A 286,526-nucleotide genomic window follows, 5' to 3' on the forward strand; every position below is an offset into this window, starting at 1 on the left:
GGCGCGGGAACGCCATATGGGATATTATGAAAAGAAAGCCATTCACAGGAATCTGAATCCGGGCGACAGGGTTCTCGTTCTGCTACCCACGGATCATAAGTTACTGGTGCAATAGAAGGGTCCGTATCTTGTGACGCGGAAGAAACAGGATAGGGAGTATGAATTATTGATAGATGACACTAAGGAGGTTTCCATGTAAAGATGTTCAAGTACGAAGAAATGGGTCCCGTACGGTATGCCCCCAACGTAGCATCTGCTGTAGTGGCCGAGGAGACAGGTGATGCTGCCGAGGTGCCCACGTTCAGTGGGAAGAAAAGTGCAGGAGGGGATGAGGTACTAATGAAGCCCAATCAATGTAAATCAAAACAGACGATCACAGCTCTACTCCAAATCAAGGAGGAGACGATTTCGGATGGGCCAGGCAAAACGGAGGTCATATGTTGCAAATTAAACTTGTATACAGATAAAGCTAACTTAACAGCTCTAGGTGTATCTGGGATGTATCTTGTTGTTGCTGCTGTGCTAATGTATCTCTGGGACTTGTCTTGTAGTTGCTGCTGTTGTTGGTGTTATGTGATTATACAAGGAGTGTGTTGTGGACACCAATAAGTTTATTAAGGACTCTGTACGGACAACGGCAGTGGTGTGTTAGTGTTCTGAAAACGCAGCTTGGTGTGCTAGATTAGTGGCGTGCTCATGGTGTGAGCTGGACATTGCCGTGTGTTGTGTGCTGGGTCCAATATCGCTACAGAAGATAGTCGGTTGGCTGGATGGCTTGAAGATGAGTATGACAGGAGCAGTTTTTCATGGAAAATCTCTTGAGAGAGGGGGCCGTTGTCACATATATTAAGGGGCCTAAATCAAAATTTTAAAGGAAAGATGGAAAGAAGACAACGTGGATTAACCGAAGATCAAAGAAGTGTAATTCAATAATGGCTGCATTTGGGCGAGTTGGTTTTCCATTCTGAACGTAAAAGCGCAAAAACACAAGGACACAGACTAAGGCAGACAACACGAGCGCTTACTTCCAACTGATTTTATTTCATGCAAGAAGCGAAATTTATACTCTTGATAAGTGTCTGCACATGCTTACAGGGCAATTACCGCAGAGTTATGACTGATACCAGTTATCATGTAACACATATGAAAGATGTCAGATATGCCATCTCTTTTTGTGACAGCAGAATTGATGGCGCACTTATGCAATCATCCCCAGCTCGCGCTATCTCCAAAGCTTCAACAATTTCTCGGGTAATTTGGCATTTGTGCGCGTAAAGGACTTTGCACTTGTGAAAGAGAGGACGACAACCCTCTTTACTTTTTCTTTTGCACTTTAAACAATGAATGCTCATGTGCCCCCCTTTTTTGTTGTTCACAACGTAGTCGTGCTCGCTCAACCGCTCGTTCAGGCATCGTCCCGTTTGGCCTATATAGTATTTTCCACATGATAAGGGCACTTTATAAACAACACCTTCTTTGCATCTCACAAACGGCTTTTGATGCCTGATTATGCAACCAGTTTTTCTTTGGTTTCCTGAAGTACTTTGCTTACATAATGACATCAGCTTATTTGGGGCAGAGAACACCACGTCAACGTTTGCCCTGTTACCAATTTTTTTGAGGTTGTGTGAAATCTTATGTTTATAAGGAATGACTGCAAATTTCTTATTGGCTTTTGTCTCTTCCGGCTCGTCCTGGCACTTGGCTTCCCATTTTTTCTTTTTGACAAGTCCTTCCGCCACAGAAACCAGCAGGTGTAACGGATAACCCACATCTTGCAATTTGTTGGACTGCAGGAGAAGGCTTTCTTCGATTGCATGTTCACAAGACTTCTTTGTACAGTTAAGAAACCCCAAACGAGCTATGTTTCTTTTTATAAGCTTTGAGTGCGCGGAACTGAAGGGTAAGGGCATTTTTCTATCCCTGGGATGATAAATCCAGCAAGTGTGGTCTTCTAGAAAGGTTAACCTGATATCGAGAAAGCGTATGCTACTGTTCTCTGGCATTTCATGCGTGACTACAAGAGGAGATAGGCTACACTTGAAATGATCTAAAACCTTTTCTACCGCCTCATTGAGGGTGATTGCAGTGGTGTCTAAGAAGATTAAAAAATCGTTGACAAAACGAAAAACTTTTAACACCCCTACGTCTTCAAGGCAGGCTAAAAGCCTTCTGTCACATTCAGCTAAAAACAGGTCACTTAACAAAGGAGCTACGCTGGACCCAATACATATTCCTTGTTTCTGCAAAAACAGATCGTCGGCCCACTTTACAAAGGTAGAATTGAGATATGTACTTAATAGCTCCAAAAAACCCCCAACACTCACTCCCACTGAATTCTGGAAAGCAATGGGGCCAGCGTTCTCAATACATCTTTCAACGCACTGCATTAATCCGTTTTTCGGCAAAGAATAGTAAAGGTCTTTGACATCGACCGAGAAGGCAAACATGTTCTTTCCATCGCTTTGCTTTAGAAAATCAATTACATTTCCTGAATTTTTTATCATGAAAGGGTCATCGACAACTAGCTGTTTTAGACATTTCTGTAGAAAGTCAGAGACTGGTTTTTGCCAGGTGCGCGCTTCCGAAACGATAATTCTTATGGGACATTCCATTCTGTGTGTCTTAGCGGAAAAGAACATGTTAAGACTTAGATAACTGGCCTTTTCTACGGACTGAGCTAAGCGGGTTAAATTCAAGGAGATGCACAACTTTTTTGCTTTCAATCTTACTTTTGACAAATTTATACCTTTTTGCTTATCAAACACTTTCTCAACAGCATGACTGACTTTTTCATGAAAAAGGACCTTAGGCATCACAGCAAAACCACCTTCCTTATCACAAGGAAGAAGACATAAATCGCCTTGCTTCAGGAATTTCAAAACACTTGAAGGGGAAACTTGAGGCTTTGTCTTCGAACACTTCTTTAGAACGTCGACACCCTGCGAGACGCAGCTCCCTTGATCACTCGTAGGTGCATGTTTGGAGACCGTTCGGACCATGGCCAACAGTTCCGGTTTTGATTTCTTTTGTTCCACAGCGAACTTGGGCCCCAGCTGAAGTGTACGGCGTACCTCTTCGGGAAGTGTTACCTCCCCAAACGTACGGACGTGGTTTTGCGACCTAGACAGCCGTGGAGGGACCAGTTTGCGAAGCCCTGGCAGGACAGTACTCCATAAAAACTCAGAAACCTGGTCGAGCGTTCGATTGAATTGTTTCCATTTTCTTTTGGCGCTCGGCAGGCTCTCACCTGTGAAAAGCCTTGCTTGCAAGCAATCCTTGTACAGTCTTGCTTGCCTTCTCCACTCCGCTCGAAGTATCTTGAGAATCCTTTTGCCATGGCTGACCGAAGGTGGAAGGGATCCAAACAGGGCTAAGATAGTCGGGGGCAGCACGTTGCAGCGAATACAGAAGGAGAGAGCACGAGCTTGGCAGATGGCGTTTGCGGTGAGGGAAACCAGAAGATACGAATACTTGTTCACACATGAAAAAGAGCCCATTGTACTAGAAATGTAATTCAATAATGGCTGCATTTGGGCGAGATGGTTTTCCATTCTGAACGTAAAAGCGCAAAAACACAAGGACACAGACTAAGGCAGACAACACGAGCGCTTACTTCCAACTGATTTTATTTCATGCAAGAAGCGAAATTTATACTCTTGATAAGTGTCTGCACATGCTTACAGGGCAATTACCGCAGAGTTATGACTGATACCAGTTATGACTGATACCAGATGACTGATACCAGTTATGACTGATACCAGATGGTATTCCTTCGAAACCTGCACCATAGAATGTATGATATGAGAGATTTGAGAGTGAAATTGTTTAGGTCGCACGTTCGTAAATTGCTTGTTCGGGATATGCGCATGAATTTACATTGCTTAAAGTTTAATGTCACTGCTATGTTCGGTGGCAGAAAAGGTATTTTAGATATCAGTTCAAATGGCACGCTTGTTGTTTGACGAAAATGTCACAACTCATTGATTGAAATTCCTTTATTTGTGGAGGAAGACACACGGTCACTTTGGGGGAAATGGGGAAAGAACGTCCGTCAGACTGGAGGTGGCAGTCGGTTTATTGTCAATTTTATTCTGCAAATATACCATTATGTGACTTGAGGAGGTAACGCAGTTTTCAAGACAATGTTTATTAGAAAAAGTAAAGGCCTGAAAACGGTGTCTTTCAGAACAAGAGGAAACCGCAATGTAAATGAGATTTAACGCCTTTAGCAGTTACAATCTGCTGATTCCCCGTGAAGAAACACGCAAGCGATCGTGGCAAGTTAATGTCAAGCCGTATCATGCAAAATCTTAGTAACAAAAGCCTGTGACATATCTTATCGAAATCCTGTGAAACACCTTATGTAATTCGAAATGAAACGACGATGAGTAAAATTGTTTAAGTTATGAGTGAATGAAACAATTTGTTTTCCACAATAGTCCAATGCGTGGAAGCCATGCTGGGAAGTGTGAGAAAATTAGTTTTTGTCAAAGAACATTATTTTGCTTATAGGCAAGAGATCTCCGACGATTTTAAAAACTATGCTGGTCATTCATATCAGGCTATAGTTATGAAGTCAATCCTAATTTCAAGATTTACTAAAGAAGAACTACCTTCTCAATATATCAAAGCCCGTCGGCAACGTTAAACGCAAAAACTTTGTCATGTAACGATACCCTAAGTGCGCTTTACAGAAGGAAGGGAACCTATTCTGCTACCGCGATTCAGTAGAATGCGCGAAACTAGGTGTTGGACTCAAGTCAAATAGGTATTACAAGCAACATTGACAAATTTTAGGAATTAGCATGAGCCGCCTTGCAAGCCCGAGACGCGTGGTTTAATCCCGAGTATTGCCGGGTACTCAACACTTATACAATCAGCACAGGCTTAGCACTGGCGTGGCACTCGGTTTCTTTGCGGTGAAATGCTGCGGAAATAGGACTTCAATTTTAGGGGGGTTATTCTTGTAATAACGCTCAAAGGGCTAGAAGCAGTAGTCGCTCTCTAGCCAGCCCTAGCAGTCAGAGCTGTGACCCCCAACCCGCGGTGCGGTAAGTCGCAACCACGGCGGATTCGGGCCAGAGGGGACAAACACGAGTATTAGACTCGGATGAGCGTTTATTGCTCCCGAGCAATACAATTAGCAGCAAACAACAAAGCAACCGCCGCAACGAGGGAGTGTTCCGCTCGCGTGCGGGGGTGAAATACACAAAAAGGGTGGAGCGCACACAAAATGGTGGGGGAGGAAGGTTCCGCTCACCTGGCGTGGCTCCTAGCTCACGGCCCGCGGCGGTCAGTTCGCGCACGGTGGCCGGGCGATAACGGCAGCGGTCTTCGTGGCAGATCTGCGTTCGTGCGTGTGCACGCCTCCCGCCAGAAGACAAGCGGGCTCCGGGAAAACAGCGCGACCCCGCCTTCTGCCGGGCTGTGGAGAGGAGGTCTTTCCGTCTTGGCAGCGACAGGGGCAGCGGGACAAAGCCTGACCGACCGCACGCTTTTTCTTGTCACCCACAGATACCCCTGATCTGCTGTGCTGTGCCGTAATCCACGTGCCAGGATTTTTATCCTTTGGAAAAGAACTTTTTGTGACGTCACGGCAACGCCTGCGGTGCCTACGTCTCGCAAGTTATTTCTGCTCATCGCCGAGGACTGCAACGACAGGGAACCACCACCAGGGGCCATCAACTACATAAGCGCCATCGGACCAGCGTCTACCTCACTTTGCAGCGACAGGGGCAGCGGGACAAAGCCTGACCGACCGCACGCTTTTTCTTGTCACCCACAGGTCTGTGGTTATTGCTCCTTTTTACGTTTATAGTATTATAGTACCTTTTGCTGCTGTCGCTGCCAAGCTGACGTTGCCTGTGAAATATGCCTATTGATGTCGAGAAGCTACGTGAAGAACTCCGAATAGAATTCCGAAAGGAAATTGCTTCGTTGCGTAGCTCAATCGAGAGGGATGTTCGGAAAGAATGCCGCGAATTATCCAACAATGTTGAATTCTGCTCCAAAAAATTTGATGACATAGCTGCTGAGTTTACAGCGCTTAAGGAAGAAAACAAAGTACTCAGAGCTGAAAATGCTACACTGTCATCCGAGCGTGATGGACTCAAGAAGCTTGTAGAAGACTTTGAACAGCGATGCACTGTTCTAGAGCAGTTTTCCAGAAATAAAAGCATTGAAATTAAGGGTGTTCCCGAAACTGAGCGGGAGAACCTTCAAGACACAGTACAGAGGGTTGGTGAAGTGATCAATGAGTCCATAGCGCTCGATGACATTGATGCTTGTCACCGTGTTCCTACCAAGAATACCACAATCCCGAACATCATTGTGCAGTTTCGCAACCGCTTGAAGCGGGACACCGTTCTAACAAAGGCGAAAAAAACCAATATGACTACAAGCGACCTTGGCCACCCCGGACAAACTTCCATTTACATAAATGAGCACTTGTGTCCTGCCCTGAAAAAGCTGCTAGGAATGGCAATTCCGCGTAAAAAGGAGAAAAGCTGGAAATTCGTCTGGACACGTCATGGCCACATTCTAGCTAGAAGGAACGAAAGTTCGGATGTGGTCAGGATCGCTTGCCTAAAAGACTTAGACAAGATAAACTAGGCGTCCCCTCCCATGCATTCTTTTTGTTACTAATGTGGTATCCGGCTTCTTTACACATGATGATGCTTCATCTTTGTACGCAAAAAACAAAAAAGCCTCAACTTTTTTTCATCTGAACGCACAGTCACTCTGTAACAAAGAAGATGAAGTTGTTGCCCTTTTGGATGCTTTTACCTTTGATTTTGTGTCATTATGATAACTGAAACGTGGTATAAAAAAGATACGATGCCACTGAAACTGCCGCTGTACGATATTTATCTCCAATCTCGCCTTAATAAAAAGGGCGGAGGTGTGTTGATAGCTGCTAAGAAATGTTTCCAATGCTGCCTTATTCCAGAATTCTCAAAAGCGAACGAAAATTATGAGATACTTTCTTTGAAATCTGGCAGTAATGTATTTTCTGCTGTATACCGTCCCCCAGCTGGGAACATCTCAGTCCTTTTTTCCTATTTAGATCTAATGTTATCTTGGGTAACCGAAAATGACTTAAAGCTAATACTAAGTGGTGACCTTAATATTGACTTTTCGTCCTCATCTCCTGAGTCACAAGAAGCAAACAGGTTGTTCGAATGTTACGCCCTTACCAACTTCATAAATGAAGAAACGCGACCGTTAACACAGACATCCATTGATGTTTTCTGTAGCAATGTGTCAAAGGAATTTATCAAGTCTGGAGTGGTACTAGCGCAAGTTAGTGATCACCTGCCAATTTTTCTTTTTGTCGAGTTGCCAACGGCATTTCGAAAGAGTAAACCTTCCTATATGACATACCAGTGCATAACAAAACAAACTATCGAAAATTTCAGTAATGAAATACGAAAAGTCGACTGGAATCACGTCTACAAAATAACTGACCCTAGCAAAGCATATGACGCATTTACAAACACACTAAAATTTTTGTACAATAAATGTTTCCCTTATAAAACAACTAAGAGGCCTAGTAAAGCGCGCAAGCCCTGGATAAATCGTCGTTGCTTAAATATGATTCAAAAGAAAAATAATCTTTTTAAACGGTTTCTTCGAACTAGGTCTTCCGACGACTTAGCCAAATTTAAATCATATCGCAACAATGTAACTTCATTTCTTCGAGAAACCAAGAAGGAATACATGGAAAAATTATTTTCTGGTAATGTACAAAATCGAAGCGACCTCATGTGGAAAGAAATAAATAAAGTTCTAAACCGTACAGAACAGGAACCCGGGGAGCTAGAAATCTTAGTCCGAAATCAGAAACTTTCGGGAAAAGAACTAGCAGATACTTTTATAATTACTTCGTGTCTTTAGTTAACAGTGTACATAATCCTGATTCCCTGGGCTATCTGAAATCTAGAAATGACAGTAGTGCATTTTTATCACCAACGGATCGCAGTGAAATTGAAAGCTGTTTTCTTGCTCTCCGAACGAGTAGTACAAGGGACGTAAATGATCTAAAAATTCAACCTATTAAACATACTATTGATCTAATTAGTCCTGTTTTAGAGCATATATTTAATCTATGCTTTCTGCAGGGAGTTTTCCCACAAGCCATGCAAGTTGCTAGGGTGACAGTAGTTTTTAAAGGTGGCGAGAAAAATAACTTGTCGAACTATTGTCCCATATCAATCCTCTCCATTTTTTCAAACTGCCTAGAGAAACTGCTGTACAAAAGGATCATTAGCTTTTGTATCAAACATAACTTATTGACACCTCATCAACATGGGTTTAGAAGTGGCCACTCCACAGATACTGCGCTTTTAACTCAAAAGGAAATAATCCTGCAATCTTTCGAACAGCACCAATTAAGTCTCGGTGTATTTGTAGATTACTCAAAGCATTTGATTCTATTAATCATCAGACAATGCTTGCTAAACTTGAGTTCTATGGCTTCCGTGGCGTTTTTCATAACATATTTAACTCTTATTTATCTGCGCGAGTACAACAAGTAGTAATTAACAATAAATTATCCGACCCGAAATCAGTTTTAGCAGGTGTCCCGCAAGGAAGCATATTGGGGCCTCTACTTTTTATCATCTACATTAATGACATCGTTCTCATTGACCCACGCCCAACATTTATAATATATGCTGATGATACCAGTTTATTTTTCAACTCTAGCAATATACAAAATCTGACTGAACAAGCAAACACGTGTTTACACCTTTTAAATCATTGGTCGATCGTCAACTCACTCTCTATAAACATAAATAAAACAAAAGTCGTGCTTTTTAGGCCAAGAAATAAAATAGTGTGCGATAGCGACATTTCACTTCGGATTGGGTCTCTGCCTTTAGAAGTTGTCTCCGTCGTAAAAAGCCTTGGAGTATATTTTGAGAAGCATTTACCGTGGTCAACACATGTCGATAAAACACCGGACAAGCTGTCAAAAATAACTGGTGTGTTAAGTAAACTACGCTATTTTTTGCCATAAAAAGTGAAACTAATTCTTTATAATTCCATGTTTGCTTCCGTTTTAAACTACGGTTTCACGGTATGGGGAACTACTACACTCTCAAACTTAAACAGGTTACATGTAATCCAAAAACGAGCCATAAGAAGCATTGCAAGCATCCCCCGCGACGTTACGACAAAACCCCTTTTTAATGCCTTCCACATAACTCCAATACACGAGCTATATAATGTCAACTTAATAAAACGATATAGGAGAAGTAATACCTATCGTAATTTTCTTGAAACTTTGTCTCAACTAACACCTAGAGAACACACTTATGCCATAAGAAACCGCGATAAATGGTTCATTCCCCAAATACGAACTAACTATGGACGTCAAATGCTCAGCTACCTCTTACCATTATTGCTAAATGCTTTGTGTTAGTCTTACAAACCAGTATTTTTGCATCTTATTTCTTTTCCTGTTTTTGTCTGTTTTTATCTCTTTTTTTATTTTTTCCGAGTCAGTTGTGTCTCGCTTATTTTTCCTCAAACGCAATTGTTATGTTAGTTGCTGCCAATATATGTAATCAAACAAACCTTGTAACCTTGTACGGGGGCGCAGGCGCGCAATCAAGCTCCAGTGAGAGCTTTTTGTCTGCGCCCCTAACATCTGGATGATGTAAATAAAGATTTGATTGATTGATTGATTGATGCTAAGAGGGGAAAGAGGGAAAGCCTCCGTGACGGCGTCGCTGCGGGGGCGCGAAAGGAAGCGGTGGCGGCGATAGTGCCCTCCCTCACAAGCCTCCCGAACGGCGTGCGCATAACATCTCGCGTGATAATTACGCGCGGCCGTTACTATGGGACAGGGGATTCGCGTGTATCCCCACAACTTCACCTTAAGTAATCGAAAGACACGCTCGGTCTGTTTAAACGTATCGCGTTGAAACGTCGACATGGAGTGGAGACCTACGTGCCCGCTCATTGGTACAAGGAGCGCATGCGCATAAGCTGTTCGAACCACCTCTGTCTCCTCCACCATTGTCCGCACTCAAAGCATGGTATAAAGCAAGCGCATTACCACTTCGCTTGTGGGAATATTTTCCTGTTCTCGATTGACTCTATGCGTGCGTTATTGCTGCCTAAATCGTTAAAGTCAGCGTAGGCTCACGCAGGCGACTCTCCTCTATCTCGCGCTAGCTCCATCTGTGATTCGCCATTTACGGCAGCCCACTGCGCCATGCTAAATTATCAAGCACGCAGCGCCCCTGGTGTACGGCATCCCGACTGATGTCTGTGGACTGTGGATGCGACGGGGCTGTGCGTGTTGCTTCGCGAAAGGCCTTCCACAAAGAGCTTGGCCTGAAAAGCACAGTGCGCTACTGTGATGGGAGACTTGAGAGCAAAGAGAGGCAGAAAACAGGCGGGCATAAGGAAGCCATGACATGTAAGAATAACAGCTGAGAGCCGTTGCTAGAATTTTCGGTAAGAAATATTCCTAGAATTATCTATACCGTCGCCCGTAGGCGTGGCAACGTGAAGTGTATATAGAAAAGTTGAGCGATGAGCCTAAAAATGAAATCGACTTCATATTCGTACGTATATCCCTGCATTATGATGTAGAGGCATTATGTAAGGTACGGGGTTCTAAAGGAAACGCGTATTAAGTCACCAGCCACAGTTCCACGAAATCTGCGAGGGTTGGCGCCTCCTATACTTTGCTTTTAAGAAGTTTGTAACAGTATAAAAATTCCCTTTTAGGAAAAGACATATTTGGTACCACGTGACTCTAATATATCCTGAGTTTTCATTCCACGTTAGTGCCCCATTTGACAACAAGACTTCCTTACGAAGTTTCCGCATGGCACATCTTAAAAGACTGGTATTTTATCCTCTCCTTCGAGATCTTCCCAGAAGGAAGTATGACTTCTGGCCCTGGTTCTAACATTTGTATGCGTCGCTCTACATCGCTCACAAAAACTAGCGTGCTCTCTTACTTATGTCCGCACCCGTAGAGTGCATTTCTGTCTTATATACTTTTTTTTCAGAAAAACAAAAACAGTAAAATTTGAAAAAGAAAGTACAGTTGAGAGGATAAGAATACCTGTCTAACATGAGGTTTCGATATGTTTAATGTTTATTCAAAGATTATGTAATGGGTGCATAGGTTAACGCTCAGGCGGCGAAACCACGACGGCGACCAAGTCTCTCGTCTGTTCAGGTCAGCAGCCACTCGGTCTGACCGATGGCAGTGCAGCTACTTCTTCTTCTTCTTCTTTGCCTCATAAGTAAATACAGGATGATGCCCTTTTTCTTCTTCACAATGGCCCCGGGGAGAAAAGGAGCCATCCTGGAGACTCATGGTGCCGACAACATAACCGGGTCATTGAATGGCTTGAGTCGTTGGACATGCACAGTCTCGCGACCTCGTTGGCGGAGATACGAAGACGGTGTGAGGGGATCAATAAGGTAGTTCACCGAGGGTTAGCGCTCCAGGACGCGGAAGGGGCCATGGTATTTCGAAATAAGTTTCTTTTAGAGGCCGGGAGCAGTGGAAGGGATCCACAGCCAGACGAGAGAACCGGGTGGGAAATCCGGATCAAGCTGACCGTTGTCATGGCGGTGTTTTGGGCGCCCCTGAGTGTCTGCCGTGAGCGGCCGTGCAATCTGGTGGCAGTCTTCTGCGTGCGGAGCAGCTTCAGAAACAGCTGTACACTCAGAAGAAGCAGGGCGGTATAGGAGATTTGCGTCGATGGAAGCGGATGGATGTCGGCCGCAGAGCAGAAAAAATGGGGAAAAACCGGTGGTGGACAGGGTAGCAGTGTTGTAGGCGTACGTAATATAGGGTAGAACGAGGTCCCAGTTCGTGCGGTGGGCAGCAACTTATATCGGTAGCATGTCACCTTGAGTGCGATTAAATCGTTCACTTAGATCGTTTGTTTGCCGATGGCAGGTTGTACAAGTCGATGAATTATATTGCAGTCGCGAGTAGAGCTTTAACGACATCAGACAAGAATAGGTGCCCTCGGTCACTGAGGAGTTCACGAGGAGCACAATTAATGGCGAAGTATAAAGCGCTGCAAAATGAAGGACGCCACTTCAAGAGCTGCAGCAGCCGGGAGCGCAGCGGTTTCTGCATACTGGGTCAGGTGGTCAATGGCAACAATGACCGAGCGGTTACCAGCAGTGGTGTACGGCAGAGGGCCGTATATATCGATGCCAACACAGTCGAAGGGGCGAGGAGGAGAATGCAGTGGCTGCAACTGTCCAGCACAGTGATGAGGCAGTTGCTTACAGCGTTGCCAGGACGGGCAGGTGCGGACGTACTTCAGTATGAAGTTGTACATGCCTGGCCAGTAGTACCGGAGACGGATGCGAGTGTACGTCCTGAAGACTCCTGCATGGCCGCATTGCGGGTCAGCGTGGAAACAGCGGCAGATTTGTGGCCAGAGATGTCGGGGAATGACGAGAAGCCATTTCCGTCCATCAAAGTTATAGTAGCGCCGATAGATTAGATCATCGCGAATTGTAAAATGTGAAGCTTGGCGACGAAGGGAGCGGGATGCTGGAGGCTTAGATGGGTCGGAGAGAGAGTCAAGAAGAGTGGCAATCCATTCATCTGTACGCTTCTCAGAAGGAATGTCACAGGTGGTGAGCGAAGGCGCAAAGGATTTGACGGCGGAGAGGCTGGCAAGCTCGGCCGGTATCGGGGAGCGGGACAAAACATCAGCGTCCTGATGCTTGCGTGCCGACTGATATACGACACGTATGTTATACTCTTGGAGACGGAGAGCCCATCGAGCCAGGCGACCGGAGGGATCTTTTAGCGAAGAAAGCCAACATAGGGCATGGTGGTCGGTGCCCACGTTAAGCGGACGGCCATAGAGATAAGGTCGAAACTTGACAAGGGCCCAGACAACGGCCAAGCACTCTATTTCCAGACTTCCGTTGGGCGAGCACAGCCCCGAGACCAATGCCACTGGCGCCCGTGTATACTTCGTTTGGGGCTTGAAGGTCGAAGTGATGCAGGACGGGAGGTGCCGTGAGGAGACTGCGCAAGGTGTTGTAGGAGTCGTCGCAGGCAGGCGACCAACTCGAAAAATCCACGTAGCTGCCGAGAAGCTGAGTTAAAGGACAGCAATGGCCGCAATGTTCCGAATAAAACGCCGAAAATAGGAGCAGAAGCCTAGGAAGCTGCGCAGTTCCTTAATGCAAGTAGGTTTTGGATACGCAGTCAGAGCACAAAGTTTGGCGGTGTTGGGGCGAACGGCCTCTTTTGACACAACGTGGCCTAAAATTGACAGCTCACGAGCAGCAAACCGACACTTCTTTAGGTTCAGCTGAAGGCCGGCGTCCGAAAGGAATAAGAAGACGTGCTTCAGTCGGGACAGATGAGTCGAAAAGTGGGGCGAAAAGATCACGATGTCGTCGAGATAACACAGGCACGACTTCCATTTCAGGCCACGCAGAATGCTGTCCATCATGCACTCAAAAGTAGCCGGAGCATTACAGAGGACAAAAGGCATGACGGTAAATTCATACAGGCCACCAGGGGTCACAAATGCGGTTTTAGGGCGATCGTCGGCTGCCATGGGGACCTGCCAGTACCCAGGGCGTAAGTCGAGAGAAGAGTTCCGCTCCTTGAAGGCAGTCCAGAGCATCATCAATGCGCGGAGGAGGGTAAACATCCTTTCGTTTGACCTTATTCAGGCGGCGGTAATCAACGCAGAAACGAATAGAGCCATCTTTCTTCTTCACGAGGACCACGGGCGAAGCCCAGTGACTATATGACGCCTGAATAACGCCGCTCTGTAGCATGGTGTCAACTTTGTCCTGAATAACTTGGCGCTCATTTGCGGAGACTCGATATGGGTGCTGACGCAGAGGGGCGTAGTTAAGATCCTCTGTCGACTGCACCAGTTGTTTCCCCCTTCAGGTGGTGATGAAAGGGAACACCTTGTTGATGATGAGATCGGAGTTTCTTGATGACCCGGTGGTTCTAACTCGCAAACATTCACGTAACTCGAGGAAAGGAGAAGGTTAACTATTTATTTACAAAATAAATAAAACGAGAGGAAACGAAGCAAAGAGAACTATTTACATGACTAAACCGATGATCAGACGAATTCAGCCCTCGTTCAACCCAGACCGCTTGTTTTTAAACCCTCTGTCTCTTCCCTTGGCGGGGACTGCAACCAATAAGATTACAAGCGACTCACCTCCCCAATCATTGGTTAGGGAAAGGAAAATAAGGTTTCCACCAACATAGCACAGATTGGGGAAAGAATACTGATTAAACATTTGGGAAAGGAAAGGTTGCAATCAAATACACAACAGCACAAACGCGACCGCCCTCTCCCACAGCACCCACGGCACAGCAGTTACCACTTTCCTCTCTGTCGCACACGCGAGAAACATATGCCGACGAAACGATCCCTAAAGTGTTTATATAGAACACACAACAAGTGACGAACACAGTCGTTACGGGAATAGTGGGTTTGCAGTCACTCGGCTAACACTCAGCTGTATCTCGTGCGCCCCCGAAACCTCGTCAACCCCTTAACGACATGTCGACAGCTGTACATTGTTAGGCTTCTTGAGAGGGTTATGCCCGTGACGGCGCGGAGTAAACAATGGCATCCGCCGCACAAAGGGGAGGCAGGAATGGGACCGGTCCCTTTGTGGGCGCCCTCCGACCCCACTGGAGCGGCCTTCCTTGCGAACACAAACCAACGAGTTCGCGGAAAGGTCAGCGAACTCCACAGGCGTGGTCACCGGTGTCGATATGGTGGGCGACCGTCGACGTGCGGGTCAAAGCGGATTGGTGTGAATCGAGGGAGGAACGAAATTGATGAACGCGAAAAGATGAGTGTGTTGTGGTGCGGGAAGAGAGGCGTCGATGGAGGGAAGGAAAATGTCTGAAGACGAAGTGTCGAGTACAGGAACCAGCGGGCTGAGGGACTGCGAATCGTACGTCTCATCGCGATAGAGAAAAAAGTCAATGATTTGCATGGTACCGAGGCACTCACCGCGACGCAAAGCGGAAGCATATGTAGACGGATTGGTCACGAACAACGCGCTAAGGCCAGTTGACAGAGTGAGGACGGCGTAAGGTATGGACAGGTACTTGCGGCACAGAAAGAGGGTTGATGGTGTAAAAAGTACGTTGCCGTCGCGAACAAGGTCAGAAGTGAGGGGCACAAGAACAGAAGAATAGGCAGGCCGTTCAGTGTCGTACGCAACGACGGCTTTGGCAGGAGCAGCAGAAGGGGCATTGGGTGGCGAGGAACCGCTGAGCGCAAAGAACTTGATTTCATCACGAGCACCATCGATGACTGCGTTATGGCGCGACAGGAAGTTCCCACTTAAAATGGTTTCATGAGAACAGGTTGGCAGAATGACGAATTCAATAACGCAGAGTATTTCCTGAATAACGACGCGAGCCGCACACGTCGCTAACGGTGCAATAGCCTGCGCGGTTGCGGTGTGCAGCGAGAATCCAGAAAGTAGGGTCGTCACTTTTCGCAAGGAGCGGCAGGAGGAGGCGGCCATGGCAGAAACAGCCGCACCAGCGTGGACAAGCGCCAGAACAGAAACACCGTCTACGGAAACGGCGATCATACTGGCGGGACATAATTGAGGCCTTGGACATTTCGCTGGTGGCGCAGTTCTCGCCTCAGGAAGTGCGGCGTCTAGTTTTCCTCTTGCAAAAGATTCGGGCGCCGACGGATGGGAGAAAGGGAGCGGCGATGAGGAGAAGGTGAGCGCTGGGTGGAGAAGGTGGTGCGATCAGGTAAAAGCAGGTGACTCTGTGGCGGCTCGGCTGGCGGTAAGTATTCACTGGCAGGAGGCCAGTAAACGGCAACTGGGGAGATTGGCGCACGACGGCGGCAAAGCCGGGCCACATGTCCAGGATGTCCGCAAGAGTAACAAATAGGCCGATTGTCACTAGTAGGCCAGGGATTGCCGAATTGTCGAAGCGGTCGCAAAAACGGCGTCGGAGCGTGAGGAACTTGAGGCACAGACGCTTGAGGTGGGGCCTTGGTTGGGTGGTAGTTAGGCGGCCGCGGCCGTGCGATGGCGGCAGCGTAGGTCATGGGTGCAGTGACAGGAGCGGGCGGCTGTGCCTGGTGCGGGTGGAGGAACCGGTGAAAGGGCCTCAGCCACCTGTTCGCTGATGGCAGTGCGAAGGTCGGGCGCCAGGAAATGGAGACTGCACGGAGGGGGATGGCAGAAGTGATAGCTGACGTGCAACCTCGTCACGCACAAAATCTTTGATGTGCGCTTACAGTTGCGAGTGATCGGGTGCAGCCAACAGGCCGGCAAGCGACTCGACAGATGCTGCTGCTGCGTACTGGCGAGTGATGAGCCTCTGCTTGCGCAGCTTGTCGTAGCTCTGGCAGAGACTGACGACTTCGGCAATGGTGCGGAGATCTCGCGACAGCAGCAGCTGAAAGGCGTCATCCTCGAATCCTTTCAGAATATGCTTGATCTTGTCGCCTTCGGACATCTGGGCGTTCAGGCGCGAGCACAGGTTGACCACGTCTTCAAGGAACTGATGAACGCCTCAGCCAACTGCTGAGAGCGATTGCGCGAGCGGTGTTCGGCGCGTAGCTTGCGCACAGCAGGACGTCGGAACACTTCGGTGAGGTTCGCCTTGAGAGCAGTCCACGTGGAGAAGTCTGCTTCGTGGTTTCGAAACCACAGGTTGGCAGCGCCGGTCAAATTAAAGATGACGTTGTTCAACTTGATGGTACCGTCCAACGTCTTATATGTGCTCACCCGCTCGTATGATGTGAGCCAGTCTTCAGCGTCATGATCGTCAGTACCGCTGAAGAGTGCGGGGTCCCGCTGCCAGAGGGAGCCGGAACAGGGGAGTGGTGAGCCAACCTACACGGCTTGGTGGTGGGCGGCTTCGGGCATAGCGGGGGTCGGTAGCGTGCGGTTGCGCAGGTCCAGGGCAGTACGAGGATGTTAAACCGAAACTCCACCAAATTTAACGGGAGCTTAGGTTAACGCCTAGGCGGCGGCGAAACCACGGCTGCGACGAAGTCTCGTCTTTTCAGGTAAGCAGGCGCTCGGTCTGAGCGATGGCAGTGCGGCTACTTCTTCTTCTTCTTTGCCTCAATAAATATAGGATGATGAACTTCTTCTTCACACTTCGTTTAAATTAATGTTATTCTAGTTTGGCAGGGTTTTAATATGTAATCACTGGCTTTTTGCAGTTTGTTCTTATCATTAGTGTTCGGTATTTTCGATGCCTTCATTAAATTCAGCATTTGCGATGCTGCTCTTCTCTTAAACTTTATTCTGATGTATTACTTGCTATACAGATAAACAATATATTTCATTCGCACTTAAAATACTGTGCTTTTTTAAATAGAGGAAGCTGTTCTTACATCCTCTACTTTTCGAATCAAACCACATGTATTTTTAAACATTTTACAATGTCCAAATACTTCCTGGCAAAAATCTGTTAACATAGCTTGACTAGGCCAGGGGGCCAGGGAACCATTTTGGCAGCAGCGCCACTAAATGCACAGTATAATACATTCAGAAACGATTAATGGCAAGTCATAAATGCAAACGATAAAATAATAAGACATATTCACCCAGTTGATCTGCACAATTTACGCTGCAAAATCAAAAGAAGTGAATAAATACAAAACTGCACTAATAAAAGAAGGCATTAGTACCGTTATAAAGTATTGTACATTGATATCCTAAGAGAAGGAAAACAGTATAACACAGTCACTCCGCATATTAATTAACATGATCTGCGCGAAATTGAGCATTAAGAAAACTTCTTAGCGACTAATATCTCACACAATACTGTACTAGTTACGTAGACGGAAACAGCAAAATGTGTTTTGAGCATACTCAAAAGAAGTGGTACGACGCACATCAGTACAGTCGCGAGTAAAAAAGATTCGCACACATGACTGAACACCGGAGCGCCCGAGTGACAACGCGTGGCGCTGCGGGTGACGGAGAGGCTGACAACGAGAGTGCCGGGCCGTTCCCAATCTATAGTATTAAGGGTGTTCAGCGGACTATCACAGCCCAGCAAAATTTATTTTTCTGTCTCGCCCTCTTCCTTTTTTTAAACGCAGCCTTGCTCCCGCAGGCAACTTGTGAAGAATAGGATAGCTGTTTTTTTTGCTTGTTTGGCAGTTATTTTTGCAAGCATCCTCAGCCGCGCTGCGCTTGGCATCTGCTTGAACAGCTCTGTATCCAGGAGCTCCCATTGCCTCCCAAGGGAACATATTTTAATATAATTGAATATATATGGGCGTTAACAAAAAAGCAACTAGCTGAAAGGCAGCTGCACGAGCCATCGCCAGATATCTTTTGGGCGGCGGTTCAAGAGGAATGGAGCAGGCTCCAGGCTCTTGCTGACTTTGCAAGCAGCCTGTTTGACTCCTTCCCTGAGCGCCTTGAAAGCGTTATGAGGGTCGGTGGGGCCTATGCACGCCATTAGTGCAACGACGTGTTTGCTCTCGCATCACGACAGCGAGCTGGCTATCCTCCTTACTTATTTTCCTGCATTGATGGGATAGTGCTCCTTTAAATATTGTTACTACACTTTACCAACAATTAAAGTGACTTGTGGGAATTAGTTGCATTGGGAAAATAAAAATCCTTTTGACAAACCATCACGAACATAAAAAACTAATAAAAAAGAAGCCATCTTTGCTCTTGATAACCGAGCCAAAATAAATGCCCGCATACACAGTCACATAGGGTCGGCACTTCGACGCTGGGGCGATGGCACGCTTGATAAAGCTTATTTCCTGCCGCCCCCCCTCCCCCCCTCTATGCTGCAAATATGGAAGCGACCCGATAGGCAGGTCTGCAAACCACAGCGCAGCTTGGCGAGATATACAAATTCTGATCGCCAGTGATTTGTGGTAATATTTTCTACTCGCGACTGTACTTGTCGAATATTATTTTTGCACGTCCCGGTACGAACAATTCCTGAGATGACCTGGTTCGATGTGATTTTTCAATTAAGAGCACACAGATTTGTTTGGAACTCCTGGTAGCGTACGCTTGAAACGTGCAGAAGGTACAGTTGATAGTAATTGCGAATTTGCTGTGTACTAACTTCAATTGAGCAAACTGAAAGGATTGAAAGCAGCGCCGAAATTTTTTTTCCGGAGTAATTAGTTCAGTATAGTTGTATCGCGCAGTGGTGCTCTGAACCATTAAACGATGAGTTAATTGAAGAAAACAATTGAAAAAAAAATATTCTTTTTATTGCCAAAGGAATATCAGCTGATATACTTTGCACAGACATCCAACTGTACGGCAAGCTGCACACTCTAGTCTTTTATAAGCACTGCCCACCTCAGCTTCGTGAAACCAAACCGAGAAACTTTTGCCTCTTAACTTTAATTATAAGAGTTTCCAAAATTTCTTTAGGTTTGCTGTGCAAAAATTTGCTGGCAGGATGAATTACGACATAAGTGGCCTCTGGAGGCATTTATTCGTAATCGCTTCCTAACCAGTTTGACAGTTAGTTGTGGAAAGTAGTTATTTATAGAGGATTTTAAATTCGCCCGATAAGGCTAACAATAGCAGTATAACTTCAGCACAGCCTTATATAGAGACTAAAGAACAGGGTGGGCGTGGCATGCTAAGAGCGTATGGTAGGCGTGACCAGTAGGAATTCGTTACCTGCACGAAGAAAGGCAATTAAGGTGAGCGAAACCTATCGTTGCTGCTTGCTGAGACCACTCATTGTTCCGTGTGGCTTGGCCTTCATTTGACTTTATAGTCTACAATGGGATCTGTCTTGTCTAAGTCGTATTTGTCCCATCGTTGAAGCTGTCTATCCCAAATGGAATCCCACCAAGAACCAGAGAAATATGCCACTGATCCGGATTGTTTTAGCCAATTTCTGTCTGTGAAACCATGTGGCCCGTTGGAAATAGCTATCATTGTTTTTATCCGTATTGCAGTCGAACGAGTTTACATAAGTGTTTTTGAGAAGAAGGAGAATATCGTCGTGGGTTAGATTTTATTAATTCTATTGCAGTTCAAGCGCTAGCGGCAGTGACCTCCGAGCTGAAGAAGTTTGAGAGGCTCGTGGGAGTACCGGTGTTATAACATGCCACAAATATTTTTCACACCATCGCGGAAAGGAACTAAGCCCAGAAAAGTATTTCTGATGTTTTGCCTTTTCAATGCGCAATACAGCAAGCCTAAAACGGGCGTTTCTTGCAGCACTTTTATATACGCACCGAGTCGAGGTCAGGGCGTCTATCGTTATCAGTGTTATGCATGGCGCGTAGCCATGTCTTATCTATTATCTGGAATATCTTCCATTGCCTCAGCAATAAAAGGGGTCGGGCAGCAGCTAGTTGAATTTGCCGTGTGCTGCCAAAGGGGTTGCCAGGGTTTTGTTCTTGATGCTGGCTCTGTAGTCGTCGGCGGCTAAGTGACAAAGATCCACTGCTTGAAGGAGAGCATTGCCTACTGAGGTATGTACTGGAGAATGTCGCATTCGATGAGCCCGTGGTCAGTGTTGTTTTGTGTAGGTTGGTCTCCTGTGATTTTCAAAGTTTTGTGTGTATGTTTTTCGGCTTCGCAATGACAATCGCGACAATGCAGCAATCGAATTTGTATACGTTAGCCGCCTGTCTTCGCTCGCAGACATTTCGCTTTCATCCGCTGCCGTGCCGATCAGCCAGTGCTTGATGTATTACGTTACTGTTAGAATAATGCGATTGAATAAACCGTGTGAGTATTGGCCCTGGATGTCTTTAAGGCGCCGAACACTGTGAAGCCGTCTGTGTTATCTGGAAAACTAATAAGTATGGATTTAGAGGTGCCTCCAGTGAATAAATGAGTCAGTTTTTTCAACATAGAGAAACCAAGTGCATAAAGATGTCGTCTAGAGAAAGTAGTTCAAAAGTTGACAACACAGAAGGACTTCTTTTTAAATGTAGACAGTATAAATTGCGAAAGCATCAAAAGGAGCGACGTACAAATTGTAGAAGGCGAATTACATATTACAACAACCTAAAAGCGTGCTGTACGGAATTGACGCGTTAATATTAAGTATAAGCAGTAAACACAATAAAAAGAACTGACAGTGCACAGAAGGGCAAAACAAAAGAATTAAGGGTATTCTAAACATCAGCTAATTTGGATTTTTCGTAAAATAGAAATTCAGAAATGCTTTTTGAAGCCGGACAAGATTGCCATGCTCTTAATGCGTATTGTAGATCATTCCACAGTTTTAGTTCGAGAAACCAAACTGCCTGCAGCATGCTTTCCTTAATTAGTTAGAATTCTGGCTAGCAAAAGTCATTTCGGTTGTAGAACCGCATAGTTTTGGAGTTATAAAGCTTTGTAAACAACCGATTTGGAGAATGTTCCAAGCGCTAACTAATAAGGTATGACGTCTAAACTTTGCCTGATGAGCTTTGACAGAGAAAAATTGTTTGGATAATTAAATATTTCTGTAACACAGCGTTTATACATGATAAAGGTTGTAATTCGAGCTGATAAATTTTAATGTGTATCAGCCGTGCTAAATGAGGGTTATAGGTATGAACTTATGATGTGACACGATAATAAGGTGACAACGAATGGAAGCGTAGGAAAGTGTGTAAGGATTGTCAGGTGAAAAGAATAACTGGCTCTAAAAAGCACTCCCATTAAGTTAGCTATTTTCTTTTCAACATGCTGGTATGAAGGCTAAAATTTGGAAAGCTATTTAGGTGAACACTTAGAAATGTTCTTTCTTCATTAAGCACAATAAGATGAGTGTTATGTGCACTCAGACAATATTAATCCTACTTTGGTTTCCGAGCCGCATGTAATAAACTTAGTTTTAGGGTAGTTAATAAGCAGACAATTTCTTTGACTGCAACTGCTGGTATAGTAAGATTAAGGTTTATCTCCCCTGTTATTTGATTGATGGAGTAGTGAGATGTGAAAAGGGCAGTACCATATGCGTCAACACAATGCGCTTACACAATTAGGACGAGCGCTAAAATATGTTAGGAATAAAAGACGAAACCCTAATATGCTTCAATTTTATTAACACATGTGCCAGAAAGAATGCCAGGTATGGTAAATGCCTGCTCGCGGTTTAAGAATTAGCTGTGCAATAACTCATGTGGAGCTCCGGTTTTACCTTAGCAGGGTAGTTTCTGTAGAAGAATTTCGTCTGTAGTACGCTGACAACCAACATTAAAACCGATGAAAGCAGAGCTAAGTATTTCTCTCGATCAATTTATGTTTGACTTTGTCCGTCAGATTGACTAATACGAGATTACTTAAAAAACCTGGGAAAATGCCTAACAGTCTCGGGTGTGCTTCTCAAGAAAGCAAAGCGTGGCCCAATTAGTTTTTTTCGTAAACATACTTAAGAATGAAAAAGTAAAACTTGTTGTGTAGAGGGTTATTAGTGGCCGGTTGCCCTTTTCAAGCATAGGAATTGTATTCCTTCTCTTTGGGTCTCGAAGAAAAATGCTTGTTTTAAGCACTACGTAACACTTGAGAATGCACTAGCTACGATGTCAACAGTTTCTTTAATGTGACCTGCGAGATAGTGTCTATCTCCGAGGAATTAATTTAAGAGTTCAGAATGAGCACCATAGGTTGTTGAGGATGAAATCGGTGAAGAAAAAAATTGAGGGGACATTTAAGCTCCGCCCTTAAGGGTATGGCGCGATAGCGTTAATGGTCCCGTAAGCGACTACAGGATCTCATTAGCATATTCTGCTAATGCTACCCGATCACATGACACAACAGTGCCACTTAATACAAGCATACAACCATTCATGTACACTCACCCCTCAACGATACGCACTTTGCCGCTCGCTTAACCACTACTCCCTTAATTAATACATCTCTAATCACACACACTCATTGGTGTACAATTGTAAGCTACCACTTTACGTGAAAGACCACAACATATTGCCACGTGCCTAACGCGCCACGCGGCCTTTACGCTTAGTGGAAACGACGACGAAGCGGTGGTTGGCTCTCGAGGCGCTCTGGCTCTGTGACCTGGACCCTGGTTCTCTAATTAAAAGCACTCAGTCTTGGTTCTCCCCGACGCCTACCTGCACGGCTCCTCAGGTCGTGACACTCGTGGAGGTGCGACCGATGCTCTCTTCTCCTGCGCAAGACTCGACGCGCCCGCCTGTTGTGACCACCCCTGTCCATCGTGCCAGCCGGAGGATCCGAGGCCTGTCCCCCGAGGTCTTCTCTCGTGACGGCGCACCCTCGACTTTCACTCCGCTCATGGGGACGCCACTGCCCACTGTGACTATGACTGTACCTTTGGCCAGCCCCACCTATCTGACCCTTCAGGCCCCACGAACACCTAAGCCCTTTCACGGTAGCCAGTTCGAGGATGCCGAGGACTGGCTGGACCACTATGAACGGGTTGCGACCTTCAACTGCTGGGACGACGCGACCAAGATGCGTAACGTGTATTTAAGCCTTGAAGACCTTGCCCGCACGTGGTTCGAGAACCGTGAGGCTACCTATTCTACGTGGCCGGACTTCCGACGTGAGCTCCTGTCCACGTACGCCAACAGAGACCGCCCGGAGAGCGCGGAGCGTGCCTTGACCTCTCGAATTCAACTTCCAAATAAGGGTCTTGCAATGTACGTCGAGGATGTGACACGTCTTTGCCATCACGCCGACCCGGCCATGAGTGAAGAAAAAAGCTGCGGCACCTGATGCACAACGTAAAAGACCAGTTCTTTTCCGGCCTCGTACAGAACCCGTCCAACATCGTCACGGAGCTTCTGGCCGACGCCGTGCACATGGAGCAATTGCTGCAGCAGAGGGCCAATCAGTACGCCCGGCTACTGTCTCCAGTTTCGACGCTGTTCGCTTTGGATCAGTTCGACCCCGATCCCGGGATGAGTCCGAGCTCCGTTCGCGAACTCATCCCTTCCGTGGTCCGCGAGGAGCTGCAGCACCTTCAGTGAACATTTGTCCCTCGCGTCGATTCCGTTACCAGCGTCATCCGCGAGGAAGTTCAGCAGGCACTCAGGACACAAGCTGCTGCAGTCGTGCCGGCACCGCAACCGGCCCCATCCGTCCACGCGCCGTACCCGGCCCCTGTTCAGCCAGTCACGTACGCGGACGTCATGCGCCGCCCAGCCCCATTTCCTGGGCCTTCGCCTAACCCCCCCAGTGGTCGCGGTACACGCTGCTCAACCGCTTCTTTACTGGGCTGATCGGCGCCAGGCACCGTGGAAGACTGATCTCTGGCGTGCTCCGGATCAACGCCCGCTCTGCTACCACTGTGGTGAAGCCGGCCATCTCTGCCGACGGTGCCCATATTGCGAAATGGGTCTGCGCGGAATATCTCTGGACAGTCCCCGTCCACGACCTGGAGAGCACCCTCAGGACATCGCCGAGTATGTCGCCCGCCAGCGTAGTTCCCTGCCTTCTCCCCGCCGCCCGTCTCCCCGCCGCGAGTCGCGCTCGCATCCTCCACGCCGGTCTTCGCCTTCTGAGTCCCGTTATGCCTCAGCTCAACGTGGTTCCTCGAGCCCTCACCGGGAAAACTAGCTCCGGCGACATTTGGAGGCGAGGCCGCCGAACGCCGATCCGCCGCAAAGCTTCCACCGCCGCACCAACCGACTCGCCCCGACGCCAAACTCCGCATCGCCGTACAGTTCTCCCCGACACGTCATCCGAATCGCCCAGACGCCGCATCCCCAGTCGCTGACCAGCCTTCGCCGCCGCATCGATTGAGTCACTCCCATCGGCCATCGACAGGCCACGCTGAAGGCAGGATCTCCTTGGACATCCCTGTTCTCGTCGACACTTAGGTCAGCGCGTTGGTCGATACGAGCGCAGATTACTCCATGCTTAGCGGATGGCTTGCGACTGCCCTGAAAAAAGTGACGACACCGTGGGAAGGCCCCGACATACGTACGGCCGGCGGACATGTTGTCGCACCACTCGGTATGTGTGCGGCTCAGGTTACGGTTCGATGCTGCACCTTCGTCGCCACTTTTCTTGTTCTGCACGAATGTTCTAGCGATGTCATCCTTGATATCGACTTTATTCGCGAGTACGGTGCTATAATAGACCTTCCAAATCGCTTGGTGACGTTTTCTACCAAAATGGCCACAGCAAAGCCGGCACACCAGGGTTCTCAGTCCGCCCTGCGAGCCATCGATGATAACGTCACGGTGCCCCAACGTGCCAGCATTTTCGCTAGAGTTACCTGTGACGAGCCTCATCGGGGACTCCGGGTTGTCGAGCCTAATGTCTCTCTCGTACCCACTAAGGGGATTGTGGTGGCACGAGGCCTTGGCTGCCTTCATGACGGTTGGACAGAGGTCCTTGTTACCAACTTTTGCAATGAGCATCGACATCTATTCCGTGGCACAGCCATCACTTACGTCGACCATGTTCAGGAAGTGGCCGAATGCTTTGCTTGCGAGGAGGGCATACCTCGAGGTGACGCAGAAGGGCTCAACGACGTCAACAAAAATCTGGGCCTTTCATCCGCTGAAAAGGGGCAATTCCAGGATCTTTTGCTAGAGTTTCGCGCGTGTTTCACGTCGTCGTCTAAGGTGCGACAAACGTCGATAGTTAAACACCGATCATCACGCATGAAGGAGCTCGACCCATTCATCAGAAGCCCTACGTGTGTCCCGTCGGGAGTGAGATGCTGTACAAGCACAGGTCAAAGATATGCTCACGGACGGCGTCATCCAACCGTCAAGCAGCCCGTGGTCGTATCCTGTCCTTCTTGTGAAGAAGAAAGACGGAACACTGCGATTGTGCGCAGACTATAGAAAACTTAACAGTGTGACAAAGAAAGGCGTGTATCCGGTGCCGTGTATCGATGACTCCCTCGACTGCCTTCTTCAAGCCAAGTACTCCTCTTCGGTAGACCTCAGGAGCAGTTATTGGCAGATGAGAGGGACCGTGAGAAAACCGCCTTCATCACACCGGACGGGCTCTACGAATTTCGCGTCCTCCCATTCGGGCTCTGCTGCGCTCCGGCCACTTTCCAAAGAATGATGGACACTGTCCTGACAGGTCTGAAGTGGCAGACATGTCTTGTTTATCTTGACGACGTCATTATTTTTTCCGCAACGTTCACAGAACATTTGTACCGCCTCAGAACTGTCCTCGAAGCCGTTCGTTCCGCCAACATCTCCCTCAAACCACAGAAAGGTCCCTTTGGGTTCACCGAATTGAAGTTTCGCGGGCGCGTCATTAGTGCTGATGGAATCCGAGCTGACCCCAGAGAAGCTTGCTGCGGTTGCTGCCTTTCCGGTACCCGTTCACAAAAAAGCAGTCCGTCGTTTCCTGGGCCTGTGCTCCTACTATCGTCGCTTCATTAGAAAGTTCGCCCAGCTTGCCAGCCCTCTGACGCTACTAACCCAGGATGATGCATCATTTTCCTGGGGCAATGAACAGCAAACTGCCTTCGACGAATTACGATGTAAACTCCAATCGGCGCCAATCCAAGCACATTTCGACGAAGATGCCGACACGGAGGTACATACGGATGCGAGCAACGTCGGTTTTGGGGCCGTTCTCGTCCAGCGGCAAGACGGTGTCGAAAAAGTAATTGCCTATGCCAGCCGCGCACGGTCGCGCTCTGAGTTGAACTAATCTACCACAGAAAAAGATTGTTTAGCGGTAGTTTGGGCAGCAGCTAATTTCCGCCCATACCTGTGCGGCAGACCGTTTTGAGTCGTCACCTACCCCGATTCGCTGTGCTGGCTGAAAAATTCAAAAGGGCCCTTGCGGCCGCCTCGCACGTTGGGGATTACGCCTGCAAGAATTCGATTTCACCGTCACCTATAAGTCTGGCCAGAAACACACCGACGCTGATAGCCTTTCACGCGCTCCCGTCGAACCTCCTCTACAAGACACCATCGACGACGATAGCTTCCTTGGAGCGGTCAGCACGTCTGAGCTCGTTTCCAGACTGCGTGCCGACGCCGAGCTGCGTCTGCTCATAGAACATCTCGAAGGTGGGCACCCTGAGATACCACGGTACCTGGCTCGTGGGCTATAATCTTTCTGCCTCCGGAGCGGGGTGCTTTATAAAAAGAACTCTACTTCCAGTGCGACAACTTACCTGCTCGTCATACCGTCTGATTTACGGGATGAAGTTCTCCTTGCCTGCCATGATGAACCGACTTCCGGCCACCCTGGTGTCACGCACGCTTTGTCCCGAATCCAGCCGATCTACTACTGACCTAAGCTCACTACAAGCGTCAAGCGTTATGTCCGGACATGTCGGCAATGCCAGGGTCGGAAAAAACTGGCGCCCAAGCCTCCCGGACCGCTTCAGTGCATCGAGTCGCCACAAATACCATTCGACAAAGTCGGCATGGCCCTTCTGGGGCCATTCCCTCTCTCGGCGACCGACCACAAGTAGATCGCAGTGGCCACGGACTACTTGACCCGTTACGCTGATACGAAGGCCCTTGCGCGAGGTACTGCCGCCGAAGTTGTCCACTTCTTTATGCACGACATCGTGCTTAGACACGGCGCCCCATCGACCATCATTACGGACCGAGGCAATTAAGTCGTTTACAGCCCGGCTCTTACGTGACGTCTTAACGCTTAGCCATACAACTCATCGACCAACAACAGCGTATCATACCCAAACCAATGGTCTAACGGAACGACTAAACAAAACATTAGCTGACATGATCTCGATGTACGTTGACGTTGAACATAAAACGGGGGATGAGATCTTGCCGTACGTCAAGTTCGCATATAATACAGCGACGCAGGAAACCACCCAGTTTACCCCGTTCCGTCTCGTCAATGCCAGAGAGGTCCGCATGATGTTGGACGCGATGCTGCCGTACGGCGATGCGGAGGTAACCCCTGAAGCAGGCCACTTCGTGGAACAAGCAGAGCAAGCCCGTCAGCTGGCCCGCTTGAACATCAAGGACCAGCAATCCGTCGATGCTCGACACTATGACCTTCGGCACAGGGACGTGCACTATGAGCCGAGTGACCAGGCATGGGTGTGGACACCCGTGCGCCGTAAGAGGTTGTGCGAAAAGCTTATCGATAGGTGTTTCGGCCCGTACAAAGTACTGCGCCGCCTGAACAGCGTCAACTACGAAGTTGTTCCCTATGGAACTGTGGTCGCCGGCTGTCAGCGTCAACGGCCTGAAGTCGTCCGTGTAGTGCGCCTAAAACCGTACTTTTCGCGTGACTGAGCATTGTGTGCACGCTGCGTTTCGTACCTTTATCTCATTACCCCACGTGCGAACTTGACTATCCTCATCTCTCAACTAGCGCCAGATGTGTAGTTCACCTCACCCCTATTTTTCGTTTTTTTCCTTCTCTCTCTGTACATAACCCATTCCACATCGAGACGATGTTTGCTTTCGCGGGTGGGAGGGGGGAGTGGAGCGGGAATAATGCCACGTGCCTAACGCGCCACGCGGCCTTTACGCTTAGTCGAAACGACGACGAAGCGGTGGTTGGCTCTCGAGGCGCTCTGGCTCTGTGACCTGGACCCTGGTTCTCTAATTAAAAGCTCTCAGTCTTGGGTTCTCCCCGACGCCTACCTGCACGGCTCCTCGGTCGTAACAATATAAGTAAAATCCCTTTCTAATCGGGCCTCACGAACGCGCCTGCGTTGCCTGGGAGTGGCGTGTCTGACTCCTCATCCAAGAGTCAGGGTTTGAATTGCACTATAATTTGCCCAATTTTATTTTCAGTGCGAGTACATTACTTTATATAGTTGCTATTCGGAACGACGCTTCAGTCATGTCGCGAGCTTGTAGTCACAATTTATGTAATGCCTTCATAATTTCTTAATTCCGCTGCTCCACGTGTGACGCCAATCTTCTAGACCAATCGGGAGTTTCGCGACTCGACGCCGGACGCCGTCTGGACTACGCCGAGTTTTGCGCCGAACGGGAGCCTCAGAGCTAGCGCTTTAAAAAAGATAGTGACAGTGACGCGTCATATAGACAAAATATGTGCGAAGAAGTGAATGGCGAACGGAAAGAAATGAGCAGACAGTATTTTTAATGTAATTCGCGTTAGTAAACGCGTTGTCATTGTAGAATATTTATTTATGCCAGCATAAGAATTTGAATTTTTTTATGAAAGAATTTACTGTATGCCGTTGTCCGCGAGCTTTGTTACTAGATTGTAATATCTGTTTTTATAATAGCTTCATTTTTCGTCTTTACATGAGAAGAAGAGTAATTTGCTCTATTTCTTAAATCGCCTAATTAGGAATAAAATAAATTGTTGCTTTTACTTTTTTTATAGGTGTCGTTTCGTTCGCAGAGAGTCAAGTAAGCTTTGCGACTCCCACGGGCTCTTGGCTGAAGAATAATTGTCGCGGAAGGATGCGATGGGTGCGGAAGCGGATAGGCATCGTTTTATAATTGCAGAAAAAGTTTGTGCAAATTTCGTCATCGGAAGATTTGACCCGTGACCACTCGGAGGGAGTAAAAAAAAATAAAAGATTCCAATTAAGTCTGCATAATAGCGGAAATACGAAATACTTTCCTTGGCCTCTCTTTTGTCCTCCATTGCTCGTTTTTTTATTTTCTTAACTTTTCATGTTTTTGTTCTTTATTCTTTATTGATATTCTGTTTTGTTTTCTATTTGTTTTCTCTACTTCATTACTTATATGTTGCTTATGAAATGTTCCTAAACAAACTTTCGCACTTTTCGTTTCATTTGTCATACAACTTATGATCGACAGTTCCTCCGGACAACTTCCGCCTATCAACTTCCGTCTACAACTTCTGTCCACGCAACTCATGACCTTACGCTTTAAAAGTCAACAAAGCGGTTGCGGTCAAAAATAGCATTAGTAAAACGAGCACTAACCGGTAATTAAGAGGAACTACTGTGCGCGTGTGTGCGCGTGCGTGCGTGCGTGCGTGTGTGTGTGTGTGTGTGTGTGTGTGTGTGTGTGTGTGTGTGTGTGTGTGTGTGCGCGCGCGCGTGTGCGTGTGTGTGTGTGTGTGTGTGTGTGTGTGCGTGTGCGTGCGTGTGTGCGTGTGTGCGCGCGTGCGTGCGTGCGTGCGTGTGCGTGTGCGTGTGTGCGTGTGTGTGTGTGTTACTATTGCTGATGCTAACATTTAAGATCAGGCGGGGAGATGAAAATGATTAAAGTATGAGTAGCGTTGTTGGTTTGCGAAAACAGCGAGTTGCCTTGTTAATCAAACAAACGAATTTCTATCTATGTACGCAACAGAAAATATACTTGGAAAGTGGCGTTCTTGGTCAAAAAGTTTGAAGTTAATGTCGAACATTATAAATGCAGTTTTATTTTTCGGAGAAATCAAGTGATAATGATAGTGAGTACAGAACAGACTCAGAGATGGACAGATGGATAAAAAGGGGGTAGTTCAATATTGCGTAATAAAATACTATTTATTGAAGCAGATTTTTCTGCTATAACTTAACTGATTCACAGACCGCTGTGATAAGGGCCGAGCCATATCTATGCTGATAGGTTATTACGAATAAAATTAGTATCAGCATATCCTCCGTGGCTTGATTGGATAAGATTACACTGTTCTGAGGTGTAAGACAAAAATGGGGCATGTTTCTATCATGGTCAGTCATCCAAATTTCTGACATACAAGCAACTAAAAATGGAGCGGGATGTGAAGATACAAAGGAATGACTACTCATTGCTTGGAAAGTTTATTTGACCCAACAGAAATGGTGGCTCTCGGCAAAATTGAGAGGGATTAAATTTTTGGCGGGAGTGGAGTGCCTGATATTTGAATTTTAGCTCGTCTTTCATCGTACTTCTGAGGAATTATTTTGAAAGAGGCCTGTCCCAGAGCAGAAGTTTTCTCTACGCTGACGACATACTCCTGATTTCTCGATGCTGCAGCAATGATCAAGCGGATACCAACCTTCAATGTAACTTGCAGCAAATATTAGATTGGTATAATAATCAATGTTAATTGCGTAACTTTTAATCTGGTTTATTTCCGCAAGTTCCATGAACCATTACCAGTATCCTGGCAATTTTTTTTTCTTGGTACAAGGAAGTACATATGAATAGTAGTGTTCTCAAGTTTTCTTACTCAGTAAGATAAGCAAGGCGCTTTCTCTACAGTGATTCATCTCCGAACGTTCATTTTTCTTATGTTCACAGGGAACTTCGAAAAATGTCCTGTTCACTGAACTCTGGTAACATGACTCATAATTTCGCAGTTTGTGCTCAAACTAGATTGAAGTGCACACCATAATAGTATACGTGGTCAAGATGATTGTGTGCTCAAAAGTATGCTAAAATCTGTGATCTGCAACCACAGGGGACGTGTCATAATAGCAAGCCATAACCGAAATTGTATTGACATCGAAAAGTTTGCTTAGAAGTTAGCCACAAGTTACGCATTTCCATTTTGCACCCCGGTAAATCTGATGAACTTACTAACATGCTGATTTGGAAAAGCCGACTGCCTCCAATCCTGCGCAAGCTGTAACCTTCGCAGAGCGCGTCTTCGTTTCTTAAAGCTTAGAGTTAGATGAAACACCACGTACAACTAAGTGTCTTGTTTACTGTTGACTACATGACGCTAATATATCAAAAAGCCTCCCAACAGTAAGGAGAGACTCCATCCGCGTGGCGGGGTTTCAAATAATGCTCAGTTAGTCTCTGCATAAATCACACCAATCTGTGAGTGCCAACATTGGGCGTATGTGTAGCCAATTTGCGTTTATCATCTTTCTGGCTTTACCGTCTAAATTTCGTTAAAAAAATTATACCTGTATTTTAAATCTTTATAATATCTTTACTTGCGCTTTCAGGAGAATCCCATATGCTTCTGCACACACAAATGCAACACATAAAAAGGCGCTTGCAGATAACCCCATCCCAAACACCTGCCCTTATGCAAAAAATTTTATAACCTTCTGAAGCGTATTGCTTTGTTTTTTTTTTGTCCGAACGTCTGATTCCAGTCTTACAGGGTTAATTATTAGCCGGATAGGTGTCTAATTGTAACTTAGGTGCTTGAAGAATGCGTTTTGACATGAGCGTAGGGCGCATGACTTGGGGGAATTAAAATAAATAAATAGTGCTGGAAATTCAAATACGTCAACAGATTATTATGCAACGAAAATTTTCAAGTTTAAATTTGCGAGTCTCGGAGCAGCTTCGTGCAATTTCTCTCGCAATGCATAATTCAAGTGTTTTAAATTGGGAAAGCTCCCAGAAAAAAAAGAAATGTATATTTTTCTGCGTGGTAACGTAACGTAACGCAGAAAACAAAGCAAAGCATCAACAGCGTTGATTAGAAAGCCTATCAGCGTTACTTTTTTCTTTGTTCCTAACCCGGTTGTACAGAGTGAAACCGGTTCGGACCAAAACAAAATGGCGTTCTTAAAACCGCTGAAACTGCGATAATTAAAGCGAACCATTGAAGAATTGAAGAGTGTCTCCACACGCTCGCCCCTCTGTCTTTCCTCCACCCTCACGCTGGGCCTAGCCATCCGGCACCCCCCCCCCCTCCCCCCTCCCCCGCACCATCTGGTGGACCACTCTCAAGCTAGGCGCCAGCGTGCCTGCTTCGTTTCACAGCGGCAGCTGTTAAGCACCTGTTCACGGGGCTTCACGTCATGAACTCAATTATTACCGCAGATCCGGATCATAAGAACGAAATAACTAGAAGAATGGGGTGGAGAACATTTTGTCGGTTCTCTGAGATCATGAGAAGCAGTTTACTAATTTCCCTCAAAAGAAATGTATCAAACACCTATATCTTATCGGTACCTATTTCTGTGGCAGAAACCTGGAGGCTAACGAAAAGGGCTGAACTGAAATTGAGGGCAACGCTGCAAGCTATTGAAATGAAAATTAGAGATGTAACTTTAAAGGGGGCTCTAAGAGGGGCTGTCAATGATGTGCTTGTATGTCTAGGATGTTAAGGGACCTCGTTTCACAAATATCCTCCAGCAAGAATTCTTTTAATGCGTTTTATGGAAGCCGACTTATCTGTAGTTAAAATTTGAATTTCCGCGTTTTCGCGCCTCTCTCTCTTCTCTCGTCACTTTTGCACACTGAAATGTCGCGCTCCTCCGCCAGCCCCACGATCTCGGCCCCTCCCCCGGTTGCCAACGCGAGTGCGAGTTCCTCAGAAGGCGGAGCTTGAGGCCGCGGCCATGGTAGCTGCATGACGTCAGAAAGAGAATTGGCATGGCGAGCCAATGATAGCCCTCAGCTGCTTGCGTAACGAGCGCTGTAAAACAGGGGAGTCAGTCTGGACTCAAGGCGGCGGGAGCTACTCAGGATCCCCCAATACCTAAAAACTTGCACCTAGAATTTAAAAAGGAAAGACGAAATCAAATGGCCAGAGCCCCGGAAAAAGGATTGCACCAAATGCCGGAAGAAGACGTCGCCTACGTGGATGCCAAAGCATGCAAGGACGTAGCTGCAGTAGAGGCGGTTGTAGACGGGGTGGGCAATCCACTCATCACCGCATAGATGAACACGCAAGAGATCGAAATCGCAGAAGCTGCAGTAGCGCTAGCCTGTGGAGAAACTCGCGCAAGAGAGATAATCAGCGACAGCAAAACAGTACTACGCAACTACAGCAAAGGCCGCATCTCTAAGGAGGCATCCCCAGAGGTGTGGAGGGAACCAGGACATTAATATGGGCCCATCAACACGTCAGAGGGAACGAAGCAAAGCACATCCTCGCCCAAGCAAGTTACCTGCGGGCAACGATGGATCAACCAGCAATCAAAAACCAATGAGAAGCACCGCTCATGTACCGAGAAATCACGGAAGGCTACAGACTCAATAGAAGGAAATTACCCCCCCCCCCCCGACAAAACTCTCTCTCTAAAGGAAGCAATGGCCTGGAGGAAGATACAAATGAACACCTACTTTTCGCCAGAAATTTTAGGTATATAAAGTCAGCAAAAGGGAGTCCGAACTTGGTCTGCTTGGTCTTGTCCATTGTGTTCACTAAGCGCCAGAAAATATGAGTTCAAACAATATCCAACTAGCCCAAGTTTCTGCTTTACTAGATATCATTTCTAGTACAATGGGCCCTTTCTTTCATCCTCTCCTACTTCAGAATTTTTCACCTGTGCTCACCAACTACATTGCCGTAGCAACGTGCCGCGCAAGAATGTGCTCGTTCGCGCTTAAGAATCGAATTATCCTTGCGGAAGTTTCTTCCTTCTTCTACCCGGCCACTGCTTCTACAAGACATGCTGTTAGGATTATGAAGATAATGCGAGGGGAACTGTGGAGGCAAGTACGTCACCTGCAAGGTATGATACAATTGCAAGCGACAACAAAGGATTTATACCCCGGGGTAAGAGAAGATGTATTCAAATTGTGGAACCGTGAAGCATCTACTAAGACGGAGTACCTTTGGGGAAAATGTGTATCACAACTATGTGAATGAAAGAGACGCCAACAAAAGAAGGTATGCCAGCAAGGGCAAGTGTTGTGCCTCGGTACGTCGGTACCCAAGGAAGTGGAAAAGGTCCTACACTACGGTCCCAAGTTCTGCATGGAGCCCAAGATGACTTCTGTCGAGAAACTGTCAGTAGTGAGAAGGATTTCCAGCAAAGCACAGGACGATGACAAGGAATGGTGCATTTCAGAAGGCCTCGATTGCCTTATGAGGCAAAAAGGAACTCAGAAAAGTGTGAGTGAACCCACCAAAGATGTTATTCAGTATCTAAGAACTAACAATCTGAAGCTTCTAGTAGCGGATAAGGAGGGAGGATTTGTGGTCATGTCAAACAGTGTGTACAATGAAAAGGTAAAAATGGCATTACGTAAGAACTTTGTAGCTCCGATGGTAAGCAGCCAGAAAGCGAAAAAACAGGCATTAAGGTTATGTAAAGAGAAGGGACTGGATAATTTAGGCAAAAAGATAGGTGCCAGTAAGGAAGTGGGATTAGGCGTTTTCTTCTCCGCGAAAACACATAAGGAGGATGTGCCACTGAGGACAATTGTAACAGAGAAAGGGTCATGGCAAGGCGTCCTTTCTAGATTCTTGCAAGAGAAATTAAGTCTCTTGAAAATTGAGGACCCGTTTCTGGTTAGCAATTCTAATGAAGTAGTGGACTATCTTAAGAACCACGAAGATTCTAGGCACGTTAATTTTGCCTTTTCAGTAGATGTAAAAGAGCTTTTTTGCTCGATGCCGCAGGGGGAAATCTTGATTGCGTTGCGCGACTGTATTGAAAGTGGAAACCCTCTGTCATTTCAGAGTTCTACTGGCATGTCAATTGAAAGCTTTTTAAACCTTGTTTCATTTTACCTGTCATCGACTGCCATAAAGCATGAAGGTGCAGAATATGTACAGAAGGATGGCATTTGCATCGGGTCCTGCATCGCCCCTGTTCTTAGTTCTGTCTTTTTAGCATACATTGACCAACGCATTGTCGCGCGGATTAACACTGACAAAGTTAAACGCATTTTTAGATATGTTGATGACTACCTTGTAGTATTGACTCTAACACAGTCTGACAAACCGAACGATGTGGTGAAAAATGTGCTTGATGTTTTTAATTCCTGTAGCCTGGGTCTAGCCTTTACAACCGAAATCCCAAACGACGAGACGCTGCAGTTCCTTGATATATGCATTAGGTTTGAAAAGGCACGTGTTTGCTGGATGTATCAGCCGAGAACAAAAAAAGAAATTCTCAGTTATCAATCGGCGCACTCTAAACTTGTAAAAAGGGGTATTGCCATGAACGCCTTCCGCGCTGCTCTCAATAAGTCGTGCGAGCATTGCATCGCAGAAAGTGTGAGACTGCAAAAGCTTCGCCTAGAGAACGCCGGGTTTCCAGAGCAAACTCTGACATCTGTTGCGGAAAAGCTGCTGAAGGAAGTGAGAACTGGGAAGCAACATAACCGTGACGATGCCCAGCGGCGGACTCAGCTTGTGGCTATGACGTATGTTCACAACATGTCGCACCGTCTAAAAAAGGTGGCGAAAAAGTGTGGCGTCGATCTTGTTTTGACTGCTCCGAAGAAACTAGTGCGCTTGTGCCCACTCGTGAACAGCGAGGCAAGGAAGCCAATGTGCACTACGAACCACCAAAGGAAGTTCGTGCCATGCAAAATGGGTGTTGTCTATAAAATTCCGCTCACTTGTGGCAAGGCTTATATCGGGCAATCAGGAAGATGCGTTAACGAAAGGCTGAGAGAGCACCGCTTGGCAATAGAATCCATATCGGCGGGGGGGGGGGGGGGGGGAATCTCGCGGTGCACTGCAAACGCTGTCTCATCGAACGGTACCCAGGCGACCCTGACCCTGTACCCTGCACACCAATCTTGCATTCTAGGAACACTAAAAACGCAATCGGAACGGGAAATTTTCGAAGCTATGTGCATTGATAAAGAAGGTTCAAAATGTCTCAGCACCCCATCTGTTTATCTATCAAAAAAAGAATTGTTGTTCTTGAAACGTGGCGTTGCTACTGCGCGTGTGTGGATATGAGCAATTGAGATGTCTTATATTGAATGTTTTTTTGATTAAACGACAGTTGAAGACTAGCGTACGTCCTGTGTAATTGTGTTCTGGTCCCTTGTGTTCACTAAGCGCTAGAAAATCAGAGTTCAAACAATATCCAACTAGCCCAAGTTTCTGCTTTACTAAATTTCAAGACAACCTTGTGCAAAGTGTTTAGTCGTCCTGCTGTCCGGAAACTCCGCGCCGAGCAACGCTTGCGTGCACGGGCTCAACAGGCCGGCGAAAGCTTCACCATTTACTTCGAAGATGTCCTTGACTTATGCAAGTATTTCAACCTGAATATGTCGGAAGCTGACAAGATTAAGCACATTCTGAAGGGTGTTGACGACTCCGCCTTTCAGATGCCGTTAGCGCGCGACTTGCGCACCGTTGCTGAAGTCGTCAACATCCGCCAAAGCTTCGAGGAGCTGCGGAATCAAAAGCTCCTGACTCCACATCACCCCCACCCGCTCCCCCAACAGTTTGAGTCGGTCGCTGGGCTGACGCCGGCATTGGACGCCTCCTCCCTGCTGCAACTGATCAAAGACTTTGTTCGGGGAGAAGTGCAACGTATGCTGTCTCTTCTGCCAAGCCCTACAGAGCGAGCTTCATATTTGGCTCCGGCTCTTCAACATACCATCCAAGAGCACGTTGCCGAGGCTCTTCCACCCGCCATACGCCATCACCTGCTGCCGCTCCACTGACACAGGCCGACGTCGTCGCCTGACCTCGACTTCCTACCTGTCCTTTGCCGTGCACGAGCGGCGGCTTCTCCTCGGCAGGCTCCGCGAGTGAGCAATTCCTGTCGCACCATCGACAACCGGCCTATCTACTGCAATTGCGGCTTGCCTGGTCATGTGGCCCGGCTTTGCCGTCGTCGCTTCCCAGTCTGCGCGCCACCTCCTCAAGATATCGCAGGTTTCCCCACAGTGATATCTTGAGGAGGTGACGTGTAGAGTAGGAGATGACATGGTGTGGGCATGTACTCAAAATCTCCCCTCCCCTACCCCTTCCAGAGAGGCATGGGAAACTGCCTTCCTCAACTCCTCCTCGCTTGAGTCCCAAAGGGCTTTCTTGGAACGGGCGCCAGACGGTGCCTCGTCAAGCGGTTTTCCGGACTAAGGACGCCGACCATGTAGCGGGGCCTCTCTGTGGCTCCCACGCTCTATTCCACCAAATAAAAGTTTTCACCACCATATCCTCAAGATCCCGCGCACTGGCCTTCCATGAGACAGCACTCCGGGCCTGGTGAGCCACCGTCAAATCGTTCTTTTTCTCCTTGCCGTTCGGCCCTTTCTAGACCCAGCTCACCTTCGCCGAGGTGCCGCTCCGTTTCTCCTCTTTGACGTCGCTCCAATATCATTCAGGAGGAAAACAAGGTGCCGCAGTTGCTGAGGCGAGAACTGCGTCCCCGTTGAACTTTCCAAGGTATCGCATATCCCCTGCTATTGTGATCGAAGTTTCTGTCGAGAGCATTTCTGTCTTGGCCCTTGTGGACACCGGAGCTGCAATTTCTGTTATGGACGAAAAGATTTGTCCTTCTTTGAAGAAGGTAAAGAAGCCGGTTGCTGGACTACCGCTACGTACGGCCAGCGCTGAGCGCACCAACCTGTCAGGAACGTGTACTCCTCGAGTTGCGATTCAGGACTCCCTCTACACGATAGAATTCGTCGTACTGCCTTCATGTTCCCATACTGTTATTCTGGGCTGGCATTTCCTTTGCCGCCATCAAGCTATCATTCATTGTGTTCGAGCGGAAGTCGTGCTTTCTTCTCTGCCCAGTCGTTTGCTGGATGCTACTCCCTCTGTTGCGTGTGGTAAAGCCCTTGCCGCCAAAGGCATCGACATTACCACATGATCATCCATTCTTGTTCACCTGTCTGGCAACTCTTTCGGAGACGACGCTGTACTCGTTACTCCAGGCCATACTTATGTGCACCGCAAGTGTCTCCCTCTGCCATACGCAGTACTGACTGTGTCCGCTTGCCTCTCGATACTTTTGGTTTCTGACCCACTTTCCTGCCCTACCGCTCTGCGCCTTGGTGAATGCCTCGGCAGTGCGCAGCCCATTGCATCTCTGCTCATCCGTGAGGAGGCTGACGATGCAACGCACCTCTCCATGAATGCACTCAGCCCACCTGCCTCAACGCCAGATCCCTCTTCTACCGAATTGTACTTGCGCTCCATCGACGCCGATCTTCCGCCAGCTGCAAATGACACAGCTTCTCACCCTTCTTCATCACTTCCGCTCTTCCTTCGACACTCACCAAAGTTGCTTAGGCCAAACTTCCACGTTCACCATTAACATCGACGCTGATGCCCAGGAGCCACTGCGGCAGCGCCCTTATCGTGGGCCTCCAACTGAGCGCCAGGCTACTGCGGAGCAAGTAAATCAAATGCTTCAAAACGGCGTCATTCATCCCTCAAGCAGCCCTTGCGCATCGCCTGTTGTCCTTGTGAAAAAGAGATTGCACCATACGCTTCTGTGTCGATTACAGTCGCCTTAATAAGATCACGTGCAAGGATGTCTATCCGCTACCACGCATAGACGACGCTTTGTACTGTTTACAAAGGGCGGTGCTCTTTTCATCTATTCATTTACGTTCTGGGTACTGACAGGTCCCCATGGAAGCAGCCGAAAGCCCCAAAACGGCTTTTGTGAACCCCGACGGATTGAATAAATTTACTGGGACGCCGCTCGGCCTTTGTAATGCCCTTGTAACCTTCGAAATGATGATGGACACTATTTTGCGTGGACTCAAGTGCAAGATGAACCTATGCTAGCTCGATGACATTGTCGTCTTTTCCCGCGAATTTGAAACCCACCTATCCCGCCTGATGCACATTTTGACCTGCCTCTCTGACGCCGGCCTGCAGATCAATTTGAAGAAATGCAGCTTGGTGCGCGTCAACTGACAATTTTAGGCCACGTTGTCTCGAAGCAAGCCGTGTGTCTTGACCCAGCCAAACTTCGCGCTGTCGCTGCCTTTCCCAAGCCTGCTTCCATAAAAGACCTGCGCAGCTTCCTAGGTTCCAGCTCTTGCTTTTGCCTGTTTATTTGCAATTTTGCTTCCATTGCTGTATCTTTAGCACAACTGTCCGGCAGTTCCAATTTATCGCTGTGGTCTTCGGCGTGCGACGATGCCTATAACACCTTGCGCCGCCTCCTCGCAGCGCCGCCTATACTGAGCCATTTCGGCTCGACCGCTCCTACCGAGGTCCACACGCAGTGGTTTGGCCTCGGAGCCTTACTCGCCCAGCGCATATGTGGTTTCGATGAATACGTTGTTGCCTATGCAAGCCGCACACATACAGAGGCTGAATCTAATTACTCCGTCAGTAAAAAAAGGGTGCTTGGCCATCGTGTATATAGGCCCTTGCCAAGTATCGCCCGTACCCCTGCGGAAACTCTTTTCACGTTGTGACGGACCATCAAGCGCTTTGTTGGCTTATCTCCTTGAAGGACCCATCAGGTCGCCTTGCCAGGTGGGCTCTTCGTCTGCAAGAAAATGACATCCGCGTGGTCTATCGCTCCGGCCGCAAGCATCAAGATGCTGATGCCCTGTCCCGATGCCCATTTCCAGTCAAACTCACCAGCCTTTCCACCTCTGACGCCTTCCCGTCATCGATTACATAAGCGACATGCCCTCAGCGCAGCGTATAGACCCCTGGATCGCTTCTCTTCTCGATTTTCTCTCCAACCGTACGGCTGCTTCTCCGTCCCGTGCTCTCCGCTGCCATGCTTCCCATTTCGTCATTCGCGATAATCTCCTCTACCGCCAGAAGTACAGCTCCGACGGCCGCAAGTGATTTTTCGTTGTTCCTCACCACCGGACGCACGAACATATGCGCCTATTTCCACGCTGACCCACAATCCGGCCACGCGGGAGTTTTCAAGACGTACACCCGCATCCAGCTGCGCTATTACTGGCGAGGCATGTACACCTTCGTACTTAAATACGTACGCGCCTGTCTCCCCTGTCAACGTCGCAAGCCATCTCCTCATCGTTCTGCTGGAGAGTTGCAGCCACTCCCTTGCCCACCACGCCCTTTTGACCGTATCGGCAATGATTTCTACGGCCCGCTTCCGTACACTGCGGCCGGCAACCGTTGGGCTATCGTTGCGGTTGATCATCTCACGAGATATGCCGAAACCGCCGCCCTTCTGTCTGCCACAGCGACAGACGTCGTCACATTCATTTTGCAGCGTTTCGTCCTTCGTCACCGTGCACCTCGTGAACTGCTTAGCGACCGAGGACGCGCATCTTTGTCCGATGCCCTGCTTCACCAGTGGAACATAGTCCATAGGGGAACATAGTCCGCCTATCATCCGCAGAGCAACGGCCTCACCCAACGATTTAACCGCACCCTCGCATACAAACACTCGAATTGGGATCTCGTCCTTCCTTATGTGACTTTTGCCTACAACACCGCTCTGCTGTCCCCCCCACTGGCTTTTCTACCTTCTGTCTTCTTTTTTATTCTTTACGGCCGTCGGTCTGCTACAATAGACACCATTTTGCCTTACAAACATGGCGCCTCCGAGTATACCCCAGTTTCCGAAGCCGCGTAGCCCGCAGAAGACTGTCGCCAAATCACCCGGTCACTCACGGCTCACATCCACTTTGACTAGAAATTCCGCTACGACAACGCTGACACCCTATCGCACTTCTTTCATGGCGCACTTATGTGGCTCTGGATACCGACAAGTACTCCAGGGGCTATATTACATAACTTTCAATGAGGAAAATTGTCAAAAACTTGTCACAAAGGTGTTAATAAGCCTCGCTCCTATTGGTTGGTCGTGGCCGGCGGCCATATTGCTTTTTTTGAGTCATGGGTGGCTGCTGATGACGTCACGGATATGACAGAAGGGATTAATTTGCACACTTAATTTTCAGGCACTTATTGACAGTTTTTTGTCACAGTTTTGAGGCTGTCAATTTGACCGTTGAGGTTGTGACTGAAAATGGCGGTGGTGTACGCGGACATACGACTGAGCCGGCTGCGCTGGCGCGAGCAACGGCGAAGGAGGGCGCACAAAGACGCGTTTGACTTGCCGGACGAGCTGTTTCAACGCCTTTTCGACTAGAGAAGCAGACTCTGGAGTGGCTATGCGTCGAACTCGCGGATGAACTGGGAGGTTTGCGTGCGAGTGCGCTGTCGGTGCGGCGCAGTTAGTGCGCAGAAGGGGTGGGTGCCGTCGTCACCTCTGTGCCGCAGATATATAAATAAGACATGCTTATGCTGGCAAAGCACTATTTCCCAGTAAATGGCGCTTCGTGGTCGTCTTCTGTTTCCCAAGGGTAAAGAAACAATCAACCACACATCACATACTACAACATCTCACCTTTTGACATATCTGTCATCGGTCGTAAGAGCCGAACAACACAGACTTCAACAAGTTGTCTTCGTCGATTTCGTACCAAGCGCTTCTTGACAGTTCGCTTGGCAGTCACGTAGCCCTCGCTGCATTCGTTGAAATTTTTCTGAGCTCTTAGGTCCACCACACAGTAGCTCGGTTCCAGACGCCGCGCAAAAAAACAATAACACGGCGTGAAACACCTGCCTTAGTGACGTCAGCAAACCGCCGCGGCACCGAAAGTTACCCACCAGTCAATTTAATAGCACTACCTCGAATGCTTTCTGTTTTGCTTAATATTTTAGAACTTTAAACCCGATGTTTTGACAAAATAAAATATTAATGATTTTCATCGTTGCCTATTTCTTAATTATTTTTACAAAAAATAAGCAGACGGTCACTCGAATGCTCTCGGGGTGCTGCCCTGCTGTAATCTGCTGATTCCTCGTTGCGTCACGTGATGACGTCTCATCGTGTAGTCATTTTGACGTCACTGTCAATAACTTGTGACAGAATTTGTCAGTTTCGTAATCTAGCCCCTGGACTGTTTTCAAAATTTTTAGCCAGGTATCACGGCCCCTACCGCGTCCTGGAGCGCACATCTCCACGTAATTACGTCGTCGAACCCCTAACGCTGTCTCCCGAACTCTGCCGCCGCGGCCGTGAGACGCTTCACATCCAGCGTCTAAAGCCTCAATACAACCCCGCCATCTTACAGTCGCCGTAAGTCACCAAGATGGCACCTCTTCTAACCGTGGGTGATTGTGAAGAAGATGACAGACAAAGCAGATAACTCATGACAAAGAAGATGGCCCTGCGTATCAGCCGTATTGCTATCGCCACGAATGTCTGTACCCAACCTGGCTGCCCTGGGACTTTTCCCTGCCACCCCGCTCCCCGCCTTACAGCGAGCATTAACTTCCAAAACACGTGCCAATGATGACGTCATGGTCCAGTATGGTGAATGGAGGGGGAACTACGTCAGTATGACGTCAGGTGACGAAATGGCGGCATAGTTTCTGTTTCTCGAATCCAAGATGGCGGCCATTAATATTGGTCGCACCCCTCATCTCTTCCCCCTCTTCACCAAAAAATGACCTAAATTTTGGAGGAAAACCGTCCCATTACGGGACCGCCATGCACCTACACATTCGTTCCGCTATATATTCTCCGACAACAACGGGCACCATCCGGGGACAGTTGTATTCTGAATTTGGTAGGCAAATAAAACCCTATGGGTTCTGGTATAGAAATAAAACCACAATTAAATAGTAGGTACACACAGTATACATGCAATTACTAACTGAAGCATTACCATATCTCACCGCAAGCTTAATTCTAGGCCCACCTTGATCCCCCAAACAAAGAAAATTCCGTTTGGGACGTATATTGAGGCGGTACAACTCGACAATGCGTAGACGTGCATCTTAATTTCTCAAATAGATGGCACTAGGCGGTGATCGTTCCGCTAGGCGGCGTGCGTGCACGCCTAGCCGAGCATGGTGGCAATCCACCCCGTTTCAAAGGGTATCTACATTCCGATTCTCGAAACGAGCAGCGCGTTCTTCGCTTTCATCCAGTAAACCAAACAGCTAACGCTAGTTACTTCAACGTCTTCCAGACGGTGGCGGCTTTTTTGAAGTAAGTGCAGTTTTTTATGTCTGTCTACCAGTCGTTCCCCAAACAATATTACAGTACTGAAGAAGATATAAAACTAGGAAATTTTAGAGAATAGTTTTATCTTCGGTACGCAGAATTTCGCTCAGTCTCGCAATGACGCCAACGGCACTGCGTATTTCCGATTGGAGTAACTCAAGATGCTTGTTGCAAGTTAAATGTTTCTGAGAAATGAACGCCAAATATTTTCACTGTATCAACTATATGAATGCGATCGGTGCCTAGTCGTAGATTCAACGACGTCAGCTGGTCTTTTTATTTTCGCGAATATAAAATTGCTTGTATTTTAGACGAGTTTATTCTTAAACAGTTTGTGTTAATCCATAGGTGTAAATCAGCAAGCGCTTTATTCAATAGCCATTCAATGTTTGCTTCTCTCTTGACCCTAACAAAAAGCGTCGTGTTATCTGCGTACGAGACAAACTGAACGCAGTCTGTGCATCGAACAATGTCACTAATACAAATGAATTACAATGGCTGAAATATGCTTCCTTGCGGGGCTCCAGTTGATACAGCCAGCACGGAAGACTTACTGCCATTTATGTCAACGTACTGCGTTCTAGTTTCAAGATATTACTTAAGCATGCAGTGCGTGAGCAATGCCGCGGACTCCGTATGTGTGTAACTTGGAAAAAAAATTGAATTATTTACGAGATCACACACTTTTGTAAATTCGATATAGATCCCTGCTGTAATCTCTATCTTGCTAAACGCTTCTAAAATGATTTCTTTTTGTGTTTCAAGGGCCGTGTCTGTTGATGGGTGCCGTCTGAAACCGTGCTGAAAGTCAAAATGCAAACTGTGTTGCGAAAAGAATGAAGAAATTTTGTGTGCAATATTTTTTCGATTTCTTCGAGAAAATTGGCAATACGGAAATTCGACGATAATTGCTTAGTGTGCCTTTATCCCCGCGCTTGAATATAGGTAGTACACGAGTGACCTGCATTTCTTTAGAAAATATGGCTCTAGATAAATGTAGGTTATACATATGAGTGATAACTGGAAAGATTAGCTCAAGAACGTACTTTACCGGGATCACCTGCATTCCATTTCTGCCTTGAACTTTACTGTTTTTTTATAGCATTCATGAAGAAATAAGCTTCTGAGCAATTTGTTGGTTGAAGATATAGTGACTGACTGCTGTACATTTCCGGCAGATAGTGATCACAGTTTCCAATAATATTGCAGCAATCCTTCATCTGATTAGATTGTTGAATGAAAAGAGTATTGAAACCGTCGGCTAGTTCGCTACTGGAAATGCACACTCCTTGGTGCTGGAAATTTTCAGGAAAAACCTCTGTACCACCAACTGAGAGCAAGAGTTTCAATTTTCGCCAGACTACATCTGACCGCAGAGTAGTCTCGTTCCTGAAAATATTAATAGAATAAAAATTCTTTGCTGCCTTTAACTTTGAGCTGAGGCTATTTCTATATGCCTGAAAAACAGAAAAATCATTGCCAGTTTTGGCCTCAATGAATCGAGCATATAATGCATTCTTGCAGTTAATCATGCTCAGCACCTCATGCGTTAGCCAAAGCTTGCGCGTTTTGGATGGTTTTTTTAGACGACGCAAAGAAAAATGGGCATCATATCTGAATCTCTCAATCACAACTTTAAGATTAGAGCATGCGGCGTCGCTACTACTTGCTTTATAGACGGTTACCAGTTTTCTTCATTAATTCCAAAAAGGAAAGATTCAAGATGGGTGGAAATGATGATGTGAACAAAATTATTTTCTTTACATTTTTTTCTTTTTATTTCACCACAACACGGATTGAGAACTCAGGTCGCACTTGTACAAAATATGCGTTTCTATTTCCTGTCAATATTCATTGATTGATTGATTGATTGATTGATTGATTGGTTGGTTGGTTGATTGGTTCGTTGGTTGGTTGGTTGGTTGGTTGGTTGGTTGGTTGGTTGGTTGGTTTGGTTTGGTTTGGTTTGGTTTGGTTTTGGTTGGTTTTGGTGGGTTCGTTAGGGTTGGTTGGTAGGTCGGTCGGTCGGTCGTGGTTGGTTGGTTGGTTGGATGGTTGGCTGATTCATTGATAGATAGATAGATTCATTGATTGATTGCAGCAGTAGCACGTAACCCGAATTTGGTTGCCATGGGAACCTCGTGGCGGGTGTTTAGCTTTGAAGGAGGTTGATGCACTAAAAGTTCAGGAATGGTGAACATTGCATGCACAACCACGTGGTGGTACCCGTGTACGGATACACGTATTGGTCTATTAACCGATCTAATATCTTGATCTCTCTAACACCAATGTTTTGAAAGGTAGCTGAAGGGTTACCTTCACTGCGGCAACCCATCATAATTCTTAAGAGCATTTCCGACTACATGAGAAGGGTGGCTAAAAGGCTCGAAAAAAGGCATATAAAATGCAATGTACAGTGCATATAGCGTTATTGGCAGATGAAGAATATACTATAACGAAAAAAAAATTATGCGGAGAACGCCAAGCAATAATGTGCAAATCACTAACACAACTCACTTAATTACAGAGAAAGGAAAGCTGTAGAAGTGAAGTCGAAGAAGAAAATCCTGCCCTCGGCATGGGCCGGTTGTTTTCTGTCGCCTATCCCTACTAACCGTATGGCACCACTTGCGCAGAGGTAGATCATACACCTCGCATGCAAGAAGACCAGGTGTGGAAACCCGGTGGCCCGTAATTTTACCGGATAAGAAAATAACTATGTCTGTCAACTGTCAATCGAATTGCATAACCAGGACTACGATGCAGCCTGTTCTCGGTGACCAGAACCGACAACGCACTCCCTCACCAGAGCAGAATTTGGCCACCCTGGTGCAGTACTACTTGGCCACACCCTCCTATAAGAGTACACCAATTAACCCTCTGCCCCAGGGTCCAGCGGCTGCGATGAAACTGACCAAGGCGGCGGTGAAATCTGTGACGCAGCGGAGGGTGCTAACAATCTCTGGCTCTGGACAGGCCGCCTTTGGAAACTAAACCTTGAAACATTTACCGCTAGAGCCTTATCCAGTGTGGGTAGTCTAGCAGCACTGTTCGAGGTACTAGCGGGTATAAAATGGGATGTCATGGGGCTTATACCTGTGTTACACGGGCGTTTTTAACGACAGTTCAGTTAACCGCCAATTGAGGATTTCTACTGCCGTTGAACTCAACTGGAATGGCCAGCTGTTACACGAGCACTTCGCGTTCAATTCAGTTAGCACTCTAACCGCATGACCTCGCGTCTAGAGCGAACTGACAATAAGAAAAAAACAGTGTATGCATTCTTTTCTTGTAAACGATCGTAGTGTATATATTCTTTCGTATAGTGACAATTTTTTGTGTATTCTTAGCTTTGGGGTAGAAATTTGCGCATGCCGAAGCATACTTAGCCAAGACAATCCAGTAAATGGGCAAGTGTTTGCTCCGTAGGTCGCCGTCTTGTCAGTTTGTCGTTCAACTAGGATTTCTGATCTCAGTCGAACTCAACTGCCATTGAGATTTTAAAGGCAGTTAGCATTGTCGTGGAACACCGCTAACTGCCGTTCAGTTCAAGTGAGAATGAACTTAACTGCCGTTGAAAATGCCTGTGCAACCGGGGTATTAGTGAGATTAGGAGAACAGGTGAGGCTATACAGAGCTGAATAGCGTGCACGTACTATGATGTAGGCGGCGACGAGCCTTCATCAGCTATGATGAACAGGTCGGAAGAAACTTCTATGAAGAGGCTGAATCAGTAATAATAATACTAATTGGTTTTTTTGGGGAAAGGAAATGGCGCAGAATCTGTCTCATATATCGTTGGACACCTGAACCGCGCCGTAAGGGAAGGGAAAAGGGAGGGAGTGAACGAAGAAAGGAAAAAGGAGGTGCCGTAGTGGAGGACTCCGGAACAATTTCGACCACCTGGGGATCTTTAACGTGCACGGACATCGCACAGCACACGGGCGTCTTAGCGTTTTTCCTCCATAAAAACGCAGCCGCCGCGGTCGGGTTCGAACGCGGGAACTCATCAGCAATGAGCTAATTGAAAACACAGTACACTGTACTGATGGCTGAGTGCAATGCCAAAGAAGCCAAGAAGCAGACTGAAGACAAGGCGGTGGTCGACTATGAAGTAGGCTCTTGGAATAGCAAGAGGGGGGGGGGGGGAGTTATTGGTACAGTTTGAAGAGAAAACTAATATATGGATCATGACTATCTTCTTCCGGAAACAGGACAACAGGAACATGACCCGGAAGAGCCCCAATGGTGAGACTAAAAATGAAATGGTCTTCATACTATGCGCTTACCCTGACATCGTGCAAGACGTGGAGGTTCTCGGTAATGTGCGGTGTAGCAGCCAAATGATGATAACGACTCGAATTATCCTTGACTTAAAGAGCGAACGGAAGAAACTAGCGAGGCTGGAGCCACTAATCGAGTTAGCAGTAAAAAAGAAAGTATTAGAATTGAGGATGCCGCTGCAGAAAAAAGTATACACCTTTAACTGAGGACGACTTCAATGTCGAAGCAATGAGCGATAATCTGACCGCTGTCATTACGAATTGCGCTTTAAATGGAGGCGGTAGGATGTTTGGACAGTATACCGGCAATCTCTCTCAGGAGACGAAGGATCTGATTATGAAACGCCAAAGCGTGAGGGCGTATAACCCTAAAATCAGAGTATAACTAGCAGAGCTATTGAAGATAATAAGTAAGCGCATGTTAACCGACGGAAGAAAATTTAGTGTGGATAAAATCGAGCGTGTTCTGAAGAACGGAAGCAGCATAAAAGCGGTGAAGAGAAAATTAGGAGTTGGAAAAATCAGCTGTGCGCGTTAAGAGACAAAGAATGCACCGTAAAGGCTACCCGGCAATAGAACATATTCAGATTGTCAATCAGATGCTAGAACAATGCGCAGAATATAAACAACACCTCTATCGCCTTTAAACATTAACGGGAAGTATTTGACTCAGTCACCGCAGCGGTAGCCTAGTGGTTGAACATGCGCCTCGCGTGCGGTAAGTGCGGGGTTAGATCTGCCGCGCCGCCGGGTACTCACCGGTTATACAATAGGTACAAGTTTTCCTTCGGCTGGTGCTCGGCTTAATCAGGGTAAAATGCTTGGGAAATGGTTCTTTGACCCCATATTGCGCAAACAAAAAATGCCGCATGCCATGTCGCTCTTTGGCCTCAGATGCCTTTACGACATTATAATTTCACTATCATCGTTTGACTCAGTCAAAACCTGATCAGCCATGCAGGAATTATGGAATCAGGGTGTACATGCCTTTATATAAAAATACTGAAATATATAAGGGCAGCACAGTCATAATAGTCCACATTAACGTCAAAAATAAAATCACAATGCGGAATGGTGGCAGGAAGGCAGACACGATCTCGCCAATGCTATTCACCGGCTGTTTGCGGGAGGTATTCAGAGGCTTTGATAAGAAACAGGACAGAGGAGATAATATAGAATATCTTACCAATCTGTCATTTTCTGATGCCAATGCCTTGCCAGATCTCTCGGGTGATGAAATGCAAAGCATGGTGAACGACATAGACCGGCAGAGCAGAACGGTCAATGTAAACAATTAACATTCAGAAAACCAATGTAATGTTGAGCAGTCATGGAAGGAAACAGGACTTTACGATTGGTATCGGGAGACTGTATGTGGCACAAAAACACGTCTACATAGGGCGGGTTGTTGCTGCATAACCGGATCATGAGAGTGAAATAGATAGAAGAATAATGATGTGGTGGAGCATATTTGGCAGGTTCTTTATGCCACGAATGGCAGTTTACCAATATCACTAAGGAAAAAATATACAACATCTCTATCTTACCGATACTCATCTGCTGGACAGAAAAGTGGAGGCTAACGAAAAGAGCCAAATTTAAATTCAAGAGAACGCCGCGAGCTATGGGAAGAAAAACCATGGGTTAAGAGACAGGAAGAGGGCAGAGTGAACAAGGAAACATACGCGGACTAATGACATCCTAGTCGAGACCGAGCAGAAGAAATGGGCTTGGGGAGGACATGTAATAAAAGAGTAATTAAGTAAGAGAAGGCATGCGTAGCAGGGGGTGACAGAAAACTAACTGGGTGGATGAGATTAAGAAGTTTGCGGGGCTAGTTGGCCGCAGCTGGCACAGGACAAGATTAACTGCAAATAATTGAGACGCCATTCTCTTGGAGTGGACGTAGTCAAGATGATGATGATGATGAATATAACCTCGCACAAAACGTGTGAGCGTGTGCTAAATCTGGCCAACCGAAATGACGAACCTTGCGAAAGCCCGGCCATAATGCGCTAGGTTTCGGTGGGGCTTCAAGCATGAACCAAATGCCGTCGCTTTAAATTCAAAAGCGAGCTACACGTCACTTTTTCATTCACATAGAGAAAGTGAGCGTTGTGAAAAAGTTTGATTAAAATACGCTGTAACGCCCGCACGGAGTATTAGGATACGCACACGCCGCATGCTTGAAAGGGCAATGTCAGCTGTGTATGTCAATTTGCATCAACACACTCATTCTAAGCACCCACTACTCTCATTGCTGCATTGCCCTCAGCGGATGAAGTAGAAAACATTCTCTTGAGCTCCCTTCACAGTTGAAGGCGAAGCAGTACGGCATCGCAACCGAGTTCTAGTAGTGTAATTTGCCGTGCTCTAGATCTTCCAATTGGTATCAAAGTAAGCCCCAAGTTCACCGCTTTCACATAGAACACTCAACGTTACATGTCGCGCAGGCAACTGACGTGAATGGCTTTTGGCGCGAGCCGGAGAGAGAGGTCAAAAACGGCGCGAAATTCTTTGTTTATTCGCACAATTCTTTGTTTATTCGGGTTTACGTACTTGAACCAAGTGAACGTGAGAAAGAACGTGTTCATTCTTCTATTGATGGAGACACTTAATATCCGCCTTTAGAGTATGGTACGATGTCTTTAGGGGGTTAATCGCCATATATGTAGAATTGCTCATTCTATACTTAACATTCATAGATGGCAGCAAGTCCCTATAAGCTGCCAGCCCAGTGGCGCAGTGGCAGGTGGCGGTTTCTGATCGAGCCACCGGTAGAGATTGTGCGACCCATGTTGCTCTTCCCACAGCAACCTCTCGCGCAGGTGGAGGGACGGCCGAACTTACGCGAGTAATTCTGGCAAGCTCAGGTTTCTAGACAACGGCACAAGATCGCACGTACGCACGTACGTGCGGTGAACGGTGAAAGTACGTACGGTGACAAGACTCTTGGTCGGTGTTGGTGAGTGTATGAGTGCTACCGCACGAAAAACTCGCTCGCACTCCCATGTGGGACCAATTGGGGAATCGGGAAGCGGATGGGTTTAGGGCGGCGCGAGAAAACCAGGAGGAAGTGCCAGGGAGAGTGCGGTGTAGGGAAGATCTAAGAACAGTGCTTATGGCAGCCCGAGCGGTTTAAGTGCGGCAGGGCTAGTAGGGCCAGCTGTTGTGCAGAACCTCATCTTCCACGAGAAAAAAGGTTTTGACAGAACTGCATAGTTCCTTTCTTGGCGTTGTTCTTGTTGTTTTTAAGAAAAGGGGATGCTTCTCACCTTCTTCAAACATAAATTACACTCTCTAAATATTCATAGTTTATCACATGCATACAGGTAACGAAAGCTCTTTGGAACAGAGATGAATCGTCAAGCGGCTATTGATGCGTTTTGCCGTGATCATTACGTAACAAGCAAGAAAATCATTATTTTATACGTAACGAGAAATAAACTAAAACCCCCTAAACCCTATGTTATACCCTCGAAACAAAATTCTGTCAATGATTACTGTTCTAAATGAAGGCCTCTTCAGCTTCCCGTTTTCCGACCATCAGAGATGCAAGCAGAGGCTGAAGCACCTCATATTTTCGTTGCAGGATATCAAGGTTCTGCATTGGGTAAAGATGAAAGCCCAGATCAAAGACGGCATCGTCCACTCACCTTACCAGGCCATCGAGATCCCCGTATGCTCATTCTATGGCTTGGCCAGAGACAAGCTCCTCAGAAATCCTGAAAAGACAGCGCTCGTAAGTAGCACGTATCCTGCCCGCTCTCGAATGTTGGGATCCCCGTCGTGCTGACCACGCGAAATGCACTAGGATATGAAATGCGTGTTCGCTCATGCAAATAACAAGAGGCAAGTCAACGCAACTACCCACGAAAGCAGCTCAGCGGTGAACGCGCAGCTTTCCTCTTCTTAATCAATAAGCCAACTATCCAAAAGTGCCAATCTACATAAAGTCTTACATGAATTACTTCCGCATCATTTTATTAACGAAGAGATTCTTTGCTATGCGCCTGTTTATTGCTAAACATAGGCGTTTCGTTTGGTGACACAGCGGGAAGAAGCGAAATGGATCACTCAGGCATTAAGGTCATCGTTCTAGGTGAGCGCACTTAAAGTACAAGCCGCGGTTGCTCAGTGTTTAGCTCAATCGTCTGCTGAGCATGATGAGGCTGGGTTGAATCCCGTTCACGTTCGCCGTGCTGCTATGGATGCAAAAGGGAGCGAGGCTATTTGTTTAGACAGCCGCCGTCGTCGCTTCAGTGAACGCAGTTCTAGCGACGTGCGTCGTTTAAAACGATAGCTCTTGCTGGTCTTTCAACGCAAAAATAGACGTAACACCATAACCCCATCACGGAGTGATGTCTGGCACTGCTGCGTCAGCGCCGCATTCCGAGCGGTGCTGTCAATGCACCGATGACATAATGGTGGCCGCTTCACGATGGCGCGTAGCGGTTTTGGTGAGGAGGGTTCTCGTTGAGCGGAGGAGAGGGTTAGTGATCGCGCTTGCACTACATTGTCGACTTACCTGTAGCCATCAGGTAAAGAGAATTATAGCAGATCGAAAGGTAGTCTTGAGAGAGGCATGGATTATAGATGTAGTGGCGCTGAGCTGAACACATCAATGAAGACACACGCCTGAAATATGGGAGGGCCGAAGAGAGAGCTTCGACAGCATCGACTGACGCTAATCTATGGGAACGAGATGGTACACACGGAAGACATGCGTAGTTGTATTGAGCAGCATTACGCGAAACAGGCCGTTAAGAGGACTTTCAGCAGAATAATCATAGCGTCTACAGACTTGGGTAGAAGGTGCGCGAGCTGTGATATGCGCACTAATGTGTGGGCACGGGTAATATGCAGTTGCGACGTCAGGTGTATGCATGCGGTCATGTAATTATCGATCTTGTGACGTGCTAATAACATAAGGCAGAGGCTCAGAAGACAAAGGATTACAAAATGTATCACACACATAGCATTCCATAAATTTCCGTCCAGTTTCGTGATTTTCTCAACACTGCGTATAAACTATAAGCAATTGCTCCCCTCATGCTACCCCTGCCGTCTCTTGTTTTACTTACTCGCGGGACTGGCTCAGTTGCTTTGGCGTTTGGAAGCTCATCCCAACCAATTCTGGACAAAAGTATGTTTCAACTGGAAAGGGCTCATGAACGAGATTTTTGCATATATTTTTTGTGATTTCACTGCGACAATCAATACATCCACAGATCTTCCCTCAGCAGGCCTAGGTTTAGTTTTGCTTTTAACGATTTTGCTATCGCCAAAAAATGTTTCCCCTTGATTTCCTGTGGCAGTCCTATCTACTCCATGCGAGCGATGGTAAAATTTTACAAGAAAGATCTTTCGACACATCGGAAAAATGAATCATTACCCTCAATATTTCGATGGCAGTACCTTACAATATACAACATTTAAAACTTTCCCCCTATGAATGCATGCCTTGAATCCCCAAGTTGCGCGAACGAGCACGATTGCGGCGGCCGCATCTTGACGTAGGCAAAATGAAAAAACGTCCCTTTGCTGTGCGACGTCGGCGTAGTTTAAAGAACCTCTGCTGGTGAAAATACCTGCGGAGGGATTCATTATCGCGAACCTCATAGCCTATGCCTATTTGTCGCTTCGGAACAGTAAACCCAATACATAATGCCATCTTTCTTTCACTTTCCTTCTGTGTGCACGCGGCAGCGATTGTTAACCAATTACAGCAAGTCGACAACCCGGTGCACTTTCTTGTTTATGCGGACGGAGCAGCAGCAGCCTGTACGTGGCATTCAAAAAGCATCAATATGCTGACATTTGTGTGTGCATTGCAGTCGACCTTTTTACTTTGCAACCTCTTTCCTGTCTCCCTTTTTTCACCGCGCTTCATGGCGCGGATCACGTGTGTCCCGAGAGCGAAATGGTATTTGTACAATTTTTACCTCACAACCAGCTTTATTCATTGGTGAAAGCAACAATGACGCCAAATTTTGAGAAATGTTTAGAACTACCTAGCCGCAGCTATTTGCTATGGTCATGGTATTTACCAGCCTTTTTATTCGAACACGTTATTTAGCGCATTGAAAAACCTCAATGCCGCGCATTTAGATTCGTCTTAGGACACTGCAGGAGGATGAATAATATAGGCGCCACGAAAGGGGAACTCAACTGTGAGGCTTTCTCCTAAAAATGAAGGCTCAAACCCTTATTAGGTACATTTTATGAAAAAAAAAGAAATATGGTGTTAAGACATTTACCATAAAGACTATCGCTATGTTACCAGCCGTACCGATCATACTGTCGAAATTCGTAAGCATCACGTGAGGGCACGTACACCAAATCCTTATTTGTCAGATCGGTTGGAGATAGGGACTGGTTGAATGAAACGCGAGTGGTGTTTTAATGAAGATGTATCTTTATAGGTTCTCTAACCTACCTGCTCAAAAGGGTTATCGCTGAGTAAAGAAAAAAGTCCTCTTTAATGCTGCCTAGTACTGAATGATGTATTCTTATACGCTTGTGGGAAACTATTGTCCGTGCTGCTGGTACTTCAAATTTATCTTGGCAAATTATTGTAAATGCTATAAAAATCTGACTTCTTTGAGCCCGCAGAAGCGTACAAAGAACTCAATATACACATGGGACTTGAAGTCTAAACAATTCCTCGTAGTTTAAAAAACGTTTATGCTATGATAATTTGCGTGCCTAAATATTATTCAGACATCGTTTTCTGCCTTGGGGAGTTTCGGCTTTTTGCTCAGAGCGTAAAATATTTTTATGGACGTAAGAGTGGGCAACGATTAGGACAAAGTGCTGCGCTCATTCGTGGAACCCGAACCGACGAAAGCAACAGCAACAACGACGAAGTGTGTTGGTCTTGCTTGACGCCACTAGCTATAGTTGTTCTGCCGCGTCGCTGTCAGCTATTCCTCTGTAAATACACCTACCGTTTGGATGACCGCCAGGTGACTGCCGGAGCACACGGACGCATCTCATGTTGGCTCCGGAGTTTTCTAATGTTTTGTGCAGTTTTTCGAGAGTTCATGGACTGAAAGTGCTGAAACGGTTCGTGAAGGTGTTGTAAAGCATTTTGTCCACTTTTATGGACTTTCGAAAACGAAATTTCGTGCTTGACACGGAACGGCAACGGTACGCTGAGCCTCGCAGTAGGCCCAGCTGAAACCTGCCGCGTATAGGCTAGGCCTAGCCTCACAGTGCGCACATGGCTTCACAAAACGCTGAGCCTGCCTGCAGCAGTAGGGTATTCCAAGTCGGCGGAGAAGCAATCTAGCCTGAAGAATTCGCCGCGGACTCTAGATGGACCAGGGACCTCACAGCCCGTAAACTGGTGCACCCAACACCGCACCACGAGCCCGCCACTTCGAGCTCGCCTCTCAAGCCCCCGGACGGACCCGCCATACTGGCCCAGCTTAAACAAGGCAAGTGTCCTCCATCAACTATAAAGCGCAAGGCTCCGCTACCCAAGCTAACCGCCTTAGACCTGAAAATCATCTACTGCCTGAGCGGGGGCATAATTCTCCGCAAACCAAATGGGGGCTACATCCTATTCCTCGTATGCACCGCCCTGAAATTCCCCATAGAGGCAGTACGTCAGCAAGATGCCATACGCATAAATCCTCGAAACAACTCCTTCACCATGAGTACCCCATCAGAGAACAGAGCGGAACGCTACGTTAGGCTACAGTTTCTTCAAATCTCCAACATGGCCTACCCATTAAATGCCTACATCGCCCAACCAGACAATGCCATCCGAGGAGTTCTCTACAACGCTTTCTACGACCAGACGCCTGAAGAGATAGTTCCGGAACTTCATACTTTCAACAAAAGTAGTTCGTATGACATTACAGACGCCAGACAGTTGGGAAAGACTAAGAATTACTCGTCACTTTCGTCCACACAACGTCGGTTCCAAGGCAACTACGTTTTTACAGAGCCGTATATAACTGCTATTCCTTCCTGCCGAAAGTCGAGGCATGCGTCAAATGCCAGGAAGCTGGTCACAGAAGTGACGTCTGTGCAAACCCAAGCGAAATCTCTGCGAGCGCTGGGGAGAGACTCATTCACTACTCGAGCCCCCAACGCGCGCAGCCAAATGCATCATCTGTAATGGATCCCACCTCACGGGCTCCAAGGACTTCAAACAGTGTTTCAACCGACCGGGCAACAAAAGGCCGACACCCAAAGAATATACGACAAAGAACGCAACCCTCTGGAATCCCGCCGCAGGCAGCGATCAAGCTCGAGAAGCCGCGCCAACTCCCGAAAAAGGTCCCGGTCCAAGTCCTTTCCAAACCTGGTCAGACAACCCACGTCTGAGAAACAAAGAAAGACCTGAAATCCACATCTGACAAACAGGTTATTTGGGGTCCGCAATCTCCTTCGCTTGTCCGTGAGAATAATCAACTTAAACACAGATTGAACAGGAGAGCAAGCAAATCCAACACCAGGCAAATTGATAGCCTTAGAACTCAAATTGAACTGCTACTACAAAGAATCCCACCAACAGACTAAATGAAAATCCCTCAAGATATCCCCTTTCTTACCCTGTTAGCTAGCACACCGAACTCACCCACCCAAAGCACACCTGCCAAAGGCTGAGCAAAAGAAAACTGTCACTGAGGACTCCACAACGTTAGGAACCCTGATCAACGCAATCACTATTCTTGCACAGAAATTGGGAAAAAAAATTCAAAGCCATGGCCAAAAATATGAGCACATGGACCAGCAATCTCAACAACAGAATGACGATGCTCGAGCAGAGATCTAGAGCCCGGACGCCATCGCTGCTCAGGTGCAGATCAAAATAGACCAAGTGTTTCCCCCCACATATATCAAATTTAACCCATTCGCGTTCAGACTAGTGAATGTAGGCAGCAAACCACAAGGAACCTAGAGTGTGGCAGCGGAATTGCAGAGGATATCGCTCCAAGCGAAGCAACTGCAACTCCACATTCAATTTCTCTCCGACACAGCAGTCTCCACAGTCATCGCACTACAGGAAACTCAAGCTCCTGTCAGATTAGTGAACAGCACTCCCCACAATGCCAATGAACAAACCATTGCAAAGGGTAGCAACCCTAGTTCACAGAGCATACACCGCTACAGATCACCCCGTAGAGGTTGAAGACATGGTCGTCACGTAATAGAGCTTGTGGAAATATGACGGGGGACAGCCTTCCGCCCCGCCCGCACTCCCACTCCGCGGATGCAGCGTTCCCGCTCGCTAAGCGCGGTGGGATTCGTGCTCGAGGGACAAAGGGAAGGGACAATAGCGTTAACACTCATATGCTATTTATTACACTTGCAATTAATACACAGAACAGGCCAGCTAGCTACAAAACATCAACGAGGCATTCCTAGGAAGTAGAAGGTAACGTAAGAAGGACTTCTGACTTACCGTCTGGGGCAGGGGCGCGACTTCGGAAGTATCGGCGGCGAACATTTGTATGCGCCAACACTGGCGGCCGGGTTTTCCCGTAGGGCAAAGCCATTCCCTAGCATTTGCTGGGGAAGGCGACCAGAGCGCGCGTTTGCCGCGCTCGCTTCGCTGCCTAGAAAAGGAAAAGGAAAAAGGCGACTCAGTGTACATCACAGAAAACATGACCAACTATTCGAGAGTGTTGTTGCAAGCCACAAAAGAGTGGGCTTAACAGGCTGGCTTTGCATATGTGTGGCACGTCAACGGGAAAATTTTGGTGCGTAGAAGGAGTGGCGATGGCGCTAAGGTTATCAAGAGCGTAAGTGACCTCTCCACACTTGTTAGCTAAATGCCTTTTCGTGTAGTCGGAAACCCGTGACCCTTATCTTGAAATGGCGCACCTAGGGCACGTTACCTTAGAAGAACTCTTAAGAGAGCTTGGTGGTCAGACACAAGGTTATCTTCGTTGTTTTCACTTAAATGCACAGTCTGTATTCAACAAGGTTGCTGAACTAGAATCCTTGTTAAAAAAGCTTGAGAATTGTTTTGATGTTCTGATGATAACAGAGACATGGCAAACAAGCAGTTGTGACACTTTTGACCTTCCTAATATGACAACTTTTTCTGTTAGTAGAACTACTCGTCGCGGTGGTGGTGTGTCTGTGCTAGTAAGCTCTCTGTTACAGCCTGCCTTGCTTTCAGAATTCTCTTGTGTCACAGTAATTTTGAGATTATTTGTCGGCAAATCAAAGACACTGTAATTGCAACTTGTTATCGCCCTCCGGATGGTTCTCTCCTTGAATTTTTTCTGTTTTTAGATAATTTATTTTCATTTGTTAACCAAAACAGATACAATGTGATACTTGCCGGTGATTCTAATGTTGATATGAGTAGCAATAGTATGAAGAAAACAGATTTTGAAAATGTATTGCTATCTAATGGCTGTATAAACCATATTGTTTCTCCCACACGACTAACGTCGTCCACGCAAACAATTCTAGATTTAGTAATAACAAATTATGATGCTAACCTTGTCAGTTCCGGTGTTCTTACTTACCCTATTAGTGATCACTATTAGTGATCACTGTGTTTTGTAGCATAAAATTTAGTACTCGGGGAAACTTCCACCATAAAGTGTTTAATCTTTTTCAGCCTGTTACACCTACCCTCTTAGAAGCTTTTTATCATGAGTTGGAAACAGTTTGTTGGGACAACGTCCTTCAGGCAACAAATGCGAACGTAGCTTATGATGCCTTTTTGAGTTTCTTTCTTTCGGTATACCAACGTCACTTCGTATTCCAACGCCACACTGGTAATAAGAGATGTCGAAAACCTTGGGTGACAAAGTACCGATTGAAGAAGATTGAAAAGAAAGAACGTCTGTTTAAAACATTTATGCGAACTCGTACAAGATCTGATCTCGCTACGTTCAAAAAATTTCGTAATGACTTGACTAAGCAGCTAAGAAAAGCAAGAGAACTCTACTATCAGAATATGTTCGGTTCCAACGTAAAGCGCACTGACTTAATGTGGAATAACTTAAATGCACTGATGGGTCGGAGCGAGAAAAAACAGATAGTTGAAGAAGTTTTTCACGAAGGGCAATTATTAAAAGGAGAAGAAATGGTAAATATTTTAATGACTACTTTGTTAACAGAGATTTTACTAAAAACCAGACAACATCATACAAAACTTTAGGGCAGAAAAACTCTAGCACAATATTTTTTGAACCAACAGATGCAAATGAAGTGTGTTCTCTTTTTTTGAGTTTAAATAATTCTCATAGTGTTGATGCAGATGGTATACAAATAAGACCTGTCAAGTATGTGATACCATTCTAGCGCATATTTTTAATCCCTGCATTTCTACAGCTGTTTTTCCAACAAAAATGCAAGTCGCCCGTGTGATAACCTTATATAAGAAAGGTGATAAAAATGATGTATCTAACTACAGACCGGTGTCAAATCTTCCTGCCTTTTCAAAAGGTCTCGAGAAAATCATCCTAGATCGAATATCGCGCTTCTGCAACAAGCATAATATAATAACTACTTCGCAATATGGCCTTAGAAGGGACAGGTCTACAGAGCTGGCGCTGTTGGACCATAAGGAATATATTCTAAAACATTTTGAAGAGAAATGTATTGTTATCGGTATTTTTGTTGATTTTAGCCAAGCTTTCGATTATATTAGTCATACTATCCTTTTTGAAAAACTGCATCATTATGGTATCCGGGGACATGTTTTGGCCCTGCTCCAAAGTTATCTATCAAATAGATTTCAATATGTCGACATAAATGGTTTCATTTCTCACAGAAAAAAAATAATTTCAGGAGTCCCACAGTGTAGCATTTTAGGCCCGGTCCTATTTAATTTGTACATTAACGATATTGTACACATCTGCTCAGATACCAAGTTCGTTATATATGCCGACGACACGAGTGCTTTGGTGCCATCACGTTCTGAAGCTGAAGGAATTACTAAAGCAAATATTTTTCTGCGCAAATTGGACTCATGGATTTCCAGCAATCAATTAAAACTTAACGCAAACAAAACAAAGGTGGTAATTTTTCGACCAAAAAGTAAACAAATTTTGTTACAAGGAACCGTAATGTTTAGATCCGCAGCCATTGATGTGGTAGATACTGTCAAGGTGTTAGGGGTATATTTTACTTCAACTTTACAATGGAATGATCATGTAAACAGTCTAATCAGCAAACTGAGCTGCATAACTGGAATTTTAAATCGCAACCGCTATACTCTTCCAAAAAAAGTTAAACTAATGGTCTATAACGCTCTCTTTGTTTCCCACCTAAACTACTCTCATTTAGTCTGGGGAACATCAACAAAAACTAATCTGTTGAAGCTTGAAAGGCTACAGAAAAAAATAGTACGAATAATTGAAAACGTTGAATACACAGCGCCTTCTTCAGATATCTTTGCTTCGCTTAATTTATTGAAAGTAAGAAATATTTACGAATACAAATTATGTAGGCAGTACCGTTTAAGTGTCCAACGAGAGAGTACATTTTTTACTGAAATGGCAGAACTAAAACCCAATTATCCCATCTACAGCACCAGAACTCCAGAACGATGGAAAGTTCCAAAATATCGTACTGCCTATGGACAACAAACACTCCGGTATAACCTTCCGCGATTATTGAATGCTGCAGAAAAAGAAGGAGCTGATGTATCCAATATGTCTCTTCCAAATATGTACAAATATTTTGCTACTCATACTCTTTTTTGTGAATGAACGCACAGGTGTATCTTTATGTTCAATTACATTGCATTGTTTACTTTCCAAAAAAAAAGTTTTTCCAGGAGCCCAAACCCAGTGTTCTATTGAAACTCTTATTTAGGCTTATTTTATTTTGTGATGCGATATAGTGCTGTTTATTTTTTTTTTCCTCTTTGCAACAAAAAAAAATGTGACTGTCTATTGTCCCGCTCTGCTGCTGTATGCACTGTAAGGGGGCGGAGGATTTTTCAAGCCACAAATGTACGGGTTTTCCCTCCGCCTCCTTCCACTTCTTTGTGGAGAATAAAACTTGTATGTATGTGTGTATGTATGTATGTATGTATGTATGTATGTATGTATGTATGTATGTATGTATGTATGTATGTATGTATGTATGTATGTATGTATGTATGTATGTATGTATGTATGTATGTATGTATGTATGTATGTATGTATGTATGTATGTATGTATGTATGTATGTATGTATGTATGTATGTATGTATGTATGTATGTATGTATGTATGTATGTATGTATGTATGTATGTATGTATGTATGTATGTATGTATGTATGTATGTATGTATGTATGTATGTATGTATGTATGTATGTATGTATGTATGTATGTATGTATGTATGTATGTATGTATGTATGTATGTATGTATGTATGTATGTATGTATGTATGTATGTATGTATGTATGTATGTATGTATGTATGTATGTATGTATGTATGTATGTATGTATGTATGTATGTCCAACGGCAAGGCACAACGGATCCCCGTGCGCCTGCCGCGGAAGGTGACGAGAGCGTGCGGCTCCAACCACTCGTAACGCTGGCCGGATCCCGAAGAGACTCTGTCCGGTTCCGCAGAATTTCGCGTAACCTACGAGGTGGCGCTCCCGTCGCCGTTCCCTTACCCCCATGAGGGAGACATCCTTCCTCGCCCAACCGGTGCTGTCCTGATTGCCTGACCGCCGACGATTAAGATGGGCCGCGTCGAAATGGAGGGGGGGAACAGGTTTCCATTAGCTCCTTCCCAAAGCTTGCAATAGCATTAGCCCATACATCCTCAACACATACAGCAGCCCGAAAGGCAAAGCAGCCCCCTCCTCGCAGCCACACGCAAAGCGCTCTATATCAGCGCTAAACACCCGCTTATAGTGCTTGGTGACTAACGCCAGACACGTCAGCTGGGGGTACAAATTCAACTGCAGGAAAAGAGCACAGCTCTGGACACTAATTCAGAACGAGGGCCTCACCCTCGTCAATAACCCGCAACAACATACGCGCATCGGTAACAGCGTGCGACAATACACCACTCCCAATATCACACTCACAAAGAATATCACACAAGCGGTCGCACACGCAGACTTTCCTAGCAAGCGACCACTACATAATTCAAACCTCACTCTCGCTGAACTCAACCACCCCCTTCAAGAAAACGAAGCTGCAGATCACAGACTAGGACAAGTTTCGGAACCTCCGGAACGACGCCCCCCCCCCCCCCCCCCCCCCGAAATCAAACACCTTGCGAGATGGGTCGCAGAACTCACAAAGTACATCGCTACAGTGTCATATCAGATACCGAGCAATCGCGAATCCGACGCGGTTCACAGCAGACTCCTCCACATGGGGAGGCCTCAGTCCGGTCTGCAAAAACGATGGCTTCGTAACAAACACAACAGATCACTAAAGTTAAGCAGAGCAGCCTTGATCAAGGAAATGGAGGCACACGCGGCACAACTAACTAGTCAGCAGTGGGGACAGCTCTGCAATCGCATGGAGGGCAACCTGGGCCTAAGAGACAAATGAAAATTTCTGCGCTGCCTCTTAGAACCTCACAACACGAAGAGCACCCAACAACTGAATGTTACACGCTTCATTTACAGAATAGGTATAGATGATGATGTCCTGATCCAGCACCTCAGAGAAAGGTACTTCACGACCACTCTCAAATTACCCCTTGCTTCCTACTTGGGCGTAGAAATCCCTGAGCTCGTCACGAACATAACAACGTGGGAGGATAGAGCAGCAATTCTCAAACTTCGCACAATGTCTGCGCCAGGAGCCGGCAGGATCACGAACAAAACGATACGAAATTTGGACGAGAACTCCGCTCAGGCCTCAACAGAACTTTACAACAAGCACTGCAAGGAAGGTACTCTTCCCTCTGAGTGGACCCACGCGAGGGTCACTTTCATCCCGAAGCTCTGAAAACCGCGGGACCTGTTAAACTTCATGCCAATCTCACTCACCTCATGCTTGGGAAAGCCATTTGAGCACGTAATCCTGAACAGACTTCAAAATTACATGCAAACAAACGAGCTCTTTCCCCACCCAATGCTGGGATTTCGAAGCCATCTTTCAACACAGGACAATGCTTCAAATCTCAGAAGAAATCCTACATCCCAGACAATGCAAACGCACACGAGCACTGCTAGCCTTAGATCTCACTAAGGTGTTTGGCAATGTCCAACACACAGCCATACTGGATACCTTATGCAATCTAGGAGTCGGGACTCGAACAGATACCTACATAGCAGCTTTCCTAAGAGGCCACACAGCGGAAATCAAATTAGGCCATATAGAGTCCCCCTCCTTCCATCTGGGAAGCAGGGGGACACCCCAGGGATGAGTCTTATCTCCACTACCCTTCAACATAACTCTCATCCCGATGGCTCGCAAGCTAGAGCGAATCCCAAACCTTTCCCACTCCTATGCAGACGACACTGCCTTATGGACCACCATGGGCAATGTCGTGATCATAAAAGAAACCTTTCAAGCAGGTGAGGTCGCGGTAGTGGAGTGCGCAGCCTCTATAGGCCTCGCGCTTCTCCTCCGCTACGTCTGAACTCTTTCTACTCTACCCGACGCGGAACCGCAACAGGAAGGAAAACCCATCCATACATGTCAAGGTCAATAGTGTACCAGTGCCAGAGGTTGATACGATACGCATCCTAGGCATGTTCCTACAAAACAACGGGCGACACACGGAGCCCATCTCCAAACTAACATTCACAACATATCAAACCATACGACTCATTAGAAGGACAGCTAACAAGCACCAAGGCATGCGTGAACATTGCCTGAGGTGGCTGGTGCAGTCTTTCGGGATTGGTCGGATGGTTTACTCCCTTCCCTACCTTTACCTCACCAACACGGAAGAGGAGAAGGTAGATGCACTAATAAGGCAGGCATACAAGTCAGCCTTAACTCTCCCACAACGAACTCCCAGCACCCACCTCCTACGCATGGGAGTACACAGTATACTACAAGAACTGACTGAAGCGCATCGCACGGCTCAGATTGACTGACGTTCCTCCACAAATACAGTTAGACACATTCTCGCCTCTCTAAAGATACAGCCAACAGGTCCCCCCCCCCCCCCCCCCACAGCACCAACACCATCACGACAAACATCAGGGACAGACTCATAGTTCAGCCTGGGCAGAAAAACGTACACAAAGTTCAAAACCAGGCCAGACGCGAAGCTCGTGCCAAGGCTTTGCATAAAGCTCATGCAAATGGCAGAGACTCTGTCTACGTGAACGCGGCAGGGTACATGCACAATTCGGCCTACGCCATCCCTGTAGCTTCGCATGGCGTAAAACAAATAACCTCGTGCTTGATCAAGACAACAACCTCACTTGAAGCCGAAGAAGCAGCCATAGCGCTTGCCATTTCCTCCTCCACTGCCACACTCATTCTGAGTGACTCTAAAACAGCAATCACGAATTTTCCGTGGGGAAAGATTCATTCTACCGCCCAAAAGATCTCAATTCTTGCTCCACTGAACGGTGACCAATTCAAATAGTTTGGGTGCAAGCCTACGCGGGCAACCCCGTCAACGAAGTGGCCCACTTTCTTGCTCGAGCGTACGTCAACCTAGCAGGGCACATCGTATGCCGAAGTAGCGCTCGGGACCGGCTCGTCACCTGTCAAGAAATAACCCTCTATTACAGAGAGCAGAGGCTCGTCTATTGCCCCCCACACATCTCCCTCTCGAAAGAACAAACTACCTGGAGACAGATCCAGGCTCGCACATTCCCTTCACCGGCTTTGTTAGCCCTTATCCACGCAGGCCAATACAGGCCAGAATTCTCTCTTTGTGGGGCTCCGAGAGCCAACTTTGACGACGTTTTCTATCTCTGCCGAGAATTCCAACCGCGATCTTGCTGGAACCTCACGGACAAAGAGGGTTAAGAGATCCTGGTCTTCAGCTCCGAACCGGCCTGAGAAAAGCGGCTGGTAGAGTGGGCTAGACAGGCCGCCGCACGTCATGGACTGTTGGCCACCACCCGGGATCAAGAGCCAGACCAACCCTAGGCAGTAACTGATCCATAAGGCTCACCGATAAAGTTTTCACCTATCTACCTATCTGCCATTGGCGTGCACACAAAAGACCTGGGCCCCGCCCTGTAATTAGCCAGTGTCTTCTTCTCCCTGACGGTCACTGCGAGTGTTTGGTTCGAGATCCATGAAAATGAACTCACCATTTAGGACCTATGAAAGCAGAGACTTAGTGCCTTGTTTCGTGAGCCAACCGAGATTCTGCTGGCTGTGAATAAGGAGCTTGCGTGGTGCACACAAACATCTGCAGAGTCCTAAGTGTCATACAATGAGCACAGAGTATAAGCGTCGATGCCCCTAGGTTAGAGAGCGACAAAATTGATCACTTGCTGATGCGTAGCTGATACGTTCTACTTCCTCGTATACAATGACTGTGTAACGGTTTACGGAACTGTCAAAGTATGCGGCCCATTTTATAAAGCGAACAGCTACCGGATTTCTCCACAGTATACACGGTTGGCGGATGCGACTGCGACGCCTTCTTGTGTTGGCTCGACCGCACCATGACCTCCTGCCGACTCGAGAGAATTTGACGCGACTTATGCGTTGGGAACCAGAGGCAATGGTTCCCGCTGCCTTTCAACCGCCGGCACCACCTAAAACTAACGCTGTGTCCAGAATTCGCTACTCTTCGAATACAACCTGTTTGCTTAATTAGTTGCCCAGATACTGGCCACGTTTCTGCAGTGCTCCTTTCTGAATATATGTACTAACCTCGCGGCAGCCGCAACTCAGCCACTTGGAAAACATCTCACGGCATTCTCTACAATTTTAAATACTCCCAAGTTGGCTACACCTTAAGACACAAGCGAAGCCCTTCGTCGTGTATCTACTACAGCCATCCGGATTCTTCCTATTCTTGCCGCTTTTTCTCGCCGCCTGAAGCACCCGATTTCAGCCCCGACTTTCTGATACTTCGCACCAACCTCTCGCTGTCACCCCAACACTTTCGACCTACAATGCCTCAACCCTGCCGCCTGTCCACATCGGCTCCGTACGCCCTCTCCCGTTTCGGAAATTGACAGTTGCAGCTCTAGAGGTGATGCTGCTGACAATCCGACCCGAAATCCTCCTATAACTCTTCCTTCCCAACGGAACGTGCTGAGCGTCGACGTGGAAGGCCCTATTACCGCTCTGATTGACACGGGAGCGCAAATCTCCACCATGAATACTCATCATCGCTGCCTCCTAAATAAAGTACTCCCTCCTGCCCCCTGAGTTGTTGTCCGTGTCACTGACGGCGGTGCACCTGTCTTCGATGGAATGTGTACTGCTCGGGCATGAGTCGCCGGCCGTCATACTTCTGTTCCCTTTACTGTCCTCAAAGATTGCACTCATGACCTCATCTTTTGTCTATACTTTCTCTGTGAACATAGTGCCTTGATTGCGCCAGAAATGTCGTTCAGCTCATTCTGCCTCTTCCACAGGAGCCACCAGATACAGTCGTGCACTAACTGTGTACGTTGCATATGACTATATCCCTCTGTGCCCCGACGCCACAACATTGTCTTTTTCTCGTGTCGCCCGCCGGTGACCGATGGTGAGTAGATTCTTTCTTCGATAGTTGGGATTCTTGTTAGAATCCTTGCCCTTCCGCATAACGCTTTCACTATTTGGGATAAGTACGCGTAAGATCCGATTTCGAACTTCGCCGAATGCATTCAGCCGCTGAGCCAAGGAATATCGCTGGCGACCCTTTGCACCACGAATGAATGCCACATCTCGGCCCTCAAAACGCACGTGCCAACGCCTTTTAGTTTTTCATCTCCTTCTCTGGCTTTCTAAAAAGGTAGCTACCCCAAAACGACAAAATCAACCTGTCTCCAGCCCAAGCCCATTTGCAATTGTATTAAGACCCCTTGCACTTTTACGACTGGTTTTTACATTAAATTCAATTCAATTCAATTCTCCCTTTTATTTTCACCAAAATAAAGCATACATGGCGAAAGGGGGGGTAGGAGAAAAAGCTGCACAATAGCAGCTTGACAAAGCTCCAACCACCCTGGCAACAATACAGCACTGTAATAATTCAATATTTTGTTCATTTTACAAAGAAAAAAAATAGCAGTGAAAAAGAGAGTATAAAGGAGTAGTCTCTTGTTACACTAATGGTCGTTAACAAACAACTGCATTGTGTCAGCTTTGTTAAGGGCCGTAATGGCTATATCTTGCCTCAAGAAGTCATTGAGTGTGTGAGGAAGTGTGTATTCAATGCGTTGGCGGCCATAACTTGTGCGTGTGACAGGAACTTTCCACGGCAGTTTATGGCGGTTAGGGTATACGTATTCTTGTTTGCGGAGATTACCGAGTGAGAGGAGTGTATCTAACTTGCCCTGTATCGCTCTAGTGTAACTTTTTATTAGGTTGTACTTGTATATGGTATAGGCTTTAATTATTTTGTATTTGTAGAACAGAGGTTTAGTATGCGCGTCGAATGGAACATTTTCTAATGCTCTAACAACTTTTTTTGTAATAAGATTAGCTTGTTTAAATTTTGTGCACTGGTGTTTTTCAGTAGCTGAGCACGGAATGGAGCAAGAAATTATATAAAAGATGTTTATTTTTGGCAGGAAATAAATGGCGATTTCTGCAGAGAATGTCAACTGCCTTTTGCGCTTTTTAGCAAAGATTATCGACATGGTCGTTTCAAAGCACGTGTTCAGAGAAAAACAACTCCAAGTGTTTTCACAGATGTCTCTCTATTAATTTTATTTGTACCAATGGTAATACTCTCAGGCATTTTCACACATTTACCGGGTGCACGGAACAAAACAAATTTGTTTTTGATTCATTTAATAAGAATGTGTTAGTCTCAGACCACTCCTGCAACCGAAAACAAACTGAAATTGCGAGTGGTAGAATATCGGTTAGATTTTTCCAGCTAAAAAATATGTTACAATCATCAGCATAGGTTACAAATTTGAACAAATTATTAATTAATACCGTATCAATTATATAAAATAGAGAAAGGAAGGGACCAAGGATACTGCCTTCTGGTACACCACTTTGTATAGATCCAATAAGTGACTTATGGTCATTTATTTCAGCAAACTGTGAGCGTGAGGATAAGTATATGAACGGATTAGTCGAGTGCACGTACCACGGAAACCATCGTTTTCTAGCTTGTCTACCAATAGATTGTGATTAACGAGATCAAAGGCTTTGCTTAAATCTATATATATTCCCAAAGTCATTACTTTCTTTCTATACTTCCTAAGATAATGTCTTTTTGATTCAAAAAAGCACTTTCTGTGGAACGCCCCTTCCTGAATCCAAACTGACATTCAGTTAACAGACTATGTTTTTGAGAGAAAATATCAATTAGGATGTTATTTATTTCTTCTAGCCCTTTAGAAAAAATTGTTAAAATAGAAATTGGACGGTAGATATGCTGTTTCTGTTACCTCCATTATGAATTAAGATAACACGCGCTAATTGCATTTCTTTGCGAACACACCTTCTGAGAGTGCTGAATTAAATATATGTGCTAGCAAAGGTGCAATATGATCAATTACATATTTAAGAGGCCTTATCTCTAAACCATCTGTCTCTGTGCTACGACTGTTGTTAATGCTTTGGAATACACTACTGATTTCGCTTGGACAGGTTGGCTGAAGGAATATGCTTTTAGGGTTTATTGGTATTTGAGTGGTTGATCTGCTACGCCCGCTGTTTCCGCGTATTTCGCCAAAAAAATTGTTAAAACCGTCGGAAAGTTCTGTTCCTTGTGTCCCTTTGACATTTATAATAAGGCTTTGAATGCGCGGGGTGCTCGTTTGGTTTAATAATTTGTCTAATTTCTTCCATACTTTGTCGCTCTCCGTAGACAGTCTACGTCAAAAATACGGTGAGAGTAGTCTTTTTTTGAATTCTCTTTCTCGGTGTTCTGTTTGTTATGAAAAGCTTTATATTCCCGCCACTTTACTGGATCGTGTGTTTCCATGAAACGCTGATAAAGTTCGTTCTTGTGGTTTATTTTCCTCATCAACTCCCGTGTAATCCATGGGTTTCGAGCCTTTCTAGGCTGACGATAAGGTTTGAGAGGGAAACAATCAGCATATATTGCTTCAAATTTGGATAAAAATGTTTCATATGCTGTGTTCGTATCTAAAATGTCACAAATATCTGTCCAGTCAGTCCGTCTAATCATTTTCTTGAAATGTGCTAATGCTTCAGGTGATATGGAACGATACATACTCTGATATGTCTCCTTACACGTGGGCTCTTTGCGCCGTAAGAACAAAAATATGGGGAGGTGGTCGCTAATGTCGCAGGTTAGAGCTCCTGACTTTACTATGTTATCAGATGAGTTTGTAAAGAACAAGTCAATTAATGATGACCATGATGAAGTGACTCGTGTTGGTACTGAAATGACATTATAAAAACCATTGCACTCGAGTAGTGATTGAAATTCTGTGCCTTAGGTAAACGTTTTAGATAGATCTACATTAAAATACCCTGCAAGTGTTAATGTATAGCCCGAGTCATTTATGTAAGATAAGAAGCGTTCAAAGAGCTCGAACAATAAGCTAAAATTACCGGCGGGAGGGCGGTACACCACTGCAAATAAATTTTTATCCTTTTTCACGCTTAGTATTTCGTAGTCGTCTCTGATAAGGCTATATTCACTTAAAATTTCAGTGCGATGACAACGTTAGTATTGACATGCCGCCTCCTCTCCTGTCTATGCGATTTAAACAGAAATGGTGATATTCGGGTAGCACAAAATAGTCAGAATTTTGGTTGTACCACGTATCCGTAAAAGCAAGGACATCAAAGTTGCAATGGCAAGATTTAAGCAATGCAGATATGTCCTCCTTTTTTGACTCGATTGATCTCGCATTCAAATGCAGCAGTTTAAGACACTTGGTTGTGTTGTTTTGTTCGATAAGTTTAGCGATGTCTGCGGGAGAAGTGAAAGCACTGGCCATTTTTGATATGAACATTGATAAGTATCAAAAGACCTTCCTACGCAGAAGCATCGCCGTTCGGGACGACTGCTGGTGACACAGTGTCCCGCGCGTCGCTGGGGATTTTTTCTAGACACGTTTCTCGAGTAATCGGAATGACTGGGAATGACGCAGTGCGCCGCGCAAAGATGGAACCGTTTCGTGCCCATACGAACTTCCAGCCGTGCTCGTACTTGCGGTCAGAAGCCATGCCTAACAGTTTTTGTAGTAGCTGGGCATAGGTGTCCGTTTATGAAAACGGGCCCATCTGAAGTGAGGCCTACGGCAGTATTTGTTAGTCGGTTCTTTTTAGCGAGCTACAGAACTTTGTCACGTTTTTCACGGCATTGAAATTGAATGACAATGTTTTTCTTGTTTGCATCCTTGGTCGGCACCTTGTAGCACACATCAATGTCATTCCGCATGATGGGTTCGCCAGCTGCTTCACCAATTTTCCAAAGCATGTGCTCAAGATTTTCATTTGGCTTTTTCATAACTCCTTGTATTTATAGGTTTCTCTTTCGCGAATACTGTTCAGACCTAAGGAGCGCTGCTTGAGTTTCCGCCAGGTGATTCTCGGCCTTAAAGAGCTTTTGCTGAAGCATTTGGTTCTCCTTTTTCAGTTCTTTGATTTCGATCAAGCTTACTTCCAGCCGCTGGTTTGTCTCATCAAGCGGCTTGCTCATAAAGTCCACGCTTTCTTTCATTTCGTCAACAGAAGTTTTCACATTTCTCAGTTCGGATCTGAAACTGCGTTCTAGTGCGTCCTTCAAGTTTTTCAATTCTGCCTTCACTTCCTCTCTAAAATCCAAAAATCACTTGGCAACTTCTTTGGTCATGTAAAACAATGCAATAATAGCAGGCTAGAGAACACTCAAAACACTCAAGGCAGCAGTGACAGCGAGAGAAACAAAACCAGATTCCCAAAAGTGACCTGTGCACTAACCTGCAAGCTGTAGATTTGAAGTTAGGTTCTGCGTGCGGCGCTTTCACTGCTGCCAATGAGCAGATCGCTGTCGATGTCCGGGCTTTATAGATGTCGGCCGGGTGTTACGGGGTCCAGATTGTCACGTGGTCCGGCTAAGAGCGCTTGACACGATGATCAGACCAAGTATGAAGGGATGGCTAGCTCATGACACGATGATCATTTTCGTGCTATTTGATAGCAATGCTTTGCTGTCGAGTGAAAAACTCCCCCGGCTTTCCTGCAAGGCGTAGATTTTAAGTTAGGTTCTGCGTGCGGCGCTGTCACTGCTACCAAGGGGCAGCACTGCTGGCAAATGGTTGGGTCAACCGACCATTTTTAAGCTGAGCATAAACACCGGTGACGCTGCCTCTCACCATCGACGGCCGTACAGAGATCCTAGCGTCGAACGGATGGCCATTCAATAGGAATTGAACATGCTGTTAACCAAGGACATCACTAAGCCGTAACTGAGTCAAAGGCCATCACCAGTGGCGTTAATTAATAAGAATGACGGTTCGTGGCACTTTTGCGTCGATCAACGTCACGTCATCCAGATCACCTAAAACACGCATATCCACTGCCCCTCACCGACGTTGCGCTGGACGTTCTTCGCGGAGCACAATATTTTACATCGACTGATCTCGGCTCTGGTTATTAGCAGATTGCTGCGGGTGACATGCACGATGAATAGACCACCTTCATTATCTCTGATGACCTCTATCAGTTTAAAAAGATGCCGTTCGACATATGAAATGTGCCACCGGCATTCGAGCGGATGATAACTGCATCTTTCATGCATTCAAGAGGAGAACTTGTCATGCTCTTTAGACGATCTAGTAGCAAACATCTGCTACGCACTGCACCGAATTTCACCTCTTGTCGCTGCTTTCCCCAAAGCCGGACTGAAGCTCAAGTCTTCAATGCGTCACTTTGGCAGCCGCCAGCTCACCGTCCTTGGTCATCTCATCGACGCCTCTCGAATACACTCGGATCACAGTAAAATAAGTGCCGTCAAGGACTTCCGTTTTTCACAATATCCGCAGGATGTCCTCAACTTTGAGGGCTTAAGTTAATACTTCAGTCGTTTCGTTCGACATTTCGCCAAATCATGTGCGCTAACACGCATGCTTCAGAATGGTGTTTCTTTTATTTATGGTTCTGCTAAAGTGAAAGATTTCTCGTCGTTTTTCGCTCTCCTGACCACATCACCTATTTTAGCGCTTTTCAGCCTGTCAGGCGCTAGTGAAGTTCACACCCATTCCAGCCGACACGAGTTTGATGCTGTACTAGCCCAAAATCAGCATGGCAACGAACGCGTTATTGCTTGTGCCCTCAGCCATTTTTCGGTGACCAAATTTTATTATTTCTCCACTACACACCGGGCGCTTATCTGCTTTTGCAGACACGGCTTCACTTCCCAAGCATATTCACAGCAGGCTATCCATCCCTGCGATGCCTCAACAACATGCATTCTATTTATTACATTCACTGGCGAGATGCGTGTGCCAAGGCTCTGCAGGAACAGTAACAGGATCCCACGTTTACCACATGCGTCGGCTCCAGAGGATATACTCAGCAAGCAACTTTTCCTACGGCAGCTGTATCCCTTACTGGTTCAATTCTTGCGTTCTTGACGGTCCTTACTCAAACCCGGAAAAGGCAGAGGAATATGCGATAGTCATGTCCATAGCTTCTAAATCAAATTCGACTGTTCTTATCGCACCGCAGTCAGCAGTACATTGGTTGGCCACATGCCATGTTTCTCCAGCAGCTCTTTTCATCATGTGGACAGTCCGAATCGAGAACCACCCCGTGTTCGTCATCTGGATTAGCGTGCACAGTGCACACGCACCGGAAATTATGGCCGCACACGATACTTGCCGAGGTCTCATCCACCGAGCAGGGCTGTTGCCAGATTCCAACTCCTTAATGTCTGCGAAAAACCGGTTGGTCTCATACCAGACCTGCAGAACGGATTACTAAATCGAACGACTCCAGTTTAACCCAGGTCATAAATGACCAAATCAGAAACGGTCTTTTGACGACAGCTACAAACACTGTCTCCCCCTTCGCGGGCCCTGCATGCCGCCATTTTTCCCGATAGCTTTAACCACGACTCCGCTTTCAACGGTCAACGCACCGATAGAGCCCACATCGTGAGGGCTTAACGCGGTGATCTCCCTAAACAGGAGCGGCAGCTCATTAATTTTGAGCAGTGGTAGGCTGCACTGCTCACTGGGACCTGGCTGTTTAACATCTGCCAGCAAGGGACGGAAATCCGCCTTGTGCTGTAAAGCTCATTCTGGCATTTTGTGACGATGCAGTGGCTCTATGGTAGAGCATCCGCCTCGCATTAGGGGAAGTGCTGGATTCGATCGCCAGTGCACCGGGTAACCACCGTTTTTAATGAGTAAAAAATTTCCACGGCGTGATGCTCCGCCCTTCTGGAGTGAAATGCGAGAGAAAAGGGTCTTAGACCGACCCATTGCGTTGGCGGTTCAGTGATTCATTCCACCGTCAAACAACTTAAGTTAATTCTGCCTCATACAGTAAAAGACCACTTGTGGGAGGTTCTTTTTTTGGCTCTGTTCAAGCCAACAATGACTTGGCTTGAAAGCGCAGACTCTTTTTACAAGCCATGCAACCCCGGAAAGCTGAGCACCAACCCGGGCTATGGCTTTTACCTATTTAAGAAAACCGGTGGGTAACCGACAGGCAGCGGGAGTTGAGCCACCTTCATTGAACCACTTTCAGTTGAGCCACCTCCAGAAGACGAGGCGGGTGCTCTACCCCGTACCCGAAGACGATATTACATTGACCATACTCACTGTATACTCCCACATGCTCCCAAAGAAGCCTAGAGCGAGGTTTTGACTGCGTTGAAAGTTCTTTCAGTGCTGCCTGTCCTGCGGTTCTATTGTTGTCCAAGATATTACACATATTTTTTGTTTGCCGGCCCGGAAGGAGGTATGCCGCATTTGCACGTATCACGATTTTGCAGTTCAGGAAACCTGTACACTGCAACACCATTTCACAGCCCAAGACATGCGTCTCTGCATGCTGCATAGTTTTGGCAGGCCTGCAAAACACTGCTGAGCTGGAGCTTAAGTGTGGACTTGCAATCTGCAGCACAACGTTAGTTTTGATCACGGAAGGCAAACATGACCTAGTGACCCTTTAGCAGTCGCTAAAAAATCAGTAAAGATTTAACGGGACAAATAATTGGTTATATGGTTGAAGACCAAATTAATGACAGAGATATTGGAGTGTATTGTACTGCAGTGGGCATAGTAAAGCGGATGTAGACGATTAAACATTCAGTACGTACGCGGCAGAGGTATTTAAGTCTGAATAAACGGAGTATAGACGCGATAATTGTTTAGGTGTTCAGTAAAGATTTAACGGGACAAATAATTGGTTATATGGTTGAAGACCAAATTAATGACAGAGATATTGGAGTGTATTGTACTGCAGTGGGCATAGTAAAGCGGATGTAGACGATTAAACATTCAGTACGTACGCGGCAGAGGTATTTAAGTCTGAATAAACGGAGTATAGACGCGATAATTGTTTAGGTGTTGTACGACCCGTATGCAAACTATAGGCAATAATACAACTTTTCACCGCTTACGTTCGAAGCAGTTCATTGTTTGAGGCAGCCGGTATCTGTTAAAGGCTGCACATATCAAATTTTATGCATGAATCACACTTAGTTCTCATTGTCGCCGGAATCCGAGAACAAGTTCAAATAGTAAGGTGCAAAATTTGGAGAGTTGAATTTGATTCGTGGTGGAAGGTAGCGCGAAAAGAACAAAACGAAGCAAGACACGAAACGAGCGGTTTTTCGCGACTAAAACATTATTGCAAAGAACAGGAAATATATAACCACCTCGTAAAAAGATAACAAAAAGGACGTAAGCATGAAAAGCGCAGGGCAAAATATTCAAAAGAAGGCAATGCCCACGAAGAAGGGATGTGATACAGAAAGCAGGAAACATCACTGTCACATTCAAGGAAGACCAAAAGAATTTGAAACGAAATTAGTTGCACTTGTAGTCTAGGTATGCTAGTTCCTTTGCAGTTAAATAAATCGAAGGTACACTAACACATTAACTTCCCTGTCTTGATATGTAAAAAAGCCTCGATGATTTCTCATGAGAGTGGCTCCTTATTGGTTGCTACAATTTAAGCTTGTACAGATAGGGACTGACAACCTCTACCTTCGCAGCAGTGATCAACTAAGTTCGAGGACATTGATTCTGAGAGCGATTTTTTACATTCGTTCTGGAGTACACTTAGACATCGTCCTGTCTGATATATGTAGGTCTTGCCGCAGGAAACTGGGAGTACGTACAGGACGACCGATTTGGACGGCATGAGCTCGGGGCTATGACACGCTTTAGGTATTTTTCTATTTTGTCCCTCTGTCTAAAAAGAAAAAGATGGTGGTGCCGTACGAACAGCACCTTTCCCATAATCCCAGCAACGTGGCCAAGCGCTACAATGTAAAAGTAATCTTTTCTGTCCCTAACAAGCTAACAGAAGTTCGTGCCCTGGTCACCAGAAAAATAACAAACCGGAAGAGAGAAAATAAAAAAAATATCTAAAGCGTGTCATAGCTCCGGATTCATCCCGTGCAAAACGGGCGTGGTGTACGAACTTCCAGTTTCCTTTGGCAAGGCGCACACAGGGCAGACAGGACGGTGTGTAAACGTACGCCTGGAAAGAACATCAAAAATCTCTTTCAGGATCCAAGTCCTCGAAGTTGGTTGATCACTGCCGCAAATGTAAAGGTTGTTCGCCTCTATTTGAACAAGCTGAAAATGCAGTAGCCTATAAGGAGAGACTCTGAGGAGAAATCATCGAGGCTTTTAACAGATCAAGAGAGGGAAGTTCATGTATTAGCAAATCATGCATCGAATTCTTTGACTTGCAAGGAAGTAGCATACCTAGACTACACGTGGAACAGATTTCTTTTCAACTTATTTTGGTCTTCCTTGAATAGGAACGGTGCTGCCGGTTTTTTGTATCATACTTCTTTTTACTCAGCATTGCTATGTTCTGAATTTTTCGCCCAGCTCTTTTCATTACTTCATTCTTTTGGTTATCTTTTTACGAGGGGGTAATATTTCATGTTGCTTTCAATTAAGTTTTAGTCGCGAAAAATTGCTCGAGTCGTGTCTGGCTTCTTCCTCTAGTGTTTTCTTCTTTTCGCGCTGCCTTTCATCATGAACCTTGCAAATACTTCGGTGAACCAGAGGCCTGACGAAAGGACGAAATCGAAGGTGAGCATCAAACAGAATCTTAGAGAAACATTCTGAAAGTTCATGTCCTGAACGGTATCCAGCCGAAATAAACCTTACCTTACTGAAGACGGGAGAGAAATTTTAACCTGCCCCGAAGACCACATTTTCTTTCAATTGCCTTCTACGATTAACTATCGCTATTGGCTCCCGCTCTACGTTTTATAAGTGGTACCCTTTAGCGCAAAGTTTATCAAATTCTCGTCGTCGCCATCATTCACCCGTTGGTTTTAACGCTTCACTGTGCTCTTCTTCGTACTAGTGCCGTCGTGGCCGTGCATTCAGTCCTGATAAGAATGCTCGCCTATGTTGCCAATCCTGTGTTATGCATCCGCCCTTGAAGGTGAGAAGTGCGCCGAGGCTGCTGAATATGTCCGCTGAAGATCGGGCGGCCGCAGTGGTGGTCGAAAAGCAGCGAGGAAATAGATTGCGATGGGCAGCGCGAAAAGAGAAGAGATGTGCGCGGTGGAAAGTAAGCCAGCAAAACCGACGGAGGAAGCCGAGATAACTCCCCAGTAATAACAGCGGCTGATGAGGAGGGCTCTCAAGCAGCGAATGCAACCAGGAGAGTTACCTATATATCTTTGCGGCACCATGTGATTCCAGAAAGTGTTTAGTACCAGTATGGGTGGAACTTGGGAGTTATTAATGTATGTCAGGTATACATTTATCTGTTTTCACAAAGGCCCGTTTCCTGCAAAAAAAGTTTAAAAAATATTGCGCAGTTACACCCCAACTACTCAATGCATTTGACGACTCAGGATAAGAGAGATGTTAGATACAGGTTTCTTTGGTCGTTTGTTATGCCATACTGATATGTGTCTTAAATAATTCGACGCCAAAATACACTGGACAAGCTGACTCCATAAATTTTGCCTATACAATAATGAAGAACAGTTCATGACCTCTTACTTGAAGATTTTATTGCGTTATTAGGTATTTAACATCGTACCTCGTCTAACGCCGCTGCCTGCAATAAATGCAGCAAGCCAATGCAACTTTCAGCAAGCTTTTTAACACACCAAGTAGGCATTCAGCTATCAATAAAAATGATTTCCTTCAAAAATGCTTCATTCTCTCAAGATAATCCCATAATCTAGAGCGATATTATATTGCAACATTCCGTCCATTGTACATTAAATCGAAAAAAGGTACACGTTGGCCTTACAAAGCTCGTATGCGACTACAGTTTCAAACGGAAATCATTATTGGCGCAATCCTTGCGCATTCAAATCGTTTATGCTTTACGGGGTTTAACGTCCCAAAGAAACTGAGGGCAGATGCGACGCCGTAATGAAGGCATCCAGAAATTTCGACCACCTGGGGTTTTTTAACGTTCGCTGACATCAGACAGTACACGGGCCTGAAGAATTTCGCCTCCATGAAAACTAGACAGCCGCAGCCGGGTACAAACCTGTGTCTTTCGGGTCAGCAGCCGAGTGCCACAACCACTGAGCCACCGCGGCGGCACTGGGGCATTCAAATCATCAGCAACAAAACAATTTACGAAATCTGAATTGCCTTTTCCGATTTATCTCCAATGACCATGGCGTTGCTAAAAAAACAAACAGAATATCCTCTTTGCAGTGGCCCTGAAATACAACTCTGACCAGTATTATATGGACTTTATAAATAAAAAACGGGTTGTTCCAGCAGTTTAGGTGCCATTCGCTGTCAGAGACAATTCAATTTCTCTTTTCAAGATATCTGTATTAATGAGCGAGCTTTCAGCTGCCTTCTAAGTCCGTTTCCTCGTTCAAATTAATATGCGGCTCCAACGCAGAAATTTATCGCGCTTCACAAGATTATTTTTAGCGGATGAGATACACTTAGCTTCAGTTGCTTGTTTTCTTTGTAATGATCAATAAGGCATTAGGATACGAAAGTCGGCACGTCGTGTTCGCCTACGATAATATAGAAAGGAAGTTCTTCTCTCGTGTTTCAGTCTCAGTTTGAGAACATCAATGCTGTATGTGACAAGTGTGAAATATTTAGTTCATGTGAGGCATTAAGGAACCTGCGATATAACTGCTGATGCGTCGTTTGTTGTCATTCCAGCTCTGGAAGCAGGCTGGTGTAAGCGTCATAGTGACTTAAAAAATTGGTAATTGTACCAAAGATTTTTTCGTGCATCACATGACATGATCGTTTCCGGCACGCCACGGTGATATTTCGGCTGCTGAAACCGAAGCAGTATTAAGAAGAATGCAGGCAAAAATTATTTAGTGGCCATAGGGGTAACCACTGGGTTATTCGGGTAAGCTAACGCCTAACGCATAATTTAAAAGAAAAAAGTATGCAACCAAAAATTTTGTGTCTAAACTCCTTTATTTGAGGTTACAATATCTATTCTGCACCGTATATATTGGTTATTTGGCAGCTCATAAAACCTCATATAGCTCATGCTTGCAGTCCCTGATCAAATCTTACATGGTGCTGCATACTACAAGTCACCGCGTAAACTTCAGCTCTTCAGTTTTTGCAGTGGTGTCCAAAACTATGAAGCGTGCTTAAAAGGCGACCTTGTGCAACGACATAATGTGGCAGCATAAAGGCCTTCTAGACCGCAGAATCATGATATGTACAAGTGCAAAAATGTATCAAGTAACTGCATTATCTGTGTAGACTTATCGTTAAAGCACTCCACACCCAGGCGTAATGTTGAACCATAGGAATGTACTTGCTTGATATTTGTCTTTAATAGGACATAAACAATTTCAGTTTGTGTTAAGGATGCCTATTCCTATTGTCTTAGAAGACAGTTTAGAATGATTCTCCAGCATAACGGACGAAAAAGAAGTGATGCACTCAGCTCTCTGTCCACTTCTTTTAAAAATAAGGAGAAGAAGAACACGTGACCAGAGTGACGATCTCCGGGCATCTCCCATTTCAGCTGCGGAACCCGTTGAACTGAAGCACAAACACGAGGAAGAAGACGTCAACAGACACACACTGCCTCTCGATAACTGCACGCAGACGGGTGGAAATGATAAAAACAGACGGAACTTCGTGAGGCTTACTTATATCCCTAAAAAAATTACGTGAAAAGACTAGCGTACATATTCACAAAATATGAATATGCAATGCTCAACCTGTGATGCGTTTATATTGTTTTGATGAAGACGCCCGAAAGATGTTGTTGAGGAAGTCAGAATGTATTCTTGTCACCAACAGAAGCCACCAACTGCTGTCGTGCTCAAGGGGCGTTTTTTTTTTCATGAATTCTTGTTCAAAACATTTATTAGGCGCACATAGTGCCATGAACCCTAAGAGCAGGACTTGCTGCAATCCAAATTTGGTACCTGGGCGGCAAATGATGATGCAACCTACCGTCCGGAATAAAAAAAGGTGTTGAGGAAACAAAAGCAATATACCGCGTTTGTAATGCATTAGCGATAAACAATTTTCCTAATCGAATTTGATTCCATGCATAGACCACTCCCTCCGACTGACCGTAATGAGGAGCGGGTGTCAAGGGTCGCCAATAAACCACATCAAGCTCTCGTAAAACTTTTGAGCATCGACGGACATGTGCCTTGTGCATTTAGTTATTTCTCGCATCTCAAGTGATGTGCTCAGGTTTTTCGTTGTAACATTTTGTCGTCACTGGGACGCCCATCGTCCAGCTTTAGTAAGGACATTCTCACGCCTCTGAAACCACACTATTACTGTTTGCAGGTGGACGACGTGACCAGCTTCACTCGCGCGGAGGTGCTGGCGCGCATGCAGCGTTACGCCGTTGGTTTCCGGCAACATGGCGTCCTCCCGGGTGACCGGATGTGCGTGCATTTGAAGAACAGCGTGGAAAACCTCATAGCCATCTGCGGATGCATTCTCTCAGGAGCGACCATTGTCCTAGCTAAGACATCGCTCTCTGAAGGTAAGACGCCGTGATATGAAGGAGGAAACTGGGCATTCGTGTAGCCGAGCTAAGCCGATCAGGGCGCAGCACGTTCTTGTAATTTTATTTATTTGTTTATTTATTTATGTACTCTGAACACCTGAGGGGCATTACAGAGAGGAGGGTGACAAAAAATCATAGGCGCATATCTTGAAAATGACTGCATTACTTATGATAGCGATGCAAGCAGAGAGATGGTTCCGCTCGTACAGGTGCGAAGAATAAAAGAATTCAGACGAGTATCGGTGCAGCATGGCGGAACCCTTGCCTTAAAGCGATGACGTGGGATGACACGTAGGATGCAGAAGCAAGCAATTGCTGTTTAGGAGTGATGTTATCGTAAATCTTACGATACAGACAAATTCGAAAGTATTTTCTCCGGACAACACGGACAGGAAGAATAAGGGCAATTTTCAATGCAGATACACAAGCTGCTCTTGAGTAGTAAGACAGAATAAAGCGGCCGGCGCAGTTCTGAATGGATTCAACAGTTTCTGTAAGGATAAGATGATCGTGGTCCCAAACTGACCGTGCGTATTCCAGTTTACACCTTATTATACCTTTATAGGGGTTGAATGTTGCAGGCACGGCAGCGTAGGAGAAACGACCGCGAAGGAATCCAAGCATGCGAATAGCTTTATTTGATTCAAAGATAACATGTATTTTCCATGAAAGATTATTTGTTATGCGAACGCCTCGGCATTTATACTATGTTACTGACATTACCTAAGAACTACCAAGGAAATGGGCGATGGTTTGATCAAGCAGACTGCGGGAGACTAGCATGTGTTTATACTTAGTAACCTTAAGCCTCATGAGCAATCCGTACACCAGGAAAATATTGATTTTCATGTTGTAAAGCAACACTTTTCAGAGAGGCCAGAAATAACGCTGTAGATCATACAATCGTCAGAAAAAAATTTTATATGGGAAGTTGCTTCAGAAGATAGGTCATTAATAAAAATGAGGTAGAAAAGGGGCCATAAATCTAGTAGTAGACGAGTCATGGCTGTTAACTGAGACATACTGAAAACGATTACACGCAAAACATTTGATCGGTACAGTAAGCATTGAGTTTAAGAGAGAGTAAATCGTGAGAAACAGTGTCAAGTACTTTGGCGAAATCATAGAAGATGCGGTCCGTTACGTTTCCGTTGTCCATTGCCCGGAACAAATAATTTGTGAAAGACACCCGGTGCGTACCACATTAAAACGATTTTCTTAAACCATGTTGAAATGATATGAAAAATGAGCCAGTTTCTAGAAAAGGCACAAAATGTACGTAGATGACGTGTTTAAGGAGCTTACATAGAACACTGGTCAACAAAATAGGCCTGAAATTGAAAGGTTAATGAGTAGTTCCTTATTTTTGCAGCGCAACCGCCTTCCCTACATTTCATTCACTTAGGATACAGCCATACTGGAAGGATTGGGCATATATTTCAGTCAAAATCAATGATGAGTACGTAGGTGTAAGTTTCATAAATTTGATATTAATGCCGTGAATGCCTGAACAGGAAGTAAACTGTTGTTTTTCAATCAGGGAGGCTATGCCAAAAGAATCAATAGTGACAGCATACATTAGAACAAATTCGCAATGGCGAACAAGGAGGTGACTTATATTCGAAGCCGTTGAAAAACACAACGCAAATACCTCATTCAGAGTTTTACAGCAGTAATCACCATTTATACTGTTATTGCGTTGATCGTGAAATACAGTATTAGTTTTGTTATTACTGGCAACATTAGACAACGTTTTTGCATTATATTTGATGATGGACGGTAAGGTTCCACTGGTAAAACTCATGTTTACTCTCCATGATGGCTTCCTCTACACTGCATTAGCAGTAAGGTATGCATCCGAACTATCAGATGTCTATGCTATCTCAGCTCGCCGAAACACTCATCGTTTTGTTTAGCAGACGTTTTGAACGTGGAGTTACCGAGGGAGCATTAGAGGTTAATTATAGACGTAAAGTTCAACCAAACTCTACTCTATTGTATGCGTAGTATACGTTGAACTGAAGTGTATGCGTAGAGTTGAAGTGAACAGAAACTCGTCGCGAAAACAATGTACTCTAGATTTGGAAGATTCACCTCACGCAGAGGTACTGACAAAAAAGTTGAAGCAAATGTCGCTCGGAAGAAGCGCGAAATTCAGCGACGTCTGGAGCACAACGGCAGTATATCTTTTTAGCGGCAAGAAGATCGTTTAGCGGCAACAAGATCGTAATGCCTTAAGGTCCTTCTGGGAAACACACAAATATAACGAACTTGGTTGTGCCGCAAATGCTTGCGAAATGCCCTTGTGCTCCTGCTGCTTTTCTTGCTTCCGGTGACCCCTTGCTGAGGCTTGTACGGAAGGCGCTGTGCAGTCTTGACGCTTGACGCTGCCGCCTGCCGTTCCTGCACGTGCTTTTTTTATTGAATTTTTATGCTGACACGAAGCTTTACTATGCTTGTTTCTTTTTGTTCAAAGCAGCCGTCACGCTTATAGTTACCTTGGGATGCAGAATGAGACACGATATCTCTGGAATAATCAAATCCACTCTAAGCTGCTTCTACGTTGCATGAGATTATCGTTGATGTACTGACGCTTCATACGCTTCAGTCCTAAGACCGCAATATTTGAGCAGTTTCTGTGAAAGTTTTTTCTTGCCAAAAAGATGCGAATAAGCTTTGAAAAATGTGGCCGTTCAAGAACACAAACACAAAAACACAAAGCATGCGCGAATTGCTTACGAGCCAGGACCTCCTGCTTGCGTTGTTCTTCGTAGCTCCAGCAGAGGAGAGACCGCAGCGATGGCCTAGTGGTTTGAGCATCGGCCTTGCATGCGGGAGGTGCGGGGTTCGATCCCCAGTTCCGCCGGGTACCCACCGGTGATACAATGGGTACAAGCTTTCCCCTGCCTGACGCTCGGCTTCTTTGGGGTGAAATGCTTGGGAAATGGGTCTTTGACCCCTCCTTGTGAAATGAAAACCTTGTGCCATGGCGCTCTTTGGCAAAGCTGCCCTTGCGCCATGAAAATTCATCATCATTCATTCCAACAGAGGAGACTTCAGTAAGGGCGGGCAGGTTGCGCGGCAGCCACATTTGAATTCTTCCATTACAGATACCTTTTAAACGTGTCTTAACTTGTCGGCTTCCTACATCTGCCGTTTCATCCGCATACAGAGGTACGTAACAAACATAACAGCTTAAATTCTGACGTAGAATTCGGGACGTAGAAGAAGGACACAAGCAGGGACACGCTGTGTTGTGTCCCTGTCTGTGTCCTTCTTCTACGTCCCGTTCGTTGCGCTGTAGTTATGTAAATTTGTGTTGTGTCCCTGCCTGTGTCCTTCTTCTACTTCCCATTCGTTGCGCTGTAGTTATGGAAATTCTGACCGGCCTGCTTCGAACTCACGTGTTAAGCGTGTAGCTCTCCGATGGCAGAATGACAGAAGAATTCGGTGAAGTTCTTAAAAGCGGACGTCACTGGATGCGCGATTCGTGCCTGATGTTTTAGGCGCGATTAGGAGGCCACGGCGGACAAGTAAAAGATCACGTCGTTTAGCTTCTTCGTGTCGCCCTGCTAGCTACAAGGGCTCACATGCTCGAGATACGTGAGCTAGTCGTCTACACCGCTCTTATCCGCAACGCAGAACGGGAAGGGGACCCACTGGCGATAAAGCCGGCGCAGGTGACCGCGGGGCTCACTTGGACGCGCTGCTCGCCGGTTCCCTCAAGGATCGCTGGCGTCAGTAGTGTGCGACTGCGGAGTACTAGGGCGGGGGTTGATGCAGTCATTGTCTTTTTTGAAGCTCTCACACTGGGAGGCTAAACGAACTCTTACAAAGAGTAAAACAGCACTAAATTTGACACAAACCACACAGAAAGACAGACAGGACGGGCGCTGTCTGTCTTTCTGTGTGGCTTGTGTCAAGTTTAGCGCTGTTTTCACCTTTGTTAGACAATGTCCCACCAATTAGCCCAGCAAGAGGTGTTGTAAGGCAACCTGTTTTACAGACCAAACTTTAGTTAAATAATTCACACTGAACAATTGTTCGTCGGCGCATAAAATGCGGCGATATTTGATAGTTTTTAGGGGCGACAAACTCTGAGGGGTTGCAAACTGAGAAAGTCACGTGTATAATAATATTAATAATAATATTTTTTATTTTCTCATTCCAATACAAATGCGGGCCTGCCAAAGCCTTAGAAGGCTTGAGTGGCAGCTCCCGGCAGCAGACGGCACAAAACTCATGCACCGAGCACACAAACAAAAACAAAAAACGGGGGAGGGGGTGAAAAAATTAAAATGAATTCGAAAAGTGCGGACGCAAAAGATACACACAAGCAGAAAGAAAACAAACAAAGAAAACGAAGAAAAATGAAAAATCATAGTATCAAAACAGAATGCTGGAGTTAAGAACGTAATTTGTCAAGGCAAGCTTTCACTATTTTTTGGAGTTAACAGGAAACATTTCATTAGGTAACCGGTTGAGAACAGACGAAACATAATGTTTTCGCAGACGCTGGTCGTACCGGGTTCGCAATCTAGGCACGATAAAACGATCACGAGTTCGCAGATCTTTCACCGGAATATATGATGTACAAAAATCGCTTGTCCAAATATGCTTAAAAACTACTGATTCAGAAAAAAGGCGAGAGAAGTCAGGCATGTGTAATAGTTCAAAAACGCTACTACCTTCATTTCGCGCCTTACCATATAAAACTGATTTAAGGATATATTTCAAAATGCTGTTGACCTTCTTTCGCCAAAAGGCGGAACAGAAATAAAAGCAGCAAATACCATAACGTAACACACTGTAGGCTAAGACGTGTACAGTTTGCTTACGTACAAACATAAGGCAAAGGGTTTTTTAGAGTGCATCAAACAAGAAATTCTCCGAAGCTGAGAACAGACGAAAGACAGATGGGTATTCCAAGACATGTCGGAATCAAAGAATACACCTAAGTATTTGACCGTTGACACAGGTATAATTAAAGGGCATTTGCATGGGCACAATTTGTTCCGTGCAAACGAATATATACATCATTCGGAATTCTCTTTAAATAATTGTGAAAAAATACTATTTGAGTTTTTTTATTGTTAACATTAATTAAGTTATTGCTGAACCATTCCATAACCAGCTCGCTGTCGTGTTGGATGAGAGATAATGCTGTCTTAAAGTCATTATGTCTAGCAACTAAGAGTGTATCATCAGCATATTGAAAAACACGGCACCGTTTACAGACAGAGCTCAAGTCATTGACAAATTAAACAAAATAGGTGCAATTATAGATCCTTGAGGAACGCCGGATTTAATCTGCAGCAGTCCACTTCTAAATTTACTTACTGCAACGAGTTGTGAACGATTGGATAGTTAGTGCGCGAGAAGAGATAGAAAAGGAACCCTAAACCCATAATTGTGGAATTTATCTGCCAACACAACATGATTAAATGTGACAAACGCCTTGGACACATCCAAAAATAAAGCACAGGCAAATTTATTTTCTTCAGTGCAGCTGTTTAGAAGATCACATAGTTCATCAAGCGCGTTCAGCGTACCACGACCCTTAATAAACCCGAACTGATTGCCAGAGAACACGTCATGAGCTTGAAGAAAACTGACCATCACCGTCGCAATGTGTTTTTCTAAAACAAGCGCTATGCATGGTAGGATCGAAATACCACGATAATTTTCAACTTTATTTTTTACTCCAGTCTTATGGATAGGGATAACCACCGCCTTCTTCAAGCCCTCAGGTACAATTTGGGAGCCGATTATACCGTTGATAATCGCGAGCAGAACATGCTTTATTCGTTAAAAATTTCTGAAACGTGTATCCATTGAGATACCGTCCCACCCTGGAGACTTTCGCCTGCTGAAGCCAGAAAGAATGCAACGTAGATCGTCTTCAGTGCAAGGTGGCAGAAATGCTGATTCGAGCAAAGGTTGCATGCTGTGAGATGGAAGACTGAGAACTTTTGAATGCACAGCCAAACCAGCAGCCGAAAAAAAGGCATTGAACTCATCAACAAGTGTCAGAGATAATGCCCCAAAGTTACGGGAAATGGAATCAGCCACATTCCTAGGTGCACAGCCTCGTAAGCGATTAACAACATCCCAGGACTTGGCTGGCTTCCCTTTCGACGCCACAAACCTTGCTTGGAAATACTGACGTCTTTTTGATCGGAGTAATGCATTAGCCCTATTGCGGGCTGCCCTGTACAGTGCCCTCAATTGAGTGTTCTTACGCGGACACCTACAACAGGCCCAAGCCATTTCCCTTTCTGCAATAGCCGATAAAACGTCGTTGTTAATCCACGGAAGACCAGACTTTCTTTGCTTTATGAATATAGTTTTTTTACACGACTCCATCAACAGCGTAAAGGTTTCAATAAATGAATCGTAAAGCGCGCTTTCAGAAGTGCGAATTAGGAACAGATCCCAGTCGTATTTTTCTAGTACGGATTCAAGTCGAAGTCTGTCAATGACATCGATTGTGTCCAATTTATCTTGCTTCGGAGCCCTTAACCCAGCTTGTGGAAAAACATAACAGCCAACAAAGAAATGGTCCGACATTTTTTGTTCTGTGTGAAATGAACAGGATTCATTGTCTTCAAGGTGAACGTTCACGTGGTCCCAAGGCATGACGATACTAATTTACTACCAAACATTTAAACATGCGTGGGAAGGTTGATTGTGGCATCAATACCGGCATCGGCAAGAGTGTTTAAGTAATCGACAACCAATTGTTTTTTAGTTTTTAGAAGGTCAATATTAATGCCACCAATCATACAAATACGACCCTGTGGAAGGTCAGTTCTGCTCAGCTCTTCGATGAAATAGGCAGTATTTTGCTTCGGTGGACGATAAACAGCAATCACAGTTATGTCAAAATGTCCCTTCTGTATACAGACAGCTAATGATTCCGCAGTAGTGAAAGAAATAGAAGTAGCGGTCGAAACCCAACTGTCCTTGGCAAAAATCGCTATACCGCCCCCTAGCCCACAGTCACGAGTGACGAAAAAGCTAGAGTATCCCAAAATTAAAAATTGCTGCGAATGGTTATGTGAAATGTTAATCTCGGTCAAAACGAAAACATCAATGGAATCACTTAATACACCGACTATAAAGCAGAATTCGTCCCAGTGCTTCCGAAAGCTTCGCGTGTTCACATGAAGAACAGTAAAACAACTTTCAATAGTAGTAAGGAATGCGTCACGGAAGAGCCAAAAAATCACGAAATGAAAGCAAAACAGAAGACATGAGAAGAAAGGAGGCGATTAAGATAGCCTAAGTCAACACCGATAAGTCCGATAAATGCCTAACACGAATGGACGGATCCCCTTCCTTTTTACGCTAGTAAATGTGACCGTTCTTAACCAACACAAAATTGTAGGCCTTTGCCTTGGCTGCGGTACGTGAAGCCTAAAAACGTTCTCTGTTGCTTTTTGAAAGGTTCTCGGCGAAGAACAACTTGGAGTGTTCATTGCTTTTATCCAAGGATGGTAGCTTTGACCGAGCAAGCAGCCACTTATCTCGAATGCTGATGGCTGAAAATCTTACTAGAACGAGAGCAGGACCGTTCCTACGAGGGGCAAGCCTATGCACAGCCACCACCTGATCCTCTGAGAAGGAATCAATTGAAAGCTCAAAACTCAAATCCTTCAGGACTTCCATCAGGTTCTCATCCGGGTTTGTGGGCAGGCGATGTATCTCTAGGTTGGACATCCTGCTGTATTGTTCAGGAAGTACTTTGATTTGGGCTAGTTGGTTCATATCTTGAAAGAAGTTAGGACGGCGCTAAAACGACAAAGACAAAGAGGCGCCCGTCCTCTTGTGTTCGTGCCTCTTTGTCTTTGTCGTTTTAGCGCCGTCCTAACTTCTTTCAAGTATTGTTCAGATTCAGAGGCCTGAGAGGTGACACATGTTTCTAGGGGCTGCACCTGAGTGGTCAGCTCAGCAATGGTCTCATCTCGAGCCAGAGAACGAGCCAGAAGCGAGTCATAGTTTTCAGAAAGGCTATCAAGAGATGACTGAACCTCATTCACCACAGATTTCAGAACTTCGACTTCAGGTTTCAATGAAAGAAGTTCATCCAATTTTAGGTCTAACATAGAAATATAGTCTACCCAATCTTTGATCGACAGCAATACATCAAGTCTTTCGTTGATAGCAGCCAATTGCTCAGATGTGCTGGACGAATCAGCCTGGGAAGAAGTACCAACACGGCACTGCTTGCACCGCCATTTATCAAGTTTGCTCCCATAGAAGAGTAAGTAGTATCTGCAACCTCAGAGCAGTCCTGACCCAAATGATAGTGGCCAGAACAACTACAACATATCAGATATCTACAATTTGCAGCAAAGGGCATTAAGCAGTGAGCACAATCTCCCTCTGACATGATAAAACACTACACAGTTTGCAGTTGGCGGCAGAAATACAGAAAAAGAAAAAATTACACAATGGTTCTGCGTGACAGAGTGTTGTCAGTACATGGCCATAATGTGCCGCCAACTGCAACGACTATCTGGATTCCGAGGCTTTTTGTTGTCCGAGATGATCGATGTAGCGCCCCAAGCGGAAGCCCACCAAGCCACGTTGATGGGAACGGCCCCCTCGATTTCGCTGACACTTCTAGATGCTCCAGAGCGGGCGAAGGGATGCTCGCTGCGATCACAATCAGGACAATCTTGATCTTGAGGGGACACCGAAGTCAAACGATGCAATAGACCTGCGTGACAGAGTGTGGTCAGTACATTGCCATAATGTGCCGCCAACTGCAATGATTGTCCGGATTCCGAGGCTTTTTGTAGTCCGAGATGATCGATGTAGCGCCCCAAGCGGAAGCCCACTAAGCCACGTTGATGGGAACGGCCCCCTCGATTTCGCTGACACTTCTTGATGCGAAGAAAAGTGACAAGACTGGGGACATAGGACGGTCTCGATTAAAGATTCACAAGGAAAACTGGAACACTCTTGCATAGGTGTTTTTGCTGCTGTGGACGCGATAGGGCTAATGGCGATGAGATCAACTCAGGGTGCGAAGGAAACACGTCTCGCGAGAGAAATTCATTTTGCAGGTGAAGAAATAAGCCCTCCCGAAGGTCAAATTTTTTTCTCCAGTTGCCTTCGCTTGTGCTTATATTTTCAAATGCAGAACTTTGGTAATGGCAATCGCATGAAGAAACTTGAGAATTGCGAAGATATTGCCGCGAAGCTTTGTACTTTTTGCTTGCCCACGCAGAACGCCAACGGAAGTAGGCTTTATTATGGCGTTTCTGAAGCGAGATGCGTCCGATTTATCTCGTATAATCGCAGCCACACGCAGGTGGTGGTTCCACATTGTTCCATATTGTTGTAGTTTCTTTTGGAGAATTACCTCGAAGATTCCTTGCCAGCTTTAACGTATGAGCGCGGCCGAGAGCGCAAGGGATCCTGTTCGACGACAACCGAGCACGCTTGTTGCGGCCGCTGCCGCCGCCACCGAACGGCTCAGTTCTTTTTGAGTGCAAATATGCGCAATAAAATGTTTGAATTCTACGCCACTATGCTTCTTTCTTGCCCTCAGAGTTGTCGCCACCAAGTGACACTGAACCTTCCTTTTCGGCGATTTGCTTGTACCCTGTATTTCATTAGCCTGCACAATTAGCGTAGTTCTCTTTTCGTGCAGTCATAGTTATTGCGGTCCTCTCGCCCAGAAGATGAAGAAACATGTCCTTTAGGAAAGAACAGTAACTTCCCCGACCCCGGCGGACACAATTTTCTTTTATCTCGGTATGGTGCACAGCTTCTCGTGGTGAAATGCTTGGAAAGTGGGTCCTTCACCCGACATCGTGCGATTGTATGTGTTATCTAGGGCACTATTTCACAAAGCTGCGCTTCCAATAGCAAAATTAGGAAGTCATCATGACCGTTGGTACATAGTGTCACAAAATATCTGTGGTGTTTCGCAGACGTGCTGTACTGCCTGACCGTATGAATGTCACGTGCGGAGTTGCCAATAATCGGGTAAAAAACACTTAGTGTTTTGATTTCTCCAGTATTGCGACGAAAGTAGTCGTATGCGATAATGCCATGGCTGCAGAATATCTTGTGTTAACTTGGAGTTACATGCGGTGCGCTGGCTCAATTTATAATAGGCTATGACAAATTGTGTCCCTGTTTTGCCTAATCGAATCTTTTCCTCTACCGCACATGTGGGTCTTCAGGCCAATAGCAAAGTCTTATCTGAATTTCAGATTAAACGAGATCGAATTACATCAGCCTACTTATAGCAGATTTAGTTTTGCTACCGTGGTCCTTGCTGGCGATGTTCTTTTTCTGGCGTGAGCTTTGCTCAGGCAATACTTTAAGTAAAGCTTTTTTCGTGCAAGCTTTTTCATGCGCGACACAATGCTCCTGTGCAGGTGAGCTCCGCTACATTGCACAAGACAGTGACAGCGCGCATATCCTCTGCGACGAAGAGTACACTGAAAAAGTCCCCAAAGCTGTTGCTAATCTTCCCATGAAGGTAAGTGTTGGACAAATTTAAGGGCTGCAGTGAAGCTTAGCCACTCGTACAGGCAGCGAAATAATCTGTTAAGGCTTTTGTTGTTGCCTAAACTAAAGGTTAGTCAGAAGTCGAAATTATAAGCGCCAGAGTTTTGACAGCTCTGGCTTTCTGAGAACAGTGAGCTATTTAAATGTTTATTTCGTTTACTCTTACTTGATGGCAGAATCAGTGAGTGAGTTAGTAGAATTTTTTTTTTCAGTCTTTTTTTTTTTGCCGCGATGGCCGTTGCCCTGAGTTCAGAGGTTCAACGACTTGTACTGTCCGATCAGAGCAATTCAGCACCATACGAGCTATGGACTATTCTTGGAATTCGTTTCAGTGCGAGAGCACTCGAACGCTCACCAACACCGACCAAGAATCTTCTCACTTGGACCGTTCTTGCGCCTAGCAACCACAACGCCATGTCAAGTTAGAAGCAAAAAAAAAAAAACGCTTAACACACTGTTACCTAAAAATCTGCCCCTGCCACTCCCGAAATTTACCGCTCCTAACGCTATGATGAGCTGAAAATTGGCCTGTGCCACACCAATAATCGGCCTCCCCCCTCCCCCTCCCCGCTCCGAAATTTCACCGATTTGGACCAGAATCGATGTCCAACTATAATTGAGCGTGCTCGACAAGATGGTGACCTACAAATTTGGCCGGGGTCATTTCCAAAGTTTAGCTCGGGCCACCCTCGAAATTCGAACTACGCAGATTTGGACTAAAATCGATGTGTATCCATAACTGACCGCACCCAACATCATGGAGGCCTCCAAATTTGGCCTGGGCCACCTCCCCAAGTTGGACCTTTGCAGATTCAGAATAAAAACGATGTCTATCCATAACTGACAGCGCCCAACAGCATGGCGAACTCCAAATCTGACCCGGGCCAACCCCAAAATTTCATCCACCTACCATCGACATTAGGCCTCGGCAGATTTCTACCGTATTGATGTATAGCTGTAACTGACCACGCCCAACACAACGGTGGCCACAAAATTGGTGCCGGCACCCAAAAATATGGCCCGGGCTACACCAGAAATTTGGCCTGGGCCTATTTGGACCAAAATTAATTTTTAACCATAATTGAGCGTGCTCGATGCGATGGCGGCCGCTATGTTTGTCCCTGACGATTGCCAAATTTTGATCTGGGCGATTTGGGAAAGCTTTGGCACCATAATAGGTTTAACGAAGTTAACACCCCGGTCATTTTTTTTGTAGCTGCAGGGTTTCAGTATTGTTGTGCTCGGCGTGTGCGTTTGCCATTTTGGGTAATGTTGAACAAATGAGAGTGATAAGGTGTGGTAGAGTTGAACTCAAGAAAAAAGCGGTTTTTCTCTCGGCCTATCCTCATGAACGTGCTAGCGTGAGTAGCGTAACAATGTAAAAAGGGGACTTTATTTTTTAATTTTCCCATCCCTGCGTTGTCACTAAGAATAAGCTATCCGAAAATATGATTGCAAAAATATATCGATGCTTGATCACGTTTTGACATTTGCTGTGTGCCGTAAAACAAGGCATGGCGTGCCAATTCCAAATACAAGTCTTTAAAGCACCACGTGAGGTTTGTTTTCATTTTGTAACAGTAGTTCACCCTTGTCATCATATGGCACAAAAAACACAATTCTTTTCGTTTTTTTAATACCTTGCTCGTTTAGAAATTATGCATAAAATTATCCCTCATGTTCAGCCTTGTCCGACTGTTTTGTGAAGTGCATAAGACCTCGTATTTGTGAACAATAAAACTTCTCTTATGCTGTTCCAGGATGTTTCGAAAAAAAAGAATGAGCGATTATTACCGTCATTCTAATGTGCGGTTACAATTTGCAAGCACTCATCTAAGATGTAAAACAAAACCAAATGTTCTCTGGTACTATTTAATCTTATAGACAAAGGAAGTTAATCAGAGCAGTATAAACATACTCCATCGTTTTGTGCGCCCACTTTATCGCGTAAAAAGTGAGCGCATAGCGCGGCATAATGACACCGGAGACCACTATGCCCGCCAAACAGCCTTGAGCGAGAAGGCATTAAAACTGGCATTTACAATGATTCCTTCGGCGCTAACTTCATCACCATTCGTGCTGCTTTTCAACGCAGAGATTGAGTTCGAGCCGACTTCTCGAATAAAAAAGGGGCCCCTGCGTCTCATGTTTTTAAGATGATTTTAGGTGCGTCAGTAGAAAATGAATTTAGGTTCGATTTTCAGTAAACTAAGGCAAAGAGAAAAGTCGTGCAGAAATCGCCAAGAACGTGAAGTTGCACATAAGACTGAGCAGGATGCATTACCGCCTCAAAATATATAAAACTCTTCTGTCCGCAAGATATCGAGCAGAAAGAAATTCACTACACAGAAGACCCAAGCGGAATTCGGAACAGTACTGACGCAGACAAAGAAGCGTTGTTCTTAGACTTCTCAGAACACTCCATAACTTCTGCCACATGAACATGTGTTGTGTGCACCAACGGCAGTTTTTTCGATATGAAAAAGCTTTTCCGAAGGGGACCATAAGTGGTGTGCACACAAATTCGTCGGGTTATTTTCGAACGCGGAGCGTCCACTGTGGTGCGTCGGTCAGCGGAGCGATGCACGTGCCAGCTTAGCGGTTTGCGTGTGCGCGTACAAAGGTGTCTGCGAGGCAACGGCGACAAAGAACGTGGTGAGCACGAGGAGCGCAGGGCTGACGTGCCAGAAAACCGAGATTTGAAGAGGGACAGCGCAGCGGAGGTGGTGTCATTCAAGCGTGGACGTGGTAGCTGTCGGACGTTGGATCCGTGCTGCCGTGACCTCCCTTGGATCACCGGCGTAAACTTCCTGCATTCTTTGCAAATGTGGAGGTGGCAGCCGATGGACTGAGGGTCCGTGCTGCCTAAAGGCACACTTGAATAGCCTGCTTTAAGCCTTTGGCGTTTCGTGACGCCGTCGACGAGACCTGGCTACGGTTTTTCCTGCTGCTGGCAAGTTCTTCGGGCTCTTGACGGGAGACTACCGGCGTCTTCCTGTGTTCCTCTCCGCTCCTACTACCGCCTGGCTTCCTTCTGCCGCACCCTTGGGGGCATTGCCGGCGACGCGTCGCACTACATCGACCCGCGTTCGCCCTGTCTTCAAGGTATCGCCGCTTCACCTGGGACGTTCAGTACCTGGTGAACTCTTTTCTTTTATTCTGTAGTGTAGTACGCTTGTTGAGTGTGTGTTTTTCTTGTCGGTGGAAGCGTTTCTTGTTGGCCGCCTTTCCTTTAAATTATCAATCAGGCATCATTTCGTTTTGTTTGATCTTCTTGTTCTCTTGTTCGAACCTGCAGGCGATAGCTTTCCCCTTCGGAAAGTCGGGGACGCGCTACGAATTCGCAAGTGTTCTAAGTGGTACAGAGCACTTGTTAGGAGCTAAATCGTTGTCAATGTTTTATGGAATTGTCGCGAGTTCTGCCAACGAATTATTAAATGAACTACCACTTGCCGCGATGGGCAGGTTGTTCAGCTTGGATGGACCGGACAAAACGACAACGGCGCAATCGACGAGTGGGGGCCCTAGTACCAGCACACCGAAAGGGCAGTTTCGTTGCGTTCTAGTGTGTTGGGACAAGATCCATCGCTAGCGATAAAGGCCTCCTCTATCTCGGATGGAGTCTCCAGGTGCCAACTGCCACCTACTACGGTTGGCAGGTCGAGTGCACTAGCGGTAGGTGAGTCACTAGCGAAAAAGCCCTTTGTGTCCACCACATGCCAGCTGCCACACCGTCCGTGGTTGACAAGTGCAAAGTGCAGAGAGGAAAATGTCCCTCTTCGCTCTCAGAGGAGATGGAGGACAAAGAGGGTGACAGGCGACGACGGGCTGTGGGTGACAAAGTGGCAGCAGCGGAATCCACCCCTTTCTTTTTGTGCTAGGTGGGTCAAAAGCGGAAAATGCCCTTGTGCGTCATGTTGAAGGTGGAAAACCGATTAGGCAGCAGCTGCAACTACGTTGGAAGGATGAGACCCGTATACACCCGCCGCAGCTAAGTGCAACGGAGGGTAGTGTGCCTGCTGCGGCCTAGTGAAAGGAGGCAAACCGGTTTTGTGGTAGCTGTAGCCGATAGAAAGGCAGAAACCACGTCAGCCCAGCTGCCGCTTATATTTTCTGTAAAGCCGCCATAAGTAAGGGGGCGAAGCGTCCATACCTATCTTGCTAGCACACCCACGTCGCATTTAGTTTCACGAAGTAAATCTGGATTGAATTTTTGTTATTCTTGGTTGGGCAAAAGAGATGCAAGCAGTAGGACTGAGATTACCCATCAGGGCTCCTATCACCCCTACCGTTCCTCGCAGTGTTTTTTTTTTTTACCAACCAACTTTCCACCTTGGTGGCCGTACCTTCGAGGCTGCTTTACCATTTCCAACAAGGTATGGTACTACCAAGTTATTATCACGGGTCTTGAATCACTTATTGTATTCTTACCTCCTAGAATAAACAGCTAACATCCTGGCCACCGGCTAGGAATGACTAGTGCAATGCCCTGAGGCCCTGAATACTATACCTCGCACCCAGGACTTTTCACTCCTCCAGAAGCGACGAGCCTCTCTGTTTTAAAAAAAAACTGAACAATATCCACTGAATATGCAAGTCAACGCTGGCTTTAACTATTTTCCGGCTTCGTCGTTTCGAATTCTGAGATCAGTGCGCTGCATATGTTGATTAAATATACTTTCTCGCCTGGATGCGACACAGTTTCCTTGTTTTTCAAGTGAATGTACCGCGTTCTTTCTGTGACGCTTTTGCCGTCAAAGTAAAAGAGGTGCAGCGAAGACCGAAGGGAGGAGAGCATCGAGAGCTGTGTCAATCCTGCAAAAAGGAAGCGCAGGTAACATCTTCCTGCTAAGCTGTGTATTGAAAGAAATCCGAATCCCCGATCACGTAAACAAGACAACTTTGCGTAGCGCGCCCCAATATTCCTTAATTAAAGCTTTGTTGGAGCTGTTGGCCTATTGTACCCGATAGCCAGCTCAATTCTCAAGCTCGTCATGCTACAGTGGTTGCAGCTGCATGTAGCGCCGACTGCCTCCCCTGTGCACTTAATTAGCACCCTAAAAGGAACTATATTATTTTCGAGGGACACTGGTAGTGTTGATATGCTTGGGTATCGGGACCGAGGTCTTCACCGCATGACGATGAACTCTGCAGACGACGGAGGGAAGCGTTCAGGAGGGTTGGTAAACTTAAAGATTTATTTACATATTTACAACAGAAGCAGGGAGACCAAAAGTCAGAGATGAAGTGCCGTGAAACCAGCCAAATCGCGGCTTAAATACAGTGGATATTCCCTAGGCACCTAGCTAGGGAAACCGGTGGCTGATCAAGCGTCCAATGGGCAGACACACTCTTCATAGTCTCTTCCCTAACCTCGTGACCGCTCCGCCCTCACAAACACGTGCACAGGCGATAAGGAATCCTGGCGCCTTGAGGTCCTGGAATGTGGTTTCTGACGGGTTGACCAGGTGCATAAGGTCGTTGGCTTTGCAGGCGGTGATCCCCTCCGTGGGGAAGATGCGTCCTGACGGCCCCGGGAATTCCAGAGGGTAAGATGAATCAGCCGTGTCCGCCCCCGCTTTGTCTGGCCGCGCCGGTGCAAGCGAGCGAGGAGGGTCCGGCGCGTTTGTTCAAGTCTTTCTGCCGGTCCACGTGAGGGCGCAGTTCGGGAGAAATGCCGCATTCCATACTCCGGACGAAGGGATGAGAGGCCTTTCGTCACAGCTCACCTTCGCCAGGAGCCGTTCCTAATCCTCTTCTCAAAACGACAGCACCTTTGGTCAAACATAGTTCGATGGCGCCTGCCGGGCTCGTCTGTTCCCGCTGTCGGGGCCTCCGATCACAACAGTGTTAACATGCGAAGACTTCTTATCAAAAGAAAGAGAGCAATCTTCCCTCGTTAGCCTCAAGAAACGCGTGACACTGGTAACGCACATAGGCATCTATATAAGAGACAAACGGTACCACTCGCTGCCACAACGCGAGTGGAATGTGATGATAGTATTGCCTTGGGGGAAATTATCGCGCCTTACGATGAGTCAGCCCAGCTTCGGATAACTGCTTTTTTACAGGTTGAATGACAACTCTGCTTGCCCCTTCTGCTTCACTGCTTTATGACATCGGGTTACGCTTCCGTTCTATCTTGAGGTTGCGGTTTTTGTAAATCATTCATTCATTATTTCATTATTTACCATTCTCAGGGATGGAGGAAGCCGAGGTAAAAGCTGCATGCAAGGACCTTGAGGAAACCTCGACTCCCGTACAAGCAACAGCACCGGAAGGCATACACACACTATATGGAGCACTTTAACAGTGTGACAGATCATAATGGGTATTGCCACCACGTGGCCCCAGGTTGTGCCAAATGACAAAGAGGTGAAGGTTTTTTCCAGCGTGACCTGGGGGCTTTTCTGATAACGTTGCTGGTGAACGGTGTCTCAGTGTCTCAGTCCTTGGTTTCGTGATATAATTTTGGTTGAGGTGCTAGGTTTTTCCTGGCATATGTCACACACTCCTCCTCGAAACCCGGACCTTGCGCCTCTTTTTGGTCTGTGTGCCTACTACCGTCGCGTCATCACCGATTTCTCACAGATTCGCGGTTTCCTGGCTTGTTTAACGTGTTACGATACCCCGTTCGTCTGGCCTACAGTGCAACGGGAGGGTTTCACCTATCTACGCCGACGCCTCTACACAAGCCGTGCTCTTGCTGATTTTGATGAGGACGCTGCCACTGAGATCCAAACCGACGCCAGCAACATCGCCTGGGTGCTGCTCTAGTGCAACACTAAGATGGTGCGGAACGAGTGATTGCGTATTCGAGCCGCGTTTTCTCTCGCGTTGAAATCAACTATTATACCCCAGAAAAGGAGTGTCTCGCCGTTGTGTAGGCCACGATGAAATATCGACCTTACCTCTACGGCCGTCATTTCAAAGTCGTGACAGACCAACATTTTTTGTACTGGCCAATCCACGGGACCCATCAGGCCGCCTTGGGAGGTGGAGCCTCCGCCTCCAGGAATTTGATTACACCATTGCGTATAAATCTGCACGCAAGATCCAAGATGCAGACACGCTCTCCCGGGCACCGGTCGAGCTAACTGATGATGGCATAGAGGACGGCAGTCGTTTCCTTGGAGTGGTAAGGGACTCCGACGTAAGGGCAAGGCAGCGAGCTCAAATAAACTTACGATCTGCAATTGACCATGCGGAGGGCCGCACTGCTACTGTACCGCGAGTTTTCCGGGAACCTTTCCTCCTTCTGCATGCAAATGGCATCCTGTTCAAGAAAAAAATTTTGCAGTGGCTTAGCTCGGCTATGCCACGATATACGCAGCGAAAGGTAAGGCATAGCTTGGTTAGCCTTGGTTAATCTTGATTCCAAGTCCAGGTTAGTCTTGTTGTGTGGATAGTTGTCTTTGGCTGGTCATGTGGTTCGTCACGCGGTTGGTCACGTGAGTGAGCAGTCACGTGTTTGGTGAGGTGGTACGGTGCGACCACGGTGGGACTGTGAGCACCGCGAAACTGCAAGCTCGTGGCCAATGAAGCTTCCACTACAATACTTGAGCCAGAGTGACCGCGCCTGCCTCCTCATCTTGCCATCAGACCTTCGTGCCGATGTCCTCTTTGCCTCTTACGACGAGCCCATCCCTGGTCACTTGAAATTTACACGCACCCTCACTCGAGTGCGCCATGCCTATTATTGGTTGAAACTTGCTACCACCATCCGCCGCAGCGTCCAAGGTTGCCGCTAATGCCAGCACCGCAAGCCACCTCCACTCAAGCCTGCGGATTTTCTCCAGACGGTCGCACGGCCTCGCATACCCTGTGACCAAGTCAACATGGATCTTCTGGGCCCATTCCAGGTATCATCGGCCGGCAATAAGCGAGTCATTGTCGCTACGAGCTATCTCGGACGCTATGCGGAAACCAAGGCGGTGCCGCGTGGCACATCGCCTGAAACCGCGCAGTTCTTCATGCACCGCATTGTTTTACGGCACGGCACATCGTCCTACGTAATCACCGATCGAGGAATGGCTGTAACCGCGCAGCTCATGCACGAGGTAATCAAGTTGAGTCACGCGAGGCATGGAAAGACTACTGCCTACCATCTGCAGTCAAATGGGCTCACCGAGCGACTCAGCAAAACCATAGCGGAAATGCACGCATTGTATATAGACGTTCAGCATAAGACTTGGTGCCAGATGCTGCCATACGTGACGGTCACGTACAAAACGGCCGTACATAAAACAACGTAATTTACGCAAATTCGCCTCGTTTATGGGCATGATGTGTACACAATGCTGGATGTCATGCTTCCGTGTTCTACCGTTGACCGGTCGCTCACGCCACATGCCGAGGAATTTGTCCAACACGCGGAGGAAGCCCGCCAACTCGCCCGAATGCCCATAAGGCAACTATTTAGAAGCTTGGTAGGCGCCACTGAAGTATTTGATTACCATAATTAGTACGAGACATGAAGACTTTCCACGGTTAGTCGGCGAGTTAGTCGTGCTGGTGCAGACTGCTCCAAGTTTGCCACTTCAGTGAACGCCATACACTGTTTATGAGAACTTAAATAAAATTGTTTTAATAGTCTTTGATTACCGATTTGCTGAATTTTAGGACGACTATATTTTTCGAAGGCATGTCCTGTGTGCTCTGTACAAGGTAAGGTTTCAATAATACCTTAAATTTTTTTTGCAGTAATAGGAGTTTGTTAATATTCGATTCCATTGTCGAGCCCCATACTAAATGGCAGTACTGTATGTGGGAGGCAAACATTGTATTATAAATTAAAACCTTTACTGACACAGTAATCGTGCCCACTATTCTGGCGCAGGGCCTTTTTTGCATGGGACACGCTGCGGGCTTCGTCGCGGCCTCGACATTTTCGACGCTGGATGAAGAGGAGTTCAAGGAGAGCCCCGTCACCGATCCCCGGAGCACCGTCCTTGCTGTGTGCTACACGTCGGGAAGCACTGGAATGCCCAAGGGTGCTGAGGTGACGCACTACAACTACGTGTCCAGTTTCTACACTACCAGGTATGAAGTTCTAGTTGAAGATACTCGCTTCGTGTGTACCAAACAGAACAACATACGGAATAAGACTCACTTAAGACAACACCTAAACAGGAAATAACATTAAAGATGTAGGGATGGCTGTTGTCAGGAGTTGCTGAAGTGGAAATTTATGGTTTTACGTAGATTGTTTCAGGAAAGCAAACACATAACATCATTGAATGGCGACCGACAAGCGGAGCAAATAAATTAAAAGGTAGTAATCGCCAAATATTGAATTATTTTATTTCCAGAGCTGTACTCAAGATCTCTTCCAAGGATAAATCAAATGTTGACGTGGTGCAGAGGTAAAGCATTTTGTGTATTAAGTGTGTAACGTGGATGGCCATTCCAGAGGCAGGCCGTATTTCTTCCCAGGAAAATATCTTAGCAGCTACTTCGTGCATTATGTATCTCTATTATTGCGTTTTATGACAAATATTATCCGGAGCGCAGTAGGGTGTCTCTTACCCGGTCTTAATATTTCTAATTTACAAAATGATTTCCTATATACTACGTTACTGCGTGCACATTTTCGCGGATGACTACAACATAAATCGCCCTATTACTTCTACGAATGAAGATCTTACATTCTAAGCATACCTTAAACTTATTAACGACTGGCGCATAACACGGTTAGGAATACTTCTCGTTTGGAATTGCAGATATCTAAGTTAGTCGCACGAATTACAATCCTGACTACATATTCCGTAAAAAAAGATGATGTAGTGTCTATTTGAGTGCAAATACTTTTGCGCTCCCCTTCAGTCATTTACTTCTGCTTCTAATCCTAAAATGGACTACCTTACTTTTGTTCGGAAAGTTTGCTTCCTCCATTTTGTCTTCCTATCTTAACAACATCGTCCCGCATTACGATCCTCCTAAAATAGGTATGCTCGATGCATTTCAGCAACTATAACGGTTCTTACAGCGTTGGTGAAATGATATTGGTCTTTTCTCGGTCAATTACACGCCTTAACACAGCTTTCTTAAGAAAGCTTCACCAGTTCGTACATTTAAAAACACCATGACCTTTCCACCAAGGTGTTCCATCTGGGATATCTGAAAGACGCCACAGACATCTTCGTACATTTGACCGCAACCTTGACAGCAACCTGCAGACCGATGCGCTATTTTTAGATTTTTCGGAGGCATTTGACACGGTACCTCACCAGCGCATATTACTAAAACTTGCCTTTTCAATCTACACCCTAATATCCTGGAATGGATTAAAGCATTTCTAGCCAACCGGTCTCAGTTCATTACAATTAACAACCGCCGCTCAAGCGCTCTCCCTATTAAATCTGGCATCCATCAGGGATCTGCGCTCGGCCCAATCTTGTTTCTAATATATATTAATGATCTAGCTTTACATGTGTCATTTAAAATTCGTATCTCCGCCGATGACTGCGTAATCTATCGCACTGTCACTAAAATTTTTGATGAAATGACCCTTCAAAACGACATTAACAGCGTCCATAAACGATGTGACCTCTGGTTAATGACGCTAAATGCTAACAAATGCAAACTCGTTCCCTTTCATCGTCAACACAACCCGCTTATCTTTTCCTATACAGTTGTTAACTCGTTTAAAGAAAGCGTCCAATCGTTTAGGTATCTTGGTGTCACCCTCTGCAGCGATCTTTCTTGGCGAACACACATTACCACAATCATATCATCTGCTAACAGATCCCTAGGATTCATGAAACGTCATCTTCATCATGCGCCGCGACACGTGAAGTTCTCACTTATAAAACCCTCATCAGACCCAAACTTGAGTACTCCAGCCCCATCTGGAGCCCAAACCAGGCATGCCTAACAAATGCACTCGAATCAGTTCAAAACGGCGAAATTCGTTTCGTTCACTCTGCATATTCATATACCACCAGCGTTTCAGCTCTAAAGAATTCCAGTCCTGAAAGCCTCGCAGACCACCGCCGCATTACTAGCCTCTGTTTGCTCCACAAGTTTTTCCGTACCTCTCTAAACAACCGCCCTACATAACTCATCCGAACCGCATATCTCACCGCACTGCCCATCCGTTTCAGATTGACCGCCCTGTGTCCCGTACTGCAACTTTTTCAGGCTCATTTTTTCCGCGAACTGTTGTGGACTGGAATGCCCTGCCCACCGATATCGCTGCCATCACGCACCCGTCTGTATTTTCACATGCTGTAAGCAATTACATTTCAAATAAATGAGTTGTACTTGTTGATGAATATGTTAACCCACCCCTTATATAATACCCCCTGAAGGGAATCCTTAAAGGGGATGCGAAACACTGCTTGAACAGATTCCGGCGGTTACATTTCAAATGGAGTCTTTATGTCACACAGATGCTAACTCAAAAAGAATTACGAGAATTGATGCATAGGAACAGGAGTTATTCAAAAAATTTCAAAATACAAGCAAACAAAATGTTGCCCGCCCTAAACACGATTTTCGCGCAGCTTCTCTTCCCATTTCACTCTTCCATTGACGATACTCAGCGCGACCAATAAAAAAAGCCTATCTGAGCACGTGGCAGAAGTTTGCACTCCACGGTTGCCTGTTCTCTGTAACTCGTTCATGCGAAGGCTGGCAACGCCGTTTGCATGGTTAAGGCGGAACCGCATGGCGCGTTTTCCGCGAGCGAAAAACGCGACGCGCGGTGGACGCCCGCGTTGCCGTCAACGCGCGAGCACCCGCACGAGCGGCGCCTTCGCGGCGCGTTCTCCGGGTTGCCAGACAACGTAACTCCCAACGACATGAATTGTCCCTGCTACCGCATATGTGATATGCCCTTAAACTTACACAACACAGCAATAGAAATAATCTTAGTGTAATTACACAACGACATTTTTTTTTTCGAAGTATATTTAGCAAGCTTAATTTCAAGCAGGAAGAGTGTGTGAGAAACTGCGACTATGTACTTTCTGCATGCCAAGAGGCCGCTGCTTGTTTACAACTCGACATAGAAAATGAAGAGTCAGGCGCTTACTACAGAGCAGAAGAGGCGGTCGCGTATATCCCACAAGACGCGACGCCTCTCCACTTCCGTGATAAGGGCCTCGATGAAGACTGCTTTCTCCATTTTCGATGAACACGATGCGCGCACGAAACAGTAGCACGTGTTTTTCACGTGCGCGCCGGTTCTGCAGAGCGAAAAAAAAATGCGCCGAAGAGGTTCCGTCGAGATGCGCAGAGAGTAGGGCCATCTAGTGGCAAAACCAAAAACCAAAAATGCCACTTGACCAAATACCACGTGACTTACTTGAAATCTGATTGGCGGACGCGCCCCGGACGCGCCGCGCGAGGCGTTTTTTTCTACTCCGAGCAGCAGCACGCGGCGGCGCGATTTCGTGCTGGGCACGCGTCAAAACGACGCGCGCGTCCCAGTATCCGCGCGTCAATCGCGCCTGAATCGCGCCATGCGGTTCCGCCTTTACAACAACCATGTGAACGCCCAGCTGACGCAGCGATGCTTCATCGTCACGTCGACGGTGCAGAAGGGAACACTGATCAATGAGGCTCCCTTACTTGTCGATCCGAACACGAGCGCGAGATACTGCGACGGTGTGACAGCCTGCGCAAGATATCACATTTAGCATAGCGCGTACCGCTACTGCTTACCGCCTACCATCGGCCGTCGCTCCTAGTGCGCTGGTTGGTGATGGCGAGCAAGGAGCCCGCGTTGTTAACGGGAACGTGGCGCCATCTGGCGCCGCCGCCCGGTGATCCTCCACAAGCTGACGATGCGCACTGCCTGCTAAATGGGAAACGAACGCATCCTTCCTTGGGACCGAAACAAACGCTTATAGAGTGCAATGGCTAGGTCGAATCGATTCCGCAAAGTCGATCTCAGATATATAGAGAGTAACCATAAGTGTTGAGTGCTAGGTCGTAGGATGTTTACAGAGAGGCGCACAGTCCTTCGATGCAAAACGTAGCCAGAGCCTCTAGTGGTGCATTTTTGTTTTGCTTGCTTTACAGTGCTTTTTTCTAAGACAAACAAGTTGGTTTTGTTAATGTAATATAAAACACAAAAACTTGACAAAACGTATCTGAAGACATTAACAAAATTTGCAGTGATTTAACTCTTTGTCCAATCATCAAGCTCCCACGAAGTGATGTCATATCCGCTGCTAAATACCCCTACTGTATGGTGACACCGTCAGTGCCACTAATTTTTTTGCGAGCTAATTAAAATATTAAAAACCGCAGTATACGCGGTACGACCGATGCTAATAGCATCACTATAACTCATTCTATGCAACCAACAGGCAAAACAATGCACTGAAAATGTGTTTCGGGGCCCCCTTAAGGTGAATAATGTGAAGAAAAGTGAATTGAAGTGAAGGTTTGTACACATCGAAAGCAACGCTTGTTGATTAAGATCCTCAGCATTCAGCGGTTGCATGGTTCATCCAACGCTTTCAACAAATCTTTCCTTCCCATCGCCATAGAGGAATGGAACTATCTTCCTGAAACCGTTGTCATTGAAACTAATCCCACCAGATTTAGGCAGCTAATAACAGACCACTTGATCCAACTATAGCTACTTCCCTCGCGATGCTCTGCGTGCAATTTGAACTGCTTGTGTTATTGTGACACCCCCCCCCCCCACAAGTGTTTTCCCACTTATTTAATTTCCGTACTTTTTAATGTGTAATTTACATACTACTGCTTTGCCATGTATATTCTGTTCTATTTGAATCACCTGACGCTAATTTCACGTCAAACTTGTTATTCTTGTTATTCCTGTTATGCTTTTTTATGCTTACATGCCTTTGTGTGACCGTTTCACATCACTGTCTTCCCCCCCCCCCCCCCCTTATGTAATGTCCCTGACGGGATCTTTAAGGGTTCAATAAATGATGATGATGATGATGATGATGCGAGCAGCGAACTAAGGACGACGCACAAGAAAAAGAAGTACGACTGGACGTGGCGCTGAACTATAAATGTTTATTTTGAAAAGCGAGGCGGACAAGTATATAATTAGTGCCGTACCAGGCCACGCGAGCACGAAACAACAAATCAAAAACAAACTGAAAGAGGACACTAAAAATTTCATGTACGAAGAAGCGAGGGCAAGACCTTACGTGACTAAGAAGGAAAATACAGAATAGAACCAGAATCAGAATAAGAAGGCAAAGTATAAGAAATCTTTCTACAAAAGAAACCAGCTCAGGCAAAAAAATGGCCGTGGCTTAGCTTGGTTAAGCCTGGTGATTGCGAAGCAATAGTGTGTTATTCTCGGATCAGCTGGTAGTATGGCTGGTGGTAGTCTTGGGTTATGCTAGTGTTACGGCTTAGAGTGAATCATCTATGAGGAAGTCATCAGTCGAATCCGTGTATGCCGACAAACATTTCCCTCACCAGCGTGCCCATTACAAAATCTTCCAGTATCGGTTGGCCGATGGTGCGGTAACACTCCATTTTCTTCGCGTCGTAAGATATGCCCACTCGGTGCTTGCAGTAGCGTTCGTTAAAGTACGGTAGCGTTACGCCGTAATAAATGTTGGGGTTATTGTCCCCGTCCAAAATGCGATACAGTTTGTTGTACGTGTCCTCGTCGTCTTCACGATGCATTAGCGGTAGCTTGTATGTTTCGGCCACGTTGTAGATGGCCAAGTTGTCTGCATAACACCCCCATCGTTCGTCGGTCATCTTAAGTTTGCCCCACTTGTGCATCTGCGTGTCCGGCGTGTCGCTGGTTGCCCCGGGGTCCGGCGGTAGACCCATCATGCGTCTTACAATGTCGTTCTTGTAGCGCGGTACGCGCTTGTACGCGTTGCCTATAGAGACCTCGTCCAGGTAGCAAAACGCGTTTTTATTTTTTTTTGTTGAACATGGTTCGAGTAGACCGCTTTATGGGGTTGGGCGGCGTCTTTGAGAGACCGGCGAGACGACGGTATGGCTCGAACGGCGTGCACGACATGGCTTCACACCCACTTTTCGTGAACACGAATCGACCGTTGCTACACGTCAAACCGTCCGGGCACGGGTTATCCACTGGAAGGGGTTCCCACGTTAAGGGCCTCGTCGCCGAAAAATTTAAAGTCGTCGATTCCCTTGGCGCGCCAATGTTCGAGCAACTTCTGATAGGCGTATTTATTGAAGTAGTAGTAATCGAGCATCGTGGGCCCTGGGTCTGTCATCACGTATTAGTAGAGTTGTGCGATTATCTCTAGAACGTCAACTACCACGCGCGTTTTTAGCTGAATTTCATCTTGGGAATGGCACCCGATGCCCAACGCCGGAGTTTTTACCAAGTCGTAGTAAAGAATGACGACACACACGTGTTACTTTGTTTCATCTTTTATTTAAACCTATAAATACGCTTTGGTGATCTGTGAAGTAATGACTTTTGGTTTGTACATCACTTATTACATATTTGTCAGAATGTCTGTACATGATTAAATCTAAACTGCTTCCTCACTGAGTTGTAGACTTTGGCTGTAGTGGGCATAGGTCAAGGGAATATCTGGTGTCGAGGGCTTCGATGAACGATGGGTCTCTTGTAGGATCTTTGTTGAAGTCTCCTGTACAGACGAGCATTCTTCTGTCAGTTCGTTCCGGTAGACCATTGGCCAAGATGTTAAGAGCAGCATCATTTCCTGTTTGCGGCGAGATGTGAACACCAGCCACAACTAAGTCCAAGGCAGAAATTGCTATACACAGTGCTTCTCCTGTTTCGTCGGTACTGGAGGCGTCACAACGGTAGCTTGCAGAGGTTGTCTTACATATATAGCCACTCCTGCATTTCTAGTCTGGTCAACACGTCTGGCTGCACCCGCAAAGTTGAAACCACGCATATCCAAAGGACACTCGCCTGGGTAATATCCAGTTTCAGTAAAGACTAAGACATGAGCAGACATAAGCAATGAGTCCATGGCTATTTCCTGTTTATGAGCATCGAGTGATCTAACGTTCAGTGTGGCCAATGTAATCGTGCTGTTCGCCACCAACTGCTCACATCGATTAAACGCAGTGTCTAGCCTATGTCTCTCTAAACGCTCAAACTCCGCTTTGAGGAACCTGTCTGCATTAGGTGCTCTGTGTGTAAAGTTATGGCATCCTTCCTTGTTGGTAAGATACAGCCCTTCTAGACTTGTAGCCCTACTCAGGGCTACATAGACAAGTTTCTGTGGATGGTTTGATGCGTACGCATACACGACAGCATCGAAGGTTCCTCCTTGAGACTTGTGTATGGTCTTGGCGCAGGCAGGTATCAAAGAAAACTGTGTCCGCTTAACTGACATGTGCTTTACTAATTTTCCCTTCAGTTGAAACTGCATGGATACCAAATCTAGGGGTATCCAGCTGTTTATATGACGACCGTACCCGCGCTGTGCAAGCCTTGCGTTAGCTATGAGGCCAACTCCAGGTGGACAACGTAGCCAAATTCTGCACGGTTCTTCCTGTGCATCATATTCAATCAGCTTGAGTGTCCCTACTATACCATTCACTAATCCGACTGTAATATCTAAATTCCGTATCAACATGTACGGTTTCTCCACACACAAGACGACTAGTGAAGGCAAGTAGCCCGTCTCAACTCTACTAAAGGTTTCCAACGATCGTTTAGCCAAATCTTTCTCCTCTTGTGACCTGTGGCCAATTACCAAGTCTCTCGCTAGATCTTGTACTTTGTTTCGACTTGCACGGGCAACCTTTTCATTATATGCATCCACTTCGCTGTTGCTGTAGTACAGACGAAATGCGTCGGAACAGTGCGCTGCATTATCCTCCGGGTATATACATCTAGATTCCAGTAGTTTAACTTCAAAGTCCTCCAACAATTCGCCATCGCCAATCTTGGTTAAGAGAGTTGAGAAGACTGTGTCGCTTTGGCGGACAACTTGGGTTAGGGGGAAGTGTTCCAGGTGATGCCACGGTAGAACATCTGTGTTATACACGGCTCCACACGACTTTGGCCGCTTGTACACCTCGGATGCTCTAACGGGCGGCAGCTGCCTCATGTCTCCACATAGAATGATATCGAAGCCCCCAAAGGGTTCCAACATCCTGTCCGGCCTTATTTAAACGAAGCAGGTCCACTTGTCGAAGCAGGTCCGAAGATAACATGCTGACCTCGTCGATAATGATACATCTCACTCCTCTGAACAGGGTTCGAAATGTGTTCAGATCCGAGGCAGAAAGGCCCTTGTCTTCACGGCCTGATGTCATGACGATCTTGAAGGCTGAGTGCACAGCTATACCATTAAGTGCAACGGCAGCCTTACCGGTTGTGGCGCACGCTGTGTAGGCGTTTACTCCCGATATTTCACCATCTCCGTAACCAATCTTTCGACTTTTACAGTACCGATTGTAGACATCCATAATTAAACGGAGAGTGAAGGTCTTGCCGCACCCGGCCGGTCCAGTGAAGAAGATTCTAAGAGGCCTGGCGTCCTCATTGGTGACGCGATTTATAACCTCTTCGATTAACATTCTTTGGCGATGGTTGGTCATCTTCATTCTTGCGTAGAATTCATCCAAAGGCATACAGTCTTCCCTTTTCTTCACGCCTGGGCACATTGCAGCCACGACGACGCTTGTAACTGTGCTTTCTGGTACAATGTCCGTGTCGTAGTTCTCTTCCACCAGCCTAGCGCGAGTTCGTTCGCTTACCCCATCCCCGTTTTCGTCTTCTTCCTGCACACTCGTGGATGACACCTCTTGGCCATTGTGATCATTGATGTCACGAATGTATTCCAGTAGTTCAGCCTTCGTAACTGCACTGTTATACTTGCTTTTCACCTCCATGATTCTTTCTTTGTTCTCGTCAAAGATGCTTTCAAATGCATTGCCATCCAGAAAGCCGTTCTCCCTTCTAAATGGTAAGTACAACATCACGTGCTCTCGTTTGTAGTTGACGACATCGTTTATACCATAGTCCCGGCACCGAAGTATTGCCGTTTTTCTTCGCTTGGTCATCTTGTTGATGTTGTAATCTGTCATACACTCTGCGAGCGTGACGTGCTCCATTTCAGGGGGGCGTTCTTCATACTTTTCCACAGCGCTCTTTCGCCATATATCAGTGCTGGTTAATTCCAAGTGCTCAGCATCCATTTCGCGTCCACTTTTCCTACTTCTGACCCGTTCTTCCGGCCATACAGTGTTCACAAAGATTACATCTGTGCTTGTTTGGCTCATTTCAAACTGAAGTAGCATCCAGGCAGCTTCTTGGGCAGACATCTCGATGGAATTCAGCATGTGTACACCCAGTTTTCGCAACGCCTGTTCATAAGACAGTTGAGCCTCTGGGTCTACGGCAATCACATTCTTAATGGCTCTGCTAAGAGACGATACACCGCGGTTAGCCTTATTCACGTACTCGACTACGTAGGCAGCGCAGGCATATACATCCAGAATGTTTTGCAGATCCATGTTCGAGTTTAGCACTTCGGCTATCCAAGGATTGAAGGCGTTGATGTTACATTGGTCTAAATCTCGCTTTAACAGCATGGTAGGCCGTGAAAGTCCAGTCCGGATAACTTTTTCGTACTGCTCAAAGTCTTCAATGCCGTGCTGCTCCCACATTGATTCGTACGTGTCGTAAATCGTTGTGTTTAAGGCTTCATGAAGCGCATCTCGCTTTTCCTTCAGTACTTCGAATCGTTTAGCACCCTCGGGATCTGCTTCCTTGTCCGGGGCAACCAACGGTGTCAACACTTTGGTGCAAGGCATCGGCCACAGTGGGTAATTAAATTGGCAATTCTTCCTGTTACCCTTATAGCACGTATGAGTATGTTCGTGTCGTTGGCTTCTAGGCCTACTCAAAGCATCGTGATTCAGTGAAAGCTGTCGTTCGGCCAGCGCTACCGTCTCCGGCATGTCGTTGTTGGCGACCTCTTCGTTTGGCGCATTGTTTAGCCAAAGTAGAAGGTGAGCATGAGCACTGCCTCAAAGCTGAAATTCAATGCGTTTGAAGTATTCAACCACGTGGTTAGGCTTAAATGGGCTAAGCCGCTTATTGCAGAGGATTTGCATAATTACCCGAACCATATGTTCAAAGTACACGGCACAAACCACCGGATCTTCGTTCACCAAGACTGCAGCAAAGTAGCTATTCATCTCATGTTCATCTATACCAATATCAGATGGGGTTGCGCTCAAGCTCTTCAGTAATTCGAGAAGCCGCGGCCAGTGTACTTCCGATGCCGGAAGAGTCAGGAATGCCGTTGGTTTGCCCAATTGACGATTCATCGCAAACAGTTCGGCTTTACGGGTATGCCAATACTGTATAGTATTCGGTACACCCTTCATAAATCCCATGTCTCTCTCAATGAGATTCTCCACTTTCTCAGGATTCTCTACATCACCTCTGGTCAACGTCTCGATGCCTCGTTTGTTCCTAAACATGGTACTCAGGTTATCGCACACACGGTGTCGAATTACCTTCATAGCCATATAGAGAACATGCATCGGTAGAGCTCCTCGTCTATCACTTCTTCTAATCTCGGACGATGCCATGGTCAGGATTGTAGGCCTAGCCTGAGGTTTAATGCATCTTGCATGACCGTGGTAGATCTGTGGAAACGACAGCTCCTCAGCATGCGTGTCGTACAGAATGCTTATAGGCTTCTGACCTTCGCCGGGAGCCATTGTTACCACAGGATTCAGAGTTGATTGTTCGTCATACACTATAGTGTGTTGATCCATTGTTAATGCAACTGCCTCTGACTGCCTCTGTCATAGTGTTTATACAATGGAGAATTTTGCAGTACCTCTACCCAGGGCAGCAACTGTTCACGTGAAACCTCATCGGCTAGGTACAAGGTCTTAACAAAGCGGCGTCTCTTTATATTCACAAATATTTGCTGTTGATCGTCCACGTCTCTGGGCAACTGCTTCAACATATGGTCAGTCTCTACCGGCACATTCACGATCGGTCCCTTGATACCGTACTGACTGTTCTTCCAATTCATTAGTCTCCGAATCTGTACAAACGGTATACGCGGAGACAGAAGCCGCTCGGCAACTGGGTTCAAACGCGGTAGCCCTTCTGGCATCGGCGGGTATCTATAGCCATTAGAAACACTGTACAAAGGAATCTTTACCTCTTTAAGGCTATTCTTGCATGTATTGCACATCACGGCACCGGCTAAAGTCTCTTCTTTCCAGTCATGGTAAGCCTTAAGCAATGTGGGAAACATGAGAGCACTCACCGGCGTAAGTTTGTCCCTATGCCACAACCGGTCACACACTGTACACGCATAGCCGAACGGGTTCTTAGTAAAGCGACTGTTGAATTCACGCGTTGCCGTCTCAAACTCCTTTACTCTTCTCGCATGTTCTTCACGTCGTTCTACTGCAATGTGTCCTTCGGGTTGAGTCGGGCCAGCCTTGGTGAGAGATTTCTCCTGTCTTTTCTTCGAACGCTCTTGTCTCTGCTGGAGTGTTTCTTCTGCACGCTGTTTTCTTCGCTTTTCGTTTTCCTTCTCTCGAAACGCACGTTCCTTCTCGAGCCGCTGCTGCCGCTGTTCCGGGGTTTCTTGGACACGCCTCTGCCGTTTAGTCTCGTTCCAGCGTTCTGAACTAGTAGAAGGAGACTCACTGTCGGGCAAACTCATTTCTTCCTTTGCTTCTGCTGTTTCCACAGAGGAGGTTGCACGTTGTCGCCGAGCTGCATACTGGGCACGCCGCTTAGAAAGTCGTTCTCGTTCTTCTTCCGTCTCCGTAGTTCGCGGATGCTTCCTCTTTGCATTCTGCCGAGCTGCCTTGTTCGTAGGCACCATCGTAACATCTGGCTGTATGACTGCCTTGGCGAGAGGAGCGGAGCTGTTTTATACAGCTGGTGTGACGTCATTCTGACTGTAGCGCCCCTGGTGAGAGGAGCGGGAGTTAGGCCGCCGTTGGTGGCTACCGCCTCGCCTCGCGACGGCGTGAGATGGGGCCCCGTTTTTACACAGCTGGAGTGACGTCACACCGACCGTAGCGCCCCTGGTGAGAGGAGCGGGAGTTCGGCCGCCGTTGGTGGCTACCGCCTCGCCTCGCGACGGCGTGAGATGGGGCCCCGTTTTTACACAGCTGGTGTGACGTCACTCTAGGTCACGTGGTGTGACGTCACGCAGCGAGGTGACGCTAAAGGTCAATGGTGCCTACCACCGCCTCGCCACGGAACGGGCTGAAGTGCGACCTAATGTAGTATTGCTTCGCAATAAAAGTTTGTTCACCTCTAACTTATACAACAACAAGGTCCACCAAGCACAAAATATCAAACCTACAGGCACCTGGAAGGGAAAACTAATCGCTAAAACTATGGCATTACGCATGAAGAAAAACTTGATGGACAATTATAGGCCAATTACTGGTCCTCCTCACCGTTCAAAATAAAAGTTGATAGTTCTGTGCCTCGTCCTGAGTGCGCTGCTAGCGTAGATATCGACAGCAACATGATACCTTGCTGTTCGTCGGCATATCCTAGAGTTAATGGAATATGGATTGGCCACTCATATACCAGCGTGCCTCAATTTAATCGACAATGATTTCGTCGCTAAATCATTTGAAATTTTCTTAAAAACACGGCTTAATATAGCTCGCTGGTGTTTTTCTTTAATCCTAATTTTTTATGCGGTATTACATATTTTTGTTAAGGTATCAATATAATGTTTTCGTTCACTGCTAGCTTTACGGTGTCCATAAGGTAACACGCGCATTGTATCTTGCGTGCGTGCAACGAATACGCCTGCATATGCGCGTTCTTTTCTGCTCAAGCTCGGAGCAAGAATGCGGGGATTGTCGCACGATCTAATGTCGGCCGATCTGTCGCGCCGCCTTGCCCTCTCTTAAGCGCACTTTATGTCACAACGGTCGTCTGACTTCTCTCGGAGGTCAGTGACCCTTGACGAACCTCGTGTCTTCTTTGCTTGGAAGATGTGCTCTGCCTTTTCTGTTAATGCGGTGAAGCTTTCAGCCACTCTTGACAACTCGCGCAGAGAACGACGAGGACAAAGACGCGAAAAGAGACAGACAAGCATTTTTGTGTGTGTCTTCTAGTTTTCGTCCGCGTCGATGTCTTCACGCATTGCGGTCAAGAATGGATTACCAACAAGCCCAAACCCACACTTTATTAATCTTTTAACCACCCGCGCGTTTTTCGCCTTACCAGGTTTCGTGAATCTTTTGCTTTTACAGCCTTTGTTTCTCTACTGTGCGGTATCACCCTTCTCCAAGGCCGGTGCATTTTCATTGACCTCTTTTCTGTGTTTCCTGGAATATATTACTTTCCTTTCAAATCACTGCGGTCCACTCTATAACCATCACTGTCTGTCGCGTGACCAGCATGAGATAGGTTTTCAGTCATCGAGGGAAGACTTATTTTGCAGCCTTTCTTTCCGTGCCGACGCGAGCAGCTGCCAGCGCGACTGATTCTAGGTTCGGACATTTCATCCGTTTCCTGTTGGTCCTTGCCTTTTCCTATTTCGCTTAATGCTCAGCTGTCGCTCAGGTCCTCATATAGTACTCTTGAAGGTTTCCTTCTGCTGCTTGCCTGTCGCTCTGAGCGCCGTTTTTAAAATCGCACTGCTTAGCTGCCCCTGAGTTTTCTGCACTGAGTTTTCTGTCTTTAAACATTACGTTTAACCTTAACGATAACTTCGCTTTTTTCGTCCGCCAGCTTTACTAGGGTATCCTCTCCTCTAGCTTTGTCACTGACGCTACATTGACATCTCAACTCGTTTGCACCTCGATTGTTACTCTGCAGAGGGCGCTCCTATGCTTGAATTTTGAAACCTGTTCTCTGGGCAGAACGTCCCGTTTTGCGGACGCGCTGGTTAGACGCCTCTGCGACTACTCTGAAACGGCCTCTACTCTGGAAACAGCCTCCGTTGCCACTTCTGCCACCATAGGAACAGAATTCTCGCCTCCGTGTCATTTTGACGTCATTACGACTCATTAGAACACGATCTCGAATTCGGCGGTTTTCCTTCTATCACCGTGCTGGTTGGACGCGTCCTCAGTCACTTCGTGGCATAGCCATTTTAGAACTGGGCCTCGGTCTCTCACTTTTCGGATCCTAATTCCGCACAACTAGCGTCACTATCTCTTGTCTACGTGATCTTGCCTTCCGCGTTGAGGGCTGCTTTTCGCTTCATCTCAAGCTCGAGCACAAGCTACTCCAGGTCTGCGTGTAATCATTCCATTTGCCGCTCACGTTCGCCCAGCTCTCGCTCTTCTTTATCTGCTGCTAGCCGGCGTTCTTCCTTTTTTTTTCTTCTCTAGCCTCTTTTCTTGCGTATGCTTCAAGAGTTCCCGCATAAAGCAGTTTCAGCAGAAACTTCAAATACCCACCTTACTCCTTACGATCCCCTACTACCACGCCAAACTCCAAAGCAAATATACCCCCAGATAGCTCATAAGATCCATGCTTGCTGCTTCGAGTATCGTCTTTGTTGTCCAACTCTTGTCGCGAGATTTACACGCAAGGCTCACCGCACAGCGCCGAATTAATCGCAGCAGTTGAAAGTTAATAACCCAATAACGCTATCAGGTTTAAAGAAAGACCCTTTCGCTATCGGCGCTGCCGCAGTGGCGGCACGTAGGTTGCTGGCGCCAAACTTACACCTCTTTGAAGATACGTCTATTAACAACTCACGGGAGTGCTGCGTGTCTTCCCCCCATTTTGGAGGTGTCCCTTCATGGCAGCGGATACCGAGAGAAGAAAATTTTGTTTAAACTACTGCAGGCGTTAGATGGAAAGATCTTGTTTTCGACTTTCCTGCCATTTCATGGCTGCTGATGCCGCGAGGGAGTAGAGTGGAGATTGGAGCATGATCAGGCAGCCTTTGGTTCTCAGTCGAGTTGATCGATTTGATGATTACCTACGACAAGGACCATGCGGCGATTCGTATCTCTGTTTCAATGGGATAATTCAGGAACTGGCACCAAATATATCGATAAGGTTGATTCTGAAGACTGCGCAAAAGGGGCAGGCACAACGAAGACTCAAGAAAACCACGAGACAGGCGCCAACTTTCAACTCAGGATTATTTGCCCAAACCCTTGCGTACACACTGTGGCACAGTGTAAACTGCTTGGCATCGAGTGTACGGTCTCAAACGCAACCCCTCCTTCTATGTTTCAAGTCTCACCGGCGCTAATGAAACATTGTTGCCTAGTGCGCTGGAGTTTTGTTCAGCCTTGCTCGATTGCGCAATGGCCGAAAGAATTAGGCTAACATGCTGCTGGCTCCTTACCGGCGTGGTTTCTATTTAAGATAAGAGTATATTATGCCTCCTTTTCCACGCACAGGAACATATTTGTGGCAGAAATTTGCATGTAGGCGCTCTCTTTATGGTCAGAAAGTTGCAGAAGGTTGGTGATGCCGTTAAATGCATCATCATCAGCCTTAATACGCTTAGTGATAAATATTCCTTTCCCGCATCTCTTCGAATAACCCTGTCGTGTCAAATGTATGCCTGCTTTCAATGTGTTTGGGTGGTTAGCTATAGCAACCGACAGCTTTTTGTACTGTCGTGGGTAATCAACATCGATGTCCTCTCGATAGACTTCTGCACCCCTAAAATGTTCGGAATAGGACCCAAAGGCACTCATTTTAAGACATGAGAGCACCATGGGTTGCAATGTGCGTGGTGCTGGACAAAAATTCGGCATTCAACATTCACCACCTCCGATGTCGTTCAGTGGCGGCGGCATTCAGCAACCGAGCCCGAGGAAGTAGCGTAGGAACGCGGCCACGGACGCAGCCGAAGCATTCCACTGCAGGGAGCATGAAAAAATCTCTTGTTCAGAGACTATACCAGACTTCAGCTTAATTCAACGCTCAGCGAGCCATAATGTCTGAAGTGAGCTGTAACCTTCTTAACACAGTAATTGTTTTCTCTTGCTTCTCTTTCTCGATAAACAATGATAACGTCCCTCCGCTCGTACCTCTTGTTACTACCTTATCATCATCAACTTTCTCTTTTCGCTTTTTTTGGGGCCGATTCACTACCATCGGTACCAAAATTATCACGTGCTTCATTTATGTGGTGGCTCAGGTTGGGCTCCCAATGGCGTCTCGTGCTGTAAAAAGAAAAAAAAGAGGTTATTGAAGTTCATCGAAATCTCTCGACTGTGCATAATACACATAGAACTACGGAATAAGCATTTTCTGGCAGGCTAGTTGGTGATTGAGGTTCATTTTCCAACTGCGAAAAAACAACCACAGAGCTAAGGACACACAGAACACCTTTGTGTGTCCTTTTCTCTGTGATTATTCTTTGCGCAGGTCGCAAATGAAGCTACGGGATGTTAATTAAATCACAAATCACATATACCGCGCTCCAAGGAGAGAGCTTATTGGAGGGACATGGAAGAGACATTTCGACTGCAGTGGGCGTAATTAGGTTGCTGATGATTGTGGTGGAAACTCACTATATTCATCAAATATGGATCGGTTTCATTCTTAAATCTCATATCGTCGAGATTCAGCGATACTGACAATGGCGCAGTAAGCACTCGCTTGCAACTGAGAAATGATGCTGTGATTAATCTGTGTCCTCTTAGCCTTGGCATTGTTCTCTGCAGGTTGCAAGCGCCTTGGGGAGAAAACGATGTGCTGCTGGTATTTAGCCCAATCACGCACATGTCGGGGCTGCTTTTAAACACTGCTGGCCTGCTGGATGGCTCCACGTGCGTTGTGATACCGACCCGGATGGATCCTCTGGACATCATGGATGCTGTCGATAAGTACAAGGTGGCAAACTAGAAGTAGTATTTTGACAAGAATCAAACGACCTCAAGGTGCATTGGGAATGCTGACGTGATGGTTTACTTATGGTTGCTAGGTAATTAGCTTCATAGCTAGCTCTTCCAATGCTTTGTTTGGCGGTTAAATGAAAGTTGCAGTTATCTTCACGCCCTGTTGAGGAAAGTACAGGAAAAAAATCAGGGGGCCACTTTCTTGACCAAAAGTGAGGTGAAGCGAAAGCCTTTAGCGTGGTGATGTTGCTTGTGTCGCTGATGTGTGGTGAAAATATTGATTACAGACTACAAAGAGCGTTTAGGCGGCTTCCTTCCAGATCACTGTTAAGGAGGTTTCTGGCTGCGCGCAATTGCTTCCCCATGGGAGGACGCTTAATCTTCGTTTTTGAGATTGAGACACGACAGCGTCTAGTAACGTTGCCAAGGAGTCCACAGAAAATGGTAGAAAGGTGAAATACTCCACATGTGGAAACATGCGAAAGTAATTTTTATTCCTAAACCAGACAAAAAATTGGACACTGTTCCGGCGTCCAGCAATGAAAATGCAGCTTGGAAGCAACAAGAAGAAGAACGTTTATTCGTGACCGCTTGCCGATAACATAGCGTAGGCGATAGCCGAGTGATAACATGGTCATGCGAGGCAGAGGGCCCATGCAAAGAGCGCATGCGCAACGGATACGGTACATCTCCCTCGGTGTAATAGTTAGGAATCTGCGAACAAGATACGAGACACTTGACTGAAATCCCGGTTGTAATAAAGCCGGTTTGGTTGCCGTCTTTTCCGGGTGGATCGCCTAGGCACCGGTTGCGTAGGCAGTGTTGCTGACTGCGATGCACCTGGGGTTGCTTAGGAGATGTGTTCGCTGTCGGAGTAGTCTTCGGAAACGTCACTTCGGAACGACTCACGTGTGGCTAGAAGATGTCGGTTGCGTCGAAGTAACTGGTTGTCCTCTGTAAGGACACGATATGACCTTGGCGCTACCCGGTCCATGACTCGTGCCTTGCGATCCCAGACGTCCCCTCGTACTCTCACCACCGCATCTTTCTTCAAATCGGGCAGAGGTTTCCCTTTAGAAGACCTTCGATGGCGTCGTTGGCGCATAGCCAACTGTCGACTGAGGCAGGGCATGAAGTCCGGCAGCCTCCGGCCCTGGAGTAGTTCTCCTGGGGACCGGCCCTCGTCCAGTGGAGTTGCGCGATAGCCGAGCAGACCCCCAACCAGAAGTCCTCCTTCATTTCACCTGTTTTCTTCATGATTCTTTTCACGATTTGTACTCCTCTTTCGGCGAGACCATTGGACTGGGGGAATCTCGGGCTCGACGTCACATGCGTGAAGTTATATCTGGATGCGAACAAAGCAAACTCATAAGATGAAAACTGCGGACCAGTCGGTACAAACTTCTAATGGAATTTCATATCTTGCAAAAACTGAGCTGTGTTTACTTATAACAGTGCCTGACGTTGTGTCAACAAGTTTTTCTACTTCAGGAAAATTTGAAAAAGCATCAAACCCACACAAGTAGGAGCTCCCGCCATACATAAATAGGTCAACACCGACTCTGTACCACGCATGGTCTGTCGTTGGCCTGAGTACCAGTGGTTCGCTTTGTTGCTTGTATGCGTATTTTTGACCCACTGCGCAACTTTTAACCATATTTTCGATGTCCCCGTTCAATCCAGGCCAGAATACCAAGCGACGGGCTCTTGCCTTGCACTTATTTATGCCTAAGTGACCCTCATGAATGCGACTGAGGATTTCCGCCCTCATGATCTTCGGGATGACTACTTTTGTTCCCTTCATCACTATTCCGCGAACTTCTGATAGCTCTGGGCAGAATGGTTTCATCCATCCTTTGATTTCTTCTCCATTCCTTAAGCAGCGCAACACCGTTTGCAAGTCAGGATCGTTGGCGGTTGCTTCAGCGAGTCGATCAAACATTTTCTTGCTTACCAGCTCTGAGGTGACGCCAACTGCATGAACGTCGACGTCATCCGTGAAGTCATCCGCGCCGCTTGGCCCGACCGGCGACGTTCTAAATAGCATATCGGCCAGGAACAGTTGTTTTCCTGGGACAAAGCGAAGGACGTAGAAAAAAACGCTGCAGTCCTGGTGGCATTTCCAAATTGGTTTTCGAAACGATAGCTATCAGTGGTTTGTGGTCAGTACGACGAACTTGCGGCCGTAAACAAAGTGAAAAAATTTCTCGCACCCGAAAGTGATGGCCATTGTCTCTTTCTCCTCTGCCAGATGCGGTATGTACTTCCAAAAATAGTTGACTACGCCAAGCATTATGTGGACTCGTGCTTTGTCCGTTGGGAGCGGCATTTTGCTTAATGGGGCAGTCATTGCAGGATTAGGTCTTATTCCGTGCTGGTTTATGACGGCTCCCAAAAGCACTACCACAGGGATAACTGGCTTGTGGCGGTCAAACGTTCATAGCGACGTCGCTTTTTGATCCTTCGATGTCGGCTCTTCCTATCATTGCGAAGCAGAATTCGCCAAGCGTTGGATTGTTCACCCACTAATAGGGAACGTGAGCTGGGGTTAGACCGTCGTGAGACAGGTTAGTTTTACCCAATTTTTGACACCGTGTTCCGGCGTCCAGCAATGAAAATACAGCGTGGAAGCAACAAGAAGAACGTTTATTTGTGATCGCTTGCCGAATATACAGCGTAGGCGATAGCCGAGTGATAACATGGTTATGCGAGGCAGAGGGCCCGTGCAAAGAGCACATCCGCAACTGAGACAGACATTAGCAACCTTAGACTCATCTCGCTCACGTCGTGTCTAGATAAAGCCATGGAGCACGTGATTCTAAACAGACTGAGCGCCTACGTAAAATCTAAGGTCTGAAGAATTCTCGTCTGGTCGGGTAGTAACTCATTTCAACAGAAAAAAAAGGAAGACGCCGACGAAAGGTTTTTATCCAAAACAAGACGTTTCGGCATACATACGGAACCCTTGTTCATTTGCGTTACATGACGCGTAGTTGTTTTTTACTTTTATCACTTTTTGTGAATAGCGTTATCGTATCTTCTCACCTGTTTTTTTGTGGTTTGCTGTACTTTACAATGTTTTTTGTTTATTTTTAACCTATTTTGTACAAAATTTTGTATTTGACCCCCCTTACACAATGCCTCTCCGGAGGCCTGTAAGGTATCTGTAAATAAATAAATAAATAAATAAATAAATAAATAAATAAATAAATAAAAATAATTCTAGATCAACGACGCTTAAATGTGCTACAATAATCGCCCCAGGCATCTTGCGTAGGTTGGCGGCAGATTTCCGATGTTACGATTAGGTCTTTTTTCGGTAGTCTGAATCACCAAGAACTAGAGATACTGGAGTGGAAGCCAGTTCTTTTCCTTGGCAATGATAGAAGCCCTTTCTCAGCACATATCATGACCTGCCGATACGGCGTGCTCCGCAAGTGCGTTGGAAGTGACTTTCTTGCTCTTCACGTCCAACATATGCTCTTTCAGACGCCTTTCAAAATACCCTCTCTCGCCGATGTAAACGCTTAGCGTCTGACATATTCCACCCACAGTAGTAGGTTTCAGACGAGGCCTATCTGCCCAAGACATCAGGTGACATATCCAGAATGATACTCTCACATCCGGCCCAGTAAAAGCAACGCGTACCATACGTGGGCTAGATGTCAGCAAAGCCTTCGACAATGTAGCGCATGCAGCCATTTTGAAGAGTTTAGCCCAAATGAACGCCTGAGCGCGTACGTACGATTATACGAGAATGTAAAAAGCTTTCTATGAGGTAGGAAAGCCACTGTGCATCTGTGCATTTTAAAAAGCGAAAAAATTACACTTGGAAAGAGAGGCACCCCGCAAGGGGCGGTTCTCTACACTTTCATGTTTAATGTGGCGATGAAAGACATACCCGCCAAATTGAATGATATATATGGCATCAAGCACGCGATCTATGCGTATGACACCACTATCCGGACGCATTAGGGCGCGGACGGCTTCATACAGGATGCCCTGCAGCAGGCAGTCGACACAGTCTAAGAATACGTCCAAATTAAAGGTCTAACATGCTCGCCGAGCAAATCTGTGCTACTCATTATTCTCAACAAACACAAGGAGCCAAGAGTGGACCATAAACCTCACTCTCAACTGCAACAACATACCGCAGGTCAAGACTACCAGGGTACTTGGCATGCTGGTTCAAAACAATACGCAGAATACGGAGGCTATTCAGCAGCTGATAACAACGTCTAAATAGATTGACGGGCTGATTAAGCGAATCGCTATGAGGCACAGAGGCATGAAGGAGCCCGTCCTCTGTAGGCTCACACATGCATTTCTAATCAAAATCATATGCTCATTGCCGTATTATCTTATTCGACAGAAGGAAAGGGAGCAAAATGATAGCGTCATTCGTGGTGCTTGCAGCGCGGCAGTGGGTATACCCAGTTTTGCCAGCAATAACAAGGTACTACAACTTGGGGTCCATAATACCCTCGACGAGCTAATTGAGGCACATAAAACCGCTGAAAGAGAACTCCTGTCGGGAACGGACGCAGGGCGGTACATCCTAGGCAAGCTTAGCCTTCGGCCTGTTGACACGGCAACTGAACTCACAGCTTTCCCGAAGGCAGTCTCCTGATGATCAAGGTCAAACCTCTAGCCAAAAACATGCTACCGGGACGACACGATGACAGACGAATTGCTCGGGCGGAGGCTATAGAGAAACAGTATGCGATGACCTCTGTGCCTCATATGTGGACTCGGCCAATCAAGGCCCTGGCAGGTACACGGTCTGTGTGATTACGCCTCATTTCAATATGATCAACGTAGCGACAATTTTCGCCCCCTCCATGACAGACGCAGAGGAGGCAGCCATAGCACTTTCCATTAAGGATCACCGCACAAAGACAGTCATTAGTGACCCAAAATACGCGATCATCGGCTATCAAAGGGGCAGAGCGGGTAAACTCATCGCGTCCCAACTCATAAATTACACACCTTCATCCACCATCGACATTGCATGGAGGCCGGCCCACTCCGGCTGCTCAAGAAACGAGAAGGCGGACGAATATGCCGAGGGCTAACCAACCGAGCCGTCTTCACGAATAAGCCGCCGGCAGAGCCACCCACCACATACAACGAGGTAACAAACATATATAGAGAAACAGACACCTTTACTTACGCCCACACCCAGAGCTTACCAGAGCAGAAGCCACAGCTTTCGAAGAGCTCAGACAAAAAGTCTTATGAGCCCATATCGATTGGCCTTAATTATAAAAGGTGAAGTTAATCTTATTTGTCAAATTTGTGACAAGAACCTTAAAGCAGAAGATGACCATATTCCGTGGGGATCCGAGAGAAATCCACCCCCCGGAAAGCTCTTGCCATATAACTCAGCTGATAGCTGGGATAAGATCATACGCAGTGAAGACACACTTGTACAAGCCAACATCGCAGATTGGATCCTCGATGTCACGCCTTCATGGAGGCCACCTGGTGCGAAAGTGGGCTAACGACGACAGAAAAGACTAATAAAGTTTATTCCTCCCCCTTCGTCGTCCGTTCGGCGCGACGCCTTTTCCGTTCAGGCAGACAGACACGAGGCTCTATATTTTGCGAAGCTTAGGCAGACAGGGCGACGACCCTTCAGTTCAGGTGATTATACCTAGAGATGCGCGAACGCATTCGAGTCAGACCTATCCCCAAGAACATGCAAGATGACCGTCAAGAAAGCTGGAGGAAGGCCAGGGCGAAGACGTTAACCAAACAGCATCGAGGGTACGATAGTGCCGTGTTTGTTGATGCGGCACATTATAACATTACAGGCAAAGACGCTTTCGCTGTGAGCGCGGTGGGCATCTCCCGCAGGTTAGCGGCTACGGTGGTCACGGACCGAGTGGAAGAGGCCGAAGAGGCTGCAATAGCACTAGGGATCGTTCAGGAAGGCACCAGCACAATTCTCAGTGATTCCAAAACGGCCATTTGCAACTTCGCGAGGGGACCTGTTTCCGCCACTGCATACATAATTATTCGTAACATGCCAAAAGATAGGAAGGAAGAGGATCTGATGTGAGCTCCGGCCCACGCTGGCGTTCCAGAGAACGAGGCCGCTCACTAATATGCCCGAGGTTTTTTCAGCTCAGCAGGTGACGGGGTCTCGGACCCGGATGTCCCCAGGGGCGAGACGCTACTTTCATATCATTCCATAACCAATTATTACAGGGAGCTTAAAGCGAGCCTGCCTGCTCCGCACGTTTCGCTCAGCCGCGAACAGGCTACCACGTGGAGGCGACTGCAAGCGCGGTCGCGGCCAAACCCGTGGACGTATTGCAATATCTTTCCTGATTTTGTAAATCCGTATTGCCAGCTGTGCGGCGAGCCTGCCACCTTAAACTACATAATCTGGGACTTCAAGGAGGATCCGCCTCCGGCAGATCTAGTCACATGTCCACGCTTGAAAAATTGGAAGTTGTCCTCGCCAGCCACGACCCGGACGTTCAGTCCCGGGCCACGGCAAGAGCACAGGAGGTCGCCGGCAGACTTAAACTGCCGGCCACCTGGAGCGGCTGAAGTGACCGAAGAATATAACCATCTTCGTGGCAATAAAATTTTCTCTCTCTCTCTCTCCTCCGCTCGAAAATTTAAGGAAAGGAAATGACGCTTGTCTCACATAACGCGGTGGACACCCGAACCGCACCAAAAAGAAAGAAAAATGAAATTAAAATAGGTTCTAAACCAAGGCAATGACCCCTGTCTCACATATCTCGTTGAACACCCGAACCACGCTTGATTGACAGCTATAGTGTGACATATTTCGCGTACGGACGGATGGGAGGACAACGATGAGTCATTAAAGGCTTTCTGTATTAAAAAATGGTTTTTGAGGAAAGGAATTGGCGCAGTAATTGTCTCACATCTCAGTGGACACGCGGTTTGCGTCGTAAGGGAAGGGATAAAGGAGGGAGTGAGAGAAGAAAGGAAGATGTGCCGTAGTAGGGGGCTCCGGAATAATTTAAACACCTGGGAATCTTAATCGTCCACGTGTATTTCACAACACACGGACGCCTTTGCAATTCACCTCCATCGAAACGCAGCAGCCGCGGCCGGGTTCGAACCCGGGGACTCCGGATCAGTAGCCGAGCGCCTTAGCCGCTGAGCCACTGCGCTGCGATCACAGGCTACTAGGGTTCTGAAACAGACCGATCTGTAGTGTTCTGAGGCTCATGCTTATAGGCTGATATGAGGGCTTTAAATTTACTAGTGACTACACGCTGACCAAGCACCTGGCGACCATCTAGGTGCACAACAGAGTCCGCGCTCTAAGGAGGTTGAAACAGGCGAGGAATGAGCTCATATAAACAAGAGAGGAAAGCGAGGTACCGACGTTAGTTTGGAGTGCAACGAATGTCGTTTGTTTGTGCGCCCTTACACGATCCGGTCTGCAACTGCTCTAATATACCTGTTCTGCAAAAAGAAGACAACTGCGTGAAGTTTATTTGCTTCTTTGTCAGGAATGATTGCCGCAGAACAAAAAAGAGTGGATATGGATGAAAAGCCAGCGTTAATGCCAAAATGCAGTGAAGAAAATGCAAGACAAAGGCAGGCCAAAGCTTTGTATTTAATGCTGTGCTTCCCGTCACTTCGCGTAGGATTAAAACTGCAAGAATGTGAACAGTTTGCATGCATTTATTTATTTCTTTACAAATACATGCTGCTAATCCCATTTGGGATTACAGCAGGAGGCAGTATTTATTGATTTATTTGCGATACCTGAAATGCCCCTGTGCAGGGGCATTACAAGTTGAGTTAACAAGCCAACGCTCTAGAACTAACAAGAAAATTCAACTGGTCAGCATGTTAACGAAAACAACAAATGGTAAAACACAAATACAGCAAAGCTATATGAAATTGCATATGAAATATGGCTACTGTCAGTAGCATTATACAAAGAATCACCAAATATGACACAAAATGCTGGTTATTAGAATATACACAGAGGCAGTTACAATAAATATTTTCAACATACAATGCAAAGACCTCAGCTTATTGATAGTTTTTGCACAGCTCTAATGATAGAATAAGAAATTTAGCCATGGAAAAGATTTCTTAGGGAAGGGCCAAATATTAGCGGAACAGAAGCGTTGGAGAAATCATTACATAGCAGTACGACCTACTGTAAGCTCCGTTATTAAATTTTGCCAATGATGAACTATTAGTATTGGATGTGCTCAGGCTTTTCTCTTCTGTAATTTTTAGTCCGAAGAATGAATATTTAAAGCGCTCAGAATAGAAATTATGGTGACTTACGCATATGAATGTTTATGACGCGTTGGTCTTGCTTCAAAATGTTGGTATCCTCTCGCATAAGTATATCAATTCTTTAAAGTAGTGGATAAATAGCTTACTTAGGCAATATCCATATACGAAAGGCGAATGTTCGGGCGGCCGGAGATACAAGAAGCCTGCTACTAAGTGAAGACAGTAGCTAACTCTAACTGCAAAGCAGTATATGAGCAGTCCCAGGCTCTGCCACACCGACTACCAAACGAATAAACTGTTTTCTATTTGCTTTTTTTTATTCTATGCGCGTGACTATATGTACGCTGTTTTATTTCGTCGTGCCTTTCAAGTTTTCTCATATCTAGGAAAAGGGTTCAACTTAAATTAAGATCCACGCCGCGAACTATGGACAGAAAAATAATAGGTGTAACGTTAAGAGACCGAAAGCGGGCAGAGTGGGTGAGAGAACAAACGGCGGTTAATGGCATCCTAGTCGGAATCAAGGGGAAGAAATGAGCTGGGGAAGGAAATGTAATGCGAAGGAAAGATAAGCGCTTGTCATCAAAGCTAACGGAGTAGTTTCCAAGAAAAGGCAAGTGTTGTAAAGGTCAGCAGAAATTTAGGTTGGCGGATGCTATTGAGAAGTTTGTGGGGACACGGTGGATGCAGCTGGCAAAAAACAGGGTTAATTGGAGAGACATAGGTGAACCCTGCAGTAGGCGTAGCCAGGCAGATGATGATGATGATATTATTTTAATTAGGTAGTTACCAGTCTTCTCTCAAGCGGCCTGTGTTTCTCACATTTTCGCAATGCAGAAGGCACTACTTCCAAATTCTAGAACTTCAAGACCTATATGAAGTTTGTGTTGCCTGAGAATTGCAGGCTTATTCATCCTCCCTTTGTATTTAAAACCTTTAAAAGCGGCTTTATTCATGCTCTATAAAACGTAGCCATTTAAACAAACGGGAGAAATATCAACAAATCAAATAAAGAAATCGCGTGTGAAATCAGCGACAGCACTAGTAAAGAAATATTGGTTAGTACCATCCGATTGTAGCTCTTTAGGAATAACTGACTGCTCCTTTGCATGGTACACGTTCGAAGACTGTCCAAAATATAATTCCCTTCTTTTTTTCCCGCACGCACTGTTTATTAAAAAATTCATGAATATAACAAAGTATACAGCCTCATATATGCCTTTAAATTTTAATCTAATCATCTCCATCAACACGTACGAATTTGCACCGCCAGTGATAAAGGACATGCATGCCTGTTTTGTACCAATGTTTTTCCGTGTGGCGAAGCGATGTCTTTACGTCGCGAATGACGCTCTGGTCGTCCTGAAATCCGGATACGCAAAGCACAACACTTAGCGGCCAGAATAGATTAAAATCAGATGGTGCAAAGTCAGGACTGTAAGGGAATGGGGCAGTACAGTCCAGCCTAATTTGGCGACCGCTTCTTTCATTTTCAGCGTTGTGCGAGGGCGTCCGCTATCGTGATGGAGAGGGATCTCCCTCGCACCCTTGTTACTACAGAAACGCTGGTAACGCAGCTTTAGTTTCTGCACGGCTTTGATGCGAATTTGAGAATGTACTTTCTTGTTCTTACGCAGCTTATCCAAAAGAGTAATTACATCAATCTCACAAAATACAGTGGTTAACACTTTTCCGGCCAACTAAGGCCCGTTTCACATGCAGCGCGCACCGAGCGAATTCGGTCGGTCAGTGTAACACTCAAGGTTGCCCGATGTTCACATCGGCGACCCATAGATATATGCAACAAAAAAGCTACGCATTATCTTGATGATGCTAGAAACACAGTTATATCAGGTGCAAGGTAATGTTTGTATGCTTTGATTAGAACAAACATTTTCGTTTCCGCCGCGGTAAAAGCTCTCACAAGACTCCACGTCGCACGCCATCTCGGCGCTCTCATTGTTCAGTCGCAGACCAATCACATTGGCGCTACGACTGTATTCGAGTCGGACGGAAACCTGCGGCACACCGCCGGCGGTTAGACCACCGGCCCTCCCCAAACGCAAACCGACAAATTCGCAGCGTCACAAGCGAAAGTGGCATGCATTTGAAATGCGCCTCAGCTGCCTTGAACGTTATTGTTCTTGGCGAACTAGGATGTCACCATTACATCGCCTCGATTGTGTTTTGTTTCCGCTCAACGTGACCAAATCAGGATTCATTAGCGGTCACTATCCGAGACAAAAATTATCTTGTTCAGCATCGAAGCACTTCGCAGCTCCAAACAAATGACTTTTCTTTGCAGTCTGTGTTCACCTGTGAGGTTCCGTAGAATTCACCCAGCGCAAACCCTGGGGTATCCCAGAATAACGATGATTCTTGCCGCACTTCCTTTGCTTACGGACAGCTGCTGAGCCGAAATACAAGCCGTAATGCGCCGGTCAGCACGGATGACGGTGTCGGCGCACTCCAGCGTCTCGGGACTGGCTGTAGTGGTAGGTCCCTCAGGCCGCGCTTGATCGTGTGAATCTGTTTCAGCACTTTCTGAAACTTTGACGCACTTGACTCAGATTCCACCGGTGCTTCTATCGGCCACAGGTTTACCATAGACAGCAAACAAACATTCATGACTAAGAGGAACATTTCGTCCTCAACAACAAGAAATTCAGTGACAGCTCGCTGTTTACAAAGGCCGTCACACACGACATCATTTTCTTGGACTGATAAAGCGGCGTCACCAGTGTGATGGAGCTGAAAGTGGGCACGCATACTCGGAGGCATGCTTTTGCTGCTCTGTGAAGTTTGAGTTCATTATTCTGCTCTAAATTGTGAACGAAAAATGACAGGAATTACTTTTTGGTCAACATAGAATTATGGGTTCCTTCAACATATCTGCCAATTTGAATGAAAGCTCAATATGTCAAGTTTTAGGAGTTGCTTTCACTTCTGTTTTTATTTGATTCGTCTTTCCCAAGCGTAAAATTTGCAAGGCGCTCAGCTTGCATTATGCGCGATTTACCACAGTTTATGAGCAACCTATAGGTGCTTGTACCAGCGGGCATGAAAACATTTTTTTCATGGTAATTTTTTCCCCAGAGTCACTTGCTACCCTACTGATGACGAATGTGTAGATTCAGGTGGCTTTTTGGGCTAACAATGTTTGATCAGCACTCAGGTATTCTTAAGCTGCCCTCACTGCAAACCTGCTCTTGTATTAATCGGTAGATCAAGCTCTTGCCCTGTTATGGTCTCTCTTTGTGTTTACATGCTGTGGTCTGAACAAAATAATGAAGATGTATCAACTAGGCCAAGAAATTGTTCACGTTCATCGCATGAATTCGCGTTGAGAAGGAAACAGAGAGAATAAAGTGCTGGGGTTTAACGTATGTAAGCAGAATAGACAGCCTGGTTGGCTCATGGTTTTGCTTTGCTAGGTCATGGGCATTTCTGGCGACGAGATTTTTTCGATAGTAGCGCATTAGTTTATCAAGACGATGATGAGTAATGCGCAGCGCGATAGTGGTTATATAAGTTACTTTGTGTTATTAGTTGATGAAGACGACGATGTGCAGTGCACAGCGCGAGAGTGTATTGTTTAACACAAGGCCTGATCGGATGCGGCGATGGCATATAGTTCTTTCGGGCAGTGGACAGCGAAGCTGTTCTGTCCGGGCCGCGGTGGGTTCTAACCGCAGTCGCGGCAATATTTCTTATATTTATTTAAGGTTTAGCTAAGGTCACCACGAAGGTCAATGTTCGCACGAACTCGGTGAGCGGTTTCATCTCGTGCAGTAGTGGCAATGAAAAAGAAACTCCTGGGTTTAAACAGCTCACACCCAAAGTTCTGAATCTGAAAGAAACACAGACAGACTTTTATGGCGACATCCACTTCATCTGACAGTGCTTTCTGCAGGTCCACGTCAGTAACAGTAGCATTAGCCCGCAGAAGGACGAGGGTTTTCCTTCACAGCATACTACGACGCCGACGTCGACGCAAAGTTCGGAGGAGTCGATATGTGGGGCACCGCACATGCCAAAAAAAATCAACCGTAGGTAATAATAAGCATTACGAGATGAGTATAAACTTAAAAATATGTGCATTCGAATATACCGAACCGCCCTTACGGCCAGTGTGCACTGGTAGCTTCTCCCAAGAGGAGAAAGTGGTATACGAGCCTGTTCCAACGGCAAACGGACACTCTGTATTAATCCTTATTAGAAAAGTCACATCAACTCCTGCTTGAAGATAGGCGCGCCCCAGATATATTGAATTGACAATATAAATCATAAAGTCCGCAAATATAGCCTGAAGCTAGTCGCAGGTAAAAGCTCTACAGCTTCAGTTTCCATCCAAGCGTCCTGAAGACTTTGTACATGGTTCATGGTTCTGTAATGTAAGTACATGGTTCTGTAATGCAATATTGTGTGAAGATGCACGAACGTTCAACTTTGGCCAAGCTTCTTCTAACCACTCGATTAAGCTAATGACCAGAGAAGTGTCTGTACAGGAAGCGACAAGCTCGGACATCTTTCCAGTATTCATGATTTCCTCCTTGAACACATACATCTTGATCATCAGAATCAGCCGTACTATGCCCACTGCAGGGAAAAGGCATCTCCCATATCTCTCCAGCTGACAGGGATGCTATGATCTTACTAATTCTTGAAAAACTGCGGAGCCTCAACTGAATTAAGACGACTAAAAAAGGGTTTGAGCATGGCTAAAAATGAGATAAAAGGTAAATAAGTGCCGGAGAACAAAATTATGACCAACAACCCGCCGGAAAAGCGTTGGTTCTGATGGTTCGGTTCCAGGAGGGATGCTATGCAAAAAATGGAAGCAGACACTCAAGCTCCGCTTGAAAGGTATGACGCGATAGCGTTGGTGCCTTAATGGCAATAGATACTGAAGTGGTGCTACAATCGGTGGGGCTTGTGCAACCTAGGCTGCTCTTCCCGAGCAAACATTTGCGCCCAATTCGCGCCACGGTGGTCAGTTTTCTCCCGATCCGGAGGACAGGTTGTGATAGCGCCATAAGGCCACGGGACTAAGGTGACTCTACCTAGGTTTGAAGGAACTAGACACCGCAGCGGACACGGGACAGAGAAAGAAGACGACACAGGGCGGTACTTGCAACTAAAATTTTATTTGGAACTTCATGGCTTTATAAAGATAGAGGCACGTGTGATCCTACAATCAAGAAAAAAGGGGGAATGAAAAGCAACAGATAACAAGACCTAACTGACAACAATGCACATGAAAGATATGCGAGTCACAATCTTCAGAAATCAGACTTTAAAACGTTATGCAATGCTCATCATGCGAGTCACATTCTACAGATATCAGGAGTGTTAAAAAACCGTTGACCGCATGTGGAAGCATGAAAACCACAAGACAAAAGGAAGAAAAGAACGTCAAAAGGAAGAAGCCCAACCTGTCACCTGTCAAGGAAACCCAGTTCTTTTTGGAGGATGGAAACCGAAGGCGAACTAACGCATTCATCCGGTTGCGAGCGCAAGATGGCAATGGCTTCCATAATCTCTCTCTCAAGCTGCCCCTTCCTTCTTCCAACAATCTGGGTCTGGCTGAACTGAGGCCAACAACCCCGACACTTGCGGCAATGAACAGGCAGATTCGAACCCCCCGCCTCCCCCAAGGAACGCGCATGTTCTCTCAAGCGATCATTTAAGCAAATACCGGTTTGTCCAATATAAAAACGCCCACAACTGACGGGGATCTTGTAGATTACCCCTGTTGCACATGCGACACGCTTATTTTCTTCCAAATGTTTCTTGCCGCAAGTTCCTCGAATCGAGTACCCCTTTCCCACTAGGTTGCATAATCTAGAGAGCTTACAGGGTGCCGAAAATACAATGTCGATGCCATATTTGCCTGAAATCTTTTTGAGATTATGTGAAACCGTGTGCAGGTAGGGAATGACTTCCACTTTTTTCTGGCCGGCTGGTTCTTGGGAAGCAACCCCTTTTTTCTTTTTGCGGAGCTTATTGGCCACTGTTTCAGCCACCGTGGTTTATCAGAAGTGTTAAAAAACCGTCGACCGCATGTGGAAGCATGAAAACCACAAGACAAAAGGAAGAAAAGAACGTCAAAAGGAAGCAGCCCAACCTGATACCTGTCAAGGAAACCCAGTTCTTTTTGGAGGATGGAAACCGAAGGCGAACTAACGCATTCATCCGGTTGCGAGCGCAAGATGGCAATGGCCTCCATAATCTCTCTCTCATAATCTCTCTCTCCATAATCTCTCTCTCTCTGATATCTGTAGAATGTGACTCGCATGATGAGCATTGCATAACGTTTTAAAGTCTGATTTCTGTAGATTGTGATTCGCATATCTTTCATGTGCATTGTTGTCAGTTAGGTCTTGTTATCTGTTGCTTTTCATTCCCCCTTTTTTACTTGATTGTAGGATCACACGTGCCTCTGTCTTTATAAAGCCATGAAGTTTCAAATAAAATTTTAGTTGCAAGTACCGCCCTGTGTCGTCTTCTTTCTCTGTCCCGTGTCCGCTGCGGTGTCTAGTTCCTTCATGTCTCACCAACTGGCCTACACATCTACCCTCCTAAACTACCTAGGTTTCTTCTCCGGTGATTTTTCGTTCACAACGCCGACGCACAAGGTGCCGGCTTTCTTGTACAACAGAAGCCTTAACGCTGTCGCTTTAAAACTGCACATGCTCTGTTCAAGTTTTACGCCTTCAGACGGGAAGAGCGGAAGACCTGCTTTAAACATCGCACTTTGGTAGGTACGAAAAGGGATGAAAATTGTGGGACACCGAGACAAGCACGAAAAAATTTGATCAAAATGTTTTGATTACGCTTTTTACTTAGTAGTTTCGCTTCACCAGTAGGGTCACTGCGACAGCGAAATTCGAAAGAGAGGCCTGGTTACTTGAGTGGGGTTTTAGGTTATAGAAAGCGATTGCGGATTTTAGATGTAAACTTTACCAAAGCCCTGAGCAGTTGCCTATTTCACAGAGCTCTAATATAGCTCATAGAAAACCATTATAATTTTCTGAAAATAATAATAATAATAATAATAATAATAATAATAATTGGTTTTGGGGGGAAAGGAAATGGCGCAGTATCTGTCCTACATATCGGTGGACTGAACCGCGCCGTAAGGGAAAGGATAAAGGAGGGGTTGAAATAAGAAAGAAAGAGAGAAGTGCCGTAGTGGAGGGCTCAGGAATAATTTCGACCACCTGGGGATCTTTAACGTGCACTGACATCGCACAGCACACGAGCGCCTGTTGCCGTGTTGCGCAAAGACTGTACTGAACTTTCACCTGCTCTTACAATGACACCTTCTAGCACAGATAGAAAAACAGTGTGAGGGATAAGGTCTAAAGCGCTCTCTAAATTTGCTTGATGTATATCACAACATGTGTACGAGGGGAGGCGCAAGCTACGAAACCACGAAGCGCTTTCTGAACATCTGTAACCATAATCAAGAATTGGATACCGTGTCTGGTCATTAGCTAAAATAATACCGCCATGAAAATTTTACAATGATCATTTACAGGGTAATCAATCAGTACCAGATTGCTAGTTTTAGCTTTACGGTATCAACTGTTTACGGAATGAGTAATGTAGGCGACCATTAAAACGATAATGTAAAATGTTTATAAACAAACGCTGCTTTCAAAACAGTTCATAAAATTGGCACTATTTTTCAGATTTTGGGGATTTATAAAAAGCAGCAGGAAAACCGTCCGGTGCTCGTTATTTACCAGCTGAAGACAACATCAGGAACATAAATACGCTAGTTCCAAGATCTCTGCCCTGTAATCATGAATTTTTGGCTCCAAGAGTAAATATCCCACGAGTGTTACGAGCAAAGTTTATGCGCACGCTGAAGTTACCTTAGGAGTGCATAAAAACGAAGCTAACAGTCACCAAAACCAAAGAGCGCATCAGGAATGCTTGTTTTAGGGCGCAGCTCTTTGACGCCCGTTCCTGCGTTGAGCGGCGTGCCTTTACCTTGGCGTAACCGAGAGTGGAGGAGGAAAAACAGCCATAGCGAAGAGAGCGCGAGGAGGAAAGCGGAGAAGGAACGGCGGCAGCTTGAAGAGCAGAGACTAGTAGCGCTCGCCGTCACCTCCTAGCCGATGAAGTCACCGATAAAATATGCATCGCACCCTAGAGATGGCGCCAAGTAGCACGCTCTGTGAGAAGCGTGTAGGAGGTTTATGAAATATTGTAGGCCAAAAAGTATTACTGGGAGTAATGTACTTGTGGACAGGAAGCTACAGCAAGGCAAGAAATAGTAATATAATAATAATTTCTTTATTTCCGTCAGTGATGGAATAGTTCGGGTAAAAGTCGCTTTTGAGGCAAGGGACTTGACTAGAGCCCGCAGCCTCCTTTATAAGACAAGCCATGTGAAAAGGAAATAGACATACAACGCAATTGACTTCATACGCCATGTGCACAAAAATATGGACAAATAACGCAAATTAGAGAAAAATGCTCTTCATTTACTTGAGGAAGAATAAGCGACAAAAAAATCACGTTATGCTTGTACATGAAATGTATGAAAATCAAGGCCTGATTTTTGAAAAGTATCTAAAAGTGTTGGTACTGTGTATGATAATTTTAGTGTAGAATAATTGGTTCGCGGAGTGACCACCTTCCTGTGTTCCGTGTATGTCGTGGCGTAAGATTGTGTGTTCATGGCAAGAGTAGATAATTCATGAAGGAACATTAAATTTGCTTTTACCTCCCGTTTGAAGGCTTGATTTAAATTGCAATTATAAAGGGTAAACTGCGGTATTATATTTGTTTTCAAAAACAAGTCTGATCTGCGGGCATTGTAAGGTAAGTAAAACAGTGATCGAAAAATTTTTTTTCTGCAGTATATGTATCTTCTCAAGATTCGTAGTTAAAGAGGTGCCCCAAAAAACAGAGAATAAAATATCGCAGAAAAAAAGATCGTGTTATAAATAACAACCTTTATTCTGTAAGGTAAAAGCGCTCTCAGCCGTACCACCATACCAAATACACGAGATAATTTGCCCAATATTGATTAGCTCAAAATGAAGCATCAAGCTAATGCGACGCAAAGGAGCAATCCTATACGGAGGATGTGCACGTGCACTGACATGCACTGATATCGCGCAGTACTCTAGAATTTCGCCTCCATAGAAATTCGACTGCCGGAGCAGGATTCCAACCCGCCTCTTTCAGTTTAGCTGCTGAGCGCCATAACCACTGATCCACCGAGGCGGTCATAGAAGAATTACATGGATACGTAGATTGAACCGAAAAAATTATGTTGACCTTGTGTGCACAGAATGATCTTATTACAGTAAATATGGAAGTGAAATCCAGCTAGATGAAGTGAAACGGATGAGGCTTGTCCGCTAAAATATAACATGCAGCACGGAATTCGGCGTATGAATGGCCGTCATTTGATATCATATTACATGCGGTGGAGAAGTCTATTCGAAAGGGCTCAAATAGATCATCAACGTATGATGAAGTGCTAAAGGCCACATATAGAGAGGAATATTTTGTACCTAAGCAAGACTAGTGGAGAGGAAAAAAGATCCAAACGTTATTGGCACATGGGTTATAAAGATACATTGTCAAGCCACCAAGCATCTTGCAGGTTCATCCGTAAGGCAAAACAAGCAAATATGCCCTGGCCAGAAATTCAAGAGAAATGGGGCGAGTACAGAAAACAAAGGAACTGGGCATAATATATGGCCTAGGAAAAGATTAAGGCTGCAAAAGATAAGTGGATGGCTGATATTCAAATATCAGATAAGTTCCTAGAGAGCTCGGCCATCACCTGAAGGCACTTCGTGCCAACAGGACAGAAGCGCGTTACCATATACAAGGTGACGACGCTAACATATTAGAAAATGAAGCTGCCCAGTTCGATTGACAAGTTTGGTTGGAAAGAAAAGGATCCCTTTGCATACAGCAGGTGCCGACAAAATAACAATGAGACAAATTCTACTGGTTATTAAAAAAAACAAGAAAGATTTGTAGGCTGCTTAAGTAACGTATTGCCACACTGATAGCCATTTACTGGCGCCGCCATACGGTGTGACAACGCCAGTTGGTTTTTCTTGTCTTCCCCGGCTCGTGCATTGGTTGGTTGAGTGTGTCTGCTCTGCTAGTCCTGGTGTGCCCCTGTGCCCTTTCTGCCGGATTTTGGTGACATTTTCGTGGAGGTGCTGGATAATTTTCCTCAAGTAAGAAGAGTCTTCGAGAGCCTCCGACGACGCCCTGCTACATCCTGTGGACACGACACCGGTCCACAAGGCAAGCCGGCGCTTGCGAGGGTTGGATCCTAAGTTTCGACCCCTGACGGCACCATCCCAAACAATGATGTTCACTGCGGCAAGCCAGAGCGTCAAGAATTACGTCTTTTCTCCACCGCTGCATCTCCATGCGCTTCGCACTCCTGCGTCGTTTAATGGCGACAAGATCGAAGACGTGGAGGACTAATTTTCCAGCTACGACCGGGTTGCTACGTTTAATCTGTGGGATGGGAACCACAAGCTACGCAATGTCTATTTTGCCTTGGAAGACGCCGGCAAGCCGTAGTTTGAAAACTACGAGTCCGCCATTCCCACGTGGCGCGATTTCCGGTGACCGCTGCTCGACACCTTCGGTAGCAACGAAAGAAAGGAGCAAGCTGAAGTTTTGCTGCAGTCCCGAGCGCTGAGGCCAAATGAGAGCGTCGCCATGCTCGTAGAAGACGTGACGCGTGTCACGACGCAGCTGGCGTACGTCGTGGTAAGCCTTGAGGAGGGCCGCTGAAGGGGAGCAGGGGAACGCGCCGACAAAAGGGAGAGGCTCTCAGGGCGGCGTCGCGCGCGAGTTTTGGGAGCGTCGGCCTAAGCGAGGGGGAATGGTCCGATCGAACGCATGTGTCGTAAATGGCTTCTCTCCGCCCGTTGTGGCATGTTTCTAGTTAGCCACGGCAGCTTGCTCGATGGGCCAGCGCTGGAGGCGAACGGGCATCCGGGCACCCTAGGTCAGAGCGGCTAACAGGACGCATGTGTCGTAAATGGTTTCTCTCCCCTCGTTGTGGCATTTTTCTAGTTAGCCAGGGCAGCTTGCAGCGACCCGTGTGTTCGATATTTTGTGCTTTTCTTTTGCATTGCAAGGCGTGTGTTTTATATTGTGTGCTTTTCTTTTGTGTTGTGGTATGTTGCTTCCGAAATGTGGCGGTAAAATCACCTATTCGCTGAGGGTGGGGTTTTGGCGGGAGGACAAGGAGATGGGTGCGCGCTAAGGAGAGCGTGAGAGGTTGGGTGGTGGCAGCCGGACAGATCGGTCGTGTGCGGCCGGTGGTAGTCCCGGGGTCGTGGAGTTGGAGAAGCAAGTTCCTTAAGAGGCGGCCGGGCGGGTTGGCCGTGTGGTGGCCGACGGTGGTCCGGAGTCGCGAGAGTGTTGGAGTTTTGTTTTTTTTTAGTTAAAGTGGAAAGGCCGAAATCTGCCGGCATATGTAAATAAGTTTTGTAAATATTGTCATAAATAATTTTTTGAGGACAGCCTTTCCAAGTGCCAACGTCAGAAGACCTGCACGCCTGTCTCAAACTCACCAGTCGCGAAGTACGTCCCCCCGGGTCACTCACGAGAGCCGCCCTCTACCACTGCACGTCAACATCTGGATTCAACAACAGAAGAGAGGGAGAAAAAATAATATCGTGACTGGCGCAGTCGACAGGATTAAGGGACCGCTGCTTTGCGATGGGAACGAGGAAGACAGAGGCAACGCAAGTTGAGAAGAGGTCGAGCTAGTCAGCTCACCAGCAACGCTTGCCCTTGGGTGGCGAAGAAGAGTGGAAAAACGGACATCTAGAAAGAAGAACGCCAGAACAAGAACAAGAGACAGCAGACGGATCTTCACCGGTCACAGCAGCATCGACACCGATGTAGGTGTGCAAGAGAGGATGGACTTAATTGCAGCGGGACTTGAGAGTGTGGCGGCGATTCGTACCAGGACTGGTGGCATGTTAAATCGAATGTGGTTGTGAGAGAACTCTGGAACTTGGCCTGATTGAAGATCTTTGAAGACAAGACGACGAAAGAAAACGGTGAGCGAACAGCGCTGCTTTCCGCTTTTGGTGCTTTATGCTGACGAGGGGAAAGAGTAAGCTACTGCCGCCAGAGATGGATGATAGCAGGACTGGGGGAGTGAGCGAGGCAAGCACGCAAAGAGGTGAACCTGGACCCAATATGCAAATCCAAATGTAAATTGAGAATATCAGGCCAGAGAGGGCGAAAATTGAATTCGAGACAGAGAAATTACGCAGACAAGGCGCAGCTGATCTTTCAGAAGGAAAAGAAGCAGTAAAATATTCTACAATGCTGAGCAGTGTACTGCCCCGAATGCCGAAAAAGGAGTCACTTATTCCGGGGCGGTTTGATTCCGTGGAGATGCTGTTCCACACCTTCAGGGTACCGGAGAGCGTGCAATCCATCACCCTGATTCCTTACCTCACTGACCGCATGCGATGAACGGCGATGCAAATTGCGACAAAAGAAATAGTTGAATACAAACAGCTGAAGGAAGTAATTTTGAGGGAACTGAGACTAAGCCCGGCAGAATATAAATGAATGTTTGACACGGCTAAGAAAGGACCGCAGGAATCGTGGCGCCAGTTCGGCTACCGGCTTCGCAGTTACTACTCATATTATATCAGCAGTAGAAGAGTGACCGAAACGGAGGAGCTGATTGAGCTGGTAGTGGTGGATAAACTGAAAGAGGTCCTGCCCAATGACGCGCTGCGACAGATAGCACTTCAAGAGAACAAAAGCTGGCTGAAAATAGACGGACTTACAGAAGTAGTCGAGGCTGTGGAGAGCAGTCGGGTGAAACCATCGAGAGCTAGCGTTCCGCGCATGGGTATGACCAGTGGTGAAGTACGTAGAAGAGAGGAGATGGTTGGGGCATCGCCACTTCATGGGCAAGAACAGATAGAGGTGAAGGATGCGCCATTTAAAGCACATACGACGATGCGCCAGTGTTACCGTTGAGGCCGACCAGGTCACATGGCTAGGGAGTGTCAAGAAACTGAAGAAAAAATAAGAAACAGAGGTTTAAGGGTTCGTAACGGTGCCACGGAGGGGAATTCTGCCGGCAGGGAATGGGAGCAGGAAAGAGGAGAGAATGCTGCGCCACCTATTTGCTACCGCTACGGCCGTTTAGGGCATATCGCCCGAGAATGCCTAGAGACAGAGGCTAGGAAGATTACCGCCAGAGTGATAGAAGTAACCCCTCATGGCACTGAAATTCGGTGCCAGGGTCAGGAGCGAAAAGCGAGCACTCAGTTGGCGGGGACACATGTAGGCGATGTTCCTCTGTGTTCGGGTGAATCAGTCATCTTGGCGCGCTTGGATCCGGGCGCGGACATCACAGTGGTCAGAAAGTCACTGCTGCCGCAGGAATTGGTAGACCCACGAGGCAAAGTAACATTGAAGGGAGCCTTCGGACATCAGATTGAAGCGGAGCTGGCGGATGTACCACTAAGAGTGGATCGGAGGGGCCCACATCTTGCCATCTTGTGCGCAGTGACAGAGGAGTTGGCGAACGAAATTGACTGCTTGTTAACAGTGAAGGACTATAACGATCTGGTCAAGCAGAAGGAACCCCTGAGCACGGAGCATGAGAGCAGCGATGTTCGAGGCTCGCCTCGGTGGACTGTTGTTGATTTTCTGTTTATTTTCATGCATGCTTCTTGTATACTCTGAATTCACTTTAAATATGCGATCCTGTGGCATACAGTGTGGTGTGTAGCAGTGCATCTTACTTTCATGTACTTGCATGCCTGTATTCTGTTTCGGAGTCAATCTCGAGGGGAAGATTTAGCGCATTCTCGCACTGGAGAGAGGTGTGGCGTCCTGAGCCAGCCAAGGGGGAAAGCTTGTTTGTTTTTTTTTGAACTGGCAAAAAAATAATAGGGGGAAAAGAATGGAGAAGAAGAGGGGAGGTGTCACGACGCAGCTGGCGTACGTCGTGGTAAGGCTTGAGGAGGGCCGCTGAAGGGGAGCAGGGGAACGCGCCGACAAAAGGAAAGGCTCTCCTGGCGGCGTCGCGCGCGAGTTTTGGGAGCCTCGGCCTAAGCGAGGGGAAATGGTCCGATCGGACGCATGTGTCGTAAATGGTTTCTCTCCGCTCGTTGTGGCATGTTTCTAGTTAGCCACGGCAGCTTGCTCGATGGGCCAGCGCCGCAGGCGAGCGGGCATGCGGGCACCCTAGGCCAGAGCGGCTAACAGGACGCATGTGTCGTAAACGGTTTCTCCCCCTTCGTTGTGGCATTTTTCTAGTTAGCCAGGGCAGCTTGCAGCGAGCCGTGTGTTCGATATTTTGTGCTTTTATTTTGCGTTGCAAGGCGTGTGGTTTATAATTTGTGTTTTTTTTGTTGTGGTATGTTGCTTCCGAAATGGGGCGGGAAAGTCACCTATTCTCTGAGGGTGTAGTTTTGGCGGGAGGACAAGGAGATGGGTGCGCGCTAAGGAGAGCGCGAGAGGTTGGTTGGTGGCAGCCGGACAGATCGGTCGTGTGCGGACGGTGATGGTCCCGGGGTCGCGGAGTTGGAGAAGCGAGTTCCTTAAGTGGCGGCCGGGCGGGTTGGCCGTGTGGTGGCCGACGGTGGTCCGGAGTCGCGAGGGTGTTTGAATTTTGTTTCTTTTTAGTTAAAGTGGAGAGGCCGAAATCTGTCGGCATATGTAAATAAGTTTTGTAAATATTGTAATAAATAATTTTTTGAGGGAAGCCTTTCCAAGTGCCAACGTCAGAAGACCTGCACGCCTGTCTCAAACTCACCAGTCGCGAAGTACGTCCCCCCGGGTCACTCACGAGACCCGCCCTCTACCACTCCATGTCAACATCTGGATTCAACAACAGGAGAGAGGGAGAAAAAAAATATCGTGACTACGCGTCTCTTCAACGGCGCAGATTCTACCATGTCCGAAACGAAAAAGGTGCGTCATCTTATGCGAGGAGTCAAAGAGCAGCTTTTCGTAGGACTTGTGCGCGACCTTCCTAGCACAGTGGTCGATTTTGCTCGCGAGACGACAAGCACGGAGCCCGCTTTGCAGCAAAGGTTTTCGCATCACCGCCGTTCGCCGAATATAGTTGCTTCGGACGCCAGCATGCCTCTGCCCCGCACCGAGAGTGAGGCCCTCCGTGAACTTGTCAGTAGCATTGTGCGCGAAGAGGTACCGAAGTTTCGCCCTGTCGGGCAGCACCCGGATGTCGGAGCCATATCGGATGTCATTCGCGACGAAGTCCGTCGAGCGGTGCAGCCAATGGCCTGTCTTCAACCGCCGCCTGAGCCGTACGCCATGACGCACAGTGAAGCGTTATGCACGTCTGCGCCAGCACCACCGGAGTTTTACATACTGCCCTGCTCCTCCTGCACCCCAACAACGGTATTCGACTTCGCCTGCCCTCTCCGACGCACGACCACCTCTCAGCAAAGCACATGCGTGGAGCACATCGTACATCCCGCCTTTCTGCTTCCACTGTGGTTAGGCCGGCCACATACTGTGCCACTGCCCGCATCGCGAGATGGGCCTGCGAGGGTTTTCACCAGACGCACCACGGCCACGCTATGGTGAACGGCCCCGTGACATTGAGCAGTACCTGACGGCCAGCGTCCCCACTGCGCCCTCACAACAGCGCCCGTCCAGGTTGCCGTCGCCCCATCGGTTCTCTTCCACAGGACGCCAGCCGTTCATCCGGCAGTTTAGTCCACGCCGAGAAAAACTGAAGACGGCGACATGTGGGGGGTAGGGCCGCCTCCGCTCCGCAATTCGAACAATATCCTCCGCTCGCCGACTTGACCCTTCAACCCCATCTTCCATCTCCTGCGTCGATCACCTTCCGACGCCCAGTACAGCCTCTGCCCGACGCCCCATTTCGACGAACACATCGACCCTCCACTCCTGAACCTTCCACGACGCGCGTTCCAGAAAATGAGCTTGTTTCCGCCGAAATACTATTCCTCGCTTACAACCACCATGTGACTGACCTCGTAGATACCGGCGCCGATTTCTCCGTTATGAGTTGTAATCATACTACTCTCTTGAGAAAAGTGCTGGCACCCTGGCATGGAACAGGAATTCGGACCGCTGGCGGTCATGTGGTAATGCCACTCGGTGTCTGCACCTCTAGAATAGAGATTCGCCGTGTCAATTTCACTGGTTGCTTCGCCGTGCTTGCTCAGTGCTCCAAGGAACTGATGCTCAGCCTCAATTTTCTTCGCGAAAATGCTGCTATCATCAACCTATGTGAACTCATGGTTACATTCTTCGCCCCGTGCACCATAGCCGACGCCATAGCCATAGCCAAGTGCACCACGCAGACCCGTTTTTCGTGTGTCCAACGACCACATTACTCTACCACCGCGTGTCAGCTGGTTTGTTATGGTGGAGTGCGACAACCCCCGAGCATCTAATGGCACCGCCGAAGCAAAATTGCCTTTACTGCTGAGCCAACAAATCTGCTTCGTATGGCGAGTCGTTGCATTTGCAGAATCAGCGAACTCAGCTTCTGGTTACGAACTTTAGCGCCGAATACTGCCACTTGGCGAAAAATGTAGCCATCGCCTATTTCGATGAAGCTAGCGAGCCCGCCACCCACTGCGCGTTGTCAACGTCCCGGGATACCCCTCTAGGGGGACCTAGTTAAAGAGTTCAGGTTGACGTGAACCCTGCTTTGAACACTGATCAGCACCGCCGCCTGCAAACCATCCTTAACTCTTTTCATGACTGCTTTGCGACTACCTCTAAGGTCAGCCAGACGTCCACAACGAAATATCGCCTCAAAGGTGATGGCAGTGAGCGGCATATCCGTCAACACCCTTATCGAGTTTAGGCGAAAAAACGTGATGCGATACGGCTGCAAGTTGACGAAATGCTCCGGGATAATGTCAGACAACCATCTACAAGTCCATGGGCTTCGCCTGTAGTGATGGTCGCCACCAAAGACGGGACTCTCCGATTTTATGTCAACCATCGAAGACTTAAGAAAACTACCACAACAGGACGTTTGCCCGTTACCTCTAATTGATGACTCTTTCGACCGGCTGCATCATGCCAAATACTTTTCTTCTCTTGACCTCCGCAGTGTGTAGCACTGGCAAATTGAGGTGGATGAACGAGACCACGAGAAGAAAGCGTTCGTTACTCCCGACGGGTTGTATGAGTTTAAGGTGCTCAACTTCGGCTTGTGTTCCGCTCCTGCCACCTTTCAAGGGATGAATGGCTCGGTGCTCGTTGGCCTAAAATGGCAGTCCTGCCTCGTCTATCCTGACGATGTCATTTTTTTCTGCCACCTGCGACAAGCATCTCAAGCGCTCCAGTGCAGGTCTGGAGGCCATGCGATCGGCCGGCCTCTCGCTCAAACCAGAAAAATGCCACTTTTGCGTCCTAATGGCTGACGTGTCTGGGCCATTTCGTGAGCGCTGAAGGTGTTAGGCCTGGCGCCAAAAAAACGGCTGCCGTCGCTGCGTCTTCGAGCCCCACCTGTAAGCTTGCTGTGCGCCGTTTTTTGGCTCTCTGCGCCTATTACCGACGTTTCGTGCGAGACTACTCCCGCCTAGCCGAGCCTCTAACTCGCTTGACAAAGGAGGAGCAACGTTTCGTCTCTGCGCGAAAACAGCAGGAGGCCTTCGACTATCTTTGGAACCGCCTCCAAATTACACCCATTCTTGGTCACTTTGACGAGGAGGCGGACACCGAACTGCACACCAATGCCAGCAACGTCGGTCTGGGTGCCGTCTTCGTTCAGTGGCAAACTGGTGTTGAGCGCACGATTGCTTATGCAAGCCGCACACTGTCGCGATCTGAAGCTAATTATTGTACCGCGCAAAAGGAGCGTCTTGGTGTAGTCTGGGCGGTAACGAAATATCACCCATACTTTTATCGTCACCCTTTTCGAGTCATGAGCGATCAGCACTCGCTTTGTTGCCTTGCGAACCTTAAAGGTCCATCGGGGAGGCTAGCGCGTCGAAGCCTCCGGTTGCAGGAATTCGATGTTACCATCGTGTACAGGTCTGGCAACAAACACAGCGACACAGACTGCGTGTCAAGCGCTCCTCTCCCGTACACCATTGCTGACACGGAAGACAATCCCACTTTTCTTGGAGCTTTAACCACATCCGTACTTGCCCAACAAATGCGGTGATGCCGAGCTACGACCCCTCATAGAATACCTCCAAGGCCACAGCTTGTCGCCGCCCCGCTTCCTCACAAGCGGGCTAGTGTCGTTCTGCTTGCGGGCCGGCATCCGCTACAAGAGAAACTACGACCCCACGGACCCCCCGTACCTGCTCGTGGTTCCAATGGTGCTTCGAGACAAAGTTCTGCATGCATGCCACGACGAGCTTTCTGCCGGCCACCTCGCTTTTCTCTCTAGTTGTCGCGGACACTGCAGAGGTATTACTGGCCCCGGCTTGCTACAGCTGTCCAGCACTATGCTGTCTTGCCGCGAGTGCCAACATCGGAAGACACCACCTGTGAAGCCGGCCGGCCTATTGAAACCCATTGATCCGCCTCGAATCCTTTTCCACCGAGTCGGCATGAACATGCTGGGACCATTTCCGAAATTATCATTGGGCAACAGGTACATTATAGTTTTCACCGACTACCTCATCCGGTATTGTGAGACAAAAGCCCTTTCCTGTAGCGCCGCTGCCGAAATTGCTAACTTCTCATCTTTAGCACTGTCCTGTCTCGCTGCCCCTGCCGTCGTTTTAACTGATAAAGCCCCGGCGTTTACATCAGCCCTTTCTCAGGAAGTTATGCGGCTCAGTGGCACCAGTCACCGTCGAACTACTGCCTACCATTCTCAAACTAATGGACTGACTGAGCGGCTTAATAAGACTATTGCCGACATGGTTTCCATGCTGGACGCAATGTTACTGCCAGATGTTGCACGTCCCTCTATCGCTGGCGCAGAAACAGTTTGTTCGGCACGGAAAAGCCGCTCCCAAGCTAACTAGACAGCGGACCCGTAGCAAACAGGAAAGCGATGGTCGACGCTATAACCTACATCACCGGGCGGTACTTTACAAACCTGGCGATCAATTTTGGGTTTGGACCCCAATCCGTCTGCGGGGTCGGTCCGAGAAGCTTCGGCGCCACTACTTCTGCTGCTATATGGTACTGAGCAAACTCAGTGACATTAACTGCGAAGTCCTCCCGCAAGAGACTGTGAGCTCCTCCAGGCGAAAGGCACCTAATAAATCAACATTAACTGCGAAGTCCTCCCGCAAGAGACTGTGAGTTCCTCCAGGCGAAAGGCGCCTAAGAAATCAACCAACCAAAAACTAAATTCCCCACCATGAAACCCACTGAGAAATTGAGAACTAAATAAACCCCCCAAGCTGGTGAGAGTTCAGTCAGCCTGATATCCAAAGTAAAAGGAAAAAAATTCATCAAGCCCTACAGACCTCTAACGGTCGCATCGCCATTGTATCGAATAGCAATACAAGCCGTCAATGAACTACATGAAGGATCGGCAGAAGAGCCGGAGGTTTTCATGGAAGTGCACCATTCATTCAGACAGAGACATACCTTAGACAACAGCTTGTTTGCAGTCAAGCAATCCATTGAAATTGCTGCAAGTGAAAAACAACCACGGTGCATGATGTTTTTAGACATCAAAGAGGCTTACGACAATATAATTCACGTCCTGTTATCGCAAACTTTGGAAAGAGAGGGTGTGTATTCTGAAATATTATGTACATCGATAACAACGTAGCTTTGAAATGACAGGAAATGGAAGCTGCAGAAAAAGTTGCAGTTAAAAAGAGACCTAGGCAAAGCCATCAGTTTTCTGCATTCCTAGTTACGCTCTACATCAGGGAGATAGATTGAGCGGAATATAGAATCTAGCGGATTAGGGTTTACTGTGTCTTGACAGGGAAGGGGTCATCTCGGGGAAAGGCGTACACCAGGTGTGATATACGCCGATGACATAGTTCCTCTAGCAGGCGACGCAAGAGGCCTTCAAGACTTGCCAGAAATTTGTGGAAAAGAGACGGAGGCAACAGGACACAGATTTAACGCTGTCAGACCGGGTACCTTTACATGAAGAGCCTGGTATAATCATGCTACAAAACTTAGAGCTAAGTATAGTTACGGCGCTCAAGTATTTTGGCATATGGATAAATGATGCCAGAGACTACATCTTAGGAAAAAAGAGGAAGAAATTATAAAAAGTAAAAAAGAAACACAGCTGTTGCGAGGAATCGCGTGCTCTAGCGATATATCAATAATGAAGTTTTTCGGGGAATCAGGGAAAGTGCTGTCGTAGCAGGCTTAAAGTTTCAAAATTCTGTGGAGTGCATAGGATCTGCCACATATTAGGCACTTGACATAAAGCCGACTACAGTCGGTTGGCTTGCTTTGGAGGCACATGGAAACACTACTGATGAAGCCGTTCTTGGTGATATGGTGTGGTCGACCTTTCAAGAGCGTGAGGTAAAATGTAAGATGCAGTATGATGAACAGTTGAGGCGTATCATTGAGAAACGACGCGTGGAAAAATTTTCAGGTGCCTATGCCGATCGAGTATTGATACTACACGGAAGCAAACAACTAGATGGCTTCCTATAAAAAATAATTATCGAACGGAAGACACCAATCAAAACAAACATAGAAAAAGAAAGTGCGATTCTCAGATAATAATCGATGGCAAAATAAAATGCTGCGTAAGCAGACGGTAAAACTCTGTAGGAAAGCTCGATCTAAGATTAAAAAGGAAACCCTTTTTGACAATTGCAAAGGGCGTCCTTTACATTCTGAGGTTAGGGCTGGGTGGGAAAGGCCCAAATGTTACCTGTAAAACTTGATACCACTGATGACGATTGCTGCCGCTGAAAGCAAGAGATGGAAACGATCGAACATATTGATACCAAGGGTAAGAATCTCTGACTCCCCGTTCACGCTGCCGCCGCAGGAACCTGCGAAGCACAAGGTTTGCAGAATAGCCGGGAGATGTTCCATTTTCAGAACCTATCAACAAATAAGAGGTGACTAGACAATTGGTATACAAGGTCAAGAGACTACCTTAGTATTTGGAAGAAAATTGGCAGTCAGTCCGAAGATATTACAAAACCTTAAGTCGAAGATATTATTACGTGAAAGTATGCCGAAGAAGATGGAGCATGATGGATGTTGATGGCAGCATATTAATAGCGCTGACGGCCTGTATCGAGAGCTCCCGCCCGCGCCGCTGCAAAGTTCGTCGTCTTCTCGTTCGCAACACTATGTACCCTAATTTACTAGAAAGGCCAAGCTTTCTCTGCCCGACTGCCTGCCTTCTTGCCTGCCTGCATGCCTGCAGGCCGGACTTCCTGCCTACTTTTTCGCCTTCCGGCGCCTCATCAGGCCTGCACGCCTGCGTGGATGCCTTCAAGCCTGCCTGGCTGCCTGCCTGCTCTCCTGCACGCCTGCTTGCCCGCGTGCCTGCTTGTTTTGCACGTCAGTGTGTTTGCATTCCTGCGTGCCTGCCTCTCTGCCTGCACACCTGGCTGCTGTGTTTGCCTGCCTACGTGCCTGCCTCTCTGCCTGCGCAATTGCCTCCACTCCTCCAAGCATGCCTACCTGCCTGCGCTCCAGCACGCAAGCCTGCCTGCCTTCCCTCCTTCGTGCCTGCATGCGTGCCTGCCGGCCTGCCTGCCTCCCTGTCTGCTTCCCTGTCTGCATGCCTGCATGCGGGCCTGCCTGCACTCCTGCACGGTTGCCAGCATTCCTGCCTGCCTGCTCTCCTGCATGCATGCCTGCTTGCTTGCTTGCACTCTTGCACGCAATTTCTACCTGCCTGCACTCCTGCACGCAATGCCTGCCGGCCTGTACACCTGCACGCATGCCTGCCTGCTGTCTGTGTGACTGCCTCTCTGCGTGCACATCTGCATGCCTGCGTGCCTGTAGGCCTACCTGCCTGCACGCCTGCACGCCAGCCTGCCTGCGTGCCTGCAAGCCTGCCTGCTTGCCTGCCTCTCTGCCTGTACACCTCATTGCTTGCTCTCCTGCATGCCAGCACAACTGTGTGCCTGCCTGCAGTCCAGCACACATGTTTTTCTTCATACAGTCCTGACGCATGCCAGCCTGTCCGCACTTCTGCGTGCTAGCAGGACTGCCTTCCTCCCTGTCTGGATGCCTGCCTGCCTACACTCCTGCATGCATGCCTGCCTCTCTGCAGTCCTGCATGCTAGCAGGACTGTCTGCCTCCTTGTCTGGATGCCTGCCTGCCTGCACTCATGCATGCATGCCTACCTGCTTTCGTGCATTCCTGCTTGCCTGCAGGCCTACCTGCTTGCGTGCAGGCCAGCCTTCGAGCTTGCCTGCACTCCTGAACGCTTGTGTGCCTGCCGGCATGTGCGCCTGCAGGTCTGCCTGAGTGACTGCACATCTGCGTGCCTGCCTGCACGCATTCCTGCCTGACTGCCTACACTTTTGCTTGCACTTTTGCACGTTTGTGCGCCAGCGTGCCTGCAGCGCTGCCTGCCTGATTGCACGCTTGCGTGCCTGCCTGCACTCTTGCTTCATGTGTGCCTATCTGCGTGCATGCAGGCAGGTCTGCCTGCAGAACTGCTAATGTGCATGCACGCCTGCCTGCCTGTTTCCACGTATGTATTCTTCCCTGCCTGCATGCCTATGTTCCTGCCTGCCTGCAGGCCAGCCTGACTGCTCGGCTGCGTGCCGGTTTCTCTGCCTGCATGCATGCCTGCCTCCTCTCTGGTATGTATTCAAGCCTTGGGGCCTGTCTGAGTGCCTGCCTGCAGTCCTCTACGTTTGCTTGCCTGCCTGCACTCTTGCCCGCAAGCCTGCACTCCAGCGTGCCTGCTTTCGGGCCTTAAGGCCTGCCTGCCTCTCTGTCTGTATGCCTGCCTGCCTGCACATCTGCACACCTGCGTGCATGAATGCCTGCGTGGTTGCACGCCTGCGTGCCTGCATTCACTCCTTAATACCTGTGTACCTGCCTGCCGGACTGCCTGCCTACATTCTTGCACACGTCCCTGCCTGGCTGCAGTCCTCTGCGCATGCCTGCCTGCACTTCTGCATGCCTAGCTCAGGGCCTACTGGCCTGCCTCTCTGCCTGCCTGCCTGCCTGTTTGCACACCTGCGTGCCCGCAGGCCTGCCTGTCTGCAGTCCTGCCTCTCCACCTGTGTGCCTGCACGCCTTCAAGCTTGCCTGCACTCCTGCAGGCCTGTGTGCATGCCTTCCTGCACTCCTGGACGCCTGCTTGCCTGCCTGCTTGCACTCCTGCATGCCTGCCTGTTTGCACTCCGGCATGCCTGCGTGCGTGCGTGTCTGCCAGCACTCCTGCATGCCCGCGTGCCTGCCTGCCAGTATGCCTACCTGTCTGCCTGCACTCCTGTATGCCTGTGTGCCTGTCTGCGCACCTGTGTGCCTGCCTGCACTCCTGTATTCCAAGAATATTTTACGATATGGCTCAATGTTTATTAAAGTTTACCACCACCACACTGCATGTATGCAAGCCTGTATGCCTGCCTGTCTGCATGAGAGTGCGCCTGCCTGCACTCCTGCGTGCCTGCTTGCCTGGCTGCACGCCGGTCTGCATGCCTGCGTTCCTGTCTGAACTCCTGTCTGCACTCCTGTATGCCTGCGTGCCTGCGTGCCTGCGTGCCTGCCTGCCTGCGCTCCTGCATGTCTGCCTGTTTGCACGCCTGTCTGCAATCCTACATGCCTCTGTGCCTGCTTGCCTGTCTACATTCCGGCAGGCCTGTCTGCACGCCTGTGTGCATGTATGCACTCCTGCACACCTGCCTGCTTGCCTGCACTCCTGTATGCCTGCGTACCTGCATGCCTGCCTGTCTGCACGACTGCGTACCTTCTTGCAGAATGTAGATGAGGAAAAATAATTAACTCTGAGAAGTATATAAACGCATACTTATGACCAAAGAGACTTCACACTACTTACGGAAAAGACTATGAGGCACAGTGCACACACGGTGGCATAGAGGTGGACATTCTAAGGGCCTGCCAAAATATTCCGATACAGATATGATAAAAGCACGACGACTAAACAGCGGGAGGAAATGCTGTCCACCTCAGACCCAAAAGTTCACCAGAAGCTCACCGAAAGGGCTAGAACGGCCGCAAGATCTAATAATCTCCAAGAACAGAGGAACAAATCGCAAGTTTTAGTTGTCATTACAATGTTTTCACCGTCACCACCAACGCGTTTGAAGTGGTGCTTGCTCGTGCAGGTGACCGCATGCATTTTTTTAGGACTGAGTCGAGTAAGGATGGAAGTAGATGAAGGCGAAGACGTCCAAAGCACCGCTCGAGAGACTGAGAGTTAAACACGCGGAATGCTCGACTGCGTTGTAGCCATAGTTTTCTAATGCTGGCGCCACAGCGGGTTCAAATATTGCTCCTGGTCATAAATTGTTTTAGTTAGTTATTTACCAAATAACACCGCCCGCCCAACTGACACTGACGCTCTCTGCTCCGCGTGCCCTCTCCAGTTGCGATATGTTAACTATCGCAGTCTCCCAGCTCGTCCGGTGGGGATGGATTCGCTAATTTTGCGGTGTGCTGTGATGTGTATTTCGTGGTCTCGTGACACTTGTGACGTCATCACTGCCTTAACCTGTTCGAGAATTTTGACACCGACATCAGCGAGGTTCTGGTGTGGCGAAAGCTTTAACGATGCCGTATAAAAAGAGGCCACATTAATATTCATAAGTTGTATTCTCAGTACTCGTTGCTTCACTGCTGTGAGATATTAGCCTCTCTTTCGCAGATCCTATTTCGCAGCGCACTGCTTCTTTGAGGGCTTAGCTGGAAATTAAATTTATAGCTTTTAGAATTCAAATCGGCATCTGTCCACATCTGGCACCTTGGACTTGTTTTTCGAAGAAATGTCCTTAGATTTCCTAGGTTTAATAGCTTCCTTATTTATCAACGCATTTTGCAGTACTGAGGGTCTGAACTGAAGCTGCCATAATTTCACTTCTTTGACATCGACGTGCGTACCACTTCACTCCACTGAGAACCGAAAGCATTCTCATTTACTGAACACAAAACAATTTGAAACTTGCTGTCCCGTATTTAGATACGCAACGCGATCCTGCATAGCTCGCGTAAATACACGTTCACCTGCAGCGCTCATCTTGCTATTCTTTTAAGTTCACTCAACAAGCCGTGTGGCTGCGGCAATCCCATTACTGAAAATTTCAGTGGTCGATGTCTTTCACAGTGTATTAGCAGGGGATGGGGGGCATCACGTGCTACTTCGAGGTTTTTGAAAGTGTTACTGGCGTCACAGGCTAATCGCCGTAACTACCCTTTTGTGCAGGCGACTGCGGCGTTCTTTTTCCCTAGACAACTACAAGCTACTGTGCGCGAGATGCAGCGCACAGGGCGCTGTCTACCCAGCGTGCGAGGCGTTGCTGTGAGCGGAAGTGTGCTCCCAACACCCGTGGCCGACGCGGCTCGCAAGGCCCTCGTGGGAATAGAGAATCTGCTGCATGTGTATGGCATGACCGAGGCTTTTGGCATCATAACTGGCCAAGGACGAACTGGCAAGCCGCACACTGGAAATGACGTCGGGGTTCCCGGAATGTCACTTGTGGTTAAGGTATGTTCTACTGGTGCACTCTCTGTAAAAGGAGAACTTTGGATGGTATAGTAATGAACGTAAATAGTTCCTGGGATGGAGGAATAGTCAATAATCACGTGATTTTAGATCACCCCATCATAAACGCTTATCCGAAAGACGAGAAGTTAAGAAGTACTTGGGCTTCGGCTGTTTGGAATATCATCATATGCAAGACGTGCATGCGCTGCCCAGGTTCGAGACAAAGTCGAATACAACATGAACGGTTAGCCGCAATCTGCTGAGACCTTATTTATTAATATAAACATGCTTCCGTTCTAGTGGATAAAAAAGAAACAAGAGCAGGAGACAAACGCATCTTAAAAGCATAAAAAGATTCAGAAAAGACAACATGGAAGTTAACTATGCTGATAGAAAAAATAAAAATAAAGCTGAAACCAATAACCAAACAAGTATTTGTGAAAGTCCGCTGGGAGGTTTGCAGCGTTACCGTATCACCCCTGCCTTAGTGATACATACGTGTAGCTGACAATCTTCCTCTGGGTGAGGGCAACCGATGGGTAACTTTTGCAGTCGCTTTTCACGCGAGAAATCATTCGTAAAACCTCGCTGACATCCCATTTCTAATTTTCTTTTGTCCTAGCCAAGATTATTGTCTTTTAAAGCGCTCTGTCACGTTCATGTATTAGACAGTGATCGCGAAATTCCCTGGACCCTGCAGGGAGAGCCCATTTCTTCTGTTCTGTAGGAGCTGTTCATTTAAGGAGCGTCAAGTTTGCCCCACGTAGGACCTGCCACATGAAATAGGTATCTTATACACAATCCATGTGACTTTGGGAGTGAGATCTAGGATGCGGTTTTTGGGTATTCTGTTATGTTTCTGTCCTTTCCAACGTTTGGTTAGGCTGCGGCGGGCTTCCCAGATATGTAATAGATGGTTGTCCACTGCCGGGCAGTCTTCCGTGGTCTCTATCTGTGTTTCGTGTTGATTGAGTGTTGTCAAAAGTGTTTGGGCCCACTGATCGTATCCATCTTTAATCAGGTTGGCTGAGGGCAGGGACTTTCTGAAAGCCTGCCAGTCTGGGAGTCGAGCTTTTGTGAGGGGATTTTTGAGGGGCCGCGTGTGAATAAGTGTGTTAATGATGCAGTGGTCACTGCCTAGTGTCTCTTCCGTGTTGTTCGATTGCACGTGTTGGTTGTGTTTGGAAAGTGTGAGATCAGGACACGTGTCCCGAGTCACAGAGTTTCCCGTTCGTGTGGGATGCGCTGGGTCGGTCTGGAGGGTGATGCCTAGTGTAGAGACAAGCTCCGCTAGATTTCTACCTCGCGCCTCCCCCTTTTTGTAGCCCCATTATTGGCGGGGCATTGAAATCTCCCACAATCAAAAATGGGTACCGATGCGCTATCTTCAGTGCCCGGCTGGAGATATCTGAGAAAGTAATATTTTTGAGCTTGGGCGGACAGTATATGTTCAATATGTGTACAGGGGGGTCAGAGCGTCGCAGAGGTAACACGGTGACCATAGTGTAAGAGTATGTTATCTCTATGTCTAGGTCTACCTTCTGTGCTGTGTACGACTTATGTACAAGAATACAGATGGATGGGTCCCGCTGAAAAGTGTTGTATACAGAAAATTTGGCCGATGCCCCAGGTTCTTGAAGCGCGACAATGGCGGCATGAAAGTCCAATGTTTCAAGGTAAAGGCGTAGGTGTGCTCGTTTCGCGCGGTCGCGAAATCTTCTACAATTCCTTTGTATTATGCCCAAAGGTTCCTGTTTTATTTTACGAGGTGTCCTCTTAGTGCCCTGAGCCATGATAAAGGCTAGAGGCTGGCTGGCTCACCCCACCCACTGCGCTGGTGCCCTGCATGGTAGCGAGGGGGTTATCCTGATTTTCTTCCTCAATAGTTTCGCGGCAAATTTTGGATGGACGGCCTACTTCCCTTACGGGTCCTGCCCGCCTAATCAATTTTGGGTTAGCCTCCAGGCTTTAATGTTTTGTGTGACTTGCTGCGTAACGGACACAGTCAGTTGCTGAGTAATGGTTGTGACCAGCTGCTGCATTTGTGTTTGGATGACTTGTGTAATATTCGCTGGCAGTTGGTTCATGTGATCAGCCACATTTTGCTCAATAGCCGTCATGCGGCTTTCCAGATTTGCAGTGAGCGGAGCACCTGAGAACGGAGCGACGCTCGAGCACTCAGACGCCGATTCATCCGCGTCCTCCATTGTTTCCGAAGGAGGTGGCTCTGCCCTAGCGTTTTTTAGTGCGTTCAATTGGGTCCCGAATTTCGCCTTTTTGGAAGCGTGAGGTGGTTGTTTCCTGCTGTCTTGTTTCCTAGCCGCTTGGCCGGACTTGACCGTCTTGTTCTCAGGGGACATGCTTGACTTGTTTGGTTGCTCCCTTTGGTGCTGCTGGGCTAGCGGTCTCGATCGCTGGAGGCGCCGGAACTTGCCCTTGCACTCAGCGGAGCCAGTCAGGTGGGCTTGCCCGCAGATCATGCAGCATGGGGTACAGTCATGTTCGTTAAGACCCTGCTCGAAGGCACACACATGTTGCCCGCAAAATTCACATCTTCCGATGTCCGGGTGTGGGCAGTTGTCAACCCGGTGGCCGATGGTCCCGCAGCGGAAGCATGCAGGGATCGTCCGTTTGTATTCTCGCACAAGCGTGCATTCACAATTTTAGTGCACGTAGCGCGGAACCTTGCGGCCCACAAAGGTGAGCGCCGCTATATTTGATTTTCCCAGTTCGCGCACAAAGGCTCTCACCTTCGTGCCACTTCACCTTGTTCTTGAGGGAAGCCGTCGTCTCATCAGCCCGCACCCTGATCACACCTCGGCACACCTTATCATTAAACTTTACGTAGCCCTGAAATGGATGGGAGTCCGTTCCGGTATTGAGGTCAGTCTTTAGTCAGCTTATTGGCTGCTTCGATGTGTTGGGTCCCACAAACGACGAGGTTCTGGGTCCAGACTGACCATATGCTGAGCGCGACGCCAGTGTCTCCTCCCACGTACTGGGCAATAGCCGCTCCCAACTCGCCGTGCTGGAAAATGTTCTTGAGGTTCATGGTTCGCCTTGGCTTGAGAACCTCGATTATATTTTCTGAGCTCATTTTGGCGTCTCTTTCGGGCGCCATAAAGCAGCCTTGTTATCCAGCGGCAGCGCAGCTCGATCGCTGCCGGAGAAGAGGCGCCCGTTGAGCCCAGCTGCCTGTGTTTGCTTGAGAGACGCCATCGTGGTACCGTCCTTGGATGTCTTGGAACGCTGGGTCTGCTTACGCATGGAAATCAGCGTAAAGAGTGGGTGGAGACCTGTTCGGGTTGAATTGTGGAGGCTTCGCCGTGCCCACAGAGTGCCTCGACGTCGACAGAGCTTACGTAGCTGGTGCTGTCCGTAATCATTGGCGCAGTAGCCGCGAAGAAAACACGTGCACAGGTCCGTCCCAGTTAGCAGCTTTCCACGCAGGTAGCAGCGAAAGATGATCTTTAAAGCTGGTAGCGACAAAGCACATACTTGAGGCATGATCCAATTTTGAAGCATGGCACAGGAAATCCTGTAAAAATAGGATAAACGGGTCAGAAGGCTTCATTCTGGAGGCTTCGCCGTGCCCTGTTCAGCCTGTGAGAGATACCTTGAACGCAAGACAAGGCTGCAAAAGGCTCCTTTTCTTGACTGCTCTTTTCCAGTGAAAGCTCGCGTTTCCCGTTTACATAGTTCGGACATGTCTCAGCTACACCAATAAGTAGCCTTTTGGTACGCCCATAGCCACTCAGACGGGCCATTTGCACTGCAAGTTTTCGTACATTTTCTGTGCGCATGCTGTTCCTCTGCTGTTCCTCTGTCCGTCATGAGCACATCGGGGGCGACGTGTCGAAGAAGAACGCACTCCAAGAAAAATTTGGCGACTTCTGCTGCTGTTCCGTTCGGTAGGGCTTTCGCCTCGGTGTAGCTGGTCAGGTAGTCGGTCGATATGTTGATCCACTTATTTCCAGATGTTGACGTTGGAAAAAGGCCAAGCAACTCCATGTCAATCTGCTGAAAGGGCCTTGAGGGAGGTTCAATGGGGTTCAGAAATCATGCTGGTTGTGTGGGAGGATTCTTTCGTCGCTTACAATCTCGGCAGGTTTTCGCGTAGTGTGCGACATCGGTAGACAGTCGGGGCCAGTAATACTTGTCTTGAATACGGCGGAGGGTGCGAGTAAACCCGAGATGTCCAGCTGTCGACTCGTCGTGTGAAGCCTGTAGAACGTCTTCGCGGAGACAAGTAGGTACAACAAGGAGGTAGGCTGTTTTGTTCGCTGTAAAGTTCTTCCTCACAACGACCTCATTCTGTACACAGAAGGAAGACAGTCCTCGCTTGAATGAAGCGGGGTGAAGAAACCTTGCCTTCCAGGTACTCGATAAGGCCTTCTAGGTCGGGGTTCGAGCGTTGCTGCTGAGCAAAAGAGCTGGGGCTGATGGCTCCCGGGAAGGCGTCCTCATCGTCGTCCGGCGGCAGTGCATCTACAGGGGCTCGTGAGAGGCAACCGGCGTCAGAGTGCTTGCGTCTGGACTTGTGCACGACGGTGACGTCAAACTCCTGGAGACGCAGACTCCATCGAGCAAGTCGGCCAGAGAGGTCCTTCAAATTGGCAAGCCAGCAGAGCGCGTGGTGGTCGCTGACCACCTTGAACCGCCGTCCGTAGAGGTAGGGGCGGAATTTCGACGTAGCCCAGATGATGGCAGGACACTCTTTCTCAGTTGTCGAATAGTTAGCCTCGGCCTTGGAAAGGGAACGGCTAGCTTGTGCGATGACCTTCTCCAGCCCGTCACTTTTTTGAACGAGAACGGCGCCTAGTCCCACGCTGCTTGCGTCGTTATGAACTTCAGTATCGGCGTTTTTATCAAAATGCGCAAGGATCGGTGGGGACTGTAAACGACGCTGAAGTTCCTTGAAGCCTTCTGCTTGTGGCGCTTCCCATTTAAACGGCACGTCTGCCTTCGTCAGTTGGGTCAGGGGCTCGGCGATGCGCGAAAAGTTTTTCACAAATCGTCGGTAATATGCGCATAGTCCGAGAAATCTGCGCACTGCTTTCTTATCGGCCGGCGGTTGAAACTGTTCAATAGCAGCTGTTTTCTGCGGGTCTGGGCGTACTCCTTCCTTGCTAACGATGTGGCCTAGAAACAGCAGCTCTTCGTAGGCAAAGTGGCCTTTCTCTGCTTTCAAGGTTAGGTTAGACGACTTGATTGCGTCTAGTACTGTTCGAAGTCTTTTGAGGTGCTCTTCAAAGTTCGAGGCGAAGACAACGACGTCATCTCAATATACCAGACAAATCTGCCACTTCAGGCCTGCCAGCACTGTATCCATTACTCGCTGAAACGTCGCTGGTGCGGAACAGAGACCAAATGGCATCACCTTGAACTCAAACAGCCCATCCGGAGTTATGAATGCTGTCTTCTCGCGATCTCTTTTGTCGACCTCAATTTGCCCGTAGCCGCTCTGAGGTCCATCGATGAGAAATATTTGGCGTTGCAGAGGCGGTCCAGTGTGTCGTCGATGCGGTCGATGATTTGGCTTTAACGATGCTCATTCTTCAGCCCTGCCATTTGCTTTTAGTGCTATCCAGTCGGTTACTCGCTGCAGTTTAATTATTTATTTGCTTGGGACGACCGTATTTTCTTCAAATGAGAGGCACTGGCATTCTTTGCGATTGCTGGGCGCAATTCTTCCAAAATCATCGCTCTCATTACTTATTGAAAGAATGAAAATATTAGCAATCAGAACAATGAATAGGCTGTTGCTGTCAGTAAATTTTTTTCGGTATTTCTTTTTCAGGGGGGAGGCGTTGAAGATTAGTTTTACCAGACATTTTACTAAGTTATACGTGGAAATCTTAGAGCTCTTGGTAGCTCCATGTGTGAATGACCACTGGTGAAATGAGATGTAAATTTTAGTACTTTAAATGCGTATAGAAAGTATCTGAGAGAAGTCACCGAGTAATTTTTAAAGATTCGTTTTCAAAGGCATAAGGATGGCTTTTCGGCGTGATAATACCTTTGGCGAACACATCATAAAACGCATGAATCAATTTTATATTCCCCAAACGCGTTATCTAATCTCAAGTTTAAAGTACTGTTCGTTCCGCGCGTCTTACGAAAAGCACCAGGCTGTGGACCGTCCAAGGGCCCCGGAGTCAGATGAGGATGGCCTGCTGAATCTGAGTGTGTTGAATTCTTGCAGCCTTAGATTATACACGAACACATATTCATCATAACCGTCGGCCAGGCCACAGATGACGAGGTTTCAAAGCGCTCCCGGGAAATCTTTTTTTTTACGGGCTCCTGGAATGAAGGCTCGCTCAAGAATTATTTCCATTAAACGTCTTTCTCTCTCTTCTCTTGTGCAAGCCGCTCTCAACGTAGCAAGATTCTTAATTTACCCGCATCAACCGAGCGTATACCGTCCTCATGAAGATTTTGGAGTAACATGCAAAAGCAGAGTAAAATGGAATCTATCCATGAGCAATGACAAAGATAGATATGCCCTGAATTCCTGCATCAAGCGTGAATATCTGATGGGTATGAAGGCAGATACTCACACTTCTATAGTGTAAAGGACGGATTTAAATAGTTTTATATTAGCAATATAGCGTAACGCTATACTAATATTTCAGCAGAAATGCGTCTTTGTTTTCATGCGTTCGCAGGTGGTAGATGTGGAAACTGGCGAGAAACTTGGCCCACAGCAAACTGGGGAGATTTGCTTCAGGGGCCCATCCGTAGTGCGAGGCTACTACAAGAGACCCACAGAGACCGCCAACCTCTTCGACAAGGAAGGCTGGTGCAAGTCAGGTGCGCAACTGTTGCCAACAAAAAGGTCATTCGCTTTCTGTGTTCCTGAAAGCGGTGCGTGCAATCAAACTTTGGGGCCCCTTATGTCACCCTAAACGTTGAATGCGATAGCAGTACAATTTTTATTTGTCGCAACTTCTGTTACAAATTCTGTGCGTGTCTGCATCGGTATCTTTGCGATATTCGACCCATCAACCGCCCTATTCAGACGGATAGCTTCTGTAGCAGGTTTCTGATATTGATGGTACCAACAATCGTATAAACCACACTTTTTATTCTGATTCTTCACTCTGATTCCCTATCAAGGCTGGTGTCCAATGACTAGGTTGCTCAGAACATGGCGGGCAGGTTCTAAATACGTCAAAGGTAACGTGACCTCTCACAACCAATCAAAGTGGCCTTTCAGGGCATGTAATGGCATCACAAGGCCATGTGATATCTGTCGACCAATCAAAAAATTCGCCTCGGTCGTTGGCGGTGTTTTGGTGTGACGTCAACTCTAATGCTGTCGCTTTGAAACGCTACATGCAGTTTGTGACAATGGCTTTCCCCCATTTCTTTGTATGTACTTTTGCTGCTCCAGGCCACCAGTTGTAATGCACACTCATTTAAACATTTTTTTGCATAGAAAAAGAAACAATACAAAAATGTGGCCCAGATAGTGCAACGTGAATGTACTGAACGTAACGGACTCATCAAATGCCGGAAAAAAGCCGCCATACGGCCCTATATAATTCGATAGGTGTCAGAAAAATAGAGAACAGCAATTTTATTAGCAGGTGTGCTGTGCTGAATTCTTTCCATAAAAAAATGAAATATCTAATGATGATACTTTGTAACAGTAATTGCAATATTATGATTTTTTTATTCCCAATATACAAGCCGTGAAATGCAGTGAGCTACTTTGAAGGTGGTTCTCGTGCCAAATGGTGTTGTACACAGCACAAAAAAATTTCATTTCTGACCACAAAAAAGATTGTCTGCAATCTGTCTAGCTCTTTCACCATAGGTCAAAAATTTTTTAGAATTATAAAATAATATTGGAGTCAGGAAAGGGAAAGTTCACGCTTAAAAGTTTGGAAGTTTGTTTGTGACGAAGTGAAGAAATACAGAAATGTGACTGCAGGCACTCAACAAAATCGGTCTCTGCAGCAATAGGCCAAAGGCAACGAAATACTAACATATTTTTTAGCTCACGTTTCTTTTTAAATATCTTGTTTAGATCACTCAGGCTGCAATTAGCAGGAAAAAAAAATATTGGTTTGAACACTTTGCACAGTAGTAAAAAAAATCAAGCTTTTTAAATACACGAGGTAATTTGTTATACAAAACGCACACAGAAAAATTGCAAGTATATAAAAGTGCCAGAAAGCCTTTTATTTTTTCTTTATTAAATAACTGCACGTCTGAAGTAAAATCGAACGTTCATGTGGTAAAGAATACCGTAATCGAACGCATAATTTTTCAGCTATTTCTTCTGCAATTTGGACGCAGTGTGGCCGTTACACAGAAGAAGCATTTTCCTGTCTATTTTTTAAAATACAATTTTGCTCTGATTACGTGTCCCTTGTTAGTGCGACAGCTTTTTTGAAAGCCGAAATAGGGCCCGCGAGGCAAACTCTTCAAATGAAGATAATGAAGTAAAAATCTGCAGGGCTGCATGGTTAGAATACTAGCCAAAATCGACCGGAATAAAACTTCATGTCGTCGTAATTATGTCGAGTAAGAAGCAGCCAATTCTGTGCAGTGGTGGGATCCGGCGCTCTACGGACTTCATTGACTGCAAAACAAAATATACAATTTTTTTGTGATTTCTCAGCATGCTACTCTGAGAAGCACTGCCAGCAAGAAAACTTATAACGTTTGCGTCATACTGGGTTTTTTTCGTCATAAGAGAAACTGTTCGAAAGGCCATGTGTATAAAACCAGTGCACACCACATACGTAACCCGCCTAACATCTATCGCCTTTACACACATTACGCTGCACATCAGAAACGTTAGTCATTTTTCTTTAAGCAGTAGTAAGGGACGTTTGTGCCAGCCCATGCCGCAATCCTTATCCTAAGGACACGAACTGCCGCTTATCTTAAGCTCTATTGCGCTTGCGACGACGAGGTAGCGTGGCTGCTTTACACGCGTCGTTCGTTTCTATATACCGCCCCACCGGCCGACCTCAATGTGGCGCCAGTTTTCCCTACTATAGCCGTACCAAAACTGTGAAGCAACAATTAGTCGTACGGCGTTTCGAGTGGTGTCATATGATTTCTCAATGCATATAGCTTATATGTGCTAGTCAAGTTGGAGGCTAGCTTGAGACAGAGATTCAAACCGGCGGCATATGTACCTTCAATTGTATTTCTTCCCAGACCCTTTACCTCTTCCCTTAAGGCGCACAGTGACTGTTGCACAGAGATGTACGACAGTTACTGCGCCATTTCCTTATGTAAAAAATTCTAAGAACGAATTGCGGTTTCCCATAATGCGAAATTTAGGCGCAGCTCTGTCGGTGTCTCAATCTCTGCAAGCTCACTGTTTTCCTTTGTTGGGCCGTCTGCCCGTCTGTGGACTATATTTCTTCGATAGTAGGATTATTTAATGACGGCGGCGATGTGCATTGCACCACGCGCGAGAATGTGTATGATAGTTCGATAGTAGTAGTAACTGAAGGCAACGACGTTGTGCAACGCGCAGCGCGAATGTGTCCCTGTTTAAAGGGACACTGAGGAGAAATTTAAGTTGGCTTGTATCGTTAGAATGCTCACAAAAACGCCATTCATACTAAAAACAAAGCTCTTGTAAGGTAGAAAATAGCAAAAACCAAAATACAGGTATCGCCGCCACAGGCCAATCTCGCAAGTACAAGCGTGGTGACGTCATAGAACAAAACCTTGGAGAAATTTTCTCTACTATAGGGACGCCAGTAATCTCTGAGGCTGACAAAGGAAGGTTGCGTGGATTAATATTAAAATAATTTTTCGTTTAAAACCGATAGTGCACTTTTGTCACACAATGAAGACAGACAAAAGACATCCTGAATGTTGGAAGCAAAGAAAACCGATGCTTTATGGCGCCACAGGCGGCCAGGAGGGTTTCGGTTTGTTACGGCGCTTCGCGTTTATGAGCTTTGCGTTCCCCATAGCTTTGTTTTTCACGCGCCTCGATTTACAAGCGCCGAACAGCAGATGAACTCGAAGTGCCGCTTCAAGTGCTAGTTAACATTTGAAGGAGCCTGTTAAGGCTGGTCAGATGATCGCCACGGTCGATGAAAAACTATGATGGCACGATGTTCGGTGATCGTAGAAGACAGCAGTGTAAAGAGCACTTGTCTCCGTACGCTTGCCCGGCGAAACGCTCCCGGCTGTGCCAGTCAACTTCGAAGTACTTAACAGAAATCGTTTATCAGGGAAGGGAGACAAGATACAGGGCAGTTAAGATAAAATATGTTGATGGCCCTCTGTTAAGTCACTTTATGCGAAAGCGTGGAGACTTCTTCATCGGAAGAGTGCAATCACTAGATGCGCCTTTATTCATGGTCAATGCTTTCATGAAAGTATTAGCCAAACGTTTACAGTCAGTTATGAACATCTTGGTTGGCCCCCATCAGACGTGTGGAATTCAAGGGCGGACCATCTTCACGAATGTTCATGTCACTCGAAGTATAATGGAACGGTGTGACGCTGACTTTAGGCGAGTCGCGATGTTGCAGATTGATTTAAAGAAGGCCTTTGGCCGTGTATGTCATGACATTCTTTTCAAAATCCTCGAACAGGCCTGTGTTGGGGAAGTAATTTTAAAAGGGGTTAAAATGGCTTATAGTAACTGTACCACGAATCTGGTTGTTAACCAAGAGCTCACAAATTTGCCGTGAGAGCATCCGTGAGCTAAGGCTGCCCATGGTCACCGTTACTTTTCGCTCTGTACCTAGAGCCACTTTGCCGGAATGTAATAAATAACAACTATATTCGTGGTTTTGAACTAGAAGCATGTGAAATTAAAGTCTTGGCTTATGCCGATGATGTGGCAATTATTTGTAGCGATCACAGCAGTATAGAACATGCGATTTCGGTTGTACGCAGGTTTTGTGATGTAACCAATAGCGTTGTTAATCGGGACAAAAGTGCGGGCCTTTAACATAGAATCTGTACATCAGCACCTTTGTTTCATGCAAGTGTAAAATGGTCACAGCTCCTTTACAAGTACCTAGATGTTCCTCTTGACAAGTATCGAGATAACGATGACTGGTGAAAGTAGAAAACTCAAGAACTGTTCACGCGTACAAAGAAATTGTCGGGAAAGGAGCTGCCTATATTTGTGCGGACAAACATATACAGTGTATACCTGGTTTCAAAACTGTGCTATTTGTTGCAGGTCCTTTCATGCTCTCGACTTAGCCTTTATAAGTTTCATCGTCTCTTCGCCGTTTTTGTTTGGCAGTCCTCAAGAGAGAGGACTAAACGTTATAATTTATTTTTGCGTATGAGAATAGGAAGTCTTTCTTTGCCACACTTGTACCTGAGGCAGGTGTTGTCAAGATTTATGTTTCTTCGAGATCAACGCGACACTTTCCTGCAGATTTTTATTCAAGTGTGGCTTTCTTCGGCTTTGCCAAACTATGTTATTTCCACTGTAGACGGGATGCGATAGAGTGCAAGTAGATTTTCGAAAGAAGGGGTCTTTTCTTTCCGGTTTCTGAACGCTCTGTTCAATGTGGAATACTTTTCAAATGCCACGCGTAAGAAATTGCTAAAAAATTTGCTTGGCTTTTTCTTCCCTGAGTCAATATATCGATATTTATATAGTGGAGGCCAAGGAGGAAATGTTTTAAAAAGAGTAAGGAAAATTGTGGTGCCAGCGGGTCTGAAGACGCTCTTCTTCAAGTTGCACACTGCTACGTTGCCATGTAAAACATGGATGGAGGAGAAGGGGTTGTTTTCACCATGGGGTGCTGACATCTTGTTATGTCGCAAACCAGAGTGAATAGAACACGTATTTATTGATTGCTGGGATGCACTGCTCTTTTGGAACGTGCTCCAGCGTACAATAAAGACTTACCCTTGACGCCGTATGGGATACGATTTCTGGACGTTGTGCCGGATCTTTATTAATACGATGTAGTTTTCCTTCTTGGCCTGCACAGCATTTGGCGAAGCAGGATGGCTTTACCACATTGCGATGAAGAGGGGCGGTGTGTTCGAGATTACTTCAAAGAAAACATATTTAAGCTGCGTGAAGTGTACAATGAGCTATGTTCTGTAGATGAGGTTATCGAGTTGATGGGAGAATTGTGTTATTTGAAACTGTTTTGGTTTTCTCGCGTTAGTGAAACGCATGTCCGGTCTTGATGTGTGAGAATGTAGCGCAGAACATGTTTGTTATCTGTTGTAAACTACCCGAACAGGCAATAAACGCAACAGAAGAGCCATCGTGGCGTAGTGATTTGCGTCTCCACCTCAAAGGCCAAAAGGCCCTGGTTCGAATCCGAGCCTCGTCACAGGGCTTTTTTTTATTCTGTGAATGTGCGGGGGTTTTAGTGGCTCCCAAATCGATTCCCCCACTGAATACGTTGGTTCGCGGTTAAACAAAAGCTCTGTTAAGGCGCGTTTATACTCCGGCGTAATGCGCGCGCGCGAGCTTCACGGCGACGTCACGTAGGCCAAAGCGAGACCCTCTATACCCCAACTGCGCTTGACCGCCGACGCGTTCGGCGGCTTCGGCACGCTCTGAGCGCACTGGCAGAGACTTGCAGCGCGTCTCTATTTCGCGCCGAGCGCGCCAGCCGCCGCTGGCCCTGCTAGACCGGTTCGGCTCCGCTGCGAGGCGCGCGTTGTGACCTCATGTGCCTCCTCGGAGCACCGCTACGGCGAAATAACAAGTTCGCGGACAGTAAAGCTTTCGCTTTAAAAGAGATTCGGAACCTGCAGAGACCGTGACTCCGCCATTCTCCAACTCGTTTGTTTGCGGCTCCATTTAATACCTTCGGCAGTTGGGCGGAGCTGTTCTCTTCGGGTCTCGGCTAATTTAATTTATTTACAGTACACATATGCAGATAGACATGCAAGTGGGCGAGGGAACCAGATCGAGTGGACCCCGTACCTCCACAAACGCGCGGAATCCGTTGAAGCGTCGTTCATCGGTTTTGCTTTCAAGCCTCCAACTTTAAACGCGAGCGCCCTTGAGCACCCATCCGATTTTGTGGCAAAAAAGAAAAACAACCTGGTCCTTGCAACCTCGACGCCACCTGCTGCACCGTGCAACAGTGCCTTTCAAGGAATCGTAATACATTGGCCCCAAAGCCTCGGCCAGCTTCCGATGGGCGCCACGTGCTGACCTTGTCCTGGCTCGTCGCGACTCCCCGCATTGGGGTGAAGATATTTAATTTGCAATGGCTGCTCAGTGAGGAAGGGGGAAACGACCCGCCGGCGCCTAACCTAACCGTGCTCCCTCAAAACCATCGCACGCTCGGTGAGGCAGAGGTCGCTAAAATGCAGGCCGGAGTTTAGGCGAAAGCTTCGTTGGCGAGGTCGGGAACGGGATCCATCGTAAGACGCCGGCCAAACGTAAACGAAGCGACGGTAGCGACCCCCGATAGAAGCATAAAGTTGAGTGGCGCAAGGGAACGAACACAGGAAGACACAGAGACAGAAAGAGCGCCTTGCGCCATTAAACTTTATGATGAAAGCACTAGCCCAACAGCAAGTATTTCCGATAGATGCCTTCAACGTGCGCCGGCGGTAGCTTTCATTTCGGCCGCTGCTAGACCGCACGGCTAGCCGCCAGATATTACAGAGTCTGCGTTTACATCACGTTTCACGTCACTTTGTTCTGTGACGTCATAAGTCTCCATGACGTCATAAGAGTGCGCCGAGTTTGAATGCGAGGGCGGGAAAAACGTTTAAACTTGGAATACAAATTTCTTTGAAATAAATGCATCTTTCGCTCCCGGACAAGCTGCAACAAAGTCATGAATTGCCGAACTACCAGATTTTGCTAACAAAAAAATGGTAGAATTCGCACTGTCCCTTTAACACGACCCTTGCGGACTGTTGTATACTTAAAGAAATTGCTTCTATCGGTCTCATGTCTGGATGCTGTCCTGCAAATCGGCATAGTCTAAAGAAAAGTTCCTCTCTTGTGGCGACTTGCTCTTGAAGTACCGGCGCTGTTTTGTCATGGACCCGAAAAAACGTGATTAATGAAACTCCTGTGGTTTCCTGAACGCTTGTAAGACGCGTTTATACGCGAGAGACTTTAGGTGCAGGGGAAAGTCACGTTGATTTCCGGAGAAACCTGGAAATTTCCAGGCATAAAGCAAATGCGGACACTTAGACGGGATACTACTTTGTCCCTTGCTGAAGGAGTCAGCACTGCCGACGTTACGCATCTCCTGACCATGTGTGGTGTGCACAGCGTTGTCCTTAACCCTGGACGCCCACCCCTTTTTCTTCGCCGCAATCGCGTTGGGCACATTCGTCGCCATTGTAAAACGCCGCGCTGTGGAGATTTCCGGTTCTTCGGCCACACAGCCGAAGAATGAGTGGTGACATATGAGGATAAGTTGCGGCATCGCATCCGGCCCCCTGATGACCCATTGCAGGAGCATATCATGGACGCCAGGGAAGTACTCGGCGCGACTTAAGATCTTCCTGCCGCCGTCGTGGCCGAAACGTCCAGTGTTACTCCACCGGCTGTTCACGACCGACAGGGTCCTATGGCGGCCAACAGAAAGGCGGAAGATGATGCAGCACAGCCCTTGTATGAGACGCAGTGTCCAGCTGCTGGTGAGGACCACGTCATTGTGTCTGAAGAAGGCCACGCGTGTGCCGCTGCGTACACAACGTCTATGGCCGTTCCTGAGCAGCAGCTTTCTGACAAGGTTCATGTTCCAGCGGGTGATGGACTGGCTGCTGCTGACGAGCCTCTCCAGACGCGCCACACGTCTTGCGCCTCTCAATCGGTCGACGAGGACGACCAAGCAGGCAGAAGCACCGCCGCCGACGTCGAGCGTCGAAGTATAAGGAGAAGGGCCGGCGTTCGCGCTCCAGGAGCCCTGGCGGTGGTTCAGATGCTGCTTCGCCATTTACTGATCGGATCGGCGGATTGAACTGTAAACAGGATTATTTCAACTCATCGTGGCGGCTTCCGAAGGGTTATTATTCGCAACGCTTAATTTCCATGGCATTAGGTCTCGCAAGAGGCAACTGTGCGGACTCATGCGCAGCTGACGTCTAGATGTTGTTTTCCGAGAGACTGATTGAGAGTGAGGAGGAGACCGAAAGGGCACTACAGCCCTTTTTGGAAGATTTTAACGTCCCAGTGACACATGCTGTTGGCTTGTCGGTGTTTTTTTTTATTTCTGCGAATTAGCCTTCCTTGTTCCGGCCTTTCTTACAACACCGCGGCGCCGAGGGCTGGTCCATATGCTGCGATTTGCTACCTGATTGGAAGCCGTGGTGACTGATGAAAGTTTCTACGTTCAATAATGTAGCCCCATCGCATTAGCCTCTTTTAAAGTATAGCTAGTTTGCGTGACTCAGACTGGCATGTCGCGCTAAAGTTGATTTTAATTGCGTTTGTGACCCGATCGATCGCGTCCGTCTTGATGCCCGCAGGGACAGGAGCGGTCATGTTTTGTCGCGGGTTATAGAAGATGCGGGGCTCACCGCTGTAGGAGCAACCTGCCGTGCTTCTCGATCATTCACGCGCGCTCAGGAGCACTCTCACGCTTGCCCAGATTTGATTTATCTATATTGTGCACTAGTATCCCGCGGCGTTTCACTTGAAATTATACCGGTTTCGTTCTCTGATCATTGTGTGGTGGTTGCTCCGCTCGGTGGCAAGGATCATTCATAATAACAAAAGAACTGTAGCGGAACCAAGATGAACACAAGAAAGAACCACACAGGACTAGCGCTAGTCCTGTGCGGTCCTTTGTTGTGTTCGTCACGGTTGCGCTACAGTTCTTTTGTTACAACACGCACCATCTAGCCCAACAAAAAGTTCTTCTAGACCATTCATAATGTAGGCCACATTGGGAGCTTTGGAAGTTAAACATCCATTTGAATGACCCAGCGTTTATTATTCGCGTGCGCTTGCTGCTGCAATCCTGCTTTTGTGGAATCTTACTCTTGTTTTCCACATTGGAAATGTTCAAGCAGGATGTACGTGCGATAGATATTGAAATCGGCTCTGTTAAGTCATTTTACAAGAAGCATCAAGAGCAGGCACTCAGCAGCAGCTTGTGCAACCTTTATGAATTGGAATGTGAGGTGGCTTGCTTATATGCTTATAAAATTGCTAGTATTGAAATTGAGTTACAAAGGCATGATGCGGAACGACACAGGGTTGTCCTAGTCAGATCTCGTACCAAGCATGGGTTACATTGCGAACGCCCGACACGACTAGCTTCGCTTGATGAGCGCCGTCATGCGACTGCAAAACAGAATTCGGAAATTATGTTCAGTGGTACTCTAGTGACAGGTACTTGCGAAGTAATGTCTGTATTCGTGGACTACTACGCGCCGTTGTTTATTGGTACTCCTGATAAACATATTTCGGATGCTATCGCGCGTTTGAGATCTTTGCGGACGGCTTTATCAGAAGAGGACTGTTCTGTTATTAGCGGCTTTCACACATCAGGAGGTAGAACTAGCAATCAATCCCTTACCTCTACCAAAAACGCCTGGTCTTGACAGAATTTCGAGTGAACATTATAAATCACTTAAATTCATTCTTATCTCCATCCTACTGCTAAAACACTTCATGACGGGTTTTCATGTAGAGGCTCTTCCACAGTCTTTTACAAGGAGTCTCACAGTCTTACATGCAAAAAGTACTGATGAAGAAAAGCGGCGCTCAGTGGTGGACTATAGGCCCATCAAGGTGGCAAATGTGCATTACAAAATTTTTGCTAATATTTTGTGAAATCGCCTACAGTTTGCAATGTTGGTTCTGTTTTGCCCTCACCAAACAAGCGATTCGAGATGCCGCTCAATTCAATGTAATGTACACATCGCGCGTACAATTCTCGAAAATTACTCATGATCAGATTTCCTTGCTTGAGATCGATCTTGAGAAGGTGTTCGATCATTTTCATCAATTATTTCTGTTTTCCCTTCTAGAGCATATGTTGGGTCTACTATTCTAAAATGGGTGAAACTTTGCTAAAACAATCCTTCGACTCACTTATTAATTAATGGTCATTTTTCAAACCCTGTGTCTATCTTCTCTTCTGTAAGATAAGGCTGCCCGACATCTCCGCTGCTTTTTGCCCTCTATCTGGAGCCGCTTTGTCAGTGTTCTGTGTAACAATAATATTCATGGCTTCTCTGTTTTGTGTAAAGAGGTCAAAGTGCTTGCATTTGCTGACGATCTTGCTTTTTTTCCATAGAAAAGCATAGCATCCACAAAGTTTTATCGACAATAAATCAATCTGGCATCGTCTCTGGCTCTCAGACGAATCGCTTCAAAAGTTCTCGCCTGTGGTTCGGTTCATGGGGCTCAACACCTCTTCGTTATGCCAAAATAGAATGGTGATTTGTGCTTCCTAAATATCTTGGCTTTACACTTCATGCAATGAAGTCATGTGCACATTATTGTAAAGAGCTTGTCGTGGTCCTTGGACGTTATTCACAGACTTCCCACATCTTCAAGTTTCAACTTTTGGTCGTGCTCAGACGTGCCACACCTTTCTGGCAACAAAAATTTATTGCGCACTCCAGGTCTTGCACTGCGTTAGACATTACATCCAGCGTTCTCATCGAATATTTCAGACTTTTTTTACTTGGACATCCAATTCCGAGCCGATGAGACGTGATATTTTTTTTCCGGCCTGTTTATGCAGGAGGATTGGGCTTAGTTCACTTGTATGTGAGACAGTTAGTTGAGCGTTTCTTCTTTTTAACAATTGTTCCCATCCGATTAGTATAGCATTCTTGGAGGTTAATTTCTTGACCCTGTGTCCAAACTTCGCGGTATCTTTAAACATTACTGATCGCACCTCTTTACTGGGCTTTATGCAGGAATTTTGTGTTTCTGTGCGGTTTCTGAAAGTTCTTATTTCTAACGAGTACTTATTTTTGTTCATCATAAAAGTCTGAACAGGGATTTAATAACGATGCTCCTTCCGCCACCATTGTATCGTTCTGTGTAATTTGGCCTGAACAGCCGTGATGTGTTAGCGCGAGTGTGCAAGATGCCAATCCCTGCATGCACCAAAACGCTTTTCTCCAAATTACACACCGAAGTTCTAGCTGTTAGCACGTGGCTCGGTAGAAACAACATTTTTGTGCCTTCTATTAACTGTCGTCTCTGCAATATACTTGAAACCAGTGAACACTGTTTTTTTAACCGCAAGAGTGTTATATTGTTTTTGGATGTGTTGCAGAGGACACTAATGAAAGACATTGTTTTAAATTCCTACAGTGTTCGTTACCTTGCGGCTTCTCAACCGTATTACGAATCATATATGTTTTACAGCAGCTGTATATCTCAGCCGTCCAAGAAAATATTCATGTCGTCGGCGTCGTCAGCAAAAAACGCCAGGGTAAATATTTAATGCTACTCCGACTGGAAAAGTGTCCACAGCATAAAAATCGTAAGACATACTGATAATAAACCCGTCGCAATGCAAAAAACGGTAAAAAATTGAAAAAGTAAGGAACATTATAAATTCAAAAATAAAAGCACTTAAAAAAAGAGAAAGAATTAAAAATTAAAAAGTTGAAAAATAAAGACATAACAACAGAATTTAAACAATATATATATTGTAAGGCTAAAGAAGAAGATGCGTCTGATGATTTGAAAAGACGAAGACGAGGTGACAGTGTTCTCGAGAGTTTTTGCCAGCGCTACGCTTGTGTGTCTTTTGCCGATCTGATCCCAGACTGCTGCCGTTGCCGTTCCCGTCGCCCCAGTACCTCGTAACAAACCCCCCGTTACATGTGGTGGAGGTGCCGGGGTAAAAACATCGGCCCTGGAGCTCCGTAGTCGTGCTCTCCCGGCGCGCACGATGCCTGAGGACGTCCAACACCAGGCCGTACAAGTGGGCCAGGCTGTCATCTGTGCCGGCTCTCTTCGTCAACGGGACCCGACCATTTTCAGCGGGACTGACGAGAACGATGTGGAAGATTGGCTCACATCGTACGAGCGGGTGAGCGTATACAACAAATGGGACGATGTGACGAAGCTAAACAACGTCATCTTTTATCTCGCCGGTGTGGCTAACCTCTGGTATCGCAACCATGAGGCAGATATTCAAACCTGGTCCATTTTTAAGACTAAATTTGCAGACGTATTTGGTCGACCGGCTGTCAGGCAACTCCGAGCCGAACAGCGATGGCGTGAACGATCTCAGCAGGCTAGTGAAAGCTTCACTAGCTACATTGAAGATGTCGTCGACTTGTGCAAGCGGGTCAACGCTCTTATGTCGGAAGCCGACAAGATCCAACACATCTTGAAAGGCATCGATGACGACGCTTTTCAGATGCTTCTAGCGCGCGACTTGCGTACCGTGGCTGAAGTCGTCACGCTGTGTCAAAGCTTTGAGCAGTTGCGCAAGCAGCGGATTCTGACACGCCAGCGGCCACAGCAGGTTGAGTCGCTCGCTGGGCTCACGCCTGCTCCTGACCCCTCGCTGCTACAGCAGATTGAAGACTTTGTGCGGGAAGAAGTGGCACGTCAACTTTCCTTTCTGCCGAGCGCTCACGACCGACCATCATATCTGACTCCAGCGCTCCGACATACAATTCAAGAGCAAGTTGCTGAGGCTCTTCCACCGGCTCATCCGTCACCACCTGTCACGGTTCCACTGACATACGCTGACGTTGTCGCCAGACCACAACCTGTGGCGGCTCCGCTCACATATGCCGAAGCCGTCGCGAGACCGCCTCCTGTCGCGGCTCCAGTGACATATGCCGATGTCGTAGCAAGACCGCAGCCGCCAATCTATAGTGCGCCTCCGGCGCATTTGCGAGGGCCAGTGGCTTACCGACGACCTACACCAAGGGTCAGCGATTCCTGGCGCACAACGGACAATCGGCCGATTTGCTTCTTTTGTGGTCTCCCAGGTCATGTAGCTCGGCATTGCCGCCGTCGTCTCCCGGACGCGGAAATTCCTCCCCAAGCTCCTGGGTACTGGCCCCCACCGAGTCAGTACTCTGTACCAGCTGCGCCGCCGCAAAGTCGTACTTCCTCGCCGGACCGTTCTACCCTCTCCAGCCGCCGGCCCTCTTCTCCACGACGCCGGTCTATTTCGCCTATGCGACGTCGCCCCACCGCTAACCAGGAGGAAAACTAGGCGCCGCAGTTCCTGAGGCGAGAACTGCGTCCACAACGAACTTCGAAAGGCCTCATCCGTCAGCCGCTAACCTCATTGAAATTTCCGTCGATGGCGTTTCTGTCATGGCGCTTGTCGACACTGGTGCTGCCGTTTCCGTCATGGACGCAAAGCTGTGTAGTTCTTTAAGAAAAGTAAGGACGCCAATTGCTGGACTCTCACTGCGCACCGCCAGCGCTCAGAACATCCAGCCGTCAGCAGCGTGTACCGCTCGCGTTGTAATCCAGGGGACCATTTATGCCGTCGAATTCGTCGTACTGCCCTGCTGTTCTTATGCTGTTATCCTGGGCTGGGATTTCCTATCGCGCCATGCTGCTATCATCGATTGTGCTCGAGCTGAAGTCGAGTTCTCTCACCTGCCCGAAGCTGTCTTGGACACTGCCCCTCCTGGTGCCTGTGTTAAGGCCCTAGTTGCCGAAGACATTGACCTGCCTCCCTGCTCTTCAGTCCTCGTACCCCTCTCTTGCGGCCCTCTTCGCGACGACACTGTCCTCTTCACTCCGTCCCCTATCTTTCTGCACCGCAAGTGTCTGCCTCTGCCATACGCTGTACTGACTATATCCGCTGGCCTCTCCGTACTGTTCGTGTCTAACCCATTCTCGTTCCCCAACGCCTTGCGCCTAGGTGAATGTCTCGGCACGGTACAACCATTCGCGTCTCTGCTCATCCGCGAAGAGACGGACGACGCGCCGCACCTCTCCATAGCCGCACTCAGCCCACCTACTGCTGCGCCCGATCCCTCCTCAACCGAAGCATTCCTTCGCTCCATCGACGACAACCTTCCAGCGCCGCAAAGGGCACAGCTTCTCACTTTACTTAATCAGTTTCGCTCATCATTTGACTTACATCAAAGTTCCTTGGGCCAAACTTCTACTGTCACCCATGCCATCGACACAGGTGACCACGCACCGCTGCGACAACGTCCCTATCGTGTGTCTGTCGCCGAGCGCCAAGTTATTGAAGACCAAGTCGACAAGATGCTCCAGAGCGGCGTCATTCAGCCCTCAAGCAGCCCATGGGCGTCGCCTGTGGTGCTCGTCAAAAAGAAGGATGGCTCCATACGCTTCTGTGTAGATTACCGCCGCCTTAATAAGATTACGCGCAAAGATGTCTATCCCCTCCCGCGCATAGACGACGCTCTGGACTCTTTGCAAGGGGCCGAACTGTTTTCATCTCTTGATTTGCGTTCCGGGTACTGGCAAGTTCCTATGAAAGAAGCCGATCGCCCCAAAACCGCCTTTGTGACACCGGATGGCTTGTATGAATTTACGGTGATGCCCTTCGGGCTTTGTAACGCCCCCGCGACTTTTGAGAGGATGATGGACACCATTTTGCGCGGACTTAAGTGGAAGACATGCCTTTGCTACCTCGACGACATTGTGGTCTTTTCCCCGGACTTTGACACCCACCTCTCCCGTTTGAAGCACGTCTTGACCTGCCTCTCTGACGCCGGCCTGCAGCTGAACTTAAAAAAATGCCGTTTTGCCGCTCGTCAATTAACCATCTTAGGTCATGTTGTCTCTAAGCAGGGCGTCAGTCCCGACCCAGCGAAACTTCGTGCTGTGGTTGACTTTCCCAAACCTACCTCCATCAAAGACCTGCGCAGCTTCCTGGGTTTGTGCTCATATTTCCGCCGGTTTATTCGCAACTTTGCGTCCATTGCTGCGCCTTTGACTCAACTGCTGTCTGGAAGTGCGGATTGATCACTGTGGTCTCCAGCGTGCGACGACGCATACACCACCTTGCGCCGTCTCCTCACGGCGCCGCCCATTCTGCGCAATTTCGACTCGGCCGCTCCTACCGAAGTTCACACGGACGCCAGCGGTGTTGGCCTCGGCGCTGTCCTCGCCCAACGAAAACCTGGCTTTGACGAATACGTCGTTGCTTATGCTAGCCGCACACTCACACCAGCAGAACGCAACTACTCCGTAACTGAAAAAGAGTGTTTGGCGATTGTATGGGCCCTCGCGAAGTTTCGACCGTACATTTATGGGCGCCCTTTTGACGTTGTGACCGACCACCATGCGCTCTGTTGGCTTTGCAACCTGAAAGACCCCTCCGGCCGCCTCGCTAGGTGGGCCCTTCGCTTGCAAGAATATGATATCCGCGCGTCGTGTATCGCACCAGCCGCAAGCATCAAGACGCCGATGCACTGTCACGCTGCCCCCTTCCAGCCGAGATCGCCAGCCTTTCCACCTCCGACGCTTCTCTGCCCTTGCTTCGCCTCAGCGACATGCCTTCAGCGCAACGCATGGATCCCTGGATCGCTTCCCTTCTCGACTTTCTCTCCAACCCGACGGCTGCTTCACCGTCACGTGCGCTCCGCCGCCAAGCTGCCCATTTTGCGATCCGTGACACCCTACTTTATCGCCGTAACTACAACTCCGAAGGTCGCAAGTGGCTGCTCGTTATTCCACGTCACTTACGCTCGGAGATATGCGCATACTTCGATGCTGCCCCCCACAGCGGTCACGCGGGCGTTTTCAAGACCTACACCCGCATACGGCTGCGCTACTACTGGCGCGGAATGTACACCTTTATCATGAAGTACGTGCGCGCATGCATTCCCTGCCAACGTCGCAAGACACCTCCCCATCGTTCTGCTGCTGAGCTGCAGCCGTTACCATGCCCTCCACGCCCGTTCGACCGCGTTGGCATTGATTTATACGGTCCGCTTCCATACACTGCAGACGGCAACCGTTGGGCTATAGTAGCGGTGGATCACCTTACACGATATGCCGAAACTGCTGCCCTTCCGGCTGCCACAGCGACGGACGTCGCCTCCTTCATTTTGCACCGATTCATCCTTCGCCACGGTGCACCTCGTGAACTGCTCAGTGACCGAGGCCGCGTGTTCTTATCTGAGGTGGTGAAGGCGCTTCTCAAAGAGTGCAACACGATTCACCGAACTACCACCGCCTATCATCCGCAGACCAATGGCCTCACTGAGCGATTTAACCGCACACTCGGAGACATGCTCTCCAAGTACGTCGCTTCTGACCACACGAATTGGGATCTCGTCCTTCCGTACGTTACTTATGCGTACAATACCGCTACGCAGTCTACCACCGGATTCTCTCCTTTCTTCCTACTTTACGGCCGCCAACCCTCTGCTACTATCGACACTATCCTCCCTTACCGCCCTGATGAATCCGAATATCGGCCTGTTTCCGACGCCGCGCAACACGCCGAAGCCTGCCGCCAAATTGCCCGGTCACTCACCACTGACACCCAGCATCGCCAGCGCTCCCGCCTCGACCAAGACCAAACCCCACCGAACTACACTTCTGGTGCACTTGTGTGGCTCTGGATCCCTTCAGGAACTCCCGGTCTCTCCTCAAAATTTCTTGCGAAGTACCATGGTCCCTACCGTGTGCTGGAGCGCACCTCTCCGGTTAATTATATCGTGGAACCCCTCACGCCGTCTCCTGATCTCCGCCGCCGAGGACGGGAGACCGTTCATGTCCAGCGCCTCAAGCCCTACTACGATCCCGCCGTCTTGCCATCATCCTAAGTCGCCAGGATGGCTCCTCTTGTCCCCGGGGTGATTGTAAGGCTAAAGAAGAAGATGCGTCTGATGATTTGAAAAGACGAAGACGAGGTGACAGTGTTCTCGAGAGTTTTTGCCAGCGCTACGCTTGTGTGTCTTTTGCCGATCTGATCCCAGACTGCTGCCGTTGCCGTTCCCGTCGCCCCAGTACCTCGTAACAAACCCCCCGTTACAATATATATATATATATATATATATATATATATATATATATATATATATATATATATATATATATATATATATATATATATATATGTTAAATCTCCTTTCAAAACAGGCATAGAGCATGAAGCTCAGTACTGGTTTTCATTAAGCAAAATACAGAATACAAGCATCAAAACCACATGATGGAGGATAAGGCACGTATTAACAATGGGAACACCGTTTCGCCAATGCAACTCAAGCTGCCACCATTCATACTTCATGCATTGATTTAACCTTAGCAAAGAATATCTCTACAGTTATTACTGAAAATCTCAGTGTATACCATACTGATCAGAAAGCAGTCGTGAATGTCGCTGCGAAGTAATAAAGGGTAATATAAGTATATTTCACTTGTCTCTGAATTTACTCTTTGTTACGCCACGTGTGTGAGTTTTCAATTGAAGTCGCAATTGGTAATTGGGTGTCGATTTACAACTTCGCTGTCCAAACACCTTCAAAGCGTGGATTGGAGTCAAAATTTTTTTCTTCATTGGACCTCATAGCCTGTAGAATACGTGCATGCTTGACCACAACGCGTATCTTGATGTTTCAGCCAGAACCCATTTCAGTGAAATTATGTTCCAACTCAGGGATATTTATTATGAAAGGTACTCTCTATTGGACATGTTTTCGTTGTTGATGCGGCGTCTATCTTTGCCACCCTTTTACCTGTGTTGTTTTCTGTCAAGCTGGTGCAATGCAGTCACTAGCTGAGTGCTTTGTGAATAATCTTTATATATCCCCTTTCTCTACATACATTATCTCATGTAGTAAATACAATGCCGCGAAAAAAAAGAGGCGGTAGCCTAGTGCTTTTACACAGTGAAGAGTTAAGCTGATCTGTTCGCGGCGCCTTCGGTTAGAATCTTTTTGGTGGCGAGGTTTGTTTTTATTTATATTTTACAATTCAGCTCGTTTACACCAACGGCGGGCATACGGCTCCACTCACGAAGGGTGATTTTAAGAGCTGCGCTATAAAAAAAATTGCGGCTCCAATCCACGCAGTCAAGGTGGTTGGACAGGGAAGCAGTAAAATGACACCCAATTACCCATTGCGACGTCACTTGAAAATTCACGCACATGGCTCTACAACAAGTGAAATGTGCTTATATTACCCTTTATTATTTCAGAGCAACATTAACGGCTGCTTTATGATCAGTATGATATAATAATATTAATTTTGGGGGGGGAAAGGAAATGGCGCAGTATCTGTCTCGTATATCATTGGACACCTTAACCGCGCCATAAGGGAAGGGGAAAGGAGGGAGTGAAAGAAGAAAGGAAGAAAGAGGTGCCGTAGTGGAGCGCTCTGGGATAATTTCGACCACCTGGGGATCTTTAACGGGCACTGACATCGCACGGCACACGGGTGCCTTAGCGTTTTTCCTCCATAAAAACGCAGCCGCCGCGGTCGGGTTCGAACCTTAGAACTCCGGATCATCAGTATGACATACAATGAGATTTTCAGTTCTAACTGTAGATTTATTCTTTGCTAAGGTTAAATCAATGCATAAACCATGAATGGCGGTTGCTTGAGTTGCATTGGTGAAACAGTGTTCCCATTGTTCACACACGCCTTATCATCCATCTTGTGGTTTTGATGCTTGTTTGGTTTTTCTAAATGGAAACGAGTACAGAGCTATGTGCTGTCAGCCTGTTTTCAAAAGAGGCTTACAATTTCTCACTTTTATTAAAGTTTCACTTTTCATTTGTATATTTAAAACGTTCTTTTATTTTTGAATGTATATGTTTTTTATTTCTGTGCTTTTTGTTTTTTTTTACATTATGACTGCTTTGTGATCAGTATGACACAATTGCTATGCAGTTAGGTACCTTTCTAATCGGAGTAGCATTCCATTTTTATCCTGGCGTTTTTTGCTGAAGACGCCAATGACACGAAAATTTCCTTGGTTGGTAGAGGTACACAGCTTCACTGTAAAACAAGTTTCGTAAAATAATTGGGATGCAACCGCTCGTCGTATAGTGCCCCGGGCGATGCCATACGCGTGTTTGTGTGTGTGGATTGGTGGGCGCCAATGCATGCAGGGACAGTAATGCGTTCGCATTGCCACATGCAAGCAATAAGTGTATCTGTAGAACATTTTTCTCTCGTTTCGACCCACACAGCAAGATCATTTTCAGTTATTCTTCCAGCACGTAAAGGACACACCTCAACGTAGCGTTCCTCAGCTCTGAAGATGTGCTGTACCTTTGGCATCGAAATCACATCACACACTTCAATCCTGTTCTTGGCATCACGAATGGGCAGCCACAAGGCTGGGCCGCTCCGCCAAAGTTCCTTACGCCACTAGCACAGACATATATGGAGACTGACGCACCAGGAAAGGCAAAGAATTGTATTGTCGACTTACCTTGGTAGAGGTACTGTACTTTGTTTTTTAAGACAAGCTATTAAGCGTGGATGACACTTTGTTGCTCATACGGGAACGGCAGTGTGACGGTAATTGCTTAAGCTTATGATACCAACACCAAGCGATGCGGGAGCTGTACGAGTCATCCTTGTTCTTCATCGCCCTTCGTCTCTGTACCCACATTTTCCGGCCACGCACTAGACAAAGGCCCTCAAACCTCTAGAAGTGAATATAAATGACACCTCTAACCCACCACCTCCTTGTTTACTGGAACGGTTCTTGCAGGTGATGCTGGCTACTACGACGAAGACGGGCGTTTCTACATCGTCGAACGACTCAAGCAGATGATCAAGTGCATGGACAATCAGGTTGTTCCCGGCGAACTGGAAGAGCTGCTGCTTCGGGAACACGCAGCCGAAATCGCCGAAGTGTGCGTGGTGGGTCTACCGCATGGCCAGTTGGGCGAGGCGCCAACGGCAGCCGTCGTGCTCACGGAAGAGGGCAGCAGGCGCAACGGCCAGCAGCTCTCCGAGAGCATCAAAGACATTGTTCAACGTGAGTTCTCTGAGTGCCCCGGTGGCACCCACCAACTAGGAACACCACGAGCATTCCGGCAGGGGCTCTGCAAAACAGAGGGCGGGGGGCTTAGAGTTTGAAGCTCGTGCTGATAATAACGATATTTTGCGGCAAGTCGAGCTTATGCATTATACAGATGTCATGGCGGCACTGTTTGTTTTACAGTTTTGTTTCAGCGGAAATAAAAACTGGAGAAGACACAGACTCCCCTTTAAGGGTATGACGCGATTGCGTTAAATGGTTCTTGCATTGGCCTGGGATTCTTTTTGAGGGCCTCCTATTCTGTGTACTACCTTTGTTGCGCTTGAATACTAGAAGTAATCGGTATTGAAGGGTCGACGACATGAGCCTATAATGCGATAAATAAATCTCCGAGATTAGTCGTACAGGCCCGCGGAGAGTGCAGTTACGCTCAATGAGGTCATGGCTGGGAACGGGAAGAATTCGACAGAATGAATTCCAATGGAATGGCTTTGATGACCTCGAACTGTGGCGATTCGGCACTGCTTGTGAACGTTTCAGGCGATATTGGCGTGTTTAAGTGCGCGGCGGATATTGGATTTTTATATTATACACTTCTATTACACCTAGGCTCAGCGAGCCGTTACTAGTGACTGCATCGCTACACATACACAAAAAAGGGCATTGATTACAGTGCAGCTAAAATATTTATATTTGAAAACTATACGTTGTAATTATCAGTTTCTCAGCTACAGAAAAGTGCAATATGTGAGTGAACAACAGGATGACCATTTCGCGGAAAAAATAATAATTTGTAATTGTACCACCACAAGTCAAACTTCACAAATGATTCATTAAAGCAATGCAGATAAAATCAGAAATAATTGCGTCACACAATATGCAGTGTTTTTGGCACAGCCGGAATGTATGTTCAGTGTCGCTACCGTAGGTATTTTCAGAGATATAAAGTCAAAAGACGAGACAGCCAAGAGATGCCTGATGCACATCAACCCCAAAAGGGTGCCACTTAAGGGCAACGCAGTGAGCTATGGAAAGTTAAGTAACAGGTGTAGCATTAAGAGATAAAGAGGGTAGAGTGTGTGAGGAAACAACCGCGGGATAATGACCTCCTAGTCGAAATCAGGAACTACAAATGGGCTTGGGCAGGGCATGTAATGCGAAGGCAAGATAACCGATTCGCGTTAAAGGTAACGGACTAGATCTCAAAAGAAGGCAAGCGTAGCAGGGCAAGACAGAAATGTAGGTAGGTGGATACGATTAACAAGTTTGCGAGGATAGGCTGTGTCACAGCTGCCACAGGGGATGGTTGATTGGAGAGATATGGGACAGGCCCTTGCCCTGCACATGGCGCAGTCAGGATCATGATTTCGATGATGATGCCATCTACTATAGAAGGAATTATTGAGTTAAAGGTTTTTATTGCTTGCATTGAGAGCAATGAGACAAAATTCTTGCAACCGTGTTGACTAAATGAGGGCTGTTCAGAATGGCGTTTAGTTTTTCATAATATGTTTGAGTGGACTAGAGTACAAGGGATGAGGCCAACATGAGCTGAGTGAGGCTCCTACAAGGATCATTTGCAAGGAGGGGTTGTTGCTGCAGCTCATTTCAATATAGCAGTAAATGATTTTGTAAATCTTGAGAACAGCATATTTTCTACAGGTTACATTACAGAGAAGATTTACAATATCCACTGCTGCTTGATAGCTGTCATAAAGCTAGCTGATATATTGGCATATAATATTTGCTAGATTTTGTGCGCGAATTTCGCAGGCTGGTTTTCTGAACCGACATATTGCAGCTTTGCTGCGAACAACTTCTGTATATCTGAGGATAAGCATGAATGATTTTACAGGTGCAGAGTTTCTCTCTTTCGTGCGCTACATACGCACCTCTGACTCAGTATCTACATCGCGTTCATACAGGCGTGGATCATATTTCATACATACGGACCTAATGCAGCATGTTATTTAATACTGAACCACTTCTTCATGCAGTGTTATGCTACGTGTGCTTTGTCCCATTGAAATTAAGTTTGAAGGATTAAGCAAACATCTTGGCAAAGTGATTTTGTGCCTCAATTAAACAGCATCTCTAATTTCAAATAACATCGCAAACACGTTGTAATAGAGATACTTGATATCGAGCGTAATATTTATTGGATGTTTACAATCTTTTTGGGATTGCCAAATATATCACTTATTCTCACGTCAGCTCACAGTTTCTTATGTACGCTTCATTTTTAGCTAGGAATTACAGCCGTGTCTTCAGGTCTCAGCAGTTTTGCAACGTGGAATGCGAGAGCATGCGATTTCATCGCTAGAATTCTAATTTGAATACTTCGTTAGCCTTAATTGCTTGCTAGGAACAGCCGGGAGCCAATTTCTTAGGCGTTCAGTGTGTTTCGGAACAAGCAGGCGCTGGCTTTGCGACATTCAAGGTAATTCAACCGGCACAAAACTCAAAAGCAGTGCAAGGTAATTTTCCGTCACCGCTGCTTTTCTGCCAAGAAGCAGCGAAGGAATGAGTGCGGAAGAACAAAGTTTATCCTCTGGGACTACCAGCCTCTACGAATTCTCGTTTCACACGGCTCGATGAAGTAGCTACTGACAATTTTTTCCTTTGTACAACCCTCAAACGAAAGCCTTTTTCTTATTCTCTGTCTCAGAAAAACACGCGCTAATTTAAGTGAAGTTTTCCTCGTGATGCATAGTAACCGTCCGCGGATGCATCGTCTGCTAGGAAACCTGAAGCACGAGATCACAATGCGACAGCGCCCGTCTACGCCGCACGGGGTATACGGGCAGTGAGGAGGCTGCGTTCGTGCTTTTTATCAAGAAAGCGTTGGATTGACATGCTAGCGACTCTGTTTTAGATATAGCTGCTACGCGCAGTCAGCGTGAGTTTTTTTTTTTGCTCTAAGAAAAATAATGAGATAGGTTACTTATGACACCTTCAATACATCAGCCGGAACGCTGAACGCTTTTGTAAAACATGGGTGCTAATGAAATTTGAATTTTATCGGATCAGTTTTTGTCCTCGGAAACGCAGCCCTTCTTGCGAACAGAATGAGTTTTCATTTCTTCTGGCGCCCGAATGTCCTGACGCGCTCCCGGGGCTTCGAGTGCGTTCTTTAGTTATTTTGCACTCTTAAGAATAAGGCTCAGAAGGCAAACGCTTGTTTAAAACTCCTGAGCTGCGTGCTCTGAGCCGCTCCGGCCTACCAGCGCGATATCAAGCGACAAAGCCTGTTTCGAGGCACATCGAGTGTTAGCATGGGCGGCCAAACTAATGGAATTTAATAGCATTTCCCGTTAAGCTCCCGCGGCTTTGCTACCTGCTTCAGTCGTCACTGCGCTGTCATGGTCATGACGCGATGAAACGTTGCGCGCCTGAGCTTTCGGACGCGAAACAAGGAAAAAATGAAGCCAATAGTCGTGCCGCACAGTTTCCGTTTAGCAGCCGGCACCAGGAACAACGCTGCTGACGGCGAAAGGAGTAGCTACGTACATGTCGCGCGCGGAGCCTAGAGCGGCGCGGAGGGCGGTCGTGCGTTGAAGACAAGCGTTTCGCCTTCTATACGTCTCTTCCTTCCTGTCATCGAATTCTCGTTTCACTGGTGCCGATACGAATCTTGTTACGGAGCACTGCATGAATACACTTCCTGATCGAAGTCACTTGTTTCTTCCTTCTGCGGTGCAAAAATGACGTGTGCAATCAGGAACGCTAAACTTCAGTAGAGATTCTGTTTGTGCAGGTAACCTAGCCGTCCACAAGCACCTCCACGGTGGCGTCTTCTTTGTGGACTCCTTGCCAAGGACGGACACCGCCAAAGTGAACCGACCAGCACTGGTCCGCTCTCTCATGGCAGCCCAGCAGGGAGTCACGAAATAAAGAAAGCGCTGCGCATGTCGCCTGCGAAAAGTGCGCTTGTTCTGTTCTTTACAAGCAACATGGTGAACCGCTGTAGTGCTGTCACCTGCAAGTAGGTATTAATGGTCTTGCTGTTGCTGAGAACAGAGAGGGACTCTATTACCACAAAAAGTTTTGTTCAACTTGTTACAGTGATATTTAGGGTCATTAACTTTGGCGTTGTTGTACAAAACTTTATTAATTAGGCTTCAAATACAAATGATTTGCTGCACTAACTCGGTAATTCTTAGCACCCTGCCTTCTATCTTCTTACGCGAAATTAGGACAGAATGCGAAAACTCCGGATGAAACTAAGTATATCAGTCAGCATCAGTCATCTTCTTTTCGGCCACAATATATACGGCCTAGGAGACTGGCCCTCCAGGTTGTCTCATATCGCGGAATTGGTAAGTGTGGCTGCTTTTTCCTCTCGTGTCAATCTCTTCATTGAAGGTAAGGTGCCATTGTGTAGCGTTGATATCACTGAAGATGAGGCGCGTACACTGAGATGACGCCTTTTGGGAGGATAATGTTGTTGGCGAAATTGATTGAGCATTGATGCAGGGCACAAGTTTGCCCACTAAACATTTTGGTTCCAGTGTCCGTCTCATCTTCGTGCCAGTTCGTACTGACCAGCAAGTGAGAGAGGCTCACAATACGTCCAGTGCGTATGACAAATTCCCCACATGGGCCTCGACGCATGATTTCGTACTTATGCCCAAAACAAGCTACGCCAGAATGATTTGAGCCCTCTTTACAACGCTGTTAATATGCGCTCGTTTTACATGTCAGCCAATTTCTGAACGTAAGACAGGCAACTGCAAGGTTTGGCGTGGCCTCGCAAGGACAGACATAGGTATTGGTGCCAAAAGTGTCACTATAAAAAGAGAGAGGTGTGTGCAGCAGGTTCAGTATTGTTCGGATTTCAAGCAATCGACAATGAATATCTTTTATTCTGTCGTTCTTCAAATACAAACAGCAATGCCTAATATGCCTGCTTTTACATTTGGTGTACTGCTCTTCCTTTAAGCCACCGGTGCTCCAGCTTATCGTTATTATGCTTACCGTAAAAGCGCTTCCATTTTTTGTTTCTCAACCCTGTTCTCTCAAGGACGCGCATTGTGCATACACGGGGCCTGCATGAACACTGCTGCACTCAAAAAGTTCGCTCCATTGCCTCTACAACTACGCCACATACTCTGCACGAATCAAGATTTTCGGAACGTTTTTTATAGGGTACCAAGTTTTGTATTTTATTCACTATGGCAAACGAAACTTGAATTATCATAGAACAGTACTATTCTGTTTTCCTGTTTCCGCCTTGTATGCAGTTCCATACTGGGCCTCCTCTGTGCACAATATTTAAGTTTATGGTGTTTGGCCCTCTGAGCGGCCCTCTCAAAATTTCATTTTTTTAAACGTTAACAAAACAAAACTGATATACTTTAAAAAAACCCATAAAATTGTTATTTAAAAAACCACTGCATCTTCACGCATCCCAACGCTACCAGTGTAATTGCAAAGCTATGAAAATGGAGAGAACTGTTCTTTATCTGGGCATCCACTTTTACCAACACCTCACATGGAGCGACCACATCGTCCACCTCTCTAGAAAGATAAGGGCCATTTGTCACATATATCAAGGAGCCTAAATTAAATTTTAAAGGAAAGAGGTGTGAAGAAGACGAAGTGGAGTAACGGAAGAATAAAGAGGAAGAACAAGCATTCGGTGAGGCGGAGAGAGATGATTGGTGGAGAAGCATTCGGTCAGGTGGAGAGAGATGATTGGTGGAGAAGAGAAGAAGACGACGGCAAGGATTATGTGGACTAACACCGAGGCTATAAAAGGGCGAGTGAGAGCGAGGCACAGGGGGGAACAGCAGAGAAGCGGAGGCCCCGGCAGGTCAGGGACACATCGGCTGGAAGAGAGCGACGCCGGCTACTGCTCCGGTGAGCTCGCGTTCTACAGCAACGCATCGTGGACTTCCTGCCGTGCCTGAGCCCGTTCTGGGGAGTCAACAGAGGACGCTACCACCTGCTACGGCCAGGGGTGTCTCCAGCGCTGTTGCCACCCATCCGAGTGGTGCCCCCAACGCCAACAACACCGGCATCACCTCCACGGGCGCATGGACCGGGAGCTTGTACGACACCGCCAGCGACGCCAGCTTAAGCGCGTCGAACGCCACCAGCGACGCCAGCCCAAGCACGGCGAACGCCGCCAGCAACGCCAGCCTAAGCACGCCGAACGCAGCCAGCGACGCCACCTACTGGATTCATAAAACGCCGCGGCCACACCGAACCAACCGTGAGCACGAACGCCATCCGCTACCAGTAGAACGATAGTAGTAGACGCTAGTACCAGTGTGCCCGGGTCTTGTGTATTTTTAGTCTCTGTGTTTTGTGTTAGTTTTGTTAGTTTTGTGTTGTCGTGTGTCTGTCACGTAGGGTGTAATAAATGTGCGTTTGTGGGGGTACACCCGTCGCCTAGTCCATTCTTTCGGTCCGAGTGTTCTCAGGGAAGATCCGTGACACCATTGCGGCTATGATGTATCAACTTCGTGACAAATCTCTACTTCATCTTAGACGATTGATCTATACAACATTAGTGGAACCTGTTTTTAAGTACGGCATTACTGTATATGTTAACTGCTCCAAATACATGAAAGAAGCATTAAATGTTATCCTAAAAAGAATAGTGAACACTATATCTTGCGCCACCAGACTACACTCGGTTGGCATGAAAGGGAAATACGATGAGTTAGGCGTCCTTCACATTCGTGAACTCTTCCACTTTGTTGTGTTAATGCGGTATTATTATTCAAATGAATATAAGACTCCCGCAACAAAAGATGTCACCTTGAGAAAAACGGAACGTTTTTTAAACCACGGGTTTATGCAAACTATAGTAAAAAGATGAGCAATTATTATGTACAAGCTGTATATATTAAAATTCCCGATGATCTATGTATTGCAAATAACAAGCGTAGGATGATGATGGACATAAGAAATTGGGGTGCAAATGTATTGCCTTCCCTTTAGCTTGAGTTGTTTCATATGTGCTATTTTGTGTTCAGACTTTTTTCTCTGTGTCAGCATGACTGTTTAGAAAAGAAATGTATTCATAGACAGTTACTTCTCCGCCTGCTGCCTGATCAGCCAACAAGCAAAATGTGCTTAGGCAGATCAGAATGTATGAATATGTATGCATAGAGACGAATAAATTTTGATTTGATTTGATTCTGCATTAAGGATTTAAGGTGCAGGAAACAGAAAAACCCTTTCTAAGATAAAGGCGGAAGTAGAGTGGTGCAGAAAAAAAAATTAAAAAAGTAAACATGGGGAAGATAAAATGCGATCATTAAATGCGTACTAAGGCGCGCTGGAGAGTAATGCGGCGTTTAGGCGAAGTCGGTGATAAAGTGTTTCCAGATGGCGAGGAGTTCAGGTTGGGAGTCTTGATGTCGGTTGAGTGAGTGCAGAAATTGGTAGTGTTGTGTCGTGAAGCTCCAGAGCCAATACGTTTCTTCGGAAGCAAATATTTTAGCCATTTGGGGCGCATCAGATTTCGTGAAGGAAGTCCGAATGTATTTCCAAAGATGTTGGCCTTTACCAGCTGCTTCATCTGCTTTTTCATTGCCAGAATGCCGCAGTGTGCTGGTATCCACTGAAATGTTATGCAGTGGCTTGCTACAATAACCAAATTTTGGCGGTCGAATTTCGATGGAGGCGAATTTCTAGAGGCCTGTGTACTGTGCGAAGTCAGTGAACGTTAAAGAACCCCGGGTGGTCGAAATTCCCAGAGCCCTTCAATACGGCGTCTCTCAAAGCCTAAATCGCTTTGGGACGTCACTGTATATTCCAAAAAAAATGCGATCAAAATTGAGACCGAGATACTCCTTCCACCGACAGCGACCGCCACATTAAAGCTGTCGTGACGTCACTGGGGCATTCACGGAGCAACGTCGTCTACTCTCGTTGCTGCAAGATGCGCAGCGAGGTCATATTCCGCCCGGTGCTTTCGCGGGCGTTCGAAGTAGCAGTCGTCCCCCATATATGAGTGACTGGTGCCGCAAAAGCGATAATAACAGTAACGCAGTTTTTCTTCAGTATCGGTAGGGTCCGGTCACGCTATAGGTCGATGCGACAGCGATCGACGGTCGGAGGGCTGATTGGTACGCAATTGCCGTCGCTGACGCACTGGTCAGTCACGCTACACAGACGACGACGCCAGCATGATCAACGATCGCGCATCGTAGTTATTTTAAGAGTCAGCTTAGTGGGAACCAGAAGAGTTTGGGAGGGGACTAGTTGGCGTGACATTCTTTAAATTTAAGAATTTTAAATCTTATTGGACCTCATATGCCAGCCACGGCGACATACGCGATGTGCGTGTACCAGCGAAGATGTGCTTTCAATCGATGCCTGCGCATTGAACCGATCGGCGAGGCAAGCGACACTGGCAGAAAACGCTACACGACGGTCCCGCTCGCCGCTGTTGCCTGGGCTTGTGCGGCCGAGCGAAAGCTTCACGCGCGGTAAATAGACGACCCGAAAAACTGCGCTTGTGTACGTTATCCGTATCGCAAAAAGCGAAACGAGCGGCTACATATCATACCTTCACACTTTCTTACTAATCAGTGAGGAGCTTTTGCCGTATTCTTGAATTTCGGTCGACACCCGAACCGTTTCGTTACCAGGCCTAGCGAGTAGGCAGGATTCCTGTGTGCTATTTAGGCAATTGCGGAGAGCGAATTCGCAAGCTTTAGCGCCTGGAAATAGGTGCCGAGCGTAGTTTACGCTACAGTGCCCTAAAAGCGACGACTGCCTACATCGCAGGACGCGAGTACAATAAGCGGAAAGTGCCGATATGTGACACGGTCTGCATAGCATGTGCAGAAGGCAGCCGGCAGCAGCCATCGGCGTTTACTGTGGACAAGAATTCTGGTTGTTTTCATGAATTCAAGTAATGTACGAACGTATTTTTAGCAAAATCGATTTCAAATTAAATTTTGTGACAGAAGAGAAAACAGATACAATCAGCGGGAAGCGCCGGTATCCTACGCGAAGCGTTTCCCAAGCAGGCGATGTAACATCATCGGCTCTTATTGCTGTGTTATCATGGCATGTAAATGAGTAAAAGTGTAATTTGTGGTCAAGAGTACGTAATATTTAATATAACGTGGACCAACTTTCCGTTTTATGCCACGCAAACGAGCAGTACTGTTTGCACAGCCATGTAAACAACATCAGCGCGGGGCAGCAGTTGCAATCGTCTCACTCCTGGAGCACAACGCGCCCGCACAGCAAAATGCGAAATGAGGCACTAATATTTTGAAGCAGTCATTTAGACGGCGGCGACTATTCATTGTTGCAGTCAATGAAAGCATTCGTGTCGCGTAGGGTTTTGCAAGCGGCTTGGTTCCTGCAAAAGGGTGCTATGAGTCGAAGGGAATGTACGTATGTTCGACTTACAAACGCACACATTCAGCGAGGAAGTCATCGCACTCGCTACTTTTCTCTCGTTTCGTGCCCCAAGTTAACTCTAGTGCCACTTTCTGATAATTTGAGTTTAATTATCGAGCCGATGAATAGCACACAAGAACTTAATAGCCAGCTACAAAACGCCGCGGCTTTCACGGCGCACATCGGCGAAGGCATGTACGGCACGCGCCGCTTTTCACATACGGGACTACTTGACTGCTCGAAAAAGACCACGCTCATGGCATACGAACAGCATGCTTCTAAGCGTAAATAATAAAGCAGGGGCCCATCGATTTCTGTTTCCTCAACAATCGGAAAATGGGCGCCACGAGCAAGTCCGCTTTCCCAAGGATCACTGAGCTTGCTTACTAATTTGAAGGCTTCCCAAAAGAGAACACGGAAAATGCATTTTATTTCGCTAAGCTAAAACAAAATAACTTTTCGAGCGGCCACTGTCTATGGTGTGCATGCAAGCACCTCAACAGCTCGCAGCAGACGACGCGGGGCGAGTATGCTCTCGTGACGTCAGCGATCAGAGGTTGCCAATCCAGCAAGCAGTTCGCCGAAGAAACGAAAAAAATTCGTTTTAAAAATATTTACCCCACAGAATCAACCGAAAATTCTGGGAAGTGTAATTTAACTTTTTGGGAATTGAAGACGATAATCAGTGCATGCGTGAAAATAGGCTGTCATGGCCCCTCTAAAGGGCTGATGAATGGTGTTCCTCAGCAGGATGGGCAAGTTCTGCAGAGATATTTTGGAGCCGATAAAGATAAACCATCGGTCGGGTATTCGACACTGGATAGAAGAAACAGCTTCTTTAATGCCGTGCAACTCAGCAGTCGTAGATTATGTATTCCGCAACAGCCGGTAGGAAAGAACATGGCTTGTTGAGGGCACATAAAGGCTTCTCGAGAAGTTGAACTATTGGTGAAGACGCTGGTGTGCTGCGTATATGCCTTGGCTAAGTAGACTAAAGTAGCTGACAGAAGCGCTGCCTCTGGTATGCGGCGCTGTTTGCATTCGCACCGGGGAATAAACTTCTTCGCCTCCAAAAACATGGTATAAACATCGTGACGTTTAGAGGCGTGAGTGTCCCAGGGGGAACGGACAGTTGTAGACTTTTTGTGGTTGATTATTAGTGGGGAGAGGCAGGAGCTGTACAGCTTGACCAAAACCAGAGATAGGCGGAAACGGTGCAGGAAGTGTTTCTTCTCTTCGATGAAATGGCAGAAATGGGTACTGATGCGACTCAGCATAACCTGGCCGGAGAGGGGACAAGGAAGATCGGAGACTGGGTTAGGAGGAAGGCAAGGAAAACTTTATGCAACTATTTACATTATGTGCACATAACACAACTGAGAGTGCTTCTCAATAAAAGAGTCTCGATGAGAGAGCTGCTCGGCCACATTCGGTGCCGTGTTTTATGGGGATTTTCTTAACAGAAATCCCTAGACGGAGGACCGGCCTACCAATGAATTAAGGCGTGTCCTGAAAAGTTCACTGTGGCCGTCATCACGCACTCTCTTCTACGTCGTGCAGACATCGAAATGTCCGTTAGTGGAGTTCCCACGGATCGCAAGTAGTCGCACGTGTTCCTCATGACTTCACGGCCCGGGTTACCCACAAGGCCACGCGTTGTAGGGAAATCGCCCTACGGCAGCTTCCTGTTTGAATACGAATGCCGCTGTCAAAATTGATCACTGGATCCCGCTGACCCGTTAATCGTCTCGCGCTGGTCTGTTACGGCCGCCCTTGGCAGCTCTGCGCTGGTGGCTTGTAAGGAGAATTGCTGTCGCCGCTGCCGTGGATAAGCCGGGGGGAGGGGGGGTGGCCGGATGACCCCGCGGCACCTCCACTGACTCAATGGCAGCCCGTGGGAAAGCCCGCTGCATCCTAGCCACTTTTCCCACAAAATGAAGGCGAAACGTAACAGACTGCTCCGCCTGGAGGAGACCCCATGGGTAAAGGACTCCATTCGCTGTCCGGAGTGATGTCTCTTAACCGAAGTCAATCGTCTCGGCCCTTCTTGAGCCCAGAGCACTCCGAAGGCTCCCTTCGTATGTTCAGGTTAACAAACGACACTGCAAAGTGACTCCGACGTGACTCGTTCTCCGCTGTGGTTAAAACTGCGCCGAAATCTCACTCAGCAAGCGCGACACAATCTCCAATAAATCATGTCAGGCTATTTTCCTCTTATACAGCCATTTAGTCCTTTAGAAATGTCCAGCAGCACTTTGAAAGTTCTCACAAATTGGCTCATTTCGCTAAATAGCTGGTCTCACTTTGAACCACTAAAGAGAAACAATATGTTCAAAATCTGAAATTAGGAAGAAAAATATCACCAAGCAGCAACATTAAGGCTGATTCTCACGTTAGGGACCCCAACTTAAACCCACGGCAATACTGTTGAGACTCTCCTTTTTTTTTTGTTACGCACCTCAAAAGAATATTGTTGCAAAGTGAGACTCCAGCGCAGGAGGCGGCCATTTTTGAAGAAGTTGTCAGCAGTCATTGGAGAGAGCAGTGATACATCTGAATGATAAACCTTGAGCCGGCTAGGTAGCATGAAAAAGGCTCCGGAAATTGCGACCGCTTTGGGTTCTTAAACATGTACTGTGTGATTCCCGCGCGCGTTAAAGAACCCCACGCGGTGAAAATTTCCGGTTCCGTTAACTACGGCGCCCTTCATAGCCTGAGTATCTTCGGGACGCTAAACTCCCCAATTTTTCAACGGCCCATACGAGACACGCGCACTCTTTCTCAATGGGGCTGTACGCTTGCTCTCGACTGGCCAGCTTACGACTAGCATACAGGATGGGGAGCTCCTCTTCTCTATTTTCTCTTAGGCACAGTTCCACGCCCATGTCTCGCTCACTAGCATCGCACTGAGCAGCTAAATCTTTAATGTAGTCTGGCGATCGCAGCACAGGCTGGCTTGTTAGTGCGTTGTTTAGGACGCTAAAGGTGCTTTCATTTTTTTCTTGTCTAATACGACTGTGTCTGGATCTGGTTTTTTTAGATCATTCGTCAGGGAACACACGATATCAGAATAATTGAGGATGTACCTCTGATAGTAGCCGGCCACACCTATGAAAAAGCGGTGTTTGTGCACGGCTGCGGGAAGTCTCGTATCGTAGCCGCCTTTATTTCAGAGGGGCGGCGACGACCCTGTCCAATCATATTACCGAAGTAGACGACGTCGGCCTGGGCCAACTGGCACTTGGGAGCCTTGACGGTCAAGCTTGCTTCGCGCAGGCGGGTTAGCACTGCCCGCTAGTGGGCCATATGCTCGGACCAGGGCGTTGGGAATATAGCTTCGTCGTTTAAATACGGCAAAGTGAATTGTTCCTGTCCGCGCCAAACTTTCTCCATTAGGCTTGAAAAGCAGTGCGGCGCGTACTTCAACCTGAAACTCAAAACTTAAGGACGGAATGTTCTCATTGGTGAACTTAACGCCGCATACCTACAAGCCTACTATGTAAGTAGAACCTGCCAGTAACCCATGACTAGATCAAGGGCGGAGATAAACTGAGCGTTACTAATTTTTCCGATGCCGTCTTCGGTCCGCGCCAAACTTTCTCCATGAGGCTTGAAAAGCAGTGCGGCGCGTTCCTGTCCGCGCCAAACTTTCTCCATTATGCTTGAAAAGCAGTGCAACGCGTACTTCAACCTGAAACTCAAAAGTTTAGGACGGAATGTTCTCATTGGTGAACTTAACGCCGCATACCTACTAGCCTGCTATGTAAGTAGAACCTGCCAGTAACCCATGACCAGATCTATGGTGGAGATAAACTGAGCGTTACAAATTTTTTCGATGCGGTCTTCGGTCCTCGGCGGGGTCAAGCTCGCCATGAGAGACATTACACACAAGTTAATCTGGATTCCGGCCCATGCAGGCATAGAGGGCAACGAATGGGCACACAGCCTAGCTCGAGAAAGCACGTTCCGAGCCGGGCAGTCGCATGCCCCGGAGTATCGCCCACACGCGTGTGAGGGAGGATATACAGACATCCTAAACCTACACAGGGGACGAGAGCTAAATACCCCAACCGCATAAAGCCCTGACGAAAGAGGAGCAACGTTTTGGCGCAGACTGCAAACAAACTCCTTTCCAAATTTATACATCATAAACAAAATGTACCCGACGCAGTACAGAGATACCTGCCGCTGGTGCGGGGCCACATCCACACTCTACCACATCACATGAAAATGTAAACGCAACCAAACATTCCACCAACACAATAACCCGCGTGCGGAGCAATGGGAGAGTCGGCTCACCAGCTGCGAGCTCAGGGCCCAAAGGGCTTTAGTGCAGCACGCAAGTAAGGTAGCTAGGCTCAGTGGAGCCCTGGAATAGGGACCCAACCTTGCTTAAGAAGAGGCCTCAAATCGCCAGCGCAGTGAAGACGACGGAGGCCTCGCGACGCCAAGCCCTTCAAAGCATCCAAATAAAGTTTTTTTTTCTCTCTCTCTCTCTCTCGGCATACGATATCGGATAAATATGATCCTTAGGGTTGGAATAAATCCTGCGGTAGTAGACGCAAGGACGCAGTTCCCTGTCCGGTGCCTCAACTAAAATCAAAAGGGAGGTATGGTTGGTCTCCCAAGGCTCAATAACATCCAGCTCGAGCATTTTCTTTACCTCAGCCTCCATAATCGTGCGCTGGCAGGGTGGCACTCGGTGCGCTTTGGACCGTACTGGTTCTAGAGAGGTAAGCTCAATGTCATGAGTATATGGGCTGAAGTAATACTAGTACTATCAAAGAATTGACCTCGAAACCCTTGTAAGAGCTCGTGCAATTCTGTTTTTTCCTCAGGCGACAGTGGAGCTTTAGAGAGTGACTATTTACTTGTCCGGTGCTTTCCCTGTTCGTCACTGAACCTACTCATTTCTTCACAAGACAACTTCTGTACTCTTTTTAAACGTTCGAGTAGCCTAAGCACGTAGAAGTGCCCACAAGTTTTCGAACCGCTGAAATCACAAAAAGCCTCAATTTTCACGCTGTGTAGAGGAACAACCATATATTGAGAAATGCATCATGTTGTTCGATGAGGAAAGTGCAGAGTTCATCTGTCACTTCGTAGATGCATGCTGAATTCGCTGAGAAATTAAGTTTTGTTGTAAGTTTCGTGCTCCGAAAACATTTGTGGACACCTGTACTCCGCCAAGACTGGGTCGTCACCTCGGCGTTCCCGCGTTTCTCGAAGCATGCGAAGCAGAGACTGCATCGTGCTACCGTACGCAAGCTCAGCTGGCGAAAACTTCGTAGCCTCATGGGGCACAGTACTTATTGCAAACATCGCTGCACGCAGACATAGCTCCCAGTCTGTTTTTCGTTCAAAACACAATGCTGTGAACACGCGTTTCATGCTGGATTGAAAGTTCTCAATGGAGTTTCACTGTGGATGGTACACGCAGCTATGTAAAAGCTTTTTCCCGATCCTTTCCAGAAAGGCCGTGGTAAAAGCGCTAGTAAACACTGTGCTCTGATCTGACTGGATTTTTGCAGGGAAACCAACCCGCGTGAAAATGGACAGTGGTGTAATAACTATATCAAATGAGCTGAGTTCTTTCAGCGAATATGAACAGTAGCGCATTAACTATATCAACTGAGCTGAGTTCCTCATGAGGGACTGCCTCGTGGAAATCGGTCACTGAGCAAACCACGGTCAAACTGTGTCTATACCCTGAGGTTGTCACCGGTGGTCATTCCACTGTGTCAATAACATGCCGTCTGAAGGGCTCCGTAATGACAGGCACCAACTTCAACGCCTCTCTCTATTTGTCTTTGTCCCCAGGTTTGCCCACACGGAACGGGTGTCGTATGTCCTTACAAACTGTTAGGCGTGAAGAAAACACCCTGGCCAATAGTACTCTTGCAACAGAGGGTCATTAGATTTTTAGCCCCTAGGTGTCTGGACCACGAACCTCCATGCGACATGCTCAACAGATCTTGACGGCTACACTGAGAAACAATCAGCTGATCAAACTGCACTGCCCTGCGGTCTATATACTTTCGGTAGAGGGCCCACTTTTTCCTACAAAACGGATATTTTGCTGAGGAAACCCTTCTCTTACATAGCGGTGGATGTTTTCTAGGCTAAGCTCTCTTTAAGGCGAAAGCCTTTAATGGCTCATGCTCGCGTCCGTCCGTTCGTCCGTTGCTGTCATCAACTCGATAAGGAAAAAAATCTGCCTGCACGATGGGATTGGAACCACGATCCTTCCGTTCCACAGCCGAGCGTGCTAACGACTACGATACTTCCTGTCAATGCGTATGCCGTTCTCCTTGTCTAGGATGCTGGAGAGTGTTTGCAGAAAGGCGTCGAGTCAGACGGATGCTTCCCCAATGCCCTCCAGTGTCTCCAGCAATTAATATTCACAAACAATCGTGTACTAATTAACATCTTAACCACATATCACTGACACAAGCATCAACACCGCACTAAAGGCTTTCGCCTCACCGCACTTTATGTAAACGAAGTGCCCCTGAATTTTTTTTTGCTCGGCTATCAAATCAAAACTGCTGACTATTACCAACCTATTAGGTCTATTTGACGTAGACGTGATGAGCAAATCTGCGGATAGCTCCACTAATCTTCCCACGTCGGACATTTTCTCTACCGTGTATGGTCACTTCACCGTTTCAGGCTCACTTCTATTCTGTGTGGGCATGCTCTGAATCTCAGCGCGCTGCGCTTCCGACCGTTTCTCACTATTCGACAACGTCGCATCCGCAACTACCGTCATTGCAGCAAGCTCCCGAGCTCTCGATCTGGTTAAGGCCTGACCGCTAGCCTTACCAAACAGGAGACCTTTTGTGCGCAGAAGGTGATCGGACCTGTTTGAAAATAGGCACGGGTACTGAAGGGGGAGCATAGATTACACCGCGGCCTCCGTCTCAAGTGCGCCGAAAGGCTCTTCAATAAGTTATTTTGCTATGGGCAGATACATGCTATGAGCTTCCACGTCTTGCTTGATCTACGCGCACTCTCTCGTGAACCTATCGGGTTCTATATAAGAGGGTGAACCACATCCATAGTAGCCACGGAATCGCGAAGCACACGGCACTCTTTCTCGTTCACGAGCAGGTCTCGCAAGTACCGCTCGAGAAGCTTCATGTTCTTGTCAATGCTGCATATTGAAAAAAAAAACACGAGCTTTCTGTTTGCTCCTGGACATTGCGTCAAAAAGTGTCCCAACTTATGGCAAATATAACCGACGAGCGATTGCCTTGCCTCGTATCTCTTTCTGCTTTCGGGTTCGGCTACCGGCGTCTCTTTGCGTTCGATCGGACTGCTTTTTACTCTCATCGACACCACATTTTCCCTCTTTTGTTCAAATGGGTGTGAACTTCGACCGCTCGAACTTGAAGCTGAACTCTCCCTTTTGACCGTCTTTTGCTCCGCGAGCGCGACCAGTCACAAACTCAACTCTGCTAGCTCAGCGGCTTTAGCTACCTGGCCACGACCCAGTACCGCACGTCCTCAGGTGACCGCCTGTAGAACTGTTCCAGTCCGAAACACTGCAGAACTTTCTAGTGGTCACCAACCGCTTTCTCTTCCTTCATCCACTCCTGCATGTTCGACATAAGCTTGTAGGCGAGATTTATATACTCACTTCTATCTTTCTCACTTTCCCAAAACTTCTGACGGAACGCGTCTGCAGACAACCTGTATTTTTTAGCAGACTGGATTCCACTTGGTCGAAATCCTCGGCATCATCTCCCTTCAAATGACCTATTACGTCGGCCGCCTCACCGGGGAACAAAGCGAGCAAGAGCTACGGCCACCTTTCCCAAGAAAATCCTTTCTTCTCACGCTCTCGCTCGAAGTGAACAAGGAAAAACCAATGCTCTCTCCTGCCTTAAACGGCCACATAAAATCATTTATGTTTTTTCGTACGATACCCATTCTTCTGCACTGTGTGCCTGACCTGCAGTACGAGCACATTTCATCTCTATCGCGAGACGTCTCAGTTCCAAAGTGTGTTCATGCTCCCACTGCTCTTTGTCGTGTTTTTATTTGCGTTCAAGTTTCTTGTGTTCTTGTTCCTTACGTTCAAGTTCCTCTTTCTCTTGCTTTTCTTTGCGTTGAAGTTCCTCCTTATTTTTGCCGTTTCTATCTCCTCAACGGTTTCATGAGAGTCAGAAAGCTCGTCATCTTCAGTTTTCAATGCAAAATTAGCCTTTAGCAGCTCTGGTTTTCTGAGTTTGTCTTCGACATCCAAACACAACTGTTTTGCAAGCTCCAGTAATTACGATTGTGCAACGGCTTCAAACCCATGGCTGTTTTGAGTGCTGATTTCTCTACTGCCCATTATTGTCTCGCCAAAAACTACCACGCCGGCCGCGGCAAGCACAATTACCAGCTCTGTTTCTGACGCTAACAAAAGCCTAGCAAAAGCTATCAGAGGAAAGCCCGCACTAATCTAACCTCGCAACCAAGAATCCAGCACAGTCGTTTTACTGCAGGCAACCAGTCATCCCACAGGGGTCGTTGCAGGGGTCCCGGCTCGACGATGTGCTGCTCAGCATACAGCTGACCACAACTCTCCGCTGGCAACTTTTGTCGCAATCCCACCGCTGGCCACCAGTTGTCCCACTCAGGTAGCATGGACGACACGGTGAGGAGATAATGAAGATCGGAGACTGGGTTAGGAGGAAGGCAAAAAATCTTTATAGAACTATTTACATTATGTACACATGCAACAACTCAGAGTGCTTCTCAATAAAACTATTGATGAGAAAGAGCTACTCAGCGAAATTCGGTGCCGAGTTTTATGGAGTGTTTCTTCCCTGAAATTTCTAGATCGAGGCCGGGCCTGCCGAGGAAGGTGAGTTCTGAAAAGTTCACTGTGGCACTCATCTCCCGCCCTCTCTTTAGAGAAAACGTCCCAGTCACATGCTCAACTTGAGAGAAGGATGCCATTTACGCCATGCTGACATCGGAATGTCCGCGAGTGGAGTTCCCACGGTTCGCAGGTGGCCGCACGTGTTCCCCATCACTGCACGGACCGGGTTACGCACGAGGCCAAGCGTGGTAGAGAAACCGCCTGCGGGAACTTCCCCTTTAAAGACGAATGCCGTTTTAAAACATCATGACGACTCTGTGACCCCTGTATCCTCTAGGCAAGGTCTATTACGGCCACCCTTGGGAGCTCTGCGCTGGCGGCTTGCAGGGGAGACTTACTGTCGCCGCTAACGTAGATAACCCGTGGTGGAGCGGGGGGATGACGCCACGTCGCCTCCACTTACTCATCAGCAGCCCCTGGGAAGGTCCGCTGCATCCTCGCCAGTTTTCCCTGACTACGAACGCGAAACGTAACAGTACGCATAGTTTCCTGGGCGGTAATCACACCTAGCGGAAGACGGCCTGCTTCCGCTACTGCTCCTGATGCAGAGAAACCCTTTGGGTGGCCTAGGAATCTCCGCAGCCATTTGTTCCACGCGACCTCGAAAATCTTCGTGCTTGCTGGAGATAACCTTTGAAGCAACGGTAGACAATATCGCAGGCTTCCTTCAACGTAGGCTATTTCAAGCAGAACCACTGAACTGGAGATGCTGCACCACCGTGTTCCCGCTATGAACATGGAAACCTACGATGCTGCACTGATCCTCTCATAAATTTTTTATCTGAGGTGGTCACAAAAGATTACAGTCTACGGCAACACCAAGGAATCGCTTTGATAGTACATATGACAGTGACCGTCCACCTAGGAGGAGCGGATATCAGCGTTTTTCTTGTAAAATCAATGGTAACAATCTTATCTCGCGAGAGACGAAGATATTGGGGGAGGGGCAGGTACATCAAGACTTGCATCGCTCTCTGAAGTCGTTGCTGGGTAATACAGCACGAATGTTACGTGTTCCAGATGGAGATGTCGTATGCATAACTTGTCAGCACTCGTCGCAGAAGGTTTCTTGTTAAGTGTGATAAGACGAGGGGGCAGATATTATCAGTCAGACTTATCTGAAAGAAACCCGTTCATTTCTTCGGGATACTGAAATGCATTTACAGATAATCTGCTTCATAAGTTACCTACGCCGCTCAATAGGGCGATGGGCCGGAATGATCCAGCTTCCATTCTGTGGGGCCTCACCAGTCATCCAGGAAGAATGGCAATATTCCAGGAGTCGAAGAGGAGAGTTGTGGGGCAGCTTTGCGATGGTGCCATAGATCACTTCAATGTGAACAGATGTGCGTCTGTTTGATTCCGCGATAGCTGTGGAGTGCCTGATTGACCATCTGCGGAGAGTTTCGGTGGCCCTGACCCCACTCATAGTTTGCAGTACTCTTCTGAGACTTCTTTATGTATTTTTGTTCGTGCAGAGAAAGTGCAGCGAAGGGTGATGCTGTTAGAGTAGAGTACGCATACCTCAAACGATCCGCCTAATTTTGGTTACTGGTTAGCGCACATTCAGCGTAGAACAAAATTCACGCCATCTTTGCCGACTGAGTTTATCAAGATAGTGCCGATTGTGACGTTGTGCCCGTTGCCAGGCACGGTGGTCTTGAACTACTTTTGGTGCGCAAAACTTTTATTTCAGCTCGCCTGCGAATAGCACAGCCTTTCAAATATCCTGAGTCGATGAAGCGCACAAAAACACAGCACACAGGAAAGGGAGACACGAGACAGGCGCTTCTCGTGTCTTCCTTTCCTCTGTGCTGTGTTTTTGTGCGCTTCATCTGCTCAAGCTATGAACCAACTTGCCCAAGAACGTGCTCTACTGAAATACCTTTCAAATATCTTATCATTTGAAGCTTGATTATCATTTTTAGCTCCAATTCTTGCGCGTACTCTCAGGCAATGAGCCTTTGTCGATACTAATTCCTATCCCAGGCTGCGGTGGTAATCCCTCTGCTTGTAGCGTCTTTGTAGCATCCTAGACTCCAGATTTTACAAGGAATTTTTTTGGCGGTGTCTGCGCGCTGGTAACTGATATGAAGACTAGGTAACAGCCACTTCCACGTTTCCAAAAAGGTGCACCAGCCAAAGTTTGGGCAACTGAGCTTGTTGAAAAGGTCACGGCCACGCTGCCGGCAGCCGTCAATCCTGTGTGGTAGGTTATGCGTCCATTATTTAGCTGCTCAATTAATGTGTTGAGGGAAGTTCTGCAAGCTCGGCACCTCGAGCACACGTAAGTGAGCTGCCCCAAATTTCATTTTGCGCATTGAAGCCTCCAAAAATAGTATGCGGAGAGGGCATCTTTGCTAACAAGTTCTCAAGCCTCGGAGCGTCGATGGTTTTCCTTGCTCAAGATATAATTAATGAGTGTGTACACTTGTCTGCCAAATAGCGCTAAGGCGCATAAGTAATCGATGTCAATGTGAGGCTTGACATCAACCAAGGAATCCGGAATGTAATTGTGAAAGCCTATTAGCAAGTTGCTGACATCATCTGTTCGTTTTGAATGATGAAAGTGGTATCCATGCCGTCGAAAATTTTCCAAAAGGCAATACGTAACTACGCGTTGGGATGAATCTCCCCACAAGCAGCACAGATTAAGGAAAATTCCAAGCCCGCACGGTTCATTCGTCTAATATGGATGCCTCCCCATGCCTCCCTTGCTAGCGAATAGGCGGCTCATAACATTGGCTAGAAAAGTGTCCCGCCGAGCTGGGTCGTGCAGCCCGACCGCCCTATACTCCGGTAAGGAGAGGTTGCTTTCTTGCAAAGAAATCCAGCAGCACTACAGACTTGCAAGACAGATTCCTCCCAGCAAAGAAAACGCTCTCCAAACGACAGGCCAACGCCCGGTGCAAATTTCATATAGCACCTATCTAAATACCAAACTGTGTAGCTTCCATTCGAAACTACTCTACTCAGATAAATGGAAAAATGTGAAGGCAAACCATATGTAACCCATAACTTGGAACCGCATGTAGTCCCTACCCGCGAGTCAGTTCTCTACCGACTCTCATCATTGAGAGGATCTGATGCTCACCCCCAACCCTGGAACAAAGGTCAAGCCCCTCCAGCTGGCTGAAGACGCCACTACGGCCCAAGGGTGAGCGGCCGTCGTTTAAGCGAGGGGCGGCTTCGGGTCGCTCCTCTGTATGCGCAGGTGACAAAATTTCGCCACCACCATCAACGTGTGATTCACAGATGACTATGAAAGCCAGTGGTACGCTCGCACGAGATGCCGGAAATAGGAGAGCTTCGAGCGTAAACCGCGAGCGCTCCATCGAAAAATGGCAGATGTGCGAAAGATGCTGTGGGTTGTCAGCTGTGGTGAAGCTGTTGTATTGTTGGGTTCCGCAGACGAGGCGCGACCCGAGCCACCAAGCATTGGGAGCAGAAGAACGCCCGTTTATTGAACAGCCATCTACTCATACACTGAAGTGGGAGAGGGAGTGTTCTCTCCCCACCATGCTTCGTTTGTAATAAAAATATCGGCCGCGTCACCCGCGACGCTGATGCGAGGGCCGCTCCGCACTAAATACGATACATCCTCTTTTGTTTCAAATGAAAAATAAACGCGCACTAGAAATGAAGCACGGAACTTAGGAAATCTGTGCAAAGTTGCGATCATATGCAAGCTTCTCTGGCGGCCTTCGTTCCCGGGTGGACCTTCTGAATGCAAGTTCCTAGTGCTGCTGCACGGATGCTGAAACGCTGACGGAGGCAGGACAGGTAACAGTTGCAACCGTTGACCCTGCATTATTGTTGCTGCTGAGCTCTGAAGAGGTTTGATCTGCTACATGGCATAGGTTTTGACCGGGCTGATAAAGGCTTGAACGACTTGACCTTTGGTAGCCCATGCTTCCTTCTTGATGCGAACCGTGCCCCCATGATTGAATGACGCTAGTTGTTGGTTTGACCGGTAGGATTGACGACGTTTCAGCACGTTCTGAACTGGAGACGGCCGGAAGTCGGGTAACGTTGTCCAAAGTCTTCTTCCTTGAACCATCTCACCTGATTATGGCCCGAATTCCATTCGCATCGATCTGTATAAAAGAAGACGGAGCCATAAATCTTGATTCATATCTGTGCTTTTATTTGAAATGTTCTTAACTAGGTCTATGCCCGTTCCAGCCTGACTGCCTGACTGTTGGACTTGGAGTGCCTAGGGCTTGAAGTGGTGTGGATAAGTCGTAAGTCCGAGTGAATGCAGCAAAAGCGTGGCTAGAAAACTGCGGGTTATTGTCTGAACAAACTTCCACTGGCATGCCGTTAGTGCACAAAATCACGCTTTTTGCGTCCACAATGGTCTTCGCGGAAGTTTCATTGAGCAGCTCCACTTCAGAAAAGTTTGACAGGGCATCATAGATGCTTAAGTATGACCATCCACCATGCTAAAAAATGTCGATGCCTAGACGATGCCATGGTGTATTATGTATCAGGTGCTACTTTAACGGATCTTGTGGCTCCCTGTAAGTCCTGAACGTAGAACACGCCTGTAGGAAAGTCTTCTATGTCAGAGTTGATTCTTGGTCAGAGGACCATATGTCTTCTCTTTGATTTTCATTTATAAACACCTAGATGAATTCTTTCCGACGTTTCTTTCCTCATAGAGGCCGGAATTAAAACGGCTTCCACTCTCCTTAGCGTCGTGTTCTGGCCGCCAGGTTCTCATTAACTTGCTTTAAGTCTTCATTCCGACTTCGTTAGCCAACGTCTTCCATGTGTTCTCTCTAGCAAGTGAAAAGATCACACTCATTGCGTGCGCTCCAGTGTCGTTGTTGAAGACGTCGCTTGCTGCGATGGCCTTGGTTGTTTCACGGGACAGCACGTTGGCGAGGAGTAGCTTCTTTCATGGCGTAAGCTGCTTTTCACGTCACAGCAAAGAAGGTGCAGAAAAAACCACTGCAGCCTCGGGGGCACGTCTCCACTGGCTTTCTGCGAGATGGAGATCAAGGAATGGTGATCAGTCTCAATGATCATTGAGCGACCGTAGACAAAATGGTTGAATTTCTCGCAGCCATACACAACCTCCAACGTCTCCTTTTCAATTTGCGAGTAACGCTGTTTGCACTCTGTCAGTGCCCGTGCAGCGTATGCTACCGGCTTCCATGTGTTGTTGTGACGCTGCTATAGTGCTGCGCCCATTCCGTTTCGTTATGCGTCACAAGACACCTTTGTTGGTTTTGCTGGATCAAAAATGGTCAGTAAGGGGGTGTTACTGAGGCTATCGCACAGCTTCCTCTACTCATCAGCGTGATTAGGCGTCTTGTCAAACGCAGCACTTTTCTAGATAAGATTTCTCAGAAGCTTCGTCCTCTGGGTCAATGATGGCACGGACTTGCTGAAATAATTCACAACACCCAGCAACCTCTGTAGCACGACCTTGTTAGCCGGTGGTGGCATTTGTGTAATGCATTTTATTAGAGATGGGCTTGGCTGGATCCCTTCCTTGTTGATTAAGTCACCCAAGAACTCGATTTTTTCGACGCCAGTAGAACACATGCTCGGGTTAAATGTCAATCCGGCGCCTTCTGCTGCTTGCAGCACCGACCACAGCCGTATGCCATGCTTTTGTATCGACGACCCCATACTAGCACGTCATCAACGCTTATTCTGACGCCGGGAAGGCCCCCAAAAATTTAGTTTAAGGTTTTCTTAAATACCCCCGAGGCTGATAATATACCAAACTGTAAGCGCAAAAATCTGTAGTGCCCGAATGAGGTTGCAAAGGTGTAAATACGAAGTTGTCGTTGTCCAACGAAATTTTATGAAAACCGGAGTTTGCTTCAAGGCGCGAGAAAACTTTAGCGTCTGCTAACTCTGCCTCAACATCTCCACGGCGCGGCTTTGTGCTATGTTCCCCCTTGGTACACTGGTTAATTGTCCTAGAATAGGCACATACTCGAATTTTTCCGTCTTTCTCTAAAACAATGACGAATGGGCTTACCCAATCTGTGGGCTCGGTAATCTTTGTATTGATGCCTGCGTGCTCCATGCGTCCTAATTCTCGCAGAGGATCCTGGAGAGCCAGCGGTACTCGTCTGGCGGTTTAGACGACTGACGTGACGTCGTAGCGCAGAACCATCTGATAGACCCTTTTCAAACACCCGGTTTCTGTCAACAAGTGGCGATATGTCTTCTTGATATCCTCAGAACTGTTTTGAGAAACTGCATGTATTCGTGACATGAGTCCATGCTTCTCGCTGGCCTTTAAGCTCAGGATGGCCTGATCTCACTTCCACACTGCGAATAAATTGAGGACCGCGCAACGGTCACCCAGTGCTACCTACCTCTGCACGAATTATACTATCATGCTTGATCACACCTGCGCCGTAGGAACGCAACACTACGCTGCTTGGTTTCAGGGGTGGCTTGGGGCGAATTTTACGGTAGAAACCGTGGGGTAGTTTATTTGCTTGCTTTTCTGTATCTGCTTTGAATTCTAAAGGCCAGTCCTTAATTTGGGAACGCACTGTGTACTCGTGTTGGCTTGCCACGCTGCGCGACACATCTAGCATATCAAAGCCATCTTCTGCGCAGTGAAGTTCGCCAACCTCGGCAGCATTTCTGCAGCAGATAGCAAACTGATTCGGTCGTTGCCACTTTAGACTTGCTTTCCTGAATGCCAGACAGCTTTGTGTCGTGTGCATACGTGCGCAGGTATACGACACACGTTAAGTCTGGTCAACCCAATTTATATACAAAATGTTCCTATGATCATCGTATTAATCTGGATTTCCTCCCATGCCCATCCTTTTTGTTGAGCGGCTGCCAGTGCAGCTGCGTTAGCAACCTGCTCAGCCTGCGCAGCAAATTTTCCCGGACTTTCTCCTCATTGATCCATAAGCAGTTTGGTCCCTGATCATTTCCTCCATCTAAGGGCCGAAGTTGCATGCTCGTGCCTGGGTTTCTAAGCCTCGTAGAAAAGTCGTAGTAGTCGTACTTCGTTCTGTTGCGTCGCACAATATGCATCAAAATTTTATTGAACGCGACGTAGTCAATTTTGCTCTCGTCGTTACTGAAGCTGAACGCGTTAACGGTCTCGACACGTTCCTTGCCTTCAACACTCAGCAGAAGTGCCCGTTACCGAAGGCTTGTCGAAACCAACGAACCTGGCGGCTTCACGGCGTTCATTAGACCGGTCTTTGCTGCTGCTGCAACTGCAGCAGATTTCTTTTTAATGCACTTTCCATATCAAGCAGGGTGCGGGCCATTGCAATTAGTGCACTTAGGTTGCGATCGTGATGTGCATTTTTGCGCGAATGTTAGCCAGCGTGTATAAAAAACACGCGGACAACAAAGGCGCAGTCTACGTAGACACGGTATAATATCCATGCAACCAAGCTTACGCCCTAAGCATGATGTCACAAAAGGTTTCGGGCTCGATAAGGGCAACCACCTCCCTCAAAGCGGAAGAGGCGGCCATAACACTGGGCATAGCATGTTTCATTGTCACACTCAGAATGAGCTACTCCAAAACCGCAACCAGGAATTTTGCAAAGGGACGGATCAATTCTGCCAACTACAATATTCTCCAATCAAGCCCCCACGACCCCAGACCAATTCAACTAGTTTGAGTGCCAGGCCACGCAGGCAACCCAGGAAATGAGGAGCCGCACTCTATTGCTCGAGCGTACGTCAACCGAGCTGGCCAACAGTCGAGAGGGATTGCGCGCGGGAAAGACTAATCACCTACAATGAAATCACGCGACACCATAGAGAGGAAAGGCTCACCGATCCACCACCACACCCTCACGAAGGAACAGACTATATGGAGCCAACTCCAGTTCAGTACGTTTCCTTCACCGGCCTATCTGGCACTAATACACCCGGGTCAATACAAGCCCGATTTCTCTTTTTATGGGGCTCCGAGAACAAACTTCGAACACATACTAGTAATATGCCGAGAACTCCAACCATCATCTCGCTGGCATGGTGGGAGGTCGCTGTCTCTACCTTAGAGCTGGCCTCACAGAAGAGGCTGGCGGAATGGGCGGAGAAGATCGCCAAAAGTCTTGCACTGATCGTGGCCGCCAACCAGGATTAAGAACCAAGCCAACCAAACCTCCCCTAACGCCTTCCCTTACTTAGTTCATCAATAAAGTTTTTACCTACCTACCTTGCTCCTTTGCTGATAAGAGGTTCGTCTCGAGATGTGGCCATGCCTCCAACATTTGTAGCACTTTGTTGCTGCCTCAAAATATCCAGTTACAGCGTAACTGCAGAATCGAAGCGTTACCCTTTTAGGCAGGGGTGAACCTTTGCGGAATTCCAAGATAACAGACCTAACACTTACCTCTCTGACCTTCTCAAGTAGCACAGGTTATGGGCCCAATATTGCAACAGGATGGTCCAATCCTGGTCCTTTGTAGGGCCGGCCTTTGCCAATACGGCTCCAATGTTGGGCCACTTGTGCTGCTTGGGAATTGCCACCGTTTTTAGGAACGTGAGCGGGGAGCCTCCGTGCTCAGACGACACCTTGGTCGCGAAGGTACTCTTGTTCTTCGTTTGAGTACGTGACTAGGACATCATGAATTTTTCCATTATTAGCCACATATGAGTAACTAAAGCGGACTTCCACAGCAACCCTATCCAGTTTAGTGACGGCCAGCAGGCGGTTGGCAGCGTGTAGTGTTGAAATTGTAACTATCACGCTTGCAGCTTTTTAATTCTATGTCTGATAAATTTTTCTTGAGCCGAGGTCACAAACGCCGACGTTAGGACGTTGAGGTTCACTTTCCATAAGCTTCCTCCTTCTATGGTAGGCCTGAAGGCTACAGGAATATCAGCAGTCATTTTTTATTGTAGGATAAAATTGTGAAGGGTGCCTGGTCCATCACTTGTGTATTATCGCCCAACGGCTCGCAGGTGGCTTGTTCTTCCTGCAGTCTCTTGTTTGCAGGTCATTTGTCTGTGACCGGAGCTAGAGTGGCCACCGGAGCAGTGGCTGCCATTGCTTCTGGGCGATGTTCCGCGTCAAAGGGGTACGACGCCGAGTGCCCTGAGGCTCGCTTGACGTGCTTCTCCTGGCGAGCAGGGAGCCCCATGTCGTCGCATGGCGAATACAGAAACCAGAAAAGATCCCCCTTGAGGTGAGGGCTTGTCGGTTGATCAGGTTTGATGAAACAGGGAAAGAGAATGTTTGCTTATGCTGGAACAAAAAAGCAAAAATAGCCGGCACACAAGTGACTTAAACAAGCAGAAAAATAAAACATCAGGTATTCCCTACATACCTAGCTTCTCCCAAAACCTAAAAAAGATAGCACAATGTTGTCAGGTACGAGTAGCCTTTCTAGCTGCATGCAAGGTGTCAGTAATTTGCCGTGTTAGTAGCGCAGTGATTGAGCCAAGTGCTGGATGTACGGCAAAACATAAAACAGATTTGTTAATTGCTTCGAGAGTCTGGAGTGCGAACTTCCACTACCTTGTGTAAATATATATTTGAGATAAATAGGGTGGTGTGTGAATGAAAGAATAAGAGAATGTAAAAACGATCTAGCTAATTCTAAGAAGCGTAACCTGCTACTTCAATGCATAGTGCGCACATAGAAAAAGGAAAGAAAGTGGAAAATATCTGTTGATTAAGTGCAGAACTCACGGGAAAAGCAAAGATTATATCTAGAGAGGGATAATGGAAGCTCCAAGATTCATTGCTCATGGCGATCGCCGTGTTAGCACCCCTTCTCTGGCGTTATCGTATGAAGAACTGCCGTACTTGGTAACGCGGAAAACGATTAGTAGCTTCCGTTTTCGGCGTGTGCACCGAGCCTAATTAACAGATCAAGCTATGAGCATATTCATCTGATTTTCTGCTTTCAGCTCTCTTGATTCCCAGTAATATTAGTACAACAGAACGGAACGAACAGATAAAGATAACAGGTGCAATACAGAATTGCGCGTTTATTGTTAACGACGCAGAAAATAGCGCCGAACACACATCACCATAACCAAGATAGTGGACACGAAACACCAGAACCTCTGCAGGGTAATGGTTATTTTTCAGCCATGACAGTGTGCAATCTCCCTTACTATCATGGTGGAAGAGGGTATAATAATAATAATAATTGTTTTTTTGGGGAAAAGGGAATGGCGCAATATCTGTCTCATATATCGTTGGACACCTGGACCGCGCCGTAAGGGGAGGATGAAGGAGGAAGTGAAAGAAGAAAGGAAGAAAGAGACGCCGTAGTGGAGGGCTGCGGAAAATTATCGACCACCTGGGCATCTTTAACGTGCACTGACATCACACAGCACACGGGCGCCTTAGCGTTTTCGCGGAGGGTATGCTGACACAACAATTGTACGTTTTGCCGATCACAATAGTTTGGGTTGTTTCGCTCATGACGCTTTCCCCCTGTTTGCTTAACATTTCGCTCTCACCAATAACGGCATGGCGCCTGCCTCTGGGGCATCTTTGACGATGAAGTGCGAGGTACTGGGGCGCCGCAATGACGCAACGTACTCTCTACCAGCCAGCTTGATCCATATATGGGCGACCGCAAGAAAGAAAAATATTCTAAAATACTCACCCAGGCTATTGTGAAAAAAAAAAATGTGTTTTATTCTTTTTGGGGCAGCCCACGTGATATTGTTCAGAACTGCTCACGTTTTCGCGCAACATGGCAACTTCGTTCGACGTGTAATATACCTCTGACTTCGCGCCGAAGTCACCGAGCTTGTGAACGAGCACATGAACAAACGAAACCACCACAGTCGATCCTTGTAAACTGAGAGCCATCTTACGGCGCAACTCCCCACCCCCCGAGGCAAGCTCCAGTGTAACCCGGCGACAAAGCTGGCGAGAAGCCGCAGTTACCGCTCGATGTTGTGTTTACTTTGCTTTCTAACAGAAATGCTAATACAGAACTTCGACTTATATTGTGGAGTTATCTTAACAGAAACTGGTTTCCCGCAATTCTCACTGGATTGGGCTCAATATTTAAACGTGAGTTACGCACAGGACTTGTGCGTCTTTTGCATAATATTTTTAATCAAATGGGGGTAAATTCACACCTTTTCTTTTGTGCCGGGCCTATCACTAATCATTTCCGCAGTGCCGTCACACAGGCAATCACAGGCGCCTGACAAGCGGTCCTAACACGTGATTGCGTGTTCGGGTGTCTCACAGGTCCGCCTGCGCGTCTAACAAGCTGCTCTCCGGTAGGGCGTGTCATAGGCCGGTTTTGGGCTCTCAAAGGCTACTGCTCGGTCAGGCCTCTTTCCTCGTCAAATTTTAACCAATCGAAGCCATGACATTAACTCAGCCGTTTTTTTCTGCTTTTCAAAGCGATAACATTAGAGTAGACACAGCAAAATACCGCCTATGTACATGATGAAATTCGGTGATTCGTCGAAAGAGATCATGTGATCTTGTAACGTCATTAAAACCTGCCCTAATGACCACCATGACTAGTTGAGAGAGGCCACATTATCTTGTGGTGTAATCACAACCAAGCAGCCGTGGCAGGTGGCGTCTTGGCCGCCGGATTGTGAGCAGCCTGCCAATAGTGGAACATAGTGGCACAGTTAATTGTTGGACGAGAAGTTACATCACGTAGTGAAGTCATCAGAAACTGCCCTTCGGGTTGTGAGCAACCTAATTTTTTGAGAGCAACCAAGATAAAGAATTAAAATTAAAACCAGAAAAACAGTGATATGTGAAGATTTTGACAGCGTCACAGCATAGCGTAAAGCGGCTATGCAGCTAGGATTTTAATATGACGGTTGATTGACCAACACGTGCACAAAAACTGACGCAACCACGCGCAGAATTGCAACAGAGGCTGCGACAAATGTAGAATATGACCTATAACATTCTACTCTTAAGGTAATTTAAGAGGCCCCATAGATTTTCTTCATGCTGGTCTCACGGCAGTTCGGTCAAAGCCTTAGCATGACACCGCAGGTGCGCGGAGAAACCGGAAATGGTAAGACGTTGTACATGGGCGTCAACGCAGCCTTGCGAATCAGTATGACTCCATGTGCGAAATGCGTTTATTGGAGGAGTAAAGACACTGCACCGCTTCATCAGCTTTGAAAGTGCTCAGCGGTGCGGAAGGAGGCCTTTTTTGCAACCAAGGCGTGCACTGAAGCAAACCGGTATCTTCCTGTGTTTACTTCTCTTTTAGGTCTATATCTTTGTAGTCATTTTCCTCCACTGTGAGTTAATACAGTTTCTATTCAATTTTTAAACTATTATACCTGTTTGTCGGCTTCTGCCCCTATTCATTAGCCATTCATCAGAAAACATTTCACACTGTTCTCTCAGTGCTTCAAGCAATGCACCTTTGTACTGCCTCATATTTCGTTTTGTCTTGAGCCTGCAATACTAATCTCTTAACAGCTATCGCGTTGACTCCTGGCATTGGTTGCACTTCTAACATTAGACACAGCATCGCATAGCTAAAAGTAAGGCCTGGCACATTAACTCCTTTCCAGATGGTTCTCATCACTTCATGAGTACCTTCTTCCCTTATTACTCCTTGTTTCACTACTGCGGCATTTCTCGTCCCTTTGTATTCGCCGTGAGATCAACCCATAGGGGACGGCGCCGTCGCTCCACTAGTGTGGATCGGCAGCCGGCGGCCCCCGCTGAAACGTACGCATAGCGGTTTGCTTCCAATTTTACTGTACGTTTTCTGCTGAAGAAAACGTGAGTGTGTGTGTTATGCGTGTGCGTGCATGTGTGCGTGTGTGTGTTATGCCTTTTTCCCTTCTCTCTTCCTCCTTTTAGTCCACTAATCCCTCTTCCCCAGTGCAGGGTAGCCAACCGGAACCCCTTTCTGGTTAACATCCCTGTCTTTCCCTCCTCCTCTTTATCTATCTATCTATCTATCTATCTATCTATCTATCTATCTATCTATCTATCTATCTATCTATCTATCTATCTATCTATCTATCTATCTATCTATCTATCTATCTATCTATCTATCTATCTATCTATCTATCTATCTATCTATCTATCTATCTATCTATCTATCTATCTATCTATCTATCTATCTATCTATCTATCTATCTATCTATCTATCTATCTATCTATCTATCTATCTATCTATCTATCTATCTATCTATCTATCTATCTATCTATCTATCTATCTATCTATCTATCTATCTATCTATCTATCTATCTATCTATCTATCTATCTATCTATCTATCTATCTATCTATCTATCTATCTATCTATCTATCTATCTATCTATCTATCTATCTATCTATCTATCTATCTATCTATCTACCTACCTACCTACCTATCTATCTACCTACCTATCTATCTACCTATCTATCTATCTATCTATCTATCTATCTATCTATCTATCTATCTATCTATCTATCTATCTATCTATCTATCTATCTATCTATCTATCTATCTATCTATCTATCTATCTATCTATCTATCTATCTATCTATCTATCGATCCATCCATCCATCCATCCATCCATCCATCCATCCATCCATCCATCCATCCATCCATCCATCCATCCATCCATCCATCTATCTATCTATCTATCTATCTATCTATCTATCTATCTATCTATCTATCTATCTATCTATCTATCTATCTATCTATCTATCTATCTATCTATCTATCTATCTGTCTGTCTGTCTGTCTGTCTGTCTGTCTGTCTGTCTGTCTGTCTGTCTGTCTGTCTGTCTGTCTGTCTGTCTGTCTGTCTGTCTGTCTGTCTGTCTGTCTATCTATCTATCTATCTATCTATCTATCTATCTATCTATCTATCTATCTATCTATCTATCTATCTATCTATCTATCTATCTATCTATCTATCTATCTATCTATCTATCTATCTATCTATCTATCTATCTATCTATCTATCTATCTATCTATCTATCTATCTATCTATCTATCTATCTATCTATCTATCTATCTATCTATCTATCTATCTATCTATCTATCTAAAACGTGCCTTCTGCAATGGTTGAGTGATACACTTCCTAAAATGTTTCCATTGTGCACAGAAAACCGTAAAATTTGGAAATGCGTCGTAAAAGAAGCGTGGATTATAGGAAAACACTGGACTGCCACGCAACCACATAACCTCGGTTTTGTGATTTTCTCACGTTTTGGCATCCGTTTTCTTTGTACTCCGCTGACAAGAGTGAGCTATTTATTCCTCGACACTTCCCTAATGGTAGTTTGGTTTTTTTATTTGCCTTTAAAACTTTGTGCGCGCCGCTGCCTCTGCCGCAGAAGTGACGTAGCTGTACAGGTGTCAGAAACGCAAATTAAGCATGACTGACTGCCAGCGGATGCATTTTGCCTCATGAAGTATGTGTGACTGTGGCGACACATGGCGCTACACTAGAGAAGTGTCATTATAAAAGTACTTTTTCCTGCAACGTACGATCTATGCGAGTTCCTTCCACTATTTTTCTAAGGCGACGCCACTGTGCCTGTTCTCTGCTGGGCAGAGACACGACGAACTTCGGGATGATACATTAGCAGCTGTGCTAGCATTTTCTGAGCCCACACAGTGGCACAGGTACTTTCCGCCCTCACCTGTCACAAAAAATACACGGTGTGGTTCACTAGCGCTTTTAAGCCGAATATTAATCGCATTAAATGCGCCCGCAGGTGAGTCCTCGGATGGTGGGAGCGCCGATCTGGTCTGACTAGACGACGTCGGCACTTCTCCGAACTGTTCCCCCCAAAAGTATATCAGGCTGGCATTGCACGAAAATTTTCGCCGAACAGGAAAGCTGACTCTCCTTGCGTGTACCTTGCGGGGAATGTTTCAACTCTTAGCAGAGCGGAGTGAGCTTGCGAGGCTGCCATTTTTGCAGACAGTCTCAATGAAGTCAATCGTGTGACGCTGCGTGCATCATCCTGAATGTCAGTGTCACTCGTTTATAATGACAGTTTGGCTGTGTGACAGGAGTATTGTGTAACCAAAATTTCGGAGCTCCGATTATTCTTGTATACGCTGATGTGCAAGCTACGAATTGTCGCTGCGAAGACACTGCAGATCGTTGCATGTGAGTACGGTTAGGCGTGTGAAAAGAGTTTTGAGGGAATTAAGATTTCTTTAGCACTGTAATTATGGGCCGCGCCAGTCTTATGCAGAACATAATAGGGGGGCATTCGGAAAAGAGGTACCGGAAATAAAAAACTTCTCCACAATAATTCACTGTTCCAAAAAATCAATCGTCTCCGTAATCGTGCGACGATTCAATATATTACTCACCGCCAAGTAAACATCGTCATGTATGAAGGGAAGAGTAGCGAAGCGCGCATGATATTGAGTGCTATTACATCCCGCTCCATAGAGTGAAGTAGTACATATGTTGCTCGTATTCTTCTTTTAATTTGTACTTGTCAAAAGCAATGAGCGGCGGGCTCAGGTTTAGGCAAAATCATTGTCTCTTCACGTGTTATACTAGAGGTGGTTGAACGAACAAGGAAGAAAAGAAGTCTGGAAAAAGATCACATGACGTGCAGCAAGCCTGCTCTCTGTCATGCATTGCGAGTTCATTATTGTTACTCTTGGCACGTTCGTTATGATAATCTGTGTACTACTTTTGTTACCCTTGCACCTCCGGCCAAGTCCTGCCTAAGGTCGTGCAGAATATCCACTAGCTTAAGTATACAGCGCCTGCCTGGGTCAACATCTGCTTTTAATAAGTCATTTCCACCAATTGCAATACAGGAATAGAATGAATTGCCAGATTCTACTGTCATGGAAAGTTACCCTGTAAAATTCAAAGACCGGTTACTGTCTTTCTTTGAATATACACCGTAAGCTAACGGCGGCAGATTCGAGGGACTGGCGACAAGTACGGACGAACACCTTTCCTAACCTACACAGATACCACATCATCTTCCCCGACAGATATGACAGAATCTGCCCCTACTGTGGCGGAATTCCAACAACATATCATATAACATGGGGATGCTCGGTCCCAAACACTCCGAACTAGACAAACATCACTCCGAGGAACAGTGGGAGCCTGCCCTGCTCAGCTCTGACTTGGCGACGCAGCGAAAGCTGATATCCCAAGCAAGAGCAACTGCGGTGCACATTGCGGTCCTGAAATAAGGACTCCACCCAAAGTCTGTATTTTCACCTCTCTATCCTACATTTTGGAATAAATATTTTCTACTACTACTACTTTCTTTGAACACTAAATTTGTCTACACTTCTTTTCTCGCCCTTAGTTTGATGTTCTTGAGCAACTCGTTAGTAAAATCCCCTTCTCTACTCGATTGATTTTTTTCATAACTTTTAAATGTGTTCTCATTTGATGTTACTGATTGTATTCGTTGTCCTAATTGCCCTAATTGTATGTTTATATATGTATGTTTTACTAAATTTGTTTTTGTTTTTTCAACCTCTTTGGCTTCGTTCCTGTATTGTCCTACGCACGTCGCCCCCCCCCCCCCCCTTTATGTAATACCCTGTGAAGGGTCCTTAAGGGATGAATAAATGATGATGATGATGATGATGATGATGGTATAATATTTGAATAAATAACACATGCTCAATTTAGTTATCTACTCTTTGCCTCTTCATGTGGCTCTAGCGTCCCGTTCTTGCTAGCGGTGTTGTGCCCCATTGAGGCCATTGACTGTTGTAAAAGGTTACTGTATATTGTTGTTCCTACCGCCTCAACGCTCACCTGATTTCTCCCCTGCTCATCTCATCCGCAGAAGTGGAATCGAATCCAGGCCCGAACGAAAACAATGCTCCGTGTCTAGAGTCAATTTCCGAGTCAATTTCCAGAGTCAATTTGCGAAGCCATATCATGCATTTAATGCTCTCAGACCAATTGAATTGCAGAGCTTGCGTTGATCCGCTCTGTTCAAACAAACATTTAATGACTCGGTCCGCCGTCTTTCAGCGCGGGTTGAAACAATGGAAGAAAAATTCGAATCTAATCCGGATAATGTAGCTGCATCCACAAAAACACCAAGCTGGTCAGACTTTTTTTAGACGTAAAAGATTTAACAAGTGCAATGACACTGAAAGACGCTTGCGCCGCTCTAACTTATTTTTTCTCGGACTTCAGGACGAACCCAGCGTAGGTTGGGCACAGTCTGAGGCACATGTTATTTCCTTCTGCCCCGAACATCTGCACATTACCGATGATAACCAATACATCGAAAGTGCGCATCGAATGGGCCTTTTCCAAAAAGGCAAAACTGCCCAATGTTTGTTAAGTTCAAGCACTTTAAAGATAAATCAAGAATTTTTATTGCAGGGCATAAACTTATAAAAATCTCATTATCGGTCCGTGAGGATTATTCAGCAAAAGCTCGACAAGCAAGGAAAAAACTTTTCTTTTACGGTCAACAAAGCAATTAATTTATGATCAGCTTCGACAAGTTACTTATCGGCTATAGACAGTTCACTTTCAACGCCGAAATGAATTCCGTTGTAGAACTTAAACAATAGCGATTAGGTCAGGCGCCAGGTGTGTTCTTTTTACCACAGGTCCAACCGTGCAAATGCTTGCGCCCTGTCGCAACTTATCACAAAGCCTCTGTCCTGATGACAAACATATTGTCACGGTGTTGGGACACGGAGCCGGCAATAGAGGGCTCGGCAGCACGTCCTTCGGTGGGAGAAAACGGCGAACATTCTTCAATCCGCGCGCCAACAGCGTCAACGTCTTTTCTTGCTTCAGCGCCACCTGGCATTCCTTCCCTCTTAAAAAGACGCGCGCAGATGAGCGCGCGAACACAAGCACACACAAGCACACTCAAACACACAAGAAAGGCTCGAAGTATCTGGGGGGTCACCGTGCAAAATACGGCTTCATGCGTTGGATATGAACGATCTCTGGATGGTGTAGTCGACGGCTTCTCTGCTGTGGAAGTGCCGCGTCCGGTAGTACCTCGTAATTGACGTCGCTGACGCGCCGCAAGACTTTATAAGGACCGAAATAGCGGCAGATGAGTTGTTCGGACAATCCTCGCCGTCTAACAGGTATCCATACGCAAACCGGGCCGAAGACTTGTCTTTGCTGGAGGTTGTATCGGCGTGATCTATCTTGTTGCTGTGTGATGTGAACACGTTCCAGCTGACGAGCCTGCCCTGCTTCGTGGACAAACTCGTCAGCGTCAGCGCAGCAAGTTGGCCATCAGTTGAGCAAGGGAGTATTGCGTCGAGCATCGTCTGAAGCTACTTGCCGTAGAGGATGCGGAACGGTGTGAAACGGGTCGTCTCTTCTGTTATAGGCGAATGTCACGTACGATATGACCATGACCCAAGTCCTGTGTTGCACATCGACGTACATAGAAAGCATGTCCGCCATGGTCTTATTAAGCCGCACTGTCAGCCCATTTGCCTGCGGTTGGTAAGCAGTAGTTTTACGGTGGGTCGTACCGTTTAGCTGAAAAATTTCGGCCATCAGCTGGGAATTAAAGGATGTCCCTCAGTCGATAATGACGTAGGTCGGGGCGCCGTGCCGAAGGACGATCTGATTCATGAATAAATCCGTAACCTCGAACACTTTGCCACGAGATAAGGCTTTGGCCTCGGCGTATCGAGTGAGGTAGTCTGTGGCAATGATGATGTACTAGTTGCCACCTGAGGGCAAAGGGAAAGGACCGAGAAGGTGCATGCCGACCTGATCGAAAGGGACACGTGGTGGTGCTATAGGTTGGAGGAAGCTTGGAGGCTTGGCGGCTGGGGCCTTACGGCGCTGACATTGCCGACAGCTCTGCACATAGCGTTCAACAACAGTGGCAAGTTCGGGCCAATGAACAGCTGGCGTATTCTGGAAAGCATGCGAAAGTATCCCAAATGGTCAGAAGTTGGTTCGTTCTGGCACGCAGAAAGTATTTCCGCTTGAAGTGTTATCGGCACGACGAGGAGGTACGCTCGTGAACTGGAACCTGATTTCTTCTTATAGAACACGCCTCGTTCCAGCGAAAACGAAGGCAGGTGTCGAGAAAAACATGTAGGAATGGTGGCCGACTGATCTTCCAGATAATCAATGAGGGGTCGTAACACTGGATCGGCGCGCTGCTGAGTTGACAAATCAGAAGAATGCATTGCCCCAAGGAATCTGATGTCATCGTCCGTGTCGGGTGTAGCGAGTTCGACAGGTGCACGAGAGAGGGTGTCAGCTTCTTCCTGCTTATATCCGGACTTATAGACAATGGTGAGGTCACACTCCTCCAGACGAAGGCTACATCGCGCCAGGCGTCCAGACGGGTCACGCAGGTTGGCCAACCAACACAAGGAGAGGTCGTCCGGGACCACTTTGAGAGGGCGACCATAAAGATAGGGGCGAAACTTAGCAGTGGGCCAAATAATAGCGAGCCATTCTTTTTCTGTCGTGGAATAGTTAATCTGCACGCGACAGAGCGCGGCTTGCATAAGCGATGACTCGTTCAACGTCATCCTGGCGCCGCACGAGAACCAAGCCGAGTCCGATGTTGTAAGCGTCGGTGTGTATTTCAATATCACTGCGCTCATCAAAATGGCCAAGAACGGGCGGCGTTTGATGACGCCGGCGGAGCTCAGCGAAAGCCACGTCTTGCTCGTGGCACTAAGCAAAAAGTGTGGCGTCGCGGGTGAGGCGAGTCTGCGGTTCTGCGAGGTTCGCGAAATTTCCGATAAAAATGCCGGTAGTAACTGCAGAACCCTAGAAAACGCCAAACAGCTTTCTTGTCACGTGGGGGTGGAAATTTCGCAACCGCTCCAAGTTTGCCGGGGTCGGGCTTCCCGCCTGCGGCGCTGACGACATGGCCGAGAAATTTCAGCTCCAGGTAACCGAAATGGCATTTCTGGGGCTTTTATAAGAGGTTAGCAGAACGAAGGGCTTCGAGGACCGTCCGCAGGAGTATATGATGTTGACTAAACGAGTCGGCGAAAAGCATCACGTCGTCGAGATAAGCCAGGCAACACTGCCATTTAAAACTGGCAAGGACTTTGTCCATCATCCGCTGAAAGGCGGCAGGCGCAGAACAAAGACCAAAAGGTACAACCATAAATTTATAAAGGCTGTCTGAAGTGACAAAGGCCGTCTTCTCACGATCCCGTTCATCAACCTTGATTTGCCAGTAGCCACTATTTAGGTCGGTGGACGAAAAATACCCAGCGCGCCGAAGGCGGTCGAGAGAGTCGTCAATACGTAGCAATTGGTAAACGTCCTTCTTCGTGACTGCGTTCAGTTTCCGGTAATCGAAGCAAAAACGCAGAGTGCCGTCTTTCTTCTTAACGAGGGTGACCGGCGAGGACCATGGGCTGTTAGAAGGCTGGATAACGTCATCTTCGAGCATCTCCTTAACTTGGGAGTTAATGACTTCGCGCTTTGTAGACGATAAGCGATAGGGGTGTTGACGGATTGGGCGTACGTCATTGTGCGTCACGATGTGGTGCTTCACTATGGTAGGTTGACGCACTTTCGACGAGGAGACGAAACACTCTCTGAATTCGAGCAATAGTGCACACAGTTGTTCCCGTTGGCTGGTTGACAGCGCGGAGTTGATATCGTGGCTGTTGAGGGAGAAAAGAGGCTGCACTTGTTCTTAGGAGAAGCACTAGGAAACACCGGAGATGCGTTCGAAAAAGGCTACAGAAATGCCGCGAAAAAGATGACGATGCTCGTGCGTAAAATTGCTGGCAAGTACCCGTGAGTCGCCACTATTAAGATGAATCATACTGCGGGCAACGAATACGCCTTGCGTCAGCTGTAATGAAAGGTTGGTTTCGGCGATGGCGTCACCGTCCTGAAATGATTTGCACTCAACCGTAATGAAGGCACTGGCCCGAGGCGGCAGGGTGACAGTGTCCGTGGAAACTCGAAGCGTCTGGCTTGGTCTCGGTGCATTGCTGATGGCGACCGCATTCTCGGTTGAAAACGTGACCTTGTTATCGCGTAGGTCAATAATCTCCCCACAATCACGCAGAAAATCGACACCTAAGATAAGGTCGCGCTAACATTTATGCAGAAGAAGACAGCAGACGACAAATGCGGACCCCCGGGTTTCAACTCGGGCAGTGCACATGCCGAGAACTGCAATCAGATGACCGCCCGCAGTGCGAACGCGTGTGCTAGCCCATGGCGTGAGAACCTTTTTGAGAAAGGTGGCGAGCTGGCTGCTTACAATCGAATAATCAGCACCAGTATGTAATAACGCTCGAACGTGGTCACCCCCCAGTATCACAGGTATGTCTAAGGAAAGCCGCTCCGGAGTTGCAGGCTCCTGAGGGGATGATCGGGCACAGACGTCGTTATCTGCAGGCTTTGGCACCGGAAGTTCGTCGGCGTGGCGTGTGCTTTCTAATAGCGTCAGTGCGTCGCAGGGACCGGAGAGCGCAGGCGTTGTAATAGTCAAGGGGCCGTCATGTGTCGGCATCGATGCGTCGAAGTGAGCGGGTACTGCGGACCTCGTAACCGTCGAAGCATCGTTGTGTCGAGGAAGCGTTGATGTTTCGGTGTGAATGGTGACCGCAGACTCCGGAACCGTCAAGGCGTCGGAATGTGTCCGCGTCGATGGGGGTCGCACTCAAAACGATGTCCAGCGAGCCTACCCCCTAAGGTCGCTGGCTACAGTTTTCCCGCCGTGGGCTTGGCGACCGGCCTTACGCCGCCAGGGAAAACCTCGCGGTATGTGTTGAAGGACGACGCCTGGGGAATGGATATCGGGCCTGCTGGCGACGAGACGGAAGCCAACTTTGGTCTTCAAGAAAATCCGCGACGGCCCGGGGTCGTTCGCCATAGCGGAGTCGAGAACAATCGGCGGGAAAGCCTTCGTGGCCCAGACGGCGGTAGGATGCAGTGCAGATACAGGTGCCCTGGTTCGCCGCAGTGATAGCACAAGGGGCGTGGTCGGATGTGCGCCACACACGTCGGCGTTGCGCGCGGATGTCCGGAGAGCTTCTACGTGCTGCAGCACGGGTGCAGGCGGCCCCGGCACTTCCGCAGGAGCCGAAACGAAGGACGCCGAAGCCGGAGCAGGGCACCACAGGGCTTCGGCCTAGGGGAGACGACGGTCAGACGACACAGGAAGGGGGGATGGATGAGCATCATCGGCAGGAAAGGATGGCCGGAGCGCTTGCTGCACCTCCTCGCGGACAAAGGTCGCTATGAAGATTGGAGCTGCGGAAGGGGCCCGATACAGCTGCCTGAGTTCGTCGCGCACAACATAAAGCCTGGACTCCATGTACGCGAAAACTCACACGAACGCGAAGGCGGCGGCGACGGCTGGCGTTCGCTCCGTCGCTTGTGGGCAACCTCCATGCAAGCGAAGGCGGCAGGCGACGCGAACCCCCGACGTGCGCAGCGGATTCCGTGCTTTGCGCACTGAAGCTTAAAAACACGCCCGTAACCTGTTCTCTCTCTTAAAATTTTGTTTGTGTGCCTCATAGTCAGGGCCAAAGGAATATTTCCTCTACGGCAGCGGTGTAGCGGCAGTGGAGATAGCCAAAGGCGTGCTTGCGGAGACGAAGTCACATCACGGGTTCACCGGGGAGGTGTGCTTTCGTTCGGTGCCTGTGCACTCCGGCTTAGTAAAAACACTCCCATAAACTGTCACCGCAGTTTGATTGTAAGTGAGCAAAACATAATTTGCCAGTGGGATGCACGCCGCGAGTGTTTCTGCACAGTTGGAGCGCAGCGGCACGGTGGATCGAGCGCCGGTACCCGCGGCTCGACACGCATCTCTTCCTGCAGTACGCCGCTTGCGTAGCTCGCTCCAAATGCTGTTAGCTCTCCGCACCCAGCAAGTAGATTGTTTTAATTATTTAAATCATGCGGGTCTGCCTCTCAGCTACAAAACCAAATATTTTATTGACGGTGGCGATGACCAAGACGACGGGCGGGTTTCGTGAGACGTACCTGTGAGAAACCGTAGACAAACCGGAAACGGCTTTGTGGGGCTCTGGTTGGCCAGTCGCGTGGGGGCTTCCGGGCGACGAGCGAAATTTTCTGTGCGTGCAGATCCGAGCGACACGGCACGCGACACATGCATTTTGCTTCGCGCGACGGCGTCGCTAGTCGCTTGCTGCCGTCGCCTTCGCGTTCGCGTGAGTTTTCGCGTACATGGAGTCCAGGCTTAACGTATGAGATCGCGTAGCAGGAAGGCGTCGGTGTCGTGGAATGGCAACTCGCCGGAAGCGGAGTCGGCGGACACGTGTCGATTCTATGCGGACGCTCTTTGCTGAAGGACCCTTTCAGTCATGGAAGACTCAGTGAGAACCTCGGCGACAGTGTTCGGAGGGCTGAGGACAAGGCCAGCAAAAAGTACTCCTTGACGCCACGCATGAGATGGCATACCTTTTTGTCCTCGGACATTGCAGGGTCCGCGCGCCTGAACAGACGCGTCATGTCCTCTACATACGCTGCAACGTTTTTATTTGGAAGCTGAACGCGAGATTGCAGATCACGTTCTGCCCGTTCGCGACAATCTGAGCTCCCGTATGTAACTAGGAGACGACACCGGAACTTACTCCAAGAGGATAACTGATCTTCACTGTTTTTCAAACCAGGTCCGAGCGTCGTCGTCTAGACTGAAGTAGACGTTTCTGAGGTGGACGGCGGCATCCCACTAGTTGAATGCGGCAACTCGCTCGTAGTTCTGCAACCAGTCTTCCACGTCCTCAAAGATATCGCCATGGAAGGACTTCGGGAGGCGGGGGTTCTGGAGCGTGAAGGGTGTGGGCGCCCTAGACATTGGGGTGGTCGCGGCAGGCATTGGGGTGGTCGCGCCAGGCATTGAGGCGGCGCCAAGTTGCTCAGAGGACATACCCGATGGGTCAGGCTCGGGTGGTAAGCCTCGAATCCGGCGGCAAGCACAGTGGACGGGCGTCTTGATGGGTATGGGACTGGAGCGCCTGCTAACCGTTGGGGCACAAGACATGAGATCAATTCCACGTCCACCAAATTTGTCAGGGTGTTGGCGACAAGACAGGGACCCAGCAAGAGAGAGCTCGGGAGCAGGTTGTTGTTGTTGTTGTTGTTGTTGTTGTGGACCTCACTCAATGGCACATACCCACAAGGGGGATTGGCCATAACCAGGCGGTGGCTAAATGACCAGTTGCATGCCGTCCTTCGGTGGGAGAACTTCAACGTTCTTCAACGTCCTTCAATCCGCGCGCCAGAAGCGTGAACGTCTTTTTTTTGGTTCAGCGCCACCTGGCAATAAGTAGTTACCTGCCAAAGAAATAAATATATGAAGCCGTGCCTGAAGGTTATAACACTGATGTATTATTTACCTAATCTCGGCTAACACCTGATAATGAAGATGCGAAACTGCTGCACGCCAACCGGTACTTTCATTTCTACAAGAGGAATAGAATATGTCGCAGGGGAGGCGGCATTCTTGCTCTCATCATATCTAATATTTCATCCTTTTGCTCGAGGTTAATAGCCGCAGCGAAATACTATGTCTTAAAGATTGTCCTCAGTCTGGTACCAACATAGTAATTGCATGCTATGGAGTACCTGACACAGATCAATCTTCTATTACGGACCTTGACTCTCCGCTTCAAGACCGGCACTCTCAACTTCCCCACGTCTAATTTATACCTTGTAGAACTTAGGACTGGGTGAGTCAGTGTGTCTCGTTATATCCTCTGTCTGTGTTCTTTAGTGCTGGTTTTTAATACGATGGGTTATATCCTGTGGCGACTTTAACTACCTGGATATCGACTAGAAAGCTTTAACTGCTTCTTCTCGACAATCTAAAGGCTTCCTTGAACTGGTTCTTGCCTTGAATCTTTTCAAAGGATTACAATGAGCCAACACGAGGCTCAAACATCCGTGACATCAATCTTGTCTCCAGTAAGAATTAATCCAATTTCTTTCGTATTCTAGTGGACTCAGTAATCACAGTCTCTTGTTTCTCATCCTAACCCTTGAAATCTCCGCGCACCAACCATCCATCAGAGACATCCGTGATTACCGTAAGGTTGATGTAGCGAGCGTGGACACCGACCTTCAACAATTTTTCGCTACCTTAATCCTATCCTTGCCTACGAGACCCTTGAATAAAAAATAGCGCCATTTTAAAAACAAACTCTTATCGCTCATGGACGCTTACGTACCGCTTATCTGAATCCGTGGCGACGCCACTAAGCCACGGTGTTTCAATGCATTGCGCAAATTATCGCGGAAAAAAATGCCTTTTCCTTAATGCCACAAAATTCGGCATCATCTGTGAAATGGAATAAATACTTCCCGAGCGTTCGCGAATACACTCAGTTATTAAGGTCGTCTAAAAGAAAATTCTACAAGCATGAAATCTTAGACATAATGCGCACTAACCCATAAAAATTACGAAATCTGCTAATGCCCCCTCCCCCACTCCAAACAAAAAGAAACAGTTTATACAACATATCCTTGGGAAGAAAAGATGGCACACACTTTCCGCTTTCCGAACGCTGTGATACAATGAATTCCTACTTCACCTCAGTATTCACACACGAGCCACCGGAAAGCAAGATTCCTTACCGCAACTTAGTTTTGCTTCAATGCCACCTGTTGGCTTCAAATCTGAGGCAATTTCGAAGCTCATCGATAATATCAAGCCGTCGACTTCCCCCGGACCTGACAACATAACTGCCAAAATCTTTAATGGCACAAAACAATTTTCAAACCAACTACTACAGCTCATTTTCGACCAGTCTCTCAAAACTGGTCAAATTCCGCACGACTGGAAATCAAGCAAACTTGTGCCCCTTTTTAGGACCGGTGACAGCACTGACGCCTCGAATTATTGTCCCATTTCATTAACATGCATCTCGTGTAAGCACTTTGAGCATATAATTTACTCGCATATTGCAAATCACCTCGATCAAAACACTTTTTTCCCAAACTACATGGTTTTTGGTTGTTTCTCATGTGAAACACAACTTTTCGAAATCACAACTGATCATAATCTAAGTCTAGATTCTCAATTTCAAACAGATGTCAGTTTCTTAGATTTCTGAAAAGCATTTGATCGCGTTCCTCACCAACGTCTCATCTGTAAACTTGAATGCCTGTCACTCGACCCTCTAATCATTTCCTGGATTCGCTGCTTTTGACTAATCCCTCAGATTTCGCCGTCATCGCTAGCCATGCATGTGAAAATACCGTAGTTATCTCTGGTGTACCCCATTGTTCCATCCTTGCTCCGCTTCTCTTCCTAATCTTCATCAACATCCTGCCATCTGGAATTTCGTCGTCTGTCCGTCTCTTTGCGGACGATTGCGTCATTTATCGCCGCATATCTGATAACATCGACCAGGTATCATTACAGAACGAATTAAAAAAATGCAGAAATGGTGCTGCGACTGGCTCATGCAGCTTGATACTTCGAAATGTAAATGCATGCACATATCACGCAAATATTCCGTTGCCAATATCTAGTACTCTCTGAACTATTTGGCGCTGTCAGTAACGGATTCATATAGGTACCTTGGTGTCGAAATAACGAACAAATTAGCAAATATTCCTATCAGTGTCCCCTCCATCCATTAGACAACAAGCATACCAAACATTTATTCCAGCTAAATTGAAATATGCCTCAGCGATTGGGAACCCCCCCCCCCCCCCCAGGCATACTTAATACATTTACTCGAAGCTATCCTGAACCGGGCAGCTCGCTTTCTAACGTCGCAGTATTCTTCCCGACACAGAGTTACTAACCCAAAATCGTCTCTCGGCCTGGAACCCTTAGCACTCCGCAGAAATATATCATTTATTCTTTTACACAAACCACAAAATCAACTTTCCTGCACTACGCCAAACTTTGTTGGATCCTTACGCTCATCTCGCAGATTATTCAAGTTGAGTTGAGGTGTTGAATGCTACAGGTGGGATTAGCCTTGCTTTTTCTGCCGGCAATTGCTCCTCCATAGCGTCACTTCTTTGTTAATAATGTCCTACAACCTATTGTATGTACCCCGCTATGCGCACAGTCACTTATAATAGCACATTCCACTCGCGCCATCACCATCTATGCACACATTAACTCCACACAGTCCACACCACAGTCCACTCCAGAAGTCATCATCTATGCATATGTTCAGTCAGAGCAGAACATAATCAATCAATCAATGAGCAATTATTTCACCAACCGTGTATAGTGGTGAAAAAGGACGACGGAGAAAAAGCTGCAAGTTTCACAGCTTGACAAAAGCCCCGTCTGCCCCTCGAGCAGTGACTGGCTATAGTACATCTAAAAAACGCGCATGCACGCACACTGATAACAAAAGAAAAAACATGTAATCGATACTGATCAATTGTTACAAAGACAGAAATACCACTCAGATTTGTCATTTATGATAACTTTTGTAGTAACAGAAAACTGTATCGAAATAGCACATGGTTATCAAAGATGTAAGTCGTTTTCAGTGTGACAATCCCATACACACATTCACGCAGAGTATAACATAGTCCACTCCCAAAGACACAATCTACGCACACATTCAATCACAGTAGACCATAGTCAGTTCTTGCTGTCGCCATTTAGAAACAAGACATATTAAAAGAAGGCGTGCAGCCTTCCTTCTGCATGTCTGGTTTCTACTCGGGTAGACAATGTCCTGAACTGTACCGTGACGGGTACCTGTCTTCTTGAAGGAAGCGAACATCAATTACCTTTCCGCGTTGTACTCTGGGCAGTACATAATATAATATTCGGTATCCCCGCACACGCCACAGAAAGAACATAGCGGAGACATTCATGTCCCTCTTAAGCATTGAAGCAGGAGTGCGAGCAGAACCCGTAGGAATCCGATTAGTAGAGTGGCCTGGGATCTTCTCAGTCCATTGGTCACACATTGCTAGCGGGGGACACTCCACATGGTACTGAAATGATTGAGCAGCGTTTTCCTGTAGAGACTTTTTCTATCTTGAGGCAATTTTTTTATGGATTCCTTGACAGAGCTTTATGGGCGATATTGTCTGCCACCTCATTGCCGCTGACTCCTATTTGAGAGGGCACCGATTATAAATATAGAGTAAAGCCTCGGCTGTGCAGATTCTGCACCAAGTGCAGAGAGCTTATAGACAAGGCATCAGAAGAGAATCCGCGCTCTCACCTCTGAAGGGAAGATTTTGAATCAGTTAGGATGACAGCATGTTGAGCCGGAAAAGACCCTAACTTCCGTAAAGCCGCCTCAATAGCAACTCTTTCGGTTATTGTGGAGGATACGACAGCAGTAAACCATACAGACCACCTACAGTCCAAAGAAGGAATCTAAAAAGCTGCTGCGCTAGCTTGTTTGACCTTGTCCACAGGAACATCCGTGAAAATTTGAAAATGACGGGCATACTCTGTTTCCAAATGGTCAGTACGAGCGAACGCGTTGCTGCATAAAGAGAGCTGCGCTTTGCGCTGGCATGAAAAATTGTGACCTTACAGTCGAGGGTCGGAAAAGACCAGGGGGTTTCAATTGTTTCCATTGCCTTTAGATATTAAGGCCTAAATAACTGATAGTATTAGGTGCCAGGTAGGCCTTCAACTCATATCTCAAGCAGAGCCGCTGGAGAAGGAATCGCCAAGCTACCGTCTCTCCTGGGCGACCAAAATGCTTTAGTAGTCTCTGAGAAGCGACAAGGCTAAGAGGTTTCGATAGAGACTCATGGAGTACTGCCTTGATAGCAACCAGCTGATGAAGTCCAATGGCTCTTCTTAGGCCCTTTCTATGGACAACTTCGAGACATTTAAGCTATGATGCCGAGAGGGAAATTAAAGGTAATTGAAACATTATGCGACTGACCACCAGTGCTTCATGAAGTTTGAGCATTGAAGAAGGATTGTTTCCCCATTGCTCACTTGCAATTCTACGGATTACATGGAGACGCGAAGATAGAAATGAAACAATGGAGTCGAGAGCTTTCGCCACTGTAGACGGGAGTCAATATTGACGCCCACGAAACGCGTGTGGTTGAATTGGCGGATTCAAGAGTGACCAAGGTCTGTCTTTAACCGCGCTTGATGTCTTCCTACACCTGTAAACAGAACAAAGCCGGATTTTTTCACTGATAGAGACAATCCCACACCTTGAAGGTAAGCTTGTACCGCAAGTAGAGCCTGTCGAACTATCAGGGATAATCGCTTGTGTTGGTGGCCAGTAATCCAAATACACATGTTGTCCGCATATGTTTTTGGCATATTGATTTGCGCAGTTTGAAGCATATTTGGCATATTGACATACGCACTTGCCTGCAATTTTTTTTTGGAACTAATCGGGAAAGCCAGCCATTACGACGTTAAAGAGCGTGGGGGAAAGAGCACTTCCTTGAGACACATCTCGTGATAAAACCCTTTCGGTGCTTAAGGTACTCCCTAACCGCACACGTACTGCCCAATCACTTATAAACTTGTAAAAGAATCTTAACATATGGCCCTGTAAGCCCATGCCTTGCAAACTGTTTTGGGGATTGAGCTCTGAAGCACGTTGTCATAAGCGTTTGCGACGTCAAGAAAAATGGTTAAGGTGAAAGGCAGAAAGCTCCCTGGTGTTTAATGTGACTCACCAAGCCTAAGACGCTTTCGTGGGCACAAAGACCTCGGAAGAATCCTGTCATACATGTCGGCAGTGCCTTGCTGTGCCCAAGATACCCCGATAAGCTTTCATTTACAAGCTTCTCCATCAACTTAGCTACACAGGATATCAATGACACAGAGCGATACGAGGCAACGTCCGTCGTATGTTTCCCAGGCTTCAGTACTGGAAATAAATGTGCCACCTTCTATGACGCAGGAACATGGCCAGCCTCCCAAACTCAATTGATGAAATTTAGGAGCTCTTTCCTGAGCTCCAGGTGCTGATTATGCAGCATTTGGTTGGTGATGCCGCCGGGACCTGGTGCACACCGGCGTCGCAGGCCGCTCAGCGCAGTTTGAAGCTCACGAAGCGTGAACGGGACGCCCATGTTAGATCGTGAGGAAGCAGGTGGTGTATATATATCCATTCCAGAATTAGCACGTAGGAGTGCGTCTGCAAATTCCTCTGCCAGGCACGCAATAGGTTTTTACTTGCATATTGCAAGAGCATCGAAAGGCTTCAGTCAGGCAGGTTCCTCCCTCCTCTATTTTAGTTTTCCTTTCCTCTCGATTCAGCCAGACCACACCAAACATTCTGATCACACAGTGCCTACTTTATTTACCTCTATTCCCAACTGCGGTGACACCACTCTGCCGTCGGGATGCGGCCTCTAGTCTCGGCATCCACCACGCGTCTGTCCCGTTCTTGTCGTTCTTGTCCCCTCTCTCCCCCGTCCTCCTTTCGAGCTTTCTATCACTCGTCCTTGCTTCTTTTTGTTCGCTTCGGTCGGCTGCTTGTGAAGACATCTTGACTGGTTCCCGGACTCCGACGGACATTACGGAGGCGCCACACCTCCCAGGCGCAGATCTTGGTCTTATAGTGTGACACCCTTCTCCGGCGCACTTCGCAGGGGCCAGCATCTCGCCGCGGCCGTCAGCCGCTCACCCAGAACCAACTGCCGCCCCCTCGGCCAGTGCACGCGGCCGTTTCTTGAACGCGCCGCACCGCCCGCACGTGCACGCACATATCCGCGGCGTCCCTGTGGCTGCGTTCATCTTCGGTCCTTCGCCGTCCGCCAGGCGCCGGCTGCCGGCCCCCCTCCACAATGCTCGGGGAAGTCTCTAGTCCGCCGCCGCTGAGCGGCAAGCGCACACACACGAACAAAACGTGCCGGCTGTTTCTTCTGGCAATATTCGCATGCGACGCGGCCGCGCGCCCTACAGCTCCGAAGGGCGAGATTCTCCAGCAAGGCTGCCAATAACTAGCGTATTCTCGTCATCGCTGAGAACACAGTCAGGTAACATGATCAGTAACTTGGCCGCCGTAGTTGCCGTCAGCTTACTAGAATTCATTTTTTCAACAACATCATAAGAAACACGTTTTAGGTGCCCTGTTACTGGTCCAAATGACCTCATTGCTGGATTTAGGACCACGCATACGAAGAGTCAGCAGGAAACACAAAAATCGTATAGTGATCACTTCCCATGCGGTCAGGCGCTGTTGCCCACCTCACGCGGGTTTTAGGTGAATGCAGATTCAGGCCTGCAGCGATCGCTGAGGCAGGAGGCTGGAAAAAAGGGGGTCTTCCGCCATTGGCAACACGCGTGGTCTAAGCTGTCAATAACGTCTACGACTTTGCGTCCACGGGAATCCGTGTTCCTGTCACCCCAGACGGCATGACGGGCGTTGAAATCACCGCGGACTATTCGAGAAGCTGGGCAGCGGTCGCAGAGCTGCTGTAAAAACAAATCCAAAGCTACCTTCTTCCGCGGGGACACGTACACGGATGCAATCGAAAGGGCTCGAAAGCCGAGCTGTATTCGCACAGCCACTACCTCAATGTGATCCGTGCAAAGATCGGTTAGGCTTAAAGAAACATGTGGATTTTTTTTCCTTATGTAAAGCGCGGCACTTCCTGAAGGAAATGACTATATGCTGCAGTTTTTATGGGCGACATATCCAGTCAAACATCTCCCGCTTTGCAGGCTAGCTTCCGACAGGGCCAATACTGGAACACGTCTCTTTCAAGAATAGTTTTAGTTTAGCTAACCGATTTTAAATCCGAGCGCAGTTTCATTGCAATATAAACGGCACTTTTCGGTCGACATTGGATCCGCGAGGTTGCACACCATTCATATTAGATCGAAAGAGACTTCGTTGCGAAGGTGGTAATTAGAAACTCAAAAGAAAGCACCAGCTGTAGGAAGCTCTTCAGGTTACCAGGCGGCATCGCTGGAACACGTGAACGCAGGCCCCAAACAAAACACGACAAAGGTCAGACACACCATGATTTTTCAGCTCCTTATTTTGCGCAACACACTAACTTACGACATCGACAAAAGATGCCGGCGGGGAGACACTCTTGGCCGCAATAGCTGGTTTTCTTGCCACTTGTACATATGAGAGTCCCCCTTGCCGTCGAGTCTGGCTGTGATCCGGTCATTCAGAAACATGGACACTTTTTGCTGGAGGTGGAACAACCGACTCGTACGTAATGCACCTTGGCGTCTTGCTGGACTCAGGTCTCTTAGGGACATTGTTGGGTAACGCAACAACATCAGGCTCCAACACGGGGAACTTGTCTAATCCTGGCACAGGCGTCTCAGTCGGTTGGGTTTTGGGAGCAGCAATAAAAGATATTCGACGTTGCAGAGCACTCACATGGAAGTGGCAGCCTACGAAAGTCGCTGGATGATCCCCACCGCAATTGGCGCAAGCAAATCGGCCTTGCAGGTTTTCAATTCGGCGTCGCCACCATACCGCTTACAGCGTCGATCCTTTGTGCAAACTTTGGCCACATGCCCCAACCATTGGCATCTAAAACACCGTGAAGGAACTTCAGTGAAATCGGCAGCTGCGTGTTGTGTGAATCCTAGATCATTTTTTTTTCGGGGCGCTGTAAGTTGGGAGCGAATATCAGCACGATAGAGTTTGTAGTTTTTGCAGCCCATTATTTTTCTGGAGACTCCACACAACGCACAAGTCGTTTTACGTGCAAAACACCTTGTGGTTTCAAATAAACATGTACGTCGCTTTCTGAATACCGTTTTGGTATGCTCTTAATAACACAGGTGTTCTTCATGTAGGAATGGGGCAACCGCACGTTAACTTTGATGTCATCCATCTGAGAGGACTGCAGGAGCTTGTCAACCTGCTCTTCCGTCGAGACATCTAGCTGAAGAGCCTATTGCATGGTGAACCGACTACAAATAGGAGCTGATCCCAGCAGTGATTGAATGGCCGTGAAATGAAAAAGGGTTCCCTCTCTCTTAAATCAACCCCTTTCTCTGAGGGCTCAACCACTACCGGGATCCCGACCGTTCGTTGCTTGCGATGGCTCGCCATCTTGAAGCCCTCGTTGTCCTCGTCAACCATATCCGCCACTGACTCGTCACCGTCCACGATCGTTGACTCATCCCCACTAAGCGATGAGGTCTCACTGGACGGGTGGTCGTCTCCATGTTCTGGTCGCTCCACGGCCTGGGAAGCCATGGCCACCTCTTCTGAGCCAGCCTCCTTAGATTGGCGTGGTCCCGTTAGGCTTGCCGGCGCCGCAGCAGCCGTACTCTTCCCATATGGGCCGTTCTGTCTTGAAGATGCAGGTGTCCTCGAATATTCAAATAAAACTAGCTAAATTAGGCAAAACTAGGTAAAGAACCAGAGCTGAGCCGACAGTAGGTCGAGCAACGTCTTCGTCTTTCCGATTTTTCAACTCACCCAGCTTTCAGTGGTTGCACGGCTCATGCAACGATTTCAATAAGGCTTTTCTTCGCATCGCCATAGAAGAATGGAAGAATTTTGCTGAACCGTTGTCATCGAATCTAATCCCACTAGATTTAGGCACCTACTAACCGACCACTGGAGCCACCTTTAGGTACATTCCTCGCACTGCTTGCGTGAAATTTGAACGGCATGTGTCATTTCGTCATCACCTACAACTATTTCCCCACTTTACGCCACTCTGCAGCTTATTGCAGCTTGTTTTGACCGCACGTGTTAGTGTTTAATTTTATATATTACTACTTTTTTGTGATATATTTTTTGTATTACCTGAATCACCGGACGTTATTCTTACGTCAAACTTTTTATTATTGTTAATTTTGTGTTCCTTTCTTATGTTCACATGCTTTTGTAGACCACTTTACATTACTGTCTTCTCCCCCCCCCCTTCTGTAATGTCTAAAACGAGGTCATTAAGGATACAATAAATGATGATGATGATTTTGCCTCTGCGTAAATTCTGCACTGAGAGAAACAGGGAGACAGAAAATACTTTTTTTTTTTAGCAGAGCGAAGCGTTAAATACTGAAAAGATATTTGGCATGAATCAAAATAGCTATTTGGTCGCTCAATTGGGGTGAAGTCATCCAGATCTTCCAGGTAGGAGGGAGGCGGAAGGGAAGAATGGAGCTCGGAGGACTACTGGGCTCTGAAAGCTTCAGAGCTTTAGACTGGCATACGATCAGGGGCAAACGGGGCAGGAAGGTTCAGACAGCATTCGAAAGAACTGTAGCCAGCCGAGTTGAGAAGGCGTTGGTGTGAAGCTTGCGGGGAATGAGACAGAGACACGTTCAGTTGATGGTGGGGTTTGGAGATGCCGTGATGCGTTTCTAGCGCAGAGAACCGCCACAGGACGGAGTGCATGGCCACAGGATGGCAGGCGACCGGATAAGAGTTTTGCGGAGAGGCTTGTGGGCCAGGCCACTGCTTCCATTCCCAGGATAGCCACGGATGCACTTTAATGTGAAGAAAACGAGGGGAGGTTATGAAGGGCGGTAAGGTTGTGGAAGCCTCTATGGTTTGTGTGAAATGCATCTATGTAGTTAGTGCAAGTTTTCATTCAGCGGTGCCAGCCGTCCACATTCAGGAAGACACAGAAATTGTTCAGAAAGGAACTATTTATTTTGCTGACTATTTATTTATTGTGCTGACTCGCACCCACAAAGAAATGAGCAACTCGGCGAATATAATAGCTACGAGCGTGGTCGGTGGCCATTGAAAAACAGATTCACCGCCGCAGTACGGCACTCTCACTTTAAATCTGTCAAAGAACTTTCGTGATTTGTCTCCATAATTACCTAGAACAATCTAGAACAAAAAATAACAAATTGCGTGCGGATTGCAGATAAATTTGACAGCATCTCTGGCTTACAAAGCAAAGTCATAAAGCATGTGCGTTGAGGGGCAAAGCCGCGAAGCATCAGAAAGCTTCGCGCTTTGTACCCCCCTCCCTTAGTGAGCTCTTAAAGAAACGGCGACGTGATGATTGAAGATAAACGAAAAAAAAAATAACTTCACATGGACACTAATGTCCAATTAGCTATCTTAATATGGTTTCAGGCTCAAAACATGTACTTCGGGACGCGCGCGCCCGCGCTGTTCTGCTGTCATTCCATCAGGAGCGACAGATATGGCGAGCACATTGGAGATCGTTTTAAACATTACAGGTCCAGTGATTCCAATTGGATTCGCCGAATTTAGAGGCCGCTAGTCTTGAACTGAGCCAGGAAGCCCCACTGTTCTTGCAGTTGTTTCGACATCTGCCAATTCATAACTTTATGATAAAGACCTTTTAGGTTACCGATGTATTCTAGGAAGGCTATATAGAAACGGCGCGTGCTGTGCTGTCGCCATCGGCTGACACCACTTCCATGGCTGCACCATGCAGAAGAAAGATAACTACTTTCATTCTTTTTATAATCAAGCAGCAGTGTACAAGTAGGCCTCACATTGCTCTTTCAAAATATTTTTTCGGTAAAACGTAGTTACAAGCGCTAAAATATTTCCCAAATGTGAATGATTCCAATTGGAATCACTGGGACCTGGAGTCCGTATTTTAAGATAAGCAGCGCGGTCTTATTCGAGTTTGCTGTATCTGCTGCTATCGTGTAAATACCGCTTCTTACGCACTCTATGTAACAATACACGTTCTTTCCAGTAAAAAAAGATGCCTAGGTTCAGTGCAGGCACTTTTCAAGTTGAAAGCAAAAAGTGTCGAGAGCAGCCCCCCCCCAATTTTTGAAGTGTCAATTCTCCCAATGAAGAAAAATAACATTCATCCGACGAAGACAACTTATAACACGAAAGCATTGAAGCCTATAAAGTTTCGCCTATGGTAGCTAAATTAACTGCAGGATGATGTAGAACCGAGTGGTAGCGCTACTGCTCCGAAAGTTAAAGGCTTTCCGGCTTTCAGCCTTGAAAAAGCCAATTACCTCGCCCAACAGTTCGTGCTATGCATCCAAAAAATGTGTGAAAGGAAAACCCGTTTTGTGGACGCATGTTACTGTCTCAATATTCAACAGTACGAACGCTCATCGCAATGGACACCTTCACCTTAAGAATATTTCAGAAATCTCTGTAGAGACGCAGCCTTTGTGAATATTGCAGTACAGTTGTTTGCTCATTGCACAATGCTACATGCTGTGAGCTAGAGGCTCCCCCTCGCTCCACACCTAATTGTTCAACTGACATTCCGTTGGGCCTAACTCAATAGGCCATACCTGCTGCCTCAAACTTGGTGTCTTGTACTCACTCTTCTGCTCCAGCTGCATCGGGGTAGCACTTCCCGGTCATCATGGCCAACGCACCCCTGATACTTCTAACTCAAGCCGTGATCTGCCACGACCTTCATGTCAGGACGATTTTTCCGATTCTTCAGATTCTTCTACTATCATCTACATGGACACTACTGTGAAGTCTGGAGAAGGGCTTGCGAGATTTATTCGTGTGCCTTCAAAGCACCGTCGTTGCTTGAAGCGGTCACTTATGGGTGCAGACGCACCGGACGTTGCTCAACCGCCTAAGCACAGCCTATCGGTTGTAATGAAGCCAATTGACTCCGGGCACCGCATTACCGGTTTCAATCCACTGACATTAGGATTAGAGTCTGCGGCTCCAGACGGGGTTCTTTAATTTCGTCCCAACGAGAGCCTAAACCTTTCGACTGTTGACACCCGTACAGCGCATGCAACTGAACGCCTCTTGCAAATAATAAGCATAGCTGGCGTTGCAGTTCAAGCCTACGAGCTCCGTCCAAGCAACTGCGGCGCGTGTGTCATTAAGGGTGACCTCCTGGTCTTCCCAAATTCATGTCTACTCAGCGCTGCTACACAGAGCTCCGATTAAATCTGTCCGCCGCCTTGGAAATTGAGATAACATCCGCATTGTATTTGCGACAGAATCTGCGCCGCAATACCAAATTCTCGGCAATACATGGTACCAAATATACGAGCACATTCAAACACCACGGCAATAGACCAAATGCCAGCGCTTCGGCCCTGTGGCTAGCACTTGCCGATTTGCCTTGCGCTGCTCTCGTTGTGGTGGCAGCCATGACCAAAATGAATATGCAAGTGATAACTCTCTTGGTCCTAACTGCGGTAAGCAGCATGGGGCGACGTTTTTCCGCTGCACTGCCAACCAAAAGCAAAACACCATATATAAGCACAAGTACTCAAACAATACAGAATATAAGTCAGCAAGAACTGCTTTAATTGAGCAAGACCAAATCCGGGGAAGTCCCCTCAGAAAAAAATTCATCGCCGGGAAAGAAAGCTCCTCAACCACCGGACAAAGATAATGCCAGTCACCTGCGCACTGAGGGCGTGGTTTAGTTGTGAGCGATCTTGTTGTGTGTCTTATTCTACGTCCTTGTTTTTTGCGCTTTTACGTTCAGCACGGAAAACCAACTCGCCCAAACTCGGCCTTTATTGAATTAGTTCCCTTCTCTTCCACCGTGCCAAAACGTTTAGCCTCCTCCCGAAGCGAGTACTCAAGTAAACACTCCATGACACCCGCAGCATGCAACCTGGAACCACCTTCGCGAAGGATCTGTTCGCCGAAACTCCGACAGTACGAGTTACACACTGTGCTCGCTTGTTGAGGCTGTCCGCACTTCCCTTACACACCACAATCCACGCCGATGGCGAAGGCTATCCTTACAATACTTGACTTGATTTCACCTCTACTCGCACAACGAGGGTAGCAGTCAATCGACGCTCCCTAGCAGGCAAAGCATCCGTAACAAAGCCACCATCTTCCAATGAAGTAGCTGCAGCCTTGGTCTACGAATGCCTTATTTCCGACTATTTGTTTCAAAGCACCCTTTCCAGATCATTGTCATTTCAGAAGCCTGTCTGCGTACTACCATCCGTCTTTCAGTCTACACAGTTCTGAACTCCGCTGACATCAGCAAAGTTCTTTTAGCTGCTTGGAATTACGTCACCTTCATTCCACAACCTATACTTGCCGTCTCACGTAAGTAATATGTTTCAGCCACCGTGAAGATCATGAACTTGTCCTTCAGAGTGATCGTCGGGTACGTAACCCCGCTTGTCAACTTTGACGTTGACTCCCTTCAGGGTACAGTACGCAATGCCCCTGCAGCGCAAATCATAACGGGAGACTTAAGCGCACAACATCCTGCTTGGGGAGCCGTCAGATCCACAACCAAAGGACGGCAGTTATTTGATTTCGCACAGTGCAGCAATTTCACTTTACTCAACAACGGCCAGGCAACTTTTTACCAAGGTACAAGACACAGTGCTCTTAACATTGTTATGATTTCTGCACATCTGTCGCCTTCAACAACCTGGAGTGTCGTAAGTAGAATCTCAAGGTAGTGATCTGCTACTTATTTACCTACGCTTAGGATGGTGGTGCTTTATTAAGTTCCCAGCGGCGTGTCGTATGCGATATGAATTCGGAAGCTTTCGCTGAAAGTGGAAATACTGGGGCTTTCAAACCTCGATTGTGAACACTTCATTGATGGTGCAGCACGTGCTAAAACATCCAGTGCTAAGGTTATGACTCCAGCATAAATGTACTCAACTGTACATGCTACATATGAGGGACTTCGAGCAATTCGCCGCAGAGCAGAGGGACGAGCACGCAGGACGAATTAAAGAGAAGACATCAGCGTTGCTAGGCGCGCACAGAAACATGTTCAGCTCCATTTGGACAAGCTGGCAAGACGGGAATGGCGACCCTTTTGTGCGAAGCTTGATCTCTAAAAGCCGCATTCTAAGGTATGTAGCATTTGACGCAGCCTCAGTAGTCAGCCCACCTCACTAAATCGTTTCGACTACGTAGCTGTAAACGCAAATTTTTCTCGTCTCGACGCAGCGGAGGCTTTCTGTTCTAAGATCACTGCTGGATTAAGGGCCTTGTCGGTGTCTTGACCTCTCCAAACTTTGCTACTACACCTAATACTACCCTCCTCAACAAAACCGGTCAATATGAAAGAACTTCATGCGGGTTTGGCAGCTACCAATAAAAGGTCGTGCCCAAGACCGGATGGTGTAAGCTGCACTGCCCTTTCTCACCTGAAAAGTAAGGACAAGGATCAGCTGCTCGCAGTTTGTAACACCTCCTGGGAGACCGGCTGCCTTGAAACATGTTGGAAGCGTGCGCGTGTGATTACTATCCTCAAGCCTGAAAAATCATCAATTGACTTAAACGCCTACCATCCCAATGCGCTTCTAAGCTGTGTCGGAAAGCTGATAGAGAAAAAGGTACACTCCCGCCTTACCTGGGACCTGCCAAACAGGGGAATTTACCCTCCGGCCATGGCTGGTTTCCGAAAAAGATGCAGCAGCATTGACAACGTATTGCCGTTACCAACTGTGTCAAATGCAGCAAAGCAGAGCGGTCTATTAGCATTGCTTTGTTTCTTGACGTGAAGGTAGCAATTGATAACGTCACACATGAAGCAATTTATTCAACCTCACAATCAAGCGGGAATTGTGGACGGATGAAAAACTAACTCGGTGACTATCTGCACGAAAGACCGATGTTCCTGTCAACAAGTGAAGGCGACACAGTACTGCATCAAATATCTCGCGGAGTACCTCTGAGGGGGATTTCAGGTCACACCCTTTTCAATATCTCACTTGCGGATTTTAGAATGCTTGGAACCTACAGTTGAAATCTCTCTTTACGCAGATGACATCTGTGTATGGTGTTCCGGACGCAACAGGCGCATTGTGCATGCCTGACTACAGAAGGCTATAGGCTGCATCGAATCATTTTTAAATAAGCGCGGCCTTTTCATGAGGCAAGATAACAGCTCAGCCATTGCATTTTCGAGGCGCGATCTTTTGCGCTACTTGCTGAAAGTTGCTGGAACCCCAATAACATATGTTACAAGCCATTAAAATTTCTAGGGGTGGCATTTAAAAGGTCAATGTCATGGTCTCCACATGTACAACAGCTGAAAATAAAGCTCTGCTCTTAAGCTTCTATCTTTCATATGCTCTCCACCACCAGAATAGGCTGCTCTACACCTTAATTACTACGGCTGTATGTAGCGCTCTGTGAAGGCCTACTACGCTACAGTCTGCCAGCTCTTCAGGGTATCTCACAAACAAATATTAAACTCCTTGAAGCTATGTAAGCTAAGGCCTTGAGAATCTGCCTCGGCCTTTCTGTTCTAAGATCACTGCTGGATTAAGGGCCATGTCGGTGCCTTGACCTCTCCAAACTTTGCTAATAGACCTAATACTACCCTCCTTAACAAAACCGGTCACTCGAAACGTACTGCATAGAGGAAGTTTCCGACCTTCTCCCATCTCAGTACCAGCGCGCTGTCACGACCTTCTCCCCACCTTGTAGGTTTGTAGCATGGCAAATAACGATAGCAGTCCCTGGCATCAAAAAAAAAAAACGAGCACACCCGGTCCTGCACTTAAATATTTTGCACTTGAATACATTTATGGATGCTACAGTGCGTACCGTCACATCTAAAATGATGGCTCTGTCACATCCAGCTCATCAGCGATTGGCGTCTGGGTTTCGTCAACGCGCACCACAATTTCGCCGACACTCAGTCACCACACCTCGACCACTGCTACCGAGATGACTGCTCTGCGAGCATCATTTACTTACATTCGGAAACAACCTTCAACAGTATGGGTTATCTTCAATAACTCGCGCGCTGCACTACAATCGACAAAATCATCAAGAAGCTTTCAGGAGCCGATCGTCGAAGGCTTGAACAGATTACACCAAGGGGCCTGTCAGCTAGGTCACCATGTTGTGCTGCAGTGGATACCTGCTCACTGTGGCCTTCTAGGCAATGATCACGCTAACTGTGCAACGAGGTCGGTGCATGGAGGCACCCCTTTGTTCTTACCTATACCCTTTTGTCGCACTGATGGCGCGAGACTTCTGGCTACAAAATCCTGGCAGACGCAGCGCTCTTTGTGGTGAGATCCGCAGCGTCAATATAGACCCCTTCTTCGTATCGACCCCACTTGTGACTTCCGCATGCCACGCAATTTAGATAGACGTGACCGTAATTGCCTGCATCGAAGTCGCCTGGACGTTGCCTTTACTAAATGCTATCTACATAAAATTGGTGCATTCAGTTGCCCTCTGTGTCCTACATGTGGTGTACCCCAGGGGCTTGCGCACTTGATCTGGCGCTGCCAAATCTTTAACAACCATCGCAAAGCACTTTTAAGTGCTTTTAGACTCAGACAGGACAGTCGCGTGCACCTGGAGCATATCCTTCGACCCTGGAGGGATGCTGCTTTGGGTGCGCGCGGGACAAAAGCATTATTAGTTTTCTTAAAAACACGGGTTTGGTGGACACTCTTTTACAGTTATGTGTGTTTATGAGAGCGTGAGTGTTGAGTATGCTTGATTCCACTACTCACTCTCTCTTTTTTCCTTTTCCTCTCTTTTAACCCTTCCCTTCTCTAATCTTCTCTTCTTTCATCCTCATCTGGAGCAGCATGCCAGGCCAACAACCAGACAGACCTCTCCTGTTTCATTGAAGTCTCTCTCTCTCTCTCTAGAGGCGAAAAATCTGCATACTGGGACCGCAATAAACCTGCTGCTTACACACCACCTCTGAAAAGAACAAGTGCTTGTCTTCAGTCAAATGATGAATCCGAGCGCTGGTCTGCACTAATTGAGAAATAAACGGCAAGCTACGTGTCACCTCCTTATCGCATATTCTTGGTGAGAACAGTGGCACACGCTTCTTCTTCAGCAAAGACACGCGTGTCCCTAATCAGTTGATAGCACATTAAATTTTGAAAGAAATCACCTGACTAAGCCTTTTGCGCCCACACACTGAGCCTCGCTGATTCCATTTAGAATATCGAAAGAAACTGATAAAGAGCAGAAAGAACTTTGATCTTGTGATTTTTTTACTTATCGTCTCGCGATAGATGCTAGTACCTCGGTATCAGTTTTTTGTATTAAGAAGGTTTAATTTGGGCCCGAGGGGATTAACGCGACATTAATGTTGTATAGCTGCAATTTGGTCCCATGTCATGTATTGCATAGACAGGGTCGTCCTCAAAGTAGCGAAGGTTGAGAGGAAACACAATGCATGGATTACGCGCGATATAACACACCTAAAACGCAAAATCAAAACACTTCGGAAGACAAAGAAAATATGCAAGTATTTTTGGTATCATACTCAATTGAGTGCTGTTCGAAAATTTTTAAACCTTAAAATATAGAGTGCTAAACAATGTTTAATAACACCACTCTGCACAATTTTATTAAGGACACTCTTCAGAAATTTTCGCAATACCTGAAATCCTAGCAGCACTCCAAAGTATCGTCTGATACGGATAGCAAAGGCCGGGCATATACTTTTAATAGCAATTTTCAGTCAATATTGACACGAGAAAGTGAAGACTCCAGAACAGTGATTTAAACCTTTAAATGGAGACAAAAAACAATTTTGTTGGCCTACAGTCTCAGAAACTGTTTTACTGTCGATGTTATTAAATATCAAACCAAAGAAGTGTGCCGGGCCAGAAGTAATATCTAACTCTTTCTTAAAACGGTACGCCGCACCAGTCCGCAAATACTTACACTTCTTTTTCACGAAGCCAATACAAGACAGTCGCCTTCCAGATGAGTGGAAATTAGCCATTTATCCTAGTTCACAAATCTGGTGACAAAGCATGTATGACTAGCTACCGACCAACCTCATTAACCGAAAGCTGTTGTAAAATGTTAGAACGTGTAATTTTAAAGTTCATTGCAGAATTAGTAGAAACCAACTATATACTTCACCAAAATCAGCATGGCTTCCGCCGCGCACTTCCCACCTTGACACATCTAAGTGAAATTCGGCACGGCCTAGCTCAGGCCCTCTGCAACCAATCGCAAATTGATATGATCTTTCCTATCTATCGAAAAACATCCGATCGGGTCTCTCATGCAAAACTTCTTTTTAAACTTATTAACATACTCGGAAATGGGCAGATCAAACTCTGGATAAGCGATTATCTTGCCGTTCGGTAGCAATTCGTACAGCATGGCAGCAATAATTTTGACACAGTTAATGTTCTTTCCGGTGTGCCACAGGCCACCGTCTTAGGTCTGCTTCTGTTCTTATTATTCATAAATGATCCAGCAAAAAAATTGAAGTTAAAATCCGACTACTTGCAGGCGACCGCCTTTTATCGAGAAGTAAAGAGTATTAATGACAACATTAAGCTTTAAACTGCTCTGAAGAAAGATGTGCAGTTGTGCATTACATGGAATATGTGTATTTGCACAACGATAGCAGTCTAAATGTGTTTTACTAAGAAAAACTATAAACTAGATTTTTCATACCGCCGGAAGAGGATCTGGCTTAACCTCTGTCTGCTGGTAGCCTTGTCGATGATTCTATAGTATGGTATGTATGGTTTAATCTCTTGTCTGCTGGTAGCGTTGTCGATGCTTCTATAGTATGGTATGTCTGGTTTAACCTCTGTCTGCTGGTAGCCTTGTCCATGCATCTATTTTATGGTATGTCTGGTATAACCACTGTCTGCTGGTAGCATTGTGGATACTTCTATAGTATGGTATGTCTGGTTTAACCTCTGTCTTCTGGTAGCCTTGTCGACGCATCTATTGTAGGATATGCCTGGTTTAACCACTGTCTGCTGGTAGCATTGTGGATGCTTCTATAGTATGGTATGTCTTGTTTAACCTCTGTCTCCTAGTAGCCTTGTCGATGCTTCTATAGTAAGTTATGTCTGGTTTAACCTCTGTGTCCTGTTAGCCTTTTTGTTGTTTTTATAGTATGGTATGTCTGGTTTAACGACTGTGTGTTGGTAGCCTTGTCGTTTATTTTATAGTATAGTACGTCTGGTTTAACTTCTGTCTGCAGGTAGCCTTGTCGATGCTTCTATAGTATGGTATGTCCGGTTTAACCTCTGTCTGCTGGTAGCCTCTTCGATGCTTCCATAGTATGGTATGCCTTGTTTAACCTCTGTCTGCTGGTAGCCTAGTCGATGCATCTTTTGTATGGTATGTTTGGTTTAACCACTGTCTGCTGGTATCATTGTGGATGCTTCTATAGTATGGTATGTCTGGTTTAACCTCTGTCTGCTGGTAGCCTTGTCGATGCATCTATTGTAGGATATGTATGGTTTAACCACTGTCTGTATGGTATGTCTGGTTTAACCTCTGTCTCCTAGTAGCCTTGTCGATGCTTCTATAGTAAGGTATGTCTGGTTTAACCTCTGTGTCCTGGTGGCCTTGTTGCTTTAATAGTATGATATGTCTTGTTTAACCTCTGTCTGCTGGTAGCCTTGTCGATGCTTCTGTTGTATGGTATGTCTGGTTTAACCTGTGTCTGCTGGTAGCCTTGTCGATGCTTCTATAGTATGGTATGTCTGGTTTAGCTTCTGTCTGGTGGTAGCCTTGTCGGTGCTTCTATAGTATGGTGTCTGGTTTAACCTCTTTCTGTTGGTAGCCTTGTCGATGCTTCTCTAGTATGGCATGTCTGGTTTAACCTCTGTCTGCTGATAGCCTTGTCGTTGCTTCTATAGTATGGTATGTCTGGTTTAACCTCGGTCTGCTGGTAGCCTTGTCGACGCATCTATTGTATGGTATGTCGGGTAAAACCACTGTCTGCTGGTAGCATTGTGGATGCTTCTATAGTATGGTATGTCTCGTTTAACCTCTGTCTTCTGGTAGCCTTGTCGATGCTTCTATAGTAAGGTATGTCTGGTTTAACCTCTGTGTCCTGGTAGCCTTTTAGTTGCTTTTATAGTATGGTATGTCTGGTTTCACGAATGTGTGTTGGTAGCCTTGTCGTTGATTTTATAGTATGGTACGTCTGGTTTAACCTCTGTCTGCTGGTAGCCTTGTCGATGCTTCTATAGTATGGTATGTCCGGTGTAACCTGTCTGCTGGTAGCCTTGTCGTTGATTTTATAGTATGGTACGTCTGGTTTAAAGTCTGTCTGCAGGTAGCCTTGTCGATGTTTCTATAGTATGTCTGGTTAACCTGTGTCTGCTGGCAGCCTTGTCGATGCTTCCATAGTATTGTATGTCTGGTTTAACCTCTGTCCGCTGGTAGCCTTGTCGATGATTTTATAGTATTCTATGGGTGGATTAACCTCTGTCTGCTGGTAGCCTTGTCGATGATTCTATAATATGGTATGTCTGGTTTAACCTCTGTCTGCTGGTAGCCTTTTCGATGCTTCTATGTCATGGTATGTCTGGTTTAACCTCTGTCTGCTGGTAGCCTTGTCGATGCTTCTATAGTATGGTATGTCCGGTGTAACCTCTGTCTGCTGGTAGCCTTGTCGATGCTTCTATAGTATGGTATGTCTGGTTTAACCTCTGTCTGCAGGTAGCCTTGGCGATGCTTCTATAGTATGTCTGAGTAACCTCTGTCTGCTGGTAGCCTTGTCGATGCTTTTGTAGTATGGTATGTCTGGTTTAAACTCTTTCTGCTGGTAGCCTTGTCGATGCTTCTATAGTATGGCATGTCTGGTTTAATCTCTGACTTGTGGTAGCCTTGTCGATGCTTCTATAGTATGGTATGTCCGGTTTAGCCTCTTTCTTTTGGTAGCCTTGTCGATGGTCTATAGTATGGTACGTATGGTTTAACCTGTCTCTGCTGGTAGCCTTGTCGTTGCTTCAGTAGTACGGTATGTCTGGTTTAAACTCTGTCCTCTGGTAGCCTTGTCGATGCTTCTATAGTATGTCTGGTAAACCTCTGTCTGCTGGTAGCCTTGTCGATGCTTTTATAGTATGGTATGTCTGGTTTAACGTCTGCATGCTGGTGGCCTTGTCGATGCTTTTATAGTATGGTAGGTCTGGTTTAATCTCTGTCTGCTGGTAGCCTTGTCGTTGCTTCTATAGTATGGTATGTCGGGTTTAACCTGCAAGAGATGTCTATATACATCTTTGGGGTTAAACATATTTGGGAGGTTCTTGCTCTAAACAAGTACAGTATTCAAGATTTTCTGTCGAGGGAGCATCTTATCAGAGCCTGTCAGTATGCAAACATGTAGTCCTTGTTTTCTTCTTGACCATATCTGACTCAGTGGGATTATAGTATTTTGCACGTCAACGGACAAATACTATTTGTATTTTCTGTTTTTTGCTCTGTATTTAGTTCTCTTTCAAAGCATATTGGATGGACGCTTCTTTGGGACCCGCCAAAATGGGTGACAATTAGTGGCGTTCGGCTGCTGATACCAGGCTCGCGCGAGGTTAAATCCCGACATCGGCGGCCGCTTTTCGATACAAACAGCTAGCAATTGGGTGCGCCCGTGTGTTGTGCAATATGAGCTTATGTTAAAGAACCTCAGGTAAAAAAAAATGTAAAGTGTTTGCGCTTCGCTTCGTAACGCGCTCAGGAGCCGAGCTTGCATTCTGCTGGCTGAACCTTCCAATTTTCTTTGCTTTTTCCTGCTGGAACAAGAAAGGCAACTAGTTCAAGCTAGTAATTGTTCAATATTCCAGTTGAACTGGATGCAGCTAGAACCGGCTCGAACCAGTTGGGATTTTTTCACCTGGGTGTTGGTTCCTCGCCGGCGCTGTAACGGGCGGCGTTATCATTTTTCTTGCTACACAATCGAGTTGCTGCGAGGGAACGATCGTAATCGCGTCTACTTTCCAGGGCATTCGCGTTCTATTTCTGCAGTTTTTCCCGCGCTCTATGACGAAAGTTCTTCGTCACCTGAAAACTCAGCGCGGCCGACCGCGCCAGTGATTCTGATCTTCGAGTCGCCGGTCGAGTTTAGTTATCACCGCCGTCGATGCGCTGTACAATTATTTTTGGGCACCGGCCCGGGAAAATAATGGCAGATACTCGAACTTACATACGTTCGAGTCACGCACTAGCGTGCCCTTGTCGAAAACGTTGGGCTATCCATCGTCAACTTCCCGTGAATATAATCTGCATTTCTTTCGTATGTCTTTGTTCATATAGTGCAGTTTCCGCATAAGACGTACATGTACGTATCAACCATGCAAACGGAGTGCGTATGGGTCGTATGACGTCAGGAAAGAATCTGTATGTTCCGCACGTACACGTCCATATCTGCCGTACAAGCTCCATTACGATCCGTATAGACCGTATGACGCCCGTATGCTCTCCGCATGCAGCCGTCCGTAGCCGCCGTATAGAATCCGTAAATCCCGCAAGGACCTCCGTATCGCAAAAGGCAATTAGTCTGGGCTAGTCGGTACATTTCGTAGGAAAAGGTACAGCGCAAAAAAACGGGAATAAAGGAGCGGACAGCCGCAGGCACTGACTTACAACTGATGATTTTATTGCAGTGATAACGCAATAAATATGAGAAGCTAAACACAATCAACGTGTGGCATTGCATCGCTGATTGAGTGCGTCAGCAACACGGGAGGAAAAGAGGAAACAGGTAAAACCAGCACTAGTTACTCAGCCGCTAAGATAATCAATTTCTTTCTGAGTAAGTAGTAGAGATGGCTTGCTCACGCACTTTTCTTGCTGTTCATGAATCAGGAACGCTTCAACGATTTCCCGCGTGTGTTGGTCTCTATGCCTGTACAAAATCGTTTTCGTACTGAAAGCTGAGGTGCATTTGCACTCGAGCCAATGTAAGGCAAGATTAGTGTTGGTGGTGGTGCCCAGGAACGTTCATGTTCTTTTAAACGTATCGACTGCATGAAATCCGTTTGTTCTCCGTACGCGCGATATGGAATATACAGAATCCATAAGTTTTCCATATTTTCTCATATGAATTCGCTTAAATAGGGTATGTACTATTAAAACCGCCACTGTGTAGGCCTCCCGATTAATATCGACCACCTGGGGTTTTTTTACGTGAACTGACATCGCGCAGCATAAAAGCGATTTTGTATTTAGTCTCCGTCGCAGTGGCGGAGGGCGATTTCGTCACATAAAGGGGTTACACGTTGGAAGAGAGCTGCAAGTCACCTCTCTGGTTAGAGGTCTCATAGTTGCTGGGAAATGGGAGAATACGTATGGAGAAATAAACGGCGCGGCTTCAGCGGAGCAGCGGTTGAGTAAAGAGTGCGCTGTTTCGGCTCTACTTGCAATGATTGAGTAGTCGCCACCGCCGGATTCGTGTGCAGCGTTGCGCCTGGTAACAAAGCACACGTCTCGGGGCTAACTGACAAACGCATAGCCCGCCGTCGTTTAACGGGTGTTTCGGCAACAGGATTCGGTGCGGCAGGCGACGGGTATTATCAGAGAGCGCGTGGTGCGGACAGCTCCAAGCGACGGCAGGAGCGCGCATTTTTGCAGGTACAGGTGTATGACTTGAATCACTGGAAATTTGGGGGTAAACGACGTCAGTGTCAGTGCACCCGAGATAGCACCGAAACATTAGAATAATGTGACTAGTTTGTTACTTGCATTCAGCAGATGTTTTTCTGTGCCTTCTAATCGCATTTCGAGTTTTAGTACTTCTGTAACAGCGATTACTCCAGTTTCTTGAAGAATTACTGGGGCTCTCCCTAATGATAGAGAACCGGCGTCTCCGCAGTCATCAACTTTGTAGTAGGCCACGCAAGAAAGCTCCCGCGTACCACCTGTAAGGTAATGGGAATTTAATGCTTAGGCGCGGATTAGGTGCTCTTTAGCTTTCCGGACATATGATTGATGTCGGTCTGGGCCGTGCTGCGGGCGCTGTCATGAGCTTGCTGGAAACCGTAGCCGTCTCTGGCATGGCCCGGAGGTTGTTAGAGTCTCTCTGTTCGTGCTCAACTACGCACCACCGCAGGGCCATCGACAGCGGCTCCAACGGATTGGACAGAAACGCGGCAGGGTCTCGCGTCAGTGCGGAGGTGCTGTTCCAAAGCTGCGTCGAAACGGAGCGCAGCGAGACCGAGCGCAGTCTCGCCGAGTTCTGAGATTTCCGCAGGCGGCGCGGCATGAAGTGGCCCGAGGAGACGAAGCCACCCGTCGGTGGCGTGGACGCTCTCTACGTGGTGCTGGACCACCTGGCCATCAACTGGAACCCCAACTTCCTCTTTGCCGTCCGAGGGCTGGAGCTGCCGCGGCACGCCGCTAGCGCCACCGGGGACTCTGCGGTAGCGCTCGTCCTCAGCCGCGGCAAGCTGAGCTCTGTCTGGCAGGAGGGCGTCTGCAAGTCCGTGGACCAAACACAGTACGAGAGCTACGTGCAGATGCACTACGAGCTGCTATCGGTGACCAAGTCGAACGTTTCGGCGACAACTCTGCGGGAACTGGTGGAGGCCATTCTGGCAGCCAAGATTGACATTGTTGCTGACGAATGCGAGCAGGTAAGAGACTGCATCTGGATGACACGTTCGTTGTAGGGACTCACTGCTGAAGCATTTACCTAATGATACAAGGTTGATACTAATTATTATGCAGCCGCCGCGGGGGCTGAGTGCTTACGGCGCTCGGCTGCCGGCCCGAAAGACGCGGTTCGATCTCGGCCGCGGCAGTAGAATTTCGATGGAGGTGAAATTCTAGAGGCCCGTGTACTGTGCGATGTCAGTGCATGTTAAAGAACCCCAGGCTGGTCGAAATTTCCGGAGCACTTCACTACGGCGTCTCTTATAGCCTGAGTCGCTTTGGGACGTTAAACCCTCATAAAACCAAAAACCTAATTATAATGCTGATAGCTGTGACATGACGCACGGTTACAGGCAGTATCGAACTGGTTAATTAGGCGGGTAGATGTGCAGCCCAGCTGGTGAGGCATCAGGAAGCTATACATCTTAGCAGACAGAAGACAGATGGAGGTGACCGCCCTGTCTCGTCACCTCCCTCTGTCCTTTGTCTGCTGTGGTGTATAACCTCCTGACGAAATAATGAATGCGCTCGTTTGGCGTTCCTTCATGATTTGTTGTTTTACGCAAAGCATCTGAAGCAAGAAGTTGCGTGCATAGCAACACCAAAAATAAATGGTGAGCTTCTTTTGTAGTTGTACTAGAATCGCTAGCTCAAAAGCACGAGGACGACAAAGAAACATCGATCATAGTCACTATACTTTACCAAATAGCCCAACAGTTAATGCTCCATTTTATTTTGGCGGTCGACAGGAATAGTCCATCTCGTAATATGAGGATTATAAATTTTGTGACGACTGCCTGGCTTCACTGTCACTTCAATATTTTTTTTCACGTATCCTGTCAGTAAAGATCGGTTCTGTTCTTCCAAATCGCTACCTCGAGGTGCACGTTGATTGGTGGAGGACGGCTAGCAAGCATCAAGGCGATGGACAGACGACACACGGGGACAGAGCAACTGGGACTTTATAATAGTGCAAAAACAATACGGGAACAGATACACACAGAAGTGACAGAAGCTATACTGTTAGCCACCGAAGCTCACTGAACACTTAATGTTCAGCGGCCGAAGGTGACACAGTAAGTTCCACTTGACCTTAACGCTCGCTCTTCAAGGCTTATCGAAAGCCAGGGCACGCCTACTTCGCTACACGAAACCTGACCTGGAACCGCATAAAGTAACGCAACACGCTTTTAAATAAGCCGGCCCAAATATCTAGAAGCGGGCGGCGGTTCTGAGAAAGTTAGTCGGCGATGCAGCACGCGTTAAGCTGCGTGTCCCTCTCACTGAATATTTGATAGAGTTTAAACCATCTCGAACCGTCAGTCCGCGCGCACCGCTTTGCCAAGGATGCGGGGAGAAGAGGACCTGAGCATTGCGCTGGGATGGGCTTGCGGGAGCGCGCGCCTTCGAGAACGTTCAAGAAAATTTTCCTTCTTTTTCTTCTGCGTGCGTGCCGTAAATGCCCAGCGATTGCTATGGCGCGGCCTAACGCTACCTTTGTCCTTGGTTCGTTCAGAGGTCCCAGGAAGATTCACTTGAGTATTCATTATTCACAACAACGTAGGAAACACGGAAAAAAGGAGAGAATAGACAATAGAAGCACTGACTTCAAGTGAAATTTATTACCGGAAGGTTAGAATATAAACATCTTCTAATCTTACAAAAAACAAATATAAACGGAAGCGGCATACTACTATCTGATACAACAATTCTTTTAAGACATAATGACCACTTGGCTAGAGAAATAATGGAAGCCTATCACATGCATAATTCTGGCGACACTTGCGTCAGCCGGCCTTCAGAGTGGTGTCACAAAATTAACTAGATTTCCTTTAGGGTGCCAATGTTGACCGGTAGCGCGATTAAGGACTCGTCTAAGTGTTATGTTCCTCTAAGAGTGTTTTGTTTTTGTTCTTGGACACGTGCGCATTAGTTGACGCCTTGTATGCCTATTCCGTTTATATTTGTTTCTTGTGATTTTAGAAGATATATATATATATTCTTCCCTTCCCGTAATAAATTTCGGTTGAAGTCAGCGCTTGTGTTGTCGATTCTCTCCTTTTGTCCGTGTTTCCTGTACTGTTGTGGATAATGGATACGTACCAACTCGTCCAACTTTTTTCATTCGTTGTGCACCCTGATGTACAAATACACTGGGACTACATGCGCACTCACTGCACTGCGAGCTTTATGCAAATAACTCTCTGTGTCCCGGCTTTTGGCTTTTATGTAGGCGGTATATGACCTCAGCTAGCAGTGTTGCTACTATAATGCCCAAAACTTAGTAAATTTCAGCAAATGTAACGTACCTGATGTAGTAGAGCATGTGGATGCTGTTTAAACGCTATAGGTACATCCTGAAGGTTCGTACGGCTATGAAATGCAAAGAGAAGTCTAAAAGGAGAAAGGTAATTCACGAGCGACACAAGACAGGCTACTATCACGTAGCAGCATGAAGGAAACTTGCAAAGCAGCTTCGGCACTGCTCCAGGAAGCCAGATGGTGCTTTCTTCTTCTTTCCTCCTGTGTAACCGAGGAAGAACGCAATATTGTTATATTTTTATATGCTTGTATCTTACGTACGGGCGTTCAGTCTTTTGACGCTGGCCCGTTCGCCTTCTTTTCGTCGAGCAGGTCTGGTTCAAGATTCGCGCCCTCGACTACGCGACTTCCTCGCTTGATCCTGGCACGTGACTGGAGCTGTTCAACAATCAGTTCCCAGGGCAGTTCACATGGAGTGGCGAGCATTGGATCGTCGTCGACGGCCCTGCCGGGCTGGCCCGCTCGGACAAGTTGCTGAGAACCTACAGCAAGCACCTGTTGGTCGTGGGCCTAGCCTGGGTATTCGTCCAGACTCACTTGTGAGCCGTCGCGAACAAACCCGATCTCACACTCGACGAAAGCCGTGGCAAAGCCCGCAAATACGGCTGCTTCGAATACGCCGAATCCCTGTTCGGCTTGCTGAGCGTGGCCGAGCAATTGACCCACACGTTCGGTACTGGAGACGCAGGCATCACCTGAGATACTTCGAGCGCACGCTGGGGTCGACGGTTGCCAGGAAACTGCACCAGTCTTCCTGGATCCGTGATTGTTGCGCGGAATGCGGCGCTGCACAAGCTGGACAGCCTATCGGTGGCTCTGCTGCCACCCAGCGAGTTCTTCGATCAGGCGTGGCGTCAAGCGTTCGCCAATGGCTACGCTCTGGGAAACAAGACACACGCCGTAAGCTTCACTAGCAACACAAAGCGGCGTTTTTGATGTTTCAGCTTGAAGTCTTTTACTTTTTTTTTTAACGCGACAGCGTTTTCTCTCCCATTCAATGGAAAACGGGGCTACGTCTATGTCGTCAGTAGCAGCGTGAACGAAAAAATTGGAAGGGACGCTTAATCTCCGCCTTAAGGGTATGACGCGACAGAGTTATTAGGCTTAGGTCCATATATGCAGAGGTGCTTATTCTCTACTTTGCATTCATTGATCCCTGCGAATCTTCATACTACAACTGGCGCAGTGGTGGAATGCTCAGGATGCAAGATGCGATGCAGGTGCTGCTAGCGGTGAGCCTTGTTAGACCAAGGTTGCTCTTCGCGGGGAACCTCTCGCGGCCAATCATTAATTTAACTGCCACCTGCCACATTGCGCAGGTTGTGATGACGCCACAAGGTCACGTGATTTAGGTGGCAAATCTGCCCCCTAGCAAGGGGCCTACCTGTCGCCGTGGGAAAGTGGCAGTGAGATTAGTTAAAATAAATTCAGTGCCATTGGCACCTGGCTGCCGTGGGAGGGCGCATCTTCTCATTGGCCGAGGGATAGACAGTGTTAAAGCTGGGGTTCAGGTGCCGCTTGAAGGAACCGCAGTCAAGCCGACGCCCGTTCCGACCAGGATATGAGTGCCGTCGATTGAAGCAGTTGGGTGACGGGAGATAGAAGACTGGGTTTATATGCGTTTTGTACAACGTCATGAACAAACGGGAGAGTCTCCCTCGGTGTCACTATCTGTCGAGAACGTGAGTCAGAACCAGTGAGGTGTACGTCTCCAAAAACAAGATTTAATCAAACAATGCACATCAATTGCAAAACTGAATAATAAAAAGGTGGTTTGCATCACATCGATGAGCATGCACAAATCAGTCAGAGTTTCCACGCGCAGGTGGTGGTAAGAATAACGCCAAATAGTTCTAATTAGAGTCTTTTGAGTCAATGTAGAATAATGAAAACAGTCCAATCGGTACTCAAAGTGGTTGGTGGTGAGGAATGTCGGTAGAGGAGACCTCGCCGGGGCCTCCGGAGCGTAGCCGAAGGAGCGTCTCGACGGTCCGGATCGTTGCCGGGGTTGCGTCGGCCCAGGAGGGCAGCCTCGGTGCGTGTTTCCTACACCGGCGTCAAAGCTCAAGTCCCTTTGTCTCAACTCGGGGCGGCCGCACGGAGGGGATGCCGTAGCATACCGTTCTCCTCTCCCCGCGGGTGTGTTGCGCCCATGTATCTTCCGCGGCCGTGGATTCACACGCACTTGCGGTCTCCGGAGCTGTGCGCCCACGCCGTCTGCTTTTCCTCCGTCTCCACGTAAACGATTATTGCTTCCGCGCAGACGCGCGCACTTTGCACCGTCTGCTCCGTTCCCTCCCAGTGTCTATGTCGGTTTCGTCCGCTGCGTGCCGCGGTTTCTTTGGCGGTTTGACTTCTTGCCGCGGCGTCTCGCACTCACTCGTGACAAGTACCCCCCCATTTAAGAGTTTTCCCACGAGGAAAACTGCTCACTCGCGTAATATGCACAAACACGGACACACAAAAGTCACAGGAAACCGCACTGTACATACAATATACACACAAATCATAGCAAAGCACGTACACACATCGATATTTCTTTTCTGCGGGTACACAAGCATGCCACGCACGCTGAAAGCCAACCCTAGTTCAGCCTACTAAGGAAGTCTGCTCCCAAGTTTTCTCTCCCTTTTATGTATTCGACATGAAACTCGTACTCCTGGAGGGTTAAACTCCATCTCATCAATCTTCCGTTCGACCATTTGGTTTTTGTCAGGCACTGTAGGGGCTGGTGATCTGTTTGCACTCTAAAATGCGTTCCATACAGGTACAAATGAAACTTCTTTATTGCCCGCACAAGTGCTAAACACTCCTTTTCTACAGTCGAGTAGTTTTGTTCGCATAAGCTAAGCTTCTTGCTAGCATAAGCCACAGGGTGAAGTATGCCATCTGTCTTCTTGACGACTATGAGGGGTGAGTTATAGGCGGACTCCGTGCGCTCAATTATGCCCAGTCTAAGCATTTCCTCTACTTCTTTCTCAACTGATTTATGTGCTATCAGTGGCAAAGGGTACTGCCTGACGTGTACGGGCTGCTCGGTGGTCAGGCGCAGCTTGCACGCAATAATCTTCGTCTTTCCGGGCAGGTCTGAGAAAACAGTGCCGTACCGCTCGAGGAGACACTTGAGTTGCGCCGTCTGTTCCGCATCTAGGGTGGGGTTCAGGGCCGCGTCCTCTGGTCCCATTGTCTTCCTTGAATTGAAAGTGGGCACTTCCCCTGCATCCGACTCCTCACTGATGACCATGCAGGAGATCATCTGGTCGGCATTAGCAGTCCTCTCTTCATATCTCTTGAGCATATTTATGTGGAAGACCTTCTTCTTTCCGCTCACTAGCAGCTCGTAGTCTACTTCATTCTTCTTTCCTGTTACTGGAAATGGACCCTTCCACTGCATAGTGAGCTTGTTCTTGTCACTCGGCAGCAGAATCAAGGCCCTTTCTCCTGGCCTCAGCTGTCGATTCACCGACTTTCGGTTATAAAATTTCTTGTACCTCTCCTTGGAAGCATCAAGGTTGCGGTGTGCAATCTCGCAGGTTTCCTCCAACCTCTCTCTCAGTTCCAGCACGTAAGTGTACGTGGTCTTCTGATCGGTTTCCAATTTGTTATTTGACCAAAGCTCTCGAAGGATTGTAAGTGGTCCTCTGATGGCTCTACCGTACAACATTTCAAATGGCGAAAAGCCCAGACTTGACTGCTGGACTTCGCGATATGCAAATAGCAGTGCTGGGAGGTAACGATCCCAATCAGCGGGTCTTGGCACATTTTTTTCATCATGTGCTTGATTGCCCCGTTGAAGCGTTCAACCAAGCCATTACACATCGGGTGGTATGGGGTTGTCAGCAGCTGCTTCAATGACATGAGTCGACTAACTTCTTTCATCAGGTCTGATGTGAAATTTGATCCCCGGTCTGTGAGCATTTCTTTCGGCACTCCGTAGCGCGAGAACATCTCTAGGAGCGCTTCTGCGACTTCAATTGTGTCAATAGTTTTGAGCGCAATGGCATCTGGGTACCTTGTCGCCACGTCTACCAGTGTGATGACGTAGCGATTTCCTTTCTTCGAGGAAGGGGTTATAGCTCCAATGATATCGACTGCCTCTCTCTGGAATGGCATTTCAATGGTAGGCATAGTTCCAAGTGGCGCTTTCCCGACTTTTCCTTTCGGTATCGTCCTTTGGCATATGTCGCATGATCTGACATACCGCTTCACGTCGCTTTGGACGCCTGGCCAGTAGAATTCCTCATTTATTCTGTTGCCCGTGTTCTTCGCACCTTGGTGGCCAGCCATTATCGAATCATGGCCTAGACACATGACAGCTGGTCGCAATTCTTTCGGTATCACCAACTGCAGGACTTCCCTTCCTGAGCTGAAGGTATATTTCCTGTACAACAGGCCGTCTTGGACGAGAAACTGAAATGTAGTTCGGCATTTCTTTCTTCTTAGGATTTCCCCTACCTTCTTGAAACAATCCGCAAGTGAAGAGTCGTTTCTCTGCTCCTGCGCTAAACTCTCGGGAGTCACTTTCAGGAGCTCCGCCGCAGGTACTTTCAGTTTGGTTGTCTTTCCCTGCGCTGCTTTTCCTGCTCTGGTCTGTACAGCTGACGAAATCATGGGTGTTTCGTCCCTTTTTCCTTCCGCGGGCTCTAAAGCGCCGTTGCCTTCGCGCGGAACTACGTTCGCACGGGTCTTTACAAGTGTTTCCTCTTCACTTCTCCCCTCCGGGCCTGCGCCTTGTTCCATACTGGGCTTCCAATCGGCATCGGGAACCTTTCTTACGCCCGTGATTTTTCCCAGCACCAAGTCATACAGGGGCTCATCTAGGCATTTTGCCACGACTGGTCCCGAATAGTACGGGGTAGAAATGCAAATCATTGCCTCCGGGAGGTAGCGAACCGTGCTGTCAACCAGCAAGACTGACGCCAGCCGACCAGTAAGCTCCTTTTCTCCAACCAGGCTCCTTCTAACTAGGACCGTGTTTGTGCCACTGTTTCTCAACACGGTGATGCGCTGGCCATGAATTTCGCCCTCGACTACAGGCATCGACAGCTCGCCGACAGCTGCGTGCCTGGCTGTTTGACCTTCAGTCATCTCACGTTCGGCCTTTGTGTCCGTTTTTCGGGTATCCTCTGCGCTCATGTCAGCTTTTCTGGGAGGAACGATACACGGGGCCTTCATTTGCGTCTGAAATCGGCATTCCTCTGCTCGGTGGCCTCTCTTGCTGCAGTTTCGGCAGATTAACTGCGCCTGCCCTCTGCTTCCCCCAACCCTACAGTCCGCGGCGCGGTGTCCAATACGGTTGCACAAGAAACACCTCGAGGGCTGCTTAAATGTGCCACTTTGCATTCCTCGTTTTACCGCGTCTGCATCGCAACTTTTCCCGACGTCTTCTTTAACCTTGCCTAGGTTTATGTGGCCTTGAGCCTCCATGAACTGAACTGCATACTCTGTATAATCTTCCACTGTCTTCAACTTCCTCTCTTTTAGGAATACGGCCAACCTTGGGTGACAGCAGGACAAAAACTGCTCTCCAACCATGAGGTCTTTCACCCCTTCGTACGATTTTTCTACCTCGGCCATTTCCAGCCATCGTTCAAAGTAGTTCGACAATCTCGATGCGAACTGCTTAGCTGTTTCCGCATCATTGGGTTTGCCACCTCGAAACCTTTCACGGAAACCTTCTGCGTTTAAGCGGAACCTTTGTAGCAGCGTTTTCTTCACCTTTTCGTAGTCTGTCGACTCTGATGCGGGCATTCTCCCGAAAGCTGTTAAGGCCTCACCCACCAGACAAAGGCTTAAAGCTGTTGCCCACTCGCTCTTGTCCCATCTTTGTCCTACTGCTATTCTCTCAAAGCGATGCAAATAGGCATCCAAATCGTCACGCTTATCGTCAAAAGGAGCCATCAGCTTCCTTGGACACACAGCTGTTGGTCGTGGGGCCGTAGCACCCGACGCAGATCCAGTCGCCTCTGGTACGGCTTCAACACTAGCGTTAGCAAGACGCAACTTGAGCTCGAGCACTTCTTTCTCCTGTGCCATTCTCTTTTCTTCTAATTCTGCCATTCGCTTAGCTCTCTCTTCAGCTTCAAGTGCCTCCTTTTGCACCGACTCCCTTTCCTCTTTGTATCTCGTTTTCTCTTCTTCATAAAGAGACATCGTCTCCTCTTTCGTGAACCCGAGCTTTTCGGCTCTCAACATAATCTTGTGGAGGTCCATCTCTCTGGTTTTAGCACGAACACAAGCGTGTTGACATTATCGTTAAGACAGAATGACGAAAGTGGATCCTGGCAGGCTCGCCATTAATTTTGTCACTATCTGTCGAGAACGTGAGTCAGAACCAGTGAGGTGTACGTCTCCAAAAACAAGATTTAATCAAACAATGCACATCAACTGCAAAACTGAATACTAAAAAGGTGGTTTGCATCACATCTATGAGCATGCACAAATCAGTCAGAGTTTCCACGAGCAGGTGGTGGTAAGAATAACGCCAAATAGTTCTAATTAGAGTCTTTTGAGTCAATGTAGAATAATGAAAACAGTCCAATCGGTACTCAAAGTGGTTGGTGGTGAGGAATGTCGGTAGAGGAGACCTCGCCGGGGCCTCCGGAGCGTAGCCGAAGGAGCGTCTCGACGGTCCGGATCGTTGCCGGGGTTGCGTCGGCCCAGGAGGGCAGCCTCGGTGCTTGTTTCCTACACCGGCGTCAAAGCTCAAGTCCCTTTGTCTCAACTCGGGGCGGCCGCACGGAGGGGATGCCGTTGCATACCGTTCTCCTCTCCCCGCGGGTGCGTTGCGCCCATGTATCTTCGCGGCCGTGGATTCACACGCACTTGCGGTCTCCGGAGCTGTGCGCCCACGCCGTCTGCTTTTCCTCCGTCTCCACGTAAACGATTATTGCTTCCGCGCAGACGCGCGCACTTTGCACCGTCTGCTCCGTTCCCTCCCAGTGTCTATGTCGGTTTCGTCCGCTGCGTGCCGTGGTTTCTTTGGCGGTTTGACTTCTTGCCGCGGCGTCTCGCACTCACTCGTGACACTCGGCCACACTCGTTGACGAGTTTTTCGCGGTCTCATGCCTTAAAGTCCCTAGATGAATTACGGCCTGGCCAAGGAAGGAGTAGCTCGTCACGTTCACTTTTTCTCCAAATTTCAGGCTGTCGCTTGTGGGCACGTCCCCCGTCAAGTGTTAGGCTTGATGAGGAGGAGGCTGCCGTCTATGTAACGTAGACTGCGGTGGGTCAGCATGTGACGTTCTCTGGCGGCCAGCCAGTGGTGGTCCACACGTGTTGCCGACACCTCTTCTTCATGACACCCGACGCACAAGGCCGGCACGCGGGGTCTGAGAACACAGCGGAAACTGGTGTACTGTCTTTAGACATTGGACCAGTTTCAGGGAACATGAAATCAACGTAGAGCAAGATAAACAAGGCCCAAATATGCCTAAGCATATAAGGTCCTGCCAGTCACGCTCTTGTGAGCCATGTTTTTCTGGTGCGCGAATTCTTTCAAAACGCAAAGACACAAAAGCCAGAGAATTAATCGAAGCTTTTTTTTTTGTTGCTAAGAAAGGAAGCATGTGCATCAGCGACACGTCCATATCTTTGTATAAGGCAGAGAACAATTTTTTCACTTGTTCGCTATCTTATCAACCTTGATGATGATAGCAATCCTTGCGTGTAAGATAGTATATATTTGTCCGTGTTGCCTTCAAATAAAGCAGTTGTGAGTGGCGCTCCGTCCCGTCTTTCTACCTTGTGTTGTGTCTATTTTCGTGCCTGTAACCAAAAAGATATACAGTTACCAACTTGCCCAGCAAGACGTTCTTTTCAGTCTGTAGGCATGTTCGGGACGGTTTGGGATAATGCCCTTCAGCCCGCCGAAGAGCCACTGGAAACGAGGCCTTTTGTGCTCAAACTTAAGCGCAATGTTCTTTGGGGTCGGTGACGGCCGCAATCTGATGCGGCCAAACATTGTGATTGGAGCCAGATGAGGCCTGGGTTTTCCCCGGGTGGTTCACTGAGGCAGGCTGGCTGCTTCTTGACGAGATTTGCTGACGCCGTTCCCATCAACATACCGAAGAACTGTCTGTTCAAAAATGGGCCTTAACGGGAGCTATAGACGGAAGAGCAACTCGTGTCTTGTAAGTCCCAGCAGTGACCGTGTTCCAAATAGCCACCTGCCTGGACAGTAGCTATCGCTTATCCGCTGCACCACTGCGCCAGTACTGGAATGGAGACTCTCCGTAATCTGTTAATCTAGAAAACAGAAAGAGTGCGTGTGCGGGAGGGATCTTGTACTCTTTGTACTCTTAAGGACTGCTTAAGCATCGCCAGTTTGTTTTTTTTTGGTAAAGCATATGCAATGCTATCCAGGAACATGCGGGTTTGCATTTAATATTGTTAATAATTAAGCTTTGATTTGTTTTAGGATTCTATACTGCAGTGCAGGGCTGCTTTCTGGCATCGTGATAGGCACCATCGTTCAGAGCTACTCGAGGCTAATCGAGATAAAAATTGACGACTTAGAGTACCTTTTAAAAACACTGTCTCGAGGAATAGGTGTTCAGAGTGGCTCCGTAACTGGAATACGGGGCCCCCAGTTGTTTCTTTGAGATTGTATCCGTCACTAGGGCGTTTTCGGGATGTTCGCTTGCTGGTGAAAGCTCTCTAAAATAAATTTGTAAATTTTTAAAGACTAGAGTATTTTATCTAAACTTCATCAACGTCTCTATATTAAGCAAAAAAGAAAATGCTGCACGTGATGATTTTACACTACTCAGTCATCATTCCATACAGCTCTACTAAGATTTCCCGATTTTATTAAGTAGCGATTTTTTTTAAATCGGTTTATCACTGCAAAGAAACATTGCAACTTTGATCACTGACGTCCCAATAAATATTCTCATCGTGTTGAGGGCTGCCGTCAGGAAAAGTTTATTCAAGGAAACTTTGTTATAAGGAACGCTGCTTATTTAGCGTTCTTTTCTGAGCATCGTCTTCCGCTATTAAAGAACCATACTTTCAGTTTTATTCCTAGGTGAACTGAAATCTTAGTCTTTACAGGGTTTGTTAAGACGGTTATTTCTTGTGTTCCTTCTCTCTGTTCGATTTTATTTCGTTTCTCATCATAATGCTAAAAATATGAGAACTAAGCGTAAATAGATACATTTGAGAGAATTGGGCGGTATTTTGTTATTTCGATGTCTACCGTTGAGCGTTTCTTAAACGCGGCACAATTTGAGCTGGTGCCCTAAGGATGGCAACCGCTACATTGAGAGCAGCCAGCCACTAGTTAGATTTCGTCAAAAACGCCGGCTGGCCTCGATAGGCTTCGAAAGCGTGATAGTCGAAGAGGTACATATACATTGCTTCACCTTTGGGGGCCCAGTCGAAACCATGCTAGCGCAGCATCCCCGAATGTCAAAAGTTCGCATAATCGGACGCCACCAGTGTACCTTCAATACTGCTAGGAGCGTAAGACTTCGAGCGACCGAATCCGATAAAATATTTCGCTGGAAACGTTGAAACTTGTCTCTGTGTTGCGGGTCCTCTCAGCGCCGGCGCTGTTCTTCGGATGTTGCGTGCCTTTGAACATGTTTTTAGATGGCGTTCCAGCCCCTGACCCGCCTTCGAATGGTGTTTTCTAGCATAAAGCTTCATGAAGTTCACTTGCCGCAGCCTTTATATTGTTTTCAGGTTCGCAGAATAATGGCATCATTGAACGCGTTCGAAGGAGCTCAACAATAATGGCTGGGTTGTCGGTACGGCGCAGGGATTCGTGAGCAACCTGCTGAGTGCGTCCTACCGTGCCCTCCGTGCCCAGCTGTCCCAGTTCGCGGACGCCTACGGCAGGCGAATGTTCTCCAGCGACCGCCACGCCAGCTACGTCTACATCGCTAACCGCGCCGACGTGGCGCTGGGATCGATCGGCCCGCCGCTTTACTATCTGAACGACACTGTGGCCGTCAATTATGCGGGACTGGGAGCGATCGTGGCAGAGCCGCTGGCCAGAAGCTTCGGCCTTCACGGTATTGGTATGGACAGCATGGGAGCAAACAAGCGCTGGTGGTACCAGACCGGCTACTTTGACAGGGCGCAGTGCGAGATCATAAACGTGGAAGGCAACCACTCCGCATACCGGATGGTGCATGTGGGTGATTCGGTGTAGTGGTTTGCTACGTTCTGGAGACAATGAGAGAAAGCATGTGTAAACCTGCAGTTTTACTTCCAGCAGCTCGTACTCTTCGTGGTTTTCCACGAAAGCTCAATAGGAAAAATTCGAAATGAAGTGTCATTCTAGTCTGAATGTGTGATGTCACCGTGAATTAGGCGGCATTGATTTCTGTTTGCTACGAATGATATACAGGGCGCAAATGCTTTCTGTTCACGAGGCAAAAGTCTTAAACATACGCTGTAAACGCGTTTCTAAATTTACCGTCTCTGCGGTATAAGGCTTCTTTTGATCATCTTCTCGTGTGGCGATTACTGCCCAGTTAAATGACTGCAAATCTCCTACTGCATTCAGCAGCGAACACAAACTTCGCCTCAATAGCCACACTGCATCCGATATCTGTTTAATCGTCATGAAGACCGTTCAGACCGCAGTCAAATTTTGGCGACCCGAGCAATATAGATTCATTAGCCGCGAGGAATATTTTCGAGACCGCCTAGCAGGGGAGTATTTGCACTCCAGAAGGGAGTGTGTTACTCTCCATGTTCGTTTTTGCTTTGCAGGAGACGCTAAACTCTCAAAAAAGGAGTAAAATTTTGGAGAATTGTTGTACCGTTTCAAGCATAATTTCTAGAAGGCCTTTACATTTAAGAGTGTTGTTACCACAGTCGACAATTTACTCGCCTTGCTAGCTACCAGCTGTGACGTCAATAGACGGCATCTTTGAATTGTCAAGGGACAATTGAAGGAACTGGGAAAATACGGAATACGGCCTCATATACTGAAGGCCTGGTAGTATAATGCGCGAGCTTAAGTGCGCAACTATATGCAGCCTATATTCCGTTTATTCTTTCGTTGCTAGAGTTTCTTTCCTTGGACAAAGCACTAGTACGCGCTTCCGTTCTATCCCGCTTTAACTGAAACATTCTTCCGAACCAGGGCTTGAGCGAAACAAGGTCGCTAACGTGTCGCAGATGTTCCCGTCCTTGGTGGCTCTGGACATCGCGTTCGCTGCCTACAAGGACGCTGTGGCGCACGACGCGCGAAAGGTGACCGACTTCATACTGCGCTACCTGGAGACGTTCAAGGACGACCAGATTTTCTTCAACAGCTACTGCCACGCCGTATGTGGAAACGAAGCCTCCTCCTCCAGAGACCACTGCAATCTCCTGTTGCGTCACTTCCGGCCGTTCGCGGACGCCTTCGGGTGCTCGCGCGACTCTCCCATGAACGGCACGGGGCGTGCAGAGTTTTCGGCTTCTGAACATGACGGGTCCCACACAGTGCATTCGGTGCATATGTGGCGCTTGAAAACAAGCGCTAGTTGTTCTTTTATGTATGTCTAGAACACCGTAGATTTGCGAAAGTTAATTTGGAACTGCGTAGTTTGTAGCTGTTAAGATGGCACTTTTGTTAACGATATTCATAGGTGTCACTCGCCCCCAAAGGCAAGCGATCTATTCAATGTAATATAGCTCTTATCGGAACGTTTAATATGAAAACGAAATTTTAAATGGCAGTTCAGTAAGCTCATTGACTCTCCCTCCACATTAACTGCGAGTGTAGCCCTGAAGTTGCCGTCAAGATACAGGTGCTGAGACTGGTACACAGCTTTTGTGAACAGGTAGAGTACAAGTGTGCCGTGCTGTTATGAAGCGAATACAGCGGGCTTAAATGGAATGGCACGAACATTTCAGACTTCTTATTATGCTTTTATGACGGCGTGCATTGCTTGGTTTCTTAAAACACCCTGCGTTTTGAGCGATGCAGAAATTCTTTCTTTAAGCGGTTCATTTTTCTCTCGCTGTTCTCGAGAACGCAGGAGAGCAGTTCGGACTTTGTGTGTTGTGAGCCAGCGACGATGGGCTCCGTCGGTTACCGTGTGCGTCGTGGTTGTTCGCTGCATTTGTGGACAATGTGAATGTTTTTCGAAAAGTACGGAATTAACGAGCCGATGTGAAATAAACTCAATGTGGATACGGGGTATAATACATCTGTATTATGATGCACTGAGCCTAACGAGGCGTCCGAGAGGTCCGCAGTTTAGTAGACGTTCGCGGATCTTTCCGCTGCATTCTTAGCGTGTCCTGTGACGTTCTCGACTGGGTCAAACGATGCATGATGTGACGTGTCGCTGGTGCCTCCAAAGGGACGACCAGCAAGCGCAGTCCAGCTAGAGGACGAGAAGCCTTTGCACGAGCTGTCGAAGGAGTTCCTCTTGATGCGAACGAGATCACGGGGGTCTCGGTGGACGTTAGCGACCACTCAAGGCTGCTGAGAGGAGGCGCCTGAATAAAACTGTCACACGCACGTATACGGGCTTGTGCGTGCACACAGCGTTCCGTTTGCATAGGTGCCAGGCGTGCCGCACAAATATTGTAAAACTATATTGTAAACAAATACTGTAAAGTGACCTAACTTTCATTTCGGGAGCGACTGCGCAACGACAACACGGCTTTCACTGTCACAGGACTAAGGCCATATCGAAAGTGCTTCACGGCTTTTCATTGCGACCACGCTTGTACGAGCTATAAATAAGCAGTGGAAGTAAGCAAAATGGTAAGATTGAGGTTTCAAAGCTGAATACTGTGCATCAGCAGAATAAAATGTCACAGATGATAAAGGTGTTTCACGTGGCACAGTATGCGTGACCATTTGTTTGCCCTTGACGTTTTCGGCTGGCGCGATGCAGTTCATCAATCACCGTGTGACACGTAATACACCTTTTCCACTCTTCCGATGCAATCCAGCAATCAGTGTCCTACGCCGGACCGATCGCCCCACTCCGTACGCCTTCACTGTAATTGGCGACCGCGGTTCCCCCCTCGTTACCCGTCGCCTCCCACCGAATCCTCTCCTCTCCACTTTCTCCCTGTCACCTCCCTCCTCTCCTCTCATCTTTTTCCTCTCTCCGATTTGCTTCCTCTCCCCCGAGGCTTCACACGCCGCCAACGCGGACACTTTTTGCACTAATGGGGGTTCAAATGGCAAGGCATTGAAATATATTGCACAGAGATCACTCATTGGTGCATCTTAGCTGCTGCTTCTCGAGTTCCATAGAAGCATGACCGACGATACGAACCGACCGGCGTGGAAGATGCGTCCTGCGCATAGCGATACCTTTAATGCTTATGAGCACAGTCGAAGAGCGCCACCTGGTAGGTTACGCGGAATTCTGCGGAACCGGAGAGAGTCTCTTCGAGATCCGGCCAGCGTCGTGACTGGTTGCAGCCGCACGCTCTCGTCACCTTCCGCGGCGGGCGCACGGGGATCCGTTGTGCCTTGCCGCTGGACTTCTGGTTCCAGGTAGCGAAGCGAGCGCAGCAGACGCGCGCTCTGGTCGCCTTCCCCGGCAAATGCTAGGGAATGGCTTTGCCCCAAGAATGCGGCTCGCACGGGAAAACCCAGCCGCCATTGTCGGCGCATACAAATGTTCGCCGCCGATACTTCCGAAGTCGCGCCGCTGCCCAGCCAGTAACTCGGAAATCCTTCTTACGTCGCCTTCTACTTCCGAGGAATGCATCGTTGATGTTCTGTAGCTAGCTGGCCCGCTCTGTGTATTAATTAATAATAATATTTGGTTTTTGGGGAAAGGAAATGGCGCAGTATCTGTCTCATATATCTTTGGACACCTGAACCACGCCGTAAGGGAAGGGATAAAGGGGGGAGTGAAAGAAAGGAAGAATAGGTGCCGCAGTGGAGGGTTCCGGAATAATTTCGACCACCTGGGGATCTTTAACGTGCACTGACATCGCACAGCACACGGGCGCCTTAGCGTTTTTCCTCCATAAAAACGCAGCCGCAGCGGTCGGGTTCGAACCCGGGAACTCCGGATCAGTAGTCGAGTGCCCTAACCACTGAGCCACCGCGGCGGGGCGTGTATTAATTGCAACTGTAATAAATAGCATATGAGTGTTAACGCTGTGTCGTCCCTTTCCTTCGTCCCTCGAGCACGAACCCCTCCGCGGTTAGCGAGCGGGAACGCTGCATCCGCGGAGTGGGAGTGCGGGCGGGGCGGAAGGCTGTCCCCCGCCATATTTCCGCAATGACACCCAACGTGGGGCAAGCTCTTGGGACGAGGGTTGACAGTCAGTTCGGTTCGTGGAATGCCTGCCCGGATTTTGAAGTGTTAGGCCTGACCCGAATTCGGAGTTGCTGGCAAGGCTAAGATACTTTCTTGACAGCGAGATGAGCGTAATAGGAGCATGGGAGAATTGCCGTGCATGCTACGCTTTTGATGAGCCCTTCATCGGTACACCTTTGGAAGGTGAACCTACGAGGTCCGCACATGGAGGGCGAGACTGAGACGTCCACGGAGAACAGCAAGCCAGAAGCGAGTGAATGCGGAAGTCTGAAGGATGGCCCGATTTCTCTTCTTGTATATAGTTGTAAATATTCTCTGTTCTGTCTCTTTGGCTCTGGGAGCCGGGTGCCGTAATCAGCTGATTTGGATTGCAGTCGTGATTGCAGGGAAAGCACCGGGGCGCTGCGACACCGCAAGAAGCGGTAGGCGCCGTTCGCGTTAGGGTCACCTTGGCAGAAACGTATCTCCTCGTGCCGTTGTGTCCTACCTATTGTCCTTGGCCCTTTGTTGGCACCGGAAGTGTAACAGCGAGTAGGCCTAAGGCTCTTCGGGAGCTGCCGGTCGCTTTTGGGAGGACATAGTCGTAGCGTGGCACAAGCACGCGCAAACTGGTTTGCTTGTTTTATATTTAACCTCGATAGAGCCGAGAGGTCTCACTCAACTACAGAAAGCTAACTTTGTTCGAACGAACTTATTGTTTGGGGCTGCGAAGCGAATTTAAAATTTCGCGGAACCAGAGACGCTAACGCAGCTCAAGTGAGATTAACATCACCATGCCGGAAAGTGAACCGCGAATGTGCTTCGACCGAAGAGAGCCAGCTACGTTCAAATGAACCAGTGTTTGGGCGGTGCCGGATAGGATTGTTTGGCACTTGCATTGCTCCGCACTTTACTAAATGGTAAGTTTGCGCGGTCTCTATTGTTTTTGATTCAAACTGCTAGAAAACCTAGGAGCGATATGCAGAGTTCAAGAGAAGCTGCCCCGGCCTGCTGTCCATTGTATGGGTCCCTGCCTGCTGCCTTGTGACCGTGAGCCATCGAGCTGCGTAGTCTCGGGCGAGCAGTTTGCAGCGGCTACGAGAGCGGGGGGCCAGCCCCTCTACCTTCCCACAAAGGCGCGCCGGCGCGAACACCCTCCCGATAAGCTAATTTTGGATGCCTGCCGCGGGACAAGGACGGGTGCCCGGTAACCTTGCTGCCCATCGTATGACCACGGCACCCCGCCTGTACGAGCTGTCTTGCAGTTGTCACCGCAACGCTCGTGGCCCCTTCGTCGATGGCATCCATAGACGAGTTCAACCGTAGGCCGACATCTAAACAGGGAGGGATGTGGAAACCTGTTTTCCCCCTCCATTTCGACGCGGGCGACTATCTCCATCGGCGTGCGTCGGGACAGCCCCCGGCTGGGCGAGGAGGGATGTCTCCCTCATGGGGGAAGAGAACGGCGACGGGAGCGCCACCTCGTAGGTCACGCGGAATTCTGCGGGACCGGAGAGAGTCTCTTCGGGATCCGGCAAGCGTCGTGACCGGTTGCAGCCGTACGCTCTCGTCACCTTCCGCGGCAGGCGCACGGGGATCCGTAGTGCTTTGCCGCTGGACTTCTGGTTCCAGGCAGCGAAGCGAGCGCAGCAGACGCGCGCTCTGGTCACCTTCCCCAGCAAATGCTAGGGAATGACTTTGCCCCAAGAATGCGGCGCGCACGGGAAAACCCGGCTGCCATTGTCGGCGCATACTTGTCGCCGCCGATACTTCCGAAGTCGCGCCCTTGCTCAGTCGGTAAGCCGGAAATCCTTCTTACGTTGCCTTCTACTTCCGAGGAATGCCTCGTTGATGTTTCGTAGCTAGCTGGCCCGCTCAGTGTATTAATTGCAAGTGTAATAAATAGCATATGATTGTTAACGCTGTGTCGTCCCTCTCCTTTGTCCCTCGAGCACGAACCCCTCCGCGGTTAGCGAGCGGGAACGCTGCATCCGCGGAGTGGGAGTGCGGGTGGGGCGGAAGGCTGTCCCCCGCCATATTTTCGCAAGATGTATGGATCTACACCTGTAGAACACACTGCTGCTGCATGGACGTGTGCGGCGCTAATTAAACTTAGCGTGGCATTAAGGGCCCATAAGTATAGGTATGTGGTGACCATTACTGGAAAGACCGCGTACCAATTCTGCAGCGCTACGCTTAGACTTTTGCCCCTCCTGGTCTCCATATTTGGGAGAGCGACGGGCTGTCTCTTCTTCCTGACCGCAAAAAAAGAATTGTAATGCAAATTGTTCATTGTGCTAAACTTTTTATACAGCGCTTTTACCGAGTGCATGCAACTTAAATTTTCTGTGGTGTCGTATTTTGAATCTATGAGACGTGATTACCCTTTCCGGCTTGTCAAAGCAAGTGGTTTTGGTTTAGTCTATCTTCATGTGCGGCAGTTTGTTTCGCGTTTTATGTTCTACAGATGTTGAGCGCAACACAGAATAGTTCACGCATTCTTGCGGAATAATTAAGTTCATGCTTTGCTGTTTTTCAACGCGTCTTCTAGAGGTTTACAAGTATGAGGTGTATTTTTCTGCTCGTTTTTGTGCCTTATTCTTGGTTACGGTGCCGCGCGAACTTTACGAAGATTTAAATCTCTATGCTGTGCCCCCCGCCTACCTATGTGCCATTCGGTTTACATTGGTCAGCCTGGGGCACGAAGTACTTTTATTATTACGTGAGATGTCTTTTTCGGCATGCACAAGGATTTTGCTGGTGAAGCCATGACTTCAGAAAAAGGGCATATTTATGTCGCCGCTGAATTGCCCTCTGTTTATGTTACATTCGTAAAAAATTGAGCATTCCTTCAGCAGTTGTAAAGACGGGGTACTGTTTTGGGATATCATACAACGGACACATGATGCAGCGACTGTGTATCATATTGTATATGATATAAATCATATAATTCAATATGACGCAGCGGTGGCATAGAGCTAGAGCATCCGCCGAATTGGTTCTAGTAACGGTGCTTCCATCCGGGTCGGGTCGAGTCAACCCACCCTCTGCAGTCGGATTGGCCCCGCTAGACTCGACGGTCGCTTAGCTCGACCCCCTAGCGTACACATGAGCCCGCCAGCTGGTTTTTAGCCCGACATCTACTCGACCCGAATTTTGTCGGGCTCATGTAAATTCCCAGATAGAGGGCGAGTCTTCAATATATCCTGCCTGAAAGCTGTTGGCGTTAAAAGAGCAGCTATGGAGCTACAGCGCAGGAGGCGCCAACGCGAAGCAGCCGCCATCACCCAAGCACAAGCTGATTGTTTAACGAGGCCGTTGCCTAATTTAGCAAATTTTTCACAAAGGCTATGTGCCGTCAGCTTCCTTTTGTTTGTTTGCTTGATTGCTTGTTCCAGCATGCACAGTCTCAGCTGAAAGGACTACTCAAGTGAAATAGGGACTTTCGGTGAAATCGTTAAAATTGCATTCGGAGGCTGCGAGTATCTAAAATTGCAGTCCTTAGGTATTTTTGCGCAGAATGGTGTTACTCTCTAGGTAGCTATGTTCCGCATCTTCTTCCCTAAGCAGCTTGATTCCAAATAGGACACCATCAATACTAGCTTTTAAAAATTGAAAATTGGTTTTTGGGGGTAGGAAATGGCACAGTAATTATCTCACATCTCGGTGGACACCCGAACCACGCCGTAAAAGGATAGGATAGGATAAATTGTAGTGTCCAACAGAAAAAGGGCAGCCAGAGGGCTACCCGCCTAAACGACGGCCTAAAGGTCTTGACTTTCGGCGGCGGCTTCGTCCAGTCGGACAAGTTGTAGCTGAGTCGCCGGGTCAGAGCTCGGTAGTAAGGTTTCCCATGGGACTTCCGTCTTAATACCTCGACCCTCTATGGGAATGTCCTCATGCTTGTAAAGTGCCTCTTGTCCTTGTCTTTGTTTGCGTAATAAGCCCTCCTATTATCAAGAACTCGCCCAAGAAGAAGTTTTAGTGGAGGGAAGAGAGGAAGGTGGGAGTGAAACAAAGAGGTGCCGTTGTGGAGGTCTCCGGAAAACATTACTGTGGATTAGCCCAGCGAATCCAGGATATACAAAGCGAAAGATGTCGGCGTTCACTGTGTTCATTGACGTTGGCGTTGACGATGTTCTAGACGGCGATGGCTTTGAGGAAAGTAAGGGCGCGAAATTGGCTCCCTGCATATGCGGACGCGTCATTCGTGCTTTGATACATGTCGGGGTGGTGAGAGAGAGATGTGGCCTGAATGCGTTAGCGCTGACAGCGTTGTGGCTAACAAGGGGCACTGCAGCAATAGCTAGGCCGTAGCGTTCATTTGGTGATCAATTGTTGCGCCCATCAGCATGAGGCCGGCATGATGAAGGAGAAATGATTGCTTTTAATGGCTGGAATACCAGAACGTCTAATGGCGTGGAGCCGAAAAGCACGTGACACCGGCACGAGGAGCGAGCTCAATTCGACCGCACTTCGACGTCGTTATCTTCGACGACTGGTGCTGCTCCTGCTGCGCAAGGCCGCTGCTGCTGCTACTGGAGCACCCCCCCCACCCCCCCCCCCCCCCCCCGCTAGTGAAGGAGTCCGGTGAAGCTGGGGGCCGGAACGATACTTTCCGCTTCTGAGGACTGGCAGAGAAAAATGGCGGAGGAGGGCAGCCGGCCGGTTGGGGCAGAGAAAGCACACATGAAGGTCCAGTGGGCGGGGCGTCCTCTGTGAAAGCTGGCTTCAAGCGGTCGAAGCAAATGGTGTCATTCCGCCCATGAATGTTGACGACGAACTTGGGTGTTCTTTCGAAGACACGGAAGGGACCATCGTAGGTGCGCTGAAGCGGCTTGCGGACAGAGTCTCGGCGAACAAAGACGTGCGTGCAAGTCGCTAGTTCGGATGGAAATGGGAAGATGGTCGAGACTGGCGTCGGAAATGTGGTGCTCTGAGATGGCGGCAAAAATTGCGAAGCTGCGTCACGTAATCGGTAGGGTCGGAGCTTGTAGACGAATCGGCAGATTCGAAAAATTCACCGGGAAGAGGCAGGGGTGAGCCGAAAACAAGTTCTGCCGGAGTGCAATGAAGATCTTGTTTCAGTGTAGCACGGAGGCTGAGCATAACCAGCGGTAGGGAGGCAGTCCATCGGGTGGTGTCGAGTTGGGCTTTGAAGGATGTCTTAAGCGAACGATGGAAACGTTCGATCATACCGTTGGCGATGGGGTGCTAAGCAGTAGTTCTAATTCGGGAAGTTCCAAGTAAAGTCATAAGGTTATGAAAAAGTGACGATTCAAACTGGGCGCCACGGTCAGTGGTGATGGTCGAGGGAACCCCGTACCGGGAGATCCAACCGGCGACGAAGGCTCTGGCGATGTTGTCACTGGTGGCGTCAGGCAGAGGGAACGCTTCGGGCCAGCGAGTGCACCGATCGATGCAAGTAAGCAGATATGATTGTCCAGCGGAAGGTGGCCAGGGACCCAGGATATCGATGTGGACGTTGTCAAAACGGGCTGACGGCGGATGGAACGAGTCGAAGGGAGAGGTCCTGTGTCGCTGGGTTTTAGACTGCTGGCAAGCCAGGCAGGCACGGGCCCAGGCGCACACGTCCTTGTTGATGTCGGGCCAGACGTAACGTTTTGTGAGAAGATGCTGTGTGGCGCGAATTCCGGCATGGGACAGGCCGTGGAGGGCGTCGAAGACAAGACGACGAAAGGCAGAGGGCACCAAAGGGCGCGGCGTGCCGGTCGAAGTGTCGCAGATGATGGGGATGGGGCACGAAGGGAGGATAATTTCACGGAGAAACAGTGAACGAGGGTTCTTACAAAGGTCCATAACTTCCGAGTCATGTTGCTGCGCTTGTACGAGGGCGGCAAAGTCGAGGTTCACTGGCAGAGCAGCAGAGACGACGGAAGCAGTAACACGTGACAGAGCATTTGCCGGGGCATTGTCAAGACCGTGCACATGTCTGATGTCGTCGTGAATTCTGCCACGTACGTAAGGCGACGAATTTCACGGGGTGAGAATATACCGCTCTCCACTTTGATGGCAAAAATAAGTGGTTTGTGGTCGGTGACGATGTGGAATTGCCGACCTTCTAGGAGGTGCTTGAAATGTCGCACGGACATGCACATGGCAATGAGTGCACGGCCGAAAGTACTGTAGCGGCTTTAGGCAGAGGAAAACTTGCTGGAGAAAAAAGAGGGCTCCAAGAACCATCCACGAGCTGGTGGAGCATGGTTCCAACATCGGAGTCGGAGGCGTCGGTCATGAGGCGGAGGGGTGCATCAGGGCGTGGATGGGCAAGGAGAGCGAGGTCGGATGGGTTTGCTTTGGCGGCCTGGAAAGAATCCACAGCAGCTGAAGACCATGTCAGTTGTGCGGAGTTTGTCTTCTTGCCTTGAAGCATGTCCGTCAGTGGTGTGAGGAGTGCCGCACAGTGAGGGATGAAACGGCGATAAAAATTGATAAGGCCGAGAAATTCACGAAGCTTGCGGATTGAGAAAGGCTGAAGTAAGTCTTGAATGACCTGGACCTTTGATGGAAGAGGCCGGATGCCAGAGCTGTTCACACGGTGGGCAAGGAAGTGGAGCTCCTACTTGCCGAATTGACATTTTGCTCTGTTGATGAGGCCGTACTCAGAGAGACATTGAAAGAGCTTCCGAAGGTGTTGCAAGTGCTGCTCCGTATCGCGGCTGAAAACGAGGAGGTCGTCGATGTAGGCCATGCAGAAAGGTAGACCACTTGTAACCGTGTCGACGAAGCGTTGAAATGTCTGACCAGAGTTATGGAGGCCAAATGGCATGCAGAGGTATTCAAAGAGGCCGAATGGTGTAATGATTGCAGTTTTGGGGATGTCCGATGGTTCAACAGGGGTTTGGTGGTAGGCCTTGACGAGACCGATTTTAAAGAAAATATAGCGCCATGCAGCGCGGCGGTAAAGTCGGCGATGTGAGGTAGGGGATAACGGTCCGGAACGGTAGCGTTGTTGAGGACCCGGTAATCACCACAGGGACGCCAGTCCCCTGGGGATTTTTTCGGGACCATGTGGAGAGAGAATGCCCATGGGCTAGATGAAGGTCGGATAATGCCGAGCTCCAGCATGTGTTCGAACTCGTTGCGGGCGATCTGTAAACGGTCTGGAGCCAGGCGACGGGCTCGAGCGTGGGTAGGTGGGCCAGTGGTCACAATGTAATGCGTGATCTGGTGTTTGACGGGCAGAAGAAGTTGAAAGGACGGAGCAGAGATGGGTATTCATCCAGGAGGGTTTCATAGGCCGACTGACGTGGGCTGGGTATACTGGCAAGCGGTTCGCGAAGACGGAAGCCCTGAACAGAGTTTCGTCGTGCCGTCTACGAGACACTTGGTATGCATGTTGACCAGCAGATTTTAGTGGCATAGAAAATCAGCTCCGAGGATGGGGTAACGTACGTCCGCGACAAGGAAAACCCACCGGAACACACGTCGGAGGCCCAAATTGTGTGTGAGAGCACGTTCGCCATACGTAGCGATGGGGCTGAGGTTGACGGCTTGTAGCGATCGGCCGGTGCGGCGAGAATGTGAGGATGGAATGCTTCAGGGGAGGACGCTCACCTCTTCTCTGGTGTCGACAAGAAAACGGAGGCCTGAGATATGGTCGCGAATGAAGAATAAGCGGCTGCTTTCCGGGGTGACATCACTTGCCGCCTCTAGTGGTGTCGTGGGAAGTTTCCCTGGAAGTGACAGGGAGGGGTACACCGATGCGCTGCTTCACCAAAGGTGCGGTGATACCAGCACTCGCTGGCTTGAAGAGGTGGGGTAGCACTACGTCGGGAAGGTGAGGCCCGGTGACGGGAAGACGAAGGAGAGCGGGAGGTCAACAGTGCGGCGATTTCTTCGGAGAGGCGTGCGATCTGCGCTTGGAAGTCGTCACGGAGGCTCTGAAGGTCCACGTAGGAGGGAAGAGGTGATGGCGGGGTGGGAAGGAGGGATACTGCGCCGAGAGAAAGTGTGGAGCAAGAAACGTCCTTGACGGAATCCGCCAGCTCAGCGAGCTTCCCCAAAGACAACCCCTTGGCAGACACAAGCACCAGGCGGACCGACGACAGCAAACGCTGAAGGAAAAGCTCACGCAGCAAGGCTTGGTCGAAGGTGGCAGCCTTGTCGCCCAGGAGCTGCTGGAGCCGCCGCAACAACTGTGTGGTTTGCGGTCCCCCAGTTCTTCGGAGGAGATAAGCTGCTGCAGGCGGCGATGTTTAGAGACGGCTGTTCGCTTGATGAGCCCTGCAGCCAACGTGTTAAACGGGGCTGAGGCGGGTGGAATTATGAGGATGTCGTGGACCTCGGTGGCAATCTCAGGTGGTAGCGACGCAGCGACGTGATGAAACTTCTGAGCCTGGCTAGTGATGCGGCCAATAGTGAACTGGCTGTTGACTTGAGCAAGCCAGAGTCTAGGATCGGCAGGCGAGAACTATGGAAGGCGAAGGGACAGCGCAGAGACTGCACTGGAGGGTCCGTCACCGGGCATGGCAGAGGCGTTGTCGTCGGCGTTGGCCATGGTGAGGCGGGTGTTCGAGCAGACGTCCGGAGTCACAAGTTTGTTGCGCCCATCAGCACGAGGCCGGCATGATGAAGGAAAAATGATTGGTTTTAATGGCTGGAATACTAGAACGTCTAATGGCGTGGAGCCGAAAAGCACGTGACACCGGCACGAGGAGCGAGCTCAATTCGACCGCACTTCGACGTCGTTATCTTCGACGACTGGTGCTGCTCTTGCTGCGCAAGGCCGCTGCTGCTGCTACACAATCTCACGCGATCAACTATTAACTGCATGCCACCACCCAGTGTGGCGTGGAGGGCGCTCTGCTTATACAGTGTGCGGAACGCAATCAAAGCACGCTTTTGCAGTTGTACACCAACGCCGCCACGTACATGAAACCGAGATTGAGGTCTCCACTGACCCACGGAGCCGGTTGTGCGCCTTTCCTTTCGTGGAAATGAACGGCCTTTGCAAAGTTGTCAACGCCAATGAACTCTATTAACGCCGTCGGCTCACTTGTTTTGTTTGCATTTTGAGGAAAGGAAATGGCACAGTAACCGTCTCACATATATCCGTGGACACACGAACTGCGCCGTAAAGGAAGGGATAAGGAAGAGGGAAATAACAAAGAGAAAACTGAAAATTAAAAGCTGCATTTTGAGGAAAGGCGCGGCGCTGCGCAGCGGCGGAACATCTTTGGCTCGGTGCTACTAGTGGCGCATGCGCAGTAGTCACTAGGGAGCGAGAGAGAGAGAAATATCCGTGGCGAGGCGCGCGTTGTGACGTCATGTGCCTCCTCGGAGCCCCGCTACGGCGAAATCGCAAGTTCAGTGCCAGTAAAGCTTTCTCTTTAAAATTTAGACCACCTAGGGATCTTTAATGTGCAACGGCATCGCACAGGAAAAGGACGCCAATTGCGTTTCGGTTCCATCGAAACGCGGCTCATGCCTCAAGGCTTATTTCATACAGTCAGACATTTAAAAAATTGCGTGCTCGCTCTGGAAGCGACAGTGCGAAATATTGAAGGGATGTTCCGTCCATATTAAGGAGGTGAAATTAATCCCTGCGCGTTGGCAAGAGTTAGTTCTGCCGTGGGCGCAAGTTGTAACGAGGCGCTGGGCTCTGTTGTCCAGCCTTGCCTCTCGGTGCGGCTCCCTGCTGGCGGAGGAGGGTGTTCTCCACTGGCCACTCGTTGCTTTTGTCAAAGTAGGGTTTGAGATCACAGACATGCACCGGTCCGCCGGTCCGCCGGTCAACTCCGCCAACCTGTAGAAGAGAGAGGAAAGTTTCTCCCGAACTACGTACGGACCCGTCCACTTCGGGGCCAGAGAAGCAGAGAATTTCTTGCTGGCGTCGCTCAGGACGTGATTGCGCCTCAACACCAGGTAACCCGGTTTTTAGTGAATTTCCCGGTGAGAGTGATCATACTGCGCCTTCTGCTGGGCCCGAGCAGTGCTCAGATTCCAGCGGGCTTTGTGTAAAGCCTCCTTCATCCTCGCGCGCAGCCCGGTCGCGTAGACAGCGCGTGCCGACGAAGCAATCGGGTGTTGCTGCGAACCTGGAGAGTAAGTTCTACCGGGTTCGTCAGCTCCCTGCCAAGGTTGAGAGCGGCAGGTGTGTACCTAGTCGAGCGGTTCGCGGTCGACCTGAGAGCAAACCCAATCTCGGTAAGACAGGTGTCCCAGTCGCTGTGCGTCTCCGCAAATGCAACGAGCATGTGCTTGATGTTGCTGTTCACGCGTTCCGTGGGATTCGCCTGGGCATCGTACGTGGTTGTTCTCGTGTGCTTGATGCCAAGGGACGTACAGGAGTCCACGAAGAGTTTGGCAGTGAAGTACGATGCATTGTCCGTTATCAACTGGCCGGGGTAGCCGAATCGTCTGAACACCTCGATCAGCTTCCCCATGATTACACGTGCCGTCAGCTTTCGAAGTGGGAGCAGTTCCACCCATTTGCTGAAATGGTGTGTGACAACGAGCAGGAAGTGGTTTCCACTCGGAGTCCTGGGGTAAGGTCCAATGACGTCACAAGCCGCAATTTGCCAAGGACCCTGGCTATTGATCGGCTGCATAAGCCCGGGTGTGCGTCCACCACGCGGCTTGACCCTTAGGCACACGTCGCACGAGCGGGCGTAGCGAATCGCATCCCGCTTCATGCCAGGCCAGGTAGCGAGGCGGAACAACATGCCGTAAGTCTTAGGGCCACCCGCATGCCCAGCGATGCACGTGTCATGAAAGTAGCGTAAAAGTGCTCCTCTCATTGTACGTGGTATCACCACCTTGAAGGACTCGTGTGTATCCTTCTTGGAGGGGATATATCTCAGCATGATTCCATCGGAGTCGAGCAGATAGGAATCCATCGCGCCCACAGCATTACCAGCTGTGTTCGAGCGCCCCGCACGGACAATACCAGTTGCCCCCATGTGCGCCGCGGCCGCGCCGCCTGGCTCCCTGATACCGTCAAACACTTTTCAACAAAATGGATCCTCCCGCTGTGCCTCCAATAACTCCTTTCTGCTGAAAACGCTCACCACTTACCTGAAAAATTCCAAGTGGTTCACACTTTCGCCCTGGGAAGGTGGGCAGTCCCTTCCCTCGGGGCGTTGGGTGAGCTTAACGGCAGTCGGGCGCGGGGGAGTGGGCCGTATTGTTATCCAGGTAAGCAAGAGCGTGGTGCCACCTTGCATCGCTCAGGACACGGTCCATCCGACGCTGGTACGTCGCGGGCGCTCCGACCAGGCCGAAAGGCATTCGGGTTAACTGAAAAAGTCCCCTGTGACAACTGAAAGCTGTTTTCTCTCGGTCACCGGCAGTCATCTCAACCTGAAAGTATCCTCTGCTGGCATCAGGCGTAGTGAAGTGCTTCGCTCCACCAATATTAGACGCGATCGAGGGAATGCTCGGAAGTGGGTATGCGTCCTTCCGTGTCACCTCGTTCAGGCTTCGACAGTGCACACAAAGGTGGGTAGTTCCATCCTTTTTGGGCACCAGCATCACTGGAAACCCACAGGGACTGTTCTAACGTTCCACAACGTATGTGTCGAGAAGTTCGTCCAGAGCTTTATCGAGCGCTTTTCTCTTAGCCAAGCTGACTGGCCGAGGATTGCACTTCCAGTGAACTGCGTCGCCTGTCTCAATTTTGTGCCTAACCAGCGTAGTGCAGCCAGGCCGCTCCTTGAATACAGCGTCGTATTCGTTCAGTAGCACAGACAAGCGCGCTTTTTCCTCCCCCGGCAAACCGCCAGAGTTTTTCAGCAGCGGGTGGGAAGGCCTACATGCCGCCGCGGCACAGAGTGCCACCGCAGGGGGAAGAGGGGGTCGTACGGGAAGGAAGGGGTTCCCTTCCGCGATTTTCCTCTCGGCGCGGTCGACCGCCTGGTATGGCAGCTCGGCCGAAGGCGTTTCGAGGGGTTTTTCGGGCGATCGTTGCTTACGTGTGCGCGCGTAGCATCAGAAAACGAATGTGCTTCTGACGCTTTTATGGGCTTAACGAAAGGTTTCAGGGTGCCACATGCTCGCTCCCTATATCCCCGTTGCAGACGTCAGTAACAATGCCCGTCTTGACGAGGAAGTCTCTACCAAGAATAATGGGAACCCACAGGCCGGGGAGGTGAGCGAAGCCCTGGCGCCTCACTCGTTTCTCCCATCACACCACAAGGCACGCGGTACCGCTCGCGTCCTCTGTACCGCTGGCTAATCGGAACGTGAGGTTGCTCGCTCGCAGTCGGAGTCCGTTCCGACGGGGATGCTCGCATACCTCGGCGCGAAACAGGGGTGCGCTCGCTCCTGTGTCTAGCAAAGCGGTGAACTTACGTCGAGCAACCGCAAGCTCAATAAGCGGGACTGGCGTATCACTGGGTGGTTCCAAACGACAAGCCAGCGGGGCTGGAATTTCGTGTGACTCACTGAGCACCGCTTTTGAAGCCGCCGGCTGTGCAGCGTTGCTCACCGGCGGCTCCGTTTGCTTGCCGAAAGCGCGTGCTCTCGGTTGACGGGGCGTCTGCATTCCCGGGCGTACTGCCCTCGTTGGTTGCACCGGTAGCAGAGGGTGTTCGGCTGTTGCCGTGCGGGGCAGTTGTCGCCTCGCGCCGGTTGACCGTTCCTCCCTGCCGGGCGTACCGTCGCAGTTGCCCTTCGCTCTAGCGTCCTCGGGTCGGCATGCCGGTCCCGATTATGCGTACCTTGGCCAGGTGCTGCGTGTGCTGCCCGCATAGCATATGTGTAGGATGGAGAGCTCGGTCAGACAATTCCCAACCGTTTCTCAGTTGCCCTTCACTTAGTGCAACCGTTTCGGCACTCCGAGAACGAATGCGACAAGTGTCTCCGTTCCAGGCGCATCGCGGTTCAAGTGCCTGCGACGCTGGCGGTGGTGGCCGATACGCGCGGGAGGCGAGTATGTCCGCCTGTATGCGCTTGGCTGCCGAGGCGAGTTCGTCCAAGTCCCTGAACTGCACGCCTCGTAGGTAGGCTGCAAAGGTAGGGTGAGCTTGCCGCGTGACGCGCTGTACCTTCTCGCCGTTCGAAGCTGAGGGGTCTGCGATACGATACAGTTCGTCCATCGCCCTCACGTACACAAGCAATAATTCGTCCGGATGCTGAGTACGCAGCTAAAACTCGCACAGCAGACGACGGTCGTAATCTGCGGGCACGAACTCCTCGCGAAACCTCGCTCGGAATTCCTCCATTTTGCGTGACCGGTGGCCAGTAAGGCGGAACCAGCGGGCAGCCTGATCACTCAGTAAGGCTGCCACGACACGCGCCAAAACCTCGCCATCGGTAAGCCCCGCCGCCTGCTGGTAGGTCATCATTCGATCCAGGTACTGGTTGGCACAGACAAGATCATGATAGCCGCCATAGCTGGGAAGGTCCACCCGTAGCCTCAGTCTCGCATCTGGAGCGGGTGTTTGCAGGTGGTTCTGCACGATACCCGTGAGGCTCTCTACGAGGCGCAAGGCGTTGCGCAACACAGCCTCTTGGGGGTTGGCCTAGCCAGGAAGTTCTGGCTGACGGGCCGCGTGGGATCAACAAGGCTGCGCAGGTTGCGCCGGGCTCTCCGTACCTGGCGGCATAGCGCTTGGCGGGAAGTGCCTAGCGTCGCCGCTCGTCTGAGCCAGTGTGTCGGGTGTATCACCGCTCGGCTGAAGCGATATTAGATCGCAGGGGCTAGCGTCAGCCTCTGCTAATACGCCAGCAGTAGTTGTTATTGCCGCGTCAACATGTTGCTGCTGAGATGCCATATCGGACAACCACAGCAGGGAATGGAAGTCAATCCTGCTCGCCGCCATGGCTAGCCTGTGTGTCGGCAGTCGGTCACACAGACACTCGGTTTGTCACACCTCTGGCCCCACGTTGGGCGCCAAAAATATGGGGGTTATTCTTGTAATAACGCTCAAAGGACTAGAAGCAGTAGTCGCTCTGTAGGACCAGCGTGCCAGTCCTAGCAGCCAAAGCTATGCCCCCAACCCACGGTGCGCTAAGTCGCAACCACGGCGGGTTCGGGCCAGAGGAGGCAAACACGAGTATTCTACTCGGATGAGCGTTTATTGCTCCCGAGCAATACAATTAGGAGCAAGCAACAAAGCACCCACCGCAACGAGGGAGTGTTCCGCTCGCGTACGGGGGTCAAATGCACAAAAAGGGTGGAACGCACACAAAACGGTAGGGGAGGAAGGTTCCGCTCACCTCGCGTGGTTCCTCGCTCACGGCCCGCGGCGGTCAGTTCACACGCGGTGGCCGGGCGATAACGGCAGCGATCTCCGTGGCAGATCTGCGTTCGCGCGTGTGCACAGCTACCGAAAGAAGACCAGCGGTCCCCGAGAGAACCGCGCGACCGCGCCTTTTCGCGGGCTGTGGAGAGGATCTCTGAGTGCTAAGAGGGGAAAGAGGGATAGTCTCAAAGCCACCTAGACTAGACAAGGCCTGTTCGCTCCTCCTCTCCACAGGGGCCTACGTGACACTAGTTGCCCGACCCGCCCGACTGGTCCGGCCGCGAACGACGGTGAGAGCGCACGTTGAACGCAGCACAGGCTCATAGAAACGCAGGCCTGTGGTTAGGTTAGGCAGCGAATGTGCTGACATTTCTTTTTTCCGACTTCTAGGTTTTCGAGCTGCAGTGCGTCATACCGTATTCTCCTGGCTTGTGCACGTTGAAATCATGATGTGGTGCTAAAGAAAAGCACATTTTGTAATCGCTGCAACATGGGCCGTTGCTGTGTGCCGGGGTGCCGCGGAAATTATGACGGTGGCCCAAAAGTTAGAGTGTTTGGTTTTCCCAAAGATGAAGCTCACAGAAAAGCTTGCATGAGAGCAGTTCCTCGCAAGGATTTTACGCCAACCATACATTCCAAGGTAAGTAACTGAAATTTAACTTCGTTGGTAGCCTTAGCTTATGTACCATAAAACCCAACACAAAGCAAAAACCTTCCGTAACTTTAAAAGTTGTTGAAGAATAGCTTCGAGAGAACCGGATGTAATTATAATTAAGCTTTCTCATGCAGGTATGCGAGCTCCATTTCCATGAGCAAGACTTCATCACCAAGCTCTCACATCATGACAAACAAACAGGAAGAACCATAGAGCTCAAGCGCGATCGTGTTCAACTTCAAAAGGGCGCAGTGCCTTCGGTGTTCCCCAATTGCCCATCATATCTTTCTTCTACACCTTCATGTCGCGAGTCCCCAGCAAGAAAGAGGGCACGTCGGGAAAATGACGCCATACAGGAAGCCATCAAGAATTCTTCAAAGGCAAGCGAGGAAGAAAAACGCAAAAATTCAGTGTCTTCGTTTGAAGAATTGCAAAGCAAGCTAGCCAACATCTGCGACACCAAGTTTTGGACAGTCACTGCGAACGAAGAGTCCGTCATGTTTCTTCGTGTAGAACCTGAGCCATCTCCATACGTGAAATGTGTTGTCAGAGTCCTTCCAGATCTGACAATATCTGTAACTATAGGCATGGTGAGGCTGCATTCACTAGCATGTGGTAGTGCAGTTCCAGACACAGTTTGCAACGCAACAGCCTTGTCTGCGCTGCTTGAAAATCTTGAAGATCAGCTGCGTAAAAGTGCCGAAAAATCAGGCGGCCAGAAACGTGATGTTTTGACATTTTTTAGATTCCTGATATCCGAATTTATTCAAGACACTGAAGAAGGAACGGAAGATGTTGCGCTGTTAAAATTTGTGAATGAACAAATCAGCCTTTTCCTCACGAATAAGCGTGTTTACAGTTCAGAAATGTTAGTTTTTGCCAGCATTCTTCACTCCATTTCGCCCCAGGCTTATCACTTTGCAAGATCTGCATCTAGCTTAATTTTGCCGCATCCATCACCTCTACGCCGTGTCTGTTCCAAATACCAAGGTGACCCCAGCGAGGAACAAGAACAAGTAAATTTCCTTTCGTACATACGGGAACGAGCGAAGTTATTGAAGCCCCACGAAAAAACCGTAACACTAATGATCGACGAGGTACATCTTAAACCATTCTTTGACTTCAAGGCAGGAGCAATAGTTGGAGCATCAGCCCATTCGTCAGAGCCAGCAACAACCGCCCATGTCTTCATGACACAGTCACTGCTTTCCTCGAACAAGGATGTCATACATATTCTGCCTGTGTGTAGAATGAATGCTGAAACCCTGCACCAGTACACGAGGAAGATAATAGTCGGCATTGAAGAAATGGGGCTAAAAGTAATAGCTGTCATAACGGACAACAACTCTCTGAACCGCAAAATGATGTCCCTATTTTCAAAAGAGCCCGAACTGAGCATTGTGTACCCTCACCCGGTAGACAACCAACGTCCGCTATTTTACATTGTGGATCCGGTACACTTACTGAAATGTATAAGAAATAATTGGATTAATCAAAAAAACCCTGCAACATGCTTCTATTTCCCAGAAATTGATTTGTCTGGTGTTATGCCTGACGGGCCCCCCGGAATAAAAGAGGCATCCTTCGAAGCTGTTAGAAAACTTTATTCATCAGAAAAAACAGCACTCGTGAAAGCTGCTTATGGGATTAACGCGAAAGCTGTAAATCCAACAGTTATGGAGCGCCAGAACGTGAAACTGGTCCTAAATGTTATCAACTCTTTCGTCTCGAATGCTCTCCGAACTCGTGGATCAGTACTGCAGATCCCGCTTGCCGACTCAACCGCCTTATTCATAGACATTGTGCTGGCGTGGTGGAGAATAGTGAACGTGAAAACTCCTCACAAGGGTCGAAGAGTCAAGGACAGCCTGCAAGAACCGGTACAATCAGTCAATGATCAACAGCTGACCTTTCTCAGTGGAATCATAGACTGGCTTGACGCCTGGAAGTCAGTAACTATGTCCACTGGGACACTCACCAGGGAAACCCACACTGCCCTTCGGCTGACCAGCTATTCTCTTGTGGAAGTGTGCCGATACTGTTTGGAGGAGCTGAAGTTCAAGTACGTTTTGCTTGGGAAATTCCAAACAGACGCTTTGGAAGACCGTTTAGGTAGTTATCGCAGGTTGGCTGGCAGGAACTACCATATTTCGGTGCGTCAGTTGTATGAGTCGGAAAAAAAGCTGAGGCTACAAAAGCTTCTGACATTGCCAACTGAAGCGGCTTCAACAAGCACCAAAGAGGATGAACAAGCAATTGTGGACACAGATAACTTTTCTGTTGTTATTACAGAGGACGACATTACTCGGTCAAAGTGTGACATGGACGTGATAGCGTACATAGCTGGCTATTGCGCACATGCTGCCCTTAAGAAACTGTCCTGTTCCTCGTGTGCCAGCGCAGTTGTTGTTGAGGACAGGATCCTGGAAGCTGAAGACATGAGCATGATCCTCCGCCTTTCCAGAGGTGGACTGAAGTTTCCGCAGCCGTGTGTTGTTAACATGGTTCTTGTCTGCAAGGGGAAAATGAAGAGAGATTTTTGTTGAGCCGCAATCAACACTCCATTGTAGCTTCCTTAGTGTCTTCCCTGGTTCAAGAAGACTTTCCGGTCAGCGAGTGCGAAAACGGATATACAGGGAAATCACTTCTGCAGCTCATGGTAAAAGCCGCAGCCAACACAGTGCTGAGTAATTTTTGTAAATTAAAGAATGACGCCATTCAGGACAGCAGTCAGAAGAAGGTAGCTGCCAGGAAACTAAAAAAATTAAAGAATTGAAATATTTTATTGCAGAGCACTGTGACCAATAAAATGTCCATAAAGTATTCATGTTACTGTTTTCCATGACTTCGTTCATTTTGTTTATTTTGATGTCTAACACGCCATCCGCTTTTGAAAATGACAAAAAAAAACGTACATTTCTTTAAAAAGCAACAGAATGCATGAGATGCAGCAGGTACTGCATCTCATGCATTCTGCTTCATTCTACTGCTTTTCTGTCTAGGAAAAAAATATTTTGAAGTTAATATGAACTAAATGCGATGAACTGAAGAGCAGGAACTATAGCAGTCCAATGCTCTGCCACAAGTATTATCATGCAGCTATAAAAGCGAAGCATTTAGCTGCAATGCGAAGTATATTGCAAGGGCTACGAAACATAGCATAAATTATAAATTAACACGGAATATATTTAGCGAAATCATGCTCGCGGTTAAAAAGCTGTTGTTTAGTCGCTAATTCATATTTGTTGACTCAGCCATTGTACCTCGGATAGTAAAAAAGTGCGCTTAAAACTGCCGGCGAACCCCCGCAGTCGCGAGCGGAGGACGGACTAGCGTGACGTCACGGAGCAAGCGAACAGGCCTTGTCTAGTCTAGGTGGCTTTGATAAAAGCCGCTGCCCCGGACGCCAAAGAGGGACTTCGATTTCTTCCTTCGAGTAACGTGGTCGCCCTGACCGGCTGCTCTTTTGCGAAGCCAGAATAAACAAGTTGTTCTGTTGCCAGTCGACTCATCCTTTGCCGGGACCTTTGGATGTTTCCAGCTGTGCCCCAGGCCGCCAGGCCAACGCCACCCTTGGGGCTTGCAACCCTTTTGCAACAATGGCCGCGGTAGCCGCGGTACGTTAGGATGTTGGGCACAATTCGGCGTTTGCACGGACGTTTGTCTGCTGCCTGTAGCTGCTTCGAGTCCTATCGTGTCTTTTTCCACTGTTCCCTCTGTCGCGAACGTGTTCAGTTCAGGATGCTTGCTACGAAGACGGATTTGGGTTGCAACGACTTGGCGTGTACGACTTCGTGAGGCCACCAGCGAGGGCGGATCAAGCACGCGAGAAGAGTGGAGAGTTGCTTCCATCTTGACTGCGTCGATACATGTAAGTCATCAAGCAGTACATGCACAAGCGTAGGAAGTTTGGCTTGTTGACGTGAGTTCGTCTTGAAAACAGCGCTTAAGATGGACAACACGAGCGCCTCCGTCTTTCTCGTCCCGTTCAGCAAGGCGGAAATTTGGGTGAGTTGGTAAGTATTCATCATTTTAGCTCACAGCGCAACAAGAACGGGACACGGGGCTAAAGACAAACACAAACAAGCGCTGACTATCAACAGTTCTTTTTTAATTGAGCGAAATGCGTATAAAGCCGCCGCGGTGGCTGAGTGGTTATGGCGCTCGGCCGCTGGCCCAAAAGACGCGGGTTCGATCCCGGCCGCGGCGGTCGAATTTCGGTGGAGGCGAAATTCTAGAGGCCCGTGTACTGTGCGATGTGAGTGCACGTTAAAGGACCCCAGGTGGTCGAAATTCCCGGAGGCCTTCAACTACGGCGTCTCTCATAGCTTGAGTCGCTTTGGGACGTTAAACCCCCGTAAACCAAACCATGAAATGCGTATATATACAGACAATGAAAGACTTATCAAGACAACAAAAGTTATCTGGAAGGCACGTGGGAGGTCAGATAACTCAATTCCCTCTCGGATAATGTATATATGTACGCCTTTTATTCTTCAATAAAAAACCAGTGAATAGTCAGCGCTTGTTTGTGTTTGTCTTTCGTCTCGTGCCCCGTTCTTGTTGTGCTGCGAGCAAAAATGATGAATATTTCTCATCCCGTCTTATCCGCAGTTATCAAGACGAAGCTGGGTGTTTCCACGCAAGATCAATCTGCCTAAATATTTCATATTTTAAGTTTTCTTGATTCGGTAGGCCAACAGTGAATTTCGTTTTGTGAAAGTGCTAATATATCAGAAGAAAAAAATTATAAACGACGCCGTGGCAGAGGCAGCGTTTTCAAGCACAGCTCATTTTCGCAATATTGTTATGACGTAAGAATCTAGATGTGAAAGCTATGGTGGATATTTTTCTCGTGCTAAATTTACAGGTGAGAAGGAATATGTCAGGCTTATTTCCGCATTTTTGAGGAAGTTGTTTGCTGGAAAATATTTCGAAAACGAGACTATTTTGAGGAATTTTTTTCGGCACAAATATTAAGCACGTTTCCTTCAAATTTGTACAATAGATAAACATTGAGGTGCTAAAACGGTGTACTGGCTTTCATTGTTATATAATATAGGAAGGTGCAAGAAATATTGCCCTAAATTTGGCATTTCTGTACATAGTAGTGTTTTTCAAAAATGTTTTCAACAAAAAACTGCATCCCCAATTTTTCTTAAAACTCTGGAAACAAGTCTGGAGAAGGAGGTGAAAAAAAATGTATGAAAGAACATGTTGCATTTTTTTGTTTCCAACAATGTTATCCTGGCTCAAACTTGTAATTTTTTTAGCGTCAGCAGGAGTGCCCAAATAAGGGGATGGAAGCTGCAAACACGCCCTCCGCTGCTCTAAATTTTCTCCAGATCCCAACACTGAGACCTTTCCCATTAAGAGAGAGCATACCTAATACTTTTTGAGGACAGACACTGATCTGTGATGTAAGAAGGATTCGGTAGTGTCGTTATGGCCGGGTGCAGGTAACAACTTGGAGTGCACCCCATAGGAATGCATCTAAAGAAAAGTTTTGTATGTAATTCTATTCCTGCACAGTGCACCTATGAAGCTGTGTGTGTCCCCAGGCCCTCACTTTGTCGTTTGACTGCAGGCATAGTGTGGCTAATTTTCTTTTCTAATTCGAGTTTGATTTAAAAATACATTTTGGTTTCTTTTTTAGCCGCTGTTAATTTATTTGGATTGGCTATGCTGGTATATCCTAGATTGGTGATAGCTATGCTGCAGTAGGCATTCGTTCAACTTATGTACAATTTTCTTTAAGCTTTCGCTTATCACAGAGCCTCCAAAATGCCTATGGTAAAAGCTATAGTACAGAATGTGGATTTGTATGCACCTCTGGCAAGCACATATTGGGATGTTTTTTAAAAGAAGACATTGACTTTGAAATGATGCTGTTTACTTCCGCATTCATTTCTACTGTTTAGTTGGCTTTTTTTAATGAAAGACAGCCTTAAAGGGGCACTGTGCAGTCAGAAAATTACATTTAGAACTTCTGTTTACCTGCACTCAGCGATAGCAGTGCTACTGAAATCTGTTTATGTTACAGATCGGTGTCAATCCACAAAAAGTATTAGGTACGCTCTCTCTTGATGGAAAAGGTATGTCTTGGGATATGGGGAAAATTTAGAGCAGCGAAGGACGCTTGCTGCTTCCGTCCCTCTCATTTAGCGCTCTGGGTGATGCTCAAAAAACTACAATTTTGAGCCTGGATAACATTGTTGGAAACAAAATAATGCAACACATTCTTTCATACACTTTTTTTCCTTCTAGAGGCTTGTTTCATGAGTTTTAAGAAAAATTAGAGATGGGGTGTTTTTTTCTTTGATTTTTGAAAAACACTACTGTATTCAAAAATGCCAGATTTACGGCAATACTTCTTGCACTTCCCAATTTTATGTAATGATGAAAGCTGGTGTACTTTTTTAGCACCTCAATGGTTATTAATTGCGCAAATTTGAAATATACGTGTTATATATTTGTGGAGAAAAAATGAAAATAACATCATTTCAGACTTGTGTCGTTTTCGAAATTTTTTCCAGCAAGCGACAACTTCCTCAAAATAGCGGAAATAAGCCCACATATTCCTTCTCACCTGCACATTTAGCACAAATATTTTACATATCACGCTTTCATATCTAGATAATTACGTCATGGCAAATTAGCGAAATTGAGCTCTGCGTGAAAATGCTGTCTCTGCCTTGTTGTCGTTTATAACTTTTTTCTCTCAAATATTAGCATTTTCACAACACAAAATTCACAGTTGGCCTACTGAATAAGGTGCGCATAATAAGTAAAATAATTGAGAAAATTAAAAACGAAATATTTAGGCAGTTTGATCTCATGGAATCACCCAGCTGTCAGAAGCGATAAGATGTGCATCTAAAGTTATAAATATATGACCCTTACAGTGCAGTGATTAAGCATCAACTGTACTCGTTGCCATAACCTGGAACTGAGAAAGCGTGAGAACTGCCTCATGTTTATTTGGCATCATGTACACTTGCAATCAGCCATGTTTTTTTGTGAAGTTAAATGTTTGTTCTTTGTTTTGTACGGTTAGTTTTACTAGTTGAAACATTTTTCTTTTATTTGAACCTTATGGTTTATGCTTCATGGGGCTTGATGTTCCAAAGTGACTCGGGCTATGAGGGACACCGTAGAGGAAGGCTCTGGAAATTTTCGACCACCTCGGGTTCTTCAACGTGCACGGACATCACACAGTACACGCACACACCACTCAGCACTGAGTGCATATACATTTTTAGAACTCTGTAAAACTAAATTCTGAACACTCTGCATATTAAAATTTATGCCTGATGATGCACAGTCTGTCTTTCCAAATGTGGGGCATTAGGTAAATTTAGCACCTTTTGTTGCTAAAGCAGTGCTAGCATCACTCCTCCCCCCGCGGCAATTATTTGTTGTTTGTGATGCCTCACCATGTAGTAAAAACATTCATTAGAGTAAGAGCTTCTAAGTAATCATCGAGGGTAAATCCAACTGCTTTCGCTTAATTGTCGATTCAGATGTCTGATTGTACCATAATTTTTCACATGCAGTTCAATTTAAATGCAGTGCTCTACACGTGGTACGTCCAAGAAATCAGGGAAATAAAGAAATGGCTGAATTCTGGTTTATTATAAGTGCACTAAGCAATGTTTGACACTGGCAAAATTTAAGCTATGCATCTTCAGGACTTTGGGTGCTAGCATGGCTTATGCTCTTCGTAAAAAAATACAAGCGTGCTGTAACAATAAATCCTGCAACCCCAGCTGCAAGTTGCTTGCAGTGTTCTTGGCATCCAGGCTCTATCTTCTACTCTTTTTTAATGTGGCCCAGGATATGAAGTACACTGTTAGAACGCATTTCCAACAGGCGAAAGCATTCATTAAAGACTATTGCCTATCTGTGATCTGTGATGCCTAGTGGGCTCAGCTTCCGCGCTGTAGTATGAAAGAGAACAGCAGCGCTTCTGGTGGCTTTCCAGAGCGTAACGGGATGCCGGAAAGGTAGATGCGCCCTCCCGGTCGAGCCAGTGTAACATATTCTAGTTCACTATAATGATATCATTCTAACTGTTACAATGCTGCCTGTGAAATAAAATGCTGTGGCTTCCTAGACAGTACTTCTGTGCAGTAAATTTATATGAGCAGGCCTGTTTGCATATAATTGTTACATATTTATGGTGATAAAAAGATGGTATGCATTTTTCAGAGGATTACCTACATCATCGTGTTCATATTTAATGCAGGTCGCCAGCTGCTGGTTTTGCTGCTTGCCCTACAAACAGTGCCACTGCCACCACTGGTCCAGGCCCTGCCCTTTTTTGCGCTTTGAAAAGCTGGGAAAGCTGGGATTTCTTCAGTGAGTGCATCATTTGGAACTTTCTTACAGATTTTTGAACTTATTAGATGTCATTAACACATTCAACACTTTGCTTTTGAAATGAGCAATGTTTGAATGTTTGTATGTGAAGACTTCTGCTTGCCAATTTATTGTAGAAGGTGCCTTTGTGAAATGCTCATTGGACTACACAGCCCAGCAGTCCTTCCCTTTGGTCAGAGTGACTGAAAAACTATTGTTACTGTTGTTGCTATGTCAGCAGAATATGCATTAGAGCACGGGCTTGCATTGCCAGCTTGAAACACCTAATGGAAAGTTTGCAGTAGCAGTACCAGTTACTTATTCCCTGTAATTTTTTTCGGTCCTGTAATGTACTCCCATAATACCGTGGTCTGACGGAGGATATGAGTTCATAGCAGTGTGAACTAATATTCTGCACATAGAGACTAAAACTGTTTGTGTTCTGTCATTCACAGTTTATGAATATTGGATCCTTCTGCTTTTTATGCTTTGTGATTGTGAAAATGTTCACTTAAGCATTATAGGGACACTTACAATGGATTGAAGTTTACGTGTATCAAGTCTATGTAATTCTAAACATGAGACCACTCTCACCAAAAGTGAAGCTTTTGTAAACTAGCGATGACCAAACAACAAAATACAAGTGTTACCATGGCCAGCCGGGTTAGCAACTGCACGTGTCTACAGTTAATTTTTGGAACAGATAGCAGAGGCTTTGCTACACTGTTATTCACTTGAGTATGGTGGCATCCAGTCTTTGGGTGTGTGTATGTCAGGAGTTTGAATCGAGTATTTGTATCACGAGTTTGAATCAAGCATTAGGAAATATTAAAATTCAATTACCTCAGTCCTAAATTGGTTCTGGCTGGCATACAAATATTAATGTGCCAAGAAAGAGCCAGAGAGTGTATCAACAACACTAATTAGATTATAATTAGCATGACTGGGTAGAAGTGCAATTTATGAATTCGTCACTCCACTCCAAATGCCCAACATATTGCGCTGAACCATCTCCAGTTTGTTGATGAAAATTCAGTCAAGCTGGTCCCAGCGTGCATTATCTATGTTAAATAATTTTGCCCCAAAAATTTTGTGAGGTGATGTCATTTTCAACATTTCTGAAAGGTGTGAAACCAGCCACTCCTCAATAATGATAAAAAATCTAAATTGTTAGAAAACACTGCACAAATGTATTATTGACATTTGCACATTCTGGTTTTTGATGATTCAGATCGTGTATTTTTGGACGGTATAAGTAGTTTTAAGTTTAAATAAAATGAAATATTTTACTATTTCGACATTTTAAAAAAATATCAACTTCCTCTCAGAATGGAGTGCTTGCCTACATAGATTTCTATTACCAATAAAAAATGTTACAGCTGATGAAACTGAATGCGTAGAAGTGAATTAAAATACTGAAGTTGCAGAAAAGTGTTTCGGAACATAAGTAAAATCTTTTCTTATTTCATTCTGAGGTGGCCCAAGACAAAATACAGACGATGGCGGGTTTAGTAGAGCAATTTATTGGCTTTCATTTCGTAAGTTTTAATTGAGGTGGTTTTTGTTCAAAGCGAGAAAAAATTTTTAAAAATCGAGTTCTCGTGCTGCAAGTTGTGCATCTCTTAACGCTTCGAATAACACAGCACCTCTGATGACTCATTTATGGTCACATAACCACTTTCGTTTACCCTCACTCACTGTAGTGCATGTTTACGGCTGGAGCGAAGGCAGGTATCGCATGGCATTCGGCGAGTGGTATGCGATAAGCGAGTTGATTTTCGCTTCTGAAGTTCAAACGAACCCGCTATGGTATAAGGCACTTTTCGTGATAAAAAGATGGTATGCATTTTTCAGAGGGTTACCTACATCATCATGCTCTTATTTAATGCAGGTCGCCAGCTGCTGGTTTTGCTGCTTGCCCTACAAGCAGTGCCACTGCCACCACTGGTCCAGGCCCTGCCCTTTTTTGCGCTTTGAAAAGCTGAGAAAGGTGGAATTTCTTCAGTGAGTGCATCATTTAGAAATTTCTTACAGATTTCTGAACATGTCAGATGTCATAACACATTCAACAGTTTGCTTTTGAAATGAGCAATGTTGAGATATTTGTATGCGAAGACTTGTGCTTGCACATTTATTGTAGAAGGTGCCTTTGTGAAATGCTCATTGGACTACACAGCCCAGCAGTCCTTCCCTTTGGTCAGAGTGACTGAAAAACTATTGTTACTGTTGTCGCTATGTCAGCAGAATAAGCATTAGAGCATGGTCTTGCATTACCAGCTTGTAACAGCTGATGGAAAGTTCACAGTAGCAGTACCAGTTACTTATTCCCTGTAATTTTTGCGGTACTGTAATGTACGCCCATAATACTGTGGTCTGTTGGAGGATATGAACTCCTAGCAGTGTGAACTAATTTCTGCACATAGAGACTAAAAACTGTTTGTGTTCTGTCAATCACGGTTTATGAATATTGGATTCTGCAGCTTTTTATGCCTTTGTGATTGTGAAAATGTTCACTTAAACATTACAAGGACACTTACAATGGACTGAAGTCTACCTGTATCAAGTCTATGTAATTCTAAACACAATGAGACCACTCTCACCAA

The 286,526-nt window shown here is 47.5% G+C and overlaps 2 protein-coding genes across 3 annotated transcripts; one reads left to right on the forward strand and one right to left on the reverse strand.

Moving 5' to 3' along the window:
• The first annotated feature begins 20,332 nt into the window (after positions 1-20,332).
• On the forward strand, positions 20,333-180,811 carry LOC144127947 (putative 4-coumarate--CoA ligase 1). 2 transcript variants are annotated; one of them, XM_077660962.1, is made up of 10 exons: positions 20,333-20,471; positions 51,332-51,481; positions 79,668-79,869; positions 90,294-90,397; positions 99,266-99,468; positions 116,005-116,173; positions 149,754-150,035; positions 156,707-156,851; positions 176,600-176,869; positions 180,630-180,810. In XM_077660962.1, exons 2-10 carry the CDS (start codon positions 51,359-51,361, stop codon positions 180,764-180,766), a joined length of 1,635 nt encoding a protein of 544 aa, XP_077517088.1. In that variant the 5' UTR covers positions 20,333-20,471; positions 51,332-51,358; the 3' UTR covers positions 180,767-180,810. The 2 variants fall into 2 exon arrangements, with proteins under 2 accessions (XP_077517088.1, XP_077517089.1); XM_077660963.1 differs by lacking the exon at positions 51,332-51,481 and having other exon boundaries at positions 20,351-20,471; positions 180,630-180,811.
• LOC144127650 (uncharacterized) lies at positions 87,313-89,230 on the reverse strand. Its single transcript, XM_077660602.1, has 3 exons — positions 89,210-89,230; positions 87,812-88,094; positions 87,313-87,650 (listed from the first exon to the last, which is right to left on the reverse strand). Exons 1-3 carry the CDS (start codon positions 89,228-89,230, stop codon positions 87,313-87,315), a joined length of 642 nt encoding a protein of 213 aa, XP_077516728.1.
• Positions 180,812-286,526: the final 105,715 nt, after the last annotated feature.

This window comes from Amblyomma americanum, chromosome 4 (assembly GCF_052857255.1).
Source record: "Amblyomma americanum isolate KBUSLIRL-KWMA chromosome 4, ASM5285725v1, whole genome shotgun sequence".
Lineage (NCBI taxonomy): Eukaryota > Metazoa > Arthropoda > Arachnida > Ixodida > Ixodidae > Amblyomma > Amblyomma americanum.

Coding starts and splice junctions, on each gene's coding strand:
- LOC144127650 (XM_077660602.1), bottom strand. CDS start 89,230: ATGTGGAACCACCACCTGCGT. Junction 88,095..89,209: donor TGTGGAACCACCACCTGCGT/GTGGCTGCGATT, acceptor ACTTCTTCCCAG/GCTGATTCGTCCAGCACATC. Junction 87,651..87,811: donor GGTGCAGCCCCTAGAAACAT/GTGTCACCTCTC, acceptor TGAACCAACTAG/CCCAAATCAAAGTACTTCCT.
- LOC144127947 (XM_077660962.1), top strand. CDS start 51,359: ATGAAAGCCCAGATCAAAGACGGCATCGTCCACTCACCTTACCAGGCC. Junction 150,036..156,706: donor GAATGTCACTTGTGGTTAAG/GTATGTTCTACT, acceptor ATGCGTTCGCAG/GTGGTAGATGTGGAAACTGG. Junction 176,870..180,629: donor CATCAAAGACATTGTTCAAC/GTGAGTTCTCTG, acceptor CTGTTTGTGCAG/GTAACCTAGCCGTCCACAAG.